At 43.7% G+C, this 288,358-nt stretch overlaps 1 protein-coding gene across 1 annotated transcript; it reads left to right on the top strand.

Annotated features, from left to right (window-relative positions):
• Positions 1 to 48,731: 48,731 nt before the first annotated feature.
• LOC127584311 (leucine-rich repeat transmembrane neuronal protein 4) lies at positions 48,732 to 274,226 on the top strand. Its single transcript, XM_052041002.1, has 3 exons — positions 48,732 to 49,142; positions 49,441 to 50,966; positions 273,740 to 274,226. The coding sequence occupies exons 1-3, from the start codon at positions 49,139 to 49,141 to the stop codon at positions 273,962 to 273,964; spliced, it is 1,755 nt and encodes a 584-aa protein (XP_051896962.1). The 5' UTR covers positions 48,732 to 49,138; the 3' UTR covers positions 273,965 to 274,226.
• The last annotated feature ends 14,132 nt before the right edge of the window (positions 274,227 to 288,358 follow it).

Raw genomic sequence — 288,358 nt, 5'->3', positions numbered from 1 at the left:
TCATTATAGGAAGGATGTGGAAGCTTTAGAGAGGGTACAGAGGAGATTTACCAGGATGCTGCCTGAATTGAGGAGTGTGTCCTATGAGGATAGGTTGAGCTAGAACTGGACACAATACTCCAAGTGTGGTCTGACCAGAGTTCTATAGACCTGTAACATCACCTCGCAGCTCTTGAACTCAATACCCCGACTAATGAAGGCCAACACTCCATATGCCTTCTTAACAACCCTATTGACCTGCGTGGCAACCTTGAGGGATCCATGGACGTGGACCCCAAGATCCCTCTGTTCCTCCACACTGCAAAGAGTCCTGCCATTAACCTTGTATTCTACCTTCGAATTTGATCTCCTGAAGTGTATCACTGACCCGCTGAGTTCTTCCAGTGGATTATTTGTTGCTCCAATTCCCAGCATCTCCAATGTCTTGTGTCTGGCATTAATCTTGTCTGTTAACGATGTACCATTAAACTGGAATTGATGGATCAGTCTCCCTCCTGCACAGTGGAGATGTTGGACTTAATTAGCCTGGATGGCCTATGGAGAAGCATCTTTTGAAGGCAGTTCCTTCTGGTTCTGGGGATGATGGTATGGAGGTCTGTTTTGTCTGACTGGAGATCCTGAGACACTTTGAATCCAACACCAAACATGTTGCAAAAACAAACACATTTCTTGAGTTTGAGGAAGGCGAACCACATGCAATGTTTCTGAGCAGATAAGTAAATAATATTCCCCTCTAATCCCCTCCTTTATCCTTTGTAATTTTGTTTTTCTTCCTATTAATTGCCACATTAAGCTAGTTTGGCTTTGATGAACATCATTACCACTGTTACGTTTTGGATGGTCCAATGAACAAGACACCCAGAGATGAGATTGTTCCTTCAGACAGCAACTTCTTTACTCTCTAGGACATCACTAAATATCCTTGCAGCATAAGTAGATATAAATATGCAAGTGAGCCATGTATATGATGTAATTACACAGCTGTTTGTATGACATAGTAAAAGTTATTGTACATATTCTTTATTTAAGAAGTTAACATGTGTTATGATGTCCTCAATGTCTCCTGAAGTTTACTTGAAGCAGTACTCACCAGCATTACAATAGGGGTACATCCACTATCTCCCAGCCGCAATTGGTGACAAGGATATTGCAGAGAAAGAAAAATGATACCGCACACTAGGGCCAGAAAAAAACAAGGCGTAACTTGGAAAAATAATGCCAGCATCTCTTAACTATGAATTCATCAAAGAATGCAGCTACTGAGCTTTTTAAACTTTACAGAAAGGGAAAAGAAAAGGAAAACAGCAAATGCTGGAAATATTCAGCAGGTCAGGCAGCATCTATGGAAAGAGAAACAAAATTAGCATATCAGGTTGAAGACCCTTTGTTAGAATTTCGATCTGAAGTGTTAACTCTGTTTCTCTTTCCACATGTGCTGCCTGACCTGCTGAGCATTTCCAACATTTTCTATTTTATTTCAGATTTCCAACATCTTCAGCTTTTTTTATTTTCACTTTCTTGGGAAGAGAAAAAGGCTGGGACATCGCAGTAAGTTGGTAAACCCATACCCATGTCAAGCTCTCAGGCAAGTAGCAATTGAAAACTTATCAGCTGTCAGTAGCACTGTAAGAGACAGTAACTAGAGACATAAATGCAGGAGAATTGGACATGGTGTAGAGAAGTTTTAAGTTCAATAGTATCACTGTTTAGGTGAGATGCAGAGTAAAGTGGCAGCTCATGCATAGAATAGGCATGAGTGCAGCCTAGAAGTGTGCAAGTGAGTATGTGGATTCTTTGCAGCATGCATAGAGAGAATGGAAATGCTCGTCATGGCACATGGTATCTTAGAAGTTGATGCTCATCATGAAAATTGGCAAACACATAATATTGCCAAAAGAACGTAAGAAGGCTAATCTATTAATCAAGATTGGCTCCGAGATATATTCCATATCTATTAATCTAGTCGCCCCACAGAAAGCCCAAAGGTGTTTTATTCTCTGAAGCTGTGCAGAAGTTGGCAGCTTACTTCAATTCATAGTCTTTTGAAAAACAAGTTTGGCGTGAGGAGTCAAATGGCGGGAGAAACAGCCAGCGACTAATTATTGGAGTAAACAATCTATCAGGATATTGGTGAATTCTTAACTGTGTGCCACAGGATAGATTGTGCATGGCTTAAGTAAAAGGAAGATCCAGTCCAAATTTTTAAGCACACAGAATCTGACATTTGACCTGGCTCGCAAAATTACAAATTTGGAGGAAATTTCAGCAGAGCAGCCAAGTTTCCAACTAGATTGTGGTGCAGTCCGACTCCATTGTAACTCTGGGGGGAAAGAAATGGTCAACATTTTCAGTTGAAACCCTCCATGCAGGATTTCGACCTGAAACATCTGCAATTCCTTTCTCCTGCTGATGCTGCTTGATATGTTCAGCTCTTCCAGCAGATAGTTTGTCACTCCAAATCCCAGCATCTGTAGTCTCTTGTGTCTCCCAGTGTAACTCCATTACTTCTTGTAACTTTAAAGCTGAAATATAAGTTGTTGATGTGCTATAACAATTGGCACAACTTCTTGCAAATTCAGCACCATTATTGTAAACTGCAAATCAGACTCTACTTTTCAATAATGCCAAAAATAACTTTGTCACTCCAAAGAAATGGGTTTCCCTCTCACGGAATCTAAATAACCATTTCTGAGCCCGAGATATTGCATCAAAATTGTCTAAAGCCCAAAACAGTTCTTTGGATCTGAATGAAACCAAAACTCCATGAAGCAGCAGTCTGCTTGACTACCCAGTGTATCCATATCAGCTCCTCTAGATCAAACTACAACCAACTTCAGAGAAGATTATTTCATGGTCATTCTACATAAATTTTCTCAGAATAAAAAATCAACTAACACCTCAGCTTAAATAAAACATACAATTATTCTATGCTGGATAACATCAACAATCTTAAATAACTGCAAAAAGATAAATTCAAAGTGCAATCCAACCATCCTGCCGATCGACTCATTCAACTTTGACTGCAAACCTCTTGATTTTAGCCCTGGTTTTGTATGAGGTCCTTCTTTCTCAGGTGGACATCAAAGGTGGCACAGAATAATACTCTCAGACAAATTTATTCCCCAGTTAATGTCAATACCTTCATTGGAACTGGTGCAAGCTTGTGCAAATTGGCTGCCATGTTCCTGATTACTGTACTTTGAAAGTGCTCTATTGAATGTAAAGAGCTTTGGCTTCTTAAGATGCACAAAGAAGTTTCTTGAATATTCTCCTGGAAGATCTGTCTTCAATGTATAGGCTATGCTAGAGGATCCAACCGATGGAAATACTTTCTCCCTATCCACTTCATCAGTTCTCCTTTAATACCTTGAATTAAATCACCCCTTAATTAAATTACCTCGTGTACAGCAACACTATAAGGGTCAGCACTTTCACAAGCATTGGACTGAAATGTAACTAAAGCATAGGGAACAGCCCTTTGGGAAATCCATGCTGTTCTCCTTTCATGCCTAAAGCTATCGCACAAAACCAAAAACATCTTGCTAATTTGATTACATCCATAGCTGTGCTTCACATCTATCCATCATCTCTCATTGTGCCTAATATATATGAGGTGACTAAATTAAATGGCACTGCCTCTACAGCACAATCGGACTACACTCTTAAATAACGTTGGGTTTTTATCATTAGTCAAACTTGGCTCAAAGGACTGCTGACTGGGTATTGGGATGAAAATAGATTTAGAGTTTACACCAGCAACTTTAAGGCATGAGTGCTTCCCAAAATGATAATTGGTGGTCCAAATAGAACAGTTGATGTGAGCCAATAATCCTCTTTATTTTATAACCACTCCATGCAAGCTAGTCTCGCCTTTCTGACTGCTCTGCTGGTGTTATAGTGATGTTCCTGCAATAGAATTCTAAGGCAGGGATGAATTATCTGGTGAAATAAGAATTCAAATCCCACAACTACTATTTGAGCTTTAAAGAAAATTTGGAAATAAAATCTGGCATCATTTGCACAGTTGAATTATCATAGAAATCCATCTGATGTCCTTCAGGGAAAGAAGTCTGCCAAGCTTACCCAGTTTGGGCCTGTTTGGGCTCCAGTCCCACAACAACATGTTTGAGTCCTTCCTGGTAGCAAACTCTAATGTTGTGACCTGGGGGATCCAACAGAGAGAGATAGAGATCCCATCATAATCAAATTTATTCATGACTGTGCACGCCATCCTCTCTCACAATACATCAGGGGCACATCCCTCCCCACCATCGGTGGTATCTACTTGAGGCCGTGCCTCAAGAAGGCAACAGCTATCATCAAAGATCCCCACCATCTGGGCCATGCCATCTTCTCACGGCTACCATCGGGCAGGAGGTACAGAAGCCTGAAGTCCCACACCACCAGGTTCAAGAACAGCTACTTCCCTTCAACCATTCAGTTCTTGAACGAACCATCAAAAGATAACATTTCTTTATTAGTCACATGTACATCAAAACACACAGTGAAATGCATCTTCTGCGTAGTCTTTTGGGGGCAGCCCGCAAGTGTTGCCACGCTTCCAGCGCCAACATAGCATGCCCACAACATCCAAACCCATATGTCTTTGGAATGTGGGAGGAAACTGGAGCACCCGGAAAAAACCCTCGCAGACACAGGGAGAATGTACAAATGCCTTACAGACAGCAGCGGGAATTGAACCCTGGTCTCTGGCACTGTAATAGCATTAGGCTAACCACTACACTACTGTGCCTGCCCCTAATTGCTACAGTTTAGCAACACTATGACCACTTTGATCACTTTGCACTGCAATGGACTTTGTGCTTTTTTTGTCGTAATTGTGTTCTTTCTTGTAAAAATTGTGTATAATCTATGTTAACTTTATGTTTTTTTCTTGTGAATGCTGCATATCTGATGCTATGTGCCTGTGATGCTGCTGCAAGCAAGTTTTTCATTGCACTTCTGCATACATGTACTTGTGCATGTGACAATAAACTCAGCTTTGACTCTTGCATATTACAAACTCTTGCACTCCCTACAAGCTGTATTAGTTATCGGAGATCAGGAACAGGATTCCATCTTGAGTTTTACTTTCCTTGATTAGGTGCAATGAGCCCCAGCTTTCCACCAAACTTGGCATTGATATTCCCAATTGCATTGTATCAGTTACTGATTTTTCAGTTTGCACATCACAACCTTATGAATCTACATTGTTCCTCTATGCATTGAATTTGAGTCATTATCTGCTTCCATTATTTCGGGCAGAATTTGATCAGAACGTTTTTGCCTCTCAGGTCCCTTTTAAATCTCACTTTAAACATTTTCCCTCTAGCTTTGGACTCCCCTACCCTGGGGAAAAGAATATGTACTTTATCTAAGACCCTCATGATTTTATAAACCTCCTTAAGGTCACCCATCAGCCTCCTCGGCTCGAGGGAAAAAAGTCCTAGCCTATCCAGCATCTCCTTATAACCCCAGCCCTCCAGCCCCAGTAATATCGTAAATCTTTTTTCACCCTCTCCAGTTTAATGACATCCTTCCTATACTAGGGTGACCAGACACGTACGTAGTACTCCAAATGTGGCCTCAGGTAGGCACCTTAGTTAGCATGGACTAGTTGGGTTGAAGGGCCTGCTTCTGTGCTGTACAACTCTACGACTCTAAATTCCACTGGTGAGGACAGTGGCATGGCTGATCGTTATGTAGTTTCTACAGGCGAAGTGCAGTGATTTTGGTTTGTCTTTGACTCCCTGAATTGTTCAGTGCCCTGATGCCAGACACCATCTAGATCCACACCGGAAGAACAGGCACAAGGACAAGGCTCACAGGGAAGTGGCTAACTAATTTCACATCTCCGTATTCACTACGTGTTTTTCACAGAGACAATGAAGAAGCAATGTGTCCTGTGGATAAATGGGAGCCAGTGGATGGATTATACTTTGATTGCCATGAGCTAAGGTCACAGAGTCATTCAGCACAGAAACAGTCGCTTTAGCTCAGCAAGTCCTTGCTGACTATCAAGCACCCATTTACAACAATCCTACACAAATCCCTTCTTTTTTATTCTTCCCACATTCCCATCAATTCACCCATCCCTGGAGAACCACACTAAATGACCTAGGAACAGCTTTTTCCCCTCCGCCATCAGATTTCTGAATGGTCCATGAACCCATGAACACTACCTCATTATTCCTCTTTTGCACTATTTATTTATCTTTGTAACTTCATAGTAATTCCTATGCCTTGCACTGTACTGCTGCCGCAAAACAACAAATTTCACATCATGTGTCAGTGATAATAAACTTCATTCTGATCCCCAGATCCTACCACTCACCGACACACTAGAGTAGACAGTAGAAGATAAAGATCAGATAAAGATAAAGATATTTCTTTATTATTCATATGTACATCGAAACACACAGTGAAATGCATCATTTTACGTTACTGAGAATGTGCTGGGGGCAGCCTGCAAGTGTCGCCACTCTTCCGGCACCAACATAGCATGCCCACAGCTCCTAACCTGTACGGCTTTAGAATGTGGGAGGAAACCGGAGCACCCGGAGGAAACCGACACAGACACGGGGAGAACGTACAAAATCCTTACAGACAGCGGCCGGAATTGAACCCGGGTCGCTGGCGCTGTAATAGCGTTACGCAAACCGCTACACTACCATGCTGTCTGAAAACACTTTACAAGGATGTTGCCGGGACTAGAGGGCCTGAGTTACAGGGAGAGGTTGGCCAACCAAAGTCTTTATTCCTTGGAACGTAGGAGAGTGAGGGGCAACCTCACAGAAGTGTTTAAAATTATGAGAGGCATCGATAAGGCGGATGTTAACAGTCTTTTTCCCGGGGTAGGGGAGTCTAAAACTAGGGGGCATAGGTTTAGGATGAGAGGGGAAAGATCTAAACAGGACCTGAGGGGCAACTCTTTCACACAGAGGGTGGTGAGTATATGGAATGATCTGCCAGAGGAAGTGGTTGAGACAGGTACAATAGTGTCATTTAAGAGGCACTTGGATAGGTACATGGAGGGGCAGAGCTGGGAGAGATACTGTATGGGCCGAATGCAGGAAATTGGGACCAGCTGCCTGCTCACCATGGTCAACATGGACTAGATGGGCCAAACGGCCTATATCCTCACTGTATTGCTCTATGATTCTATGACGCTATGACTAAGGGAAGCTTACAGTCAACCGGTTAACCTACCAACCCATGTGGGAGGAAACTAGAGCATCATAGGAAACCCATGTGACCAAAGGGAGAACCTGCAAACTCCACTCAGAGAGCAGCCAAGGTGAAGGGAAGTCAAGAACTGGTGACTTTGGTCTGAAAATGAGACACAGACTTTTCAGGAATAGAAACGAATCTGCATGTAGAGAGTGGATAAAATGTGGATCACCCTTTCCAAAAATGGTGAAGATTGCTAAGATGATTGTTAACTTTAAACTTGAGTTTGACAGGTTTCTGTTAATCAAAAGTATTAAAGAATACAAGAGGAAAGTAGATAATATGGAGTAACATCACAGTTCAGCTATTATCTTCTTAAATGATAGACTAATTCCACACAGACATCACCAGAGGTCAGGATTGAACCTGGGTTACTGAGCCGTAAGGCAGCAGCTGTACTAACTGTGCCACGTATTCTGGTATTTTTGGGAAATAATTCCGTTCCCCCATTAAACTTCCTTGAGCATGACTCTTTGCTATTCCCTCAGTCCTTTATCATCCGGCACTATCACCACATTTGTTATTTAACCTCTCATACATTCCTCCTCTCCCTGTGTCCTTCCCTTTTGTTCTCTCCTCCTCTCCCTGTTTCCCTTATCTCTAGCTATTCCCAGTTTTGATGAAAAAGTCATCAGCCTGAAATGTTAATCTCATTTCTTGCCCACAGAAGTTGCCTGATCTGATGAGCATCTCAGTCATTTTCTGCCTTTATTTCAGTAAAACTCCAATAATCTGGAAGAGTCAGGACTTTGGTGGTGCCAGACCTGCAGATTTTTTTGGACAATTGGATGTATCTCCTATTAATATACCAACACACATAGATATTATCCAGTAATATGACAGTTCTTTCTGTGAACCAGGTGAGTGTAAAGGTAACATGCGAACGGTGCCCCCATGAATTTAAAGGGAGTATGAGTTCTGGGGCCCCAGTGAGTTTAAAAGGAGTGCAGGAACCAGAACCAGGTGAACCAGATGCCAAGCGATCAGGGTTTCCAAAAAAAAAACAGGATAGCATATTATCAGAGTTTTATTATTGTCTGAATGTCCGTCAGTTCCTTCCCGAGAAAAACTAGCGGAGAAAGGTAATGATTACAAAGATACATCATGCATTAGCGTCAAGAGTGAGAGCTACCAGTTAAGGGCCAAAGTGATAAACATTAAATAGCATCAATGAATTAAGTTTGAAAGTGAGATCCACCTGTTGGAGTCAATTTACCCCATTGGGACATTAAGCTGATTCTTATGCTGAGGGAGACCAGTGGTGGGTGGCATTGACATGTTAATCTGTTATAATACAGGCACGTTCATTTTACAAGGTTTTGCAATGTGTTATTTAAGACAAAATGCCTTGGCTAATGTGAACTGCTCTCACCTCTCAATTGTTCCCCTTCTTCTAGGAAGCAATTTAATACAATTACAGATTTCTTTATCTGGGAATCCAGCCTCTGCATTTGAATTAAATTGTTTCTCTAAATGGTACCATTTGTGTAAGGGAATAATTTAATGGATGATGAATCAAGATGAACTAATGTATACTGAGCAAACCAAAACACAGATGCAAAGTGCTGAAATTACTGTTCTGAGATTCCAACTCAACAAGGAAGCACAATGAAGATTATGCAAGAGGGACCTTGTAAAATGGAAATCTTTATTTTGAGACTCTTTATTGTTTAGGAATTAAAAATGCTGAAGGACGTGATCTAATCTGAAAATCTTGAATCATTGTTTATATTCAAGAATTGATAAACAACAGAATAGAAGGGGCCCTGTTTGAGTTAATCCAATGAAATGTTAAATAGCCTTACGCAATACTGTACCACAGTTGTAGGTCAACATTCAAGGGGAATTTCAACTCCACACAGACGGCATCAGAGGTCAAAATCGAACCTGGGTCACTAGAGCTGTGAAGCAGCAGCACTCTCAGCTGAACAACTATGCTACTTTTCTGAAAGGCAGCATTGAAATTTTTAAACAAGGCACAGGAGGCCGGAGGAACTCAGCAAGTCAGGCAGCAGCTATGGAAGGAAATGGACAGTTAACGGTTTGGGTCAAGATCCTTCAACTGGACTGAAAGATAGAGGAAAGAAAGCCAGTATAAAGAGGTGGAGGGAAGGACTGGGGCAGGAGCTGACAGGCGATAGGTGGATCCGGGTGAGGAGGGGTGACAGACAGATGGGGGACGGGAGAGTGGGAATGGTGCCAGAAGCCAGGACGTAATCGGTGGAAGTGCTAAAGAGCTGAAGATGACGGGATCTGAGAAAAGAAGGTGGACCATGGAATCGTGGAGGAGGTGGGGAGGGTAGATGGAAACAGTGGGGGTGGTGGGGGGGGGGGGGGGGGGAACTACAGATGGAATAGGAGAAGGAGGGGAAGGAAACCGGGTGATGGGAGCCTGGGTGAGTGTTGGAAGAATAGGGTAGATCAGGAGAAGAGAGGAAAGTGATGGGGGGGGGGGGGGGGGGCAGTTTACCTGGAGTTGGAGAATTCGACGTCCATGCTGTTGGGTTGTAGACTACCCAGGCGGAATATGAGATGCTGTTCCTCTAGTGTCAAGTTTGAAAGCTTTAAGGCAGAAGGATGCCAATATTAAGACTTCATGAGTGGGAAGTACCTGTATGACAATTGGGAAGGAGCGGAGTGAATGTGGATAGTAGGTGGACCAGGAAGAGGGACCATTGAAGGAAGAGTCCCAATGTAACTAGGAGGGTGCAGAATAAGAAGGTATTTTTTTAACTGATGCAGGAGAAGAGCAGAGCCACTGGTTTGTACAAGGGCTCCTGAAGTCCAACAATGGCCCAGGTTCCGCTGTCACCAATGTACAACCGTCATTCACCTTCTTTCCTCTGGTGATTCCTGGACCACTTTAGCACACGCCCGCCCCAAGCGAACACACCATCCATGATGTTTGCAGTAAAAAAGGGCAGGCACGGTAGTGTAGCAGTTAGCGTAGCACTATTACAGCGCCAGTGACCCGGGTTCGATTTCCGCTGCTGTCTGTAAGAAGTTTGTACGTTCTCCCTGTGTCTGCGTGGGTTTCCTCCGGGTGCTCCGGTTTCCTCCCACATTCCAAAGACGTACGGGTTAAGAAGTTGTGGTCATGCTATATTGGGGCCAGAAGAATGGCAACACTTGCGGGCTGCCCCCAGAACACTCTACGCAAAAGATGTATTTCACTGTGTGTTTCGATGTAGATGTGACTAATAAAGATACCTTAAAAACTTTACTGACCCGTGCAGAAAGCATCAGATTGCAATATTTAGTTCAAAGCCAAATCATGAGAGGAAGGTCAAAAAGAGGAAGGAAAGGAAAATGCAATTAAATAAGAGTGACAAGATGGAAAATAATAGTAAAATAAAATTTCTTTTAAAAAGTCTTCAACAATATTTAGAAGCTGAAGGAATGATACTCCACATGCAAAAACCTTTCAGTGCCAGAGAGGTTGGTTTATATTAAAAATTTGCATTACACAAGCTTCACCTCTTCTGACATATTGAGTGGGTCTGCATTGTGTTGATGAATCAACATGCTTCCCTTCCTTGCTTTTCAATATCGATTCTCTTCCTGAGACTCTGCACAGCTTCTGAAGGGGACAGTTAACTCAAACAGCATCTTCTTCCTTTGACTGTCCCTGTGCATTGGCAGAATCCATTATCCAATTTACTTTATTTACAGCAAACACTGATAGCCTCACAATTATTCCAACTCCAAAACCTTGGGCCAATCTTCCTGCCAGATAACGCAGCTGAGGAAGTCAACCATTTCTTGGCTATTATTCAATTTAATCTATCTCAAATACCAGAGGGAAAACACAAATCGGTATTGCTCAAGGAACACGAGTTTGCAACAACATTTTCTAAGGTGGTTTGCCCTAGGGGGCAAAGAATTCCTCATGTGAATGGGGAGGGTGAGTTCACCAGTGACAGTGGGACTGCATTGCTGGTATGAATCAAAGCAGGGAAACTCTAGTAGAGAAAAGAGCTATTGGTTCATTCAATATTAATGTTAGTTCTCTCTTGGTACATGGTGTGTGTGTGTGTATATGTGTGTGTCAGGGTGTGTGCGTGGGGCGCATGTGTGAGTGTGTGTGTGTCAGGATGTGTGTATATGTGTGTGTCAGGGTGTGAGTGTGTGTGTGTGTATGTGTGTGTGTCAGGATGTGTGTCAAGATGCATGTGTGGTTCGTGTGAGTATGTGTGTACATATTTGTGTGTCAGGATATATGTCTGGGTGTGTGGGTGTGGTGCATGTGTGTGTGAGTGTGTCTGTGTGAGCGTGCGTCAGAATGTGTGTCAGGGTGTGTGTGTGGGGTGCATATTTGTGTGTGTGCGTGTATGTATGTGTGTCAGAATGTGTGTCAGGGTGTGTGTGTGGGGTGCATATTTGTGTGTGTGTGTGTGTATGTGTGTGTATGTGTGTGTCAGGATGTGTGTCAGGGTGTGTGTGTGTGTGTGTACGTGTGCGTGCGCGCGTGCGCAGGCATGCTTGTGTGCTGGAGTCTGTGAACAGGCTTTCCTCACTGAGCCCCCGTCAGTGATACAAGTCACATTAAAGTGACATGGATCAATACTGTGAGAGTCATGGCCACGTGCATCGCTCCCGATTCTTGATGTCACTGGAGCGGAACTTAATGAAATCACCGCTGGAGAAAACCAAACAAAACAGACGAATAATGGATGAATGAACATTCAGTGTTCAGATATCTTCCTTTGGAGGCTGAGGATTGTAGAGGAGCTCAAATGAATATAAACCTCACTTCACACTGCAAAACCTGTTGGTTTTAATAAAAGCCACCTCTGCAGGTGCAACCCAATTTTTTTGTTCCCACTTCCTTCAAAATTGCATTTCTTGTCAACAGGGAATCACATTAGAATCCTTGGCACATAAATGCTGTCATACAGCTTAATACGTTGGTGTGCAACATATTGAAATCTCACCAACCAGAAGCAAGCTTCTGGAAGGTACCCTCAGGCCTCAGGCCTTGCGTGCACGGGAAGCTCGATTGTGCGTGCTCGATAACAACACACTCTGATCTTGCTTGTTTGCAAGGCCCAGGAAAGGCACTGGCCTCCAACAATGAAGCACCCCACAGCCGGAGCTTTGAGGCCCATTTCACTATTGAGGACACCTTCAAGAGGCAGTGCCTCAAGAAGGTGGTATCCATCACCAAGGACCCTCACTGTCTGGGACATGCCCTCTTCACGTTACTATCAACAGGGAGGAGGTACAGGAGCCTGATAACCCACACTGAACGATTCAAGAACAGCTTCTTCCCCTCTGCCATCAGATTTCTGAATGGTCCCTGAACACATGAACACTACCTCATTAATCCTTCCTTCTGCACTACCTATTTATGTTCGCAATTTATAGTAATTTTATGTCTTTGCACTGTACTGCTGCTGCAAAACAACAAAGTTCACGTCATGTACATCAGTGATAATAAAGCTAAATCTTGAACTGAACCTGAACATTACTAAATGATCTGACCAACCCTCAGTCACTGCTACCAGTTCCAAAACCTTCTCCTGCTGGGTTTTCCCTGAAGCTAGAGTTTGCTCTTCTTGGTGCTTTGGAATGATGGTGTGAATTGCATTAGGGTGGTTTCCACCTTCATCCTCGTGTTTAAACTCTACCTGTGCATTTCCTGATGGCTCCCTCCTGCAGAAACCGAAGCTGCAGCACCATTGCTGCTGTGAGTGGGAGCCTCAAAGGTCCTCAGTCCAATGCAGCCACAGTGCAGAGGCTGAAGAGGAAACTTAGTAGAGTAATGGGATTGCTCTGAGAGCTAGCATAGTCTCGATGGGCCGAAAGGGGATTAGTGTAGGATTAGTGTAAATGTGGTTAGCAAAGATTAGTGGGCTGAAGGGCCAGTTTCCACGCTGAATCCCTCTATGACTTTCCTTCAGATGATGGAGCAGTAAATTTGAAAGGCAGTGGATACACACCCAGAGTACAGTACAGCCCCCCTCACCCCTGCTGCATTACCACGGGATCACTCACCGATATTTTGATTTCTCCCTTTTATTATTTCCAAGAGCAAGCACTTCATCATTTGTGATCATCTGTCCTGTTGCCTTCAGAAGGCCAAAGACATTTCACCCGAGCTGCAAACCGTATTGAATGGGACCGCCGAGAACATCCAACGTCACGGACTGCGCTCTGGAAGCTTTGGTTAGGTAGCAAAGGAGGCAGGAGGAACATGGTGGGGTGACTCAACCATGATGGAGAGATTTGTCAGATTGGCACAACAAGAGCACTTCATCTTTCGAAGGAGATCACAAGGAAACGTGGAAATAATTGAGTACGACAAGGTAGGGAGAGATATTTGACAGAAGAAGTGGGAGACAGGATCGGAGAGTAATGAGTCTGGCCCGGGGAAGGAAATGAGAATCAAATACGATCGTCAGGGGCCAAAGGGAGCTACAGCTGTTCAAATAGCTGTTAAAAATAAAACAAGAGGAATGAGCACTGAAAAGCAAATCCTGGCCGGCATTTATTCCCCAATCTCTACATTGAAGAGGGTTATCAGATCATTGATGTGTTTAGGACATCAGAGAACAGGTGAGGCCATTCAGCCCACTGAGCCTGCCTGTCATTGAGTAGAATCATGGGTGACTATCTCAACACCATGTTCCCACCCAATTCCATTCATATCCGCAATAGACAAAAACAGTGACCTCCGCATACTCAACAAACAAGCAGCACACAGCCCTCCTGTGGTAAATAATTCCAAAAGTGACAACACTCTATGTTTTTCCTCATTTCAGTTCTACTAGATCGATCTCTGACCCTAGTTCTAAGGCTCCATATCTGGAAGCATATCCTCACGTATCTACCTTCCTAATCCCTCTATAAATAAGCGATAAATCACTGGTGGATCTAGCAAAAGAAAATAAATCCAGAGGCATGGGAGAGAAAGGGGAGCATCTATTCATTAGCAATCACAACATAGAAGATGGAAGATAATGCTTGGTAGAAAAATATTAAGATGAATACAAGTCAGGAAAAAAGATGAGATGAGAATGGAAGGTAACCAAGAAAAAATGTTTTAGATGCATAAAGAAACAACAGTATACTTAATAATACAGGGGCATATATTCTTGTGGTAAAGGAACTTACTTGCTAATATTAGATCACAATGGATCAATAAAAAGCCAAGGGTAAAATTAAAACTAAAGAAAAAGGCACACACTAAGTAGTTGGACAATAAAGGTGGGGTGCTGGTATAATATGAAGATATTAAGAAATGTCAGAAATATTAGGAAGGAAAGGAGGAATTATTAAAATTAATAAAGAATAATGAACAGAATAAGAAATAATAAAGAAATTCAAAAAACCGCAGATGCTGAAAATCCAAGATGATGACAGAAATGATGGAAATACTCAAAAGGTCAGGCAGAATCTCTGGTAAGAGAAATAGTTAACGGTTCAGGTCTGGGAACAGTTAACGTTTCCGTTCTGACAGAAGGTCTCTGGACTGAGACATTAACAGGTTTACTTTCCACAGATGCTGCCTGACCTGCTGAGTGTTTCCAGTGTTTTCAATTTTTGTTTCAGAAGTAATGAAGTGTTCTATAGACACATCAGAAACAAAAGAGAAATTGAGAGAGGATTGGGCCCCAGTGGGTGCATGTGATAAACTCACAATTATGGTAAAAAGGAGGTATGAATAATAGCTTAGTCAGGACAAACCTCTCGTGTACAGGTGGATTGAATCCACATGCATTCAAAGAAATTAATGAAGACATGTCTGAGGTCCTAGAACAAGATTAGTAATGGGCAAGTCAATAAAATCATGTAAGGTGAATGCCTGATGGCAGCATATATAATGAAGAAGGAGTTAAGATACACTTCTAAAGGCCAAAGGGATACGGGGAGAAGACAAGACAAGACAAGATTTATTAGTCACATGTACATTGAAACACACAGTGAAATGCATCTTTTGCATAGAGTGTACTGGGGGCAGCCCACAAGTGTCGCCACCCTTCTGGCACCAACGTAGCATGCCCTCAACTTCCTAATCCATATGACTTTGGTACCAGGAATGAAATTTGTATGATTGAATAGCAGAGCAGGCTCGTAGGGCTGAATGGCCTAACCCCCCCCAGTTCTCTCCTCCCACGCTCACTCACCGACCCACCTAGGTTTCTTCTCCCTTTGTTCATCTTTCCCATCCTTTCCCCGTCCCCCACCTGGTTCCACCCGTCACTTACCAGCCTTTCCCCCACCCTCCCTCTCATACTACTTTACACTGGCAATCTTCCCTCTCAGTCCCTATGCAGGGTCTCGAGCTGAAATGTCAGCATACACCTCTTGCCTCCATAGATGCTGCTTGACCTGCTGAGTTCTTCCAGTGCTCCTTACTTAGACCAATACTTCGAAGTACTATGAGCAGTTTGGGGCACTCTATTACAACAAATGGCATGATGCAAGTTTGCAGAGGCACAAGGTACAAATGCAAGAATATTTACAAGAACTGTAAGGAAGGAAAGAGGAGAAAACTGAAGAACTCTGAACAGTAGCTCAGAAGGAGTCTTTTGTTCACTAGGGTGGATACAATTGCATCTTTTTGTGAGGCAAGAGCCGTTAGTGAAAAGGAATTCAGGAAGCACTACTTTACTCAACAGGGTTACAACAGTCTTTCAAACATAAAGCACAGATGCATTTAAGGGAAAGTACCTGAGGGAGCACAGAATAGAGGATATGTTGATGGGGTTAGATGAAGTAAATCAAGTGGGTGGAGACACATGTGGAGTATAAACACCACAGATCCTATTTCTGCGTTGAACACTTACTTCTTTGTAAATAAAACACAGGGAGTTCTTAAACCGAGGCAAATGAGTATCCCTGCAGAGGTAGAAAAACACACAAACAAAACTCCAAGCTCACTGATGTTATCCCACTGATTAAATAGTAGCACAGTCTTTGCTTAGAAATATCAGAAGCACGTAGAGCAGCCTTTCCTGGCAATTCGTGTTCTTTGCAGAGTGGATAATATAGTTTAAAATGCACCAGAATTTATAAAATAAAAATTACACCATTCAAGATTGATGTGCAGTGAACACCTCTTCAAATACACAGCCTCCTCAATTTCCACTGCTCAATTCTATTTTTGGGAGACCAGGGATATTGGTGAAACATCATTATCCTGTAACACACTTGCTCTGTGAATGTATCAAACTAATTCAAGTCATTGTTAAACCATAGAACTGGCAGCAGCCCAGGAGAACAATTTTTCTATTGTTTCTATTCGAGAACCAACCATGGCTAAACCTAATCCTGCCATTTCCAGTGGTATCTTTAGCCTCACTCAAGGCCTGAGCAATGTTAGGGAGTGAACAGTTAGGATGACATTGCTCTGGGTTATGTTTCATCATTACTTAACTATTTTTAAATAAATGAGTCAATTCCAATAACCAAAATGTGAGGAAGATTACCACATGAGTAACAAATCCTTGTGGATTAATTGATGATCTTTTACTTGGTGTTACCGGAGAAAAGTCTGCTCACTGGTGCGCCACCTGTTACACTCTTATTATTCCCTTAGTTGTGAAACTCATATTAAAGCTGCTTTTGAACATAAAATAGAGATGGCTCTTCGTGTCCATGTGCTAAGAGTAACCAAGCCTGTATTATCACAGTTATCTCAGGCTCCTGGTCTACACCAGGCCTTGCCCCATCCTAATGACTTCCTTCAACCAGAGAGGCTTAGAGTCATAGGGCACTACAGCACAGAAACAGGCCCTTCAGCCCATCTAATCCATACTGGCCTGGTTTCCTGCCTGGTCCCACCTACCTGCACCCGGACCATAGCCCTCCATACCTCTCTCACTCATGCACCTATCCAAACTTCTCTTAAAAGTTACAATTGAACCACATCTACCACTTCGGCTGCCAGCTCGTTCAACACTCGCACCACCCTCTGACTGAAGTAGTTCCCCCTCAGATTCCCCTTCAATATTTCACCTTTCATCCTAAACCTATGACCTCTAGAGAAAAATCCTGCATGCATTCACCCAATATATACCCCTCATAATTTTGTATACATCTATAAGATCTCTCCTCATTCTCCTGTGCTCCAGGGAATAAAGTCCTAACCTATTCAACCTATCCCTGTAACTCAGGTCCTCAAGTCCCGGCAACATCCTTGTGAATTTTCTCTGCACTCTTCCAAGCTTATTTCAAGCTCTTTCAAACTTTCAAGCACCCTACAAGCTTCCAATATATTCACAAACTTCCACCTCTAATATCTCGATTATTCTTGACTTTAGTCACTCTGACGGTTGTGCCTTCAGTTACTGAGCTCTGGAATTCCCTTCCTCAAACTTCATATCTCCATCCTCCCATAAGACATTGATTAAAACCTGCCTCTTTGACCATCCCATTGGTCACCTATCTGAATACAGAAACTCAATGGATAATGACAGGCTTCCATTCCTCAGAACTGTTAGTAATCCAAACAGGTCATAAATTGGAAATGCAGCCTCTCATCAATATATTTAAGTAAAAACATTGGGCGACGTATATTTAAACCAGGGCATTTAACTCAACCATTCAGATTTCTCTGCAAGCTGCAATGATATCACCGTGAACCAAGTTCCCACCCAGCAGAAGGTGTCTACAGCCCCGCAGCAGCTGGAAAATCCATTCCACCGGTCTCCTAAATGGTCGATCGTATGTACGGGCTGTACATAAGTCGGGTATTCGTAACCCAGGGAGGACTTGTACTTCCTTAAATGTTTTGCTGTCAAACTTATCCTGTAAATGGGGATGATATAGGCAGGGAGTTCAGAGGAGTGATCTCATGGTAATGTGAAACATAATGAGCAAGTTTCACACCTTGTGCATGTTAAATACTCTCAGTCCACTCTGTGAGTGACATTGTCTGAAGTAGACTGGCATTCCCTTGCTCTGAGGACCTGGGATTTTTCACTTCAAGGCACGGACCACTCTAAACATTCATTCCCTCCACCACCAGGGCACAGTGGTTTTTCACTGTACCTCGGTACAAGTGACAATAATAAACCAATACCAATACCAGTGGCTACAGTGTGCACTACTTACAAAATGCACCGCTGTTACTTGCAAAGGCTACTCCAACAGCACTTCCCAAACCCACCACCTCTACCAACAAGAAGGACAACAGCGACAAGTGTTCAAGTTCAAGTGTATTGTTGTCACAGGCACATATTCACAGGGTATAAGTGCCATGAAAATTAGCTTTTTGCAGCAGCAGCACAGTACGTTACAAGGCAAGGACAGGCATAAATTGACATAAACTTAAATTAACAGAAATTATACATATATATGTGCAAAATAATGAATGGCAACAACACTAATGCAAGAACACCACCACTACAGGTTCCACTCTAAGTTGCACACCATCCTGACTTGGAAATATACACCAATACTTCTTCATCACTGGGTCTACACCCTGGAACTGCCTCACCTCATTGTGCAGGACCTTCACTGGACAAACTGCAGTGGTTCAAGAAGGCAGCTCACCACCACCTCCCAAAAAGCAGTCAGGGATGGGCAATAAATGCTTGTCCTTGCCAGCAATGCCCAGATCCCAATAAATGAACAAGAATAATCCCAGCTGACTAGCAGTACAAACCAACTAGGGAATGGTGTGCACATACAAACAGACAATATTTTTCTCCATAAATTCTAAGTAACCTTATCGGATTTCTTCAATACCTTTACTTAACTGGCAGTGGAAGATCAAATGATCCACACAAATATTAAATATAACTGAAAAGATATTGTTTGCAATTAAACGCTGCTGGAGGAATCTTCCTACAGGGCCAGAGCATTTCAGCAATCTAATCCTGAAAGAGAGACTTCAAATTTTTAAACTGCCCCATCACATCCCTCAGAAGACCTCTGACAGAGTTTAAGGTGATAATAGCAGTTGTTAGTTAAACAAACACCGCGGTCAATGATCACATACCAGGATCCCGTCAGCATAAAGGTCTCCATTATCACAGCAAGCACTTTACAGACATTGGAGACATAAGAGGTTGCAGATGCTGGAATCTAGAGCAACAAATAATCTGCTGGAGGAACTCAGCAGGTCAGGCAGCATCTGTGGGGGAAAAGAAATTGTCGACGTTTCGGGTTGAAGCCCTGCATCAGGACCCTTTACGGACACTGAAGTACTTCTGAAAAACTTGCTGTTAAAATACCGAAGGCTTTTAAGGTGAGAGGGGAGAAAAGTTAATGGGAAACTGAGGGGCAAGTTTTTCACCCAGAGGATGGTTAGTATATGAAATGAGCTGCCAGAGGAAGTGGTTGAGACAGGTACATTAAAAACATTTAAAAGGTACTTGGACAGGTACATGGATAGGAAATATTTGGAGGGATGTGGGCCAAATGCGGGCAAATGGGACAATCTTAGATAAGAATTTTGGTCAGCATGGACCAGTTGGGCTGAAGGGCCTGTTTCCATGCTGTATGACTCTATGACTCAGTTTGGGCAGAGCAAGATCCCACAAAGAGTAACATGATCAAGACCAGGTAACCTTTATGTTACGTTGATTGGGGTATAGATATTGGTCAGGACACTGAGGAGAAATCCCATGCTTCTTCTCACAATGACACCACGGGATCTTGTAACATCAGTCGAGGGCGTGGACAGGCTCCAAGTTCAAACCTTCTTCTGAGAGCACCTGCCTCTGAAAGTGCAGCACTCACACTGTGACCCTCCTGGCACCTATCCCTGCAACCGCACTAAGTGCTACACCTGTCTCTACACCTTCTCCCCTCATCACCATTCAGGGCCCTAGACAGTCCTTCCAGGTGAGGCAGCACTTCACCCGTGAATCCGAGGGTGTCATTTATTAAATCCGGTGCTCCCGGTGCAGCCTCCTCTACACTTTCGCTCCATCTGCTGCAAAAGCAAGGATCTCCCAGTAGCCATCCATTTCAATTCCACATCCCACTCCCATACTGACGTGTCTATCCATGGCCTCCTCTACTGCCACGTTGAGGCCAAATGCAGCTTGGAGGAACAACACCTCATATTCTCCCTCGGTAGTCTCTAACCTGACGGCCTCAACATCGATTTCTCTAACTTCCAGTAACCCCTCCCCTCTTCCCCCTTGATTCCTTCTCCCATCTTCCCCCCCCCCCCCACTTTGTCTTCCCTCATTCCGGTGGCCCCCTCCCCCTTTCTCTTTCCCTTTCCCCCACCCTGGTGACCTCCCTTCCCCCGCTCTCATGACCTGCCCATCTATTCCCCACTCTCTTCCCTTTATTCCATGGTCCACTGTCCTGTCCTACCAGATTCCTCCTTCTTCGGCCCTTTGTCTCTTCTACTTATCACCTGTCAGCTTCTTACATCTCCCTCTCCCCAACACACCTACCTTCCCCCTCTCACCTGGACTCATCTATCACCTGCTCCTCCCCCCCCCCGAACTTCTTATTCCAGCTTCTACCTTCTTCCTTTCCAGTCCTGATGAAGGGTCTCAGCCCAAAACGTTGACTGTTTATTTCTCTCCATAGATGCTGCCCGACCTGCTGAGTTCCTCCAGCTCTTTTTGTGTGTGTTGCTCCAGATTGCAGCATCTGCAGAATCTCTTTGTCTCCATTGGAGTGTCAGCTTAGAACCTCATGCTCAGGTCTCCAAAGCCAGATGAGGCAAGAGTGCTGCCAAAATGGAGCCAATGGCATTTGATCACAGGGTCACAGCCAGGAGTTCTACAGTGGTTTTCAGCACCCCTGAGATAGAATTGTATTGGAGTACCAGCTTAGAACTTTGTGCTTGAATCTCCAAAGTAGGATCTGAATGCACAACCTGCTTATTCAGAGACAGAAGTAAATGAAATGAAAAGCACATCAATTTGTTTTATAATATTGTTAGTTGAGGAAGGAATATTGCCCTGGATTCTGGGCCAATTTTCTGCTCCTCTTCCGAAGGAAACTTTAATGTCCACATAATGAGTTGTTTGACTGTACAGATGGGACGGACAGGACGCAGGGAGGACTGTTCCACAACGATGGATCGAAGTCTCAGGATACAGGGGAGACACAGTAGTGTAGCGGTTAGCATAACGCTATTACAGCGCCAGCGACCCGGGTTCCATTCCGGCCACTGTCTGTAAGGAGTTTGTATGTTCTCCCCGCGATTGTGTGGGTTTCCTCCGGGTGCTCCAGTTTCCTCCCATATTCCAAAGATGGACGGGTTAGGAAGTTGTGGGCATGCTATGTTGGCGCCAGAAGCATGGCGACTCTTGCGGGCTGCCCCCAGAACACCCTATGCAAAAAATGCATTTCACTGTGTGTTTCAATGTACATGTGACTAATAAAGAAATAGCTTATCTCTTACCTCTTATCTTATCCCTTATCTCTAAGACGTTGAGAACTGAGAAGTCGAGAAATTTTTTCACTCAGAGGATGGTGAACCTGTGGAATTTTCTACCACGGAATGTTGTGGAGGCCAAGTTGCTTAATATTGTAAAGTAGAAGGTAGATTTCTCGACACCATCCTCAGCTACTGCTGAGATAGGGAGCAGCCTGTGATCCCATTCAATGAAGGAGTAGGATCAAAGGGCTAAATAGCCCACTCTTTCTCCTACTTGCTCTGCAATACTTGTCAAGATGGTAATTTAACACTTCATCCAAAGGACAGTATAACAATCCCCCAGTTATACACAAAGATAAATGAGCATAGAATCTGGTCAGCCACTCTAACGTATTGTGGGAGTCGCTGCAATGTCATCATCCAGATGAGACATTGGACTGGGGCCACATCTGCTCTCTCAAGTGGATGCAATGATCCCAGGGCATTACCTCAAAGAAGAGCAAGGGAGTTACCGCGGCACTCTTGCCATTACGTACCACTCGTATATCTTAGAAAACCAATTGCTATCACATAACTACTTGTGGGAGCTTGCTGTGCGCAAAATGGTATCCCCAGTTCTTATAGAGTGACCAGAGTTTGAAAGTGCTTCATTGGTTGCATATTATAGATGTATGGGCCATACTTTTATAATATAAGGGGGATAGTAAGGATCTTTTTCCCATGGTGGGGGTGTCTCAGACAAGAGGTTATATATTTAAGATGAGGGAACTGAGGGGGTAATGTTTTCACACAGAACTTAGTTGGAGCCTGGAATGCACTGCTTGAGGTGGTGGCAGAGGCAGAGACTCGCATAACATCCAGACAAGCACTTAAATTGCCAATGCATAATGCGGGTAAATGGGGTTGGTACAGATGGGTGCAATGATCAGTGAAGATATGATGGGCTGAAGGGCCTGCTTCTGTGCTGTATGACTCTGACTCTAGCTATTGCCAGTAATGCCAATAAATGTGCCGCATAAAGGTAAATATTTTGACTAGAGTATAAGCTTTAATTCTGTCGGGGATTTAACATTAGCCCCAGGACACAGGGAGAACTCCTCTGAGTTTTCTTCAAAAAGTACAGTGGGATCTTTTCAATCCACCTAAGAAAGCAGGAGGGTTCCTAGTTCAACACCTCATCTGAGCAGCCCTGTCCCTGAAAGAGGCATCACTCACTCAGTAATTCATAGGGGTGCCTTTGTGCTTAGGTCTCCAAAACAGGACCTGAAGCGAAAGTGCTGGGAAAATGAACACATTCCTCAGGTCCCATGTCCATGCCCAGTGATCACAGGGTGTCAGCCAGGAGTTCTACAGCATTCCCAAGACAGGAGCAACACAGAAAAAGCTGGAGGAACTCAGCAGGTCAGGCAGCATCAGTTGATGTTTCAGGTCAAGACCCTTCATCCGGACCAGAGTCCAGATGAAGGGTCTCGACCCGAAAGGTTGGTTGTCCATTTCCCCCATAGATGCTGTCTAACCTGTTGACTTCCTCCAGCTTTTTCCGTGTTGCTCCAAGTTCCAACATCTGCAGTCTCCTGTGTCTTTAACAGGGACAGGGATTGAAATAGCAGCCGGAGATCATGCTCCTGCTCACTGGTCGACCTCCCCCACCGTGACCTCCAATCTCACTTGGTCACTACCTCCCACCCGACTCATTTCCTCTTCCTGGCTCTGTCCCTAAACCCTGTGTCACTGCAAAGTCCACGTTTTGTGTAAGGACCAGCTCTGAGTCAGCGCTGACTCCCCCGCAGTTTAATGATCTGTGTGTTGGCACACACAGGCAGTCACTTGACTAAATTACTGGAGTGAAGTACACAGCCATTTTTCAGCAATAACCAGGTTCTTCAGGAGAAACAACTGAGACACAGAGATGCCCAGTGATATAACATTTCCCATGCTCTTTATTTATAATTCCACCCACATGTATATGAGTGTAACACTAAGATGCAGAAATTAAACTCTTTGTAATTAGCTTTTTTTAAAGAACTGCATGCATTACATGATTACAAACTTGTAATTATATCAAATAATATTCTGTGACATTAAATTGTTGGTATTGCTGATGAAATCTGCAGGCATTCCGAAAAATATAAAATGTACATTAAAATCAGAAATCAAGTGTTTTTCTTATATGTGATGTGAATACTATCTTATTTGAAATTAGCCCGTCATTTTCTGCATGGGACAATGAACTACAAAGGAATTGAATCAATACTCAAGGAAGAACCAAGATAAAGGCCCTGCACTTTGTAAGTATTGTGTGAAATTCTGGGGTTGCCCCATTACAGGAAGGATGTGGAGAGTTTGGAGAGGGTGCAGAAGAGGTTTACCAGGATGCTGCCTGGATTAGAGGGAATGAGCTATAAGGAGAGGTTGGACAAACCTGGGTTGTTTCCTCTGGAGCATCAGAGGCCGAGGATGAAGTTTATGAAATTATGAGAGGCACAGATAGGGTAGATAGTCAAAATCTTTTTCCCAAGGTGGAAATGTCAAATACTAGAGGATGTGCACTTAAGGTGAGAGGGGGAGTTTAACGGAGATGTGCACGGCAAGTTTTTTACACAGAGAGTGGTGGGTGTCTGGAACGGGCTGCTGGGCGGAGTGGTGGAAGCAGATAAGATAGTGGTGTTTAAGAGGCTGTTAATATGCAGGGAATGGAAGGATGTGGATCATGTACGGGCAGAAGAGAGTTAGTTTAATTTGACATCATGTTCGGCACAGACATCTTGGGCCAAAGGGCCTGTTCCTGTGCTGTACTGTTCTATGTTCTATGTTCCTGAATTGGCCTGAGGTCCACTGACAGCAGAACTGTCTTTCCATTGAAGTTAAACCAAGAATCCATATGCTTTCTAGGGTCTGCAAGACTGGCAGGTGAGGGCTGGGGGAGTTAGCCCCAGTGCACTGGCCAATATTTTTGGCTACACAAGCTATATTATTAGCTACATTTGTGGCCATTATTCGCAATATATAAAAAATATATTGAGCCAATTCTCAGCCTATGCCAACATCAATGATAAAGTTCACCATTGCTTTCGATGCGCCATCCAGGCTATCTGAAGAAAAGTGTTTGCAGGTCAAGATGTCAAAACCCAGCATAAAATCCATGACCTACAGGGCAGTCATGATCCCTGATCTTTGTGCAGTTCTAAGACGTGGATTACCTACAGCAAGCACCTTGAAGTACTTGAGAAGTACCACCAATGTTGTCTCTGTAGAATCCTCTCAATCCATTGGTGGGGTGAGTGAACCAACATCAGTGTCCCCTTCCAGGTCAACATCTCCAGAAGTGAGACTTTCACTGCGCTTGATCTGCTTCTAAAAGCCTGCTTGAAAAGCTATGCCATCTCCATCTACTCAAAATGGAGAATGGTATTGAGTAGGTTGAGTCTGCTCATTGGGAGTACACAGAAGTCCAACTTAAACAGCAGAAGGAGCACACTACCCCACAAATCACCCACCCACCCACCCCATCTCCTACCCTGCCTGTGGCAGAATATGCAGGTCACATGTTGACCTATAAGTCCCTCAGACTCCCCAGAACTGGTCTACACATTAAATTCATTCAAGTTGAAGTGCTGGAGAAGATCCATCCAGCAAATAAAGCTGTTTACCTGCTCATTATCACATTACTGGTTGTGGGAGCTTGCTGTGCACATATTGATGAATGTGTTACAACAGTGACTACACTTTGAAAGTTCTTCATCGGCTATAAAGTATTGAAGGGAACACATAAGGCAGAATAAAATCAAGTCTTTTCTCCCTTGAGACATGAGCCATTATTTTGTAATCCATTTGGTGGCTATGCATGGAAACTCCACCCCTATAGCCCCAGTATTTGAAATCCACACCACACTATCCAGCAGTTCAGGAGGTTTGGAATGTCACCGAACACTCTTCTACGGATGTCGTGTTTAAGGTATCCTGACTGATTGCATCATGATCTGGTATGACAATTCGAATGTGCAGAAAGGTAAGAAGCTGCAGAGAGTAGTGGACTCAGCCCAATACATCAGGGGCACATCCCTCCCCACCATCAAAAGTATCCACATGAGGCGCTGCCTCAAGAAGGCAACACCCATCATCAAAGATCCCCACCATCCGGGCCATGCCATCTTCTCGCAGCTACCATCGGGCAGGAGGTACAGAAGCCTGAAGTCCCACACCATCAGGTTCAAAACAACTACTTCCCTTCAATCATTTGGTTCTTGAGCCAACCTGCACAATCCTAATCATTACCTCAGTATGGCAACACTATGACCATTTTGACCACTTTGCACTACAATAGACTTTTCTTTTCTTTTAATTGTGTTCTTGTACATTTTTGTATAATTTATGTTTTTCTTGAGAACGTTGTGTCTCTAGTGCTATGTGCTTGTGATACTGTTGCAAGTAAGTTTTTAATTGCACCTGTGCATAGATGTATTTGTGCACATGACAATAAACTCGACTTGCCTGTTACCCTTGGACACGTTTGGCAGTCAATACCACTTTGGCCAAGCTCACACCAAAAGAAGTCCCATTTCAGAATAGCAACAGCAACTGTAATGCCAATCACTTACCAATCAGTTTCCTGTCAGTGCATTCATTTTAATTACTGACCAGTAGTCTGAATACATTTTTAAAAACCTAACTTCATCCTGTAATTTGAACATACATAATCCCTATCACAGCCTAAAATCTTTGAGCAGGAGTTATTTTTAATCGGAGTGAATTCTCTGGAATGCAAATCCCGATTGTCAATAATTAATAATTGGAAGATCGTACAGATTGCAAGGCAGATGGAGTGAATGAAGGTTAGGAGGTTTTCTGCATGATCTTTTCCTGGCAAATGAATCAGCACAGCACAGACTGCTGCAGAATCATTACAGCTATTTTTTTTCTAAGTGGAGCTCAGTCCTTCTCTGTTTCTCTGCTCAACAGCCCTTTAATTTTAATCAGTAATGCATTTTATAGGCCTAGCATCTTGTGTTTACTTTGCGGGCCAAGACTGAGGCTCATCAAAGTTACAGTTCCACAGTGCCCACTAATTTGAAGTACCGATGAATGATGCCTGACATACAATTGCGGAGGCAAGAGAGACAAGTAAGGTCTAACAGTTCAGATCTCTGTAATAATGTTTATCTGCGGTAACAATACAATTGGGGATGCTTTTTAATTATTTACTCTGGCACATAAGAAGGCCATTTGGCCCAATGGCTCCATGCCAGCTCCCAGCAAAACAATCCCATCTCTACCACCTCCCCTCTTATTCCCCTGTGGCCCTGCAACCTACTCTCACTCTCATATGCCCGTCAACTCCTTCTTGATTCTTTTACCATTTAGCAAAGCCAATTAACCCACCAGCAAGTCTTTGGGATGTGGGAAGAAACCGGAGCACCCAGAGGAAGCCCACACGGTCACAGGGAGGATGGGCAAACTCCACACAGAGAGCACCAGAGGTTAGGATCGAGCCCATGTCCCTGAAACCGGCTCTGCTGCCTGCATCACCATTCCAGCTTAATTTCACATCTTCTTAGAACAGACCATTCAGCCCATCATCTATACTGTCTCTCAGAATCCCATCTGTCCCATTCCCCAACTCCTTTCCCTGTAAGTTACTCTCTTTAACACATTCCTCAACTCTCCCCAACTCTCCTGCCACCTACCTACACTATGCGTGACTTACAGTGGCCAATTCACCAAGCAGTACATTTTTGGATGTAGCAGGAAACTGGAGCACCCGGAGGAAACCCAAATGATCACGAGAGAACAATACTGAAAATCTGTGGCAACATAGAACAATAATCCATTCAGCCACTGAATCTGCACAGGCTCCCATACTTCCTACGATGCAGAAGGAGACCATTTGGCCCATTGTGTCTATGCGAGCCCACAGGGCAATCCTATTCTCCCACTAATTTTTCCTGAAACCTGAACTCCCCTCATTCCCATGGACTCCCCCACAAATTCTACCACCCACCCACACATTAGGGACATCTTACACTATCCCAGTCAACCACTAATGCGTGCCTTTGGGAAGGTGGGAGGAAACAAGAGCACCCCGGGGGGAAACCCACAGGAAGAAGGTACAAACTTCACACACAAACAGCACCAGTGGTCGCGGTTGAAACTGCGTCTCTGGAGCTGTGAGGCTGCAGATCCACTGGCTGCACTATGTGGAAGGGTAGTCCAGTTCGACACACACACACACACTGGCTATATGCCCATTTCCCTGCAAGGTTAACACTGACCTCCCTGGGCACTTGTATCACCTGCCGGTTCTTGCTCCACCCCTTTCCTCCACCTTTTTATACTGGCTATCTTCCTTCTTTCCTTCCAGTCCAGATAAAAGGTCTCGACCCAAAACGTCAACTGTCCACTTCCCTCCATAGATGCTGCCTGACCCATTGAGTTCCTGCAGCACTTTGTGTGTTGCTCCAGATTCCAGCATCTGACAAGATAAGATAAGATTTCTTTATTAGTCACATGTACATCAAAGCACACAGTGAAATGCATCTTTTGTGTAGAGTGTTCTGGGGGCAGCCCGCAAGTGTCGCCACGCTTCCGGCGCCAACATAGCATGCCCACAACTTCCTAACCCGTACATCTTTGGAACGTGGGAGAAAAGTGGAGCACCTGGAGGAAACCCCCGCAGACACGGGGAGAATGTACAAACTCCTTACAGACAGCGGCCGGAATTGAACCTGGGTCGCTGGCACTGTAGAAGCGTTACGCTAACTGCTACACTACCGTGCCTGCCCTAAATAATAATGATCTTTCCGCAGTCTCTTGTGTCTACGTGTTAACACTGAGTCTGTTTCCATGGCCCTTGCACTTTATTTGTCTGCCTGCTCTGCACTTTCTCTCTAACTGTAACACTATATTCTGCATTCTACTTTCCTTTTTACTACTTGATGTACTTATGTATGGAATGACCCATCTGGATTGCACACAAACATATGTTTTTCACTGTATCTTGGTACATATGACAATAATAAACTAATTCATTCATTTAATTCGTTCCAAAACTGAAACACTCAGTTCAAAGCAGAGCCCCAGCTTTTACTGGAGAGTCATACTCACAACCTGAAGTTACTACTCACCCGAACTTAATTCAGCCAGATTCAGAAGATGACCCTTCTTTGAGTTAAGTGCCAATTAATATAGAGAGGCATGAGTGGGGTCAGTCCTGATATTAGATGTCCCCCAAAACCTTTGACAGATTGAAAAAAAACACCATCCAATAATTAACATGAGACAAAGCACAAATAATTAAGAGACAGGAACTTACCTCCTTCCCTTGTTTTCTGCTACAATCCCCACCAAAGTCAATGAGCTTGTAGCCCTGCTCCAGCTCTTACCTGAGAGAGGATCCGGAAACAAATTCCCCAGCCTGGGAATCCCAGCGAGTTCTTGCTCCCAAAGGTAGAGTGGAGCTGACAAAAGACAAGTTGGGTTCAGGGTCCTAGTCCTCACTGAGATGTACACTGAGCAGTGTCCCAGCGATATCCAATATTCCTCAGTTCATCACTGGTCCCTTCTGCCAATCATCAACTCGCCAGGGGTTTAAAATACCTTCCCATTATTTGCATGTAACTGTAATTCCTTGTCACTGAATTAGCATCGTGTCATAGAGGTCTACAGCACAGAAAGAGACCCAGTTGTACAGCCCACCACGTCCTTGACAATCTTTCTGCTCATCTACACTCATCCCATTTGCTCGCATGAGAAGGATTCTTTCACGCCTTGCCTGTTTAAGTATCTGTCTAAGTGCCTCTTAAACTTAACAATTGTATCTGATTCCACCACCACCTCTGGCAGCATGTTCCAGATACCAAACACCCTCTGTGTACAACAAAACTTATCCCTCGGATCCCCTTTAAAACTTCTTCCTCTAACCCGAAGCATGTGCCCTTCCTCTTGTATCTCTGCTATGAGAAACAGAATCTGACTATCTATCCTATCTATGCCTCTCATGATCTTATATTACTTCTATCAGGTCACCCCTCAGCCTCCTTTGCTCAGGGAAAACAAGCCCAGCCTATCCAATCTCTCCCCACAACTGAAGTCCTCCAATCCAGGCAACATCCTGGTGAATATCCTCTGCACAATCACATCTTATAGATTGAGCCCTAAATGACCAGAACTCTCAAAGTGGAAGTCAAGTTTATTGTCATGTGCACAAGTCCATGTACGCACAGGTGCAATGAAAAACTTACTTGCAGCAGCATCACAGGCACACAGCATCAGATATGCAGCATTCACAAGAAAAACATAAATTAAAGACTATTTTTCCAAGAACACAATTAGAACAAAAATAAGCAAAGTCCATTGTAGTACAAAGTGGTCATAGTATTGTTATACTGTAGTGATTAGGGTTGTGCAGGTTGGTTCAAAAGCTGAATGGTTGAAGGGAAGTAGCTGTTCCTGAACCTGGTGGTGTGGGACTTCAGGCTTCTGTACCTCCTGCCTGATAGTAGCTGTGAGAAGATGGCATGGCCCAGACGGTGGGGATCTTTGATGAAAGATGTTGCCTTCTTGAGCCAGCGCCTCATGTAGATACTACTGATAGTGTGGAGGGATGTTCCCCTGATGTATTGTCCTGAGTCCACAACTCTCTGCAGAGAATTGTGGGTCCAACACCCACTCCACATTTTGAACATATAAGGCGCTGAATTACACTGGACCTAATCTGCGCCTTGTGGTTGCCCCCTGTACTAATTCCGTGGCATCTTCAACCTCCTGTGGCCCTGCATCTCCTGATGTCTACTGGCATTGCTGCCTTGGTCATTCTATGATTTGGAGTGGGCCACGAGAGTGATGAGGTGTCAGGCAGCAGAACCTGAGACCCCAGCACACTCCACCTCGATTGCCTCTGACAATTCATGCTGTCAAAGATCCATTCCCCAATTGCAACGTCTCCAATGTTTAGACGTTTGTAAACAACAGAAAAAATTCATAAAATAAAACTTGACAATTTTATTAAAAACACATTAAACTACTATCAATTAATTAAAAGCATAAATATACATTGATATAAAGAACAATAAATGATTTAACTTCAGTTACAAAAGATTAGTTGATCTTTTCAAATGTTCTGACCATGACTAGCTGAGGGATCAGAGAAGTGTGTCCACTACCTCAGCTCAGCGACTTACAGAAGACCTCTGACTTAGTGGAGAGTCTATGGACAGAGCAAGATATCAGTGCTTTCCGGACTCCTGCATTGTAGTGCACACTTGCATAAGTCTGGAACTCATTACCATGCGCACTGCAACTGGTTGGGAGTTCTCTACATAAAGATGGGCCAGCGTTAGTGCTTTTCAGTCTAATCGGAGAGGTGCAGTTGTGCCAGAAATGCTGTTTTATGGATGTGGTGTTAAACTGAGACTCAGTCTATGCTTTTGAGTGCACATATACAGTCATAGCGTCATACAGCACGGAAACAGGCCCTTCGGCCCAACTGGTCCATACCGACCAAGATGCCCCATCCAAGCTAGTCCCATTTGCCAGCATTTGGCCCATAACGTTCTAAACATTTCCAATCCATGTACCTGTCCAACTGCCTTTTAAAGGTTATTATTGTACCCGCTTCAACCACTTCCTCTTTCAGCTCATTCCACATAGATATCTTTCTATAAACCTTTGTATAAAAAAAGGTTGCCCTTCAGGTTGCTATTAAATCTTTCCCCTCTCACCTTAAACCTATGCCCTCTAGTTCTTCATTTCCCTCATCCTGGGAAAAAGACTGAGTACGTTCACCCTAGCTATGCCCCTCATGATTTTATACACCTCTACAAGATCACCTCTCAGTCTTCTATGCTCTAGCCTGTCCAACCTCTCCCTATAACTCAGTACCTGAAGTCCTGGCAACATCCTTGCAAATCTTTTCTGCACTCTTTCCGGTTTAATAACATCTTTCCTATAGCAAGGTGAACAAAACTGAACACAATACTCCAAGTGCAGCCTCACCAGTTTCCTGTACAACCATACCATGACCTCTCAACTTTTATACTCAATATCCTGACTGGTGAAGGCCAGTGTGCCAAAAGCCTTCTTCACCACCCTGTCTACATGTGACTCCACCTTCAGTGAACCATGGTCCCTCTGTTCCACAACACTCCCCGGGGCCCTGCCATTCAATACCTGGATTTGACTTTCCAAAATGCAACACTTCGCACTGTAGCATAGCGGTTAGCGTAATGCTATTACAGTGCCAGCGACACAGGTTCAATTCCAGCCACTGTCTGTAAGGAGTTTGTACGTTCTCCCCGTGCCTGTGTGGGTTTCCTCTGGGTGCTCCAGTTTCCTCTCATATTCCAAAGACGTACAGGTTAGGAGCTGTGGGCATGCTGTGTTGGTGCCGGAAGAGTGGCGACACTTGCAGACTGCCTCCAGCACATTCTTAGCAACTCGAAAAGACGTACTTCACTGTGTGTTTCAATGTCCATGTGACTAATAAATAAATATCTTATCTCATCCGAATTAAATTCCATTTGCCACTCCTTGGCCCACTTACTCAGTTGATCAAGAATCCCCTGTAATTTTTGAATACTGTCTTCATTGTTCACTATACCACCTATCTTAGTGTCATCAGCAAACTTACTCACCATGCCTTGTACATTCTCATTCAAATCGCTGATTGTTCTCACCAGTGTCCTGTCAATGCTTGCCCTTCAACCAACATTATTGACTTCTTGTGAGAGCTTTCTGATTCTAAATTGGCTGCAGTTTTTCCTAATTTCCAATCTCTTTAGACTTCAGAAGCACTTCACTAATGGTAAAATGCAAGCCTTTTTGCTTTTGTTCTGTTTGGACGGGTTTACACCACTGTTACCAATTTATTTCCTTCATTCATGTGGCCATTGCTGGCAAGCTCAGATAGACTTTCTCCTAGTCAAAGGTGCAGTTTGGGAATTGGCGCCCGTGCAGGCCATCAGTCCTTGCTTCATTTCTATTCCAGCTCCTCGCTTGACACTTTCTCCGTTACATTGATGACTATATTGGTGTGGCTCCCTGAACTCGTACTGGGCTCAAATGTTTCATAGTATTTGCCACCAATTTCCACCTCGCTCTTACTTTCATATGGCCCTATCTGACTCCTCCTTTCCATTTTGACATCTCCATCTCATGTCAGCAATAAATATCAGTTATAAGCCCATTGGCTCCCATATCTGCATCGACATGTCTTCCCATCTGAATTCCTGTAAGGACTCCATTTCAGGCTCCTAGTTTCTTCACCTCCATCATACTTGTTCCGATGATGAGACTCCCACACCAGTACCTTTGAGATGTTTTCCTTTTTAACTGCGGCTTCCACGCTACCATGGGGTTCTCAGTTGTCTCCCACATTTCTTCTCTCACATCTCTGCATTAGGAAAACATGTCCTTGTCTTCCATGCCGCCATACCAGAATTTCAATGGATCATCCTCTGAAATTTCCACCACCTTCAGAGGGATCCCACTGCAGATGAATCTTCCATCTCCACCAACCAGTCCCCTTCTTATGGCACCTGCCCACACAACTGCAAGGGATGTAACACTTTCCCCTTTATTCTTCCCTTCCCATTATTCAAGAACCCAAACCTTCCTTCCAGGTGAAGCAGCATTTACCTTGCACTTCTTCCAATTTAATGGCCTGCTCAAAATTTGGTCTCCTTTGCATTGGAGAAACCAAACACAGATTGGGTGACCGCTCTGCAGAACTTCTCAGCTCAGAACTCAAAAGCAATCTTGAACTTCCAGTCACCTGTCGCACTAATTCTCCATTCCATTCCTACTCGGACTTTTTGTGTCTACGGTTTCCAATTCTGTCAAACCTAAGATCATGGAAAAGCAATGTGTCTTCTATACGGGTACCTTGCAGCCCTTGAACCTTCCCTCTCTCCTGTCCATCCATCCAGCTCTCTGCAATTTGAAACATGCTTGGTTTCTCACTCTTCTCATCCTCAACCCAAAGCGTCAACAATGTTTCTCTTCCCACGGAAGCTGCCTGACCTGTTGAGTGTTCCCGGCGTTTATTGTCCCTGGCTGATTGTCCTCTTGATTGCAGTTTCAGAGGGCATTCTGAATCACACAGGAGTCAGATAAAGACAGCAGACCTCCTTCCCAAAGGACAAAGGGTGTTTTATTTCTGGAGTTAAGCAATCACAAAGAAGGCACGCCGGTAGCTCTACTTTGTCAGGAGTTTGATGAGATTTGGTATGTCACCAAAGACTCTTGTAAATTTGTCAGTGGAGAACATGTACGGTGGAGAGCATTCTGACTGGTTGTATCACTGCCTGGTACAGAGTCTCCAATACGCAGGATCGAAAGAAGCTGCAGAGGGTTGTAGACTCAGCCAGCTCCATTATGGGCACAACCCTCCCACCATCAAGGACATCTTCAAGAGGCAGTGCCTCAAGAAGGCAGCATCCATCATTAGGGCTCCTCACCATCCAGGACATGCCCTTTTCTCATTACTACCATCGGGGAGGTACAGGAGCCTGAAGCCCCACACTCAGCAATTTAGGAACAGCTTCTTCCCCTCCGCCATCAGATTTCTGAATAGTCCATGAACCCATGAACACTACCTCATTGTTCCCTTTTTTGCATTATTTATTTATTTTGTAATTTATACTAATTTTATGTCTTTGCTCTGTACTGCTGCCACAAAACAACATATTTCATGTCATCTAAGACAATGATAATAAACCTGATTCTTATTCTAATTCTAGTATTTTGTGATCGCCATTGCTAACTCTCATGCTTTTTTAAATTCAACATTGATTCCGTTATGTAGTTTTAAGTCTCTGGATACTGTGGTGGGATTCAAACACTTGTTATGGATGGCTCAATAGTGGACTGCCATACCTGCAATCTTTGATACATAAAACGTCCTGCATGAGGCAAATCTGAAAGGTGGTTAAGAGCGGAAATTTCAACCTTTGTGATATGGTTATCTCTTAAAATGGGTGGAAACCCAACCGTTGAGAAAACGAAAATGGTTGGCAAGAAGTAGTTTGCCTTTTATCAGAGCTGCAGTAAGCTTTATTCCAGAACTAGTTAAATTGAAGTTGAATATTGATAACAATGTGTTAGTTTTTTTTGAAACTTATTTGACCAGCTGGTATAACTATGTAGGGCAGCTCAATAGTTCCAGTTACTAATGAACTCATATAGTGCATAGAGTCCTTTGTTCCCAGGGTTTGTAACTGACCAGAGACTCATTGCAAATTATAGGTTAGATCTCAGCTCACTGTTATTTGCCCCAACATAAGAAAATAGGAGCAGGAGTAGGTTAGACGCCACCTCAAGCCTGCTCCACCATTCAACTTGATAATGATTAATCTTTCCCAGGTTCACCTCTTCTGTTCCAGTTTCCCATAACTCTCAGCTTCCTGATCTTTCAACTAATGATCTACTTTCTCTTAAAGTACCACCAATGATCTAGCTTCCACCCTCTCCCCACCTGACCCCTGGGGTGGAGCGTTCCTTGGAGCAACTTGGTGTTTCTTTGTGAAACACCAAGTTGTTTTCAACTCATTCCTGGACTCCTGAAAGAACCCGCGGATTCAAAAATAACCAGATCGGACAGTACATTGAGGTAGCACAAGAGAAATGTAATAATAGAATGCAGAATAAAGCATTACAGTTACAGAAAAAGTGCAGTGCAAGCAGACAATAAGGTGCAAGGCCATGACGAGGTAGATTGTAAGGTCAAGAGTCCATCCTTATCGTACAAGTTATTAGTGTTGGATTAGTTTAAAATGGATGCCTGATGGTTGGCATAGATTTGGTGGGCCAAATGGCTGTTTCCATGATGACTAATATAGATCTAATTTCTTTAGGAATCCTCTCATCCTGGGAACTAGCTGAATGAATCTCCTTTGGACTATTTCCAATGCTCATATATTTTTCTTATATAAGGGGGCAGGATTGCATCTTACCCAATGTATCTAAGAGCATTTTAAGGATTAAAATAGAGAGGGCGGATGGAGGAAGACAGTGACTAGGATGGAGGAGTTGACAGGAGGCACAGTTGAACAACAGATAGAGAAAGCTTGTAAAAGAAGTGGAAGAGGTGGAAGTCCACTCTTGTTCTTTGGTATATCCAAACCAATGGGTGAGATCAAGAAACCTGGTTCAACGAGAGTCGATCCTTATAATCCAAGCATTTCCTTGTTGTTCTCACTCTCAGCTGGACTACTGCTGGAGTGTGGATGAAGCTTTAAATGTAGTTACAGATCCTCCTCTGGGGTCTCTTTTGCTCTGAAGTTAATGAAGGAATCTGGATGACCTTGTGCATAAATATTTACAGTCATGTAAAGTTGATTTCTGTGCTGCTTTGTGTCCCACCACTATAATTTTACTTCTATAATTTCCTAACTGTATATAAAATCTAAGTCATCGGTTTAACATGCAGAAAGAAGAAAGATACCTTCATATTCCATATTTCCTTATGACACAGAATGAGGCTATTTGGCCAATCAAGTCTATGCTAACCCATTATTTCCCTGTAACCAACTTTATTTTTGGTGACGGGCAATGTAGATAAGCAACTGACCACATTCAGGATTAATTGTTCTCCAATGATGGAGTGCAAGATAAAAAAAGAAGCCTCAGGAAATTAGTCTGCTTATTTTTAATGATTAAGCTGATTGTATCAGAAAGTCTATTTGATAAAGAAAAATACCAATAAAATTCTCTTGCTCCACCCTTCCCCCCCCCACCTTTTTATACTGACTCTCTCCCCTCTTTCTTTCTTTCCTGATGAAGGGTCTCAACCCAAAACATTGATTGTCCATTTCCCTCCATGGACGCTGCCTGACCCGCTGAGTTCCTCCAGTGCTTTGTGTGTAGCAATAAATTTCTCCAAAGTGCATAGACTACCTTCACGTGGAACTTAGAACAGTACAGGCCCTTCAGCCCACAATGTCTGTGTTGAATATGATGCTAAATCAAACTAAATCCCTTCTGCCTGCACATGGTCCACATCCCTCCATCCCCTGCATACTCATGTGCCTGTCTAAAAGCCTCTTAAACACCACTATAATGTCTGTTTCTACCATCGCCCACGGCAGCCCGTTGCAGGCACTGACCACTCTCTGTGTAAAAAGAACTTGCCCCACACATCTCCTTTAAAGTTTCCCCCTCTCATCTTTCTGGTGTTGTGTCCAAGGAGGTGATTCACTTCTCATCATTGCTGTTGTGATAATCTTAGTAGTAAATCATTTGGAATCCTTCAAGGTGATATAGGCATTCAATATGTGGATGGGTCCACCCTGTGTTCACTTTGGTCCTCCTTCATGGCTCCAGTTACCACACACGTCGCCCAACCTTCACTGCATCATCTTTACCACGTTCCACATCTCCCCTCCTCTGTTGGTGCTTCTCTCTCCTGGTCTTGGCCAAGATTCTGTAGATGTGTTTGCATACTTCATACTGGCACTGTGCTACAAAGCCAACAGATGGTATATCACAAGTGCCTCAGGGCATACCAATTTGGGTGTCGCATCAACACTACACATAGGGACAAGTTCAACAAAATGTTTTGCAAATCGTATAATAAAATATTGACTATTTGATTAATGTAGTATTTGCCATGAGCCCTGTCTTCAAAGTTGGTTATTGAAGGGAGTAGGAGAGATGGATAGCAAAAAAGCAAACTGCTGGAGGAACTCAGTGGGTTGAGCAGCACCTATGGGGGAAAGGAACTGTCAATGTTTCAGCTTGATACCCTGCATCAGGAATCAGAATCAGAATTATTATCACTGACATATGACATAAAATTTGTTGTTTTGCGGCAGCAGTACAGTGCAAAGACGTAAGAATCTATAAATTACAAAAATAAATAAATAGTACAAAAAAAGGAATAACGAGATAGGTCTCATGGCTTCACGGATCTTTCAGAAATCTGATGGCGAAGGGGAAGGAGCTGTTCCTAAATCATTGAGCTTGGGTCTTCAGGCTCCTGTACCTCCTCACTGGTGGTTGTAACGAGAAGAGGGCATGTCCCCGATGGTGAGGGTTCTTACTGATGGATGCTACCCCCTTGAGGCACTGCCTCTTGAAGATGTCCTCGATGGCGGGGAGGGCTGTGCCCGTGATGGAGCTCGCTGAGTCTGCAACCCTGCATGCTCTTACAATTCTGTGCATTGGAGGCTCCATACCAGGCAGTGATGCAACCAGTCAGAATGCTCTCCACCGTACATCTATAGAAATTTGTAAGTCTTAGGTGACATACCAAATCTGAAACTCCTAACAAAGTAGAGCTGTTGGCACACCTTTTTCAAGATTGCATCAATGTGTTGGGCCCAGGATAAATCCTCTGAGATGTTGAGATACAGAAGGAGCCTGGGAGCTGTTGGAGCAGCGGGTCCCCTTCAGGTCTGGTGAGAGTCTTTTAAAAGCTTGTGTGTTTCACGGGCTTTTCTTTTACAGAAGGAGCCCGGGAGCCGTTGGAGCAGCGGGTCCCCTTCAGGTCCAGTGAGAGTATTTTAAAAGCTTAGTAAGTGGAGGGCAACTGAAGGGTTAAACAGAGTGTTGAGTCATTGATTAGAGAGAGCAGTACTTGAGGTAATTGGCAGGGACAAATATAAGGAGGGGTATCTGAAGAGGAGCAGCCAGTGTGTGTGTGGCTCAGGGTTAGGAATGGAGCTCTGAGGCTTTGGTGAACAGAAAGTGAGGATGAGCTTGCCCCCAGAGAGGTAAGGTTGGTAAGTTCCTTTAATTTAAATAACTTAGGAATAGGTAGTGATGGCAGCAGTTAGGGCAGTCGTGTGCTCCGTATGCAGTATGTGGGAAGTCAGGGACAGCACACTTGTCCCTGATGACCACACCTGTAAAAGGTGCATCCAGTGGCAGCTCCTGACTAACTGAGTTAGGGAACTGGAGCTGGATGAACTCTGGATCATTCGTGAGGCAGAGGTAGAAATAGACAGGAGTTTCAGGGAGATAGTCACCCCCTAAAAGTCAGGAAACAGGTAACTGGGTGACTGTCAGGAAAGGGAAGGGGTATAGACAGACAGGTCAGAGCACCTCTGTGGCTGTTCCCATCAACAATAAGTATACTGTTTTGGATACTGCTGGTGGGGACAACCTACCAGGGATGAGTGGCAGTGTTCCCGTCTCTGGCACTGAGATGGGACCCTCAGCTCAGAAAGGAAGGAGGGAAAAGAGGAGAGCAGTAGTGATAGAGGATTTGATAGTTAGGGGGACAGATAGGAGGTTCTGTGGGAAAGATCGAGAATCCCGGATGGTCTGTTGCCTCCCTGGTGCCAGGGTCTGCGATATCTCGGATCGAGTTCTCAATATTCTCAGGAGGGAGGGTGAGCAGCCAAATGTCATGGTCCACGTAGGGACCAATGACCTGGATAGGAAAAGGGAGGAGGTCCTGCAAAGACAGTTTAGAGAATTAAGTGCAAAGTTGTAGGACGGGACCTCCAAGGTTGCAGTCTCAGGATTGCTACCTGTGCTATGAGCTAGTGAGGCTAGAAATAGGAGGATTATGCAGCTAAACACGTGGCTAAGGAAATGGTGCAGGAGGGAGGGCTTCATGTTTCTAGACAATTGGGCTTTCCACCAGGGAAGGTGGGACCTGTTCTGAAGGGATGGTTTGCACCTGAACTGGAGGGGGACAAACATTCCTGTGGGTAGGCTTGCTAGTGCTGCTTTGGGGGGTTTAAACTAGATTTTCAGGGGGAGGGGAACCAAAGTGTTAGAGCAGATAGTGAAGTGAGGTGGAGAAGGAAAAAGGTCATGTGAGGTCTGCAAGTATAAACAGAAATCAAAGGTTTGTATGTGATAGAAATGTTCTCAGGTGCATCTATTTCAATGCAAGGAGTATTGCAGGTAAGGCAGATGAGCTTGGGCCATGGATTGACATGTGGGATTATGACATTATTGCTATTAGTGAGACTTGGATGCAGGAGGGGCAGGACTGACAGCTTAATGTTCCGGGGTTCCGATGTTTCAGACATGATAGTGGGGAGGGATGAAAGGGGGAGGAGTGGCATTACTAATCAGGGAAAGTATCACAGCTGTGCGGAGACAGGACAGCCCGGAGGGCTCATCTACAGACTCCATATGGGTGGAGCTGAGGAACAGGAAGGGTGTGGCCACACTGATAGGGTTGTATTATAGACCACCCGATAGTCAGAGAGAATTGGAGGAACGAATCTGTAGTGAAATAGCAGACAGATGTAAGAAACAGAAATTTGTGATAGTAGGGGATTTTAACTTTCCACCTATTGACTGGGACTCCCACACTGTGGGCTGGATGGCTTGGAATTTGTCAAATGTGTTCAGGAAAGTTTTCTAAATCAATATAGAGGTACCAACGAGAGAGAATGCAATACTTGATCTCCTATTAGGGAACCAGACAGGTCAGGTGACAGAAGTATGTATAGGGGAACACTTTGGGTCCAGTGACCATAATGTCATTAGTTTCAAGTTACTTATGGATAAGGACAGGTCTGGTCCTCGAGTTGAGGTTCTAAATTGGAGAAAGGCCAATTTTGTGGAAATGAGAAAGCATCTAGGAAGAGTGGATTGGGATGAGTTGTTTTCTGGCAAGGATGTGCTCAGTAAGTGGAAGGCCCTCAAAGGTGAAATTTTGAGAGTACAGAGTTTGCATGTTCTTGCCAGGATTAAAGGCAAAGTTAAAAAGCATAGGGAACCTTGGTTTTCAAGGGATATTGGAGATCTGCTTAAAGAGGTGTATAGCAGGTATAGGCAACTAGGAACAAATGAGGTACTTGAAGAGCATAGAAAAAGTAAGACAATACCAAAAAAGGAAATCAGGAAGGCAAAAAGAAGACATGAGGTTGCTTTGGCAGATAATGTGAAGGTAAATCCAAAGGGTTTCTACAAGTATATGAAGAATAAAAGGATAGTAAGGGACAAAATTGGTCCCCTAGAAGATCAGAGGTCGTCTGTGGAGCCTCAGGAGATGGGGGAGATCTTAAACAATTTTTTTGCATCAGTATTTACCCAGGAAATGGGCATAGTGGATATGAAAGGAAGGGAAACAAGCAATAGTATCATGGAACATATAGAGATTAAAGAGGAGGAGGTGCTTGCTGCCTTACAGCAAATATAGGTAGATAAATCCCCTGGGCCAGATAAGATATTTTCTCGGACATTGAGGGAGACTAGTGTAGAAATTGCAGGGGCCCTGGCAGATATATTTAAAATGTCCTTAGCCAAGGGTGTGGTGCCGGAGGACTGGAGGGAAGCTCATGTTGTTCTGTTTAAAAAAGATCTAAAAGTAAGCCTGGTAATTACAGGCTGGTGAGCCTGACATCAGTAGTGGATAAATTATTGGAAGGTGTTCTGAGAGATCCAAATACAAGTATTTGGATAACCAAGGGCTGATTAAGAATAGTCAGCATAGCTTTGTGTGTGGTAGATCGTGTTTAACAAATCTTGTAGAGTTTTTTGAGGAGGTTACCAAGAAAGTAGATGAAGGCAAGGCTGTGGATGTTGTCTACATGGACTTTAGTAAAGCCTTTGACAAGGTCCCACATGGGAGGTTAGTTCAGAAGGTTCAGTCACTAGGTATCCATGGAGAGATTGTAAACTGGATTCGAAATTGGCTGTGTGGGAGAAGACAGAGTGGTAGTGGATGATTGTTTCTCAGACTGGAGGCCTGTGACTAGTGGTGTGCCTCAGGGATCTGTGCTGGGGCCATTGTTTATCATCTAGATCATTGATATAGACAACAATGTAGTAAATTGGATCAGCAAGTTTGCTGATGACACTAAGATTGGAGGCATTGTGGACAGCAAGGAAGGCTTTCAAAGCTTGCAGATGGATCTGAACCAAATGGAAGAATGGGCCAGAAAATGGCAGATGGAATTTAATGCAGACAAGTGTGAGGTGTTGCATTTTGGAAGGACAAATCAAGGTAGGACATACACAGTAAATGGTAGGGTGCGGAGGAACAAGGGGATCTGGGAGTTCAGACACATAATTCCCTGAAAGTAGCGTCGCAGGTAGACAGGGTTGTAAAGAAGGCTTTTGGCATCCTGGCATTCATAAATCAAAGTATTGAGTACAGGAGTTGGGATGTTACAGTGAGGTTGTATAAGACATTGGTGAGGCCAAATTTGGAGTATTGTGTGCAGTTAAGGTCACCTAACTATAGGAAGGATATCAGTAAGATTGAAAGAGTGCAGAGGAGATTTACTAGAATGTTGCTGGGTCTTCAGGAGTTGAGTTACAGGGAAAGATTGACCAGGTTAGGACTTTATTCTTTGGAGCATAGAAGAATGAGGGGAGATTTGATAGAGGTTTACAAAATTGAGGGGTATAGATAGAGTTAATGCGAATAGGCTCTTTCCACTTAGATTAGGAGAGATAAGTATGAGAGGACATGGCTTTAGGGTGAAAGGGGAAAGGTTTAGGGGGCATATTAGGGGGAACTTCTTCACTCAGTGGTGGGAGTGTAGAATGGGCTGCCATCTGATGTAGTAAGTGTGGGCTCACTCTTGAGTTTTAAGAATAAATTGGATAGATACATGGACGGGAGTGGTCTGGAGGGTTATGGACTGGGTGCAGGTAAATGGGACTAGCGGGATAACGTTTCGGCACAGACTAGAAGGGCTGAATGGCCTGTTTTTCTGTGCTGTAGTGTTCTATGGTTCTAAGAACTTGAAGCTGCTCACCCTTTCCACTGTTCACCCCTCAATGAGGACCGGTGTGTGTTCTCCTGACTTTCCCTTCCTGAACTCCACAATCAGATTCTTTGTCTTGCTGATGTTCAGTGTGAGGTTGTTGTTGCGACACCACTCAACCAGCCGATCTATCTCACTCTTGTAAGCCTACTCAGCGCCATCTGAGATTCTGCCAACAACAGTGGTGTCATCAGCAAATTCATTGGAGATGTTTGAGCTGTGTTTAGCCACAGTCATGTGTAGAGAGCGTAGAGCAGTGGGCTAAGTGGATGAGAGTGGAGAGGGAAGATAGCAGGCATGAGGAGGTGATTGGTGGGGGGGGGTGAGACAGTGGGCAGTAGGTGATAGGTGAATGGAGGAGAGGTGAGGGTTGATGGACAGAAGGACCCAGGTAGGGGAGAGATGGAGTTGGGAGACAGAGACAGAGGCAGGTAAGTGATAGGTGTAAGCAGACAAGGAAAATAAAAGGCAGATGGAACTAGGTGGGGGGGGGGAGAGGGGAGGGTGAAGGTGGAGTCAGCTGCTGGAGGGCGATAAGCAGAGACACAAAGACTACCAGTGCTGGAGACTGATAAGTAAGGAAGGTGATACTGGGAACCATTAAGAGGTGAAAGGCAGATGCAGGAGGAGATCCAGTGGGTAAGATGTGTGGGTAGTGGGTGGATGGAAGAGGGAGTGGGACAAAAATGGGTGATGGGGAGCTGGGGTGGAGTATGGGAAGGGGAACAAAAATTAGGAAAGGTGGATTTGAAGGAGCAAGAGAGGGTAACACCAGAGATCAGAGGTAATAGATAGATGAAGACCAAAGGGGGTAGATGGACTAGGTGCAGAATAAGGGCTGTGAGGGCTGAATAAAACATCAGTTCAGCGTCAGCTGGTGGGTGTATTACAAAAAGGGTGCGATAACACTTAAGGGTTTGTAGAAGAAACTTAGGCTATTGCCTGGACTGGAGAACTGTGGTTATGAGGTGAGACTGATTAGACCAGAGTATTTCCTTTGGAATAAAGGAGTGAGAAGGTTTAATCAAGGTGTAGAAAATTGAGAGGCCTGGGCAGGGTGAATAGTAGGAACCATTGCCTACAGCAGAGTGCTCAATAACTGGGGCATGAAACATACCAGTAACATATCTTAACTCTTTCAAAAGCAAACTGAAGGACGATGATGTTAAATCCAAGGTTACGTTGTTAGTTATAGAGTCAGAGCATGGAAAAAGGCCCTTCAGCCCAACTCATTCATGCTGACTGTGTTGCCCAGTGAGCTGGTCCCATCTGCCTGCATTTGGCCCACTGCCCTCCAAACCTCTCCTATCCATATACTTATCTAGATGGCCTTTGAATGTTGCTAATGCACCACTTCTGGCAGCTCATTCCAAATACGCACCACCCTTTGCATGAAGAAGCTGCCCCTCATGTCGCTTTTAAATTTCTCACCTCTGATCTTAAACCTATGCCCTCTTGTCTTTAGAACCCCAGAACCCCCTCTCTGGGGAAAATTAAACTATAAACCTTTGTTCCAGTAACTTGTTATAGCAGGTTGAATCCTTGATTGGTAAGCCTCAGTTTTTCACCATCTCAACAGACCACCCGCACCCTCTCCACCTGCCCAACACCCCCTTTCCATTGCCGATTATGAACAAGCATCTCAATGTGGCTTCCAACCCAGACGTAAGAGGAGCAAGAGCAGGCCTCCATTTCACTGACCTGGGACATCCCAAAGCACAAAGTTCCCAACCTATGCTCACTAGAGTGTAGTAAACACAACAGCTAATTCTCTACACCGCGCATTGCCCGAAGAGCAAAGGAATAATGACCAATAATCTACTTTATTTTATTATTGGTATTGGTTTATTATTGTCACTTGTGCCAAGGTACAGTAAAAAAACTTGTCTTGCATACCGATCGTACAGGTCAATTCATTACACAGTGCAGTTACATTGGGTTAGTACAGAGTGCATTAATGTAGTACAGGTAAAAACAATAACAGTACAGAGTAAAGTGTCATTTGCTTTTTATCACATTACTTTTCAGGCAAATGCTGTGTTGGGTGCTGTATTTCACCAGGTTGCTTAAAGTTATAAGAGGTGCAGACAGGGTAAACAGGAAGGATCTATTTCCATTGCAGTGAGGTCAATAACATGCAGATTGAAAGTAATTGGATTTGCCACTTGAAACTCCTTCCAATGGCACATTATATTGTTCTGTTCATCTGAGGTCATCTCTCTCCACAGCTGCTGCCTGACCTGCTCAGTATTTCTAGCCTTCTCCAGTTTTTGTTTCAGGGTTCCAGCATAACAAAGAATAGGGTGGCACGGTAGTGTAGCAGTTAGTGTAACACTATTACAGCTCCAGCGATCGGGGTTCAATTCCCACCGCTATCTGCAAGGAGTTTGTACGTTCTCCCCGTGAGTGCATGGGTTTCCTCCGAGTGCTCTGATTTTCTCCTACATTCCAAAGACGTATGGGTTAGTGGGTTAACATGCATGTAATTGGGCAGCGTGGGCTCGCTGGGCTAGAAGGGCCTGTTACTGTGCTGTATAAATAAAGTTTAAAAAAAAACAAGTAAAATCCAGGCCCTCCAGGAAATCTAGAATAAAAGAGCAATTGCTGGAAATATTCAGCAGTCAGATAGCATTTATGGAGAGGGAAGGCAGAATTTATGGAAGCTCCTCCCATATATGTTGTCTGATCTATAATGTATTGTGGCATTTTCTATTTCATTTCCTATGAATTACAACACGGCCATTGTTCAAAATACTTCCATGTGATCTTTAGTTCCACTGCAGGGAGCTGGTGAAGCCTTGGCTGGATGTTCCATCAGAAAAGGGGTGCCTTTGACAGTGCAGCACTCTCTCGGTGCCACTGTTTTTGTTGGTGCCTCCAAACAAACCTTCGTCCTTGTCTTCACCTCTGCTCTATCAACCTGGAAGGAAGAAAGACCAGACAATCTACTTGAGGAATTCAGCGGGTCAAGCAGCATCATTGAGGGGAAAGGAAATGTCAACATTTTGGGTCAAAATCCTGCATTAACAATTCCTTCCCCCCCCCCCTCCCCCCACAGATGCTGCTCGACCTGCTGAGGCCCCCCAGCAGATTACTACTTGCTCTAGATTCCAGCATCTGTAGTCTTAAGGTAATTTTAAGGTGATTGGAGGAAGGTATAAGGGGGATGTCAGAGGTAAGTTTTTTTTTTGAGTGGTGGATGTGTGGAATGCACTGCCAGCAGAGGTTGTGGGGGCAGGGACATTTAAGAGACTCTTAGATAGGCACATGAATGATAGAAAAATAGAGGGCTATGTGGGAGGGAAGGGTTGGATGAGCAGGATAAAATGTCGGCACAACATCGTGGGCTGAAGGGCCTGTACTGTGCTGTGATGTTCTATGTTCTTGTGTCTCCAGAAAGAACAGAGTCCTTGGTCTTCACTGAACAGAATGCAAAACAACTATTTTTCAGGTAGTGTAGCAGTTAGCGTAACATTTTACAGCGCCAGATTCCAGGTTTCAATTCCAGCCGCTGTCTGTAAGCAGTTTGTACGTTTTCCCCATGTCTGCGTGGGTTTCCTCCGGGTGCTCTGGTTTCCTCCCACATTCCAAAGACACATGGGTTAGGAAGCTGTGGGTATGCTATGTTGGCACCAGAAGCGTGGCGACACTTGCGGGCTGCCCCCAGAACACTCTACGTAAAAGATGCATTTCCCTGTGTGTTTTAATGTATATGTGACTAATAAAGATATCTATCTTATCTTAAATGCGGGGCTTAGATGGTTGTATTTCAAGGTGAATTGGCTGTGATGCTGAGGGAGATGGCTGTTGGGAGTGTTGTTTTGGAGGTAGTCCGCTCCTTCCCAACCCTTACAGCCAACTCCCTCAATGTCATGGAATATACCCACCTGAAGGTCCATGATGTTGGAGCCTGCCTGATGAGCAGTGGCTTAGCATCCATTTCAATCCAAGGATACATTTAAAGCGGGGCTATTTGCAGAATAAGATGCCACTGGCAGGGTCAGCAGTTTTGTCCATCCCTAAATGCCCTTGAGAAAGTGATAGTGAGCCGCTTTCTTGAAACTCTGCACCATTCTGCTGAAGGTGCTCCCACAATGTTGTTGGGGAGTGAGTGACGCACCCTATTCCTGGACACATCTGGCTGTGTGGGTAGTGGTACAGACAGCTCCAAAACCAGTTCGTGAAGGGGAGAGAGGGGGTTTTAGGTTATTCTTCCTTTTCTTATTAACTATCACTACTGAAAATTTCCAATTGAAATTCAGACAGTGGGTGAAAATGGGTCAAAACACTCCATTCTATTGGTGACATACAGTTATCCACAAACTATTTAATAGTCAGAGATACATATTTATCAGTATGCAAACTGGATCAAGATGGTAAATGGAATGAACAAATTCTGAGATCAAGAGCCAGTGATAACGAAGGAACTACAATGTACCTCCAAGTCAGGATGTGTGAATCTTGGTGGGGAACCTGGAGGGGTAGTGTTCTCATGCACCTGCTGCCCTCATGCTTCTGGGAATCCCTAGCCCATGACTGATCAAAGTGGAAAAGGGGCACTCTGGATGGGATAGTGACCTTGCGTCCATGAACTGGGGGCACACAGAAGCCCCGTGTAGGGGGTGGAAGAAGCAGAGCCCTTCTCAAACCACCCAACTCACCAAGTATTTCTGGACCCATGTATTGAAGTTCAAGTTCATTATCATGGGCACACACACCCGGGGTATAAATACTATGAAAATTAGCTATTTGCAACAGCAGCACAGTACATTACAAACATAAATTACATCAACTTAAATTAACATAAATTACACATAACTTACTCAACAAAATAAACAAAACTAAACATAATGACATTAGTGCAAGTTGAGGGAAATATACTCCAAGGTTTAATCAGATTTTTTCAGGTGGGTTCAAGAGCTAACAGCAGTGGGGAAGAAGCTGTTGATGAACCTTGAGGTGTGGATCTTCAGGCTCCTGTACCTCCTGCCTGATGGCAGCATCGAGAAGAAGGCATAGCCCGGATGGTGGGGGTCCTGAATGATGGATGTCACTTACCATCTGCCTCAGAATGGAAGCAAGTCATCCTAGATACTGAGGGACTGCCTCAGATTGATTGAGATTGAAGAGGTGGTAGAGAAGGGTGCTTTGGAGGTTCTACTGAAGATGTCTTGGTGACCTCAACTGGTGTCAAATAAAGCATTGATATGTGACACAGTAGTGAAACTCAACCCATCCTCCTGATCTTGAAAACTCTACAAGAGCTTAACCAAAACGAAATATCAGTTATTTGCAGAGTGAGTGTCATTACAGTTTGTGACTCACCCATTCTTTGGACACATCTAACTGTGTGGGTAATGATACAAGCAGCTCCAACATCAATTTGCAAAGAGGAGGGAGGGGTTTTATTCTATAAGAATGAGGATAAAAAATAATCACCACTATCTCCCGTTGAAACAGTGGCTGAAAACAGGTTAAAATATCCCATTCCATGGGAGGTGAAATGCAGTTACCCACAAACTATAGAAGAGTTACAGATACATACTTACCAGCATGCAAAATAAATGAAGACAGCAAACGATTTTTAACTGCGGTTAACAAATTCCAAGATCAAGTGATTTTGATAGAATACTTATAAATTGTGTAGGTTAAATAAAAGCATCGCATTTTAAGTTTTAGTAACTGGACTGTGATGGTGCTGCAAATAAAATTGTGTGAATTGTTCTCGGAGGGTGCGGTCAAGGGGTGGTTGTGGCCAGGCCGGGTGTGCTTGGAGCTGTCCGCCTTACACGGTGACAAGTCTTCGAAGACACAAAAGAGAAATTGAAACCAGCGAAACAAACAGGAATGATGGTTGTTTGCAGATCTCGGGCTTCGGAGCACACAGCAGCGTCTCAGTGCTTCCTCGGAACGTCAACCCCCTTTCACTCACCCAGCCACAGTCTCATCCGCCTCCTGTCTCCCAAGTTGCCGTTGCACTTGGCAATACCCAAGCGGATGGCCAGCAGCCACAGGCTCCTCTTCTCTCCCCCCCCCCCCCTTCTCCAAAGAGAGACAGAGACAGAGAGAGTGCTGCAATTTAAACACGCGCCATTCAGATTCCCAGAGAAATTGCATTAAGTGGAATTATGTTGATTAATGTTTTAAAGAAGTAAATCTGGCGTGTCATAATGCAGCAAGAGCGCTTAACTCCAAAGGACCCTTGGCATCCGAGGGGAGGGGGGTTGGAGGACGAGAGAGGGGCACTGTCAAGAATTGTTACTTCTCCTCTTTGCAAAAGGAGGTTTAAGAGAGAGAGGGAGGAGAGGGATGTTAGGGGGGTCTGGTACAGAGCGCATATCTGTGTGAAACTCAAGAGGAAAGGGGGAGTTTTGGAAGGCGGAGGGGGGGGGAGGCTGGTGGTGGAGGGGAGGAGGAGGAGGAGGAGGAGGGAGGGGGGGTTCTTATTAGATCGCGTCAGAAGCAGCGGACCTACAGAGTGGCGCGCTGAGATGGGAAAGGCGCGTGTGCGTTGGTGTTGAAGTTCCAATCTTGTCTCTGAAGAGGGGAAGGGTGGTGGGAGCGTTGCTGAGGCTGGGCTGCAGGTTCGGATGAAACGGCAGGAGCCCTCTCTCGGAACCGGGCAGCAGAGCGGCAGGGAGGCGGCGCGGCGCTGGGCCAACCCGGCGATGGGCGCCGGAGGCAGGGGTGTGCAGGGACCATCACCCGGGCAAACTTCACCTCGCCCCCCCCAGCCTTCCCGTGCCGTTCCATGGCTAGCTTGACGGGCTGCCCAGAGCACGGCGCTCCGCTTCCCTGGGGGAACTCATTGCTATTCATGGATATCAGCGACCCTGAGTCTCTGCCAGTTACACTGACAATCTACCATGCAGCCCGTGGAATAGGAGGGGGAGAGGAATAAGCAGCAAGAATTAGGACCGGCGGCAACAGCATGGGTGAGTGAGGCGAGCTGTTTTAACCCCTTTCCCAACCAGGAGTCGCGTTTTCCATTATTATTATTTATTCAGCCGGATTTGACATCTGCACCGTTCAACAAAATAAATCGTGCATTGCATTGGCGCGGTTCCCCTCAATTTGTTGGGCTGTGCAAAATAATAACGGGTGTTCATTAACTAACCCTGCGCTCTGGGACATCTTGAATGCAACACATACTGCGCCGGTAGATTGTATTTGCCCTCTCTAATCGGCGCTCGTCTCTCTCTCTCTCTCTCTCTCTCGCTCATATCCTTGCAGGTTTCATGAAATATCTCATTGCTCCGAGATCTGTGTTGGTCCTGGTTCCCGCGGTGTTACTGGCGGTGCTGTCCGGTGCTGAGAGAGTGTGCCCGGGGACATGTCGCTGCGATGGCAAGATAGTCTACTGCGAGTCGCAGGCGTTGCAAGAAATCCCCCGGAACATTTCCTCGGGGTCGCTCGGTCTCTCCCTCCGGTACAACAGCATCAAGTCCCTGAGACCCAACCAATTCTCCGGGCTGAACCAACTCACCTGGCTCTATCTGGATCACAACTATGTCCACGCGGTGGACGAGAACGCATTCCAAGGCATCCGCCGGCTGAAGGAGTTAATTCTCAGCTCCAACAAGATCACTCGGCTGCACAATGGCACCTTCCACCCCGTGCCCAATCTACGCAACTTGGATCTCTCCTACAATAAGATGCACGTCTTGCAGTCGCTGCAGTTCAAGGGTTTGAGGAAACTCCAAAGTCTGCACCTGAGATCGAACTCGTTGAAAGCTATACCGGTCCGAGCTTTCCAGGACTGCCGTAACTTGGAGTTCTTGGACCTGGGCTACAACCGGCTCCGTAGTTTGGCTCGGAATGCCTTCGCCGGGCTGATGAAGCTGACCGAGTTACACCTGGAACACAACCAGTTCTCCAAGGTCAATCTTGCGCACTTCCCACGTCTCTCCAGCCTGCGGACTCTCTATCTCCAATGGAACAGGATCAGGGTGTTTAGCCAAGGGATGTCTTGGACCTGGAGCTCCCTGCAAAAGTTGGATCTGTCAGGAAACGAGATCCAAGCCATCGTGCCCGGTGTGTTCCAATGTGTGCCCAACCTCCACAGTCTCCACCTCAACTCCAACAAGCTCACCACCATCAGCCAGGAGATCCTCAGCTCCTGGACCTCCCTGACCACCATCAGTCTCTCCTCCAACATCTGGGAGTGCAACCGGAACATCTGCTCACTGGTTAACTGGCTCAAGAACTTCCAAGGCTACAGAGAGAGCGCCATGATTTGTGCAGGACCCAAGTCTCTCCAGGGCTACAACGTCATGGAAGCCGTTGACCATTACAAAATTTGTGCCGAGGTTACCCCAGTTGTCACCCAGAGACCACAAGGCTCAAAGACAACACACAAGACACTTGCTCCCAAGCCAACCGCCGTGGTCAGTAAGCCTCAGCTCCCTGTCACTGTCCATCCTTCCAACGAGTCCATCCCTGACTCAGAGCATGACTTTGAACACATCTCCTTCCACAAAATAATAGCGGGGAGCGTGGCGCTCTTCCTGTCAGTAACCATGATCCTGTTGGTGATCTACGTCTCCTGGAAGAGGTACCCAGCCAGTATGAAGCAGCTGCAACAGCGGTCCCTGATGAAGAGGCGCCGGAAAAAAAAGAGGGAGTGCGAGAGGCAGATTAACTCCCCCTTGCAAGAGTACTATGTGGACTACAAGCCGACCAACTCTGAAACGGTGGACGTATTGGTCAATGGCACAGCGGCTGGCACCTACACCAGACCCGGCTCAAGGGAATGTGAGGTAGGAAGCATTTTCCTCAGGGAGCCATCTCAAGCATTGGTTGGGGTGAGTTTGTACTATCCCCACTGTTGTGAACATCTGGCCTTGCTGCTACTGAATGCACAATTCGGGTTCGAGTGCGTGAATCAGCCATTCACTGTGCCAACTTTCAGCCAGTTTCTGCCAGCAAGTGTCAGGCCCAAGCATTGGTGTGTTGTGTTGGCAGTGTAGCACAGGTGGGATATCAAATGAGTAACACAGTCTGCACACTGCTATCAACCAGTTTCTGTAAGCTGGTGGTTGTGTGTGATATGTTGCAAGGTTGTGGTTAATAAACAAAAAAGGCTGTTTAGAATTCAATTCAGTTTTCATATAAAGGTCCCCCATGCCTGCCATCTTCTCTGGAAGTGGTCAGGCAGGTCTGTGCCAATGTTGTTCCATGTGTGACACCAGCGCTTTTTGTTCTCTACTCATGCCTGCTGTATATCCAGTGGTATGGTGGCATAATGACACTGTACTAACAATTGAAAGGCCAATAATCCAAAGGCAAGAATTCAAATTCCAATTGTTAATTAAATACATCAGTAATTGAAAGCCAGTGATAGCCATGAAAGTATTGGATTGTCATTAAGACCCATCTGGCTTACTAAAATTGCCTTAAGGGGCAGAAATTTGCCATCGTTACCAGGTCTGGACTATATGTGACTCCAGACCCAACATGGTTGACTCCAAGCTTCCCACCAGAATAGGACATAAGGCCATTCATGGGCATCCAATGAATTTGCTCGAGATGACACAGAAGGAGGCAATTTGGCCCCTCAAACTCATGCAGGCTTCCAACGCCTTGACCTTGCACAGGGCGGCCTGCTCCCTGTGAATGAGTTGTAAAGGAAACCTCGTCCCTAATTGACAACTGCCTTTACCACTGCAGTTGAGGTGGGAACAAACGTGGTGTGTGTGCATCCAGTGATTTCATACCATTGCCCTGAAAATCCTGCCTGTTAATGAAAACGTATTAACTCATCTGCCAAAGCACCTGTCAATCAATCCGAGTGTGACAGCACTCTGGGTGGTGATGTTCAACCATCTATTGAACACTGCAGGAGTGGCATTTGTACATCAAGCAGCTGAAGGTGGTTGCTTGATTATTTTCATGCAGACTGTTTATATGCCAGAATCAGATTTTACTTTCTGTTAACACCAAAAGGGCAGTAACTTGACCAGATGCATTTGAACAATTCCAATCAGATAAACATGAGTCTTGTCAGCATGTTTTGTAGTCCAGTTGCAATGGGAGTCATTCTCACAAACATGCCATTTTGCAGGGTCCTTATGGAGTTGGTACTGTAGTAACATAATGGGAAGGTGACCTTACTGTGACGGAATCATGCTTGGGACACCTGTATATCAACTTCCTTTGGTTCAACACCTCTGTTACAAATGAGACCTTAGGAGGCCAAGCAGTCTCTGTAGAAAGAGAAACACAAAGGATGTTTCAGGTTGAAGACCTTTTGTCAGACTTGAAATATTAACCCTGTTTCTCTCTCCACAGATGCTGCCTGACCTCTGGGTGTTTCCAGCACTTTGTGCTTTTATTTCAGATTTCCATCATCTGCAGGTTTTTAAAATATTTTTTTCCCCACAAAATAACAGTTCCCCCGGTACAATACACAAAAAGTGCTGGAGGAACTCAGCGGGTCAGGCAGCATCCATGGAGGGAAATAAACAGTCGACGTTTCAGGCCGAGACCCTTCATCAGGACTGGAAAGGAAGAGGGCAGAAGCCGGAATTAGAAGGTGGAGGGAAGGGGAGGAGCAGACGCAGGCAGGGGCTAGGTGAGTCCAGGTGAGGAGGGGAAGGTAGGTTGGTGGGGGGGGGGGGGGTGGAGATGTAATAAGCTGAGAGGTGATAGGTAGAAGAGGCAAATGGCTGAAGAAGAAGGAATCCGGTAGGAGAAGGCAGTGGACCACGGAATAAAGAATGGGGGAGGAGAGGAGAGGAGATGGGCAGGTCATCAAGGTGGGGGAAGGGAGCCACAGGAATAAGGGAAGACAAGGGATTGGGGGGGGGGAAGAAAAAGAAGGGGAGGGGTTACTGGAAGTTAGAGAAATCGATGTTGAGGCCATCAGGTTGGAGACTCCCAAGGCGGAATATGAGGTATTGTTCCTCCACCCTGCATCTGGCCTCAACGTGGCAGTAGAGGAGGCCATGGATAGACATGTCAGTATGGGAGTGGGGTGTGGAATTGAAGTGGGTGGCCCCTGGGAGGTCCTGGCTATTGCTGCGGACGGAGCGGAGGTGCTTGATGAAGCTGTCACCCAATCTGCGTCGGATCTCACCGATGTACGGGAGGCCGCAGCAGGAGCACCAGATGCAAAAAAATGACACCCTTGGACTCACAGGTGAAGCACTGAATGGTGGTGAGGGAGGAGGTGTAGGGACAGGTGTAGCAGTTGGTGCAGTTGCAGGCATAAGTGCACGGGGGTTATCGGTGGGGAGGGACGAGCGGACAGGGGAGTCGCGGAGAGGGCAGTCCCTTTGGAAAGCGGAGAGAGGGGGGTGAGGGGAAGATGTGCCTGGTGGTGGGATCCCGTTGGAGGTGGTGGAAGTTGCGGAGAATGTAGTGTTGGATCTGGAGGCTCGTGGGGTGGTAGGTGAGGACAAGGGGAACCCTGTCCCTGTTACATTGACAGGGGGAGGGGATGAGGGAAGACATGTGGGAAGTGGAGGAGATATGGGTACGGGCAACATTGATGAAGGAAACCCTGGTTACTGAAAAAGGAGGACATCTCTGATGCTTCATCATGGGAACAGATGTGGCGGAGGTAGAGGGACTGGGAGAAGGGGATGGCATCCTTACAAGTGACAGGGTGGGAAGAGGTGTAGTCAAGGTAATGGTGGGACTCAGTCGGTTTGTTTCCCTGGTATCTTTGTTCCAACACCCAGTTGAAAGCAAAGTAAGTTGGTCCTGGTCTAGGCTACGTGAATTCAAAAATAGCCTGGCACAAAAGCAAAATGCTGCAGGTGACAGAAACCTGAAATAAAATCAGGAAATGCTAGAGCTGCTCAGTGGGTCAGGCAGCATCACTGGAGAGAGAGTTTACTACTTGGGTTAATCTTCCTGGACTAGGAAGGGAAAGACTGGAGCACAGTTCTTGTTCTTGATCAGGGATGTTGTATGGAGAATGACACTGGATGATAATGAAATGCATCTGAACTCTGAAGCCTCCCCAGTGTTTAATGCTGGTGGAACATTGATTTGCATACAAACCCCCTCCGCCAACAGTAAAGGAGATGTATGAACAATTAATGTGCCTTCGGTGCTGTTAGCTTCCTGATGCCTTTGTGGGAGTGCATCCTCGATAGGACTGCAGCCATCTCGCAGAATCTGAGCAAGCCACTAATGATGTCCAATAAAAGAGGCCTTGCTAGTGTCTTGGACAGCTGCAGAAGCACATTTCATATTTTTAGTTGAGGAGAAAATGACATCCAAACCATCTGAAGGGCTGCCAGATCTTTGAACAGTGCCAAGCGATTTTTTTTTGTACACCCCAAGCAGTGACGTGGAACTTGGGTTAATGTCTTGACGGAAACCCAACAGCTCCTGCAATGCTGTAATGGAAGAAGGCAGACTTGCATTTATGTGGTGCCTTGCATGTCTCCATCCAGACGTCCTGAAGCAATTTATCACAGGGCCTTTGAAGTGCAGTCACTGTTGTAATGCACAAAATGCAGAAGTCAAATTGGTGACACAGAGAGCAACATGATAATGAGCAGATAATCTGATTGCCAATATTATCTGAGGGCTGAGAATTCAGGGCATCAAGGGGAAAAATCACTGTCACCAGCTGGAGCATCCAGGCCCTCATCTGACAAGACTTTGCTTCCAGCAGTGCAGCACCCCCTCAGCACTGCCCTGGAGAGTCGGCCGAGACTTTTACACTAGAGTAGGAGTCAAACCCACAGCCGTGTGAGTCAGAATTGAGAGTGCTTCCTACTGAGGCACAGCTGATGCATGCACTAGTATCAATTTAAGTTTCATAGTTATCTGCTGGATTTGGATGTCACTCCATAACTTCTGCACTTGGAATATTATTTGGGCAAGACATTTCAAGAATACAGAAAAGATGCACTGATCCATGGAAATGTTATTCTTGTTGAAGCATTCATGACAAAGGAGAAAGAACGTTCAAAATCTAAGTGGTTTTATACCTCAATATATTGGTATGGTTGAGTTTATTATACAGAAGATGGTAGATTTTCAATTTTAGTTCTAATTGCTTGTAGGAGTGATAGGCTTGTTCAGCTAATCTAAAAAGTGTGGAGTTGAATATGTAGTGTGAGTAATTTGTTTATGGGCCAGCCTAGGTCACATTCCAGATTATTTTCTTCAAAAGGGCCATGGTCGATATCTGACAAAAAGCAAGTGAATTAACTATGAATTCGTGAGCCCAGCTACTTCTTCATGTTGCTGAGAATTCTCCTGTAAGCAGTTGAAAAAGAAGTTAATCGAAGATTAAAATATAGTCTAACTTTAATTCTACCCACAAGGCAAGACTTCCTATCCTTGGCTTGCAGTGTAAGCAGTTCAATTTTGACACCAAAATATAGGCTTTTGAACTCCCCAATTTATTGTATTCAAGTAAATATAGCCACATACAAGAGGGGATAAAAACTTATCTTTGGTTGCCAGCACTAAACACTAATTTGGTCACCATTGTATTCTCTTCCTGCACATTTATTTACATTGCATCAGCTCATGCTGACAGTTCTCGGTGAAACTATTGTCTCGATGCACCGAGTACATCAGTGTGTCCAGGACTTTTATGCCAGTGCAGAGCCTTGGGACACTCTGGAGATCAGATGATGGTGCTTCTGATCTGTCACTTTGCCCCTGGCCTCCCCGTTTGGTCCAAGGTTGGTTCAGTAACTTAACAAGCCAGCAAGTACACCACATAGCTGCCATTCAGCTATACACCAGCCATAGCTGGTGACTGGGCTTGACCCCACTCATCTGAATGCAGCTTTTTTAAAGGTAAGTGAAGATGTTTTTCCATGCAGTATTAATTCATATTAATGTTTTAATTAATTTGTATGTTAAATGTATTTTTAAATGAATTTATTATGTTTTTGATTTTTTTCATTAGCATTTATTTTTTAATATTATTTAATTTTTTCAATTGTTTCTAAATATCTCTGATTATCAGAGACATTTAGGAATAACGGAGAAGGTGCATGAGGTGTCAGAAGGCCATCAGGTGGCCCATGTTTAGGGCTGCGGTTTCTGCCACCTGACAACTTGTCACCCTCTGCCAGACCGCTGAGGCAGTGAGAACAGCAGGATGTCGGGGAATAGAAAACGCGGCTGTGGGCATCTCATGAAAGGCAAGCGAGAAGGGGAGCCATGTCCAGCACAGTCTATGTCCATTGGAAGTCCATTGGAATCCATGTACAAAGGTAGGTTCAAATGGCAACTGATATTCCAGTACAGCAGCCAAAAGCAGTCTGATTCCCTTATGTCTCCAGGCAGTGGATCTTCTGGGAAAAGAACACTACATTATTCTCTTTCTCAGCTGGAGATGTAATCTCTTAGGAGCCCCCAACTTTCCCGACAACTGTTAGGGAAAAATTAGAATCAAACGCTCATGAACGCCATCGCTCTTAGCTCATTATGGCAGAAGTGTTAGCTTGAACAAGATCCCAGGAAGGAAAGATTTCCTTCAAAAATGCAGGTGCCAGCTCACCCTTCATCCTGCCCATTTCTTATCTCAAGACTGTTCTGCCTGGCTCATATTGGAATGGGGCCATCAAAGTAAGTAAATATGCAAAATTCCTATAGTTTCAGCCAACAATTAAATGGGGTCAGCTGAGCTAAATCCTTGGAAAGAGTAACTTTAAGGCATTTCATATTAACTACAGTATAAATCTACACACCACCTATTAATAAAAGGGAGCTAAAAACTGTAAAAATTATTTATTTATTTATTCAATTACAGGATATGAGCATTGCTGCAAAGTACAGCATTTATTGCCAATCCCTGTTTTGTCCCTAAATATACCTTTATTAATAACTTGCTTTTAGTCGTAGAGTTACACAGCACAGAGACAGGCCCTTTGGCCCACAAGTCCTCAACAACCATCAAACACTCATCTACATTCATCTTATACCAATCTTATTTTCAATCTCCCCACATTCCCATCAACTCTTACCACGTTCTACCTCCCACCTACACACTAGAGGCAATTGACAGTGGCCAATTAACTTACCAACCCGCGCATCTTTAGGATGCGGGAGGAAACTGGAGCACCCGGAGGAAACTCGCGTGGTCACAGGGAGAAAGTGCAAATTCCACACAGACAGCACCGGAGTTCAGGATTGAACCTGAGTCACTGGAGCAGTGAGGCAGTAGCTCTACAAGTTGTGATATTGTGTTGCCCCTACTATTCATAATATATACAGTAAGTATAATTGAGAGATATCTTTATCTGCATTCATTGCAGCAACAATTCAATACGTTCCCTTACAATGCATTAACATCACTAATGTTTCCTCCTTAAACATTGCATCAGTGAAGCATTTAAGAGACTATCACACAGGGCTTAACCACTCAGTGTCCAGGAGCATCAGGACCATAGACTTAGTTGCCCATCCCTGACTGCCGTTGAGTTGAGGAGCTTGTCAGGCAGCATCACAGAGTAGTTAAAAGAGAGTTGAATTGCTGTGGGTCTGGAATCACACATCGGCCAAACTCGGTAAGAACAGCCAATTTCCTTTCCTGCATGACCTCAGCAAGCAAGGTGGGCTTTCACAACAGACTGCCTGTTTCATGACCATCTTTTCAGATACTAGCTTTTACTTAATCTGAGGATTTTAAATAAAATAAATGTAAACTTCTCATTTGCCGTGCTGAGCAGTTGCCTTCAGCTCAATAATGCAGTTCACTTGAAGCAAAGTCAGAAATCTATCCATCACACTTCCATGCAGCACAGTGGCTAGCCCCGGTCTTCATCTTTTAAATTTATAATATGAAAATTCTTTCTGTGGATAATAATTCCTTGATTTACAAATTTTCATTGTAATGCCATTGATTCTTTGGGCATACATCTGTTTGATTAATGAAGGTGTTTTTCACTGTATTGAATTGCACCCCCACTCTTTGCATTGAGGGAATATACTGTTGAAATGCACATATTGCATTTCCTCCTACCTTTCATATTTACTGTGAAGAGAAAACTTCCAGGGAAATATCCCTTTTATAAATTGTGGGGAATGCGCACATGTGTGTGTGTGTGTGTGTGTGTGTGTGTGTGTGTGTTTTATGTGTGTTGTGTGTGGACTTGTGAACATGCTTGTGTGTATAACAATGTGCGTGTGTATGTGTCTCTGTGTGTGCACACAGATGTGTGTATGAGTACGTGCATATATGTGGTTGTCTAAAGATTTATTTCCATGCCACAGATAGTGCCCAGAAAAAAAAATTCAAAATTACTTAATTAACTTGTGGTTATTGTGGCCTCATTAAGAAGGTGAATACTTAAGATTATGTGTAAAACAAGTATATTTCAGCATTATGTCTGCAACTATGAAGCTGTGTTAAAGATGATGAAAGATAATCATTTTCTAGTTTTATTTTTTAACCTGGTTTCTCCCTGAGGGCAGGAAGCTGGGATTTACAAGCAGCTGTCAATCAGCAGTTATTCACATTTTGTCCTTCATATGTTCCCAGTTAAATTGCTCTCCCTCAAGAGGGCCGTGAGCAATGTCTTTAAAGGGACAAGCTAAGTTAAATGCAGCTTTACTGCAGTAGTTAAGATTAGCAATGCTGTGCACTTAGTGAGCAGTGCCACGGGGGATCGCACAGTTGACTGAAACCTATGGATGTTTAAATCACTTGTCATCAGGAAATTTGCATCATTGGGAGAGACTTTCCAACAAATGGGAGAGACTTTCCAACAAAGCATCCATTGCTTTGGATACCTATTGTGTAAGGGTTGAATAATTTAGTCTCAATCCAAGCCTTAGATGTGATTACAACTGCATATTCTGTTGAATTTGTGCTGCTGTTTGCAATGCACAGTTTATGAAGTCTACACAGTTGTATAGATCCAAAATTCTCACAAGTTGGATCATTTTAGCCATTGCTGCAACACAAGAGTTTCATTGGCTTCAATGCCTAGCATATGAGGAGAATATCAGACAATGTGCCTGTTTGTGTTAGTAAATTAACATGTATCAGTACAAATCAGTTGTGATCCCTTCAGAGCAGAGCAGCCTACCAACACCAATGTTCTCAGCAAGGGTACACTTGAGTGAAATTATAGAAAGTCAAGGGAACAGCAGAACAAGAAGGCTGAAAAAGTGTGAAATGAAATGCAGGGGGAAGATCAAAAATGATTCAAAGTTGAAATGTCAGCAGCAAGGCATTGCAACAAAGATCATGTTTATTCAAAACTAAAAACAGGAAATGCTGGAAACACTCAGCAGGTCAGGGAGAAACAGAATTAATGTTTCATGTCAATGTCAGAATTGGAAAAGAGAGAAAACCAGTGAGTTTTGAGTTGTAGATTGGGTGGAGGGTGGGATGGATAGGATGAGGGGTATATATCTGATAGGGTGAGGCCATAATTGCCATGGCAACGCACTGTTAATGAAACAATCTGGTTGATAGGTTAATGGAGATAGAGAGAAAACAAAGAGATGTAAATGCTGTGAAATGCTGGTCAATGTCATGTTTATTCAACAATTTATCAACAACTGTAGATGGCAACAGTATTTCCATTAATATGCCATTCAAATATTGGGCTCCTTGGATAATTTGAGATCATCTCACTGCTACAATATGCTGTTCCACGATAAGCTGTCCTAAAACCTCCAGAAGCTGGGAGCGGTTTTACATTTTAAACCATTATTTGTACATATTATTCCCTGTGTTTGAACAATAAACTCTTGTGACTGAACAAAATCCATGCGCCTGCATAAAATGGTCTTTAACAAGCTAAGCGGTATACTGAGCAGAATATTTTGTCAGTGCAAATGGGCTTGCTGATGTTAGTATGCTGAAGTTCCACTCTCCCAAGCTGCACATGAGATTGCTTCCCGATTATTCAATCAGAAGAAAGCAACATGCAAATAGAGTGAAGGTACTTCTTGAAAATGGCCTACAGGATTTTTGTCACAGAGCAGCAAAGAATTTATAAAGAAGTGGGAAAAAATCAGTTCAATGTCTATTAGCCAAAGGATGATGGTGGCACACATCACAATCATGATGCCACCTTCAAACAGCTAACCGAAGAATTTTTTTATGGATAAGGAAGGAATTCCTACCAGGCATAAGAGTGTAAGACATCACGATGTACTTAGATCAGCTTTTGTCATTTCCCTTCAAATTTATGCCTTTCTATCTCCGGCAATGACTTCACTATCAGTGCCTACAGATTATTCCAGCATCCTCTACATATTAAACTGAAAGACCCTTAACTTGAAACCAGATTTTATTCTTTTGAGGGATTATTTGCCCAACTGTTAGGGGCAATGGAAGGGAAACAGGGATGAGAAAGCGAAAATATTGAGGGGAACTTTGTCATCGACGAATCCGGTGAAGTTTTCTGAGTTTTCTGAGATTAAACAAAAGCACAGGATTCCTGAAACTCAGTTTCTCTTTTCTTGGATGCTTCCTGATCTGCTGACTGCTTCCAGCCTTTTCTGTTTTGGTTTCAGATTGTTTGGATTTCCACAAGATTAACAAGGATGGTTTGGAAACTCAATGCTGCAAGTTTGCAAATCAAATTTTTTAGCTTCTATTTTCCTCAAGAGGAAGGTTGTTACAATTTTGGAATCTGGTCATTCTGAATTCCAGGTTCTCTTTGACACGTCTGGCAGTGCAGCTTGAAGCTTTCCAATCGTCCTGTCGATGTGGCTTGTGGTCAGCATCAGTAACTTCCTTTCTGCTGCGTGCACCAGTTTCCTTCATGTCTCTCATCTCTTCATCGATTCATAGAGCCATACAGCACAGAAAGAGGCCCTTCAGCCCAATTCGTTTATGCCGAACAAGATGCCCATCCACACTAATTCCACTTATAGAAATAGAACAGTACAGCACAGGAACAGGCCCTTCTACCCACAATGTCTGTCCTGAGCACAATGCCAAATTAAACTAATTCCTTCTGCTCGCACATGATCCATATCTCTCCGTTCCTTTCATATTCACATGTCTATCTAAAAGCCTCTTGAAAGCCACTATCACATCTGCTTTCACTACCATCCCTGGCAGCGTGTTCCAGGAACCTACCATTCTTTGTGTAAAAAAACTTGCCCCGCATATCCCCTTTAAACTTTCCCCCTCTCACCTTAAAGTTATGCCCTCTAGTATTCGACATTCCTACCCTGGGAAAAAGGTTCTGGCTGTTTCTAGACGAAGAAGGATTCTTTGCATTGAGAAGCCCAGGCCTAGCACCAAGTGTTGCAGAGTAACACTTAAAAGACAGTTACACAGGTACATGGATAGGAAATGTTTAGCGGGTTATGGGCCAGACACGGGCAAATGGGACTAGCCTAGATTAGCATGGGACTAGCATTAGATGGGCATCTTGGTCAGCATGGATGAGTTGGGCCGAAGGGCCTGTTTCCATGCTGTATTACTCTATGACTCCATGAGAGTACAATGCCACAGTTGTAGAGGTCTCTGTTTAAGTGAGCTTCAGGTTAAGAGACAGTTGATGAGATGACGTTGAGAGGCTGTTTTCCCCAAGTGTTTGTGACTAGAAGATATAATCTCAGAGTAAAACATCAGCCATTTAGTTCTGAGATGAGAAGAAGTGAGGGTGGCAATGTGACACAGCTTCACAGTGCCCGTGACCCTGGTTCAATCCTGACCTTTGGCGCTGCTTGTGTGGTGTTTGCTTGTTCTCCGTGGGTTTTCCGCTGGGTGCTCTGGTTTCTTCTCACGTCCCAAGGGTGTGCATCTTGGTAGATTAATTGGCCACTGTAAATTCCCCCTACTGTGTAGAATTGAATGTGCAGAATCTGTGGAGAGTTGAATGTGGGGAGAATAAAATGGGATAAATGTAATTGGATGGTTGACACAAACTGTGGGCCGAAGGGCCTTTTTCCATGCCTTGTGACTCTATGACTCAAAATTTAGTCACCCAAAGGCTTGTGAAGCATTGCACAGAAGCTGTTGAGTTGTTAAGCATATTCTAGACTGGTGACTGATTTTTCGATTCCAAGAGAATCAGGAAATATGGAGATCCAGTGAGACACCAGACAGGGTGGAGGATGCACTATGATGTTGAATAGTCAAGGAAACTGTTCCTGCTTCCATTTCTTGGATTCTTGAGGCACAAAATAAATCAAGGATTATTTAGGTAGCCCAAAGTTGGGTCTTTAAAGGTGGCGGGTTGGTGCAATCAGAGATGTTAGTAAGTCTGGGGAAGCCATGCCTTAAACTTTAACACTTGAAACTCTGTTGAGCAAGCTCTATTTTTGTGCCAGTCAGAATTCTTGCAAGTGGCAGTGGATATTCTCATCTGATTTAGATTGAACCTTAGTCCCAGAGGTGGAAAGACAATCAACCAGCAAATCCATTTTGGATTTGTGTTTAAGAGCTTCATTATGGATTACACTTACTGAAGGGACCACTGACCATTCAACAAAGGGAGGCAATCAATAAGAAGCTGTTATCAATAAAGTTGATTAGAAAATGCATTGGGCCTTGAGCCTATTTAACTTTAAATTGGACAGGTTGTGTTAACAATCATGGTGAGGCTGCTCTTGGAGTATTTGTATATGGTCTTAAGCATAAAGGATAAGTTGCAGAGTGTTTGCAGTTGATTCCAGATCTTTAGGTGCAGGAAGGTGCAAGGTTGGATGGCAATGGACTCAGGTTAGTAAAAGTTGAATTAGAGCTGAATAATTCAGATGCAAGTTGATAACTGAAGTTGGAGTGGATTGTAAAATAGAAGGGCAGTTGGAAATGAAGTGGTAGTTCAGCATGGTCTTGGATTGTTCCCTAATGTCAAAAGGAAAAATGCTGGAAAACCTCAGTGGGTTGGGTCACATCTGTGGGAAGAGGAAGGGAGAGAACGTTTTTGGTCAATAACTCTTTGTCAGAACTGGGAAGGAGACAAAGGAAGCTTGTTGAACTGCAGGGAGGGTGGGGGTGTGGATAAGGTAAAACTTGGGTGATGATAAAGGTTGTCTGGTCTGAGTGAATGGGAGCAATCTGAGTGTGAGAATATGGCTATAAGAATGTAGGAGTTGCAAAAGTGCAGAATGGGAAGATATGCCTGGCAGGTTTGGCTGGATATGTCCTCCACTTCCAAGGAAAAATAAACAAGCTAAAACAATATCACAGATGGATGATTGATACAGACAGATAAAGTTGGCTGAAATTGTAGAATCCAGTATTGAGACCAAAAGCCTGCAATATTCCTCCAACTTGTGTTGGACATCTTTATAATTGTACAGGAGGCCACAGGCTAGTGAGATGAAGAATTAAAGTTCCAGGCAACTAGAAGCTCAATGCTGCTCCTGTGGACTACGAGAAGCTCAGTGCTGCTCCTGTGGACTGAGTGCAGGTGGTACTCAAAGATTTGCAGCCTTTTCTGTTTTTGTTTTACTTTAGATTTCCAGCATCTGCAGATTTTTTGATTCCCAAATACTTGATGGGCATTCTTCTCCCTTTCTGCAGATACCCCAAATATTCAATGAGTTTATTGAGAAGCCTTTATTCCAGGTTTGTACTGAGTTGGTAGGTTTCAGATTGGTGTTGGGTTGAATTTCCTGCTCTGAATGCAACCTATTAGTTTCTTTTTCTATGCATATTGGAACTGCTCATGGGTAGTCATTAGCAAGGTTCTCCTTGCATGGATATAATCTCCTGAACATCATCAGCCTGGATCAACCATGGGGTGCTGAAGTGATTGAAACCCATTGAATTCTGCCCCAGTCCTCCTCCTGCTGGTGAGAGGGGAAACCAGACATTGTTCGTTCATCTTAACCATTCAAATGCTTGCATGAGTCTCACAGAGAAAGATGTCTTTACTGATTTCACTTCAAGGCCTCAGCATTTTATAACCAGTGAAGCATAATTACTGATTGTTTATCAGGTAACCAATCAGTAATTAGCTGCCAATTTTCACACAACAAGCTGCCACAAAAATAACATTAATAGCCAGATAATCTATTCCTTCAGGTTGACTGTGTAAAGGATACTAGGTGCTTTTTTGAGATGGCACATCATGAGACTTAATAGAAAAGGCTGGGCATAGCTTTAGTAATTTATTGAAAGATGGAGCTGGTAAGAATATAGTTCTTTGGCATCGTATAGATCCACCTTCCTCTGAATGCTTGAGTTATTGACAGTTGGGACCAGTGACCCATTACAAGCCAGGTGTAGAGAAGTAAGAAACAAAGCTGAGTTACCACCTTCCAGAGTACGCCAAAACCTCTGACAGGAGGGGAAAAGGCAGAGGAAACTTGGGGAAGCTGAATAGTGTGGGGGAAAAAATAGAACTGTATTTACTCAGCAAGTTCTCTTCAGCTGTGAGAAGGAAGATTGAACAGGTCTCATTTGGTATGCTTGTGGGACAGACATTTTTCACTTCCCATTAGTATTTCCCTATAAATGTAATCAACTAAATCTATTTTAGTCAGGCAATCCATCTACCCTCATTTAATGGAAGTAAAAAGACATCTTACATTCGGAAGGTTCCATGGACAATCTTGTATTCTGACAAAACTTAATTTTATATGTCACTTATCCAATAGGATTTTTTTCCATTTTTGTACATTAAATGGATGGTTAGAATATACAACTTGTTGTTGGGTGTCTTTACCCATTATAGACAATGGGTCTTTGTCGCACCTGATGGATAGATTCTTATTTTCTATGTAGGATGTTATTCTGCTCAATATCTGAAGAGGCTTGCATTCCCTATTTATAATGCCACTGTTACTCTATAAAATACAGAATGGCTGTTCTTGTTATGGTATGAAGGGGTACTATTCCCTATTATATTCACATAGGTTGCTGTTGGGGTAGTTAGTCCTTGTATGCATAAGGCCTATTATTTCAAGGTAACATGTACTGAGGCTGCTATAAGCATAGAGCTTCAGTTCCCTGCAAGGTACATAAGGGCTGTTTATTCATGATGATACATATGGAACCTGCTATTCCTTATAATTTGCACAGGGACTGCTGTTCTCTATAAAATATACAGCTGTTATTCTTCATGATATATAAAACTTGTAATCACCTAGAAAGCCATTATTCTCTATAATACACGTTGACTGCTATTCCATAATATTCACAGGGGCTATTCACTACTCACAGAGAATGGTATTCTCCATACAGTGCACAAGGACTTTTATTCACTAAAATGGATACAGAGGCTGCTATTCTCTAGAATATACAGAGGCTGTTATCCTCTATGATATACTTATAACCTGTTATTCTTTATAAAGCTTCTATTTTCCATAATGCACATGGGCTTCCATTCCATAATATTCACAGGAGCTGTTATTCTCTATAATGTACACAGGGGCTGCTGTTCCTTTATAATCAACACAAGAATGAGCTGTGAAATGAAACTGCTTATCTCTGGTATTGAATCACACTGTATATCAGCAACAGTTGAGCTCCATGTGATTGGATCAGGAGCTGGCTATGCATTGCTGTCTACACTAACATCTGGCACACTTTAAAGGGAAAATGACAAACCTGGAGTACTTGCACATAATAACATCCAGTCATTTCAATGCCACTGAATACTAAGGGCTCAGTGTCTACATAAAAAGGGGGAATTTGGTTGATGGTGTTGTCGGCAAGCAGATCGCACTCCAAGTATGATGTCCCAATGCTGGGTTTTGACCTGAAGTGTTCACAATTCCTTCCACAGATGCTGCTTGACCCATTGAGTTCCTCCAGCAAATTGCTTGTCATTCTAAGTATGTTATTAACTCTTGTTGCCAATGAGCCTGTTAAATTGTTGGTACTTTATCATATTCTATAGATAGTGGTTGAAGTTTGAGGCCTGTTGTTGCCTGGAAAGCTGTTACTGGCTGCCGTACACTGGACTGTTATTCCATAATATTCACAGGGTCTATTATGTTCCACAGTATATACAGACTGTTATTCTCTATGCAATGCATAAGGACTTGTATTCACTAAACAGATACAGAGGCTGCTGTTCTTTGGAATATACAAATGTTGAGACACAATTCTAGTTGTTGCTTTTCAGCCTTTGGCTGCAGCAGGGAGCAGTGTATCACTTGAGTCGATCTTCATTTCAGAAGTTAAATCAATGCACAAGGGTAAAAGGAAAAGCTCTAATTTGGAGAATGGATTGTTTAGGGAAAAACCTGTTTCTCTGACATCTAGCTCACTTGTTAGTCTGGAATTTGAGCCTGGGTCCAGAGCACAAGAGGTACCCAGCCAGAGGTGGGTGGGATGTGTCAGTGAGGTCTGGAGCTTGGGTGGCTTTGTAATCAGCATGGGGGTCTGGAGTGCTTGTGTATTGCCTGTTCCCTTTAAGCTCACTAGGTTCACTAGAAAATTCATTATACTATATGTAAATTGTGGAACAAATGAAATAAACATGTTTGGATATTAATGGGAGTAAAATCCACTACTCTGCTAGTTCCTCCACCATCAGATTTCTGAACGATCTATGAACTCTACCTTGTTATTCCTCTTGCACTATTTATTTTGTAACTTACAGTAACTTTTGTCTTTGTCTTGCACTGTACTGCTGCTGGAAAACAACAAATTTCATGATGTATGTCAGTGATGATAAACCTGATTCTGAGTCCACCACCACAAGCTCCAGAGGTACTGGACTCTTGGAGTTTTACTATAGGATGCACTGATGGGGTGGAGGGAGAAGGGGTAGGATGTTGCTAGTATGGAGTGGAAACATCAGTATGGATCAGAGGGGTTGAATGGCCAGTTTCTGTGCTGCTTTCTGTATTGATTATCCTCTTTAGGGGGAAGGCCTAACAGACTGAAGAGAACAAACTGCAGCAATGATATCTAAATGATGACATCTCACCTTGGATTATCAAGTGATTTTCTTGTCTAATAATCAATGACCAGGACATAAGCACACTTCATGCTCAGTATAGCAACACTATGGCCACTTTGAACTACAATGAACCTTTTTAATTCTTGCATAATTCTGTACATTTATTTTCATTATGGATGTTGTGTATCTGATGCTATGTCCATGTGCTGCTGCTGCAAATAAGTTTTCCATTGTACCTGTGAATACATGTACTTGTGCATATGACAATAAACTCTACATTGACTTTGCTTCATGTTCTACCTATCACACACCATCAGCTTGCCATCTCTACCCCCACCTCTATTCCAGCAACTCTATTTCTTGGATTGAAAAGAACGAAATCTCATCCAGGTCAGGGGGAAAGAAAATCTCCAGATAATTTCCCTCTAACTTCCCAAAGAAATCAAGCAAGCCCTTTGGAGCTCAGTCATGAGCTCTATTAAAAGTGAGTGTGCCTCTGCCAAGTCCACTTTTAAAAAGGGTGGTGACAACTTGTCTTGCCCATTTTCCTCCAGAAGGTGATAACAGTCTGAAAAGAAATATTCCTGGCATTTAATCTAACATACTTCTGAAGGACTTTATATCTGTGATCTCTTGTCCTGACAGCCCAATCCATTTGGATAACTTGAAGAAAGCCAACTTCCAAACCACATACAACCTCTAAATTTCTTCATTGAAAACTTGTTCCCTGGAACCTATCATCACAATGGAAAATTAAAGAATTCAGAGCCCTGACATCTTTAACACTGGCTTTTATGATATTTTTTTTGGGACCAAGGGATGTGGGGTTAGTGCAGGAAAGGAGTGCTAAGGTTAAAAAAAAAACTATGATCTTGTCAAATGTCAGGAAAAGGCATGAGGGGCTAAATGGCCTTCTGCTTCTATTTCTCTGTCAAATTTTGATGCATCCTATTATATACTGTAGCTCAAGTCCAGTGTTCTTTGTAATCCTGGTAAAGCAGACTAAAGCTTTAGTTCTCTGTTAGTCAGCCCTTATTGTTTATGCTCTGTAGATCAAAAGAAATCCCCAAGTGCCTTTTGCAACCCTTTAATGTGTACCTCAGCACCAAAAGGAGCATGCTTGGAAGTTCTCTACTATAAATGCATGACAATGTGCTTGCTGCATATTAAATGACACTTCATATACATGGGCCATTCAGCCAGCTAGATCTAAGTCAGCCCGCTACCTGTCAATTTGTTCAGAATGACTGACCCCCACAGATATTTTTGCATCTCCTGTGAATTTCAATGCGTCTGAAGCCTTTCTCTAGATCATTAATGAAAATGATGAACAGTAACAGATTGAGCTCAAAATGTAAATAGTTCTTAAAACATAAGCAACAGCAGCAGCTTCTGTGAATTTCATCACAGATGACTGATATTTAAGTCGGTCAGGTGCTGGTATCAGAGTAAAATGGTTTGTGAGGATGGCATACAACAGGCTGGTACACCAGGGCATGTCAACAAGGGAAGAGGATGTGCTGGAACTTTTGGAAAAGCATTAGGATAGATAAGGCACCGGGCTGGATGGGTTATATCCAAGGTTATTATGGGAAGCGAGAGAAGAGATTGCTGCACCTTTGGGGATGATCTTTGTGTCCTCACTGGCCACAGGAGTAATGCCAGATGGTTGGAGGGTGGCAAATGTTCCTTCTTTCAAGAAAGGGAGTAGAGGTAACCCAAGAAATTACAGGCCAGTGAGTCTTTCTTTAGTGGTGGGCAAATTACTGGAGAAGGTTCTTGGAGACAGGATTTATGAGCATTTAGAGAAGTACAGGCTGATTAGGGACAGTCAACATGGCTTTGAGGGACAGGTCATGCCTCATGAGCCTGATTGAATTCTTTGAGGACATGATAAAGCACATTGGTAGAGCAGTGGATGTGCTGTACATGGATTTTTAGTAAGGCATCTGATAAGTTTCTGCATGGAAAGTTCATTCAGAAAGTCAAGAGGCATGGGATCCAGGGAAACTTGGCTGTGTGGATTCAGATTTGGCTCGCCCATTGAAAATGGGGTGGTTGTAGATGGAGCATATTTTGCCTGGAGGTCACTGAATAGTGGTGTTCTGCAGGGATCTGTTCTGGGACCCCTGTTACTTGTGACTTTTATAAATGACTTGGATGAGGATGTGGAAGGGTGGATGAGGATGTGGAAGGGTGGGTTAGTAAGTTTGCTGATGATTCTAAGATTTGTGGTGTTGTGGATAGTGTAGAAAGTTGCTGTAGGTTACAAGACACTAATAGAATGCAGAGCTGGGCTGAGAAGTGGCAGATGGAGTTCAACCCAGAAAAGTGAAGTGATACACTTTGGGAGATCAAATTTGAAAGCAGAATACAAGGTTAATGGCAGGACTCGGCAGCGTGGAGGAACAGAGGGATCTTGGGGTCCACATTCCATAGATCCCTCAAAGTTGCCGCGCAAGTTGATAGGATTGTTAAGAAGGTGTATGGTGTGTTGGCCTTCATTAGTCGGGGGATTGAGTTCAAGAGCCGCAAGGTAATGTTGCAGCTCTATGAAACTCTGGTTAGACCACACTTGGAATATTGTGTTCAGTTCTGGTCACCTCATTACAGGAAGAATGTGGAAGCTTTAGAGGGTGCAGAGGAGATTTACTAGGATGCTGCCTGGATTGGAGAGCTTGTCTTATGAGGATAGGTTGAACAAACTAGGGCCTTTTCTTTCCCTTGGAGAGAAAGAGGAAGAGGTGATGTGGTAGAGGTGTACAAGATGATAAGAGGCAAGTGGACAGTGAGACTTTTTCCCAGGGTGAAAATGGTTAACATGAGGGTGCATAATTTTAAGGTGATTGGAGGAAGGTATAGGGTGGATGTCAGAGGCAAGGTTTTTAAATAGTGGTGGGTTCATGGAACGCACTGCCGGCAGAGGTGGTGGAGGCAGATACGTTAGGGACATTTAAGAAACTCTTAGCTAAACACATGAATGATAGAAAAATAGAGAGGTATGCAGGAGGGAAGGGTTAGATTGATCTGGGAGCAGAATAAAATATTGGCACAATATTGTGGGCTGAAGGGCCTGTACTGTGCTGTAGTGTTCTAAGTGTCTGCAAAGTAAATAGCTAGAAGGACTTAAACAGAGGAACCCAGAGCCATGGGGAACTGCACAGGAGGAGTAGAAATCAGCATAGATCAGCCATGGTCGTATTGAATGATGGCGTAGGTTTGAGTGGCCTCCTCCTGGTCCTATCATCTTGTGTCCCTGTGCAACATGAGCTGAGGTCAGGTTAAGTGGGAAACTTATTTAGAAAATCAACCACTGTAATAAAGCAGAAAATGCTGAAAACACTTGGGTCAGGTAGCATCTGTAGAAAGAGATACAGTTAACATTTCGGATCTCTCCCCACAGATGCTGCCTGACCTGAGTGTTTCTAGCACTTCTACATTTTAGCATTTCAGATATTTGATTCTGTTTTCAGAGAAGCTGGAGGATGAAGAAAAGGGTACAGTCTCCCAAGAATTGGACCTGAATCGAGCTTTGACTGGGTTTGAGCTAAAATCACTACTATAGGATGTCCACAATGTGTACTGTTTATTAACACCTTTTTAAAAAAAAAAACAAGGTTATAGACAAACAGCCCAGAACATGTAGCAATAGTTCACTGATCAGACATTGTGTTAATTGAGGAAAATCAGATGCTGGAAATCTGAGATAAAACAGAAAATATTGGAATTGCTCCACAGGTGAGACAGCATCTGTGGAAAGAGAAACCAGGTTAATGTTTCAGGTCTTTTGATTTAATTCTTGAGAGACTGTACCCCTCTTTTCACCTCCTATCTTTCATTCATTAAAAAAGAACCAAATGAAAACCAACAGATGCTGAAAGCCTGGAAATACTCCACAGGTTGGGCAGTATCTGTGGAAAGACATTTGAAGCTTAACTCTATTTCTCTTTCCACAAATGCTGCCTAACCTGCTGAGTGTTAGCAGCATTTTCTGTTTTTTTTTGGTGGTTGAGCTTCTAAATAAACTACTTTCTCTCCACTGCTCTTGGCTTAGGATCCTGCCATTTTTTCTAGCTATAGTACTTGCATTCACTAGCAATAGTGACCCTTTAACACTGCTGATACCAGCTTCTGGTAATATCTAACATCAGTCATTTGCAATGAAGTTAGCAGAAGCTGCAGTTGTTTGAGTTATAGGCAAAGTGTAGGAAGGATTCCATTGGGGTTATACCCCCAACAGATATTAATTTCCAAGCATGCTGATAAAAAGTTATGAACAAAAGGTGCCCATTGAATTTAACCTTAATCAGGTGATTAGTGACTTGTGAAGATGCCTACCATGTAAATTTTTAACCTTGGGGTTTCAGACAAAGTAGATTCCTCGCATCCACCCCAGATCTTTTTATCTGTTACATGGACCTCTGCTTGTAACTGGAGCCCAATCGCAATCATTTCTATTGGTTAGAATCTCTGCTTGCTTAATTTTAACCAGCCTCTTTGTCATGTAAGAATCGTATCATAATCCCATGGGATATAGTTTTTCCCAATAGAAATATTCAATTGTCATAGTTGAAAAATAGTTGGTATCCGGGTAATGGTGACCATAAACTTTGGCTGGGGTTGTAGACTGTTTCAGTAGGATCATCCCTATCCACCATTCTTGTGCTCTCCTCAAGTTAGCTCACAGGGCTAAAGCTATCCTGGTATCCCAGCCACTCTCCCAATGCCAAAACCACAGGGTCTGATTTTTATCCATGCTTTGATAAAAGAATCAATGGAGCCACTATTCACTCTACAGAAGAAAGCAGAAAACTACTGAACATATGAGATGGCTGATTACTTGCGATCTGCTTAGTCTCCACAGCAATGTCATTCTTCATTTCACCCCCTAACACCAAAGCCACCTGCCTTTACTTTGGTGAAGTGGTTTTAGCCCTGCACTAATATTGGGATGAAGAAAAAGAACGCAATCCCTCAACAGTGTTTCATATTTTGACACAATCTGCATTAACAAGTTTCTTTGAGATCTAATGCAGTGCTCAACTTTCCTCTTTTTCTCACATAAACTCAGAATTGCGTACCATTTACTGATGGGTGGCTCAGTGGTACAGTGAGTAGAACTGCTTCCTCACAGCTCCAGCAACCCTAGTTCAATCCTGACCTTGGGTGCTATCTGCATGGACTTTGCACATTTTTCCTCTGACCCTTTGGATTTCCTCCCACATCCCAAAGACATAAGGGTTGGTAGGATAATTGGCTGCTGTAAATTGCCCCTAGTGTGTTGCTGAGTTTTAGAATCTGGGGGAGTTGATGGGAATGTGGGGGAGAATTAGGGTTAATGTAAGTGTGTGCTTAATGGTTGGCACAGATATAATGGTCCAAAGGGCTGGTTCTCATGTTCTGTGAGACTGTGAATGCCATCATACTGCTTGCTTTAATTATGTTCAGCTGCTCCATTTTCTTCACAAATCAGCTCTTGTCAGCATGGAGACTTCCTTTGGATCTCTGCTTCTTTGAGCATCTTTATAAAGGCACTTGCGTTTCATTTAATGTCTTTTAGCCTTGGAGATAGAATTTTCTCTGTTCTTTAGCAGTGATTTAAACATCTAATTTTGTTCAAAATCACCGTTCCCTCATGCACCTCTCTCAAAAATATCTACTCCCTCAGGAATAGGTGCTGATGTTACACCAGAAATTTTCAATTGCCCTGTAGGTTGAAATCTGATATCAAAATCCAAGGTCAGGAACCTTGCTGCAAGTGTTAAAGCTGTAATGGGTGTTACTGGTCTCTGAAATAGCCCAGCAAACCACGACTAAGGGAGCAGTTAGCATGGGTAATAAATGCTGGCCTTGCCAAATAATACCCACATACTATACACAAATGTTACCTTGGATATGATTTGGGTTTTAAAAAGTTAGATTTGCCTTTGTATGACACATCTTGCATCCCTTTCAAGATGTACTCTTCTAAAGTAGGAAAAATTAGATTAAATACTGAATGTAATAAACTGATTCCCTTGGCAATTCTGTAAGTACAAATGCTAACAATACCAACAATAACTTGGCCTTGCCTCTAATTCCCCTTGGCTGGCCACGTTGAGTGGGCATTGAAAGGCAAGAGGTAATATCCAGCATGACAGACTACAGCAACACAGGAAGCTGGAGGAACTCTGGGTCAGAGAGCATCGAGGGAGGGAAATGGACAGTTGGCGTTTTGGGTTGAGACCCTTCAACCGGTCTGACAGGCTGTTTCCATGCATAGTGGTTAAGTTGCTTTGCTTGTATCCTGAAATCTGGGTTATTAATTTAGAAACATTTTTAACATCTAGCATCTCAACCAGTGATTTTAAATTCAGGTAGCTTAATGGGTCTGATTTTATTAAAGTAATATCTATAATGATGACCATTAAACCATGGGATTATTGTAACAACCCATTTGGTTTACTAATGTCCTTCAGGGAAGAAAATTTATTCTTTACCCAGTGTGAACTTTGACTCATGGTTCTCTGAAATGGCCAAGAGTCCAGATCAGAATTGGAGATGGAAACTAAATTCTGACTTCACTGGTGATACCCACATCCCATCAGTGAGTAAATTCTTCGCTTGTTCATACAGGTCTCACTCATTCCCTGGGTGAAAGAACATACTGGGATTGATTCCATTTGATTTCCTGAGATTAGCTTAGATTGCATGATAATGGCACCATGATTTGGTAGCACAGTGGTTAAATTACTGGACTAGAATCACAAAACATGGGTTATTGGTCTTGAGACATTAGTTCAATTGTCACTAATGTAATTGGGGAATAGAAATTTAAGTAATTAAATGGCCATACAGCACAAATGGGTCACTCAGGCCACTGTGTGCAGACCACGAGGCACCCATTTCCACTTATCCTACACTAATCCCACTTTATTTACCGCACATTCCCATCAACTCCCAGATTCTACAACTCTCCTACACATATGGGACAAATTAGAGGCCAATTGACCTACCAACCTGCATGTCTTTGGGATGTGGGAGGAAACCAGAGCATCCAGGTGAATCCCACAGGGAGAATGTGCAGAGTCCACACAGACAGCACCAGAGGTTGGGATTGAACCTGGGTCACTACAGCTGTGAAGTGGCTTTACCACCTGCCCCACTGTGCCACCCAAGTCTGCAGTTTCACGGAGGAAGTTGTCATCTGTAATGGTGACTATGAAGCTTTGGTACTTTGACTAGGGTGAAGGGTGCAAACTGTTTCAGTTACACTCTTGTGATCCAATAACCCTCCTCTCAATGCTAAGGTTTCTTGACACCAATCTGTTGTTACCCAATCTACCTTCACTGACTACCAATATCAGGTTTCAATGACACTTTCAATTCAATTTCTGTTATGCAAGCAGAAACTGAAACTTTCAGTATCCTAAGGCTGTGTCTTCCTGTAAATTTTCATTTCACTTCAAATATTCCAAGTGCAAATATGTGGCAAGGAAATTCATGCATTTTTATGGAGTTCATTCACCCTGTATAAAATCCTGCATTGCTATGTTTGAAATTCCACCGCTGTCAGACCTCAACTTTCCCAGTCCATGTGGGACTGCACACAATATGAAAGATTTTTCCCAATTAGTTTAAGTAGTTCTCACATGCATGTTGTATGCTTGTGAATTAGATTTTCAACCCATAATGCAGTAACACTGGGGATGGTATCATTGTGGCTAAATTAGCATCCTAATTTGGAGCAGCTTAGACTCCTGATCCAGAAATGTGTGATTGATCCACATCATGGCAGTTGTGCAGTTTAAATTTAAATAATATTACTATCACTAAAGTGACCAAGAGGCTACCTGATTATTGTACAATGACTGGTTCACTAAAGAAAATCTGCTATCTTTGTGTTCTCTGGCCATTAGTTACTCCTGACCTACAGGACTGTGGCTGACTACCAAGTCCCCTGAAGTATCCTTTGCTCTTGGATTAAGGGGCATTTAGGCATGGGTAATAAGTTCTGGCCTTGCCTGTCACATCCCATATCATTGGATGCCCACATCTTATACACAGATTTAACTGTGTGCTTTTGCAAAAATGATTTCTGCCCAGAAAATGCTCCTCATTTATCTGCAGTCTGACCCTGGTAAATCGTCATTCCATCTTTTCCAGTCTCCAGAATATGATGATAAAAGGTTATGTTTTATTGACACATTTCAACAAACACTTTTTTCTCTCTCTGTGCAAGGTCTATAAAAATCCGGCAGCCAAATTCTTTTTAATATCCTCCTCTTCAAGTTGGTTTAATACATTCAAGGATCTTTACTTTTTAGCACCCTAGTGATTCCCAATTCCTTTCAATTGTGTGGACCAGAATGCCAGTAAATTTATTTGGGTTTATTGGAAGACTCTTAAACATCAAATGAAGATATGAGAGTAGTACCAGCTGGAACTATACCATTTCATCATGCAATAAATGTGAGTATAGAGTACTTCCAGATCAGTGCATGGCCAAGACGGGTGATATCGTAGGGTTGTGAGTAGCTTAGAAATTTTGTAACTTGAATCACCAAGAACCCACCACCATGACAGGAAATGCTTCAGGACCAACTACTAATAAACACAAGACAATGCATTTCCTGTTGCACTGTCAGCTCCTCTCAACACTACCTCTGTCCTCTGGAAAAGCAAGGCTTATGGCAACTCTGTCAACATTAAGTTCCAAATTATCACCATCCCTTCATTGTTGCTGGATCTAAATTCTGCCCTACAGCACAGTGAATGGACTTCCACCACTAGGACTGTAGTGGGTTAAAGTAGTGGCTGACCAACATTTTTGTGAAGGGCATTTGGGGAAGGGAAATAAATGTTGGTCTTGTTAGCACCACCCATGTTCCAAAGAACAAAACAATGGAGGGAAGTTCATTGCCAGCTGTTAATGTATGTTGGAAACGGGAGAGGGGAAGCTTGGGAGAATGGAGGACAACCGATGCATTTTCTTCATCAATGATATCAAGCACCAGTGATGAGATAGACACTTTGAAATGCAGTTTAATTGGAAGTGAATGGTCACAGCAGTGTTTATTGCTTCTCATTCAACTCACTGGGGCAATAAGGTACGTCCCCCCCTGCTTTCTCAATTCCATCAAAATTTTTCAGGGCTTCACACAAATCCATCTCTTAACCCATGCTTCTATCCTGCTCTCAATGCCTTTGTTCCCTATCTCATTGCTTCTGTTTCCAATGCATGTCTGCAACTCTGCAAAGTGCTTACAATGACTTGTTCCACATCTGCAGAGATGCAGAAAGGTAAGGCCTTCTAGAATCTGACATTGAGTTGACATCAATCTCGTCTCTCTGCTGGAGGAAGCAGTGAAAGGAAAACTGCTGTCTGCTCAGGAGTCTGGCATGAGGCAGCTCCAAGGGCATAGAGGTTAAGTGGATGGGAAAGAAGGTGGTCAGATGGAGTTGAGCATAGGTAACAGGTTTCCCACATCAGTGGGAAGCATAGAATGAGAGAATATTTATTGCATGGGTTGCTTGTGAAATGTGGGTGCATGAAGCTCAGTAAGTTAACGTAGGTATAGTGAGCAGTTACAAGGACAAACACTCTTGCCCTTTACTGCAAAGGGGTTGGTGTGTGAGAGTAAGGAGATCTTGTTGTAAATCTTTAGGGATCTGCTGAGGACTCACTTTGAGCTCTGTGTACTGCTTTGGTCCCTGTGGCCATGGAAGAAATGCCAACTGCATTCATAAACCATACCACTATGCCTCACAGCAATATCTCAATGTTTCCCTCTAAGTTGTTTATCACAACTGTAGAGCAGACATGCTGTGCACAGAACAATTTAACAGCGGCAGTAAAGTGAATAATAAATTCCTTTAATATTTTGTCTTTGAGGTGTTGAGGGTTATAGGTCAAACTCTGGCCAGGGTACTGGGGAGGCCTCCTCCTGCTGCTCTTTCAGTTGAGGTTCATTAATGCCTAATTGCATAAAGGCTAGGAGGGCCAGACAGTCTTGACTGCAAAACTGCTCTTCAGACAGAGTAGCCCTCCCTCCTATAGGCTAACTGCATGGTAATTAGCTTCTGAAAATTACCACTAGTTTTCATGGATGTTAGGAGAATAAAGGGTGGGGGGGGGGCAGGGGGTCGTTAATGGTGATAGGCGAGAAAATAGGTTATAGGGAAGTAAAGGTGGCTGGCATAGAGTTGGTATAGACCCAGTGGGCTGAATGGCCTTCTACCCTGTTATACAGAAATAATTGAAAAAGGGAGAATGTATGAGTAATTCATCACTCAATTCTTTTATTGATGGCAAAAAGAAAAGATCTGATTTCATGTGAAAACAGTGAATTAAAGGTATATTCTATCCATGGAGAAGGCTTGACTCAGGGACCTACTTGTACAGAAAGCTGATACACCACAGTTAGATTTCAAAGCTGTCAGCTGGTGACACTTAACAAATCTCACTTGGCTTTCTTATAAAACACAACTGGGCCAACATACTGCACTCTCCCACCATTGGGAGGAGATAAGGTTGCCCCCATTATTCTACAATGAGCGCTGCAATTCTTTCTAAGTAGTTCTTAAAAAGCTTTTATCATGCATTCAGGCAGGCGCATCAATAACATAAAATAAGACAGTGCTCTTGTTTTTCTCTTCAATTGGGATAGCAGCCAGAACTTAAGTAATTGTAAAAAGGTTTTAATTGATTTGAATGCTACACATGTGGAGAATCAGCACAGACTATTGTGATTAAAATCTCAGAATGGGTCACTCACCTTTGCAACACTTTGAAAACCAGCCAAAGCAATATCATACCGAAATGTAACTGATTGAAGGTCACAGTGGTGTCACCATTGCTACCAAAGTATTGAAGCACTAGGGTCTTCAGACTTTGTCAGCCAGTGAGCAGAGGTGGGAGGGTTCAGAGGCCACTTTAAATAGAGCACCAGAGGAATTACTATGGTGTCCAATTAACCAGCACACCAGGGCAAGTGGACTTTAGTCTATTTAAAAACCCACCAGACCAAACAGTCCACAGAGTCTATTTTAAACTGCAGCACAACAGAATCTATCTAAATTGTAGGGAAGTCTGGAAAGTCTATTTCAACTACACTCCTGCAAACAGTTCAGTGCCTATTTGAACACACTACTTAGAAGCTCAGAACTGCAGCAAATGCAATTCATTACTAAATCTGCAACAATATCTCCTGGGTAATTTCTCCTTGAAATGCGATGAGTAAAAGTTAGTTAAGTAGTCCATTTAACCTCTTGAGCCTGATCTGTCACTTAATTAGATCCTTGCTGATCAGCATCTTAATGGCCAACCTGCCTTGTTTCTGTATGCTGCACATTTTGTGTGTGCGCACAATCACTTTTCCTATAAAGGAAACAACATTGGAGCTGCTGGCTGAAAGTGTTAGTCCAACAAAATGGTCTGAAGACCACATTAAGCAGAGGTCCACTGATGGAGCTCCCAGGATCTGTCCAGCAGAGGTATTGGCTTGTCAATAAGGACAATCCAAGGGAGATTCAGACTCTTGGATATTTCCAGGGACAGATACAGAGAAGACACACAGGCCATCCTCTGCATTGTAGATGGTAGCCCTGCCAAAGGGAACTGTTGAAGTCCACAGTCACTGGCAATTTTGAAATGACAGAAGTTGGAATGGCTTTAGGCTGCTAAAGTCAGTTATACAGCATGGAAATGGGCCTTTCAGCTCAACTTGTCCATGCTGACCAAGTTGCTTTCCTGAGCTAGTCCCACTTGCCTGCATTTGGGTCATATCCCTCTAGCTTTTCCTATCCTTGTACCTGCTGCCGTGAGCTTCACTGACAGCAAGGTCTTTAGTTGTGGGACAATGGGAGAGTTATCCAATTGTCACTGTTCTGGCAGTAATGTAGATTCTGTTCCAATAATCCAGCTCTATGCCCAGTTATCAGAAGCCCCTCAATTGTTGGGATCCCATGGGCAAGGAAGAGGGAAAAAAATGAGTGGTACTAGCCTATTCCTGCTTGCAAATGAAGGTTAGCCCCCTGCATGAGTTTGGAGAACAGTGATTTACTCCAGCAAGGGAAGAGTTAAAATCAGAATTGTCCCCACCAGAGTTCTACAGCTCCGTCCTCTGAAGGTGTACACAATATCGATGTGCTTTTTCTCTGCTCCAAAACCTTTCCACCCCCACAAGGTGCATCTAGGATGGTGATGAGACCCTCTCCCACTTGTTTGGATGAGTTTGGCTCCAACAACACTTGGAGCTTGATACCATCCAGGAAAAAGCAGCTGGCTAAATATTCTCCCCATCTACCATCCTCCACCACCGTGGCACAGTGGTTAGAGTTTGCCATCAAAAAAAAAATGCATGGGTGAGCAACTGCATTGCAGCTCCAACAACAAACATCGCAGGCATGGTAGTGTAGTGGTTAGTGTAATGCTCTACAGTGCCAGCGACATGGGGTTTCCTCCCACATTCCAAAGACGTACGAGTTAGGAAGTTGTGGGCATGCTGTGTTGGCACCAGAAGCATGGCAACACTTGCAGGCTGCCCCCAGAAAAGATGCATTTCATGTGTGTTTTGATGTACATGTGACTAATAAAGATATCTGAATTCAGAGTAGGCCACTTGGCCTTCAAGCTGTTCCACCATTTAATACGATCATGGCTGATTTGATTTTAACCTCAACATGCCTGTCTACCCATGATAACCTTTCCCCCGCTTTCCCCCTAAACTATGACCTTTTACCACCACAGGCGGAAGATACAGAGGAACATCACTACCTGCAGGATCCCCTCCGAGTCGGGCACCATCCTGACTTGCCTTGTCTTCTACTTAGAATGTCACAGAAGGAAGTCATTTGGTTCATCAGATCCATGCTGAGGCCCAGGGGAGTGATCCCATTTCCCTGTCCTCCTTTCCTTGTATCCCTGCCCATCAATTTTCCTTTGATTCATTTGCCATTACTCTACACTAAGGCATAATTTACAGAAGCTAATTAACCTAGAAGCACATATGTGGGAGGAAACTGGAGCACTCAGAGGAAACCCACATAGTCACAGGGAGAACTTGCAAAATCCACACCGGCAGTACTAAAGATCAATGTTGTGCTGAACTAATTAAGCTAATGACACCTAACCCCTTCTGCCTGCACATGGTCCATATCCCTCCATTCTCTGAACATTCATGTGCCCATCCAAGAGCCTCTTAAACACCTCTATCATATCTGCCTCCACCAGCACCCCTGGCAGTGCATTCCCAGCACCCACCACTCTGTGCAACGGAAAAGGAACTTACCACACACATTTTCTTTGAACTTTCTCCCTCTCACCTTGAGTGCATGCTCTCTAATATAAGACACTTTAACCTTGCTGTCTACTCTATCTGTGCCTCTCATCTTTTTGTAAACTTCAGGTCTCCCCTCAGCCTCTGCCACTCTAGAGGAAACAATCCAAGTCTATCCAACCTCTGCTTATAGAACATTCCTTCTAATCCAGGCAGCATCCTCTTCTGCACTCTCTCCAAAGCCTCCACATCCTTCCTATAACAGGGTGACCAGAACTGAATGCAATACTCCAGATAAGATTAAGATATCTTTATTAGTCACATGTACATCAAAACACAGTGACATGCCTCTTTTGCATAGAATGCTTTTGGGGCCAGCCTGCAAGTGTTGCCACACTTCCGGTGCCAACATAGCATGCCCACAACTTCCTAATCTCTACAGCTTTAGAGTGCAGGAGGAAACTGGAGCACCCAGAGGAAACCCACACAGACACGGGGAGAACATATAAACTCCTTACAGACAGCGGCGGGAATTGAACCTGGGTTGCTGGTGCTGTAATAGTGTTATGCTAACTGCTATACTACTGTGCTGCCCACTAACTAGAGTTTTATAAAGCTGCAACATAACTTCCTGACTCTTGAACTCTATGGCAAGGCAAGCATGCCATATGCCACCTTTACCACCCTATTGACTTGTGCAGCCACTTTCAGGGAGCAATGGGGGGGGTTGGCGGGTGGGGGAGGTCACACTCTGCAGCCACGGCCATTGTGGCAGGAAGATCGACAGGCTTAGGTTTCCTCGGCGCCTTTTACATTCCTACAGGGTGTCTCAAAGGGGCTTGCAGCAACTGACTTTTTGTTTTGTAATGAATTATGTTTGTATGAAACAGCCATTTGTGCACAGCAAGCACCCATAAACAATAAGAGTAATAATGACCAGAAAGCACATGTTAGGGCACTGTTAGATATTACCCAGCAAACCAGATCTGGTTTCCTTTGAAGTAGTGTTATGAGATTTTTGTGCTTACCTTGATTTAACATTTGATGGAAACGGCAGTACTGCCAACAGTGCGACTCTCCCCATCATCGAGGACGTCAACAAGAGGTGATGACTGGGGAAGGTGACATCCATCATTAAGGGCCCCTACCATTCTGGGCCATGCCCTCTTCTCGATACTGCCATCAGGCAGGAGGTACAGGAGCCTGAAGACCCACACCTCAAGGTTCAACAACAGCTTCCTTCTCACTGCCGTCAGGTTCTTGAACTGACCTGAAAATCCTGAATTCTACCTCTGACTATATTTCCCTCAACTTGCACTAATGTTATGTTTGTTTTTGTTTGTGTTATGCAAGTTGTGTATAATTTGTTAATTTAAGTTTATGTAATTTGTGTTTGTCATGTTTGTAAGGTACTATACTGCTGTAAAAAAAAAAAATAAAAATAATAATTTTCATGGCATTTGTATCCTGGGTATGTACGCCTTTGACATTGAATGTGAACTTGAACTTCCTCAGTACTGCACTGGAGGGTCAGCATGAATTTCATGTTCAAGCATCTGCATGGGGTCTTGAACCCACGACCTTGTGCTTCAGAAGAACTGAGCTACAGCTGATACTTCCAACTTCCTTTCACATTCTCAGAAGTCATCCAGTGGCCCTTGACGCTGATCTGTTTATTGACTCGTCCTCCCTCCTATCCGGATTCACTCATGATTGGTTGGGCCAAATCCCACTTCAGCCCACAGGCCTGATTGGCTGCCTGCTCCCTTGCCCCTCCCAGATCCATTTTGAGGATGCTCTCACGATCCAGGATCACTGATGGAAGGATCCTTATCACCAAAAGGAGATTGCCCATTCGCAAGCAAGAGATCCCATATCATATCATAGATGATCAGTCTGTGCTTTTCTTCTACTTGCAAAGATGAGGTGATGGTTAACAAGAACGTGAAGATAGACATTTTTCTTGGGTCAGGAAATATTACAAGCAATTTTGTTACTGGAGATGCCTTGGTTACATTTTCACCTGTGTGGAGAGGGGAAATGGGGATAAATGAAGCAGGTTCCCAGTAATGTAAGATGAGAGCATAGAACAGTGCCGGCTTGGTGACTTTTGTGGGGGATGGGAGAGTGACATTTCACTGCGAAGACTGCAACCATTATAACCCATCACCATCTGTGCCTTGACTCGATCACCCCATCCATCCTCATGAGTTGGCAGTGGATGAAGGAGGGGTGGGGGGGGGGAAGAACTGGCATTTAAGCCATTGAAATATCATTCATCTTTCAATGAAGACACTCAGCGGGGTGACACACTGTCCCACTGGTAGAGAACCGAATCAGAGACTGCAGGAATTTTAATGATCCAAAGGTTAACCACCAATGTTTTAGGGTCTCCCTCACACTAGCAGTTAAATGATTTTTATCCACTGTTTTTGCATTGTTATTGAGGAGGAGGATGTGTGGTGGAGGAAAGTTGGTGCACTGTGAGGGAGTGTTGAGATTGGGAATATGCTATGAGTTTTTTATGCAGATTAGATGGTGTTACTGTTACATAACAGAGCTGAGTCATTTTTGGACTCTGCAGTGCTGCTGTTACATTTGTTTATTTTTAAATGTTAGTCTTTTTTAAAGGTTGCTATTTTCCTCTTCTCTCTAGCTCTAACTCTGGCTGGAGTGCAGTTCTAGGAGCCCCTCTTGCTGCACCCAGATTTCTAGGGGGTCACAATCACTGGCAGGGCCAACACTGAAGGCCCATTCAAAGTCGAGTTTGTCATGCACACAAGTACATGTGTGCACAGGTGCAATGAAAAGCTTACTTGCAGCAGCATTATGAGCATGTAGCATTAGAGACACAACATTCACAAGAACATAAATCAAACATAAATTATAGAAAAAAAGAACAATTGGAACAAAAAACAAAATCTATCGTAGTGCAAAGTGGTCAAAATGTTGCTATACTGAGGCAGTGATTTGGGCTGTGCCGGTTGGTTCAAGAACTGAATGGTTGAAGGGAAGTAGCTGTTCGTGAACCTGGTGGTGTGGCACTTCAGGCTTCTGTACCTCCTGCCCCAATGGTAGCAGTGAGAAGGTGGCATGGCCCGGATGGTGGGGATCTTTGGATGTTGCCTTGAGGCAGTGCCTCTTGTAGATACTACTGATGGTGGGAAGGGATGTTCCCGTGATGTATTGGGCTGAATCCACTACTGTCTGCAGCTGCTTGTCTTCCTGTGCATTTGAATTGCTGTACCAGACCATGATACAACCATTCTTGGTTCATATTAAGGTGTAGTAGTGAGCCATCTTAAACTCCTGCAGTTTGTGTGGAGAAAGTGCCTCAACAGTGCTGTTGGCTTGGGACATTTAGACCCAGCGATGATGAAGGGAAGGTAGTTTGGATATTTTTCCAAGACAGGGCAGTAGTTGAATTGGAGTGAAACTTAATGCTAATAGTGTGCCCTTGGGTGACAAACAAGATGCCCGAGGAGCTTAATGAGTCAGACAGCATCTGTGGAGGAAACGAACAATGGATGTTTTGAGTCAAGACCCTTCATCTACATTGAAAGATAGAGGGGAGATGGCCAATATAAAGAGGTGAAGGGAAGAGGTGGAGCGAGAGCCGGTAGGTGATAGGTGCATCCAGGTGATGGGGGGGTGATAGACTGGGAAGGGGAGAATGGAAATAACAAGAGGCTGGGAGGTGGTTGGTGGAAGCGATAAAGATCCTGCCTATCACAAAGCCTCTCTTCGCTGAGCACCTGCACTCTGTCCGCCATGGCTGTCTGGATCTCTCAGATACAATGCATTTTAATTCTCCTCCCCATTCCCACACCGACCTGTCTGAACTGGGCCTCCCCCACTGCCAGGGTGACACCAAATGCAAATTAGAGGAACAGACCCTCTTATTCTGTTTGGGTCGTCTACAACTTCACAGCATGAACACTGAATTCTCCAACTTCTGGTAAACTGAACCCCCCACCCCCCCCCCCCCGCCGTCCCTTTTTTTTTCTCTCCCTCTCTCCTTATCTACCCAGTTCCTCCCCCAGCCCCATCATTCTGTTTCTTTCCTCTCCTCCAACCAGACCATCTGCCATCACCCGCACACTCCTCCCACTGTTTCCATCTGCCCTGCTCGCCTCCATTGCTTGATTCCAGGCTCCACCTTCCTCTCCGATCAGATTCAATCATCTTCAGCCCTTTGTCGCTTCCACCTATCACCTCCCAGCTTCTTGTGCTACTTCCACTCTCCTCTTTCCCGTGTGCCTATCACCACACCCTCCCTCCCCCCCCCCCCCCCCCCGCCTGGATCCACCTATCACCTGCCAGCTCTTGCTCCACCCCTTCCCTCCACCTCTTTATATTGGCCATCACCTTTCAATATAGATGAAGAGTCTTGACTCAAAACATCCACTGTCCATTTCCTCCACAGATGCTGTCTGACCTGCTGAGTTCCTCCAGCTTTGAGTGTGTGTGTGTTGCTCCAGATTCCAGCATTTGCAGTCTCTTGTGTCTCCCTTAACCCTGCAGTCATTGCTTTTCTTGGTTGTCGAGGCAGTAGGTTAGTAGGTTTGGTCACAGGAGCCTCAGTAGGTTTCTACAGATTTATAGCAAGCAGCTAAATCTAAGATTTAGAACAAAGTTAGTTTCAGTAACACTAACCATGGAGCTGACTGAATTGTTAAAACTGGTTCACTAATCTTTAGGGAAGAAAATCTGCCTTTACCCATGCTGGCTACATGTGACTCCAGACCCAACTTACAGATGGACAATGTACATGAACAGGTTAAAGTACAGTGCTTCCTGTAGGATGTGTTCTGTGGGATTTGCGGTCCCTCAGCTAGGATATGGATGCCAATTGTCCTATGCATGTTGCAAAAGTTTGGGTTTTCCCTCTGTCCTTGGGATGCCAATGGAAACAGGGCTTCAGCCAAAGCCTTGGGTAAGGTCAGCATGGGCTGGAGTCTGAATTGGGACAGGTTGGCTCAGAGGCTTGGAATGCAGGTTCTTCATTTACCATCAACAGATGGATCTCACTCTGGCATTTCCAGCAACCAGTAAGACAACAGCCCAGCTATTTCTTTTGAGAGACCCCCTGCCTCACCACAGTCATCTCAAACCCTGGCACAATCGATCCCTGGCAACAAGCTAGGCTGTGTGGCCAGTTGTAGTCCAGGCCTTCGGTATGAGATCAGTCATCACGTTTCCTTGCTGTTTAGTGGCTGAGTCATCTGGTTTTGAACCAGGCACTCAAAGTCAAAAGCATCCATCTGCAACGTCAAAGAAAAATAACAGACTTGAAACGAATCAAGGATTCAGCAACATAAGCAGGGATACATCAAAGGGACATGAGGCAGCCTTCATAGATAAGTAACTTCCCTTCTCTGTAAATTACAGGCTGAACTCATCATGTTGACTGGGCTTCTTCCATCTTGCTACAGAGGTGACTTTCCATAGGTGCAGAGGTCTTCAAAAGTGCCGGAGAAAATCTATTGCACAATTAGCTGGAGTACTGCGTCCAGTTCAAGTTGTCACGCTACCAAGAGGGCATAATGGCGCTGGAGAGGGTGCAGAGGAGATTCACCATGACGCTGCATGGGATGGAACATTTCAGTTATGAGAAGAGACTGAATGGGCTGGGATTGTTTTCTTTGTGTGGACGAAACTGAGGGGGAACCTAAAGCAAAATTATGAGAAGCATGGATAGTGAGAAACATTTCTCTCCCCCCCCCCCCCCCCCCCCCCCCCATATGGAGATGTCTAAAATCAGAAGTCATGGGTTTAACTGAGGAGTGAGTGGGTTAACGGGGATCTGAGGGGAAAAGAAATATTTTGCCTAGAGAATGGTTGGAGGTGGAAATGCACTGCCCAAGAAAGTGACAGAGGCAGGTACACTCACAACATTTCAAAAAGTATCTGGACAGACAAGGCATGGAGGAATATGGACCAAGTGCTGGTAAATGAGGTTGGTGTAGAAAGGTACTTCATGGTCAACATAGATATGGTGGGCCGAAGGGCCTGTTTGACTCTGACTCACACTGAAGCTCAACCATACAAAAAACAAAATGTGGTAGAATTATGTTGGGGTGTGGGTGAGAAGGCATGGGTGATTTAAACCTGATTCTTTTGGTATCCCAATGGTTGTGCTATCCAGATGGTTTGTTTTAATGATCTGGACACATGAGTTCAAATCCTACCTAGCCACCTGGGGGAAGTTAAAATGCAGTTGATTAATTAAAGTCAGATTAACAATTCAATTTGTTAATTAGTGGTGATGTTAATTAATATTCAAATACAGTTTAAATATTTCAAAAGTGCTCCTGCCCCCTATTGTGGAAAGTGTTTCAATGAATCATTGACTAACCTGGTCCAGGGACAGGAGTTTAAATCACAGCAACACCATTGGGGGAGCGCAGTGGTGCAGCTGGTATACCTGCTGCCTCACTGCTCCAGTGACCTGGGTTCAATCCTGACCTCAGGTGCTGTCAGTGTGGAGTTCCATATTCTCCCTGTGACTGTGTGGGCTACCGCCAGGTGCTCCGGTTTCCTCCCACATCCCAAACACATGCAGATTGATCGGTTAATTGTCCACTGTAAATTGTCCCTAGTGTGTGGGTGAGTGGTAGAACCTGGGCAGAGCTGATGAGAATGTGGAGACAATAAAAATTGCAATTAATGCAGGATTATAAATGGATGGTTGGGGTAGATTCTGTGGGCCTAAAGGCCATTTTCTGTGCTGTATCTCTCTGACTCTATTACACCGCTCATCATGGAGTGGTAGGCAGGATGTCTTTCTGTCCAGGAGCCAGTGGTTGCTCTTTGGAGACCAATCCAGTCAGTCCCATTCCCCAGCAATATTTTTACGTTCAAATCTTTATCCAGCTCCATTTTGAAGACCTCAATAGAAATCACATGCTCAGCCAGTGAACCATAATCACTTATTGTGTGTGTGTGTGGGGGGGGGGGGGGGGGGAAGATTCCTCCTCACTCATCATCCCTGATCCTTTTATCAATCACCTCAAATCTGTTTTCTGCTCCTTTACTGCACCACTAAAGGAGAGCAGTTTTTCCTGTTTACACTGTCTAGACGAGAGTCAGAGAGAGAGAGACAGACAGCATGGACATAGGCCTTTCAGCTCCTGAGTCGATGCTGCTTACCAAACACCCATTTACACAAATCCCATTTTATTCTCCCCAGACTTCCATCAACATCCCCCAGATTCCCCCACTCACTGAGGATAATTTACAACAGCCAAATAAACCAGAAACCTGCATGTCTTTGGGATGTGGGGGGAAACCAGAACACTCGGGAAACCCACGGGGAGAACACACAAACTCCACACAGATAGCACTGGAGGTCAGGATCGAACATAAGTCACTGCAGCTGTAAGCACTGGCTGTACCAACTGCGCCACTGTGCTGCCCCCTGTAGAACTATCCTTTATATCCTTCCTGCCAGAAATTTATTTTATTAATTTTCATCTGCTGCTTATCTGCCTATTCCACTAGCCAGTGGTCTCTTGAGCTCTGTAACTATCTTCCTTGCTATTTGCCACATTTTCAAGGGCTGGGTCAGATGGAAATTGGAAGTTTATTTTGCATACCCATGTTTAAGATGGTAATGTGAATTAAGAGGTGGTGGTCTCGGTACTGGGGCACACCAGTATCAAAGAGCAACCATTTACTGGAATTTATTGCATCCGGTGCTCCCGGTGTGGCCTCCTCTACGTCAGTGAGACCCGACACAGATTGGGGGATCGCTTCATCAAGCACCTTCGTTCCGTCCGCTGTAACAGTCGGGATCTCCTGGAGGCCAGCTATTTTAATTCTGCTTCCCATTCCCACACCGACATGTCTGTCCACGGCCTCCTCTACTATCAAGTTGAGGCTAGATGCAGATTAGAGGAACAACACCTCGTATTCTGTCGTGGTAGTCTCCAACCTGACATAATCAACATTGATTTCTCTAACCTCCAGTAACCACCCCTCTGTCTACCACCCCCCCCCCCACTTTGTTTTCCCTTATCCCTCTGGCCCCTTCACCCCTTCTTTCCCCTCTCCTGCCCTCATGACCTCCCACTTCCCCCACACGCTCCTCCCTCTGGTTCCTCGTCTCCTTCCCTTTATCCCATGGTCCACTGTCCTCTCCTATCAGATTCCATCATCTTCAGCTTTTTATCTCTTCCACCTCCCAGCCTCTCGCATCATTCCCACTTCCCTCCCCTCCCCCACCTACCTACCTTCCCCGTCTCACCTGGATTCACCTATCGCCTGCCAGCTCGTGCTCCTTCCCCTCCCACCCCTTTTTATTCTGGCTTCTGCCCTCTTTCTTTCCAGTCCTGATGAAGGGTCTCGGCCCGAAACGTCGACTGTTCATTTCCCTCCATAGATGCTGCCTGATCTGCTGAGTTCCTCCAGCATTTTGTGTGTGTTGCTCCAGATTTACAGCAGTTTTTTATTGTCTTTCCATTTACTACAACTCTCTGCTTTCTGTCAGAGCAATTTCCCATCTCTGCTGCTCCTGGCACTTACGTTCTGCAGGTTTCAGTTTTGCTTACCAGCTTTTTGTGAGAAATTTGAAGTAAGACTAGAAGGATTAGAGGGAAGGTGAGGAACTTGTTTTTTTTTGACCTGGTGAGTGGTTGGGGTCCTGGAATTCTCTGCTAGAACGAGTGGTAAAAGCAGATTTAAATGGTGGCTGGGTGTGCACTTGAAGAGCTGTAACCAGCAGGGCTATAGACCAGTACTGGAAAGTTGGATTAGGTTGGTAGTTTATGGACTGGTGCAGACATTTTATTAATAAAAGAATGCTTGTAGTGAGGAACAACATCCTTCCTCTCGCTTCTGCAGAGGCAGAATGGTTCTGTGTCGTTCGATGCTGAAATCTTTGTGGCTATATGCCAGGCAATATGGGCATAGAAAGAATACAGCACAGAAGCAGGCCCTTCAGCCCATCAAGTCCATTCTAGTCATCCATCAAGCACTTTTATTTTTCCTTTCGCAAAGAAAATTTATTTGGTGAATACAGCGTCACATTATTACAATACTTCAGTATTCCACTATTCATACAACTTGCAGTCAACATCTTCAAATTACAACACAGTCAGCCTTATCCAGAATGCGCTTGAGCCCCTGTGGCGCCCACTGGTTTCAGAAGGCCCTCAGTGTACCCATGGATATCGCATGCTCCTCCAAGGACACAGCCACTGACATAACCCCGGAAGTGGGCAGGCAGTCGGTTCAGGCAGAACCTTTGACTGCCTGCTGCCTGGACCCGTGAATGGCGACCTTGGCCATGCCCAGGAGCAAACTGACCAGGAGATCCTCCGACTGACCCACCCCACTCCGTATCGGGTGACCAAAGATCAGGAGTGTGGGGCTGAGGTGCAGCACTTTTTTACACTAATCCTCTGAAACTCTTACTCACCTACGCACTAGGAGCAATGTAGTGTGGCGAATTAACCTATCCATCTGCATGCCTTTGCGATGTGGGAGGAAAGAAGAGGACCTGGGGGAAACCCATACTGTAGAAGGAACATGCAAACTCCACACAGTCAGCAACCTGAGTCTCTGGAGTTGAGACAGCAGCTCTATTACCTGCATCACAGTGCCGCCCGTAGTTTTAGTGGGATGCATTCCCAATGTTACATAAGCCACATGCGTAGAAGACTTCTGAGCTTCAGGCTTTCTGCTGTATTAGGCTCACAGTCTGATATAAGCTTCCTGTTTTTTGCCCTGTGTTCTCCTCTACACCCCATTGAATGATATCCCCTTGATGACGCCCAGTGGGCCTTCAGATTGAGCAATGTTGTCTTTTTTCTTTGAGCCATGTTCCTTTCTGAATCTCCTTGATGGCTCAGAGACCAATTTATGTTGATCATGTTGGGGTGGTATGGTAGTGTAGCGGTTAACATGACACTATTACAGCGCCAGCGACCGGGATTCAATTCCCGCCACTGTCTGTGAGGAGATTGTATGTTCTCACTGTGACTGTGTGGGTTTCCTCCGGGTGCTCTGGTTTCCTTCCACATTCCAAAGATGTACAGGTTAGTAGATTAACATGGGTGTAATTGGGCAGCACGGGCTCATTGGGCCGGGACGGCCTGTTACCATGCTGTATAAATTTTTTAATGTTCAGGTAGCTGCTTCCAACGCACTTTTGTTAAACGTAGCGGTTAGCGTAACACTATTACAGCACCAGCAACCTGGGTTCAATTCCGGCCACTGTCTGTAAGGAGTTTGTACATTCTCCCCGTATCTATGTGGGTTTCCTCCCACATGTACGGGTTAGGAAGTTGTGGGCATGTTATGTTGGCGCCGGAAACGTGGTGACAGTTGTGGGCTGCCCCCAGAACACTCTACGTAAAGGTGCATTTCACTGTTTCGATGTACATGTGACTGATAAAGATCTTAATTCTAATCTAAATCACCTCTCAGTCCACTAAAATTAGCCATTATCCCGACTTAGAACCTTCATTCCCATTTTATCTTTGTCCTTTTCTACAATGGCGCTAACTTTAACAGTTACTATCACCACTGTTTAAAAAAAAATTCTGTCCCAGTGATACTCCATTCACCTGTCCAACTTCAGTCCCTGAAACTAAATTCAGAATTGCCCTTGTTGGACTTAAAATTATATCCTGGAAATAATGTTTGAAATTCTTGCATTCTCTATATATTAATAGCATCTGAGTTAATATCAATGCACCCAATATAACTATCATTGTTAAAAATTTGCATACAAATTTGCTCTTCTATCTCCCTCAGACTATTTAGCCATCTATAGGTCACTCCTAACTGTGTTATTCATGCTCTGTCTCTATTTAGTTTGACCCATTTAGCTTCATTTGATGATTCCCATTAGATATAAGCTTCTATTAAAGCTATGCTTTTTCTTCAACCAATATTCCACCCCCATCTCTCTTTTTATCTCCCCTGCTTATCTTAGCTGAAAGCCCTGTAATCAGGAACATTAAGCTCCCCGTCCAGTCCCACTTCAAACCACTTTTCCATAATAGCTATAATATCATCCTTCCATATGACAATCAGTGCCTCCAGCCTATCTACCTTATTCAGTACACTCTTTGCATTTAGATATACACCATTTAGCACAACCAGGTTTCTTCTTTGTCTATTTTCTAAGTTTCCTTTCCTCTGTCTTCCAAACTCTGTCACTACTTTTCTGCTTTTCTCCCTCATGAATCTTTGCAGTACTCTTCACCTTTCTGCCAAGCTGGTTTTAAACTCTCCCCAACCCCACTAGCAAACCCACCCACAAGGCATTGGTCCCAGTACGATTGTGACGAAGCAAACCTAGCCCTTACGGGTCACACCTTCCCCAGAACCAGTCCCTCAGGGCAACATCGTGGCACAGCCAGTAGAGTCATTGCCTCACAACACCAGTGACCCAGGTTCAATCCCGACCTCCAGTGCTGTCTGTGTGGATTTTGCACATTCTACCTGTAACTGCAGGGGTTTCCCCTGTTGCTCAGGTTTTCTCCCATATCCCAGAGAGGTGTGGGTTGGTAGGTTAATTGGCCCCAGTTAATTGCCCCTAGTGTGTAGGTGAGTTCCCCTAATCTTGTAACTAACTTCGGGTCCTCTACTAACTATTGCTCACTTGAGCTTCCATTTCCTCCTATGTACAGCCAAGCCAGCCATTGTCTTGGCTTCGACTGCATTCTCCCATGGAATTCTTACTCCCATTAGTATTCAGAACCAAATTTTGGTTAGAGAGTGAGCTGCTCTCAGGAGATCCATGGGACTTTAGGGGATTTCTGGCAAACATTATGTTCTGCTTCACAGTTACAGCACATTGTTTGTTTTTTAATGCTCTCTCGCATTCCTACCCTTCATTTATTAACTGGACGAAAAGCATTGTGTCACAATCTTGGTCTCCACTCTCTCACAGGTATTGCTGCTAATTCTCTTCACCCACTCCCCTCTCTGCAACTTAAAACACTTGTTTTCTCACTTTTCCGATTCTGATGAAGACATGAGAGAGCGCAGATGCTGGAATCTGGAGCAAAAAGCTGCTGGAGGAAGTAGGAAGGCTAACAGAATGTTATAGACACTCAATCTTGTTCCTGGAGTAGAATGTCAAGTACTCGAGGACGTGCATTTAAGGTGAGAGGGGGAACGTTCAAAGGAGATGTGCGTGGCAAAGTTTCTCTACAGAGTGCTAGAGGCCTGGAACAGGCTGTCGTGGGGAGTGTTGGAAGCAGATATAATAGTGGCGTTTGAAAGACTGTTAGATAGACACGTGAATATGCAGAGATTGGAGGGATATGGATCACGTGCAGGCAGAAGAGACTCAGTTTAATTTGGCACAGACATTGCATCGAAGGGCCTGTTCCGTTCCTGTCCTACTCCTGGGCAGGCATGGTAGTGTAGCGGTTAGCATAACGCTATTACGGCGCCAGCGACCCGGATTCAATTCCAGCCGCTGTCTGTAAGGAGTTGCACATTCTCCCCATGTCTGTGTGGGTTTCCTCCCAAAGACATATGAGTTAGGAGCTGTGGGCCTGCTATGTTGGTGCCGGAAGCATGGCGACACGGGCTGCCCACAGAACACTCTACACAAAAGATGCATTTCAATGTACATGTGACTAATAAAGAAATCTCATCTCATCTTACTGTTCTATGTTATCCTTCATTGCTAGAGGAACTGAATACAAAAGTATGGAGGTTATGCTTGAGTTATATTGGGCATTGCTGAGACCACATCCAGAGTATTGTGTACAGTACTGGTTTCATTTAATGAAGGGTGTAAATGCATTGGAAGCTGTACGGAGAACGGTAGACCTGGAATAGGTGGATTGTTTTATGAGGAAAGGTCAGACAATCTACATTTGCCTCTGCTGGAGATTTGAAGAATGTGAGGAGACTTGATTGAAACACAAAAATCGGAAGGGGTTTGACAGGGTGGATGAAGAGAGGATGTTTCCTCTTGTGGGGGGTGGGGTGTGGGTTGAGGACTGGGGATGACTATTTACAAAAAGATGAGGCCATCTTTTTTCTTTCAGATTACCGTGAGCCTTTGGAACCCTATATTGGAAGCAGGGTCTTTGTATATTTTTTTAAGGTAGAGGTAGGTAGATTCTTTATAAGCAAGAGGGTGAAAGGTTCTTGAAGACACAAGCAACTGCAGATGCAGGAATCTGGAGCAACGAATGAGCTGTTAGAGGAACTCAGTGGATCAGGCAGCATCTGTGGAGGGAAATAGACAGTCAACGTTTTGGGTCAAGACCCTTCATCTGGACTGAAAGAATAGAGAGGAGATGGCCAGTATAAAGAGGTGAGTGGAAGGGGTGGGGCAAGCGATAGGTGGATCCAGGTGAGGATGTGGTCAAAAAACCATGGAACCTACAGAGGAGCAGTGAGAGAGGGTCTCTCAGAATTCCCGTTGAAGAGAGGAGGAAAACTTCTTCAAAGTCGGCACACCTTGGAGAGACTTCACAGTGGAGTTATAAAATGGGAAGACGAGACTCAGATGCTGGAATCTGGAACAAGAAACAAACTGCTTGAGGAACTCAGTGGGTCAGGCAGCATCTGTGGAGGGAAATGGACAGTTGACATTTTGGGTCAAGACCCTTCATCTGCTCATTAGCCTGGAAATTTGTTTCTTTTTTTAGCCTGCAGGGTATTTCCATCACTTTCTATTTCAGACTTCTGACCTACCTACATGCTCATTTTCCTCTATCTAGCAGACACCCATTCATTCTCTGTCTGAACTGACCATCTCCCGAATCATGCTGTCCACAAAACACTCAATCTCACGGATGGACCACAGTGATGTCAGCTCTTGCTCAAGCTCTGAAACCCAGAACCTGATCTCTCTCTGGCTGACAACACTCCCTGCACCACTGGAGATACTCAGTGGGTCAGGCAACATCTGTGGAGGGAAATGGACAGTCGACTTTTGGGGTCAAGACCTTTCCTCTGGACTGGGAGGATGAAGACCAGATTGTCAGGGACATAGGAAAAGTCCTGGAATTCCTATGTGACACAGGATTTACAATCCACAAATTAGAGGTACCCTACCCTGCCTCTTTCTGCTTGGATTAGTTCACTAAAAAGAAACCAGAAGAACATAGTGTATTTAATTCTTTAAATATAAAGTCACACAATTCCATTTACCTCTCCAAAGACCATACTCTATAGTCAAGCACCTGTGGGACTTTGGTGGTGATAGACTGGCAAATTTTACAGACTACTGGATGTTAGTCTGAGTAATGCCCAAACATTTTTATTTCACATTTTTTACATGTTATACAGCAGTATGATAAATCTTAATGAACCTGATGAAGGAGCAGGACATTTACAAGCACTCTGGACCCTGGTTACATAAGATATAGAATTAGGCCATTCAGCCCATCGAGTCTGCTCTGCTATCCAATCATGTGGTCTTATGATTTCTTTCTCTCAGCCTCTTTCTCCCCATAACCCTTGATCCCCTTGCCAATCAAGAATCTATCAATCTGTGCCTTAAATACACCCAATGTGCCATAGCAGATTCCACAGATATAGGTTCCAAGGTACCATGATCTGCATCAGCTGATTTCAGTTCTAACTGGTTACCTCATAAATCGGATGCCTGTCCAGCATCTGATTTGTTGCAGAATCCTGATGGTCTGGCTTGCTCATTAGTCTGGAGTGTGGCTGTAGGCTGGGTGTATGGCTGGAGGTAGGGTTAGGGACCACGGGTCAGGTGTGTGGGTAGGTTTGTAGCTGGAACCCTTTAGAACTGAGATGAGGAATTTCTTTAGCCAGAGGCTAGTGAATCTGTGGAATTTGTTACCACAGAGGGCTGTGGAGGCCAAGTCATTGGGTGTATTTAAGGCAGAGATTGATAGGTTCTTGATTGGCAAGGAGGGTCAAGGGTTATGGGGAGAAAGAGGTTGAGAGAAAGAAATCATAAGACCATATGATTGAATAGCGGAGCAGACTCAATGGACTGGCCAAAATCTATATCTAATGGTCTTATAGAACCAGGGTCCAGAGTGCTTGTAAATGTCCTGCTCATTCATCAGGTTCATTAAGATTTATTATACTGCTGTATAACATGTAAAAAAAAAATGTGAAATAAAAATATGTTTGGGTATTACTCAGACTAACATCCAGTAGTCTGTAAAATTTGCCAGTCTCACTACCAAAGTCCCATAGGTGCCCGACTGAGTTTTACTGTACCCGCTTACCACTGCAGACTACAAGCTTGACGAAATCTAACAGCAGAGCAAATGAATTTTAAAGATGAAATTATCTCCTTATTCGCAGAAGTCCATGCTCCATAATAACTGCACTCAGTGGGCACAGGTTATGAATGGTGCTCTCAAACTCCCTTTGCTCCTTTATCTCATTGAGCACTGATTTCATGTTAAAAACAGAGCAATGCCTTTTGCTACCTATGGTCCCTTCACAGTAGCAAGCATTCATCTTTAAAAAAAAATATCTCTGTGGTTCTTTATACGAAGGTCCCAGACTTAGTTGGATGGGGGTGCGAGGGCGAGGAGGTTGCAATATCTCTTGAATCGAAGTTTCCATGCACACCATCAATTGTACTTGTCTTGATAAATAACCTAGAAAAACATACACATGTTAATATTCATCAGTCCATCATTTTTATGGTATGTTTCAGGAGGTGAGTGGGTGGATAAATGCGAGAGAGCTTTCTCTTCTATTCTTAAGGTGATTATGGATGGCCTTTAGCAGCCTTCATGGAGATAACCTGATAATTAACTCAGTGAAGAGGAGGTAGGTCCAAGCAGAGGGAATAAAACCCTTTGCATTCATTCAGTGCATTATTATCCTGCCTGTCAAAGATGCCTTAAAAACACTTCACTTTCACTGAATCATTTTGAAATCCAATTACTGTTATATAAGTAAAACGCAACAGCCAGGTGCCACACAGGAAGATTCCACAAACTGCATGGTGCTGAGAGGCCGGATAATCTATGATCTTCTCAGGGAAGGTTGCGAAGTAGGACAGCAGATCTTCTCTTCTACACCTGCATTTCTATAGCACCTTTCGCACCCTCATGATTTTCTCTGGAAGTGCAGTCACTGTTGTAACGCAGGAAATGTCACACAGCAAGCTCCCACAAAGTGATAATTAGCAGACAACCTGCTTCAGTAGTTTTGAAGGCGGGAAGAGTATTGGCCAGGATACTGGGGGAAGGCCATGCTGTTCTTCAAAATGGTTCCATTGGCTCTTTTACAATTGAGAGAGCAGATGGAAACTTGCTCTAATGTATCATGTTGAAGGTGGTGGAGAGAGTCGTAGAGTCATGCAGTGCAGAAACAGCCCCTTCAGCCCAACTCGTCCGTGCAAACCAAAATGCCCATCTAAGCTAGTCCCATTAGCCTGTGTTTGGCCCATATCCCTCCAAAACTTTCCTATTCAGGTACCTGTCCAAATGTCTTTTAAATGTTGTTATTGTACCTGCCTCAACCACTTCCTCTGGCAGCTCATTCTATAGTTATACCACCCCCTGCGTGAAGAAGTTGCCCCTCAGGTCCCTTTTAAATCTTTGCCCACTCACCTTAAACCTATGCCCTCTTGTTTTTGATTCACTTTCCCTGTGGAAAAATACTGTGTGCATTCACCTTATCTATTGCCTCTCATGATTTTATACATGTGCTCCAAGTCCAAGCCTACCCAACCTCTACAGGGCACTAGTGAGGCCTCATTTGGAATACTGCCTGCAGTTTTGGGCCCCATATCTTAGGAAGGATGTGCTGATGTTGGAGAGGGTTCAGAGGAGATTTACGAGGTTGATTCCTGGAATGAAAGGGCTTACATATGATGAGTGTTTGTCGGCTCTTGGACTGTACTCACTGGAGTACAGAAGAATGAGACGGGACCTCATAGAAACATTTAGAATGTTGAAAGGACTGGACAGAGTAGATATGGCCAAGCTGTTTCCCTTGGTGGGTGAGTCCAGGACCAGAGGGCACAACCTTGGAATTAGAGGGTACAGGTTTAAAACAGAGTTGAGGAGAAATTTATTTAGCCAGAGGGTAGTGAATTTATGGAATTCTTTGCCATTTACAGCAGTGGAGGCCTGATCATTGGAGGCATTTAAGGGGGAGATAGATAGTTATCTAATTAGTCAAGGTATCAAGGGATATGGGGATAAGGCAGGAAATTGGGGCTAGAAAGGGATAGTTTCTTTTTCTTATGGACATTCTCCCATTTCTCCTTTTCCTTTTTCCCTTTCTTTTCTTTGGAGCCGCTCGATGGGCCGAATGACCTACTTCTGCTCCCTTGTGTTGTAACCTTGTGATCTCTCCCCATAACTCAGGCCCAGGGAGAGTCGGACAGACTGTGTTTCAGATCGATGTTCTCATTTCTGTTTCTCTCTCCCTTGATGCTGCCTGACCTGCTGAGCGTCCTCAGCAACCTTTGTTTTCGAATTGGCATTGAATTTTGCACTCAAGTCTTTGAAGTGGGACTTGAACTTGGATCTGTGAGGCAAGAGTGCCCGCAACACTGTCACAGCTGAAACTCCTTCATGGTTCCAGATGCTCCTGAGCAGGCAGTTTACCATGGCTCAACGCGGCACTCCCTCGCTGCTGTACAGTACACTGTTGAAAATGTCTTAACTGCAGTTGCCAGATTTTTGATAGCCCATGGGTATAACAGAGTATAGAAGCCAGCTGAAATTAAGTTACACGTTAGCTGTGACATAACCGAATGGCAGAGGTAATCGAGGGGTTGAATGAATTACTCCTGTTCCTCTGTTTGTGACAAAGCTACATCTTATGTCTTGTTATTGGGCTTAGAACCATAACCTAATTTAAGAACTGTGAGGTAACTGTGAAGGAGCACAACAACAATGTTGATACTGTGCTTGCAAGACATTCCCAAAGCCCTTCTCAGGAGAGTTGTCAAATCAAACCCGACACCAGAGCACAGAAAATATCCAGGCCAGTAACCAAGAACTTGGTCCAACAGATAGGATCAAGGAGTGTCATAAAGCAGGAAAGTGAGGTGGAGAGATGGTAGGCTTTAAGGAGGGAATCAGACAGCTTAAGAGTGCTGCCAGTGATGGATTGATTGAATCTGGAGATGATTCAGGGGGCACAGAATTGAGAGAGCACAGTATTTTCAGCAGCTTATAGATCTGGAAGAGATTCCAGAGATAGGGAAGGGGCCAAGGCTATGGAGAGATTTGAAAACAAGAAGAAGAAGAATCTTAAACTCTGGGTTTAGAGAGCATGAGGTGATGGGCAAATCAGGAGATGGATGATCTCATATTTAAAATACATTTGGACAGGTACATGATTAGGAAAGATTTAGAGGGATATGGGCCAAATGCAGGCAAATGGGACTAGCTTAGATGGGTATCTTGGTCGCCATAGAAGAATTGGGCCGAAGGGCCTGTTTTCTGTGCTGTATGATTCTCTGACTCTATTTCTATGACCTCTCTCAGACCAATCCTGTTGTTCACGTTCCCCAATTATTTCCCTATAACCTATTCTCTCTTACTTGCCCATCTGCTGCCACCTACCCACACACACGGGGTAATTTACAGTGACCAGTTAACCTTCCAACCCACACGTCCTTGGGACGTATCAGGAAACCAGAGCACACAGGAAACTCACACGGTCACGGAGAAATCCAAACAAACGGGGCCGTAGGCCAGGATCGAACGTGCATCACTGGAGCTGTGTAGCAGCTGCACCACCTGCTGCTTCACTGTGGAGGGTCGGATAAGGGAGGCTGGCAGATGGGTGCTGGAGTTGTTAAAGTTAACAGACTAAGGGCTTTCACAGTGATCTGAGTTCGATCCTGACCTTGGGCCCTGTCTGTGTGGTTTTCTCTCTGTGAACTGCAGTCGTGCTAAGAGTAAGGGTAGTGGATTAAAAATAACTAATTGTGTATTCCCCCAATCTGATCCTTCATATTGTATTCCTTTTTATCTTCTGACAGTAAAAAAAAATCTAAAGAGAATAACTGAGCATCAGCTTATGAAATATGCTACTTTATCTGCATGTACTCTGTTATATTTAGCTTCACAAATGGAAGTAGAACCTGCCTTAAAATTGGACCCATTTGCACACTGCCATTTTAGTGCCCATTGCACTAGCAATCATTTGTTTGTCAATTGGTGACCATCAGGGGACAGACCTGGGCTCCTTCAGTTTGGTTGACATTTTCTCTGCAGCAGAGACACATCTTAAAGACATCACTCTGCAGCTCGGCAGACATTTATATTCTTACAGACAGAAATTGGCCAGTGAAGGTGCAACCTATGACCCTCGTTTATAACTCTCAGTAAAGCAAGGAGAAAATCTGAAGCTTTGGTAATGTAACCTGGAGTCCTCACTGTTCCTAAAACGTATCGTCCTCTACATCTGCCAACCTCAGTGTTTATTCACCAGCATAGTCCTACCAGTATCCCATAAGTTAGAGCAGCCCTTCTATAGATTATGATCATCACTAACAGGATGAAGTCATGCCTTACAATGGCTTGGAGCCACTTGTATGGTGATGATCATGGGGCTGGAGGTTTGGTGGCCATCTACGCTGAAGATGCATGTCCCTCCTTCCCCACCTACCCCCTTGCACCACCCCAGTGATTTACCTCCCCTCCCCTGTAGCCTCTTCTCCAGCTACTTCATGACTGCAGTCTGCAGTAGAGAGAGGACCCCACTTGCTTTATAGTGGCAACAATGTAGCAGTTATGATGTCTGCAACAAGTTGCCACTGGGAACCATGTAGGTAAAGGTCTTGTATGTGGATCAGGGTGAAAACTACTAATGATTTTTCTTGAGTTTTTGAGTACCAGCACTTTACACCCCATAGTCTATCAAGAAAAGGGTGAACACCAATTTCTAGTCAAGCATTCATACAACTCCTTCAAAAATATGGTCATCTACCTTTTGACAGATCACTAAAAATTTTACCAAAATAAATCCAGATGCTGGAAGTCTACAGTAAAAGCCTAATTTATAATGAATGCTGCTTGAAGTAAGGCTTTAGGACAAATAAGTCTTGAATAGATTGTTTGCCCAAGAAATGTCTATCCAAAAATCCTTTCTTCCTTGATACCTTAGAAACCCTTAATTTAACTGCGATCTATAATAGGTCTGTCTGATACATCAGTAACTCCCTCAGTTGTCATTTGGTAAGTTACACCCTTTTGCTCTGTCAAATGGAAATTGTACAAAAGCTATAGTGAGTGTGTAAACATTTAGTTTGCCCTGGCTCCATTCTTAAGCGGCTTTTAAGAATTTCCAACTGCAAGCACAAATATTCAGTTGGGTCAAGAGAAATGAGAGAGAGAGAGAGGGACTGAGACCGTGATAGGGAGTTCACAACCCGCAAGGTGAGGAGAGATGGGAGAGACAGAGAGAATGAGAGACCAATAGGAGAAAGAATAGAAGATTGAGAACTGGAGAGAGAGAAATCATAAGAGATGGAAGAGCAAAACAGGGAGAGGAGAACTCCCGTGATCTTTTTTGTTGAATGATGCCTGAGGGTTTAATCCCTCTTGAACACAGATTAACCCTTGACAGAACCAAACATGTCATGCACACTTCTGCACCAGCAATAATTATTTTTAGGGAACCTAATCTGAAAAAGGGCATTGGAAGGGAAGGAGTAGATTACATTGAGTGTTCATTTGCTTTTGCAAGGTAGGCCAGGCAACAGCAGAAAAGGTGCATGTTGTACATTGAAGTTTGACAGCCAATCCACTCGGTAAATGGATACTTCAATCTTGCCATGATATGCAGTTCAGGTGACTTTGGCTGAATTGCGCAAGAAACAATATTGCGATTGAACAGGGCATGGTGAACTGGAAGCTTCACCACGGATTCCACTCCTTCCCCAGCTACATTGGATAATTTGCGTTAGATAGTTACAACAGCGTTGCTGCATTTATTGCAGGGTATTAACAGCTTAACAATTCAATTGCAAATTATAAAAGATGTTGGAAATGCTCCCAGCAACATACCCCACAGGTGCTAGAAACCTGAAATAAACTAGTTAGTACTGGAAACACACAGCAGGTCAGGCAGCATCCGTGCAAGAGAAATGGTTTCAGGCCTGTGGCCTGCACCAGAAAAAAAAGGATGGAGGAAAGAAGGAGGGGGCAGAGAGAATAAAGGGCAAGGTTGTTAGTAGAGCAGAAGGAAAGATTAAAAGAAAAAAGGGATGCTGGTGCAAGGGGAAAGGGTGACCAATGCAAAAAGTAGAGGAAGAAGAGTTCGGTGTGGATGTGGTTTGAATTGTTTTCCAAATGGATTAAATGCTGGAAATATGAAATAAACGAGTAGAAGTTAAAAAGCATTTATTTGTGGAAATGTTGATTACCTATTTCCGTAACGTTGAGTGCAGGAGGCTGTAATTTCTGATCGTGCTATTCAATTACAAAGGTAAGGTGCTTTGATACAAATTCTGTCCCTGTGTTTACCAGCTTTCTATATCTGTATTACCTTTCAAAACAAAAATCTGGAAGCGGTTCCCAACCTCCTCCCAATGCCTCAGGGAAGCAGGGAATTACATTGTGTAGAGATGGAATATATTTTTAGATAACTCTCCTGGGTGAGAAGCACAGTGGAAGTATTAGTGTGGAAAATGGTTTCATCTGCAATTCCAGGAATAAAATGAAAGACAATTTTAATTATTATTATTTGTGTTCATTAAGGGAATGCCAAAGATAAAACAGTGGGAAGTGGAATTTCATAAAAACTTGTTGAGCATTCAAATACGAAAATTCAGATTATGTAATTACACTAATATTTGTAATGCATAAATATGCAAATTTTCAGACTGTAATTTTGTAACATTCAGGCTGTTTAATTATGTTAATGTTCAGATTGTGTATCTGGGATAATATTCATATTACATAATTAAATTATCATTTGGACTCTATAATTCACTCCCCTCCTCTATCAGTGAGCACCCCTTCCATGATACTCATTGCTTCTGTCATTCCATTAATCCGCTGCCAGAATTCTCATCCATGTCTTTCCTGCTTCCAGATTTGCCTGCCCCAGTTCCCTGTGGATTCCTGTTCTCCATCAGCTTCTGCTCAACCAAACTTCAATGTTCCCCATCCTATTCTTCCCGCTGACTTGCATTGGCCCTTGTCTTCCATTGCCTTCAATCTGACCCCCTCCTGATCCCTGAACCCTGCTCTCTGAGAACTCTGTGCCTCACCACCTCTGGGCTCGTGCATGTACCGTTTTATTTGCCCCATCTTTAAGATCTTGTTTTAACCATATCTCTGCAGTTACCCCCATGGTCAGTTTGCAGTGGTCCAGCAGTTAGATCTTCTGCCTCACAGCTCCAGTGACCCGGGTTCAATCCTGATGTCTGTGTGGAGTTTGCACGTTCTCCCTGTGACTGTGTGATTTTTTCCTCTGGATGTTTCTGTTTCCTCCTACATCCCAAAGCTGTGGTGGTACGGTAATTAGTCACTGTAAATTGCCCCTAGTGTGGGTAAGTTGTAAAGAATCAAAGTGGAGTTGATGGGCATGTGGGTGAGAATAGGATAGAGGGATATAAGTAGGGGAGTGGGATTGATTGTCATAGTTATACAGCAAGGAAACAGGCCCTTCGGCCCAACTCAGCCATGCCAACCGAGATTCCTATCCACACTAATCCCATTTTCCTGCATTTGGCCCGTATCCCTCTATTCTTTTCCTATCCATGTACCTGTCCAAGTGCTTTTTAAGCTCTGTGATTGTACCTGCCTCTACCACCTCCTCGGGACGTGTGTTCCATACACCCATCCTGCCCCTCAGATCTCCTTTAGATATTCCTCTCTCACTTTAAACATATGTCCTCCAGTTTTAGACTCTACTAGCCTTGGAAAAAGACTGTGGCTATCTCCCCTATCTATGCCCCTCATAATTTTATAAACCTATATAAGGTCTCCCTCGGCCTCCTGCGCTCCAGTGAGAACAAACCCAGTCTATCCAATCTCTCGATCCTAGGTGATAAATCTCTTCTGCACTCTTTCTAGTGCTATCACATCTCTTCTATAGTGTGGTAACCAGAACTGCACACGATATTCCAAGTGTGGCCTGACCAATGTCTTGTACAGCTCCAACATGATGTCCCAACTCTTATCGTCAGTATACCTGTCCATGAAGGCAAGCAAGCTAAATGTCTTCTTCACTACCCTATCCACCTGTGTCACCATTTTCAGGGAGCTATGAACTTGCAGCCCAAGGTCCCTCTGTAAGGGCCCTGCTGTTTACTGTAAATATGTCCAGCCGATATTAGACGATCCAAAATGCATTACCTGATGGTATTGCTGGTAGCCAGTATGGATCTGATAGGCCAAGTGGCCATGTTTTGTTCCCCTTAAAATTCTCCACTACTTTGATCAAGATTTTAGTCATTTTCCCACACAGAACTCCTCCTTAACCTATCTCTTGGTCATGTCCTATGCAAGGGATGTGGGAATCAATAGTGTGACCAGCATCTATTTCCCATCCCTCATTGTCCTTGAAGCAAATGACTGACTAAAAAATTAACCACCTCGCTGGGCCTGAAGTCACACATAGGCCAGACTAGGTAAGGACACAGGAGTTTCTTCCTTGAACCAGATGGACTTTACCACAATCCAGTAGTTTCATGGCACCCATTATTGGCATTAGCTTCTTCATAGGTGACTTTATCAGTACAGAAACAGGCCCTTCAGCCCACTGAGTCCATGCCAACCATCAAGTACTCATCAACACTAATACCATTTTACACCATTTAGCCTGTGGCATTTTATGTCCTGATGATTCAAATGCTCATCTAGATACTTTCATTCAGATAGCTTTAATTACTTCAATCTACATTCCACAGACACAGCAGTGGAATTCATTCTCAGTTCTCCATCAGTTGTTCTGCCTCTAGAAACAAGTCCGGTACTTGTCCTAGCCAATATTTATCCCGTAACCAATGCAGATTATCCAGACATTATCACCTTGCTGGTTGTGGGAACTTGCTGTGCACAAACTGGCCACTGTGTTTCCCATTACTGCACTTCAAATGTACACCACTGGCTAGAAAGCTCTTCGGAACAGATCAAGAGAGGTGCTATAAGAATGCAAGTTCTTTTTCTGAAGGTCCGTGTCAATCACTGGACACTCCTGGACTTCCTCAGGGCGGTTTTCTATATAGAAGGCACTAGGTGCATGCAAGTTGTTGCTGTTTAATTGCACTCAAACTCAGATTGTACAGATTGGCTAATATTTCGAATTGTGTCATTTCAAGGGCGAAGTGTTTGCAGCTCTTTAAGCGACAAGTACTTGAAGCCACTTGTGATTTGTTGGATGCAGTTTCCCTTCAATTTCTGGCAGCGGAAGGCTTCTAATTTCTTTCTCATTGAAGTTGGATGCGACAAAACTAACAGAACACCCGAACCATCTGGCAAAATATAAATCATGCCAGCTTTAACAGTCTCCCTAGCAAAAAACTAATTGATATTCTAAAATGTGCAGGTCTATGTAAACACAAGATTGAGAAGCCCACCGCGCAAGAAGGTCAGTGCCAATGTCACAGTTTCTTGGTCTGCGTTAGAGATGAGGGGCGGTTTATTTTGCCTGGTATGAGACTTGCTGTAGTGATTTATGAAGCTGAAGCAGTCAGTCCATAACGGTGCTGCGGTATTGCATGGAGTCCATTATCCTGTTGTTCTGTGCCCTGGCAATATTTTTAGATACTTCATCCGCTGTCAGTATTGAATTTATGGCGTGTAATTTAATTGTGTTATTGAAGTGTGGGTTTAAAGATTTCTTCAATTCTGATTTATTATCTTTCCTCTTTTTGCATTTCTCCCCAGTCTGCAGAAAATGTTCCAGATGTTTAGCTTAATTCTTAATTTTTCACTTTGTGGAAGTGTGGATGTTTACAGAGTGTGTCTATCTGGTTCCTTTGGTGGATTCAATCCCGTTGCCCCATTCTCTCCCACTGTTTTGTGCCATACTCCGTTTCATGCATTAATCCAAAGCAAGAGGTGATTCATTGGAAAATAAGCTTTATTATCTTGACTTTGATGTTTAAGGAAGATGTGAAGCATAACAATTCCAGTAAGAGCTCCTAATCCCCAACTAATGGCTTTTTCTATTTCCCAAGGTGATTTTCCCAATAGGCCAGTGAAGTGTAACTGATAAACATATTCGATGGTGAAAAATGGCATTAACTTGCCCAAACTCATTAATATTGTAAAAGTGTGATTTTTGTCCTCAGTCGCACATGTTAAAAGTGTAATGTTGTTGCCCGCTTTCAGAATTTAGCTCCATAGCAATCAGAAGAACTTAATTCTGGAACAACAAATGCTACGGTACTAAATATTCAGTGCACGTGACCAAAGTCAAGTTTTTCACAGTAGCCACTGAATGCAAACAATCCAAATCCTTAACCATGGATCACCTACCAAATGTCTCACCATTCCTCAGTCCTTCTCCAGCTGTTCATTGAAGGCTTGAGAAGCCTCATTTTACAACTCAACCATCCAGCCTCCGCTCACCCAACCTCAGTTCTATCGGGGAGGGACTTCCAGTCTAGGCAAGGTTTCAACTTTGTTTCTGGAGGGAAATCAGAATGTGTTTCAGAGCCCTTCTTATTTCACAGTTAATTTTCCGGGATACAAAATGAAAGTTAAGAGATGCAAGAAGATCCATTCACTTGTCTTTATCATTAATCTCTCTACCTTAAGTGCTAAAAACAGACTAACTCCAATAATCTGGCAATCAGTTGTTTTAAGTCCTGATGATCTAGCATCTGGCTCACTCATTGGTCCAGAATGTGATCTGGATGCCTAGAGTGTGAGTGGAGTGTATGGACAGATTTGGTGGTCCTGAGTATGGGTCAAGGCTGGGGTCCGTACTGTGGGCTGGGGATGTGGCTGGAGGTGGGTTGGGGTCCAGACCACCAGGATTGGTTTGCGGCTGGAACTGCCATTCAGAGTGCTCGAATATTTCAAGTCAAGTTGCAAGTACGGTGATGTACAGGCACAGTGGAAAACCTTCTTGTAGCAGCATCACAGGCACATAGATACAGACAACACACAGAAAGTAAATTATACGGAAATCGTACACGACAGTGAAGAGTAAAAAGGACAAGTCCACGGTAGTGCAAGAGGTGGTCTGTAGTGTTTCATTGCTGAGGTAGCATTAGGGGTGTGCAGGATATTTCAAGTTCCGTGTCTTACACCTCTGTAAAATGTGTTTTAAAAAAAAGTGTGTTCAGGTATTAATGGGAGTCACACCCAATAGTCCGGAAGATCTGTTGGTCTGGCACCACCAAGGAACCAAAGAATGCTGGATTATCTGAGTTTTTGTCATTATCACATTGTTGTTGCGGGAGCTTGCTGTGCGCAGTTTGCTTGCTGCAGCTCCTCCATTACACTTCAACAGGTGCTTCATTGACAGTACAGCACTTTGAGACATCCTGAAAGACGCACGTAAAGCGCTAAATATTTGCAAGTCTTTATTTCTTTACGTAATGACTCTTACTGGTATAAAAGTATTCAAGCTTGTGCTGTTGAATTTTGCTGCATGCAAACATAATTGAAACGTTAGGATTCAATCATTTTACAAGCTGCTCAGGATGATTGTTACATATTCAGTCAACTCTTTAATAAGATCTTTCAGGTTATGGAGGTTTTAATATGCAACAATTTTCAAAGAGATAACGTCAGCATTTAAGCAACCTCTGGTCAGGCATGACAGATGTTAAATGCAGAGTATAGATGTTTTCTACATTGCTTTGTCAAGCACTCCCAAGTCAGCTTCAAGTGTTAGATGCTAAGTGAAGCTCTCTCTACATGATGGCATTACATGCTGTCAGAGCAAGCCAGCCAAAGACCAGAGTAGATGCTTCCCTTCTATCAGGAGCATACCCACCTCATGTTCAATCCCAGCGTCTAAAACCTGAGCACATCCTTGGGTGACACTTAAGTGCAGAATTGGAGTCACAGATTCATAAAGCACAAAAACAGGCCCTTCGGCCGACTGTGTCAATGCTGATGATCAAGTTCCAGTCAATATCAATTCCAGTGTCACATTTGGGAAGCAGGTTGGGAACTGAGGGAGTCCTGCACTGTCAAAAGTACCACCTTTTGTATTAGACTCAGTCCAAATTCCCATCTGCCATTCAGCTGGGAGGGCATTACTCAAATTTCCCTCCCGTTTCATGGCCAATATTTAGCCTTCATTGATTTGGTTGCATTATTAGGGTCAGTGTAAGTGTATTGTAGTGGTTGGGTAGCCTGAGTTTCATTGATCCAGAGACATGTTTGAATCCCACCATGGCATTTGGGCAGTTTAAATTCAAGAAATTTAATACCTCTGGAATTTAAGAAAAGATATTATTGGTAATGGTAAACTACTGAATTATCATAAAATTTCATCTGGTTCACTAATGTCCTACAGAGAAAGAAATCTGCCGTCCTTACCTGGTCTGCCCTATATGTGATTCCAGACTCAAAAAAATGCAGTTGACTCATAACTTCCTCTCAGTAATTGGTTTATTATTGTCATGTGTACCAAGATCTGCAAGAAAAAAATTGTCTTGCATGCCATCCATACAGATCATTTCAAAACATAAGTACATTGAGGTAGTACAAAGGGTTAAGCAATAACAATGCAGAATAGTTACAGTTACAGAGAAAGTGCAATGCAGGTTCAGGGGCAGTTAGGAATGGACAATAAATTGTGAGTTTTCATGCACTGCAGTGGCACAGTGAGTAGAGCCACTGGCTCACAGTTCCAGAGATCCAGGTTCAATCCTGACCTCTGATGTTGTCTGTGTGGAATTGGTATGTTCTCCCTGTAGCTAAGTGGGTTTCCTCCAGGTGCTCCGGTTTCCTCCCACAGCCCAAAGACATGTAAATTGCCCCTGGTTTGTAGGTGAGTGGTAGAGTCATGGGGCTGACGATGGGAATGTGGGGAAAATAGGTTACAGGAAAGAAACAGTGGGGAAATGGGATTGTTCTGTGAGCTAGCACAGACCTGATGGGCCAACATGGCCTCCTTTTATAAGATAAGATATCTTTATTAGTCACACGTACATCAAAACACAGTGAAATACACCTTTTTGCGTAGAGTGTTCTGGGGGCAGCCCGCAAGTGTCGCCACGCTTCCGGCACCAGCATAGCATGCGCCCAACTTCCTAACCTGTACGTCTTTGGAATGTGGGAGGAAACTGGAGCACCCGGAGGAAACCCATGCAGACACGGGGAGAACGTACAAACTCCTTACGGCAGCCGGATTTGAACCCGGGTCGCTGGCGGTGTAAAGCGTTACCCTAACCACTACACTACCGTGCCTGCCGTATCATAAAGAAATATGGTAATGGTCTAGACAATAAAGTCCATATCCAATCAACAAATAAAACAAAATGATTTAACCAGTGTTTATTTGAACTTGTGTGGATATCAGCCACTCTGATTTTTGCATTGTAACAACAACTCCCTGAGGTAGTGAAAGGCACTTTACAAATGCAGTTTCTCTAGCCTGCAGTAATTACTATTGCAAGCACTTCCAAAATCTGCTGTCTAAAACCTGCTTTCTAAATGTGACATTGGTCCAACTCAAAAATACTCAACAGCTGCATGTACACATTTTTTAAAAGCATCTGTACCATTTCAAAAGCTCATTAGATGTTCGAGAAATGTCAAAGGAGCATTATTGCAGTCCAATTTTGATTGGCTGTTCATTCTGCTAACAAGGCTTCATTCCCAGGAAGCCAAATGAAGTCCGTAATTTAAAGAGTTTGGGAACTCATTGTTTAACAGGGATAAATATTACCCATTGTATTCCCAGTTTCAAAAGCCCATCCTTGGTGCTACAGTCTCAATCCCCACTGTACAACTGCTTAGTTAGAAATAACCGATTTAGCACAGCTGGATCAGAAGCTTTGTGTAAATTCTTTCTCAGAAGCAGCTGGAATGAGACCCCTCGTCCCTCTTTGGATTACAACAGCAGACGTCCCTCATAGCAACCTCCTAATGACTTCAGTGGCAGACCTCACCATTGGACATTGGAACATCCAGCACACGTTTCGTGGAGTTATAGAGTCATGGAGTTGTACAGCAGAGAAACAGGCCCTTCAGCCCACCACGCCCATACCAAACTTCTTGCCTATCTACACTAATCCATTTGCCTGCATTAGGATCGTATCCTTCTGTGCCTTGCCTATTCCAGTTTCTGTCTACCATGGGAAAATTCTGCCTATCTATCCTAGACCCAGGGGCCACAGCTTCTGAGTAAGGGATGTTGGAGATGAGGAGGAATTCCTCCCTCTTCCCCAGGGAGCTGAGGAGGCTCTATCATTGAATATACACAAGGATGAGATATTACAATGATAAGGTTTTTGGGCTGGTAGAGGAGGCAAAGATTGTAGGGAGCCAGCAGGGAAGTGGACTGAGATTGAGACCAGATCAGCCGTGACCTTACTGAATCACAGAGCAGACTCAAGTGCCAGAATGGCCTACGCCTGCTCCTTTTTCTTAGCAGAGCAACTAGGCTTGAGGACAATTGGCAACACATGCTGGCCTTACCAATGCTTCCCATCTCATGATTGAATAACTCCCTCCCCCTTGCTGTCCACTTCCAATTGTTGGACGGAGATAGATTTTCATAAGCTTGTTTGCCACAACTGCATGTGGAAACTTTTATCCATTTCATCTTTGAGCTTCATTTATTAACGAATGACAACTTACTTTTGTTAGAACATCCTCAGATGTTTCACAAAGCTTTGTCAGACAGAAGTATGCTTATTCGCTCTCGTGGTGTAGATGCTGCTGGCAGTTGTCCATCCTGAGTTGTCACTGAATTGAGGACGGAATTAAAAGTCAACCACATTGGTGGGTTCAGACTTATAGAGGCCAGACCAAGGAAAGACTCCATTACTGAACCAGATGAGTTTTTACATCACACCAGTAGTTTCAGCTGGACATTACTGAGACTAGAATTTTGTTTACAAGCTTCATATCAATTTACTTATTTGAATTTAAATTCCCCAGCTAGCATGGTAGGATTTGACATGTCCTTGGATCAGTGGTCTGGAACCCTAGCTATTTGTCCAATTACTTAACCATTATGACACTGTATCATCTGTGAAGTGTTGCATGGAACTCTTTGAGTTATAGAGCAAAACAGCATGGATACAGGCCGTCAGGCCCAACTAGTCCAGAGTTGGAAGGTTGTGGGTTCAAGACCCACTCTGGAGAGTCATACAACTTAGAAACAGTCCGCATTGATTATCAAGCACTCATTTTCACTACCCCTGCAGTAATTCCATTTTCTTCTGCCCATATTCCCATCAACTCCCCCCCCCCTCCAAATTCTACCACTCACCTGCGCACTAGGGGAAATTTGCTGTGGCTAATTCACCTACCAACCTATGGGATATGGGAGGAAACCAGAGAACTGAAGAGAATCCCATACAATCACCAGGAGAACATGCACAGGCAGCACCAGAAGTCAGGATTGAACCCAGGTTGCTGGAGCTATCAGGCAGCAGCTCTACCAGCTGTGCCACTGTGCACAGACAAAGATCGAGGTCATCACTCTGGTGAGGGAGATGGGGTGAGATGTTGACCTGTCTTCCAGTGGCAAAGTAAGTTATCCTACGGCAATACTTTAGAGAAGAGCTGGAGTGTTCTGGCCAATGGTTATCCTTTAGTCATATGACCGAACTCGATTTTCAGTTCATTGCCACAGTGTTGTTTATGGGAGATTGCTGTGCCTAAACTGGCTATGTGCATGCTATTTCACAACCATGAACACAGTTGATTAGTTGTAAAATACTTTGGGATGATGTGAAAGGTGTAACTGAAACAGTCCATGCTTGACAACCTCCTCTGTACCCCCTCCAGTGCAATCTCAACCTTCCTGTAACAGGGTCACCCTAAGTCTTCACAGTATTCTGCCTGTGGCTTAAGCAATATTTTATAAAGTTCTTCATAACCACCCTGCTCTCATATCCTAATGAAGACAAGTGTCTTCTGTGCCTTTTTCACTTCTTTATCTACCTGTGCTGCCACCTTCATGGATCCTTGGACTTGTACATCAAGGTCCTTTTGTTTCTCAACACTCCCTAGAACCCTACCAGTCTTGGTGTATGTCCTAACCTTATTATTCCTCCCAAAATGCATCACCTCACACTTGCTTCTTGCTTCAGCTCTTTATTGTTCTCTTGGTTATATTCCACCTGTAAAGTCAAAGTCGGGTTTATTGTCATATGCACAAGCACATGTAAAAGTGCAGCAGTATCACAGGCACATAGAACATAGAACATTACAGCACAGTACAGGCCCTTTGGCCCACAATGTTGTGTCGACATTTTATCCTGTCCTACGATCTATCTAAACCACATAGCCCCCATTTCTCTATCGTTTATGTGATAGAGAATCATATAGCATCAGATACACAACATTCACTAGAAAAATTAATCATAAATTATACACAATTGGAACAAAAAAAGACAAGGTCCATTGTAGTGCAAAGTGATCATAGTTTTGCTATACTGGGGTCGTGATTAGGCTTGTGCCGGTTGGTTCAAGAATCAAATGGTTGAAGGGAAGTAGCTGTTCTTGAATCCTGTGGTGTGGGACTTCAGACTTCTGTATCTCCTGCTTGATGGTAGCTGCGAGGAGATGGCATGGCCCAGATGGCGAGGATGTTTGATGATGGATGTTGCCTTCTTGGTTAGAATACCCCAGAACGTTTTATTGTGTGAAGGACACTATGCAAGAGAAGGCTGTAACATAACATTTGTGCTCTTGCATTACTGGATACTGTTATCAGCAGTTTTAAGCTGCACAAGTGCCTGACAATGATCATCTGCAATAAAGGGCGAGTCACCTATTATTGATATTCAATGGCGTTACTGTTGCTGAGTCCCAACTGGAGGGTCAACATTGACTAGAAACTTCACTGGTCCAGTCACATAAATACTGTGGGTTCAAAAGCAGGTCAGAGGCTACCTATGACATGGTGTGTAACTCACCTCCTGACATCCTAAAGACTATCCACCATTTACATGGCACAAGCCAGGAATGTGATGGGATATTCTCCACTTGTATGGAAGAATGTCGTGCCAATAACACTTGAGAAATTTTCACCATTCAGGTCAAAGCAGGTTGTTTGCTCATCCACCACGTTAAACATCCATTCCTTCTCCATGAGTGCACCATGATCACAGTGTGTGCCATCAACAAAATTCAATGCGTTTAATCACTAAAGCCACACTTCAGATGCCACGGCCAAGAAAGCTCACCAGCACCTTTACTTCCTCAGGAGGCTAAAAAAACTTTGGTATGTCCCCCTTTGACACTCACCAACTTTTATCAATGCACCTTAGAAAGCATCCTATCTGGATGCATCACGGCTTGATACGGCAACTGCTCTGCCCGTGACCGCAAGAAACTGCAGAACATTGTGGACACAGCCTAGTGCGTCATGGAAACCAGCCTCCCCTCCTTGGACTCTGTCTTTACTTCTCATTGTTTTGGTGAAGCAGCCAGCATAATCAAAGACCCCACCCACCCAGGTCATTCTCTCTTCTCTCTGTAGAAGATACAGGATCGTGAGGGCACATACCACCAGGCTTAAGGACAGCTTCTATCCCACTGTGATAAGACTATTAAACTGTTCCCTTACATGATGAGATGGACTCTGACCTCACGATCTACCTTGTTGTGACCTTGCACCTTATTGCACTGCACTTCTTCTGTAGCTGTGACACATTACTCTGTACTGTTATTGTTTTTACCTGTACTACCTCAATGCACTCTGTACTAACTCAGTGTAACTGCACTGTGTAATGAATTGACCTGAACGATCGGTATGCGAGACAAGTTTTTCACTGTACCCCAGTACAAGTGACAATAATAAACCAGTACCAACACCAATACCTCCCAAATCACCAGTCAGTGTTGCCAAGACAGGTAGCAGGTGAATGGGAACACCAGCACTGCAGATTCCCTCCAAGTCGTACACCACACAGACTTGGAAATGTATTGTCCTCCCTTCATTGTCACTGGGTCTAAATCCTGGATCTCCTCCTTGACGGCACTGCGAGGGCACTTTCACCAGAAGGACTGCAGTGGTGCAAGAAGGCAGTTCACCATCACAGTCTTGAAGCCAATTAAGGAAAATTTTGTTCTTGCCAGTGATGCCCACATACCATAAAGCGAATTAAAGAAAGGATTGGCTAACTCGCTCCTATTTCTTACATTCAGGGAGCCTTGACAACAATTGAACATCAAATCACTAATTTATCTTTCATTTCTAATCCATTTATGGTTTCAGCAAAACTGGCCTTTGATTGCGATGTTTTCATTTGCGGTTTGCACAGAATTGAACAACAGAGGACTCACCTTTCTAATCTTTTGATTAACTCTAGTCGAAAATACAACTTTCCTGTTCGCCAAGGTGCAATTGACTGTGCTTAGCACTGTGTGTGCTGCAGTGCTTCATTGTGTAGTGGAGGTATAACAGGCTGCTGTTCACTTATGTGGAGATAATTAACAATTCAACAGTCTGCTAAAAATAGACTTGCTTACTAGTGGGTCCACAAAACCCTCTAGGCTGAATTGGTTCAGACTTCAAGCAGTGTTTTGCAAACATCCCACGCTATTGAAGACTCCTACTCAATAATAGCCCTGTTGCCAAATAAGGGAACTCTGCAAATCTTCAGTTTAGTAAGGTCCCTGGGTTTCCTCCAGCACCTTTCTCCCAAAGATGTGCTGACTGGCTGCGCGTTGCCCTTAATGTGGAGGTGAGTGGTGGAATCAGAAGGGAGTTGATGAGAAAGTGGGGAGAGTAAAAAATGGGATTAGTGTAGGATTAATGTCAATGGGTGGTTGATGGTTGGCGAGGATCCAGGAGATTGAGGGGCCTATTTTGTCCTCTGTCTCTATGACTCTAAGTGTATTGCTATTCATCGTGAGATTCGTTGGATTACCGTATACCCATTCTCCCTCCATTTCTGCCAGATGTCTCAAACTTGGTTTTCTGGAGATACATTTGGTTGAGTTTTAGACTGCTAGTTTCAACAATAGATAAAATGCAAGGTGATAAGGAACCCATGACGAATGGATGGTGCTTGTTCAAAGCTGACTCCTCCAACCAACAGAGGTTACAGATCCACATGGCTGTACATTGAAAATAAGGTTAGTAAGCCCCCAACACATTACTTACCAACAACCAAGGAGATTTTGCTTCCTACTCAGAGTCACTCTCCTCACAATGGGTGATTCTTGTGATCCAAGTTTGGTTAAATTTCTTCAAAAACCCTTTTTAAATTTTCAAATAGAAATCCTTCATTGTACAAGTATTTAGCTGTTTATGGAAAAATAAGGTGATATTAAAAGGGAGCGAGGAAGTAATATATTCTCCCCACATTCCCTACAACTCCTCCCAGATTCTACCAATTATCTATACATCAGGGACAATTTACAGTGGCCAGTTAACCTACCAGCCCTCATGTCTTTGGGATGTGAGAGGAAACCAGAGCATCTGGGGGAAACCCCCGCAGTTACAGAGAGGACATGCAGGCTCCACACAGACAGCACCTGAGGTCAGGATCAAACCTGGGTCACAGGAGCTGTGAGGCAGCAGCTCTACCAGCTGTAGCATTGTGCTGCCCAGTCTTTTGAAGAAGAAGAGGTTGGTTAAACCTGTGTCCTGGCCAACATTTATTTCTGAAGCCAACATCATTAAAAAGAGATTATCCAGTCATGATCACACTGCTGTGCACAAATTACCTACTGCAGTTACCACATCACTACTTACACTTTCTGAGTGTTTCCAGCATTTCTGTCTATAAACTTACACTTTCTTCAGAAGGAAGCCATTCAACCCCTTGGGTGCATTTTAGCTCCAAAGAGAGTAATTCTATTTGCCCTATTCCCCCTCCCCTTATTTCCCTGTAGCCCTGCAACTTACTCTCTCTCACACTTGCCCATCAACTCCCCTTTGGTTCTTTACTCCATTAATCTGCATACTGAGGGATAATTTACAATGGACAATTAACCTACCAGTGAGTCACTGCACTTCACACATCACTTCAATAGCTATGACGCACTTTGGGATATCTTGAGTTTCGGAAGGATCTTTGGAAGCCTTTTTTACAGACAGAAAATGCTGGAAACACTCAGCAAGTCAGGCAACATCTGTGGAAGTAGAAACAAAGTTAAGGTTTCAGGTTGAAGACCCTCCCTTTCGGAATTTTTGTTTTGTATTGCCAGCATCTGCAGTTTTTGATATTCATTCAAAGCCTTTATTTGTTATAAGACAGGGTTCTACCTGGGTCCCCTCCATAGCAAACCTCTTGGTAATTTGCAAGTACCTCCTGCGGTTGGTGGGATTCAGTCACACGCTGACCTACCGACTGTTACTGGCCGAGATGGCGTCTCCGATTCATTGTATAAATATATAATGAAGAGTACAATGATTCACGCTTCACATTCTGTAATAGTTTGGACTCATCCAACACAAAGGCCATTTGCTCCCCTGTAGAGCTACAATGGGAGATACTTAAGCAGTGTGGTTAATGGTGAGAATTATGTTTTTGGAGCCCAGGGTCTTCAGTCCAACCATTCTATAAAGACTGCTCTCAATATTCTGTGCAGGCCACTGCTTCCATTGTTGGTGATGTTCGGTCTTGTGGAATATCTTGCAGGGCATCCTAGGAGACAGAACCCTGTGGTTAGCTCCTCCTGCTATGGTTGGTTGCCTAGAGGCCCAGTGGTTTCACGGGAAAGTTGTTTCTGTTGAATCCACCTTTGCATTTGTGGTTGGATCCTCAATAGTTATAATTCAAAACTGGAGTTAATTCTTCACTGGGATAATCCTTCACTGGGTGTAATTTTTCATGGGGATGTTATTCTGCACTGGGGATAATTCCTCATTCCGGGTACTTCCTCATTTCGGATATTTCCTCTGGAGTAATTCCTTGCTGGGGACAATTCCTCAAAGGGTAACTCCTCACTGCTGCTAACTCTCCACTGGGAGCAGTTCATCTCTGGGAATAAGTTTTCACTGGGAATAATTCCTCCCTGGGGGTAATTCTTCACTCTGGGTAATTAATCACTGGGGCTGATCTGTCACTGGGGATAATTCTTCTCTGGGGCAATTCCTCTCAAGGTAATTCTTCACTGGGTTATTTCCCCTCTGGGGTTAGCTTTTCACTAAGGATAATTCCTCTGGAATAATTCCCAATTGCGGTTAATTCCTCACCATGGGCAGTTCCTCAGAGGGGTTAACTTGTCACTGGGGGCAATGGAACTTGGAATTTGAATGATTTGTGTGTTAGCCTTGGCTTTGGAACTTAATATGCACCCTTTTTTACTGAGTGCACTGTCTAAGGTTATCCTCTCCCCATAGTTGGTGGTCTTCTATCCCCATTGGATGGTTTGCACCTTAGTGGTCTGGAAGCCCATTCTGGTCTGTCTGCCTCTGCCACCTTAGTGCCAGATAGGGTACAAGGTTTGCTGGCCCCTGTTTGCTCTACATCTTCTGCTCAGCTGCCAGGTTTTGCACATCTTTTGCTGCCTTCCTGAACATTTAGTCACCAGGAGCGTGAACCATTGGCTGCTGTCTCCCTGTTATCAGTGCTCACCATCGTTGTATCTCACTTATGGTTGTCCTTGTAGTGAAGATATGTAAGTCCAGCTATGACTGGTTTAGCATGCAGAATGTCCTTGGGAATATGGCTACCATCCATCAAGTAACGGTGGACAATTCACCTTAGTAATGAATGCAGGATAATGGTCTTGGATCTTTACGTTGGTGACCTTGTCCTGGCACAAAATCCCCTTGGCATATAGGGGTGAGATAGATCAGCTGGTTGAGTGGTGTCGCAACAACAACCTCGTGCTCAGCGTCAGCAAGACCAAAGAATTGATTGTGGACTTCAGGAAGGGGAAGGCAGGAGAAAACACACCAGACCTTATTGAGGGGTCAGCAGTGGAAGGGGTGAGCAACTTCAAGTTTCTGGGCATCAGAATCTCAGAGGATCTATCTTGGGCCCAACACATTGATGCATGCCAGCGGCTCTACTTCATTAGGAGTTTGAGGAGATTTGGTATGTCACCAAAGACCCTTACAAATTTTTGTAGATATACAGTGGAGAGCAGTCTGACTGGTTGCATCACTGCCTGGTATGGAGTCTCCAATGTGCAGGATCAAAAGAGGCTGCAGAGGGTTGTAGACTCAGCCAGGTCCATCACAGGCACAACCCTCCCCACCATCGAGGACATCTTCAAGAGGCGGTCTCTCAAGAAAGCAGCATCAATCATTAAGTACCCTCACCATCCAGAACATGCCTCTTCATGTTACTACCATCAGGAAAGAGGTACAGGAGCCTAAAGACCCACACTCAATGATTTAGGAACAGCTTCTTCCCCTCCGCCATCAGATTTCTGAATGGTCCATGAACACTATCTTGTTATTCCTCTTTCATATTTTTTATTTATTTTTGTGACTTACAGTGATTTTTATGTCTTGCACTGTACTGCTTCCGCAAAACAACAAATTTTACAAGATATGTCAGTGATAATAAACCTGTTTCTGGTTCTGATTTTGATTCTGGTTACATTTGAGGTAGCTTCAGTGGAAAGTGTTAAGTCTTTTCTTCTACCTTACATATGTTACTTAGACTTCACTACTGGAGAGGAACATACATTTGGATAAGCACATAGATAGGAGGGCTTTAGAGGGATATCAGCCAAACATGGGCAAATGGGACTAGCTTGGTGGGCACCATGGTAAGCATGGACGAGTTGGGCTGAAGGGCTTGTTTCCATGTTCTATGACTCCATACTAAGGACTCACAGATCACTAGACATGAAGTGTGTTGTTCTCCATGAGGTTGCCATTGGTCCACACAAGAAAACAGGAGCAGGCGTAGGCCACTTAGCCCCTCAAACCTGTCCCGCTATTCAAAATGATCGTGGCTGATCTATACTGGCCTCAACTCCTCTTCTGTGCCAGTTCCCTATTGGCCTCAGTTTCTTGTCTTTCAAATATTTATCTATCTCCTTCCTAATATATCTAATGAACTGGCCTCCTCCACCCCCTGGGGCAGAGAATTCCAGAGGTTCACAGAACTCTGAGAGAATAAATTTATAGGCACCTTTGCTTTAAATGACCAGCCCCATATCTTGTAACCATGTCACCTTGTTTCTGACTCTCCCACGAGTGAAACACGCACTTTCTTGCTCAGCTTGGAATGTGTTTGTTGACTTCAGCCTCATTTCACAAATTGTACTCCAAGTACATCAGATATTTCTGATATTTGAACCTTCTGGCTCTCCAAAGAACATCTGGGTGTCTTTCAACATGCCAGATGGAAAGCTCTGATTTGGGCCTTCTCAGCATTAGGTTTGTTTGGGTAAAAATATGACTTCTCATTCAGGATCTTCTCCAGGCTCTCACTAATCTTCTGCTGTCTAGTGATGCATGAGTGAACTTCTGATGTCCGTGATTAAGATTGATGTAAATCAAGTGTAGTGGTCATGCCACACCAAGCCTGGATATTAAAAGCAAGAAGGGATGATTGAGCGATGTCATGAATGGCTATGCTTTTGAACTCCACAGAGAGAATGAGTCAGAGTGAAAAATGGCACAATCACCTGGAATTTGTGGTTGTGATGATGACAAAACTATCAGTTTTCCTGTCATTACACTGTGAGGCCGACAGTAACTCCTGAAGTACCACAGTGGCATAGCTTGAAAAGCTGCTGCCTCTCAGCTCCAGTGACCTGTGTTCAGTCCTGACTTCAGATGCTGTCTGTGTTGAGTTTGCACATTCTACCTGTGACCGTGTCTGTTTTCCTCCAGGTGCTCCAGTTTCCTCCTGCATCACAGGGACTTGTGGGTTGGTAGATTAACTGGCCACTGTAAATTGCCCCCGGTGTGTAGGCAAGTGGTGGAATCTAGGGGGAGAGGGTACATGGGAATGTTAGGAGAATAAAATCGGTTAGGGTAGGATTACTGTAAATGGGTGTTTAATAGTAAAAGCTGTCTCAGGGCCTGTTTTCATCCTGTATCTCTCTCTACACAAAGTACAATTAAACATGGAAATTCAGATGTTGCTCTCCAGGAAGTCTTTCCAACGATTTAATTTTTTTTTGTGATATATTCTTGCTGTAGAAACATTGAAAATGTTGCACTTTGTTGACTGAGATGCTACTGAGTTTTCAACAGTGTTCCAAGCCTTGATTACTGCTGATCACCTCTATGACCCTAAAAATCCAATTTTATATGTGTGGAACAGAATTCCCTCAGAACAAATAATAAAAAATGGAAATAACAAGATATTTTACAGTTTATTAATGGTAATTCAGCTTCTGTCTCAATCTTAAGAAGTTAGTGTATTTATCTTCCCAATTTGGTGTTTGTGAGAGTTCTTCATTGTGATTGGCTGTTCAGCCAACATAATGACATCACTGCTATTGGTGACAGAGATCCAGCTGAATTGATGCTTGGTCAATTATTAGTGACTATTGCAATAATAACCCCTCATTTTGGATTCTTCCTCAAGTAAGAACATTCTTTCAACATTTGCCTGGTACAGGATATATTGGTATTGGTTTATTATTGTCACTTGTACTGAGGTACAGTGAAAAACTTGTCTTGCATACCGATCGTACAGGTCAATTCATTACACAGTGCAGTTACATTGAGTTAGTACAGAGTGCATTGATGTAGTACAGGTAAAAACAATAACAGTACAGAGTAAAGTGTCACAGCTACAGAGAAAGTGCAGTGCAATAAGGTGCAAGGTCACAACAAGGTAGATCGTGAGGTCATAGTCCATCTTATCGTATAAGGGAACCATTCAATAGTCTTATCAGAGTGGGGTAGAAGCTGTCCTTAAGCCTGGTGGTACATGCCCTCAGGCTCCTGTATCTTCTACCTGATGGAAGAGGAGAGAAGAGAGAATGACCTGGGTGGGTGGGGTCTTTGATTATGGGGCATAGAATTGTACCATCCTGCTTAGAACTGTTTCTAGCTAAACAGAGTGACCTAGTTTCTGGAAGCCCATCAGAGGTAAGTGCACTGTACCATACAGTCCAAGCTGATTCCTGGGATAAGTGGGTTGTCCGATGAGATGAGCTTGAGGACAATATTCTCTGGAATTCAGAAGAATAAGAGATGATCTACGTAAAATGTACAACATATTTAAGGGCATTAAAAGGGCGGATACTAAGAGTTTTTTTTACTCCCAGCTGGGTATTTAAATTAGGGTTCACAATTCAGGATAAAGTGTTGGTCATTTCTTTGCTTAGAATGTTATGAATCTTTGAAAATTCTCTACACTGGTGCTCACTTGGTAAATATATTCAAGACTAGATCAATAATGCAGATCGATTTTTGGACACCAAGGGAAAGAGAAATTGAGATATTGAGGTTGAATGGCCATGAATCCCAATGAATAGCCAAGGAGGTGTAAGGGGGTGAATGGCTCACATTTCTAGAATTAGTAGATTTCATTCCAGGTCTGAAGTGAATTAGTTCATCCAAGTCAAGGAGAAATAGTTAAGCTCAATGCAAACCATTTCATCTTAAACTATAAACCCCCATAGAAAGGGAGCAATTTAGGACACATAGTAGAGGTCTCTGCTTCATGTTGGGTTGGCTGATAGACTGTTCCCACTGGCACAACAGATGGGGTGGTGCAATAAAGTTAGTGCCATTAATGGGATGGATCATGGCACATCCAGCCTGCTGCCCATGGGTTGTATGCACAGCTACGTGTAACTTCTGAGGCACTACATGCCTGATTTTACTGGAAGACCTCTCTGCCTCTGCTGTCCTGTGAAGTGGAGCAAACCCTTAGTGGCAGATGAGCCTGAGGTAGAAAGTCATGAGGCCCTGCCTTCTGGTCATTCCACAGCTCACTGCTGTCAAAGACCTTTGAGCTGTTTTAGCCATGTTGATTAAAGATAATTAAAAACACTTCAAGCGGATTAAAGTATTTCTAAAAGGTGTTTTGTGGGCACACATGGTAGTGTAGCGGTTAGCGTAATGCTATTACAGCGCCAGCGACCCGGGTTCAATTCCAGCTGCTGTCTGTAAGGAGTTTGTACATTCTCCCCGTGTCTGCTTGGGCTTCCTCTGGGTGCTCTGGTTTCCTCCTACATTCCAAAAACATACAGGTTAGGAAGCTGTGGGCATGCTATGTTGGCGCCGGAAGTGTGGCGACACTTGCGGGCTGCCCCCAGAACACTCTACGCAAAAGATGCATTTCACTGTGTGTTTCGACGTACATGTGACTAATAAAGATATCTTAGCTTAAAAAAATAATAAATTTACTTAAAAGTGCCTTTAACTGTTAGATCCTAACCTTAATGCAGATATTGTAAAATAAAGAAAACTACTTGCTTTCGCTTACCGTTTTAGCAAGATGAATCATGCTGCACACACCTAGTCAAGGCTGCTGTGAAGTATATAGTGTCATTCAGCACGGAAACAAGCCCTGTGCTCCAACTGGTCCATGCTGACCAAGATTCCCATCTAAGCTCATCGTATCTGCCCCTCTGGTCCCTAGAGCTTGTGCTTTGTCCTGGGATTCAGTGACAATCCCAGTGATGCATTGGCTTCTGACACCAGCCCATGTTTCAGTGGAGCCAAGTCCAGAAGATGCTGACAGAAACGCAGCAGTTTTCTATAGAACCACCGGTTTAAGGACAGTACCTTTCATTTATAGGATGCCAGCAGCATAAGGCCAAAATGTATTGCCCCTACCTGATCACTGTTGAGAAAGTGGTGGGAGCTGCCTTGAGTCATTAGAGTTTCTGTGGTTACGGCCTCACGGTGCTGTTGGGAAGAGAGTTCCGGGATTTAGACCTGGCTATAATGAAGGACCGGTGATACAATTCTAAATCAAGATGGGTTGACTCAGAGGGTGGTATGGTAGTGCAACTCGTAGAGATGCTGATCCAGGTTCATTCCTGTCCCCTGGTGCTGATACTGTGGAGGCTGCACATTCCTCCCGTGACTGCATGGGTTTCCCCCGAGTGCCCCAGTTTCGTCCCACATCCCAACGGCATGCAGTTGATAGGTTAATTGGCCACTGTAAACTGTCCCTGGAGTGTAGGTGAGTGGTAGAATCTGGGGAGAGGTGAGGGGAATGCCGGGAAAATTGGTGGGAGAATGGGATTGCTCTTTGATCTAGCATAGACATGATGGGCCAAAAGACCTTCCACTATGTGTATATGTTGGAAACTGGAGAAAATAATTTGGGAATATGAAATTTGCAGGGCATGATCTTCCCCTATGCCTGCTATCCTTCCTCTTCTAGGTGGTAGAGGTCTTGAGTTTAGGATCTGGACTATTATAATCAGGTTCTTGAGTAATATCTTTTAGTGAAGGCAATCTGGTGCCATTACCAGGACTGGTTTATGTGTGACTCCAATTCCAAAGTTCGTTACTAATTGTTCTCCAGTGTGGCCCAGCAAGCCAAGTTCAAGGGGAAGAATGGGCAAAAATGGTGGGCATGAAACCACGCCACTTCCCATGAATGGCTTAATAGCTCTCACTATCCTTGTGCAGAGCACCATGTCTAATCAGCTCTTCACAGGCCAGTGTGGAATTCCAGAAGACACAAGAGACTGCAGACGCTGGAAATTTGGAGCAACACACAAAATGCTGGAGGAATTCAGCGGGTCAGGCAGCATCCATGGAGGGAAATGGACAGTCGGTGTTTTAGATCAAGACCCTTCATCTGAACTCAAAGGATCTTGACCCAAAATGTTGACTGTCCATTTCCCTCTGTAGATGCTGCCTGATGTACTGAGTTCCTCCAGTGCATTTTATGTTGCATGGAATTCCTGAAAGCTGTTTAAGGCTAACTTCTGGCAACCCCTGTAGTGTGATAGCTCATCAGCACGAGAACACCAGGAGTGTACGTACTCTGGGAAGGCTCTGGGAGAAGCTCAATGTGTGTAGTTCTTGACCCAAGTGGGTGCCGTGTCTCCAGGAAGGAAATGCAGAAAACAAACAGCAAGGTGGATATACAGGAGACGAACAAACAGATCCGAGCTTGCGTTCAGATTTTCCATCCATGATAAGAAGTCAATTTATTTATTTTATGTGGTTGACCCGACTTTCTAATTACTCTGGAAACCTGGCATTTCATTTACTTCATGAGAGAGATAAGCCTCTCACTGGCAGTCTTTGCTATAATAGAAGGCACAACCTCAAAACTAGTGAAGCAAAAATGTTGAATTAGATTTTGAGGTTCTGAAAATAGTTTCACACATCTCCAGGTTTGTTCTTTTAGTTTATGATAACACTCAAACCGATCAATTAAATTCTTGCCTGCAGCTCACACTGAGGCACATGTTGTTCAATATTTAAGCCATTGGAAACTTCGAATTCAGTTCAAGCCTATAACTCACTCCCAGGTATCTGTTAATCTGTATATAAGTAATCCAAATCCATTGATTAGATTCCAGCCTATAACTCACACCCAGGTATTCATCATTCTGTACTTATGCCATCTAAGCATCACAATTAGATCCCAGCTGGCATAACACACACCTGGGTATCTATTATTCTTTATATAAGCAAAATTCACATCCCTTTATTAGATCCCATTCTGCAAGTCACATTTGTTGTTCTGTATATCAACCATTTCAGACTCTCTCTCTGCACAATTCACTCCCAGGTATCCATCCTATATATAAACAATCCAAATCCCTTGATTAAACTGCAGCATGCAATTTACTCCCAGGTATCTATCATTCTCTGTGTAATCCATCTGAGCCTCACAACATGCTTGAGTATATATTATCATAGAGATAACTCATGCATTCCCCAAGTCTGAATTCTAATCTGTACCTCACTCATGGCTATCTGTTGTTCAACACAGACATGTAGCATGGCTCCAAGAAGATTCCAGCCTGTATGTTAGACTCAGGTGTTCAGTTTCTATATATAAACCATATAAACCCTCAATTAGATTACACCTGTGACTCACCCTCAGGAACCAGTATTCTAAATATAAACCCTTGTGAACTCAGCAATTAGGTACCAGGCTGTGTAATCGAGGGACTCAGGCTGTTCAGTAAGGCAATGAAAATAACTGAGCAGAGGAAGAGGACACCTTGTTTCAGTGCAAAGTGCACATCGGGACAGGTTGAGCATATATTTGCTCAGTTCACTTGGTGTACTTGGACAATCTCAAATTATGGTTAATGAAATACCATTAAAGTCCAGACAAGCAGTGCTGCATTGAGAAATCTGGTGCCCATGGGTGCCCAGGAAGATCCCACAAGCAGCAATTAGATGAGTGCTCAGATGGCCTTTTGTGGTCATATTGGTTGTGGCTGAAGTGGTTGCCAGGAACTCTGACCACAGAAACCATTGACTGGGCTCCCACTATTTGTCTTCCTCTGTGTGCAGGGGCAGCCCTGCCTAGACTATGCCTTAAACCCATCAGAAATAAGAGCAGGCCATTTGACCCATTGAGCCTGCTACTGCCATTATAAGATTGATTTGATCTTGGCCATAACTCCCCTTCTATTCCTCTTTACCCACTAACCCTACAGACCAAAGATCTGCACTCAGTCTTCTCAGCTTCCTAGAGCAGAGAATTCCAAAAGATTCACATCCTCCTGAGAGAAGAAATTCCTTCTCAACATATTAAATGGGTGAGTCCTTGAGGTGAAACGGTGCTCACTTTTTCTAGATCCCTGCATGAGAGGAGACGTCCTCTCAGCATCCATCCTGTCAATCCCTCTCAGAATCTTCTGCAGTTCGATAAGATTACCTCTTGTTCCTTTGTGGAGACACAACAGACTCCAGATGCTGGAATTTGGAGCAAAAAACAAGATGCTGGAGGAGAAACAAAGGACTGCAGATGCTGGAATCTAGATGAAAAACTTCATCAAGATGCTAGAAGAATTTAGTGGGTCAGATGAAGGGTTTTGACCCGAAACATTAACTGTCCATTTCCCTGCCCGATCCACTGAGTTCCTCCAGCATCTTGTTTTTGGTATTGTTATTGGTTTATTATTGTAACTTGTACCGAGGTACAGTGAAAAACTTGTCTTGCAAACCAATCGTACAAGTCAACTCATTACACAGTGCAGTTACATTGGGTTAGTACACAGTCCATTGATGCAGTACAGGTAAAAACAATAACAGTACAGGGTAAAGTGTCACAGCTACAGAGAAAGTGCAGTGCAATAAGGTGCAAGGTCACAACAAGGTAGATCGTGAGGTCAGAGTCCATCTCATCATATAAGGGAACCGTTCAATAGTCTTATCACAGTGGATAGTCCAGTGAATATAGGTCCAACCTACCCAATCTTACGTCAGCTCCTTTACCCCAGGAATCAACCCACTGAACCTTCTCTGCACTGCCCTCCAATGCAGGTAACTCCTTCTAAAAATATCTAGACCATAACTTTGCAGTACTCCTGGCGTGGCCTCTCCAATGCCTAGCACAGTTGTAACAAGACTTCCATGCTGTTGTAATCCCAAATGGAAGGTAAATGGGAAGGTTTCCCCTCCCTGAATTGTGTGAATTAGAGAGCATGAAGGAAGATTTGCTGCTTATAATTATGAATACTTTATAAATCACATAGACGAAATTAGTAGTCATCCCCCAGTCTACAACCTACTCCTCCCCACCACCCCCCCACCCACCACACAAACCATGCCCACACCCCCTCATGCCTCTGGCATTGACTTTTTCATGACCTTGCACAGTGATATCTTAAAATAGATTCCAGACTGGAGAGAAGAAACACGGGGATAATTTGCGGCTTATTTGCAAGTCACAGATGGCTTTGCAACATCACAAATCTTTTGAAAACAGTCCCGTTAGCATCTAATTAAGCATCGGATTTAGTAAATTAAGGTAATGTACATCGGAACTTTGTGATTACTTGATTCCTCTTAAACTGTTAGGTTTCAGGAGGTCATTTAACGCGCCACCTTTGTCTCCTTTTCCTCAAATACATCTCCTTTCATTATCGTAATGACACTAATTAAAGTTAATTTGAGCTGTTTACTGGTGTATGTTCCTACTGCATTCATACAGATCCCAAGAGCGCTCTCTACATTTTAAACATGTGAGAACATTTGCATTAGCTGACCCCAAGGCCACCAGCTTCGCCACACCAACAAAAATGATGACCACTTCCAAATGTGCTGTGCCCTCAACATCTCAAGGGCACATTGTTCCCAGGGTTATCTATTGTGATCACCTTCGATATGGATTGGATCGAAGCATATATCAGGAGAGGTTTGACGAACTTGCATTGTTTTCTGAGGCGCAACCTGATAAAATTATGAAAGGCATAGATAGGGTAGATGGTCAGAGTCTGTTTCCCAGGAAGGAAATGTCAAATGCTAGAGGTATAGGTTTAAGGTGAGGGGGGGGGGAAAGTTTAAAGGAGTTTTGCCTGGCAATTTTTTTTACACCTAGAGTGGTAGATGCCTGGAACATGCTGCCAGGGGAGGTGGTAGAAGATACAGTCGCAATGTTCAAGAGGTTTTTAGACAGGCACATGAACAGGCAGGGAATGGAGGGATAGGAGCAATATGCAGGCAGATGGGATTAATTTAAATTGGCATCATGGCTGGCACAGACATCATGTGCCAAAGGTCCTGTTCTTCTACAGTATTGTTGTATGTTCTTTGAAACTAAGCAAACTTCCATGACTTGGAAAAACCTAGGTAGGAACTTCCCCTCAGTTGCACGTGTTAAACACATAAAAGAGGAGTGTTGTGCTTTGGAACTTCAGCTCAATTGACTTCAAAGGATTTCGGACGTGAAACCACTGTATAAAGCAAGCGATCAAGGATGAACTTCTGACTCTTCCATATGGAACGGCAACCCTTCCCTTCCTGCATTCTCTTATGCTGAATCCCACTGGGAGCAGGAAGCTCGATGGTCTGAAGACAGTTGAGGAGGAAAGTCTCATCTCTGGTCCAAACCTTGTGTGAGAGCATCCGTCACCAATGCTCTTACAGCTCTGCACATTTTTCAGTTTGATTGAAGTCGATGCTTTTTATACTTTAAGTGTTTTTTAATGTTCTTCACAATATGAGCCTTAAATATTATATTAAGTGACAATATAATTATTATATTTGCATAATTATAACTGTTTGTTGGTATAATTGGGACAGAAGGGAAAGCATGAACTGTTAAACAAAAATTTCACAAATATAATGTCTTCTGTGCTTACCGAATATTTGGGAACAGAGCAAAATAGATTTGAGGGTTGCTCATCCAAAGGTATTTGGTGAAGTGCTTTGGAATCCTGCTCCCTGACACAAGGTCAATATGACCCTGTTATGTATGTCAGTTTTTGTATGGGTCAGGTGTACATACTGATAAAGCATTCAGGTTTGTGTTGGGAGTGTTCTGGCTTGGCTCATACTTTATCCAGATCAGGGCATTTGGCTCAGTACTTGCTATGTGTCCATGATCAATATTTGGTGTTTCAATGGTACGTTTGAGATTGTTAGATTGACGGTAATGCTTGGGTCAGGTATGGGAAATATTAAGAGTGTTCTGGCTAAGGTTGACCATGGCAGGGGGAGATTTTAATGTCATGGTCAAGTGGACCTTCGTAATGTCTGCAAAACAAGAAGCACACCGTCCACCTCACGGACCTTCCTACCTGATACAGACGGTCCCTGGATCTGTAGTCCAACAAACCTCAGATCATTTTTGTAAGTTGCTGGCGACTGTCAAATCTGGGCGTCTGACGTTACAGGAGGTGATGCCAGGCAAAGTGGTGGCAGCTGCGAGAAGTTGAATAGATGAATGGAGTGACACGCATTGCATTGGCACAGCATGTCATCACATAGGGAAACACAACTGTGCTGTTCAGTGAATCCCGCAAATGAAGATCCCAATTATTATGGTCTTCCACAAATTCATTAGGAGGACCCAGAACACTACTAACATGTGGGGAAGTAATTCCTAGGCTAGGACCTCAGATCAGCATTGCACCTCTTAAAGGGTCTGACGGTAACAGATTGGAATATCATCCTGGAATTTTCTGTTTGTGTGGGACTTGAACCAGTAACTTTCTCTCTCAAAAGCAACAGGTCCCAGTGCATGGATCGAGGAGTTTGCCACGAGATCTTCCATTTATTTAAGGAAACAGGGTGCTGGTTATGACAAGATGACGTGTCATGCATTTTGTCAGGCGGATGCTTTTGGAGTTAGCTTTCCCTACTCCTTCCTTACTAATCACACCGTTCCAGGGTTTACTCCCTCCTTAACGCCCATGAGTATTTGTTTATCTCCCCCCGAGATGTGGGCCCGGGTATTTTCCAAAGTTGGAGTCAATGTTTAATATACAGGACTTCACTATGAAGAACACCCCCTCAGAACGGTTCACGATAAAGGTGAATATCAACCAGGAAATCACAATGGAAAATTATCAACTCCCAGCACAAACGGGGATGTGTACCTGCCTGATGCAGAACCAGAAGATTAGTCTCTGCAAGCCCGTTGGCAATCCCTGAGACAAAGTCAGTACCTCTCATCTTTGTAGTATGTTTAACAAAAGCTCTGTTATTGTTTTAATGCAGGACGTACCAATACAAATCATCTCTGACAAGTGCTACAGCTGGTCTGAACCAGTAAATTATATCAACATGAAAAACCATTGAAGTTAAGATATCATCACAAAAGACTCCATAATAGAATGATTTATCATTTTGGGAGTCTGGCAGGACTTCTGACTAATATCACACAAAGGTGTCAATAGGTGAAAATTAACATCGGAGTGCAGAGAATGCATTCATATCCATCTGTACCATCCTCCCGAGTATTTCTTTCCTTTCTCCCTGGTTTTTCAAATTTGGTTGTCTTCCCGTTGTCCCAGTGACCATTCCTTCACACATGGCTCAGTATGAGCAAACTTGTCCCATGTAAATGAATCTGAGCCAACCATCGAGTCATAGAACCATTCAGCAAATTCCTCTGCTCACTGAGTTTGTATCAACAATCAAGCACCCATTTATACTAATCTTACACTATTCCCATTTTATTCCCACCACATTCCCACCAACTTCCCCCAGATTCTACCATGCCAGGTGTAATTTACAGTGGCCAATTAACCTACCAACCGACATGGTTTTGGAATGTTTAAGGAAACCAGAACACTCAGAGGAAACCCACACATTCACAGGGAGAACGTGCAAACTCCATGCAGACAGCACCAGAGATCAGGATCAAACCTGGGTTACTGGAGCTGAGAGGCAGCTCTGCACCATCACTCTATCTTTGTTCAAGATAAGAGTGGAGATATATATATAGTGAGGTATGGATGGTGCTGGTAAGGTCAGCATTTATTGCAAGTGAGTGTCTTGCTGGCATGCTTCAGGATGCAGTTGAGAGTTGACCATTTTGTTATCGGCCTGGAGTCACATATAGACCAAACAGTTTTTTCTTTCTTGAAGGACGCCATTGAAAGTAATGTACTCTTGCATCAATTCAATAATTTTACGGTCACCATTACTGAGACCAGCCTTTTAAAAAGAACGCCTGGTTATTTAATTAGCTCAATTTAAGCTCCCCAGCTGTCATAGTAGGATTTGAACTCATGTTAAAGGATCATTAGACCAGTAATATAATCACTATGCCGCCATTCCCAGTATTGGGGTAATGATGCAGTGTAATGTGAGTTCAAATCCCATCATGGTAATTTGGGAATTTTAATTCAGTTAAAAATATCTTGAGATAAAAAGGCTGTTAAAGCAAAAGTAACCATTATATTGAGAAGCAAAAAAAATTACAGATGCTAGAAATCTGAAATGAAAGCTGAAAAGGCTGGAAACAGGTCGTCTGTGGAGAGAGAAACAGATAAAATTTCAGGTTGACGACCCTTCATCAGAACTCCATGTTGGTTAATGGTGAAGCTGCAAATGTAGGTGTTTCAGTTTCAGGCACCCTTCAGTGCATCTCACTTATATTCTGCTATCTTCTCTGCATCATGACAGGTACTAATGACTGTTGGTCTAACCACCACCTAATCTCCACAGTTATCTCCATCAGCCAGCCCCATCATTGTTGGCTCCTTGCTTTTATATTATAGAAGCAATGATTCATACAGGATGGAAACAGGCCCTTCAGCCTGTCAAGTCTGTGCCAACCATCGACCACCGATTTGCCACTAATCCTACTTTAATCCCATTTTACTTTCCCCACATGCCATCAGCTTTCCCCAAATTCTGCCACCCACCACACACCAGGGGCTCATTACCCTACCAATCTGCACACCTTTGAGATGTGTGAGGAAGCTGGAGCACCCGGAGGAAACCTACCCAGCTCATCCCTCATCCACCCCAGCCCTCCCCTTCACCGTTTCTTTACCCTCCTCCACTCACTCCCATTTCCGCCCATCACCCACACTCCCACTGGGTCCCCTCCCCCTACTGTTCCCATCTCCCTATCTCACCTCCCTTATGTGGTTCCATGCTCCATCTTCCTATCAGACTCCATCATCTGCAGCCCTATGTTGCTTCCACCTATCACCTCCCAGCCTCTGTCACTACTTCCACGCTTCCCTCCTCTATCTGCTTATTGCCCTTCCTCACCTGGATCCTTAGAACATAGAACAGCACAGGAACAGGCCCTTTGGCCCACAATGTTGTGCCAAACTAATTAAAGGATCCGCCTGTTGTTTGCCAGCTCTTGTTCCACCCTTTCCCCTCACCTCTTTATACTGGCTATCTCCACCCGATCTTTCAACCCACATGCAGGATCTCAACCCAAAACGTCGACTATTTCCCTCTACAGATGCTGCCTGACCTGCTGAGTTCTTGCAGCAGTTTGGTATTTGCTCCAGATTCCAACATCTGCAGCCTCTTGAGTCTCCAGGCAGAATCCATGTGGTTTTGTGAAAGAGAAATCACATTTGACAAATTTGGTAGAGTTCTTTGAGGATGTAACAAACAGGATGGGTAAAGGACAACCAATAGATGTGGCGTATTTGAAATGTCTTCTCTTAGAGGGTAGTGAATGTCTGGAATTCTTTGCCCCCGAGAGTGGTAGAGGTCAGATCATTAGTCATATTTATGGTGGAGATAGATAAATACTTGAAAGGTGGAAGAACTGAGAGCTATGGAGAACTGGCACAGAAGAGGACTTGAGGCCAGCATAGGTCAGCCATGATGATATTGAATGCTAGGGCAGGCTTGAGGGGAAGAGTGGCCTACTCCTGCTATTTTCTTGGGTTCTTGTGACTGCACCTGGAGGGGAGTTTTGGCCTTCATATTTAAGGGGGGATATTCTTGCAGTGAAGGCTGCACAGAGAAGGTTCAGTAGGTTGATTCCTGGGGGGGAGGAGTTGATGTATAAAGGAAGGTTGAACCTCCGCACATGGGAGGACAGGAGAATGAGAGGCGTTCTCATCAAAACGTATAGGATTCTGAGCGAGGTTGACAGGGTGGATGCTGAGAGGATGTTTCCCTAAATGTGGGGGGGGATTGGGGGGTTGGTATTTAGGACCAGGGATATTGGTCCAGAATAATGGGTCAGCTGTTTAAGAGATGAGGAAGAAATGTCTTCTCTCAGAGTGTCATGAGTCTCTCAAATTCTCAGTCCCAGACAACTGTGGAGGCTGATTCATTGAATATATGGTGACTGAAGAGTGACAGACATTTAAATGACATGGGACTCAAGGAGTATGGGGAGAGTACAAGAAGGTGCTGAGGCCAAGATTGGACTTATCGAATAGCAAAACAGGTCAAGGGACCAGTTGTCTTGCTCCTGCTCCTCTTATGTTTTTAAGTTCTGGAGGTACTGATCAGATGGGACAATCACAAGTGCTTCCATACAACAACTTTAGCACACCTTCTTTCAAGCGTAAGAAGAATAGTCCAGCCGCCAGATCCAGTTTGAAAAATTCTACAGGCAAATCTGATAATCACCAAAAACAAAATTCATTTTCAGTGAAAGGGAGACACCAACTGAAATTCAAGATAAGGCCAAGAAGAACGATGACATTAAATGCAGTTGGTGAAGAGCCTCATCACCAACATACACTGGAACATGAGGTTGATTATTTTGCTGTACTTTGTACGGCAATTAAATCCATCCTGGATTTTTCCTCTTCTCCAGTTTTCATTGCATTAGTGCTCGTCAGGGAAAGGGATGTGAGTAGGCTGGGCTGGACTGTGCTGGCATTCCGTAGGGAAGCACGAGCTAGCTGCCGTGTGTGGACTACCACACTCTAGACTTGCATGCCTGCTCCCTGCAGCTTGGATCTACGGCCTGCAGTTGTGGGTTCATCTTATCTCCTCGCCCATCTCTCATCTGACCATCGAGTCCAGGGACATTCTGTAACATCTCGATCCAAAGGGCAGGATACCCTTCGTTTTGGTTCCTTGGCATTGCATAGAACATAGAACAGTACAGCACTGGACAGGCCATTCAGCCCCCATGTTGTGCCGATCATGATGCCAATTTATACTAAATGTCCTCCTCCTGTGTATCGTTCATATCCCTCCATTCCCTTCATATTCATCTGTCTATCTAAAGCCTCTTAAACGCCACCAAACTGCCTGCTTCTGCTGCTACCCCTGATAACCCATTCCAGGTACCCACCACTCTCCACATAAAAAAACCTGCCCCTCACGTCGCCTTTAAACGTCCCCCCTCTAACCCTAAAAGCATGTCCTCTGGTGTTTGACATTTCTACCCTGGGGAAAAGATTCTGACTGTCTACCCTATCTGTGCCCCTCATAATTTAAAACCCTCTAACAGATCTCTCGTCAGCCTCCAGCACTCTTGGGAGAACAACCCCAGATTGACATACTGTAGGTAGCGCATCTAGCCTCAATGTGCTTGGCAATCTTCATTAAAAAATCCAAGTGAAGATCAGTTTTTTCTTCACTTAAGTGATATTAATATTATTAATTAATGCTCTAGTTAAATGTTTTAAGCGAATTTATAATTTTTAAATCAATTTTAATTTTGTGATTCTTAAATATTCAGAAGATATTTAGAAATCGTGTGAAGGCCTTTGAGAGCTGTAAGTAGACCATTGGGTTGCTTGTGGGCAGTACCTTAGGTTCCACCTCTTGGAATGACTGAGGCAGTGAAGCCAGCAGTGTGTTGGGAACCACAGGTTCACAGAAGGACAGTGCAGCCACGGGCTGGTGTAGGGGATACCATCGGTTGCAGGCTGGGTCCACCTGTCCTCCCACCTCTTGACAAACAGAAGCAAGTTCCAGCCTGTTTGTGACTGAAACACTTTTAGCCTAGAGGTAGGAAGTGACAAGGCCGTGGAGTGACTTGTTTGAGCACAGTGTGGTAGTGTAGCGGTTAGCTTAACACTATTACTGCGCCAGGGACCCAGGTTCAATTGCGGCCGCTGTCTGTAAGAAGTTTGTACGTTCTCCCTGTGTCTGTGTGGGTTTCCTCCGGGTGCTCCAGTTTCCTCCCACATTCCAAAGACGTATGGGTTAGGAAGTTGTGGGCGTGCTGTGTTGATGCCAGAAGCATGGCAACACTTGCGGGCTGCTCCCGGAACAATCTACGAGAAAGATGCATTTCACTGTGTGTTTCGATGTACATGTGACTAATAAAGATGTCTTTTCTTATCTTAAAATAAGATAAGATATCATATCTTAAAACTGAGATGTTGCTTAATAAGGGTAGGTCAGCAAGGATGGGGGTAATGGGGGAATGATCCCCAATCGTGATTAAGGAAACAGACAGCAGGAGTTTGTAAAACTGTGTTTCATAGGGTAGAATAAGGGAGGTGGACAAGGAGCTTTTTTCATGATAGAGGCAGGGGTGGAACAAGCAATGTTTAGAATATGGAAGTGGGTGGTCCTATTGTCAAAGACCCATAGAGTCATAGTCAATAGACCCTTTGACCCACCAAGCCTGACTAATGAGTCCCCGGTTACACTCATTTTACACTAATCCCATTTTATTCTCCCCATATTCCCATCATTATCCCTTGGAGCAAGGGATACTGAGAGGTGACCTTATAGAGATGTATAAAATCACGAAGGGCATAGATAGGGTGAATGCACGCAGTCTTTCTTCCAGAGAAAGGGAATCAAAAACTAGAGAGCATGGGTTTCAGGTGAGAAGGGAGAGATTTAAAAGGGACCTGAGGGGCAGCTTCTTCATGGAGAGGGTGGTGGGTATATGGAACGAGCTGCCAGAGGAAGTGGTTGAGGTAGGTACAATAACAGCATTTAAAAGACATTTGGGCAGGTACATGGATAGGAAAGGTTTCAAGGGATATGGGCCAAACAGGGGCAATCTTAGGTGGGCATCTTGGTCGTCATGGACGAGTTGGGCTGAAGGGTCTGTTTCAGTGCTGTATGACCGTATGACTCTAATTCACCCCGAGATTCTACCACTCGCCTACACTAGGGGTTAGCTTACAGTGGCTAATTAACCAACCAACCTGCACATCTTTGGCACGTAGGAGAAAACTGGACCACCCAGAGGAAAGACATGCGGTTACAGAGAGAACATTCAAGCTTCACACGGACAGCACCGGAGGTCAGGTTTGAACCTGGATCATTGGAATAGCTCTACCAGTTATGTCATGGGTGTGTGTTCCAAACTCACCCTGGATTCAGATATAACACCTTAGATTCAAGCAATCTAACATTCCCATAGTTTAAAATGTCACTGGGCTCCCCTTCCTTCACAAGTGACATTTCATGCCTTTCACTGAGGGCACTCCAATCACAAAAGCTGTGATATTCTGTTCCTGCTGCTTCTGCTGTCGGGTAACTTGTCACAGTGAAGTCCACTGAATTGTCGGGAGTCATCAGAATAAGTTCAGAGTGGCTCAGCTGAGGACATGTGTGAAAGCAAGCTGGAAATCCAAAAAGCAACCAGAAAATGCCTGAAGCTTCCAACAGCTGCTGTGGAGGGAGGAACAGTGTTAAAGGTTTCAGGTCAGTGTCAGAATCTGATGAGTCATTATCAACCTGCTGTGGTTTTCTCTCTCTGTACATTTCCAAGATTGTCCTGCGTCAGGTAGGGCACTTGCTGAATTTTGCCAAGGACATTTGGCAAATGAAGAACTCACCCTATGCTTCTTAAATATCAAGTGATGCTCCTACTGAAAGTATTGTTAGAATGAAAGTTGTCACTACACTTTTACTCTTTGATACTTGCTGATTAGAGGAATATGTTCCAAGAGCATTTAATGCAACTTATCATGCCTATTTGTTGGCTCGCTCTCAAAGTTTATCTCCTCTGAGGCTCCTTGGATGTTTTGCTATGTTAAGCATGTTATGTAAAAGCACTCTCAGACTCAATTATCATCAGCCCAGTTAACATTTCTGGGCTATTTGTGTACCATGGCTACTTTCCCTCTCCTTATGTTATAGCAGAAGTGGTCCAGGGAAGATAAACTAGAACTGCTCCTTCAAGGCAGAAGGATACAGGACACTGGGGTTAGAGGGTTGGCAGGAGATGCTGTGAAGTAGAGGAAGCAAATGTTAAGGCAGTCTTCACATAACCTTTGAAAGTTTAAGGTCAGTTTAAGAGAGCACCAAAAAAGGACTTCATTTATATCTAATCTTAGATTTGGAGGAGTGCAGATTTTTAAAATTGAGATGTTGTTCAACCAAAGTCCAGTGCAGACAACAAGTGCGGAGGCAATGGAGGAATGGTCCTCAGTCACGAGTCAGGAGTCTTGACAGCAAAGTTTTGTAAAATTGCTGGGCTTTGGAAGGTAGAAAGAAGAAGGCAAAGAGTACAAAAGCAAAGAGGTCATTGAACCTCTGTAACTGTGTCCAAATGTGGAATGTCCAGATGAAGGGTCTCAGCCTGAAACATCGACTGTCCATTTCCCTCCTTAGATGATGCCTGACCTGCTGAGTTCCTCCAGATTTTTGTGGATTTGAATGGTGTCCTCTATGCCATTAGGAATTCTGTGCTTCTATCATTCTGCAAAGAGTGATCAACTTGGGATGTAACCTTGGTGAAGGGCAGCAAAGGTAAAACTCCTAGGATCCTTAAGAATGATTTGGGGGCTGGGTTAGAGGCCTGCAGACAATTTCTTAATTGCTAAGTCTTGTGTTTGTGTCCACAATCCCTTCTCTGACTAACGTGCAAACTAGGGGTGAACATAAGGAGCAGGAGAAGGCCATTTGACCCCTCAATCCTGCTCCCCCTTGCAATAAGATCATGACCTATCCTGGTTCTCAAATTGCCCAATCATATCCTCTGGATTCTCTTTTGTGCTTTAACTCCGATGATGTCAATTTTGAAGACACTCAATTACTGAGTGTCTACAGTCATCTAGAGTTCCAAAGATCTGCAACCTGTGTGTAAAGAAGGTCCCCCTAATCTCAGCCCAAACGGCCAACCCTCTCATCCAGAGACTACACTGCACTGTTCCAGATTCTGCATCCTAAGGAAACATCCTCAGGATTGTCACTCCCCCCACCAAATCTTCCATGCTGCACTGAGATCTCCTCTCATTCCTTTAAGCTTCAGCAAGTGTAGGTCAAATAGTCATGGTTTCATGGACACAGAATGGAGATGGGGGTTATCAAGCCAGAGGTGGGTCCCAGGGAATATTAAGACATTATTGCTTGTGATTTATATAAATGATTTGGATGAAAATGTAGGTGGGTGGATTAGCAATTTGCAGATGACACCAAGATTGGTGAAGTTGTAGACAGTGTAAATGACTATCAAAGAATATAGCTGGATATAGATCAGTTACAGATATGGGCAGAGAAGTGGCAGATGGAGTTTAATCAAGGTAAGTGTGAGGTCTTGCACTTTGGGAGGTCAAATAATAGGAAAAAGTACAAAGTCCAATGGTAGACCCAGTAATAGCATTGAAGTACAGAGGGATCTTGGGGTCCAAGTCCATAGTTCACTGAAAGTGGCTAGGCAAGTGGATAAGGTGGTAGAGAAGGCATATGACATCATTGGTAGGGGTGTTGACTATAAGAGTAAGGAAGTCATGCTGCAGCTATATAAAACTTTAGTCATACTGCACTTGGTGTATTGTGTACATTTCTGGTCACTCCATTATAGGAAGGATGTGGAGACTGTGGAGAGGGTGCAGAAGAGGTTCACCGGGATGCTGCCTGGATTAGAGGGTATGACCGATAAGGAAAGGTTGGACAAACTTGAGTCGTTCTCCCTAGAGTGTCAGAGGCTGAGGGGAGACCTGATAGAGGTTTTTCAAACTATGAGAGGCATAGATAGGATAGACAGTCAGAATCTTTTCTCCAGGGTAGAAATGTCAAACACCAGAGGACATGCTTTTAGGGTTAGAGGGGGGACGTTTAAAGACGACGTGAGGGGCAAGTTATTTTATGCAGAGAGTGGTAGGTGCCTGGAGTGGGTTACCAGGGGTAATAGTGGAAGCAGGCAGTTTAGTGGAGTTCAAGAGGCTTTTAGATAGACAGGTAAATATGAAGGGAATGGAGGGATCTGGATGTGCACAAGAGGAGGACATCAAATCGGCACAACATTGTGGGCCGAATGGCCTGTCCAGTGCTGTACTGTTCCATGTTCTTTGTTCTTACTAATGTCTTCTGAATTTCCCCCTTTAGTTTACAAAGAATTGCAAAGTATTTAAAAGCCTGGAGAAAGACTATTTGATCCAAATATCCATGCCAGTGTTTATGCCCCACACAAGCCTCCTCCTGCCTCTCTTCACCTGAACTTCATTAACGTATCATCGGGCGTTGAGTATAGAAGTTGGAATGTTACCTTGCAGTTGTACAAGATGTTGGTGAGGCCGCATTTGGAGTATTGTGTTCGGTTTTGGTCACCCTGCTATAGGAAAGATGCCATTAAGCTGGAAAGAGTGCAGAGGAGATTTACGAGGATATTGCCAGGACTTGTGGACTAAGTTATAGAAGCTGAGACTTTATTCATTGAAGCGTAGCAAAATGAGGGATGATCTTATAGAGGTGTATAAAATCATAAGAGACATAGACAGGATGAATGCATGCAGTCTTTTTTCCCAGAGAAAGGGAATCAAAAACTGGAAGGCATAGGTTTAAGGTGAGAGGGGAGAAATTTAATAGGAACCCGAGGGGCCACTTTTTCACTCAGAGTGCGGTGCGTATATGGAAGTAGTTGAGGCAGGTACATTAACAACATTTAAAAGGCACTTGGACAGGAAAGGTTTAGAGGGATATGGGCCAAATTTGGGCAAATGGGACGAGCTTAAATGGTAATCTTGGTCGGCATGGACCAGTTGGACTGAAGGGCCTGTTTCTATGCTGTATGACTCTATCATGAAGTTTATGACTTTGTTAGATATTCTATCATGTGTTTACCCAACTTCTCCTTGGTTACTCTCTGGAGTTTGGAAGAACGATCTAAAAAAAACAAGACTTTGAGTGAGATTATCAGGGTGGACATTAAGAAGCTGTGTTCTTGGAATGAAACATCTGGAACTGGGGAGTGCCATCTCTGAGTATGGACTCCACCAGTTGGACTGAGATGAGGAGAAATTTCTTCACTCAGCATTGAGAATTCTCTCTCACAGAGAGTGATGGAAGTTCAGTCATTCAAGGCTGAGATCTGTAGACTTCTTGATATTCAGACGAGATGGGATTGGACGGGAGGGTGAATGAGGCTGAGGGCCAGACTTTGTGAATGGCAGAACAAACTTGAGAGGCTGTACTCCTGGCATTTCACATGCTCTTGTATAACTATTCTTCGGGTAACAAGTTTTGAAACCTCGCCACTCCCTGAGTAAAGAGATTTCTCCTGAGTTCATTTTTTGCATTTGCCTGTAGCCTTTTTCTCACCTAGCTCCAAAGGGAATTCTCAGGAACTACTAAACTCAAGCAGATTTATAACTAGGCATACAGAGGGCTAGAGTAGACTTGTCTAACTTTTGTATGGGAAACCAGTTTTACGTTTTAGTGGAAGTGGTACAGGAAAGATTAACTAGAACTGTTCCTTCGAGTCCAGTTTTAACCTCCCAACAGCTGGCTAACCAATTCCACCACACAGTGACATCCAAGTTAGACCTGGCTCCAGTCGCCAACCTTGTATTAATGGAGTCATTAACAGGCTGTAAACTCCAGGAGGTTTGACATCCTGTAGCTGATTAAGCTCAGTGCAGAAGCTGCAAAAACATTCGAAATGTTGCCTTAGCAACTCGTTTATATAGATACCATTTGTTTCAATTTAATTCAGCTAATTAAAAGTGCAGCAAGAGTCATCCTTGCTGACAAAGGATAAGGTCACTTGAAGCATATGCTGGATGTGGCTTCTCACAATCCAGCTTCCAACAAAACATAGAATCAGAGCAATGTTATGTCAGCGAAGGAGACCATTTGGCCCATTGAGTCTGTGCTGGCTCTCCACAGAGCAAACCCATCAGTCCCCTTCTTTTGTTCTTTCCCCACAGCACTGCAAATTATCCTCTCTTGGGTGTCAATCCAATTCTCTTTGGAAGACCCGGATTGTTTGTATTTCCACCACCACCAAAGCTACTTCATAACCACTGAGAGTAAAAAAGATTTTGTATTAATTGGCCAAAATTTTAATTCTGAGGTAACAGTTGGTTCTTGAAGCATCCACTAATGGCAACATCTTCCTTCTATCCACGTCGTCCAAACCGGACTTGATGTTGACTATGTCCATCAGTTCACCTCTCAACATTCCTTGCTCCAAGGAGAACTATCCCGGCTTCTCCACTCCATCCTGGTAGCTGAAATCTCTTATCCCTGGAGTCATTTCTTCTACACCCTATCTAGGATCTTTGCACCTTTCCTGAAGTGTAGTGACCAGGGTTTGGATGCAACACTCCAGATGACGTCTAACCTGTGTTTTGTACATATTCAACATAACCTCCTTGCTTCTGTGCTCTACTTATGAATCCTGTGTGCTTTGCTGTCCTCTCTTAATGTGTCCTCAATGCACATGTAGACCCAGATCCCTCTACTTTTGCACATGCTTTAGATCTGTGCCATGTACTCCACATTGTCTCGCTGAGTGATGAGACACTACCTCAGGAGAACCTGAACCTGTTGTCCTCATTCCAAAGGCACTCAAACCGAAACACTAAGCCCCATAGCACAGAAGGTTCTGACGCGTTACCAGACCTCAGCTGGCAGAGTGCTTGTCAGCACCACGGTCCCCGGTGCCCTGGAGGAGTAAAGGAAACCATCTGCTGTTTCAAACCTGACCCTGCAGAGTGCACCTGGAGGTCAGATGATGAGACCATCAGATTTAAGTTGCAAGCCCTCATATAAGTTACGTAAATGGATTTAAAACTCTGGCAGGAAAGGCAAATGAGAACTGATGGGCGATGGAAACAGCAACTTTTCATGCATCCACTGATAATTCCTATTAAATTATCATCAGGTTGTATCCCATTAGTTCACTAATAGAGACCATCTGATTATTTCTTTATCAGCCCCTGGCAGAAAGTTGATGGATAGTGGTGTATCACTTGGCAGGCCGTCGAATAGCACAGTGGTGCAGTTAGTAGCGCTGTTGCCTCAGAGCCCCTGTGACCCAGGTTCAATCATGTTGGTGTGGAGTTTGCACGTTCTCCCGGTGACCGCGTGGGTTTCCTCTGGGTGCTCCGGTTTCCTCCCATATCTCAAAAACGTGGCAGTAGGTTAATTGACCGCTGTAAATTGTGTAGGTGAGTGATAGAATCTGGGGGAGTTGATGGGAATGTGGGGAGAATAAGTTACAGGGAAAATCAGTGGGGGAATGAGATTGTTCTGTGGGCTAGCACAGACTCACAGGACCAAATGGCCTCCTTCTATGTTGTTAGTGAATATGGGAAAATTGGGTGTTGTCCAGCGATACAGGTTATCTCACTATTCTATTTTTGGCTTGGGTTTGAGTTTAATTTCCAGCTCTTCATGTGAAAGCTTGCATGATAATTAGTAGAATAAATTTGGAATTAAAATGTTGGTATCAGTAACAGTAACCATCTAACCACCAGATTATCAAAGAAACCCATCAGTTCACTAACATATTTAGGGAAGGATATCCCCCTCCTGGCCTCTATGTGACTCCAGACCTACCTCATATTATCCACCCTGAAATAGCCTAGAACCCCACTCAATTCTTCCACGACAGAGGAGACCATTCAGCCCATTGGGTCCATGTCAGCTCCCGATAAAGCAATTCCATTAGCCTCATTCCCCTCCCCTTATTTCTCTGTACACCTGTGGATTACTGTTTCTCACAGAGAAACAAAGGACTGCAGATGCTGGAATCTAGATGACAAACACTATGATGCTGGAGGAACTCAGCAGAGGAGTTTCTCACACATGCCCGTCAACTCCCCTTTCATTCTTTTCATCATTAGCTTACAGTAAGGGGTAATTTCCAGTGGCCTGTTAACCTACTTGCACATCTTTGGGATGTGGGAGGAAACCAGAGTGCCTGGATTGTCAGTTCTTGAACCAACCTGCACAACCTTAATCAGTACATCAGTATAGCAATGCCATGACCACTTTGCACTACAATGGACTTTTTTTTTGTTTTAATTGTGTTCTTTCTTGTATAATTTATGTTGTTAATTTAGTTTTTTCTTGTGAATGTTGTATATCTGATGCTATGTGCCTGTGATGCTGCTGCATATAAGTTTTTCATTGCACCTATGCATACATGTACTTGTGCATATGACAATAAACTCGACTTTGAATTTGAAATACACATAATCACAGGCAGAACATACAAACTCCACACAGACAGAACTGGAGGTCAGGATTGAACTGGAGAGTGAGAGGGAGCAGCACTAACTGCTACACCACTGTACCATCTCATTCAAGAGATGGTATGGTGGTGCATGACAACTTTTCCCTCAATGTCAACAAAACAAAAGAGCTGGTCATTGACTTCAGGAAAGGGGGTGGTGTACATGCACCTGTCTACATCAATGGTGCTGTGGTCGAGAGGGTTGAGAGCTTCAAGTTCCTGGGAGTGAACATCACCAATAGCCTGTCCTGGTCAAATCACGTTGACGCCATGGCCAAGAAAGGTCATCAGCGCCTCTTCTTCCTCAGGAGGCTAAAGAAATTTGGCATGTCCCCTTTGACACTCATCAATTTTTATTGACGCACCAGAGAAAGCATCCTATCTGGATACATCACGGCTTGGTACGGCAACTGCTCTGCCCAGGACCATAAGAAACTGCAGAGAGTTGTGGACGCAGCCCAGCGCATCACGGAAGCCAGCCTCCCGTGATGAAGCAGCCAGCATGATCAAAAACCCCACCCACCTGGGTCATTCTCTCTTCTCTCTTCTCCCATCAGGCAGAAAATACAGGATCCTGAGGGCACATAGCACCAGGGTCAAGGACAGCTTCTATCCCATGGTGATAAGACCATTGAACAGTTCCCTTATACAACGAGATGGACTTGTTTGACCTTGCATCTTATTGTCTACCTGCAATGCTGTAGCTGTGACACTTTACTCTGTATTCTGTTATTGTTTTTACCCTGTACTACCTCAATGCACTGTGTAATGAATTGATCTGTACGAACGGTATGCAAGACAAGGTTTTCACTGTACCTCAGTACAAGTGACAATAATAAACCAATACCAAAGGATAATTAGGAGTGGGCAATAAATGCATAAAAAAAAGCCTGGAAAGGTTCCTACAGCTGTGTTAGATGGTGCGACAAATAAAGTAGGATTGTGATCCACACACTTTGTGATTAACCAAGTCAGTGTAGGGCGATCATCCAGTTTAGTTCCAATGATCCTGATGACTCTGCTCAGTGAAGAGCCAAAGAGCAAAGCGTCAGGATAAGGGAGTAACCACAGGATTAAGATGAGGAGAATGATCTCCTCTTAGAAGGACGAGGCTTCTCGAATTCTCTACCTTGCAAGGCCCTGACATGGAGTATATTCAGTAGAACGCTTTTGAAATCAAAATTTTTATATGTTGTTTGGGAAAGTGGACTTGAGGTGAAGGATCAACCAGCATCTACTGAAGGGCAGATTCAAGCAGTGCAATGGCCTGTTCCTGGTCCTATGTTCCTTATTCACTGCTATTACCTGTGAAACTCCCATAATCCAACTATTCGGAAATCCTGATGATTCAGCATTGAACACACCGGGTGCTAATTCCCAAGATCCTTTTCCACTTGTGAGGGCCCCAGAAAATTTATAACGCTATGTAACATCTGAAAAAAAGGTAAATTTAAAATGTGTTGGGTATGAATTGAAATAACACCCAATAGTCCTGAATGCTGGTGGGTCCAGCACCACCAAAGCCTTGACTGTTAATTTATTTGTTTCTTATTGGTGTTTTGGTTTATTTTTGTCACATTTGCCAAGATACAGTGAAAAGCTTTTGTTTTGCACACCATCCAGACAGATCAATCCATATATAATTACATCAAGGTAGTTGAAAAGAAAACAGAATGCAGAATATAGTGTTGCAGTTACAGAGAAAGTGCAGTGCAGGTAGACACATGAAGTGCAAGGGCCATGACAAGGTAGAGTGGGAGATCAAGCATTCATCTTTAGCATTATAGACAGTTAAAAGAAAAGTTTTATGAGAGGTCTGTTCAAGAGTCTGAAAACAGCAGGATAGAAACTGTCCTTGAGCCTGGTGGTATGCGCTCTCAAGCTTTTGTATCTTCTGCCTGATGGGAGAGGCGAGAAGTAATAATGACCAGGGTAGGAGGGGTCCTTGATTATGTTGGCTGCTTTCCCGAGGCAGTGGAAAGTGCAGACTGAGTCAATGGAGGAGAAGCTGGAGTATGCTGGATTATTGGAGTTTTATGTATTTTTAATGGAGGATGATAAATGTTCTCATTTCTTCATTTCGATTGCAGCCCATTCTCCTCTGCCGGTACCTGTTGCTCTGTATTGAAAATGTAAGAACCTTTCAATCAATTTGTAACTCGCACTCGTTACAAAACGAACAAACAATTTGTATCCCTTGATTAGATTGCCAAGTACAGCTCATTTCTGCTGCCAGTTATTCTGTGTAAAAACATCCAAACACTTCAGTTAAATTCCACCTTGTAACCCATTTCTGAATGTCTGTTATTATGCAAACTATCTGAACCTCTTAATTACATTCCAGTCTGTACCTCTCTCCTAAAAATCTGTTATTCTGCATATAAACTATGTAGACCCCCTGATTACATCTCCGCCTATACCAGGGATCTGTCATTCTGCATATAATTTATCTTGGACAGTCCAAGTTATCAGGAGGGCGGTTATTTCTGTGTGCTACAATTGGTACTTATGCATTTTCATTAGCAAACAGAGAATGGAATAATTTCCTACATTACAACAATGACTGCACTTCTAAAAACACTATTGGCTGTTAAGTGCTTTGGTTTATCCTAAGGTCATGAAGAGAACTGCTTTTCTTTTAACTGTCTATAATGTGTTGAACATTTCGCAACCTAGTTTTCTGCAGAATGGACCTGCCATTTAGGCTTCTCTGTAAAGAGGTGCTGCCGATATCTGAGAGCGTGACAGGATTTTTGGAACAGCTGCACTTTTTTGAATGACTGACTCCGAAATCTCTCGCGTGGGCAGAGTCCCACTGCAGACAGAGAAATGAAAGGCTTGCTTTTCATTTCATCTCAGGGCGACCTTCAGCCAATGAAGATGACTAACGTCAGATTATGGGGCACAATAAAATTAAGAAAAAGGCCTCCATTTATAAAGCACCCTTCACATCCTCTGGACATCCCAAAGTGCATTGCAGACAATGGAATCCTTTTGAACTGCAGTCACTGGAGATTTGATTTCTTGATTTATTAATTTATGATCAGATTTACAGAGAGTGAACTAATCATAAAGCACCCAGGATGAATATTTTACATTTGGCACACAACACTGGACCGACCTAGTGCAGATTAGTCCTTTTGAGCTACGAATAATTTTTGTGTGGAACATATGCCTTTGTTAGCTGCCGACAATGTGTTTTTGCTCTCCCAGTTTAACCTGGGAAAAACAGCAGCCAATGTGTGCAGCAAGCTCCCACATTTAGTGAGGTGGCCAACAACTACAGTGAGGCTCTGATAATCTGCAATCCAATTATTCAGAAATCTCAACGGTTCAATATTTGACTCACCGGATGATGTTTCCATCACACCCTTTAAACTCACTGGGACCGTCTTTCCTGTGCCCCCTTTGAACTCAATGGGGACCCTGTTGCTCTCTGAACACACTGGGGCCCCATTTCTCACACACCTTTTAAACCTACCAGGTTCAGTGGAAAATTTATTGTACTACTGCGTAACAGCTAAGAAAAATGTAAGTGAGAAAGTGTGTTGGTGTACCAACAGGATTAACATCCAAAAGTCTGGAAAACCTGCCAGTCCAGCATTACCAAGGTCTCGACCACACAGATTATCGGAGCTTCTGTTGTGGGGATGTTGACTGAGGGATTAATATTTCCCAGGACAGTGAGGATAACCCCCTTGCACTTTCTCAGCGTAGTCCATGGAATCTTTAATGTGCCTTTGAAAGAGAGAAAGGCCTCCGTTTGACATCTCATCATAAAGTCAGCACTTGCAACAGTGCAGTATTCCCTCAGTACTACCCTGGAGTGTTAGCCCAGATTTCAGTGAAGTCTTCAGAGTGGGAATCAAAACCACAACCTCGTAACTCAGAGGTGAGCAGGCCCAGCCACTGAGCCCTGGCAGTTGGTGCATCTGTGTGGCTTTTATCTAAAAGAATTGTTGGCTTCTTCCTCGTTGATCTCTGGCCAATATCACTGCTGTCCTGTGCCAAATGGGTGATTAAAAGGTAAATCAAGTCGAGTCGAGATTATAGTCATCTGCTTAAGTACGGTGAGGTACAGGTACAATGAAAATGCTGAACATAAATTATACAGACAATAAAGTAGAAGACTGTGCAAAGCAAGATCTTGGTGCAAAAAAAAAGAACCAGAGACAAGTCCATGGTAGTGCAAGAGATGATCTGTAGTGTTCCGTTGCTGAGGTAGGGTTAGGGTTGTGCAGGTCGGGTCAAGAACCTGATTGTTGTAGGAAAGTAGCTGTTCCTGAACCTGGTGGTGTGGGACTTCAGGCTTCTGTACCTTCTACCCGACGCTAACAGCGAGAAGAGGGCCTGACCCCGATGTTGGGATCCTTGATGATAGATGCTGCCTTCTTGAGGAAACATCTCATGTAGCTTGTTGGAAATGGCTAAATGGCAAGAATTCCCTCTGGAAACCCATGCTGGAAATGGTGGCAAAGAATTTGCTACAAATGCCTTGTGACTAGGGTCTATTTAAGTTATGTCTACGTTCACTCTGAGAGATTCAAACTTTCTGTTAGACGGGAGTCCTTTCCCAGCATTTCCCTCTCTTTCAGAGTTCTATCTGCAATTTTTGATGCCTGTGTGGGACAGATTTAGTTCAAGTCCAATCAATCTCTCCCATCATCTACCCCTCACCCAGCCTCGTGGAAGGAAATCAAGTGATCATTGCCACATGGCCATCTGATGGACCTTGATCTATGGAAATTGGCTGCTCTGTTTCCAAGTTCATTTATAATTAAACTGAGGAAATAAAAACCATTGCTGGCAGTCAACGAATGTGTAAGTTCCAAAAAAATATTCATAGCTCAAAAGGGCTATGTTATTCAGCGCTGTGTGCCAGTGGCAAAATATTTACTTTGGGTGTTTTGTGTTAAATAGCTGTGATTAGCTCTCTTTAAGTCCTCCCGCTATCTGTGAGTCCAATCGTACATTGGAAAATAAAGAAATCAAACCTACGCTCAATGCAATCAAAAAGAATTTCATTCTCCACAGTGCACTTTGGGATGTCCAGAGGTCGTGCAAAACTGTTTATAAGAGGAGGCTAGTTCCTCTTTTGGCTCAGAGCTTGACATCAGTAAATATCACCCACAAAGGCATTTAATGCTGTGAAGTATTTACTGATGCCATTTGCTTGCCTGTCCAATCTTCATCCATTTCATACCTTGGTGAGCCAATAGCAAGTAGAATGGTCAACAACATTTTGGCTTTGACTGCCTAAAGGTGAGGTGTGGGAGCATTCAGAGATGTAACAATTCAATGATTCTAATTGACCCAGTAATGTGGAAGCTGAGTGGAGTCTTTAACTAAGTGGGTTTCCTCCCACATCTGAAAGTTGTGCAGGTTAGTAGGTTAATTGACCATTGTAAATTACTCCTAGTGTAGGTGTTATAGAACCATAGAGTCATACAACACAGAAACAGGACCTTTGGCCTGTTATGTCCATGCTGATCTTTTAATTTATCCACACTAATCCAATTTGCCTGCAGTAGGCAAATATCCTATTTAAGTGTCTGTTTAACTGCCTCTTGAATGTACTAATTGTATCTCAGTTCCACCACCTCCTCTGGAAGTGAGTTCCAGATAGCAACCACTCTCTGTGTAAAAAAAAATTACCCCTCAGATCCCCTTTAAAACTCCTTCCTCTCACTCTAAACTTCTGCTCACTTGTTTTTGATGCCCCTATCATGGGAAAAAGATATTGACTCTCTACGTCTCTAATAATCTTATATACCTCTATCAGCTCACCACTCGGCTACCTTTGCTCCAGGGAAAACAAGCCCAGCCGATTCCAATCTCTCCCCATGACTAAAGTCCTCCAATCCAGGCAGCATCCTGGTGAACCTTCCATGTGGGTGACTAGAGGATCAGACAGCAGAGGTTGATGGACATGTGAGAGAGAATGGGTTAGAGGGAAATGAGTGAGGGAATGGGATTGATGGGATTGCTCTGAGATCCAGTATAGACATGATGGACTGAATAACCTGTATTGCAAAGATGTTTTTTAAAATTAAAACCGTGTGTGATTCTTAACTGCTTTCTCATTTAGGAATGGAGCATAGATACCATCCAGGGCAGCAATGTTCATATTCCATAAATAATTGAAGTAAAATGGTGGACAAATTGATTGGAAAACCTTTTATGTCCTGCTGAGGTCATGAAAATGTCCATAGAAATGCAAGCCTTCTTTTCCAGTGTTATAGGGCAGGCCAGGTTATACCACACCTCTGGATTTAAATGTGGAGGATGCTCAAAGTCCAACTGACAGTGCTCTGGTTCACAAGAGCCAGCAGACAGTGGAGGGGAGGGAGATGACCAAGTTGTGTCCCTATGGATACAATATGGCATATTGAGTGTGGTGGCAGGGTAACTGGGAGCAGCAAATATTTGAACACAGCAATATGAGAAGATGGACTCTAGGTAAAAATATTGGCAGCTGTGGGATGTATCACCAGTGACACAAGTAATAGGTTGGAGTTAGGAAGGACTGAAGGCTTCAGGCAAGACTCTGAGATGGCAGCTGCAGATCTTAAACAAGTGCAAGCCAGCGGCATTCGAATGCTGGTGGAAACTCAAGAGACCAGCTCTTGTTTCCTCAACATTTGGCCAGAGGGGGTTTCAGTTTGCACATGTCTTTACTTGGAGCCATCAGCCACAGACTTGAGAACTGCGTCTTCAGCAGGCTTCCCTGAAGGATTGGTGCAGTAATCATCTTGCCACAGGCACCTCTTTTCATTCAGATTCATTTGTCCAATTCCCACACTTGGTGGCAGAAGTTGAGAAGAAATGTAAATGCGTATTATTTTTACAAATAAACTAGAAGGCGATAGTTGTGAAATGACTCACACATTACTCCAAAAGATGACTGCAATTATATCGTACATGTCGGCTTTACATAAAGCAGGGCTTCTCGCAACAGTCTGCTTTTAGTTGTCCGCTTCGTATCACACTAATATAAGTGTAACATCTTCCAGCTGTCATGTACATAAGGGGTGTCAGCCAATTGACTGGCTAATAATATAGTTTCTCCTCTCTCAACAATGAATGTAATAGGTACTTGTATTGTCTGAGATAGAGAAATTCAATTTTTGTATTCCAGAAAACTAGTTTATGTTTCTTTTCAAAGTCATCAAGAGTTAACAGCAGAAATAATTTAAAGTTATGTTTTCTGTGTGTATGCCTACATGTTAACCAACCATCTGAGCTTCTAAGTGAAGTGGATGAATAAATGGCTCATTTTTACATGTGCCTCAGAAAAAACTCTTCCATTCTTTGTAAACAAAAGATTGCCTTGAACTGTTGTAGCTTTTCAAAATATGGATGTGTGTGAAATGGAAGAACAGACTGGAACCGTGTATGTGGGCGTCTGTAAGATAAGACATTGGTTGCTTTAACATTTTAATGTAACTTACGGATATGTGTTCACCTGTTGGTTATACAGGAGTTCCCCAGGTTACATACAGATTCTGTTCCCGAGAATTGTCCATAAACTGAATTTTCCATAAATTGGAAACAAGCAATTTCCCCCAAAATCTTTAGCCTCAACAGCCCTCAGGGACTGATTTGCAATGAGTTGATTGGGGAATGTGAGTGGAAGTTATAGGAGTTGTTACCAGCAAGTGAACTGTGACAAATATTTGTCAGACTGCAGCCCAGATGGAGCGATGGGGGAGTTAGCAAGGAAACTATCGGTTGTTTAATAAAAGAAAGTGTGTGCAAACGATGGGTGGTTCGGGTTTGTAACCTTTGACCTTACCTGAAGCAAAGTTTGGAGAAGGCATTGGCTTTTTCTATGGGTGACCTCTGCATTGTTTCCTGGTGAAGAGATTTGAGTACTGTACCTGAGAGCAGAGTTTGGGACCATTTGCGTAAAGTGATTTTCATGAGTCTGGTCTTCTGTAGTCCGGGGACCCCCTGTACTTTGCCTATAACATAGGCGTGATTATCCATAGATGAAAATAAAAATAAAACGCAGATGCTGGAAAACTGAAATGAAAACAAAAGAAGCTGGAAACACTCAGCAGGACAGGCAGCATCTGTGCAGTGAGAAATATGGTCACCACTTCAGGTCAAAAATACCGAATTCTACAACTCTACAATTTGCTTTCTGTACCGGAACTGGGTATTTCTGCTGTAAATCATCCATCTGTGATACTGGTTCGGTTTTTCTCTCTCCGTCGGGACATCTTGACCTTCTGGGCATGTCCTACAGCCCTGCATTTTGCACATTTTCACATTCCTTTGCCAGTATTCTCACTCCCTAACTGCCCTCATTAACCCATTGACTGGAAGACATCTATAACTTATCCCCACAGCAACCCTGGCCGCTCCCTGTCAGCAATATTCTCTCTGTCCTATCCATCCTGCCTCTCCCTGCTCTTCATCTTGAAACAAAACTTTCTCTCTTTTCCGTTTCTAACAAAGTGTCTTTGACCTGAAACATTAATTATGTTTCTCTCTCCACGGATGCTGCCTGACCTGCTGAGTGTTTCCAGCATTTTCTGTTTTTAACTATGTTTATCTGTAAGATATGCACTACTAAATTAACCACACTATGTATGCCACCAAATGACAGTTACATTTGTTAATACATATGATATCACGGAGTGAAAATTAAATGTAGATAGCTGTGGAATGTGCTCAATTGAGTGAAAGTATTGTATTGTTATCCAGTAACAATAGAATACAACAAAACAAGATCCAGAAACAGCAATGAATATTTCTTCTTCTTCTTGGGATTGAGGACAATTGCTTCTATTTTTGTGGATTGTAAGGTGGGATGTGATGTGGGAACCACAGACTCTTCCACAGATGGGGCAGGAGATGGTCGCCGGTGTGGGCGGGTGGGACATTTGTGATGCTGTGCATTCCTTCAGCCGTTTACACAGAGCTCTTGTGTGCTCCAGATACATAGATTCAAGGCTTCCAACACCACCCGCATGCTCCTCCTCCACTATGAGAGGTCGTGGGCCAGAGATTCCCAGGAGTCAGTGAGGGATGCTACATTTCTTCAAGGAGGTTTTAGCCATATCCTTGAATCTCTTCCTCTGTCTGCCTCCCTTCTAATCTCTTTCCAAGGCAGACCTTCAAATAATATGCCTTCTCCGAGAGACTGGTGTTGGACGTGTGAATAACACGCAGCAACACACAAAACACTGAAGGAACTCAGTGGGTCAGGCAGCATCTATGGAGGGAAATGCACAGTTGATGTTCTGGGTCGAGACCCAAAACGTCGACTGTCTGTTTCCCTCCATAGATGCTGCCTGACCCATTGAGTTCCTCCAGCATTTTGTGCATTGCTCCAGATTCCAGAACCTGCAGTCTCTTCTGTCCCCATATGAATAACATGGGCTGCCCAATAGACGTGACCAAGTCCAACAAAGGGCCTCAATGCTGGGGATGTTGGCCTGAGCCATGAAGGGAAAGGATATATTTTTACCACATATGCTAGGCTTCCTTGACTGAGAAGTAAAGATAGATGAGTAACTGGGGTATATATTTATCAGCTGGATTCTCTGTTTCCCTATTTAATATGCTTCATTGAGTCCAGAGATATATATTCACTTATCGAACATGCTTCAATGAGTGATGAGGAATATCAACCATGTGACATAAATTGATGGCTATGCTTAGAAATACAATGTCCAAAATGGAACCAAGGTATATATTTATACACAGTCAGATATGACCTGATTTTGCTGTGAACAGCATTCAGCTTGTATTTCCCTAGAGTTTCCTGTCGAGTTTTCATTTTGCGGCACATTTAAATGGGGAAAGGCCTGTAACAGGGCATTTGGGACCAAGAACTAAGTGTCCTCTTCACCAATCTGACTGAAAAGTTGTCAACACAGTGGATCATGGATTCAGCATCAAATCAGGAGCAGAATACAAAATGATAGAGAAAGACAAATGGAATTGAGAAGAAAAAAAAAGTTATAGGAAGAAATATACATAGCTTGATATAATTTTAAATCTACAACAGCAAGTAAAAGCTCATTGCGTGTAAAAAAAAATCATTTCCAATGCCAGAGAGAGCATTAAGCAGATGTTAAGACTTTCCACACCATTAACATTGTTCCAAAGCTGGAGTGGACAGTTCTAACATCTTGCGTTGCATTTACTCTGCATTCACATCAGTTCAGGAACCATACACTGTGCATTACCTTTGAGCAAGGGATAAGAGAGTGAAATGTCCAGTTGCAGAAAGGTGAAGGAGAAACTAGGCGTCTTGGAGAGCAGGTTTAGTGAGGGACTCAGAAAGAGGATGTATGTACAGCCACATCTGAAGTACCATGCATCATTCTCCACTTCACGCATTAGATGCTAGTGCAGCGAATCAACAGCAAATGTTCTAACAGGATTGAATAAAATATTTATTCTCTCCATTTTCACGCAATCATGCACCCAGTGGTGTGCTATTAAACTGTGTATATTAATGTAGAAACTTGTTTACTAAAAAAAACATTTCCTTCAGTCAACTTTTAGGATTAAAGGTATTTCTAAAATTGGAACTGGAACTTAATAATTGAATCTCAAGAAGGATTAAGAATAGAAAAAAGTAGACAAATCCCTGGGAAACAGAGGGTTGAGGGGTTATTTGATTAATGGGTTTAGGGTTTTGAATGTAGGTGAGAAGAAACTATGGCCAAGAAGTTCTATTGTACATTAAGTATATACGTTCACCGTGAAACACAATTTCTATGAATAAACGATCAGAAAAAAGATGGGAACTTACTTTGAAAATTCAGAGGTTTTTCATTCAAGTCCCTCTGTGTGTCTGATGGACAGAAGTAGCTGGATAAGTGCATGGATGTGATGCTGTGCTACGCAATGCCAGTCCTATAATTTTGTTCCAAGCCTGCGTAGGCCATGGACGGTGGGTTACTCACACACACCTGCTTGCTCATTCATTAAATGGGATCTGCTTGAATAAAGCCCAAAGCATGAATCATTGCTGCTGTGGATTCTCCTATGGTTGAATCTTAAGGTGGCCCCTCCCCACCAACCCCAGCCTGCTGTGACTACAAGCCCAAATGTTGTTCTCCCCAACCCCATTGTGATGCTGACTCTGAGCCTAATTGCAGTCGATTGTAATGTAACCCCCTCTGTCTTTCCAACCCCAGTGCCCAGACCTGGTTCTTGAGGCCCTGATCTCCCCTCAACTCCAACCAAAATCTCCCCACATCCCCCCCATCTCCCGAACCCCATCCTGAATGTCACTCCCATCAATGACACCATGACCCTTGCTTCATCCTGCAACCCTCCCAGGCCTCTCTTCTCCACTGTCATCTCTCCTTCCCACCCAGACAAGATCCATTCTTAGTATCATTGGAAAAAAGATCCTTTAATCCAGATGAAGAGCCTTGACCTGAAATGTCGACTGGCCATTTCCCTCTATAAAAGCAGCCTGACCCACTGAGTTTCTCAAGTGCTTTTTGTGTTGTTCCTTCAGTGCATTGGGTGATTTTAGAGCATGCTTGATCTCGTATTCGGTGGGATTTTGCATCGGGGAGCCTTCAGTATAAACAGTTAACACCTGCAACTCATCGTCTATTTGCTCTCTTTCTAAATTGCAAAGAATTTCTAAGCCACTGTCTCTGTCGGCAGACCAACCCAGGACACAGGGTCGAGCTAAGCCACTCACAAGAGAATGCAGCCAATACTAATTTGTGAACAGTTCTGGTTACCCCATTATAGGAAGGATGTGGAAGCTTTGGAAAGGGCGCAGAAGAGGTTTATCAGAATGCTGCCTGGATTTGTGGGTATGAGCTATAAGGAGAGGTTGGACAAACTTGAGTTTTTTTCTCTGGAGCATCAGAGGCTGATAGAAGTTTATAAAATTATGAGAGGCATAGATAGGGTAGACAGTCAGAATCTTCTCTTCCCAGGGTAGAAATGTCAAATACTAGAGGGCATATCTTTAAGGTGAGAGGGGGAAAGTTTAGGGGGAAATGGGCAGGCACTGTAGTGTAGCGGTTAGCGTAATGCTATTACAGCACCAGAGACCCGGGTTCAATTCCGGCCACTGTCTGTAAGGAGCTTGTACGTTCTCCCTGTGACTGAGTGGGTTTCCTCCGGGTGCTCCAGTTTCCTCCCACATTCCAAAGATGTACGGGTTAGGAAGTTGTGGAAATGCTATATTGGCGCCAGAAGCGTGGCGATACTTGCAGGCTGCCCCAGAACATTCCACGCAAAAGATGCATTTCACTGTGTGTTTCGATGTACATGTGACTAATAAAGATATCTTATCTTAAAGGAGATGTGCGGGGTAGGTTTTTCTTATACAGAGAGTGGTAGGTGTCTGGAACAGGCTTCTGGGGTTGGTGGTGGAAACAGATACGATATTAGTATTTAAGAGTATAGTAGATAGACACATGAATATAGTGGAGGGATATAGATCATGTACAGGCAGAAGAGATTTAGTTTAATTCAACTCTATGTTCGGCACAGACACCATGGGTCAAAGGGTCTGTTCCTGTGCTGTAATGTTCTGTGTCTATGCTCTCCTTCATGCACAGGGTGGTAATAGAGCAGAAAATGTAAGCTCAACGTAAAATTTGTTGATAGAATTTAGGCGTGAAAATTGTAGCTGTGAAGGAAAGATTGAACAGGCTGCAACTGTTTTCTTTGCAACAGAGAAGGCTGAGTTGATAGGAAAATAAGTTGGGAAGAGGACATAAGGAGTCTCCAGAGGGATGTGGATAGGCTAAGTGAGTGGGCAAAGGTCTAGCAAACAGAGTATATTGTGGGGAAAGGGGGAAATTGGCCACTATGGCAGGAAAAATAAAAAAGCATTATTTAAACAGTGAGAGATTGCAAAGCTCTGAGGAGACGGATCTGGGTGCCCTGGTGCATGACTCACAAAAGGCTCATATACCGCCACAGCAAGTAATTAGGAAAGCTAACAGAATGTTATTGCTTATTGCCGGGGGATTTGGATACAAATGTAGGGAGGTTATGCTTCAGTTATATAGGATATTGGTGAGACCACATCTGGAGTATTGTGTACAGTGCTAGGATCCTTGTTTAAGGAAGGATGTTGATGTGTTGGAAGCAGTTCAGAGATGGTTAACTAGATCAATGCTTGGAGAAGGTTTGATAGACTAGGTTTGTATCCACTGGAGTGTAGAAGAGTGAGATGGAGCTTGGCTGAAATGGGTATGAAATGTAGTTTTGACAGCGCAGATGTGGAGAGGATATTTCCACTTGTGGGGAAATCTGGAACTAGGAATCCCTGATTAAAAATAAGGGGTCACCCATTTAAGACAGAGATGAAGCACAATTTTATTTTGTATCAGAAGGCTGCAAGTCTCTGGAACTCTTCCTCAAAAGATGGTAGAAGCAGAATCTTTGAATTTTTTTAAGGAAGGAGTAGGTGGATTCTTATAAGACAAGATATCTTTTATTAGTCACATGTACATCGAAACACACAGTGAAGTACATCTTTTGCGCAGAGTGTTCTGGGGGCAGCCCGCAAGTGTCGCCACGCTTCCGGCGCCAACATTGCATGCCCACAACTTCCTAACCCGTACGTCTTTGGAATGTGGGAGGAAACCGGAGCACCCGGAGGAAAACCACACAGACACAGGGAGAACGTACAAACTCCTTACAGACAGCAGCCGGAATTGAACCCGGGTCACTAGCGCTGTGAAGCGTTAAGCTAACCGCTACACTACTGTGCCTGCAAAAGCATAAAGAGTTACCTGGGGTAGACTTGAATGTGGAGCTGAGCTCACAATCAGATGTCATGAAATAGTGGAGCAGATTTGAAGGGCTGGTTGCACTACCCCTGTTCCTTATCCATATATTCATATGTGTATATGAGGTGTGTACAATTATGAGCAATGTAGATGAAGGAAAGGTGTATTTCCCTTAGCAGTGGAGTCAAAAGCCATGGGTTATAGATTTAAAGTAATTGGTAGAAGTGTTAGAGCAGAAATGAGAAAGTAGAGGCAGGAACTCACCATGTGTAGAGAGTGTTAAAGAGCCAAGACCTGCAGAGGTACAGACCCCAAGAGCTGAAAGATGGGATGAGGCTGAGTTGTTCTTTTGCATTCAGCCAAGACTCAAAGGGCGGAATGGCCTCCTAGTTGTAAATGTCCTACAATTCCATTTTCTACCCAAGAGGCTCTGAAGCCAAGATGGGAGTTGTCCTGGTGACCAACAATGATCTCGCTGAACGGTGGAATAAGTATGAGGGCTGAATGGCCTCATCCTCTACCCACGCTTCAGTAAGGCCTCTCTGCAAGTTGCTCCTTACAAACCCCACTGTATCCTTAACAGCTAAAGCTGGTCATTGCAGTTAGGAATCTAGCTTTCTGAAATGAAGGCACAATTTATGATCCATAAAGAGCTGTTTTTCTGAAATTATTTTATCTGGATTGCGTAAGAGCTCCAAAGAGCCCTCTTACTGTTGGATAAGTGCAACAGGGAATAATAAAATATTATGAATGCAGAGAATCAACATAGCGTGTGGCAATAAAGCTCAAGTGTTCTAATGCTATTGAATAAAATATTTATCCTCTCCATTTTTATCACACACAAGCACCTCTATGGCATGTTATTAAGCCACGTGCATTAATCAAGAAACTTGTTGACAAAAAAATCATTTTCATCAGTCAATTTTTAGTATTAAAAGTATTTCCACATTTGGAACCTAAACTTTGTAATTGAATCCCAAGCAAATAAAGCACATATTAATAATGATTAAATTAAGTCTCTGGCTGTACTTAAGTACAAAGGCACATATGCATACATCCATGGCAGGGGTCCTACCTACTGCGGCAGTGATTTCAGTTATCTGCTACGCTGCATCAGCTGCAATTATGACCAATGTTAGCTGCGCCATTGGTGAGTCTGATTCCATAAATGACTGAAAGCCAAAGGCGCCCAGACAGCACGAGTAAACAGTGGAGGCACAGGAGACTGCGGATGCTGGAATCTGGAGCAACAAACAGTCGTGATGCAGGGTTTCGATCCGAAACATAACAATTCCTTCCCTCCCACAGATGCTGCTTGCCGCTGAGTTCCTCCAGCAGATTGTTTGTAGTGCCAGTAAACATCTTACATTTAGCTTGATGCCCAAGAAAAGCAGGTACTGGTGAGCGTTATATCGGACTGGAGTAGGGCAGCACAGCAGGCAAAGCTGATGCTTCACAACTCTAGCAAACCGGGTTCAATCCTGACCTTGGGAGCTGGTCTGTGCTGAGTTGGCACATTCTCTCTGTGACCGCATGGGTTTCTGCTGGGTGCTCTGGTTTCCTCCCACATTCTAAAGACAAGCAGGTTGGTGGGTTAATTGCCCACTGTAAATTGCCCCTAGTGTGAGTCAGTGGTAGAATCTTGGGGGACTTGATGGGAATGTGGGGAGAACAAAATGGGTTGGGGTAGGGTTAGTGTAAATGGGTGCTTGATGTTAGTGTGGACTAAATCGGCTGAAGGACCTTTGTATCTCTTGATGACTATGATTCTATCAATGAAAGTTTTTCAACTTCAAGTAGGTACTGGTGAAGCAAAACAGGCAGTAAAATGGGCAATAGATGGTGGTTAAAGGGGAAAATCAGACCAACTTTTCCAATATGACTTTCTTCACTTCCATCCCCACAGCTTCCAGGTGATGACTGATTTACGGATTTGCTTCCGATTTCAGCAATTGTTTTATTCCTTATTCAGTGAAGAATATTGTTGCACCACAAAAAATAGCTTTTGTACAAAATATATTAAATCTATGACTTGTATTCACATTGTACCTTGTCAAATCTCAGAAAAGATTAAAAATGTTTTGCCTGCAAGTTATTTCTTCCAAGCACTTCCCAAACTCCTGACCTCTTGGGCAAAGGGAGCAGGTACGTGGGAACATCTAACTCTGAAGCAACCCTCCCAGTCACACAACAACCGGACTTGGAAAAATATGTTGGCCATTTTTTTCATTGTCAATGGATCTCAATCCCCGGACTGTCTCTCAATGAGACTTTGGGAGTATCATCGGTACGTTGACTGCAGTAGGTGGTTCAACATCATCTTATTAAGGGAAATTAAGGACGAACAATAGATTCTCACCTTGACGATGATGCCCAAGTCCCATAAATCCCATAAATGTGTTTGAAGTGGGTCCTCTGTTGTCAGATCTCCATTCAGGCTTTCATAGAACAAATTCATCCATTAATCTCTTTTGATGATGGGGTAGAGTGTTGGGGGTGGGGGTGGGGTGGTGGATGTATTGCTTGAAGGAAGAATGTTGGCCCAATCAGAAGACAGTTTAATAGGTCCTGCAAATTTTAGCCCTTCCATTAAAGGGAAGTATTAGAGCATTGATTTGGATTATATGTTCAAGTCCTAGAGACGGGTTTGAACCCACAACCTCTGAGCCAATGGGGGAGTATTTTATATATAGGTTAGTTACTAATAATCCCAATAGGGAATTTAGCAAAGCATCCTTCCTCAAAGATTACGGCTGATTTGTAGGTTAATTGGTTACTATAAATTGCCCTAGTAGTAGGGGGAGGGGGAAGTTGTTGGAGGTAAATAGGTTACAAGGAAAAAAATGGGGGAATAGGATTGATAGGACTGCTGTGAGACCTGGCATAGTCTTAGTGGTCTAAATGGCCTCCTCCTGTATGATGAGTCGTAGAGTTTTACAGAACAGGCCCTGCAGCCCAACATGTCCATGCTGACTTTTTTGCCCATCTCCGCTAATCCCATTTGCCTGCATTCGGACTGTATTCTTCTATTCCTTGCCTATTTAAGTGTCCATCTAAATGCCTCTTAAACATAGTAATATGATTTCACCACCTCCTCTGGTAATGAGTTCCACATATTGACCACTCTTTGTGTAAGAAACTTTGCACTCATATCCCCTTTAAAACTCCTGCCTCTCACCTTAAACCTATGCCCTCATGTTCTTGATATCACTACCATGAGAAAAAGATTCTGGCTATCTATATTATCTACACTTCCTATGATTTTATTTACTGCTATCAGGTCACCCCTCAGCCTCCTTCGCTCCAGGAAAAACAAACCCATCTATCCAATTTCTTCCCATAACCAAGCTCCTCCAATCCAGGCAACATCCTGGTGAATTTTCTCTGCATTCTCTCCAGCACAGCCACATCCTTCCTTTAGTGTGGCGACCAGAACTGCACACAGTACTCCAGTTACAGTCTAACCAGTGTTTTGTAAAGTTGCAACATAATGTCCAAAGATTTATATTCTCTGCCCCAACCTATGAAGGCCAGCATACCCAACGCCTTCTTCAGCACTCTATCTACCTGTGTTGCCACTTTCAGGGAACTATGGATTTGAACCCCAAGGTCCCTTTGTGCATGAACATTGCTTTGCACCCTACCATTTACCGTCGGTGCCCCACACTCAGTTGACTTCACAAAATACATCACCTCACCCTTGTTGGGATTAAATTCCATCTGTCAACTCTCCACCCAATTGTCCATCTGATCTATATCTTGCTGTAGTCTTAGGCAACCTTCCTCACTATCCACAACACCACCAATTTTCACGTCAACTGCAACCTTACTAATCATACCCCCTACATTCACATCCAAGTTGTTAATACATATGACAGACAACAGAGGTTCCAGCAACGATCCCTGTGGTACACCACAGGTCACGGACTTCCAATTAGAAAGACATCCTTCCGTCACTACCCTCTGCCTATATTTCACCAAGCCAATTCTGAATCTAATTAACCAATGAACCTTCTGAACCAGCCTCCAATTCAGGACTTTGTCAAATGTCATAAGGATGTCTACCGCCCTCCCTTCATCGATCTTCTTAGTTACGTCCTCAAGAAATTCAATCAAAGAAATGAGGCAGGATTTCCCCCACACAAAGCCATGTGACTGTCCCTGATCGGACCATCTTTCCAAATGTACATGAATCCTATTCTTTAGGGTTTTCTCCAATAATTTCCCTACCACTAATGTAAGGAAATATGACCACATTCAAAACCTATTGCCCTGGGTTTCCCCTGGGTGCTCTGATTTCCTCCCACATCCCAAAATCATGTGGGTTGGCTGGAAAATTGGCCACTGTAACTTGCCGCTGGTATGTAGGTGGGTGGGAGTTGATGGCAGTGTAGGGAGAATAGTTCACAGGGGAAATTAGTGAGGGAATGCTGTAAGAGCTATCTTAGTTTCAGTGGGCCAAATGGCATCCTCCTATGTCATAGGGAAATATGACCATGTGCAAAATGCCCCTTAAAGTTGGTGGTGAGCCATCTACTTGAACAGCTGTAGTCCTGTAAAAGTGCTCCTACAGTGTTAGAACATAGAACAGTACAGCACAGGAACAGGCTCTTCAGCCCACAATGTTGAGCTGAACTAATTAAATCAGTAATCAAATGCCCAAATAAAATTATCCCTTCTGCCGACACAATGTCCATGTCCTCCCATTTCCCGCACATTCATGTGCCTATCTGAGAGCCTCTTGAATGCCCCTATTGTATCTGCCTCCACCACCATCCCAGGCACCCACCATTCTCTGTGTAAAAAACTTATCCCACACATCTCCTTTGAACTTACCCCCTTTCACCTTAACTGCATGCCCTGTGGTGTTAGACATTTCAACCCTGGGAAAAAGATATCAGCTCTCTATTCCACCCGTGCCTCTCGTAATCTTATAAACCTCTATCAGATCTCCCCTCAGCCTCTGCCACTCCAGACAAAACAACCCAAGTTTGTCCAACCTCTCCTTACAGCACATGCCCTCTAATCCAGGCAGCATCCCAGTAAACCTCTTCTGCACCCTCTCCAAAGCCTCCACATCCTTCCTATAATGGGGGCGACCAGAACTGAATGCAATACTGCAGATGCAGCCTAACCCGAGTTTTATAAAGCTGCAGCATAACTTCCTGACTCTTGAACTCAGTGCCTCGGCTAATAAAGTGTTGTTGAGTAGGGAGTTCCTAGATTTAAACCAGTGATAAGGAAGAGCCTTCTGCAAGTCAGAATGCTGAGTAATTAGAGGGGAACTTGGAGGTAGAGGTTGGTGTTCCTGTCCACCTACTGCCCTTGTCCTTCTGGGTGATAGAGATAGAAGTTTTGGAAGGTGCTGGAGTGTGAAAACCAGCTGGAACTGTGAGAACTAGAAAACCTATTTCTCTGCTATGAAGGCCATGTAATTCCATGTAAATATAGTGTCCTCTGGATTCTGCATCCAACTCAATGGCAGGGCAATTTGTCTCAGACACTGAGTATTATTTTCTACTTGCATATCTGCATTGGTGCTTGATGAAAAATGGCCCCGATGCTCGAAGTACTTTGTCATATGGTTCAGTGTTCTCTCTGTCACACCTGGAGGTAATTTTTTTGTTATTTCCAAAACTGCTTTATATCTTTCTCCATTTACTAGATTATAGAAACATTTTCTATTCAATAGTGGATGGAAATTAAATGTTGATTGAAACCTCCCACTGAGTTTTGTGGAATTTTGTGAGACTTAGATGGGGTTGGGCCTGTGTTAACTGCACACATTCAGCAGTATAACGGCATGGAGAGAGCTGGATGTGGAGCTATGTATCATCGCTTCTCTCTGTTTGAATTATTGGTTCTAAATTCCATTGTCAGTAGGGGCATTACATTTGGCATCACTGACTGCTGAACTCAGTGATCCCTGAACTCAGAAGGTCAGGCAGGCATTATGAGTGTCTGTCAGGTCACAGGAGGATAGGATTTGGTTTTAGAAGAAAACTAAGAAGTGGGACGAGGAGCAGGAACCATTCAGGAAGATCATAACTTGTCCTCATATCCCTAATTTTCTAGATGTGCTTGAGGCGGTACAGTGGTGCAGCTGAGAGAGCTGCTGCCTCATCGCACCAGAGACCCGGGTTCAATCCTGACCTCTGGTGCTGTCTGTGTGGAATTTGCACGTTTTCCCTGTGACTATGTGGGTTACCTCCGGGTGCTCTGGTTTCCTTCCACATGCCAGAGATGTGCGGGTTGGTGGGTTAATTGGCCGCTGTAAATTGCCCCTAGTGTAGAGGTGAGTGGTAGAATGGGGTGAGAGGATTGATGGGAATGTGGGGAGAGTAAAATGGGATTAGTGTATATAGTTAGTTCATACTTGATGGGCAATTTACAGTGACCAATCAACCTACTAACTTACACGTATCTTTGGGATGTAGGAGGAAACCAGGAGTACCTGGAGGAAATCCAAGCAGTCACAGGGAGAATGTGCAAACTCCACACAGTCAAGATTGAACCCAGGTCTCTGGTACCATGAGGCAGCGGTTCTGCTACCTGTGTCAGTGTGCCTTTTTATGAAGACACTGTCTTGCAGTATTAAGGTATAGAGATGAGGATGGCAGTGGTGCAGAGGTTAAAAGATCTTACCAGCAATCCAAAGACATGAGATCAAATCCCATTATTGCACTTGTACAATTTAAATTCAGTTAATAATTTGGAAAAGCAACAACTAGCTTCAGTAAAAGGAACCACTGGATTGTTTTAAAAACCCACCTGGTTCACTAATGTGCTTCGGGGAGGGATGCTGACATTTTTTTCCCTGTTCAATCTGTATACAATTCAAGACCAATGTGATTGACCCTTTCAATGACAGAGCAAACCACTCAGTTGTCACCACCACCTTCTCAATAAATGCTGGCTTTGGCTAGTCAAACCCAGATACCCAAAATTTTTTTTTTTAATTACGACATTGCTACTGTTTTCCCTCTGCAAGCTCAGAGGAGATTGAGTCGTGCAGGGTCATTAGAAACTCAGATATTGAGAAAACAGACAAAGGCGATCACCAGGCTGTTGATAGGATCATTTGGGCTGATTGGCTGTCTCATGTGCTGTGCATTCTATTTAATGCTCAGCTCGATTCTCAATGTGCACTGCAATTTAGACTACTGATTACCCAACTACCATTACGTGCCTCAGTCTGGTGCTCACTGCCTTTAAATTGGAACATCAGTAAGGTTGGATGGCACGAGGGTGCAACTAGTAGACTCACTGCCTCAAAGCACCAGAGACCCGGGTTCAATCCTGACCTTGGGTGCTGTCTGTATGGAGTCGGCACATTCTCCCTGTGACCGCATGGGTTTCCTCCGGGTGCTTCCCTCCAACATTGTGAAGATGTGCGGGTTGGCAGGTTAGTTCGCCATCATAAACTGCAGTGAAGTGACGATGATAGTAGGTAGGTGAGTGGTAGAATCTGGTGGGAGCTGATGAAAGTTGGGGGAATAAACAGCATGGTCTCAGTGGGCTAAAGGGCCTGTTTCTGTGCTGTATCTCTCCGTGACTCTGATGTTCAAACTGCAGAAAAGGAGGGCAGGGCTGAAAGTTAAACAGAGAAATTAAAAGGATTAGTGGTAAATCTGTTTGTGCTAAGAATGCACAAAGTGACCTCGACTATTTCTGAACATAGCTAAGGCAGTCCTCAGAATATCATATTTACAAAGCAGCTCCTCATCACTCAATGTCTATTAAGCACAAATAAAGGAACAAATAATGTCAATAAGAACAAACTCCATCCCTGGATCAATATTTACATCTTTGCATTGTGTTGTATAATGATAAATTAGAGGTGTCTTCACCCCACAATACATAATTTTGCTGTTCAGTAACAATTCGTAGAATTAAGTGCAATAGTCATTCCAATTCATTATGGAGATATACAGTAGAGAACCAGGTGTTTTGGCATAACATGTCCATGCTGACCTTCAATTAGCCATGGTTGTTCCATTTGGTCTGAGCAGTTGCTTGAGATGTTTGACTACTCCACTGCCTCCTCCTTTGAAGATGTGATTTGGAAACGGCACAATGGTGCAGTTAGTCGAGCTCCTGTTTCACACCTCCAGAGACCCGTGTTTGATCCCCATGTTTGATCCTGTCCACCAGTGCTCTCTTTGTGTTTCCAGATTTTCCCTGTGACCACATAGGTTTCTCCCCAGTACACACATTTCTTCCTATGTCCCAAAGACATGCAGGTTGGTAGGTTAATTAGCTGCTGCAAATTGCCCCCATTGTGCAGGTGAGTGGTAATATCTGGGGGGTGTTGGTGGGAATGTGGGGAAAATAAAATTGGATTAATGAAACTGGGTGGCTGATGGTGGGGGCGAACTCAGTGGACTGAAGGGCCTGTTTCCATGCATTATGTCTCCATGTCTCCATGTTCTTGCAACAACAAATCCCCATTAGTCAGGAGATCAATCATGATCTGTTAGCTTGAAATAAAGACTTGCATATCTAAAGCATCTTTCCCAACTTTGGGATTTGTTTTTGAAAGGGAGCCAACTTGTGCAGAGTACAGTACTAAAGAGGGATGAACAAATCATCTATTTTAGTGATCGTGGTTGAGAGGAAAATATTGACCAAGGCTCAGGGGTTGACTCAAAAATAATGCCATGCGATTCTTCACATTCACCTGAGAGGGTCCCAGGTTTGACCCCTCACCTAGAAGTGCCACCTCACACAATGCAGACTCCCTCAGTAGAGGGAGTTGTGTTGTGAATGAATACAGCCATCTTCCGTGATAAACTGAGTGTGTGTTCCTCTTACACCAGAAAGGGTTAAATGTATGCACACCAGAAAAGAAACACACACGCACTTCATAGAAAATAAATTACAATCATGTAGAACAGATAGTTCTCAGTAAGAGGTCCCCAGGTGACTTCCAGCAGAAGGTATTAGAGACAATAACATAAACTTATTAAATTACAAAGCAGTAATCCAATTGAGGGGCTTGCAGGCTAAGCATAAACTGTCCTAACTTTTTATTTCAGACTTGATCTTTTCCAATTCGCTCAATTGGATGTGTAAGTAACTAACTAGCTTCAAGAAGCTGGTGAAGAATTGGTCGAAATCCTTGAATGAGGGGGAGAGGATAAGTGAAAGATTAATTGGTTCATGGCTTTGCACCAGTTGAGAAAGGATCTCCAGTTAAGGTATTAATCTAAGTTCTCTTCTTCCGATACTCACCAGCTCTGGACTTGGAGTAGATTATTTAGACACTGGCTTGTCCACACGTGGTTGTGGTTTGATGGGTGGCACTGTAGCCTTTGAGTCAGAAGATTATCTATACAAACCCTGCTCTGGAAATCTGTTTCTTATTTAGATATTTATTAGTCACATATACATTGAGACACACAGTGAAATGCGTCTTTTTACGTTACTGAGAATGTGCTGGGGGGCAGCCGCAAGTGTCGCCACTCTTCCAGCACCAACATAGCATGTCCACAGCTCCTAACCTGTATGTCTGAGGAATGTAGGAGGAAACTGGAGCACCCGGAGGAAACCCATGCAGACACATGGGGAGAACGTACAAAACTCCTTACAAACAGTGGTGGGAATTGAAGCTGGGTCATTGGTGTTGTAATAGCGTTACGCTAACCACTACACTACGATGCCACCACATTTGCCGATGGAACTGTCACATCACATTCCCCTCAACACGCCCCAGATTCTACCACTCTTTTACACACCAGGGGCAATTTCCAGTTGCCAGTTCACCTACCAAACCAAATGTCTCTGGGTTGGGAGAGGAAAGGTGAGTACTGGAGGGAAACCCATGCAGTCACAGGGAGAATGTGCAAACTCCACACAGATTATACCTGATCACCCATTTCAGTGGGCACTTCAGTGTCAACCACATTGGTGTGTACTGTAGGTGTAGAATCACATATAGGCCCAGGGATCCTTCTGTAATGGACTCCCATGTATCAGATAGTTTACGGAACAGCTTCATGGCCATCATTACTGGTGCTAACATTAATTATTCTTCCGGATCTCAGGACATGATCACAAAAATACTGTCAGACCCGAGGCAGTAATGTGGGGCTGTACCACTCTCAGAGGTGCCATCTTTCAGATGAAATGTTAAACCAGGTTGGTGTGAAAAATCCCGTCACTGTTTCACAGGGGGAGTTACCCCTAAATGACCTGGCCAATATTTACCACTAAAGAGGGATTGTGGGGTGGTTTCTGTTTGTGGGAGCTGCTTGTGCACAAATTAGCTGCCACAGTTCCAACATACAACAATGATGACATTTTGAGAGCACGCTATTGGTTACAGTATTCTAATGTCCTAAAGAGTTGGGATCATCAGGTGTCACTCTGGAATTCCATTAGGGTACAGCACGTTGGATTCGACTGGGAATCATGGAATTCTGTGATGGAAGGGGCAGCACAGTGGTACAGCTAGTAGAACGGCTGCCTCACAGCTCCAGAGACAGTTTCAATGCTAACCTTGGTACTGTCTGTGTGGAGATTGCACGTCCTCCCTGTGACTGTGTGGCTTTCAGCTGGGATGCTCTGGTTTCCTCCCACAACCCAAACACATGCAGCTTGGTAAGTGTGTTCAGCTACTACAAATTGCTCGTGGTAGGTAGGTGGGTGGTAGAATCTGGGGGGAGTTGGCAGGAGTGTGGGGAGAATGAAAGAAATGGGATTAAATTAAGATTAGTGCAATGGCACAGACTCGGTGGGCTGAACGGCCTGCTTCTGTGCTGTATCTTCCTGTGATTTTATGAAAGATGAAAAGAAGCATAAAACTGATGTAATTCAATAACAGTTCTACATTGGCACCTTTGAATAGGAGCAGTATCTTTTTCCACTGTGAACCTCAGCCTTATCACTAAAACATTGGATTGCCACTGCATCATAATTCTTGTTGTGTTATCCAGCCTCTTAGGCTAATAAAGATCATTGTGGATTTAGAAATCATTGCCTGTGACATTGATATTCAGTCATTACCCTGCTGTTTGAGATCGGATGCAGTGTTTTAACAAGACAGAATAGTTTTCTCTTGCTCCATTATCCCCTGCAGTGATAAATGAGACTTTGTTATGTTGGTGTCACGAGTAAAATATTCTGCTCATCATTGATACCTTCCATTGCCGTTCAGCTCAGAGGCTACTTGGGCTAATACTTGGCAATGTAATGGCATGAAATTAATAGAATTTCTTTTACTTTGACAATCAATGCCGATACCTTGCAGGCAGTGCCGTGTGCAATCAAGTATTCAAATATTGGGTTCTGCAGTAAAGCTTGAAACAGGAGCATGTCAGGCATTGCAAGAAGATTCATCTGTATTATCGTCCCTTCTCCCAAGCTCATTATCTAGGGACTCCATTGTTTTTTTTTCAAAAATGCTTCAAGTGCTTTGTTAATATTTTCAAATGTTTGCACTTATTTCGTTAAATCTTTCCATGCTTGCAATCCATTGCGCTACTCATTGGGGCACTGTTTGACTCCTCTACTGATGTTGTTATTTCACCCGTTGAGATAAGACAGAAGGTCAACGAGTTACCATGTAGAACCCCACAAAGGCCGGAATGCTCAGAGAAGGAAAGCTTGTGAATATTAGTACTAGTGATTAGGTTTTATTTTAAATGTATTCATTCATTTATTGTGGGCACCACTGGCCAGACCAGCTTTTAATGCCCCCCTCAAATGCATTTGGGAAGGTGGTGGTGAGCTGCCAGTTCAAAGTGCTGCAGTCCTTCTGGTGAAGGTGCTCTCAAAGAGCTATTGGGGAGACAGTTCCTGCATTTCGAGTCTGTATCAATTTCCTATTTGGGTTGATGTGTTCCTGAAGGTTTAGGCACTCCTGTGTGTCTGATACCCTTGTCAACAGAGTGCTAATGCTTTATGTCAGTAAAACCGGTTTGAACTTGCATCCTCGGTTGCAAGTTTGCATCATAGGACTGGAAGTTTGCATCATACAAGTGCCAAGCCATGTCCATCTCCAACAAGTGAAAGACTAGATGTTGAAAGTCAATGACATTCTCATCACCAATTCCTGATTAACATCCTGGGCGTCACCACCGACCAGAAACACTCAAGTTGCAGCCACATAAGCAGGTTTGAGAGATACTATTAACATTGCTGCATCTTGTAGTCAAAGTCGAGCTTATTGTCATCTGCACAGGTGCATTGAAAAACTTACTTGCAGCAGCATCACGGGGCACCTAGCATCATGTAGATTGTATAGCTTCCAGCAAAGTTTCATCAGTGTAGAAGGGGTAGTTGGGGTGGCAATTAAATGCGCTTCTTTGTCGTAGGTGGTGCCTAGCTTTGAGTGTCGTTAAAGCTGCACTCATCCAGGCAAGTGGAGAGAATTCCATCACACTCCTGGTCGTGCATTGTGGATGGCGGAAAGACTTTACTTGGCCTTTACTTTGTCAGATACTCTCTGTAGGACACGCAATCTCTGACCTGCTTTTGTAGTCACAGCCTTATGTGGCTGCAACTTGAGTGTTTCTAGTTAGTGGTGACGCCCAGGATGTTAATGGGGAATTGGTGAGGAGAATGTCATTGACTTTCAATACCAAGTCTTTCACTTGTTGGAGATGGACATGGCTTGGCACTTGTATGATGCAAACTTCCAGTCCTACGATGCAAACTTGCAACCGAAGATGCAAGTTCAAACCGGTTTTACTGACATAAAGCATTCGCACTCTGTCGACTATAGCAGAAGGGAAAACTGAAGGGGAGTGAAGTTTGAGTGAGGGATGGAAGATTGACAGGGGGAGGACTTAAAGAGGATTGGGATTAATGAGGGAGGGAAATTGAGGGAGGACCATGAGAAAGGAAAGATTGAGAAAGGGAAGATTCAGGGAGGAGGGAGGATTGAGTGAGGGAAGGTTGAGGGAGGAAGGATTTAGGGAGTGAGTGTTGAAGGAAGGAGGGAGAGAAGATTGAATAAGGGAAGTTTGAAGAAGTGAGGAAAGGGAGAGGGAAGAATGAGAGGAGGAAGATGGAGGGAGTGAAGATGAAGAGAAGATTGATGATGGGAGGACTGAGGGAGGGCTGGAGATCTACCACTTTGAGGTGCGAGGAAATACCATGGACGATAATGTAATGTATTGGTATTGGTATCGGTTTATTATTGTCACTTGTACCAAGGTACAGTGAAAAACTTGTCTTGCATACCGATCATACAGATCAATTCATTACACAATACATTGAGATAGTACAGGATAAAAACAATAACAGAATACAGAGTAAAGTGTCACAGCTACAGGGAAGGGCATTGCAGGCAGACAATAAAGTGCAAGGTGAGAACAAAGTAGATTATGAGGTCAAGTGTCCATCCCATTCGTATAAGGGAACCGTTCAATAGTCTTATCACCGTGGGATAGAAGCCGTCCTTGAGCCTGGTGGTACGTGCCCGCAGGCTCCTGTATCTTCTGCCTGATGGGAGAGGGGAGAAGTGAGAATGACCCGGGTGGGTGGGGTCTCTGATTGTACTGGCTGTGCTGATTTTGTTGATGAGGATGATTTGGTTTGTAGTTTATGGGAACTAGCAATTGCTAACATTCTTTTGAGAACAATGAAAACATGAATGAAGTCTTGTTTCAGTTCATTAATCCTGGTGACATCTCAGTCCTTCTTCAAATTCCACCCTCTCACTTCTCCCTCTCTCAGTCTTCCCTCCCTCATTCCTCCTTCCTTCAATCCTCATCCCTGTATCCTTCCTCCTTCAGTGTCCCACCACTGGACGCAATGATAACAGAGCAGACAGTCTGACAGCATCTTCCCTCTAACCTGTGCACACCCTCTGGGTTTGGCTGAGCACATGCGTAGATTCAGGGAGGGGCAGAGCCTCAAACAGCACTCACTTGCCAGTCCACTCGATTGGCCAGGGTCTTTTAACAAACAGACATGTACATGACCGTGCTGAGGACCAGTCCAGCACACCACCCCCCCCCCCCCCCCACCACCCCTCTGGTCGGCCTCCAACCCTCCACATACTTCAACTCGACATTAGCTCCGCTGCCTGTGTCGTAGCTCCACCAAGAAGCATCCTGTTCCCACCAACCTGCATCAACTATTAGTCATGTTACAACCCCACCTTGCCCACTCCCCTCTCCTTCTCTGTGAATACCTCTGCAATCCTCCACTTTGGGCCTCTTTTTTTCCAAAAATATACTTTATTCATAGTATACATTGAAAATACTATCAGAACATGTCAATATCTCCATTAATTGCACCAGCAATTCAATATATTCCTTTACAATGTCTAAGTCAAAGTCAAGTTTATTGTCACATCCATAAGAACATGCCTTCTTTTCGCAGCTACCATTGGGCAGGAGGTACAGAAGCCTGAAGTCCCACACCACCAGGTTCAAGAACAGTTACTTCCCTTCAACCATTTGGTTCTTGAACCAGTCAGCACAATCCTAATCACTACCTCAATGTAACAACATTATGACCACTTTGTACTAAAATGGATGTTGTTTTGTTTTGTGCTTGTTGTGTTCTTTCTTGTAAAAATTGTGTATAGTTTATGTTCAATTGTTTTTCTTGTGAGCGCTGCTTAGATAATGCTTTGTGCCTGTGATGCTGTTGCAAGTAAGTTTTTCATTGCACATATACTTGTGCATCTGACAATGAAGTCTGACATTGACTTTGAGTTTGTATATGCAGGTGCAGAAAAACTTACTTGCAGCAGCATCACTAGTAGTACAGTGCAAGACATAAAGAAATAAAAATTACTACAAGTTTCAAAAATAAATAAATAGTGCAAAAGAGGAATAACGGGGTAGTGTTCATGGGTTCATGGACCATTCAGAAATCTGATGGCGAAGGGGAAGAAGCTGTTCCTGAAACGTTGAATGTGGTTCTTCAGGCTCCTGTACCTCCTCCCCGATGGTAGTAACATGAAGAGGGCATGTCCTGGATGTTGAGGGTCATTACACATTGATAGCTGCAAGGAGAAGATGGCATGGCCTGGATGGTGGTGATCTTTGATGATAGCTATTGCCTTCTTGAGGTAGCACCTCATGGATGTCCTTCTGATGGTGGAGAGGGATGTGCCTATGGTGCATTGGGCTGAGTCCACTACTCTCTGCAGCTTCTTACGTCCCTGTGCATTCAAATTGTCATGCCAGGCCATGATGCAACCAGTCAGGACACCTCAACAGTGCATCTGTAGAAGTTTGTTAGAGTGTTCAGTGACATGCTGAACCTCCTTAATGTTCTTAGAAAGTAAAGATGCTGGCGTGCCTTCTTTGTGATTGCAATGTGTCGACCCCACAAATGTTTCCTCCTTAAACGTTGTAAATGTAAAGTGTTTGAGAGGCTATTACAGCTTCCTAATGTCCAGTGGTTGTAAGACCGTAGGCAGGGGTCTCTTGTGCATATCTAAAATCCTTATACCTTTAACTGCCTGGGCTCCAGGTTTCTCCTTGCAACTCCATCTCTCTCTTTTCCATTAAGATTGTCATTAACCTCTTTGACCAAGCTTTTACTCACCTGCCCCAACATTTCCTCACATTCCTCATTATCCAATTTACTCTGATCAGATTGGCCCCTGTGTAGGCTAACGTATTATGCTGTGTTAAAGTGTTACATTAATGCAAATTGCCATTGTTGGAAACACACAAGTGTTTTTGTATTGGAAGCTCATTCAAGAAAGGTATTTACCCAGAGTATCCAAGCAGATAATTTTTAACAATTGCTGCTGACAATACTTAGCCTCTGTTATTAAAATCATGAACCAACCAGGAGTGTGAGATAACAGCATTTTAAGCTGCAGCATTTCTGCATGTGGGAAGATATCATTACTTGTAAACCACTGAATGCTTTCTTAATTAGTAGTCCACAATGAAATTATTGAGGTGGAAAACGAATGGTGTGGTACAAAGCCTAGTTGATGCTATGAGAATGATGTTAATTGGGGGCCGGGTCCCTCTCCCTGTTGTGGCTCATTCGGTTGTACCCTGAGCTCTAGGCTGTGGTTATTGGCGTCCCTAGCCAGTGCCAGGACTGAGGAATCATCTTTCAGATAAGACATTAAATTGAGACCTCATCTACCTTTCCGGGGATCTCAAAGTATTATTCAAAGAAGAGCAAGGGTATTTGACCTGGGGGCTTCTGTTTATCTCTTGATCAACAACCAATATCAAAGTAACTGGCTGTTACCTCAATGCATTTTGGTGGGATCTTGCTGTGCTCAAATGGGCCACCACATTTCTTACACTGCAATATGTTGTCAATTGTAGTGAACATAAGGACAACCAGGACCGTCAAAGTTCAAGTGGCAGGGTTTATCTGTTTACTTCATTCCCAAATATTATCCATGTTTTACTGGGATTTGGTTGGGTGGGATCAGCCAGCCCTTTGGTTGGAACACAGAACAGTACAGCTCAGGAACAGGCCCTTCGGCCCAACATGTCTGTGCTGACCGTGATGCCAATCTGAACTAATCCCATCTACCTGCATGTGACCCACATCCCTCCATTCTCTGCCTATTCATGAGTCTGTCTAAATGCATCTTAAACAGTCCTATAGTATCTGCTTCTACCACCTCCCCAGGCAGCGTGTTCCAAGTACCTACCACTCTCTGTGTAAGAAAAACTTCCCTCATAAAGTTGTGGACACAGCCCAGCGCATCACGGACACCAGCCTCTCCTCCTTGGACTCTGTCTTTTCCTCTTGTTGTCTTGGTGAAGCAGCCAGCATAATCAAAGACCCCACCCACCCAGGTCATTCTCTCTTCTCTCCTCTTCTATCGGGTAGAAGATACAGGAGCCTGAGGGCACGTACCACCAGACTTAAGGACAGCTTCTACCCCACTGTGATAAGACTATTGAATGGTTCCCTTATACAATGAGATGGACTATGACCTCACGATCTACCTTGTTGTGACCTTGCACCTTATTGCATTGCACTTTCTCTGTAGCTGTGACACTTTACTCTGTACTGTTATTGTTTTTACCTGTACTACATCAATGCACTCTGTACTAACCCAATGTAACTGTACTGTGTAATGAATTGACCTGTACGATCGGTATGCAAGACAGGTTTTTCACAGTACCTCAGTACAAGTGACAATAATAAACCAATACCAATACCAAATCTCCTTTAAACTTTCCCCCTCCCAGTCTAAAGCTATGCTCTCCAGTATTTGACATTTCCACCCTGGGAAATAGACTTTGACTATCCACCATATTCATGCCTTTCATAACCTTATACTCTTCTATCAGGTCGTCCCTCAGCCTCTGACACTCCAGAGAAAACAATCTAAATTTGCCTAAACTCTCCTTATAGTTAATACTCTACAACCAAAGTAACAACCTGATGAACCTCTTCTGCACCCTCTCCAAAGCCTCCACGTCCTTGAGACCAGAGACCAGAACTTCACACAGTACTCCAAATGTGACCTAACCAAAGCTTTAGACAGCTGCAACAAGACGTCCCTAGTATTATACTCAACACCTCGACTGATGAAGGCAAGCATGTCGTACACCTTCGTTACCAACCTGTCCACTTGTATCACCAAGTGTAAGCATCCCCATCTTCTGTCCTCCATAACCTTGAGCTTCAGTAAGAATTGTGCTGCCCCGTGTTATAATTCATCTCACGCAAAGGGTGGTGCGTATTTGGAATGAGCTGCCAGAAATACTGGTTGAGGCGGGCACATTAGCAACATTTAAAAGCCACCTAGATAAGTGCATGGATTGGAGAGGTTTAGAGGGCAGTGGGCCAAACACAGGCAGATGGGACTAGCTCGCTGGGCAACACAGTCAGCATGGACGAGTTAGGCCGAAGGGCCTGTTTCCATGCTGTATGACTCCCTGCTCCTGATTCAGCAGCACCTCCATTCTAAGATCCCATCCGTGTTTCCAATTCGTACCTCTGTGATCTGAGTCCTTCCACTCTTCCACTTGTGACCTCTTGCACACCACAATTTATGTTTACTCCTCCATTGGCTTAAATCAGAATCAGAATCAGGTTTATTATCACTGACATATGTCGTGAAATTTGTTTTTTTTTTGCGGCAGCAGAACAGTGCAAGACATAAAAGTACTATAAATTACAGAAATAAATAAATAGTGCAAAAGAGGAATAACAAGGTAGTGTTCATAGGTTCATGGACCATTCAGAAATCTGGTGGTGGAGGGGAAGAAGCTATTCCTGAAATGTTGAGTGTGGGTCTTCAGGCTCCTGTACCTCCTCCTCAATGGTCGTAACGTGAAGAGGGCGTGTCCCAGGTGATGAGGGTCCTTGGTGATGGATGCCACCTTCTTGAGGCACCACCTCTTGAAGACGTCCTCGATGGCGGTGAGGGTTGTGCCCGTGATGGAGCTGGCTGAGTCTACTACCCCCTGCAGCCTCTTTTGTTTGGCTTTAATTTTCATCTTGTCTGGAAGTCTCTCATATGAGCCATAAGACCAGAATTAGGCCATTCGGCCCATCGAGACTGCCCTGCCATTCAATCATGGCTGATGTTTTTTAACCCCATTCTCCCACCTTCACTCTGTAATCCTTAACCCCTTTTACTTATATATATTTTATATACATTTATAAAAAGTATATATATTTACTGATATTTTTCCCACATTTCATTACAAATAGGAGACCATTCAGCCCATCAAGTCAATGCCAGCTCTCAGATCATTCCCATTCCCCCATTCATTTCCCTGTCACCCATTCTCTCTCACTTGCCCATCAATTCCCCATGATTCCCCTATCACCTGCCTACACCAGGGGTAATTTACCACAGCTTAATTAACCTACCAATCCGCACACTTTTGGCATCGGAGAGGAAACTTCAGCAACTGGGGGAAAGCAGTTCCAGTGAAAACTTGCAAACTCCACAAAGACAGCACCAAAGGTCAGGATCGAATCTGAGTCATTGGAGCTGTGGGGAATCAGATGTACTAGGTCCACCTCTGTGCCATCCTTCTGAACCCTTGAGAACAACACCAAGTCTCCAGTCTAACCTTTAGCTAAAAATCCCCTCATCAATAAAACCATTGTGGAATACCCCCTCATCGACCAAAAGGCGGACTGAAGACATGGTGTCCTACGCTTGAGGGCAGTTGAGGCCAGGTAACACCAGTAAAGACGGTTGGGCACTCCTGAGCCATGTGGCCAAATACCAGAAGCACGGTCTACACACACACTTTATGATTAACCGCTCCCTTGTCAGACGCCTGTTAACCATGCAGAAACTCTATCAGCAGAGCCCCTATTATTTGTGAGCAGGAGCACCTATCATTTTGATTCATTTTTCCATTACAGTTAATGAACTCCTGAGCCCAGCAATCCATTTCATCTTGACGCACGGACTCGGAGCGAGGGCTGATGCTGATTCGAAGATTAATGAAATGACTTGGCGGTCAGGGGTGTTGGAGTGGGGAAGGACGAAGACAGGTAGCAGAGGAAATCATCTGGCATCGGCTGTGGCTTTTCAACCAGAACAGGCTACTGTAATGCATTACCCAAATTAGCCAACCCCATCAGCAACCCCACCCCTTTTAAAAGCAGGAAAGGATTTCATAATATTCCCGACTGATCTCCTTCAGTGTGTGAAGATTAATTGGGAATCTTTAATCTGGAAGCCTTTCTCTTTCTTTATTATGTCCCCTTTGACACCAATTTTTATCGATGCACCATAGAAAGCATCCTGTCTGGATGCATCACGGCTTGGTGCGGCAATTGCCCTGCCCAGGACCGCAAGAAACTGCAGAGAGTTGTGGACACAGCCCAGCACATCACGGAAACTAGCCTCCCCTACTTGGACTCTGTCTTTACCTCTCACTGCCTTGGTGAAGCAGCCAGCATAATCAAAGACCCCACCCACCCAGGTCATTCTCTCTTCTCTCCTCTTCCATCAGGTAGAAGATACAGGAGCCTGAGGGCACGTACCACCACACTGAAGGACAGCTTCTATCCCACTGTGATAAGATTATTGAACAGTTCCCCTATACGATAAGAATGGACTCTGACCTCACGATCTACCTTGTTGTGACCTTTCACCTTATTATCTTCCTGCAATGCACTTTCTCTGTAGCTGTGACATTTTACTCTGTGCTGTTATTGTTTTTACCTGTACTACCTCAATGCACCGTGTAATGAATTGACCTGTATGATTGGTATGCACGACAAGTTTTTCACTGTACCTCAGTACAAGTGACAATAATAAGCCAATACCAATACCAATGATTATGGATATCCTTGGTAAGATTAGCACTTTACTGACCAACTCTGTGAGCCCTTGAATTGAGCTGTGAAGGCCAATTTAAAATCAGACCTCATTGCCTGGGTTTGAAGTCATACTGGGTAAGGGTTCTCTGTCTGAGCTAGTTAGATTTTGCTCCAACAATCCATCAGTTCAATCATTACCACGACTAAAATTTTCATTCCAAATTATTTGAATTTAAATTCCCCAGCTGTGGCATTCCAACTCATGACACTGAATGATCACCCAGGTACAAGTTCGATGTATCCCTGAGTTACAGCCATTCCGTTACAGAAGTTCACCCTTACGGAATTCACAAATCATCACCAAATATTTTTAGATACAGAATAAAAATTCAGTCTTTGGAGTTTATATGATAAAAAATAACTAAAGAAACACAAAATGCCAAAGAAGTAACAAATTTTGTCAAGGGTTCTCATTATGGAAAATCGTGATACGGACGGTTTTCTCGGAACGTGGAGGTGTGCTGTATTTCTAATCAAGTAATTTATCCATTAGGTTGCCATTACCATAGAGACACAAGTTCTATCCTGACCTCTGTGCTGTGTTTGTGGAGTTTGTCCATTCTCCCTGTGACCATAGAGAGACAAGAGATTGCAGATGTAGGAATCTGGAGCAAAAACGAAGTTGCTGGAGGAATTCAGTGGGTCGAGCGACATCTGTGGAGGGAAAAAAATTATCATCAGCTCTGCATCAGGACTGAGGGTGGAGATGGAAGATACCTAGTATATCGAGGAAAGGGGGAGAGGTGAGACGGGGCTGGTAGGTGATAGGTGGATGGAGGAGGGGTGAGGAACAATGGGCAGATAGAGCCAGGTGGGGAGGCTGGAGGAGTTAAGTTGGATGGAGTTGTGTCTCTCAACTGCACCCTTCCCTCCCCCCCACCTGGCTCCATCTGCCCATCACCCTTCACCCCTCCTTGGTCACCTATCACCTACCAGCCCCTGTCTCACCTCTCCCCCTCTCTATACCAGCTACCTCCCCTCTCCACTCTCAGTCCTGAGGCAGCATCTCGACCCGAAACATCAATAATTCCTTTCCCCCACAGACGCTGCCCAACCCACTGGGTTCCTCCAGCAGCTTGACTTTTGCTCCCTGTGGCCACACTGGTTTCTTCTGGGTCCTCTGGTTCCCTCCCACATAGAACCATAGAACACTACAGCACAGAAAACAGGCCATTCGTCCCTTCTAGTTTATGCCGAAACTTTATTCCGCTAGTCCCATTGACCTGCACTCGGTCCATAACCCTCCAGACCTCTCCCCTCCATATATCTATCCAATTCATTCTTAAAACTGAGTGAGCCCGCATTTACCACGTCAGATGGCAGCTCGTTCCACACTCCCACCACTCTCTGAGTGAAGAAGATCCCCCTAATGTTGCCCCTAAACCTTTCCCCTTTCACCCTAAAGCCATGTCCTCTCATACTTATCTCTCCTAACCTAGGTGGACAGAGCCTACTCACACTTACTCTGTCTATACCCCTCATAATTTTGTAAACCTCTACCAAATCTCCCTTCATTCTTCTATGCTCCAAGGAATAAAGTCCTAACCTGTCCAATCTTTCCCTGTCACTCAACTTCTGAAGACCTGGCAACATTCTAGTAAATGTCCTCTGCACACTTTCAATCTTACTGATATCCTTCCTATAGTTAGGTGACCAGAACTGCACACAATACTCCAAATTTGGCCTCACTAATGTCTTATACAACCTCACCATAACATCCCAACTCCTGTACTCAATACTTTGATTTATGAATGCCAGGATGCCAAAAGTCTTCTTTACAACCCTGTCTACTTGTGAAGCCACTTTCAGGGAATTATGTATCTGAACTCCCAGATCCCTTTGTTCCTCCACACTCCTCAGTGCCCTACCATTTACTGTGTATGTCCTACCTTGATTTGTCCTTCCAAAATACAACACTTCACACTTGTCTGCATTAAATTCCATCCCAAATGTGGGTAAGTTAATTGGCCACTGTAATTTGTTCCCTAGTGTGTAGGTGTGTGAAAGACTCAGGGAGAGAGAATAAAACAGGATTAGTGTAAATGGGTTCTTGATGGTCAGCACAGGTTCAGTGGGCAGAAGGGCCTGTTTCCGTGCTGAATGACTCTATGACTTTTATACAGGTGAAGCTGGGCCAGAGAACTGACCTGAGGAGATCTAGGGGGATGTAGCTGCGTTCCCAGATTTGGGAAAAGTCTAGCAGTATTCCTCTCTTTCTTTCATCCCTTCCTCTCTCCCAATCCCAATCCCCAGTGGTTTGAAAGCCCCCTTGCTTCCATTTATTTTGATGCTTGGTATTTACAGAAGTGGATTCTGAGAGCAACACTCTATCTTTCTGAGATAAATTGCTTGCAAAGGTATAATTTCAATGTGTGCGAGGCAAGGTGTCATTAATCACGTCTCGACACTTCCCACCTGAATGCATTTCTTTCCAAAAATGCATTCCTTCCATAAAGAACATTGGAGCATGGGGGAGAGAAAAAAGCCTTAGCATTTTATGGACAGTAAGTTAACTAATTCTTCCATATTCCAAGTTCTGATATCCTGTGAATTGAATAAAGAGTTGAGACCAATGTTGAACAAGTCATAGAACACCAAAGCAAAGGATGAGGCCATTTGGTCATTCATACTTGAGCCAGTTGTTTGATGTAGTTTCCGTTGGGTTCCACATTCCTGCCCTTTCCTCTAAGCCCTATAATCTTTCTCCCTTAGGTGTATGCTCAATTCCCTTTCTAAAGTTGCTATTAAACCTGTGTCTTCTGTCTTTTCAAACATTGTATTACAGATCATAATATTATAGCAGTGACTGCAGTTCCAAAGTGAGGTATTTTGGGAAATTGCCAAAGGGATGTGCAAGGTACCATAGAGTCATGTAGCACAGACACAGGCCCTTCATCCCACCACGTCTATGCTGACCTTTCTTGCCGATCTATATTAATCCCATTTGTCTGCATTAAGACTGTATCCTGGTACAAGTCTTTCCACTCCAAACCCCATCTGGTTTTGTGCGCAGTTTCGGCCTCCTTATCTGAGAAGGATCTTCTTTCCATTTCCTGGTACGTTTACTAGACTAGTTCCTGGGATGGCAAACACTGGCACATGAGGGGAGGTTGGATCGATTAGGCTTATATTCATTGGAGTTTAGAAGAATGAGAGGGGATCTTAAAATAATCTTATAAAATTCCAAATGGACAAGACACACTGGATATCAGGACGATGTTCCTGGTGGTCAGAGAGTCCAGACCTAGGGGTCATGAGTAAGGTCAGAAAGAAACCAAGCTGTCCTGGACCTCTGCCACTTTAATTCCCCATCCCACTTCCACCGTAACATTTCTGTCGCAATGTAGTCCAATTCAAGCTTGAGGAACACATCTCAGCTTCTGTCTGGGGACAGTGTAGCCTTCCAGACTCAGTATAGAATTCTCCAACTAAAGGTAGCTCACTCTGTCTTTCTGTCTGTATCAGAACTGGCCGTTACTACCTGTCATTATTTTGGCTCAGTTGCCAAATCCTATTGGTATAGTCTGCCCTGCTGGGCATGTCCCTTATTCTCCCTGTTTACAACACGTTGCACAAAGAAGCTTCATGTGATTGTAACTGCCCCCCTTTAACAGATTTAGTCTCACCCTATCAAAGATATTCCCTTTGTTCTACTGAGGTACAATAACAACATTTAAAAGACTCTTGGGCAGGCACATGGATAGGAAAGGTTTAGAGGGATATGAGTTAAATGCGGGCAAGTGGGACTAGCTCAGATGAGCATCTTAGTTGGGCTGAAGGGCCTGTTTCCGTGCTGTATGACTCCATGACTCTATTCTTGTCTAACCTCCTCTCCCGCTACAGACTATCTTACTTTTTCTCTCTTTCTCAAGTCTGATGAAGTATCCCAGATCTGAACCATCAACTGTTTCTCTTTCCACAGATGCTACCTGACCTGCTGAGTGTTTCCAGTATTTTGTTTTTATTTTGGATTTCCATCATCTGCAGGTTTTGATTTCCTCTTCCGGAGCTCTCCTGAGCCTTTGGTATAATGATATCTACTGACCAGCATCTTTGCACTGAGATCTCAGGAAAAAAATATCCTTGCATTCTTGCAGTAAACATGCAGAATTGTAGGTTGTACATAACTTCCTGAATTCTACTCCAACTGAATCATTGCAACCAATTTTATAAGTGGAGTAGAACGTACTGACACTACAACACTGTACAGTTACTGCAAGGGACCAAAGATAGACTTCTGACCCATCTTAACTAATATTGATCACTCCCCTTAAACTGTCGCTTGGTATCGGACACATCCCCATCCTGATACTTGGCTTTATTGATGTCAGGAGCAAGAGTATGGCAGCCTCACAACACATCTGTTTATCACCAGCAATCAAGGATAAATTTTAAACATAAGTATTTACAATTGAGTAACTTGGGGAATGGTTAAGATTCACAAGCCAAGAGTGATAGGAAATGGTGAGATGCCAAGACGTGGAGGTGTGTGCTTGGGAATGATCAAAATTAGAGGCAATTTATCTATTTACAATCAGGCTTTCTTGACCTGATGTAGTATGGTAGGGAAGACAGCAAGACCTTGGTATTGGTATTGGTATTGGTATTGGTATTGGTTTATTATTGTCACTTGTACTGAAAAACCTATCTTGCATATCATTCGTACAGATCAATTCATTACACAATGCATTGAGGTAGTACAGAGTGCATTGAGGTAGTACCAGGTAAAAACAATAACAGAATACAGAGTAAAGTGTCAGTAAAGCTACAGGGAAGTGCATTGCAGGTAGACAATAAGGTGCAAGGTCAAACAAGGTAGATTGTGAGGTCAAGAGTCCATCTCATCGTATAAAGGAACCGTTCAATAGTCTTATCACAGTGGGATAGAAGCTGTCCTTGAGTCTGGTGGTATGTGCCCTCAGGCTCCTGTATCTTCTGCCTGATGGGAGAGGAGAGAAGAGAGAATGATCCAGGTGGGTGGGGTCTTTAATTATGCTGGCTGCTTCACCAAGGCAGCGAGAGGTATAGACAGAGTCCATGGAAGGGAGGCTGGTTTCCGTGATGCACTGGGCTGTGTCCACAACTCCCTGCAGTTTCTTGCAGTCCTGGACAGAGCAGTTGCCATACCAAGCCGTGATGCATCCAGATAGGATGTTTTCTATGGTGCATCAATAAAAATTGGTGAGTGTCAAAGGGGACATGCCAAATTTCTTTAGCCTCCTGAGGAAGTAGAGGTGCTTGTGAGTTTTCGTGGTCATGGCGTCTATGTGGTGACCTTTGTAATTGGTTTAGAACAGTGATACTATACATCGTACTTAATTTATCAAAAGGTTGTGGCAGCTAACATTGTTAAATCCACTAATATGGTAATGGTTAATATGTCAAGAATGTGCTGAACAGTTTGATTACAGCTGGTTGCTATAGTGATCTGCAATATGAAAGGAAGTACTTATCGCACAACAGGAAGTTGTTTGATCATGGCATAAAAGGAGATTTTTCTGTTGATGAAGAGAGCTTCTCATTTGGACTAGAGTAGTAAGTGATGTCAAAGACCAGAACAGCAAAGATATGCTCACATGTGCTGTTACCAGGGGTTTGCAAGAGCAGAAGGGATGTGAGAGCACTGTTCAGTTCTCCCTTGAGAACTGCTTGTTTCCTGGATTGATTGTGCAGACTTTGCCTTCAAACTGTAGTTGTGGCTGAGTGCTACCAAGAGCCACAGAAGACTCTTACATTTGCTGTTGCTCGGGACAGCAGAAGGGATGTGAGAACTGCGTTTACTTGAATAGTGTGAACTGTTTATTCTTGTTACTATTTGTGCAATAAAACAATTTTGTTGACAATATTGATTGGTATAGAACCATATTGTAATAAACCAGTATTTTGCAACACCTGACTGATATAGAACAAGTGACCCCTTTATCCTTTCATCACTTCATGGACACCCATCTTTATTCAAAACATAGATTTGTGCATATACTTTTAACCAGAGCTACTGTCCTTGTAAGGCCTTTTAGTTTGATACAAGTGCTTGGCATCTTCACTCCTAGAACTGTTCCAAGAGACCATTGAGAAAATAATCGCAAAGACAGTAAGAGGGCCAATAGAGGGTGTTAACATTTCAGGCCATCTGTCCAAAATGACCTGATGAAGTTGATAATCAGAGCAGTTCCAGTACAGTCTGGTTTTATTTCACAGTTCCTGTAGTAACTTGCCTTTGTAGATATGAATACTTCTAGTCTTCAGGCACCCACTCAGAACCTGAGTTTATTTGATGGCCACCTTGGTGTTGTTATGCATGTCTATGAAATTATTGCAAGCAGCCTTTTACTGATATGAAATGGGAAGATTCAATGAGCTGATAACTAGAGCTCTTTGCCTGGGAAAGGAGATGTCTTGGAGGGGACACTCAGACATTAAAATAAAAGAACCAAACCTGTGAAAATCAATCTGAAGTAATACTTTCAGATACACCCTGACTAGAATCTACAGATTGTAATTACTAGAGAAGTGGTCATCATCTGCAGTGGTAAGTTGTTCATCAAGACCAGAGGGAAGAATTGATTTATAGGACGATTGATGGAGAAAGTTGGCATTCCAACAGCATGTGGTCAAATAGCTTAAAGGCTTTCCTCAGCCTTTCCTTTCCGAGTTGGAGTGTACAAAAAGCAAAGACTATGTTATTATTTGACAGTCCAATGAACAATGCTTCTTTTCCTTAAATCTGGCTTACAAGTGCTATACACCTCATTAATTGGGAAATGAGCATTACATTTTTTTGAAGATTTATGTGGATAATTTGTTATTTATTGCACAGAAGTATGTTGGCAGGAATCGCTATTTATATTGTATAGAAGCGATGATCAACTGACAGGATTTGGCAATAAGTTATTTCACATGTTAAGTAAAATGTTCAGAAGATTTTCCTGATGTTAATTGATTAGATGGTATCCCCATCATCAAGGACATCTTCAAGAGACGGTGCCTCAAGGAAGCAGCTTCCATCATTAAGGACCCTCACCATCCGGGACATGCCCTCTTCTCATTACTACCATCGGGGAGGAGGTACAGGAGCCTGAAGGTCCACACTCAATATTTCAGGAACGGTTTCTTCCCTTCCATCATCAGATTACTGAACGGTCCATGAACCCATGAACACTACCTCGTTATTCCTCTTTGGCACTATTTTATTTATTTTTTGGTAACTTACAGTAATTTTTATGTCTTGCACTGTACTGCTGCCGCAGAACAACAAATTTCACAACATATGTCAGTGATAATAAACCTGATTCTGATTCTGGTCCATTCCTTGATTGAGGTTTATTCCCACTGTCAAGGGTGGGGCTCAACAGTACAGTGGTTAAGTGACCAAAGAGGTGGACCAGAGAAGTGTGTTCAAACCCCACAGTGGCAACTGAGGAATTTATGTTCAAAAATTATTAAATAAAATCTGAAATTAAGAAGCTCAGAACTCTAGGTGGGCTTTCCATTCCTGGAATAAGCAAAAGGTAATCAGATTGTTGTAACACCTCTGACCTTCATCATTCAGGGAAGGAAGTCTGCCGTCTTCCTTTCTATGTGACACCAACCCAATGTGGTTCTTTTGAACTAAGGAGACAACTATAAATAGACAATGAATGCAGACGTTACCTGGGACATCGGGGCAAGTACATAAAGAACAGTAGTAACTACATAGATTTCCTTGCTTCATTAGTCATATGTAGCAACGCTGTCAGAGTTGAGGGAGGAGGTGTGGATTGGATTCTATCAGAATCGAGGCTGGTGCTCCAGTGTAGGAGATCCATCACCAGAGGTGCTGATTTTTAATGAGGCTTCTCATCAGGACTATTTCAGATTCCTGTTGACTCTTTGGACCTCCTTCCTGACTTCACAAGCACAACTCACCCACTCCTTACTTCTTGTTGGACTTTGCTAGATGCAATTGCTTATATACTGCCAATTACTGCAGCCCAACTGCCATGAGGGCACTTTGCAACTTTTCAGAGAAGTGCTTGTTTCAATCGTTCATAGAATGTGTAATTGTAATTGGCTTATTATTGTCACATATATCGAGATACAGTGAAAAGCTTTTGTCATGTGCCATCTGGACAGATCATTCCATGCATAAGTACATTGAGGTAGTAAACAGGAAAACAGGATGCAGAATATAGTGTTACAGTTACAGAGGAAGTGCAGTGCAGGTAGACAAATAAAGTGACAATGAGGTAGAATGAGAGATCAAGAGTTCGTCTTTTATCATGTAAGAAGTCCTTTTAAGAGTCTTATACCAGTGGAAGAGAAGCTGCCCTTGAGCCCGGTGGTATGCGTTCTCAAGCTTTTCATCTTGTGCCTGATGGAAAGGGGGAGAAGAGAGAACATCCAGGGTGGGAGGGGTCCTTGGTTGTGTTTGATAGCTTTCCCAGGGCAGCGGGAAGTGCGGATCAGAGTCAATGGAGCGGAGGCTGGTTTTAGTGATGGACTGATAGATGTGGGCATCACTGAAAGCACAGGATTTATTGCCACATGAACTAGGTGACTTACTGCCCAACTCAGAGGGAGTCCAGCGCATTGTTCAAGGCCTGGGCCAGATCAGATAAGGATAGTCGGTTTCCTTCTCATCAGTGAGCCCAATTTATTTCTACTGTTAATCTGGAATTTACCATTACAACACCACCTTCTTAATTCCAGAGTTTATTTACTGAAATGAACATAACTGGCCTTGACGCCAGAGTGGGATTTGAACCAATGTCTCAGGATCAGAAGTCCAGTTCTCTGGATTGCTGGTCTGGTGACTTAGCCACTGTGGATTTGCAAGAGACTGCAGATGCTTGAATCTGGAGCATCAAACAAAATGCTGGAGGAACTCAGCAGGTAAGGCAGCATCTGTGTAAGGAAATGGACAGTCAATGTTTTGGGTCGAGACCCTTCATCTGGACTGGTGATGGTGGTCCGGATGAAAGGTCTCAAGCCAAAACGGTGACTGTCCATTTCCTTCCACAGATGCTGCCTGACCCGCTGAGTTCCTCCAGCACTTTGTTTGCCGACTTAGCCACTATGCCTCTCTTCCATAAAGTGCTGTGAATAGCTCTGATGCATTACTTTTCTCTTTTAAATTACGGAATTCTGGTAATGTTTATGAACTCGACTTCACACCTATTTCAATGGGAAACTGCAAACTTTGTGGAGTTCCATACTCTCCCTGTGACCTGGTGGGTTTCCTCTGGTTGCTCTGGTTTCCTCCCACATCCCAAAGCCATGCAGGTTGGTGGGTTAATTGACCGCTGTAAATTGTCCCTAGTGTGTAGGTGAGTGGTAGAATCTGGGGAAGTTGATGGGAATGTGATGAGAATAGGTCACAGGGAAGATTAGTGAGGGAACACGAGGAGTGTTTGTCGGCTCTTGGACTGTATTCATTGGAGTACAGAAGAATGAGAGGGCACCTCATAGAAACATTTTGACTATTGAAAGGACTGGACAGAGTAGGTGTGGCTAAGTTGTTTCCCTTGGTGGGTGAGTCCAAGACAAGAGGGCACAGTCTTAGAATTAGAGGGTACCCATTTAGAACAGAGATAAGGAACAATTTCTTTAGCCAGAGGGTCGTAGATTTATGGTATTTGTTGCCACGTACAGCTGTGGAGGCCTGATCATTGTGGGTGTTTAAGGAGGAGATTGATAGGTATCTAATTAGTCAGGGTATCAAGGGATATGGGGAAAAGTCCGGAAATTGGGGGCGAGATGGGAGAATAGTTTAGCTCATGGTGAGGTAGCGGAGCAGACTCGAAGGGCCAAATGGTTACTTCTGCTCCTTTGCCTTGTGATCTTGTGATTTTGTGAATGCTCTGAGAGCTGGCATAGATCTGATGGGCTGAATGGCCCATCAGAAGGAAATATGGATTTTTTTATCTGGGTGTATTTTATCTGTTGAGCACTTGCTTATTCCTTCCCTCAGCATATCTTGAGGTAATTGAAGAGATGAGGATCTCCCCCAGCTGTGGAGGCTGAGAGGCTCCCAGTCTCACTGTCACTGACTCAACAAATAAAGTCTATTTTGTCACACTGCGCTTAATTACAGCATCTACATTATGAGTTGAATAAAAGAGCCCAATTCAGCGCGATTCCACCAATTAAAAGAGCCAGTATGTTTTCCTACACAGACTAGACTGCATTGTTAGTATTGTTAATGTAAGGAAAAGGCTGAAATGGGAAGAAAAATTATCCAATTAAGGAAACATTGCAGGTTGAATGGAAAATTAACCCATGTTTCAGCAAGTGTTCCCTTGAATGAACCATTGCTTAATTAACAACATGCGGACAAATTATCAGGCTACCCGGACAGTTTCTTTATTTCGATGTAAGAGATATTTCAGGCTCATTGCATAACGTCACACCCTCGTAAATCTCCTTTTAACTCTTCGCTGTGGTTCTGCTATAGGCAATAGGGAAATAAAAGAGAGAATTTGCATTTCTGTACTACCTTTCACACTCAGGATGTCCCAGTGCACTTGACAGTAAGTCTGATCCTCGACTGTTTTCTTTAACATGGATAACATGGCAACTTGCAAGTTCCCACAAACAGTAATGAGATAATGATCATTCACTTTAGTGATGATGGTTGAGAAATAAATACTATCCAGGGCAGTGCTCTTATTTAAGAGATATACTAGCAACCGAGAGATTCAGAAGAGATTCACTAGATTAATTCCTGGAATAATAGACCTGTCCCATCGTGAACGGTTATAGAAGTTGGACCTGTATTTTTCTTTGGATTTCAGGAAAATGAGAGGTGATCTTATTGAAACATAGAAGATCCTAAGGGAACATGACAGGGTAGATATTGAGATGTTTCCTCTGGGGGTGGAGTCTTGAACGATGGGACATAGTTACAAGATAAGGGATCAGTCATTTAAAACTGAGGTGCATCGGACTTTCTTCTTGGACTCGGAATTGGTTTATTATTGTCACTCGTACCGAGGCTCTGTGAAAAACTTGTCTTGCATACCGTTCATACAGATCAATTCATTACACAGTGCATTGAGATAGTACAGGGTAAAACAATACAGAATGCAGAGTAAAGTGTCACAGCTACAGAGAAAATGCAGTGCAGGCAGACAATAAGGTGTAAGGTCATAATGTTCAGAGGATGGTATGTCTCTGGTATTTTTCACTCCAGCAGTTGTGCAGACTGGATCACTAGGGGTATTTAAAGAGAAGGTAGAGAAATGTTGAATAATCAGGGAATTGAGGGCTGTAGGTAACTGACACACAGGAGGAATTGAAGCCTGGAGCAGATCAGCCATGATCATATTGAATGGTGGGAAAGGATTGAGGGGCTGAGTGGCCTACTCCTGCTCCTATTTTCTTGTGTTCTTGTGTCACCATTGGGATTTTTTACGTCCACCGGTGAGAGCGACAGGTAAATCGTGTTAAAGGCTTCATTAACCTTCCAAAGGGTTACATGCTCTTGGCTGCTGGAATATGGTGGCTAGATGGTAAAACCTCTACATGGTATTGAATCAACCATATTCGTACTTATTGATGGAGCAGGTTCAGGGGATCATTTGACCTGCTTCTACTCCTTGTTTTTTATGGTCTTGTTTTTCTACTGCTATTCACTATTTTATACAGGATGGCACCTGGAATTGTGGACTGAATATGCTGTGTGAAGTCTCATCAAACAAAAAGCTTGTCCTTGGATCAGCTTGGTCTGTTAGGTCTGCCCTTTGCTTCACATCTAAAGGTTTTTGAAAATTCCAGCCCTGCATCTAATGCTGTGTTTGCACTGTTTCATAGAACATAGAACATTACAGCAGAGTACAGGCCCATCGGCCCACAATGTTATGCCAACCTTTTAACCTACTCTAAGATCAATCTAATCATTCCCTCCCATATACCCCTCCATTTTCTATCATCCATGTGCCTATCTAAGTGTCTTTTAAATGTCCCTAATATATCTGCCTCTACCAGCAGTCTTGGCAGTGAGTTCCACACACCCACCACTCTCTGTGTAAAAAACTTACCTCTGACATCCCCCAAGCACTTTAAAATTATGCCCCTTCGTGTTTGCCATTTCCACCCAGGGAAAAAGTCTCTGACTGTCCACTCGATCTATGCCTCTTATCATCTTGTACACCTCTATCAGGTCACCTCTCATCCTCCTTTGCTCCAAAGAGAAAAGCCCTAGCTCGCTCAACCTATAAGTCATGCTCTCCAATCCAGGTAGCATCCTGGTAAATCTCCTCTGCAACCTTTTTAAAGCTTCCACATCCTTCCTATATTGAGGCAACCAGAACTGAACACAATATTCTAAGTGTGGTCTAACCAGAGTTCTATAGAGCTGCAAATTATCTCACGGCTCTTGAACTCAGTCCCCTGAATAATGAAGGCCACACGCCATACGCCTTCTTAACCACCCTATCAACTTGCGCGGCAACTTTGAAGGATCTATGGACTTGGACCCCAAGATCCCTTTGTTCCTCCACACTGCCAAGAATCATGTCATTAACCCTGTATTCTGTCTTCAAATTTGACCTTCCAAAGCGAATCACTTCAAATTTTTCCCCACTTTTCTTTTGATCCCACTTTCCAAATGTTGCTTGGCATTTCATCCTGGTTTGTGAATGGGAGAAAAGCCTCTTGCACCCAGAGATTAAACTCCCGAATCCCTGTGAAAAGAATTCCAAGAAACTCTCCAATCATTATAAGAACCTTCAGTGGATGGTGAAGCATTCTGAAGGACATTGACTGTTGCAGTGTGAACATTTGTGGCACCTGTTTGTGTTGCAACAATCCGATTTTTTAGAAGTTTACCTCAATCTAATTGAGGAATCTGAAATAAAAACCTGTATGGCACTTTATAAAATGTCCTGCAGCAGAGAACAGGCCCTTCGGCCCACCTTGTCCATGTTGACCATCAAGTACCTATTCCAGCATTTGGCCCATTGCTTCTATACCTAGGTGTTTCAAGTACTCATTGAAATATTTCTTAAATGTTGTGAGTGTCTCTGCCTCCACCACCCCCTCAGCTAGTGTGTTCCAGATTCCAACCACACTCTAGTAGAAAAGTTTCTTTCTCAAGTCCGATCTGAATTTCCTGCTCTTACCTTAAACCTATGCCCCTCTTGTTATAGACGCCTCTGATAAAGGGAAATGTTTCTCACTAGCCAATCTATGTCCCTCATAATCGTGTATACCTCAATCAAGACCCCATTCAGACTTGTCCGCCCCATGAGGAACAATCCCAGACTATCTAGTCTCTCTTAGCTGACACATTCCACCAGTCAACATCCTGATGAATCTCCTCTGCAACCTTTCCAATGCAAGTACCTCTTTTCCATAATGTGGTGACACACCAGCTGCAGCCAAATTAATATTTTATAAATTTGCACCATAACCTCCCTTTTCTTTGAATCAGAATCAGGTTTATTATCACTGACATATGTCGCAAAATTTGTTGTTTTGCGGCAGCAGTACAGTGCAAGACATAAAAATTACTGTAAGTTACAACAATAAATAAATAGTGCAAAAGAGGAACAACGAGGTAGTGTTCATGGGTTCGTGGACCATTCAGGAATCTGATGGCAGAGGGGAAGAAGCTGTTCCTAAAACGTTGAGTGTGGGTCTTCAGGCTCCTGTACCTCCTCCCGGATGGTAGTAACGAGAAGAGGGCGTGTCCTGGCTGGTGAGAGTCCTTAATGATGGATGCTGCCTTCTTGAGGCACCGCCTCTTGAAGATGTCCTTGATGGTGGGGAGGGTTGTGTCCTGAGTCTACAACCCTCTGCATCCTCTTTCGATCCTGCACATTGGAGCCTCCATACCAGGATATTCAATGCTCTGGCCAATGGAAACAACCTTCCCATATGCCTTCTTCACCACCTTATCTACCTGTGTTGTTGCCTTCAGGGATCTTTGGACGTGTACATCAAGGTCCCTCTGTTCCACAGTACTTCTGAGGGCCCTACTATTCATTGTATAAATCCTAGTTTTGCTAATCCTTCCAAAGTGTATCATTTCAAACGTTTCAGGATTAAACTCCACTTGCCATTGCTTGTTGCAAAATCAAACTCCACTGTCAGTCTCCAATTCCTATTACCAAGCCAAATTAGAACATAGAACAGTACAACACAGGAATAGGCCCTTAAGATAATTAAGCTAATGACACCTAATCCCTTCTCACACAAAATGTTGGAGGAACTCAGCAGGTCCTTCGTGTGCATAGGTGAAGGCATAGGTTTTTGTGTGTGTTACTCCAGATTCCAGCATCTGCAACATCTCTTGTGTTACCTAATCCCTTCTGCCTGCACGTGGTCCATTTCCCTCCATTCTCTGAATATTCATGTGCCTACCTAAGAGCCTCTTACATGCCTCTATTGTATCTGCCTCCACCGCCACATTCCAGACACCCACCACTCTCTGTGTAAAAAAACTTGCCCCGCACATCTCCTTTGAACTTTCCCCTTCTGACCTTAAATGCATGCCCTCTAGTATTAGACATTTCAACCCCGGGAAAAGGAGACCAGTTGTCTATCTATTGCTTCTCATAATTTTATAAACATCTTCAGGTCTCCCCTCAGCCTCTGCTGCTCCAGAGAAAACAACTTTAGTTTGTCCAACCTCTCCTCATATCACATGCCCTCTAACTCGGGCAGCATCCTGGTAAATTTTGGATCTAGTTTGCCAAATCACTCTAGTTCCCATGAGCTGTAACCTTTTGGACCAGTTTCCCAAGTGGGACCCTCTCCAAGGTCTTGCTGAAGTTCAAGTAGACCTCATCAGCTCACCCTTTGCATCAACACTCTCAGTTACCTCTTTGAATAATTCAATCCAATTAGTCCGACAGGATCTCTCTTTAACAAGCCATGCTGAATATACTTGATTTAATTCCTACTGCTCCAAATGAAGATTAATCCTGTCCCTCAGAATTTTTATCCAATAATTTCAAGACCACTGATATTATACTCACCAGCCTGTAACTACTTGGTTTATCCCTGTTGCTATATTCATTGTCCTCCAGTCACTTTGTGCCTCACCTCAGCTAGTGAAGATTTATAAATTCAGAGCTCCTCCTTGCCTCCTTTAACAGCCTAGGACCCTTCAAAGTCAAGGTCAAAGTTGAGGTTATTGTCATATGCCCAAGTACATGTATGCACAGGTGAAATGAAAAGCTTACTGCAGCAGCATCACAGGCACATAGCATCATATTTTAAATTAAATTTAAATTAAATTTAAATTAAATTAAATTTTTAAAATTTTATTTACAGCGTGGTAACAGCCCCTTCTGGCCCAACGAGTCCGCGCCGCCTATTTTAAACCCATATTAACCTACCCGTATGTCTTTGGAATGTGGGAGGAAACCGGAGCACCCGGAGGAAACCCACACAGACACGGGAGAACGTACAAACTCCTTACAGACAGCGACGGGAATCGAACCCCGATCGCTGGCGCTGTAATAGCGTCGCGCTAACTGCTACGCTACCGCGTCACCACCTAATAAAGATAGTATAATAATAATAAAGTAGCATTCACAAGAAAAACATAAATTAAATATAAATTAAACACAATTTTTACAAGAAAGAACACAATTCAAACAAAGAACATCCATTTTAGTGCAAAGTGATCAAAGTGGCCCAACATGATCCTGCATTTCACCTCCCTCCCTGAATTCTCCATCTACAATATCCTTCTGCTTCGTGAATACAGATGAGAAGTATTCATTGAAGGCCTCATCTATGTCACTATGTAACAGATTGCCACTTTGGTTCCAATTGGGCCCTTCTCTTTTCCTGGTTACCTCCTTGCCCTTAAAATGCTTATAAAATGCTTTGGGATTTTCTTTAATCTTGTCCACCAGTGTTATTCTATGCCCTCTCTTCACATTGTCATTTTAAGCACCCACTTTGCTTCCTGTACTCCAGTAGAAACTTTCCTGTTTTCATTTCTTTACACCTACCTTTAGCTATCTTTTATTTTCTTTATCCAACTCCCCAATATCCCTTGACATCCAGAGTTCCTCAGAGTTGTTGTCCTTACCTTTCACCATGAAGGGACAACATTGGTCCTGAAGTCTCCCTGTTTTATTCTGGTGTGACTCCCACTGATCACATGTAGACGGCTGCTGTTGGATGCTCCCAATTTACTTTTGCCAGGTCCTCCTTATCATATTGAAATCTGCACTCCCTAAATTCCTATACAGCCAGGGGAATATTTTTACAGCATAGTCACTGTTGAAAGGTAGGAAATACAGTGAGCAATTTGTGCACAGCAAGCTCCCACAAACAGCAAAATGCCAAAGACTTTTTTTTAATATTGTTGAATGAGGAATAAATATTGATCAAGATCTAAGGACCTTCAATTCTTAGTGGAGCTACTACCTCACAGCTCCAGTGACCCGGGTTCGATTCTGGCCACGGGCACCGTCTTTGTGGTGTCTGCACGTTCTCCCTTTTACCCCATGGGTTTCCTCCTGGGATTCCAGTTCCCAAGCACATTCTAAAACGTGTGGGGTGATAAGCTAATCGGCCACTGTAAGTTACCCCTGGTGTGTGGGTAAGTGGTAGAATCTGTGGGGGAGGTGATGAGAATGAAGGAAGAATAAAATGGGATTAGTGTAGGATTCGTGTAAATTGGTGTTTGATGGCCGGCATGGACTCAGTGGGCCGAAGGTCCTGTTTCCGTGCTGTATGTCTTTATGACTCAACAATTAACCCTTCTGATCTTAATCAACAGAGCATCACAGCATCCTTCACATCCACATACAGTAAAAGAGCAGACTGGACCTTGTCCAATATACAACACCTCCAGCAGTCCAGCGATCCCACAGAACCTAGAGCATGAGCCCATATGTCTGTGGTCTCGCTTCTGGAGTGGGAATTGAACCCATGACTTTCTAAGCACAAACAGGGATGGTCTTGCTCAGTGCAAGTTCATTGGATCATGACCATCACAAGAACCGCCGATCGACTGGCTCCCAACACAACCAGCAACTACGTTATTGGTACCCCGTCAGAGCACCAGCTCAGAAGCCTGGCATGGGGCTTAATGCCAGCAATGCTATTGGCAGGGTCAAGACCCTTGCATTAACGAAAACACCAAAATCCACTTGCTGCTGCCAATTACTTGCGCCAAGCATTCACATCCCAGAAAAAACTGATGCCTGTGCTGCATTACAACAGTAATTCAATTCTAGCGTTCAGCTAATGAACCTGAAACACTAACAGCTCCCATTTACTGAGCCTTGAATGGAATTAACGTTTCATCCATCAATGAAACCAATGAGACTACCCACTGTTCGAGTTCCCTCTGCCAAGGCACTTCTTCCAATTAATTGAAGCTCACATGAAGAATTAAGAACAATGTTACAGAGATAGGAAGCACCACTTGCACTGCTTGAAGCAACTTTTAATAGCACCTCGGGTGGCCGATTCTGCAGAAGAATGATGTGGTGGAGCAGTGCAGGAAGTTTCAGACTGCACCAGGGAAAATTGGAATGAATTTAGTTTTCTGATACATGCCCATTCCAACCTTTCTGTCTTTGTACTCCTGAACTGAACTCAATGTTGGCTCAAGGTACAGTACCTCATCTTATAGCCAGGCCTATTACATCCTTCAGGACTAAACATAAAATGAATCAATTTGGGATATCTCATATTTCCAGCATTCAATTTCTTTTTTCTTCTGCTAGTATTTTCAGATTTCATTTGTCTCCCCTTGTGAGGCAGAGGCGATTAGAGCTGCTGCCTCACAGTGCCAGTGACCCACCTTCATTTCTGACCTCCAATACTGTCTGGAGGCAGGTACTGTGTGGAGTCTGTATGTTCTCCCTGTGACCACATGGGTTTCCTCTGGGTGCTCCGGTTTCGCCCCACATCCCAAAGACAAGAGGGTTGGTAAATATAAATGTAAATCCTATTCCGTCATCAATTCGCCGTGTAACGTACTCTCCCCCACGCTGCCCCCCACCACACACATTCTGCCACTATAAATTGCCCCTCATGTGTTGGTGAGTGGCAGAGTCTGGGGGGACAGTAGGTCACAGGGAGAATTGATGAGGAAATTGGATTGTTTTAGGAGCCACCATAGAATTGATGGACCCAAAATGGCCTTCTTCTTTGTCATATGGTAATCCCTATCTAACCTTGAACTGAGTGGCTTGCTGTGTTATTTCAGTTTGGAGTCAACCATAACGGTTTGGATCTGTGGCCAGACCCAGTAAGGATAGACTTCCTTCCCTAGAGGATATTAAAGAACCATTTGGGTTTCACAGCAATCCATTCATTTCAAGGTCACCCTCATGAATACCAGATTTTCTCTGAATTACAGATTTATTCAATTAACTGAATTTACATTCCCCAACCACTGTGCTGGGATTCGAACATGTCTGTGGATCATTAGTCAAGCCTTTTGGGCTTCCTAATCCAATAACAGAACCACTATCCTACCCTATCTCATGCACAAAGTCACTAAGAGAATTAATTTTATATCAAATGCTTCAAAATAATTCTCAGTGATATGATGAAGCATTATATTATTGAATTCTTTTCCTTGTTTGCAATGTTACCTAATTTTTAGTAATGTTTTAGTCTTAATGGTAACTCAATGTTGTTCTGAAATAAAATTACTTGAGGATATCTCTAGGGAAGATCTACATTCTGTAGCTCTTGTCATAGATTCTTTTAACCCAGTGATATACACAATAAAGCCCATTCTCTGTATGCTTAATGACTACTCTGGCATTGAATATCTTTTAGTATTATTAATTTCATGTCTGGTGGGGATTTTAAAACTCTGTGGGTAAATGAAATGCAGGAAGATAAATGTCATTGGCAGATCTTATATTTGCTTATTCCCTATGGGAATAACGATGTCCTTGGTATCTGAGACAATGGCATCAGCAAAGCATTGGCAACAGCTAACCTGGTGAGGAACAGTTGACGGAGCAGGTATTCCTAAAGGTACTGGGAGATTTGTTTCTGGGAATGCCAGTTTAAGTACGTCCAAGATTTTGAATAAGCCAGCAGCAACTTACTGGTCCAAATGGTCATCGTCCATGCTGTAATGTTTTATAGCTCAAGTGAAGTAATATGGATAAGTAAGGCCAAGTCAAGTTGTGTTTATTGTCATGTGCACAAGTTCAGTGAGGTACAGTACAATGAAAAACTTGCTTGCAGCAGCATCACAGGCACATAGCTATAGACAACACACAGGATATAAATTATTCATAAAATTATTCTATACAGTGAATAAAGACTGTGCAAAAGCAAGACCTTAGTTCAAAACAAAGACACAATCAAAGACCAGTCCACAGTAGTGCAAGAGGTGGTCTATAGTGTTCTGTTAGGGTAGTGCAGGGCGGTTCAAGAACCTGATGGTTGTAGGAAAGTAGCTGTTCCTGAACCTGGTGGTGTGAGATTTCAGGTTTCTGTACCTCCTGCCTGATGGTAGCAGTGAAAAGAAGGCATGACCCATGATAGTGGGGATCCTTGATGATAGATGCCGCCTTCTTGAGGCAGCAGCTCATGTAGATGTTTTCGATGGTGGGGATAGCTGTGTCTGTGATGGTTTGGGCTGTTCCCACTACTCTCTGTAGCCTCTTGCATTCCTGTGCTTTGGAATTGCCGTACCAGGCTGTGATGCAATCAGTCAGGATACTTTCAACAGTGCATCTATAGAAGTTAGTTAGAGTATTTGGTGACATGCCAAATCTCCTTAAGCTTCTAGGAAAGTAGAGGCACTGGCATGCCTTCTTTGTGATTGCCTCAATGTGCTGGGCACAGGACAGGTCATCCGAGATATTCTAGCCCAGGAATTTGAAGCTGCCTACTCTCTTCACCTCTGACCCACCAGTCTGTAGTTATCGTTTGTAGTTTGTACACTACTTTGTGGGAAATCAAGGGAGGAATTTCCAAGATTGTCCTGGAATCAGCCATCTTTTTTCTCCTTCTTTGCCTTTTCTGGGAGTTAGTGTGCAGTCTGATTGAACAGGCTGGAAGTGAATTGCCCTGATACTGTCCCTTCCTTTAATTCCCATGTATAAAAATGCTTTCATTGCCACCTTAAAGGAAACAGCCACGACCACCTGTTAGAGTGCCTTTCATGGGTTTCAAATGATATTTGACATTGAACCATGCAATGAGATTTAATGAACAGCAAAATATTGGTGAAAGAGATGTCTTTCATGGATGTCTGGTGAAAGGGATGAGAGTGGGGCAGAAGGGCTTAGAGAGAGAACTCCAGGGCTCAACGCCTTGGCAGCTAATGGCGTGGCAACAATCATGGAACAATTAAATTGCCTTCAAAATGAAGTTGCTATGTGCACGAGAGCAGTGGAAGGCCAGCACTGATGATTCTGGGATTTAGCTTTCTAACATTATATTGTCCTTAAGTCACAAAGGTGAGTGAAAAATTTCACTGTAACAATAAAACATTTTACACTTCGCCAGCCTCTTATCTCATGTTAGTGCCCAATAAAATCAGGCCCATGAAAGACTCATAGAGCTGAAAATGCTTTTATCGGAGAGAATCAAGGGAGGTTCTCCCGGGTCTTCAGTGCTGAAGGGTAAGGATGCAAGAAAGCTGAGTTGACTTGTATGGGGAATACACAAACAAATTTTTTTCTCTGAGAGGTTAATTAGGCAAGTTTGAGTTCTTGACAATGTTGGCTTTTGTAGGGGTGAGTAATATTGATTAACAGGCATTTTCTTTCCTCAGGCTTCTTTGGATAAAGACTTTCTCCTGATTACTTGAAAGTCAGACCTTACACAGTGCAAACTTTGTTGACGATTTGTAATTAACCATCAGCCATCTATATATTAATGGGTAACTTTACTGATTGCTAGTTAATGCATCCAAGGTATAAAATAAAAGGGATATTCATTCTAAGGGATAGTTTTATCATTCTTCAAGTGTAAGGTTTTCTAAGTCAACAATTAGCATGAGTTTCTTGCTGGTTTGGAGTTGCATCCTAATTTTTCCACACCCAACACCTGTGCACCTCTACATTTCCAGTACAATGATGTTTCTGCTATAATATTGAGTGAGCTAAGACAGGTTATGTAGCTTGCTTGGACCTATGGTTCCCACTGCTCTCCTCCAATGGGGATTTCCTCATCTGATACCCAATAACATCTCAGCTTTAACATTCTCATCCTTGATTCTGTATCCCTCCACGGTCTTTCCTCTTCCTACCTCTGTAACCTCCAAATCTATAACCAACCAGGAGATCTGGGGTCCCGCAGTGTGGTGTTTTTGCACAACGTAACTGCTGTGATGATCCACGGTTCAAGTGAGATGGATAAGCAAGGTTTCCAAGGTAGTTTATTTCCTAATTTTTCCTGAAATCAGACTCTTTTTAACCCTTTTGCCTTTTCTGGGAAATGTCATTTGTAGCTGCCAAGGCCCTAAACTGATAATTCTTCCCTAAACCTCTCTCAGTCTCTCTCTCTGTCTCTCTCCTTCTGTCTCTCCCTCACTCTTTCTCTCGGGCAGGCATGGTAGTGTAGCGGTTAGCGTAACGCTATTACAGCGCCAGCAACCCAGGTTCAATTCCGACCACTGTCTGTTTGTATGTTCTCCCCATGTCTGCATGGGTTTCCTCTGGGTGCTCCAGTTTCCTCCCACATTCCAAAGATGTACGGGTTAGGAAGTTGTGGTCATGCTATGTTGGCACCAGAAGCGTAGCGACAGTTGCAGGCTGCCCCCAGAACAGTAAGCAAAAGATGTATTTCACTGTGTGTTTCAATGTACATGTGACTAATAAAAATATCTTATCCTATCTTATCTTTCTCTCTCCTCTCTCACACTCTCTCTCTTTCTTTCTCTCTGTCTCTCTTTCTCTGTCTGTCTGTCTCTCTCCAAACTGAACCTTAAACTACCTCTCGACCAATCTAGGGCCATCTATCCTGGTATCTCCTTTTATGACGATGTATTTTGTTTCCATGTAAAATGTTCCAAGGCAATTCATATGTTCCAAGGCAATCCTATGAATTGCCTTGGAACATGTTACAGCATTATAACAGCAGCTCTGTTAACTATGCATAATGCAATTACCACGGCTGTAAACGATCTCGGTGGACTGTGTTCCTCTTACATCCAGCACTTCTGAAGCAAGCTTCCTAAGGCAGGATTTGGTGGACTATACTCGGACTGGGAACTCTGGTTGGTTTTCCCTTCCTCCTACTGTGACTACCAGTGACATCCAGTAATTCAGCAGAGCTTTGAATTTTATAACCTGCCCCTGGCCCGAATATTGAAGCACTTAATTACTTTGACCCCATGAATCATCAAACAAGTTCCAAAGACTGATCGTTAAGGGCGAAACACCTAGTCGGAAGGCTGATATTTGGGCCAGGAGTGTTTGCCTCAGTTCCCCAGTCAGTCATGGTTGCAGTTGCTTCTGGAGTATGGTGTACAGGTCTGTCTCCCTGCCTAATGTTAACTGAGCATGTAAAACCAGGTTGATTCCTAAAATGGCAGGCTTGTGTCACAAGGAGAGACTAAGCAGTATGTGTCTAGACACTTTAGTGTTTAGAAAAGTGAGAGGTGATCTCTCAGATTCCCTTTCAACAAAGGAGGAAGCCATTCAGCCCATCGGGTCTATGCCAGCTCTCAGAGGGATTCCATTCCCAACCCATTTTCCCTGTAAGCTCTTCTCTTGCACTTGCCCATTAACACCCCTCTCCTACCCCCATCCCACTGATTGTCCCAACTACCCACCAACACAAGGGGCAATTTACAGTGGCCAATTAACCTACCAACCTTTGGGATGCAGAAGGAAACCGGAGCACCCAAAGGGAACCCACGCAGGGAGAACGTGTAAACTTCACCAGGGGTCAGAATCAAACGTGGGTCGCCGGAGCTGTGAGACAGTTGCCCTGTTTGTAGCATCACTTGCAAAATTCTTATGGGGCTTGACAGATAGATGTAGAGTTGATGTTTCACCTGGCCAGGATATCTAGAACCAAGGATCACAATCTTAGAATAAGAGGTCAACTATTCAGTACAGAAATGGGATGAAATTTCTTCACCCAACAATGGTGAATCTTTGGAATTCGCTATCCAAAAGGGCTCTGCCACTGAGCATGTTCAAGACACAGTTTAAAGGTTGAAAGTGAGAGGGGAAAGATTTAAAGGGGACCTGAGAGGCAACTTCTTCACGCAGAGGGTGGTGCGTATACGGAACGAGCTGCCGGAGGAAGTGGTAGAGGCAGGTACAATTACGACGTTTGGACAGGTATATGTATAGGAAGGATTTAGAGGGATGTGGGCCAAACGCAGGCAAATAGGACTAGCTGAGTTAGGCAACCTGTTTTCCATGCTGTATAACTCTATGACAGAGATATATACATTTTTAGATATTGAGGGAGTCAAGGGATAAGGAACGTTAAAAGTTTAGGCATAATCTTATTGAATGGTGGAACAGACTTGAGGGGCTGATTGGCGTACCCCTGCTCCTATTTCCTGTGTTACAATCTTTATATTCTCTTGCCTCTCAGAAGGAGTCAGGTAGATCAGGAGCTCTCTGGCTTGAAACCAATTCTTTGGGATTTTAATACGTTTTTTTCCAAAAAAGAAAAACCAAGGAATGAGGAGTGGTTCACGAGGTTCAAAGACGTTTGTCAGGCAAGGTTTGTTGGCTGACAAATAGCCTTCATTTCAGCAGGGAGCCTTGGCATAGAGCACATAATTTTGATGAATGAGCTTTGTACTGCAAGGAATGGAGGAGTTACTGACTATTATAAGCAAACAATTGCAACAATCTGCTGGGACTTTTTTTTAACCATGATCACGAAAACACACATGTTGAATAAGCAGAAGGCAACTTCTGCACAGTCCAAAGTGGGTAGATGCACTGATGCACAATGGTATTTATTCTTTCAGAGCACAGTAGAGTGGGAAGGTTACACTCAATGAAGTTCAAGACATCAGCCAGGGATGATAATGGTGATTAATTCCAATTTTAAATGGTTTGTATGATGAAGCCAAGGGAACATTTCTTGATTAACAGTAAATGCTAAATAAACCGAAGAATGTTAACTCGACATTTAATTACACTGCATTCATTTTCCATTCTCTAAAGGGTGATGAAATAACTCATATTTTACAGCTTCTGTTTGCAGTAAACTTGGCTGCTCTAGGCAAATTCAAAGTGACATGGTTGTGCCACAAACCACAAGAGGGAACCAACCACAGCACTAACTACTTACCCAACTGCTTTGAAATCTAAAGAGTGTCATGTAGACAGTATCAGAGGTCAGATTCCAACTGGGGTTGCGGGAGCTGTGAGGCAGCTGCCCCATCTGTAGAACCGCTGTGCGATTGAAACTTACAAAATTCTTATGGAGCTTAAAGGGCAGCTGCAAAGTTAATGTTGCCCCCGGATGCAGTGTCCAGAACAAGAGTCACAATCTCAATCTACGGCGTCAGGACAGAGATAGGAAGAAATTTCTTCACCCAGACAACTTGTACATCACCACAACACCACTTTCAGCAACATAAATCAATATTTTTTTCAGAGTTTCAGTGAGGAATGTTGTCTACAACAGCAACACTCGATATTTTCCACAGTATCTTAAGCATCACAGTGGCGCATTTAGTCGACCTGCTGCCTTACTGGTCCACAGACCAGAATTCAATCCTGACCTCTGGTGCTGTCTATGTGGAGTTTACACGTCCTCCCTGTGACTGCACGTATTTCAAAGTAAAACTCAAGCTTATTGTCATATGAGCAAGTACATGTATGCACAGGTGCAATGAAAAACTTACTTGCAGCAACATCATGGGCATATAGCATCAGAGACACAACATTCACAAGAAAAAACATAAATTAAACATATATTATACAACATTATACGGGAAAGTACATAATTGGAACAAAAAAACAAAGTCCATTATGGAGTTTTGCTATACTGAGGTAGTGATTAGGCTTGTGCAGGTTGGTTCAAGAACTGAATGGTTGTAGGAAAGGAGCTGTTCTTGAACCTGGTAGTGTGGGACTTCAAGCTTCTGAAACTCCTGCCCGATGGTAGCAGTGAGAAGATGGCATGGCCTGGATGGTGGGGTTCTTTGATGATAGATGTTGCCCACTTGAGGCAGCGCATCATGTGGATACTTCCGGTGTGTTTTCTTCGAGTGCTCTGGTTTCCTCCCACTTTCCAAAGACATGTGGTTTGGTAAGTTAATTGTCCACTGTAAATTGCTCCTAGTGTGCTGTTGAGAGATAAAATCTGGGGGAGTTGATGGGAATGTGGAGAGAACACATTATGGGAAAATTAGGGAAGTGGGATTGCACCAGGAGCCAGCAGAGACTTGATAGCCCGAAATGCCCTATTTCTATGTTCTATGGAAATGGGATACATGGTTTATCCCATGGTACTTAAAGAACCGGTTTACTGTTTGATGCCTGCTCTAATCTGGAACTCTTGTAGTTCAATAGTAAAACAATAGTGCAATGCAGCTGACACATATTAAAGATCAAAAATCTCGGACACAGGACGTTTCCTCCCTCATCTCTCTATACTTGCTGTCCCCTCCTTACACTCTCAGTCCTGATGCAGGGTCTCGACCAGAAACGTCATCCATCCTTTTGCCTCCACAGATGCTGCCTGATCCTCCGAATTCCTCCCGCAGTTTGTTTTTTGCTGCAGAACTTTTCCACTGCGTTGGCTGATGCAAGATCCCTCTGAGGGAAGTGTCCCAGAATCAATTATTTCAGATACTAAGCCTGATATTGTCCAAATCTAGTTAAGCCTCCACTTAAATGCCAGGCAATGGGCAATGAAGCCATCCATTTCAAATGGTTGATTGCACCAAATTTTTATCATTACTATCATTACACCAGCTCATAGCTGGCACAGAACCCCACCAGTTTTAGGGTTGGACTTAGCATTAAATCGAGGATAGGATGTAGGTTTAACTCAAGGATGGGCTGTGCCCTGAAGTCTTAATTTTGAACAATTACTCTGGATGTCCAGTGGTGTGAAATCCAGTGTGAAAAAAGTATCCAAAGAGATTTTGATCAACGATTTGGTTTTCACTCCTTCATTCTCATCTGCCGTAATTATTGGACGACAGAGATATGAGGATAGGATGTTGTTCATATTTATTGAGCAAAAATTGGGAATCAGAAATGCAATGAATTGGTCAATGAACCATGCTGAAAATTCTCAGCATGAGTCTGAACATCACAGAGGGACTGAAGTATTCACTTAGGCAGCCACTTAGGACCCTTGACTTCCTGATCAACAGACCGCAACACCCCCGCTATGGTTATTCTCAACACTAGTGCTCCACAAAGCTGCATCCTTAGCTCCCTACTCTACTCCCTATATACTCATGACAGTGTGGCCAGATTCTGCTCTAACTGCATGTACAATTTGCAGATATTACCACCGTAGTGGGCCATATCTCGAATAATGATGAGTCAAAGTACAGGAAGGAGATAGAGAGCTTAGTAGCATGGTGTCACAACAACAACCTTTCTTTCAATGTCAACAAAACAAAAGAACTGGTCATTGACTTCAGGAAGAGGGGGTAGTGCCCATGCTCCTGTCTATTTCAGGTGCTGAGGTCGAGGGGGTTGAGACCTTCAAGTTCCTTGGAGCGAACATCACCAATAGCCTGTCCTGGTCCAACCACGTAGATGCCACAGCCAAGAAAGCTCACCAGCGCCTCTACTTCCTCGGGAGGCTAAAGAAATTTGGCATGTCCCCGTCCACCCTCACCAATTTTTATCGATGCACCATAGAAAGCATCCTATCGGACGCATCGCGGCTTGGTACGGCAACTGCTCTGCCTGTGACCGCAAGAAACTGCAGAGGGTTGTGGTCACAGTTCAGCACATCACAGAAACCAGCCTCCCCTCCATGGACCCTGTCTATACTTCTCGCTGCCTCAGTAAAGCAGACAGCATAATCCAGGACCCCACTCACCCTGGATATTCTCTCTTCTCCCCTCTCCCATCGGGCAGAAGATTCAAAAGCCTGAAAGCACGTACCACCAGGCTCAAGGACAGTTTCTACCCCACTGTTGTAAGACTATTGAATGGTTCCCTAGTACAATAAGATGGATTCTTGACCTCACAATCTACCTCGTTACGACCTTGCACCTTATAAGATAAGATATCTTTATTAGTCACATGTACATCGAAACTCACAGTGAAATGCATCTTTTGCGTGGAGTGTTCTGGGGGCAGCCCACAAATGTTGCCACACTTCCGGTGCCAACATAGCATGCCCACAACTTCCTAACCTGTATGTCTTTGGAATGTAGGAAGAAACCAGAGCACCCGGAGGAAACCCACGCAGACACAGGGAGAATGTACAAACACCTTACAGACAGCAGCAGGAATTGAACCTGGGTCTCTGGCGCTGTAATAGCGTTACACTAACTGCTGCACTACCGTGCCTGCCTGCACTTGTCTACCTGCACTGCACTTTCTCTGTAGCTGTTAAAGTTTATTCTGTATTCTGTTATTAATTTTACCCTGTACTACCTCGATGCACTGTGTAATGAATTGATCTGTACAAATGGTATGCAAAACAAGTTTTTCACTGTACCTCGGTACATGTGACAGTAATAAACCAATTCCAGTTCCAATTCCAGGATGTCATCAACTGGCCTGCAAACCCCAACATATTGCCTTAACACTCTATCTCTGCACTGTACTTTTTCTGTAACTGCAACACTGTATTCTGTTCTCTTTTTACTATGTTAATATAATTCTGTATGGTATAATCTGTCTGGATGGCACTCAAGACAAAAGCTTTTCACTGTATCTCAGTACACGTAACAATAATAAACCAATGTGTTGACCCTGTTACTGCTGTAGGGTATCAACCGACATGTCGAACAAAAGACTCCAAACCAAGGTTTAGTACAACTTAATCTTTATTGCCACTCAAGTTACTTAAACATGCATGCATACCACTGACTTTTACTGTTCCAATTTATCAGTTCTTACAAGATTTACGGCTTGGACTTAAGTACAACCTATGTGAGATGAAACTGGCCATGTTCACTCCAGCAGATAGTCTTCTCTGAGTCCTGAACTCAGAGCTCTCCTTCTTGTGATGATTGTTCCCAGGTTGTCGCTATCAATGTCTCAGGTAGCCCTTTTGTACGATTTTTCTTCCAATCTCCTTAAGGCTTTCTTTGTTCTTACCTTGGTCCAGGAGCTCACGATTCTGAAGTCAACCATTCAAGCTGTCATTCATTCAAGGACTGAACAAGACACATCTGTTTCTTTTCCTCTCGTCCATCATTATCTTAGACCTGGGCCCCATCAATGTTGATCATCCATCACAATTAACATCCAGGATGGAGTGAACAGGAGTACGTACTGTCTTATCAGCCAGAGAGTTCTTTAGCTGTAAGGGGTACCTGTGCTTCACAGTTCGTCAGAATCATTTTATCCACAGAATGAAAGTTCCCAAATCATCCTTGTTTACTTATTCTGCTCTCCGGATGGTTCACAGTGGAATAATCTACAACGGCATTGTTCACAGGGCTGTGTCAGTACAACTCTACTTCCTCACATGGAAACTGACCAAGTGTTGATCTCTTGACCTTCCTACATTCTGCTCTTTGTTCTGTAGTTCCCAACATCTCTTCCTCTCAGAGAGTCCTCCCAAAGCCTGATGAGATACTTTACATCTGGCTACAAATGCCAATGCAAATTCCAGCCTGCAATTTCTTTGCCTTCATTATACAAGGCAAGGAGAATGCACTTGGTTACAATAGTACTAGAACCAGCTGGTGTGGGGTCGTCGTTATTCCTATCCCTCACACTATCGCCCACGTGTATCAGAAGGATAACTCATTGCTGTGAAGATCTGTCCTTTTTCTTTTGTGGTCCCAGCTGAAAGGGTAAGGTAAGGTCAGGTATTTTTATTAGTCACATGTACATTGAAACACACAGTGAAATGCATCTTTTGCGTAGAGTGTTCTGGGGGCAGCCCGCAAGTGTTGCCACACTTCCAGCGCCAACGTAGCATGCCCACAACTTCCTAACCTGTACGCCTTTGGAATGTGGGAGGAAACCAGAGCACCTGGAGGACACCCATGCAGACACAGGGAGAACGTACAAACTCCTTACAGATAGCGGTGGGAATTGAAGTCGGGTTGCTGGCGCTGTAATAGCATTATGCTAACTGCTACACTACCGTGCCTGAGAACTGGACATCAGGACCTCAGCATGACCTCATATGGCAGCAATCAAGTAGCCATATGTGGCAAGTCAGATCCTTTTCTGTGCCCCAGGTACACTGGAGGTCTTCATTCTGCATCTAATTAAGCCCCATTTGCCCTGCATGCTACTCACTCTATGCTCAAAATGGAAATTATTCTCCCAGAAAATAGAAGTGAATTACTATGGTTTATACTTACACAAACCAGAGTCTACTGTAAAAGAGCAGAATATAACAGACATGACTTTACCACCTTCTCCAGTAACCTTTATAAGTTTTCCTTGATATATTTATGGCACATTAAGGTACAGTAACCTTTAGTGCCTTCTGTAAATGTACAAAGGCAGTCTTCTGCCTTGTTTTCTCTTCTATATTGGAATTTGTTAGATTAAACCACCTCTGAGCAGTAAATGAGTTACAAATTGTCTCCTGTCGAGACAAAATAGTTTGATTGTTTACGCTGATGCAAGTGTCACTCAGCACTAAATTTGGCGCAAGGTCTAACAAATGGCCGTGGAGATTAAGCCCACCTGGGTGATAGAAATAATTAATATTGATCATCGCACTATCAAGTACCTGCTGTCTGGTTTTAGCAGACAAGCCATTATCTCTAATAGCCAGCCCAACAGTCGGGCAAGATTCTCGGCTACTGTGAGTGAAAGCTATGATAATTAAGTCAGAAAACCAGGCTTTAAACTCCCACTTTGATTGACAGATTTGATTAATTCTGAAGCTTCCTTTTTGCTTTTTCTTGTCCTCATCTCAATCAAAGACAGAGAGAGAGATAAAACTGGGATTATAGACTATCTCTTTTGTTCCCTTAATATTTCTTATGGGCTAAAATAAAATTGTACACATTTTTAAACTGTCTTACCATCACGGAAACATTTCTTCATGGATGGACATCACAGTGGCACGTAATTTTATGGACCAAATTAACCTGATTGTGCATCTGGCCACCAAACTCAAGGACAGCTTCTACCTGCTGTTGTAAGACTCTCGAATGGACCTCTTATATGATAAAAGGTGAACTCTTGATCTTTCAGTCTACCTCGTCATGGCCCTTGCACTTTATTTGTCTGCCTGCACTGATCTTTCTCTGTAACTGTAACACAATATTCTGCATTCTGTTTTTTACTTTTGTACTACCTCAAGAAACTAACTCAAAGTACATTGAGGTAGTACAATGTACATTATGTTAAGTTCTGGTCAACTCATTAGTGAAAGGATGTGGAAGCTTTAGAGAAGGTACAGAGGAGATTTACCAGGATGTTGCCTGGATTGGAGAGTATGTCTTGTGAGGATAGGTTGAGTGAGCTGGGGCTTTTCTCTTAGGAGAGAAGGAAGATGAGAGGTGACTTGATAGAGGTGCACAAGATGTTAAGAGGCATAGATCGAGTGGACAGTCAGAGACTTTTTCCCAGGGCAACAATGGGTAACACAAGGGGGCATAATTTTAAGGTGATTAGAGGAAGATATAAAGGGGGGTGTCAGGGTAAGTATTTTACACAGAGAGTGGTGGGTGTGTGGAATGCACTTCCAGCAGAGGTTGTGGGGGCAGATACATTTGGGACATTTAAGAGACTCTTATACACGTGAATGATAGAGAAATAAGGGGCTTTGTGGGAGGAAAGGGTTAGATAGATCTTGGGGAAGGAAAATATGTCGGCACAACATTGTGGGCCGAAGGGCCTGTACTGTGCTGTAATGTTCTATGTTCTATGTACTTATGTAATCAAATGATCTGTCTGGATGGCATGCAAACAAAGCTTTTCACTGTATCTCAGTGCATGTGACGAAAATAACCCAATTACCAATTAACCATGTCACAGGGTCATAGAAACTTAGAGCACAGAGGAGAACATTCTGCCCATTCTCTGTGGGCTGGAGCCCCTGCCTGCGACGACTGACCAATGCTCATCCAGCTGCAATAAAAGTCTGATAATCCGGTATCTGATTGTTCAGAAATTCCGATAGCTTGGCATCTGGCTCTCTCATTAGTGCACTAAGCCCTTGCTATCCATGGATCTAACATACACATGAAGTTGGAGTGTGGGCTGGGTGTGTGGCCAGAGCTTGGGTTGGGGGTCAACAACATCAGAGAGTTGGGGAGTAGATCAGACATGTAGGTAGGTGTGCAGTCAAAGCAGAGGCTCAGGATGTGTGCCTGAAATATTCAAGCTGAAACTTACAAGCTGAAACTGGCCTGGTTCTGTTTCCCACTCCCTTTAACCTCTCTGAGTTCACTGGAAAATGTATTATACCACTGAGTAACTTGTAGGAAAATATTGAAATGAAAGTGTGTTGGGGTTAAACAAGTCACATCCAATAGTCTGGAAAATCTGCTAGTCTAACATCTTCAAAGTTTCAAGGGTGCTGGATTAGATAAAATAAGATATTTATTTATTAGTCACATGTACATCGAAACACACAGTGAAATGCGTCTTTTTGCGTTACTGAGAATGTGCTGGGGGCAGCCCTCAAGTGTCGTCACTCTACCAGCACCAACATAGCATGTCTACAGCTCCTAACTTGTACGTCTTTGGAATATGGGAGGAAACTGGAGTACCCGTAGGAAACCCACGCAGACACGGGAAGAACATACAAACTCCTTACAGACAGCAGCCGGAATTGAACCCTGGTCGCTGGCGCTGTAATAGCATCAGGCTAACCGCTACATTAGAGTTTTACTGTACATTTTAAATGTGATGAGGATTTCATGCAGTAAGTTTCAGACATCCACCACTCCTTAAGTGAAACATTTATCATTTAAAATGTACAATTTTTTAGACTATTGGATGTTACTTGTTTAACCCCCGAGTTGTTGAGTAATTGCCCCTTCCTGTTTGCCCCGTATGGGCCACCCGAGTTAAATTTCCACTCAGTCTCCCTTTTTCTCTCCTCCTTGACACCCTTCTCCTAACTAAGCTCCTCCATTCTTGAAATAAATTTATTTTGCACCCTCTCTAGTGCCATCACATCCCCCCCCCACCCCCATAATGTGTTGACCAGATCTGAACAGAGCTGTGGCAAAGATTATTTTCAAGTTTGCTTCACATTATACCTTAGGGTCCTCGCTATTTTAATTGAAGAAATAAACAGAACCATATTGAAACAGAATTCGTAAGTTAATTTTGATGTCCCTTGTTAATGAGCACACTTTTTATTGTTGCAGCACTTGTTATTATCAGCATTAATCCAATTAACTCAGGAACAACTACTTTCTGTAGCAAATGGTTTGAATGTGGAACTCACTATGACCGGGGAGCTGAATAGCAGAGATGGATTTAAGGGGAAGGTCAATAATCACAGAAGGGAGAAAAGAATCAACGGATGTGGTGTTGAGGTGAGATAAAGGGGGTTGAGGGGAGGCTTCAGTGCCAGGATGGGCCAGTTGGGCCAGATAGCCCGATTCTGTGAAAATCAAAATGAGGCAGATGTTGGAAGTCTGAAATAAAAACTAAAAATGCTGGAAACCTTGTCAGCATTTTGGGTTGACACGTTGGGTCAAAAACCATCAATCAAAACCTTTTTCTGTGCTGTAAATATTAAAGGTACATTGTAGAAATTATACACAATTGGTTTCCTATGCTAAAGGCATTATATCCCAGAAGGAGGTAGATATATTCCTTAGAGCTAAAAGAGTTCAAATGATATTGTGAGAAGGCAGGAACAGGGTACTGAAGCAAGTGATCGTGTTGATTGGTGGAGATGGCCCAAAGGGCCGAATGGCCTATTTCTGCTCCTTCTTATTATTATTCTGTGTAAATGTATGTTGATGTGATATGATATCTTTATCAGTCACATATACATTGAAACACACAGTGAAATGCATCTTTTGCGTAGAGTATTCTGGGGGCAGTCCAAAAGTGTCGCCATGCTTCCGGCGCCAACATAGCATGCCCACAACTTCCTAACCCGTATGTCTTTGGAATGTGGGAGGAAACCAGAGCACCTGGAGGAAACCCACGCAGACACGGGGAGAACGTACAAACTCCTTACAGACAGCGGCCAGAATTGAACCCGGGTCACTGGCGCTGTAACAGCGTTATGCTAACCGCTATTTTATTCCGGTTAACGTTACTGTTACAGGTTAATGTTTAATTAACAATTTGCCATTTTTAGCCTCAAAAATATCTTCTGTCAATCAGGGGTAAGGAGAGGAGGGGTAGTAAGATAATATGGAAGGAGCCTCTACAAAAATGGCTTAGCTGCGTCATAAATAAAGTCACATTTTGATAGAAATCAAGACTTCTCAGACAGTTCATGTTGAGCATGTGTGGGAAACACTGAGAAGTGGTCAGAATGGCAATATCTTTACAGGGGAACTTCCGTCCCTGATGAGACTGCCTGTGAAAGCACTAACACTCATGGTAGCTCTTAAAGTATTTCAGCTAAGAAATGTTTTTTCCTAGTTAAGGGCCAACATTATATTGTTCCGTGCTAGAAAAGGAGTCGAAGTTATGATGCATCTCTGTAGAACTCTGGTTAGACCACATTTAGAGTATTGCATGCAAATCTGGTCACCTCACTACAGGAAGGATGTCAAGGCTTCAGAGAGCATGCAGAGGAGGTTTACTAAGATTGTACTCTCCTGCCTATCAGGGGAGGCTGGACAAACTTGGGCTCTTTTCTCTGGAGCGGCAGAGGCTGAGGGGTGATCTATTGGAAATGTATAAAATTATGAGGGGCATAGATAAGGTGGACAGGCAAATGGGATTAACTTAGGTGGGCACCTTCGTTGACATGGACGAGTTGGGCCAAAAGGCCTGTTTCTATCCTGTATTACTCTATGACTGTATAACGGCCTCTGAATTACTAGTCCAGGACTGTAACCACTACACTACTATAACTCTGTGGATACACTAAGACAGAACCCAGGCTGATACTTCAGTGTGCTGCACTACTAGAAGGCCTCACCTTTCAGCTGAGGTGATGCAGTTGGTATATCTTCATCACCTAAATTGGTAAATTAGTTTAATATTGTCACATGCACCATGGTACAGTGAAAAACTTTGTTTTAAATGCCATCCATACAGATCATTTCAGCACATCAGTACGTCAAGGTAGTAGAAGGGAAAGTCAATAACAGAATGCAGAATAAAGTGTTACAGTTACAGAGAAAGTGCAGTGCAGGCAGACAATAAGGTGCAAGGGCCATGATGAGGTAGATTGTGAGTTTAAGAGTTCATCTTATCATGTAAGAGGTCAGTTCAATAGTCTTACAACAGTGGGATAGAAGCTGTCCTTGAGCCTGGCGGTACGTGCTTTCAGGCTTTTGTATTTTCTGCCCAATGGGAGGGGGGAGAAGAGAGAATATCTGGGGTGAGTGGGGTCCTTGATTATGTTGGCTGCTTTCCTGAGGCAGCAAAAAGCGTAGATAGAGTCCATGGGGGGGAGGCTGGTTTTCGTGATGTGCTGAGCTGTGTCCACAACTTTCTGCAGCTTCTGTGGTCTCTGGCAGAGCAACTGCCATACCAAGCCATGATGCACCTGGATAGGATGCTTTCTGTGGTGCATTTATAGACATTGGTGAGGGTCATTGGGGACATGCGGAATTTCTTCAGCCTCCTGAGGAAGTAGTGGTGCTGGTACACTTTTTTGGCCATGACATCTACATGGTTAGACCAGGACAGGCTATTGGTGATGTTTACTCCTTGGAATTGGAAGCTTCCAACCCTCTCGACCTCAGCACCATTAATGTAAACAAGAGCATACGTCCGCCCCTCTTCCTGAAGTCAATGACCAACTCTTTTGTTTTGACGACATTGAGGGAAAGGTTGTTGTCATGACATCATGGCACTAGGCTCTCTATCTCCTTCCTGTACTCCAACTCAACGTTATTTGAGATTTGGCCAACTACGGTGGTGTCATCTGTAAATGGAGTCAGAGCAGAATCTGACCCCACAGTCATGAGTGTATAGGGAGTAGAGTAGGGCGCTGAGGCTGCAGCCTAGTGGGGCACCAGTGTGGAGGATAATCATGGCAGAGGTGTTGCTGCCTATCCTCACTGATTATGGTCTGCTTGTCAGGAAGTCAAGGATCCAGTTGCAAAGTGGGGTGTCGCACTTGTTGCTTCTCTTATATTCAGGCGAAGTCTGTATTTAAAAAGAAAACAAGAAGCACTTAATTTGCGAGGAAACTGCAGAAATCCAAGCTTTATGAGACTCTACCACTGCTCAGAGAACACAGATCTCCATCAGTGACCTCCATATAATATCTTATAGATGACAACAGAACAAATAAACATCCAACAAGTTGGGATCATTAACACTGTATTGCTCTTCATCCAATGTGTTAATGTGCCGTGTTATGGTACAATGTTAATATGAGCAGTTTCAACATCCTAATTGTTGATTTTGTATTTATTAACAGCTCTTAGGAATATAACACACCCACAGATAATCATAAAATGCTTCAGCAGTTAAGTCCTAAATGCGAGAAATAATTTCTATATCTGTCCAGATCTCTGGTGGTGAATTCTCTACTTCAGCGAGCTGCGGAGAGTATATCACTGGGGGTATTTAAAGAGGAGGTAGGTAAGTGTTTGGAAGATGAGGGAATTGAGGGCTATGGGGAACTGGCACAGAAGGGCAGATGAAGCCTGGGGCTGATCAGCCATGATTATACTGAATGATGGGGCAGAATTGAGGGGCTGAGTGGCCTACTCCTGCTCCTATTTTCTTCTGAGCTTATTTTTTCATACAGGGTGGCACCTTAGTTGATTTAACGGTTTCAGGTTAAGGACAGAAAAATTATTCAGTGTTTCCATTCCCAGTGACATTTGCTGGGAAATCTCTCAGATTGTGCAGAATTGAAAATGAATGTGATAGTTCTCATTGTCAAAGACCATTAAACCATAAAGGAGAGGAGCAGAATTAGGCCATTCGGCCCATCAAGTCTGCTCTGCCATTCAATTGTGGCAGATATTTTTTCTTTTCTTAACCCCATTCTCCTGCCTTCTGCCCGTAACCCTTAACCCCCATAGCAATGGAGAACCTATAAATCTCTGCCTTAAGTACACTTGGCCTCCACAACCCTCCATGGCAGCAGATTCCACAGATTCACCACCCTCTGGCTGAAGAAATTCCTCCTCATCTTAGTTCTAAAGGGACGTCCCTTTATTCTGAGGCTGTGCCCTCGTATCTAAACGCTCCTACTAATGGAAACATCCTCTCTTTATCCACTCTAAGAACTCACTAATACACATTGCCTGGATTCAGAAGTAAGAGGTGGTCACTTGGATCATGGAACACAATAAGCAGACTGTGCCCATATCCTTGGATGTGGGCATACTTTGGGAATGAGGAGAGGGTTTAAGGGGTTGGGAGCAGTGGGTGAGAGGGTGTAGAGTTTCAAAATGTCTATTAACTCAGGTTTGAGGGTATCAAGATATGAAATGACAGTAAATACTGGAAACACTCACTAGGTCAGGCAGCATCTATGGAAAGAGAAACACAGTTAACGTTCCCATTCCACAGACAGTTCCTGTCCTGCTGAGTTTTCCCAGCAGTTTCTGTTTTTATTTCAGATTTGCAGCTTCCACAGTTCTATTTGATTTTCTCTCTGCTGTGAAGGTTATCTGAGAGAAAAACCATTATAGATGTTGGCAGGAAGTCCTGATATCAGCACCAACTGGGATATCGGTCTTGAAGCCACAAGGTTGACTTATGCATCCACATGCATTTCCATCATGTCCTTTGCTTCCAGAAAGGAAAATCTACTGCAGGTGTGTGGGAAGGGAGAGGAAGGAGCTCGCGAGGAAACCTGACTTCCAGGTGGCCTGGATGTTAAGGAGCAAAGAGAAGGTGCAGAAATGTTGAACTTGAAATCTTAAAAGGAGATTTTTTTTCTCAGTGATGTTTATAGAGGTTCACAATTTGTTGTGCTATAAGTCCACATGGTGATCGGTTTAACCCAATGCAGGTCTGATTGTCCTTTATAGAATTTATAAACTGTGATCATGCCTAACCCCATGGGTTGGGAGGTGCTACGAGAGCAACTTAAGTGAGTAACTGCAATACATTTTGTAGACAGTGTTCACTGGTAGGGTGGTTGATGGGGCACTAATCAAGTGGGCTACTTTGTCCCAGATGGTGCTGATCATCTTGAGAGTTGTTAGCACTGAACTCATCCAAGTAAGTGCAGAGTCTCTCTCTCACATGCACACACACACACACACGCACACACATGCAGACACACGCATGGTTAGCAACACACACAATGGCATGGAGACTTGCACACACACACGCAAAGAGATGCGCACACGCACGCACACATATGTGAAGACCTGCAGACACACACATGCAGACTCAAACACACATGTAGGCTCATAAACACATACCTACACAGGCAAATATAGCTGCTCTCCTGACAATACAAGGTAAACTCTGTAATCAATGTGTGCGCTGAGTACAGGTCGCGTTAAGTTCCTGCATTTAGCCCCCCAGGCATCTCTAATATGCCAAACTCTCTCTGCAACAGAGCCAGATGCATCTGGGCAGCCTAAGTATCAGAGCTCCTGCAAGAAGCTCCCTGCAGGTCTAAGAGTGTGTGGGATGCCAGATTTACACAGTTGAAAGCAGGTATCTCCCCAGATTATTGCTGCCGTCATCCTTAATGACTCAGATTATTTATCATCTCCTACCAGATTAATAATTATTCTCAGTCAAACGCCGGATGCCACATTTGTCATGTGCAGAGTATCAAACAGGCATTTATTTTTATGCGGCTTTTGCTTGGGCAGGAAGGCAAAGGAAGGCAAAATGCAACCACTGGAAACCTGCAGGAGAAGCAGAATATGCTGGCAGTGCCTGTCACACCCGCAGCATTTACCGATCTCTTTGGAGTGGCTTGTGTACCTGGTCAACAGCCATTCCTCTTCGGAGTAGTGATTGCAGTTTTGCACAGGCTGCCAGGAAACTGTCCGCACTTGGGTGGATTTAGTCATGATGGCTGAGCATTCTGCACAGCTATGGGTGGCATGAAGTTCAATTCACAGCATGTGCAATTAAAGTGTCCAAAATCACCAGCGACAATTTGCAGAAGGTAATTTATTTTTAAAGACGTAGTGTCATAGAGCATGGAGACGTGCCCTTTATTCCACCAAGTCCATGCTGACAATCCAGAATCCATCCACACTAATCCCATCCACATTCCCATCAACTCTTCCCAGATTCTACCACTCACCTACACTATGGACAATTAACCTACCAACCTGCATATCTTCGGTATGTGGGAGTAAACTGGAGCACCCAGGGGAAACCTGCACAGCCGTGGAGTCTTCGAGGGATACAGCACAGAAACAGACTTTTCAGCCCACCGAGTCTGCGCTGATCAACAACCACCCATTTACACTAATCCTACCATAACTCCATTTTAGAAGGAAGGAGAACATGCAAACTCCACACAGAGAACATCCGTGGGTGAGGATTGTATCCAGGTCACTGGCACTGTGAGGCAGCAGCTCTACCAGCTGTGCCATTGTACCATATATGTAACCCAAACTCCTTGACCCCTACACATCAGTGTCAGCCCTGTCTCAATTGGTGGACATCATGGCCCAGAATCAAAATGTTCATGCCCCATTTCAAGCCAGAGATTTGAACATCTAGGCTGGCGGAGATCCGAACATCTAGGCTGGCAGAGATCCATACTGAGGTACTGCAACACTCTTTGAGGGGCCATATTATAGATGAAATATTAGACTGATGACCCTTTTTCTCCCTCAGGTGGATACAAAAGATCCCAGGGCACAATTTCAAAGAAAATTAGGGAATTCTCATCACAGAAAGGGGAATTTTGTGATGAGGACTTTGCGATTCTGCAACAGGGTATAGATAAATGGAGTGATTGATTGGGTGAAAACCTGGCAAACGGAATTTAATGTGGGAAAATGTGAGGTCATGCACTTCAGTAATAGGAATCGAAAGGCAGATGATCATCTAAACTTAATGAGAGAGGTTCAGAGGGATCTAGGTGCTCTTGTGCATGAATCACATGAAGTTACCAGGCAGGTCCAACAAGAAGGAGACACAAGAGACTGCAGATGCTGTAATCTGGAGCAACAAACAATCTGCTGGAGGAACTCAGCGGGTCGAGCAGCATCCGTCAGGGGGAAAGGAATTGTCAACATTTTGATGCAGGACTGATGCAGGATTTCAACCTGAAATGTCGACATTTTCTTTCCGCCCACAGATGTTGCTTGACCCTCTGAGTTCCTCCAGCAGATTGTTTGTTGGTCCATCAAGAAGTTAAGAAGGCAAATGGAAGGCTGGCCTTTATTGAGAAGGAGTTAGCGTTTAAAAATAGCGAGGCTTTGTTGTAATTGTACATGGTGCTGACAAGGCCACACCTGGAATATTGCGCATAGTTTTAGATCCCTTACCTAAGAGAAGGATATAGTAATGTTGGAGGCAGTTCATAGGAGTTTCACCGGGCTAATTCCTGGGATAAGAGGGTTATCTTATCAAGAGAAGCTAGGCAGTTTGATCTGTATTCCTTGGAGTTTAGAAGAATGAGGGGTGATCTTATTCAAACAGGGGGCTTGTAGATGTTGAGATGTTTTCTCAAACAGGGTAGATGTTGAGATGTTTTCACCTGTGGGACAGTCTCCAACAAGCGGACGTACTTACAAAATAAGGGGCTGATAATTTTAAAAAGTGTGTAGAAATTTCGTAAAAATCTCTGGAATTCTCATTAATGCCAAGAGCAGGTCAGAGGCTGGGTATCCTGAAGTGAGTGACTCATTCTCTGATATCCCAAAGCCATCCCGCCATCTGCAAGGCACAAATCAGGGACATGATGGAACACTGTGCACCCGTCTGGATGAGTGCAGCTCCGAGAGCACACGAGAAGCTCAGTACTCTCCAGCCTGCTTGATTAGCAGCCTGTCTACCACCCTAAACCTTTATTCCCTCTGCCACTGGAGCAGCACACCTGCAATGTGTATCATCTACAAAATACAGGCCACTAAATCATCATGTCCTAAACCCTCGGATTCTACAATCAAGAAGGACAACGGTAACAGGGATATGGGAGCACCACCGCCTGCAGCCTCCTGTCCAAGTTGCACACCATTCTTTTTCCCAGGGCGGCAATGGCTAACACGAGGGGACCTAATTTTAAGGTGATTGGAGGAAGGTATAAGGGGGATGTCAGGGGTAAGTTTTTTACACAGAGCGCGGTGGGTGTATGGAACACACTGCCTGCAGAGCTTGTAGGGGCAGATACATTAGGGGCATTTAAGAGACTCTTAGATACATGAATGATAGAAAAATGGGGGGCGATGTGGGAGGGAAGGGTTAGATAGATCTTAGAGCAGGATAAAATGTCGGCACAACATTGTGGGCTGAAGGGCCTGTACTGTGCTGTAGTGTTCTATGTTCTATGTTCATTCTGAATTAGAAATATATCTCTGGCCCTTCAGCATCGCTGGTCTTAAATCCTGGAACTCACCTCCCCAACAACGACATGGGAACACCTTCACCAGCAGGACTACGACAGTTCAGGAAGGCTGCCATTAACCATTCTGCAAACAGGGTCTATCTTGAGTCTGAGTGCTGTTCTCTGAGGATTATCACTGCAGAAGAGGAGGTTCAGAGGCTGCTTGAAGCAGAGTTGAGGGTGAGGAGGCAAGGTAGCTAAGTGGAATGTTGATGGTATTGACTGTAACAAGCCATTGCTCAGAATGAGGAGGGTGGGGTGTAGGTTTATATCTCCACAGTGAGGACAAAGTTCACCGGAAATAACGCAGTAAGCTCTAAAACTACAGCATTTTTTACATCCAGGTAATTGTTGTGCCCAAAATGGAAACTGCCACATGGAGAATTATTCAGCCAAGTGCATCTGTGACAGCCCTCTGCCAGACCAGTTCAAAACCAATTCTTTGTTTGAAGGGTTCAACAGCACTGCATTGGTTGCAAGGTCGTGTAACTTAGTGGAATTATCGTGTGCTTGGTGGGAATTACACGTGACATTCCAAGTAATACAATGCAAGGATCCCAGGTAAGACAGTGCAGAGCATCCCAGGTAATAATGTGCAGAGCAGCTCAGGTAAGACAGTGCAGAACACCTCATTAATACAGTGCAGAGCACCCCCAGGTAATACAGTGCAGAGGATTCCACGTAATAGAGTGCAGAGGATCCCAGTTGATACAGGCTCCCCAGCAAATTGTGGAGATGAGGAGCTTGATACCCCTCAGACCCTAGGTGGCATTCTGAAAGAAATGGCGTGATGGCAAACAGTAATCAGCCTGTATGTACCTGCAAATGGTGTGCTGGATGATAAAAATGGAACATGACTGATAATCAAAAGTTTTTCCGTTAATTCTTTCTTTATGGACAACAGTCTGAACATGAAATCCATCCAGCAATTAAAGCTTTCTACACATCATCTTCATCATTAATGTCTCACAATCATCAGAAGAGCCAAAATGATTGAAAGCAACAGAATAACAAGCAGAAAGTAATGTTTTCTGCCTGATTAGGTGTCCGACTTAGACAGAAGCTGTAGGTTTTTCATGTTGATGCTACATTTACAAAGCAGTGGCTGTCACTGAGAGCTGCCCAGGATTCGACAGCAGTGGCAGTGTAACAGAGGCAAGCATACGTAGGCCTTTGCAGTGACTCCAACACAAGGATATGTTGTTGAATCCAAAAAGATTCTACAAAGTGCTTTTCATTTCTTGTTTCTATCACATGATCACGTGTTGCCAGGATTTGTTGTCAGACCTGAGGGCCTGAGTTATAAGGAGAGGTTTGGCAGGCTAGAACTTTATTCCTTCGAGCATAGGAGACTGAGGGGTGGCCTACAGAGGTGTATAAAACCATGACACACTTGGATAGGCTGAATGCACACAGTTTTTTTTCCCAGGGAAAGGGAGTCAAAAACTAGGGGGCATAGGTTTAAGGTGAGACGGGAAAGATTTAAAAGGGACCTGAGGGACAACTTCTTCACGCAGAGGGTAATGAGTATATGGAAGGAGCTGCTAGAGGAAGTGGTTTAGGCAGGTGCAGTAACAACATTTAAAATACATTTGGACAGGTACGTGGACAGGAAAGGTTTAGAGGGATATAGACCAAACACAGGCAAATGGGACTAGCTTAGATGGACATCTTGGTTGGTTATGGATGAATTGGGCCAAAGTGCTGCATTCCTCTATGACTCTCTCTGTTGCAAGAGATGGCAGCCACAGACCTCCTGACTTCCAGTGCAAAGTGTTTCCATTTTTGCAGAGAAGCTGCACCTATTTCCACAAGAGTAGTTAGACAGGAAAGATCGCAGTAGCTGCAGGGAGTTCTCTTCCCTGAGCTATCACCGGAATGACTGTTCAGTCATTTACTTATAAAATCAAAAACCACAGATGCTGGAAATCTGAAATAAAAACAGAAAATGCTGGGAACACTCAGCAGGTCAGGCAGCATCTGTAGAGAGAGAAGCAGCGTTAACGCTTCAGTTGGTTTTAAGTTGCATAGAGTTTAGAGGAGATAAGGATGGGACAGAGGGAATATCAGTTTGTTTTTAGAGTCGTGGTGTCATACAGCACAGAAACAGGCCCTTCAGCCCACCAAGTTGGTGCTAACCATCAAGCACCCATTTACACTGATCCCATTTTGTTCTCCCCATGTTGTTTGTATAATCTTGCTATGGTCAAAATGACAGAAGTATTCACGTTGGTACACAGGCTTCACAGCACAGAAACAAGCCATTCAGTCCGACAAGTCCATCCCAATGTTTATGTTCCCCTTCCAACCTTATTTCATTATACCCTATGTTGTTCCAACCTTAATGAGAGTTCAGCAGTTTTCTGGTAACATAATCAGATGATTTCAGTGTCATGATCTGGAAGTGATTTTGAATCCATTATCCCAGGAAGGTTCATCCAGGCAATAGTTCCACCATAACTTTAAATGGATTCTCTCCAAGCAATCTCGGTGTTGGTAAGTGAAGTACTGGGTGTCTGAATCGAACTGAGAAGGCTTTGGAAATATTCAGCAAGTTGCTCGGCCCCTATGGAGAGAATCAGAGTTAGCATTTCAGACTAATGACGTTTCTTCTCAAGCAAGAACAGAGGTGGGGGAAGGTGGGAAGATGAAGAAAATGTAGAGGGAAGGTTTGTGATGGGGTGAAGGAGAAGAGATTAAAGGGAAGGGTGATGGTTCAAGGAAATAGGGCGATGTACTGAGGCAAAAGAAGAACAAAAAGATGAGCCTAGAGGAGGTTTAACGATTGGACTGCCTTCAAATGGCACGATAGAAGTGCAAGTCATTCTTTCCCTTCTGTTACTGTCTAGTTCTTGAATACCAATCGAGCTGTGAATAGTTATGAGGGAACTTCACCCCAGCAGGTGTGGTAAAAGAGTCAACACTGTTTTAGAGAAGGTGCAGGTATTTGGTGGAGGTGAAGGTGATTACTAGAGGGCATTGAGATTGACACCACTAAAAATTCAAACCTTTAATGCTGTAAATCAGGTCCTTTCCAATCGACACTTACATAGTGAGGGCAAAAGGATGATTAGCTACACAGCAAAGTACGTAAGATGTCAGTCATCCATCAAAAGAAACCTCTGACAAACCTGCCTCATGACTGAACTAACTGCTACCATTAGACAGATTGGACATCGATGCATGGATTTTGCAGGAAGCAGATGAGAATTTTATTAAGCATCACATTAGCATTTTCAGAATAATGCAGGAATGGTAGATCTTGCTCCGATTGCTCGGTTGCTGAGATTGACTGGAAGGTCGGAGATGTGAAACAGTGGGAGGCACCAGGAAGGAATAATAAATTAGCTTCGGTAGTTGAAAAGAACATTAACTAATTCCAGGTGACTTCATTACAATGGTAACCACTGTGAGCAAGTACCTGAATATCCAGCTTCAGTGGACTCTGATTGATGGGTTCAACTGTGTTCATAAGGGCCTTGTGGTGGAGTGCCGTAACTGGGTGATTGGTTTCGTAAAGAGTTTCACATGACATAATTGGGGAAAATGTCAATTGCATCACCCCTCCTTGACTCCCACACTCACTATACTCACACGGTTACAACACCAGCTTTCTGTGCATCTTTCAATGCTGTTTTAGCAATTTTACACCTCCTAGGCTGCTGGTGGCTAATGATAATTTTTGGGAGTGTAGACAGGGGCAGTTGGCATCTGCAGCTCCCAAGTGCCTCCTGTGGGACCCAGTGATTTTCATATAGAATTGGAATTATTGGAATTAGTTTATTATTGACACATGTATCGAGGTACAGTGAAAAACTTGCCATCCGTACAGGTCATTTCATTACATCAATGCATTGAGGTAGCACAAAGGAAAGCAATAATGCAGAATAAAGTGCTACAGTTACAGAGAAGGTACAATGCAGGCAGACAATAAGGGGCAAGGCCATAATGAGGTAGATCGTGAGGTCAGGAATCCATCTCATTGTACTAGGGGACGTTCAATAGTCTTAGAGCAGCGGGATAGAAAGGGAGGACGGGTATCCGCAGGCACCCTGGTTGAGTTCCGCGCTTGGTGGGCCCCTCAGGGGACCGAGTGTGTCGTGGATCAAGAAAATGTGATTCTTCTCTGAAGTGTTGCGTGTGCGTTTAGCAGGTGTTCTCTGCTGTGTTGTGTGTGCGTTCAGCGAGTGTTAGTTAGCATTATTGCTGTAGTTATGTAGATGCTTAGTTTGTTTTCTTCTCTTCTCTGTATTTGTTGTAGTACTTTGACACTGGTTGTCCTTTTGTAGTGCTTTTAGCTAATAAACGTTATTAAAATTTAAAAAAACAGCGGGATAGAACCTGTCATTGAGCCTGGTGGTACATGCTTTCAGGTTTTTGTATCTTCTGCCCGATGGGAGTGGGGAGAAGAGAGAATGTCCGGGGTGGGTGGGGTTTTTGTTTCTGTTGGGAGAACACATAGCAACACATAGCAACACTACCTCACATAGCAACACTATGACCACCTTGCACTATAATGGACTTTTTTTTTGTTCTAATTGTGTTCTTTCTTGTATAATTTATGTTTTTCTTGTGAATGTTGTGTCTCTGATGCTACGTGCCTATGATATTGCTGCAAGTTCTTCATTGCACCTGTGCACAGATGTGCATGTGCATATGACAATAAACTTGACTTTGATGGTGGGCACAGACTCCATGGGCTGAAAGACCTATTTCTATACTGTATATCTTTATAACTCTATGACGAGCAGCCGGCTGTCAGTAGGTCATCAAGTTGGTTCAGGGGTAAGGCCGCAAGACCTGCTGCCTGAAGCCTAGTCTCCAACCGCAGCCCTCTCTGCCCAGCATGACATGAACACCTCTACGGAGTTGCAAAGACTAGGTGTGGCCAGAGAGCCAACACAAGGGATGAGTGCAGTTTGTGGGCCAGAGCAACCTGTGGGATTTGCTCCTGGGTAGCATAGTGTCTGGAAAATTGCTGTGAAGTTTAACTGCCAATCTAATCAATATCCCACTAATCCATACATCCTATAAATGGTAACTGCTTATAAAAGGCTGATGTCAATAATGGGGCAGATGTAACTTCTTGGCAAATTTTGGGCTCTATTTAATAGCTAGTTAATAACATTTTTATTGTTTTATACACAGTATTACACGGAATGATACAACAAAGGAGGCCATTATACAGATGCTGGCTAATTAGTGGAGCTATCTAACAAGTCCCCATTTCCTATTTGCTTTCCCCCATGGTCTTTTCAATCACAAATGTGAGACAGAGACAGTGATGAACTCACAGGCAGAAGAATTTTACTTATCCACTTAGCCAATCACATCTCACTGAGGAGGCCCCTCGGGTGAAAAATCGAGGTAACTGAACAGAAGGCAGGGAAGCTCTCATCAGGACGACATGCCGGTCAGAGAGAGAATGTTACAGGGAGAGTTTTCGAAGGAAGAGTGCCAGAGAAGGGCAGGTGGGAAAATCCGTGGATTCAGATGGTGGACTTATTGGGCTCGGTGAACAGTACCATGGCAACAGAAGGCCGAGGCTTAAGAAAGGGATTTAGGCAAGTGGTTGAGCAAATATATCGAGATACAGCACAGAAACACACCCTTCGGCCCATCGAGTCTGCACTAACCACCAACCACCCATTTACGCTAATCCTACATTAATTCCATTTTTTTATTTTCCCCACATTCTCATCAACTCCTGCCAAGTTCTATCACTCACTTAGATACTCTGGGCAATTTACGGTGGTCATTTAACCTACCAACCCGCATGTCTTTGGAATGTGGTTGGAATCTGGAGCATCTGGAAGAAACACCCAAGTTCATTGGAGAATGTGCAAACTCCGCACAGACAGCGCCTGAGGTCAGGATTGAACCTGGGTCTCTGGTGCTGTGAGGCAGCGGCTCTGCCGGCTGTGCCACTGTGCCACCCAAATAGTGAAAGGAAAATTGTGGAGGGTTTAAAAAGTGTCTGGAAATGGTTTTGGCATCCAGAAAGATGACTTAAATGGGCAGTGCACAACAGGTCAAGAAGGGTTTTAACATGGGCCATAGCGGCAACTTTCCGTGCCCACAGAGCCCAAGACTGGCAGTGCAGTAGAAGAGGCCACCTACAAAGCCAGTGTAGAGGTCAGAGCCCCAAAGAGAGTGGGGGGAAGCTCGGGGCTTGGGTCAGTGAGGGAGGGTTGGGGGGTGAATCAGGACTGCAAGGGTCAGGCCAGGACACATGAGGTGGAGATTCTGATTGGCTGCTGGGGTTTAAGTCAGAGATTGGTGGACCACAGAGAGGGATACTTGGAATTGGTTTATTATTGTCACATGTACCAAAATACGGTGAAAAACTTTACATGCCATCCATACAGACCATTTCAAACCATAAGGGCATTGAGGTAGTACAAGGGAAAATCAATAATGTGTGGTGACATTGCGGGCTGTCCCCAGAGCATTCCATGCAAAGATGCATTTCACTGTGTGTTTTGATGTACATGTGACTAATAAAGAAATCTTATCTTTTTAAGATTTTTAAGATTTCTTTATTAGTCACATGTACATCAAAACACACAGTGAAATACATCTTTTTGCGTAGAGTGTTCTGGGGGCAGCCCACAAGTGTCGCCACACTTCCGGCGCCAACATAGTATGCCCACAACTTCCTAACCCGTACGTCTTTGGAATGTGGGAGGAAACCGGAGCACCCGGAGGAAACCCATGCAGACACAGGGAGAATGTACAAGCTCCTTACAAACAGCAGCTGGAATTGAACCCAGGTCGCTGGCGCTGTAATAGTGTTACGCTAACCGCTACACTGCCGTGTCTTATCTATATGGTGTTACAGTTACAGAGTGCAGTGTAGATAGACAAATAAGGTGCAAGGGCCATGACGAGATAAATTGTGAGGTCAAGAGTTCATCTGCATCATACAAGAGATATGTTCAAGATTCTTATAACTGTGGGATAGAAGCTGTCCTGGAACTTGGTGGTGTGTGTTTTCAAGCTTTTATATCTTCTGCCCAATGGAAGGGGGGAGAAGAGAGAATGATTGGTGTGCGAGGGTCTTTGAGTCTGTAGGCTGCTTTCCCGAAGTAGCGAGAAGTGTAGACAGAGTCCATGGAGGGGAGGCTGGTTGCTTTCTTAACAGGTCCTACCTGAAGCAGATCCCATGTCTGGTTTCCATGATGATGACCTGCTGAGGCATTTGCCCTCTGAACTTCACCAAAGTAGGCCTCCTATTTGCAGTGGTCAGATGCTGCTGCACACACAGAATTTGCAAAAGTGGTGGTAAGGAGTGGACTGTACACCGCTGGACAGCATTGGACACTACACCTTGTGTCCAGGTTCCTCCTTAGGTCAACAATTCCTCTCCTTCCCCCACAGATGCTGCTCGACCCACTGAGTTCCTCCATTAAATTGTTTGTTGCTCCTCCTCACTTTGTTCCATCAGACACACAGAGGTCCCAGGAGGAAAACTGGAGATTTCCCAATCTGCTCAAGGAGGACGGCACAGCAACGCAGTGAGTAGAGCTGCTGCCTCATAGCTCCCATGACCCAGGTTCGATCCTAACCTCAGCTACTGTCTGTAAGGAGCTTGCACGTTCTCCCTGTGACCACATGTATGGGTTCCCCCAGGTGCTCTGGTTTCCTCCCACATCCCAAAGAAGCGCAAGTTGGTAGGTTAATTGGCTGCTGAGAATTACCCCAAGTGCGCAGGTGAGTGACAGAATCCGGGGAGAGAAGATGGGAATGTGGGGAGAATAAAATGAGATTAGTGTAGGATTAGTGTATATCGGTACTTGATGGTCAGTGTGAATTCAGTGGACCAAGGGACCTTATTTGTGCTGTATGAGCTTGGTCAGCAATCGGTTTTCGATTAAGTTCTATCATGTATGTCATGTCATGTTCCCAGATCTCTGGGTGTAAATCACAGCTAAGGACTGAAACCTGTGGCTTACGTCATGTTTATTTTCAGACTGTAGCCACGAGCTGACAAGCAATACATGTGATTGCTAAGCCGATATAGCAAGTGAGTGCAGTTCAATAGCTACAAATAGAACACTTGCATCTATAATCATTCTTGGAGTAATATAACATCCCTTCCTCTTTAGAAAAATGTTCTGGTCATTGTCTTAAAACATTTAACCTGAATGATCTACATTAAAACAAACTCGAACATCTTAAAGCATCCACCTGCCTACCTTCCCCCTCTCACCTGGACTCACCTATCACCCAAACTCACCTATCCCCTGCCTGTGTCTGCTCCACCTTCTTTTTCTGGCTTCTGCCCTCTTCCTTTCCAGTCCTGATGAAGGGTCTCGATCTAACACGTCAACTGTTTATTTCCCTCCACGGATGCTGCCTGACTGGCTGAGTTCCACCAGCACTTTTTGTCTATTGCTCCAGATTCCAGCATCTGCAGAATTTTTTGTGTCTCCATTAAAGCATCATTCACCATTTTGTTCAGGCAGTTGGATGATGCGTCCTCGGTTTGTGGGCTTGTAGGTAGTCCTTCTTCTCTGTAACGTTGTGTTGGTGGTGTGGTACCTGTTACTTCTGTTGTAGCAGTTACACTTAAGGTTGCTGCTTGTACACTCTGTTTTATCTGTTATGTTCATTGTCCGAACTCTCGCCTTCTGCCTCTGGTGAATGGGAAGGGCAGCTTTGCTGGCTGTGCACAAATAAGTTAGTTCTTAGCAGTATTCCATGGACCAGGTGGTATCTCAGTCACCACCATCTCCTCTATCGGTTGAGTATCTCTGTACTTCCAGCATACATACCACATCAACTGTAAACAACATTCTCTCTGTATCTTTGCAGATGTTGAAACCCAGTCCTGATGCAGGACTTCGACCCGAAACATCAACAATTCCTTTCCTCCCACAGATGCTGCTCGACCCACTGAGTTCCTCCAGTGGTTTGTTTGTTGACATACACTTTCTCTTGGCATGTCCCCCTGGGTCATTCCAAGATGTGGAATTTCATCTCTTCCATATACTATTAATATGACATCGTTTTGTTTCAAGACATTTTCCTTCCAATACCCATGTGTTCTTAGGTTTTCACAGAAGATCTTTTGCTGTAATCTACCTACAGATCCACCTGTACTTGTAGCTGGTGTTGCTGGGAGCTCCCCTTCCCCTAAGTTCCCTGCACACTTGAGAACGCTGACCCCCAGAGGAACTGGTCCATTCACCCCTCGGTCATTTTGTTAAATTTGTGTTCATTGGCTGCATTACCAAGTCTTGTAAAAACATTCAACAGGTTTCGGTCGCAGGCTTCAGAACCAACATTGTGTGAATCTAGTGCTTGGATTCTGTCTCATGAATTTTTCAAAGATCTTCTTGGGGCTTTCTGACTCACATCTCTTAGATGTTAAAAACATCCAACCATTTCTCACCCCTCAAAAAGAACATATTCAACTTTTTCTCCACCACTCACGCCTTTCAGAAAAGCATTGGATGCCAGTTTATGTTTTTTGCTCAAATTTTCCAAACACCTCCACAACCCACCACCCCCCACCCCGCCCGCCCCCCCCCCCCAACTCCAAGTTCATCATCGGCTGAAACTGTGCCATTACAACAATCATCTTTCACACACTTGATACACTCAATCACTCCAAGCTGGTTTCAGTTGTATTTTAGGGTCAGATTCAACATTCGTATCACTCACATGGTACAAAAGTTTACTCACCAGACTGCTGGCATCGTGCTGGCTCTGGTTGTTCACCAAGCTACTTTTCTTAATTAGATAAAGTTTAATATCTGTGACTGACATTGTGTTTATTTCCAGGTGCCTACTGATGCAATGAGTGTGATTCATGCACGGAATGTATTGCCCTAATGAGTAAAATGGTACAATAAACACAAATAGCACTTTCTTGCACCTGTAACAAAGCAGATCCAATCATTCTTGCAATAATATCTTCTCATAGCACTTACTAACATTACACTGAGTGATAGAACCTCTGGGCCAAGTCAGGTGGTAAACTAAGGAGTTAAGAACAGATGAAGAATGCAGATTGAAGAAGAGATATTTTCCCCTTCCAATCTTACACAAGCACCACAAGGCAGGAGCATCAATAGAAGATTATCCCATTCCTCGAGGGAAGCAGTTTGGAATGTGCTGAGCATTATGCATGAATGGCATCGAGACTTTATAGTGCATTGCTGGTTATTCTGAAGACCAGCTGGAATGGTTGGAGATTGTTTACGGTAACTTGCCAATCCCATTTCGCACACATTTGGCAGAGCAAATGGTGAACACTAGAACCAGTGAAAGTTACTGTGGAATTACGACTGAGAATGCAAGAGATACAGCCCTTCCCCAGGTTATGTTCGCCTGACTTATGAACACCACGACATACAAACGAGCTCCCATAGCATTATTGAATTCAAATGTCCCACAAAAGTACATAAATTCATTCCTATAAACAGCAGAACTAGCTTCCTCTCTCCCTCCACTTTTAGTAATTGTTCTTTCTTATCAGTCCTATGCGCTTTTGATACCATTCATTACAAGACTGTGGAGGTAAAGGTACCATATCGAGTGATTTTTGTGTATTTTCCGACTTATGGGCAAAATCGACTTGTGGATAAGATTTCTTTATTAGTCAAATGTACATCGAAACACACAGTGAAATGCATCTTTATGCGTAGTGTTCTGGGGGCAGCCCACAAGTGTCGCCACGCTTCCAGCGCCAACATAGCATGCCCACAACTTCCTAACCTGTAGGTCTTTGGAACGTGGGAGGAAACCGGAGCACCCGGAGGAAACCCATGCAGACACGGGGAGAACGTACAAACTCCATACAGACAGTGGCTGGATTTGAACCCAGGTCGCTGGCGCTGTTGTAGCTTTATGCTAAACAGTTTGTTACCTGGAGACGGCCTGTATTCCACAGGTCAGGTGCCACCTGGCACTCCTTCCTACCTACTGCCCCACATATGGTGTTCACAATGTGATGGAGGAAACAAATGCAGATTGGTTGACCACTTCACGGACCAAGGGACTGCAGGGACGATCCTAGGCTTCTGGTTCCCTGTCAATTTAATCCCCCATCCCTCTTCCTCTCCAACCTACTGACTGTGACCTCCTGCATTGTTAGAATGAGCCCTAACATAACAATAAGGAGACACAAGAGACTGCAGATGCTGGAATCTGGAGCAACAAACCATCTGCTGGAGGAACTCAGCCGGTCGAGCAGCATCTGTCGGGTGAAAGGAATTGTCGACATTTCAAGTCGAAACCCTGCATCAGGAGTGGGGCAGGTGAAGGACAGTGTCTCATCTTCTGCCTGGGCACATTCCAGCCTTCCGTCCTCCATTCAAATGCAACAATTTCTAGTAACTCATTTTCTCTCTGTCAGAGCTGACTGTCAGGCATCCATCTGTGATATTGACTCAGTTTTCTCTCTCACCAGCACTGTGTGACCTGCCGGGCATTTCCTTCAGCTCTGCGTTTCACTCATTAACTTCCCTCATTAATCTACCTTCCTCAGCAGTTTATTGCCATGACAACCCCAACCTCACCCTTTGTCTATCCATCCCTGCCCCGTCATCTCTGCAATTTAAAATTAACTTAGTTTGTCTCTTTTCTGCTTGTGACAGTCAAGTTTATTGTCATATGCGCAAGTACATGTGTGCACAGGTGCAATGAAAACCTTACTTGCAGCAGCATCACAGGCACAGAGCATAATGTGAGCAACATTCACAAGAAAAACATAAATTACACATAAATTATGCACAATTTTTACAAGAAAGAACACAATTAGAACAAAAAAAAGCAAAGTCCATTGTAGTGCAAAGTTGTCAAAGTGGTCATCATGTTGCTATACTGAAGTAGTGATTAGGGTTGTGCAGGTTGGTTCAAGAACTGAATGATTGAAGGGAAGTCGCTGTTCCTGAACCTGGTGGTGTGGGACTTCAGGCTTCTGTACCTCATGCCCAATGGTAGCAATGAGAAGATGGCATGGCCTGGATTGTGGGGATCTTTGATGATGGATGTTGCCTCCTTCAGGCAGCGCCTCGTGTAGATACTCCGATGGTGGGAGGGAAGTGCCCATGATGTATTGGGCAGAGTCCACTACTCTCTGCAGCTTCTTATGTTCCTGCACATTCAAGTTGCCGTACCAGACCAAGATGCAACCAGTCAGGATACTTTCAACAATACATTAGAGTGTTCGGTGACATGCTGAACCTCCTTAACCTTCTAAGAAAATAAAGACGCTGGTAAAGGAAGGGTGTTTGACCTAACTCTGTTTTTCTTTCCACAGGTGCTGCCTGACCCACTGATTGTTTCCAGCATTTTCTGTTTCTTTTATTACTAAGGGAGAATACTGGCTATATTCAGCAGGCCAGACAGTATCTACGGTGAAAGAAACAGAGTTAATGTTTCAGATTGATGATCTTTAGTCAGAACTGGTCAGTTCTGGTGCAAAGTAGCAAGGCTAATTATATTAAAGAATCATAGCACCTGTCCAGTCTCTCCTGATAACGCAAGCCCTCCACGCCAGGTAACATCTTTGTGAATCTTTTCTCCACCCTCTCTAACTTAATCACATCCTTTCTATAGTGCAGTGACCAGAACTGCACACAATACTCCAAGTGCAGCCTAACATCATTTTGTAGCTGTAACATGACGTCCCAACTCTTATACTCAATACCTCGGCCAATGAAAGCAAGCATGCCATATACCTTCCTCACCACCTGTTTACCTGTGTTCCCGTTTTCAGGGAACTATGTACTTTGTACAGTAGACTTGTTGGGCTGAAGGGCCTGTCTCCATGATGAATTCAGCTTTAAGTCCTGAGGGCTGTAATGTTCCGAGTTAGAAGATGAGGTGCTGGTCCTCGACTTAACATTGGGCTTTGTTGGAGTGACTGAAGGATGGGTGGTCACAGTGAGAGTGGGTCGGAGAAATAAAGTAGCAGAAGTTCCACAGAACATCATGCTGCCATGACTGCTCATGGGTATCTTTCACCTGAGTTACCCGTTTTCTCACAGCGGAATCAAAAGGGGAAGGAAACAAGTTAAAGTCAAGAGAGTGACTTAAAATGTCGGCACAATCTCCCATGCAGTATCACAGTTAACCTTTCCACTTTCTGGAGATAAAGCAACATTTAAAGGGCATCACTGCCACTGACCAGAGTTGAATAAAAGCAACATTACCCTATTATTTAAGCACCAGGTTTCAGTTTTAGATTAAAAGTATTTTTTCCCTTCGTTGTTACTACACCCTGCAGAAAACTGATGTTGACGTGATTGCAGATTATGCCCCCATGCAGAATCCGTGGCAACAGCTGAGAATCAGATCAGCTTTATTCCTAAAAGACAATAGAGACTGCAGATGTTCGAATCTGGAACAAAACACAAGAACGCTGGAAGAACTCAGTGGGTCAAGCAGTGGAGGCAAAAGATATAAGTCAATGTTTCAGATTGAGACCCTGCATGAGAGGGAAGAGAAAAATTGATTTTGGTATCATTTTACTCTTCCCAGTATCTCTGGTTAGGAAGTACCTGACTGCCACCATTGATACACCCGTATGCGTTCTCATGTGTCTGTTTAGCTCCTGCATGGTACAGACCTCAATTTTACAAAAATATTAAACTCATGTTTAATGAGTAAGATTGTTAGTAAAGAGGGAACCCATGAACACTACTTCGTTATTCTTTTGTTTTGCACTATTTATTTTTTAATTTATAGTAATTTTATGTCTTTGCACTCTACTGCTGCCACAAAACAACAAATTTCACAGCATATAAGTCAGTGATAATAAACCTGATTCTGATTCTGATTCAATGCAATCATGAGGAACAATATTCCCTCTTCCCTTTCAGTCCTGATGCAGGGGCTTGACCTGAAAGGTCAACATATACTTCTTGCCTCCGCAGATGCTGGTTGACCCACTGACTTCTTCCAGTGTTCTGTTTTTCTGTTCCAGCTTTATTTCTAGTTGACTCTGGCTGGGTGTTTGATGTGGTGAAGTACAACCCCCCCAGGGGTTTGGAAAGGAGGCTGCTCCATGGTTTCCTGGCCAAGGTTGCTTCAGGAACCTTGACCAGCCAAATCGGAGATTGTCTGGTCATTTAACACACACAGGAGCACAAAGATATAGAAGCTGGTGGAGGCCACTCAGCCCCTCAAGCCTGCCCTGCCACTCAATGGCAAATCTGCCTCAGGTCTGATCCTTTCCTGCACCAATTCCCCATAGCTCTCAGTACCCCTATCTTTCAAAAATTAATCTTCTTCCTCTATAATACCTTTAAATATCTAAACATCATCACTCCTAAGGTCATAAGACATGGAAATAGGAGTACATCTCATAGTCCTTGAACCTGCTTCGCCATTCACTCCTGTCCTTCATTTCTTTTTTGTCTATTCCCAAATTGCCTGATCCATCTTGTGTCCAAGAATCCAGCAATTCAACTTGGATAAGAGGGTGTAAGAGCAGATCCAAATAACGTGACCTGGCAAATTACACCAAGGGATCAGTCAAATGAAATGCACTTACAGACATGTCAGGGATTATTCAGAATACACAGAGTAATGCAGAGAGTTGTGGACACAGCCCAGCACGTCACGGAAACCAACTTCCACTCCATGGACTCCGTCTATACCTCTCGCTGCCTTGGTGAAGCAGCCAGCATAATCAAAGACCCCACCCACCCGGGTCATTCTCTCTCCTCCCCTCTCTCATCAGGCAGAAGATACAGGAAGCTGAGGGCACATACCATCAGGATCAAGGACAGCTTCTGTGATAAAACTATTGAACGGTTCCCTTGTATGATGAGATGGACTCTTGACCTCACAATCTACCTTGTTATGACCTTGCACCTTATTGTCTACCTGCACTGCACTTCCTCTGTAGCTGTGACACTTTACTCCGTATTCTGTTATTGTTTTTACCCTGTACCACTTCATTGAATTGACCTGCATGATCGGTATGCAAGACAAGTTTTTCACTTGACTTCGGTACAAGTGACAATAACAAACCAATACCAATACCTACATTGCGACAAGAAGGAAGAATTCAAAGGGGAGGAATTTTTTGGTTAACCATCTGTGGTTAACTAAAACAGTTAAAGGTAGCATCAGACTGAAGGAAACAGCATAGAATTATTCAAAAGAAGTTGGCAATTAGAAGATTAGACACAATATAACAAGCAACAACTAAGAGAGGAAAAATTAGAGGACAAGGTATACTGTAGATAACTAAAAGTGTGAAAGCAGATGGTAAAAGTCTCCATAGATATTTAAGAAAGAAAAGAGGTAACAAGGTGAGTGTTGGGCCTATTGAAAGTAAGTCTCAGGAATTAATGATGGAAAATAAAGAGATGACAGATGATTTAAACAGGTGTTGTACATTAGTTTTCTTTGTGGAGAATGTAAGTAATGACCTGGAAATAGCTGTAATTGGACAATGGAAGGAAGGAGGCACTCACAAAAATTATATTTACATGGGAAATGATACTGAACAAATTATTAGAGCTGTAGGCTGACATGTCTCTGGGTTCTGATGGATTTCATCCCAGGATCTTAAAAGAAGTGACTGGTGAGATAGCTGATGTAAAAAAAAAACAAACTGCTGGAAGAACTTAGTGGGTCAGGCAGCATCTGTGGAAGGAAATGAGCAGACGACGTTTTGCATCAAGACCCTTCATCTGGACTGATGCCGCCTGACTGCTGAGTTCCTCCAGCAGTTTAGTTTTTCCTCCAAACTGCAACATATGCAGTGTCTTGTGTCATAGCTGATGGCTTTGTTTTCAATTTTCCCACATTTTCTAGATTTTGGGAAGGTTGCATTAGATCAGAAAATACAGAATACAACTCCTTTATTCAAAAAGGGAGGGGAACAGAACATAGTAAACTACAGACCAGTTAGCTTAACATCCATCACCGGGAAAGTATAAGAAGCTAATATTAAAGACATTATAGCACAGCACTTGAAAAAATTCAGGGTAATTAGGGAACCTCAACCTGGTTTTATGAATGTGAAATTGTATTTGACCAATTTATTGATGTTCTTTAAAGAAGTAAAATGCAGTGCAGGTAAAGGAGAGCGATTGGATACGCTATACATCAATTTCCAGAGGCATGTGATAAAGAACTGTTACTGCAGAATATTAAATTTCATCAGTATGAGGTAATGTATTGGCATGGAGAGAAGATTGGATAACTAACAGGAAACAGAGATTAGGGATAAATCAGTCTTCTAGTTGACAAAATGGAACAAGTCATATGTCACAGGGATTGGTGCTGGGACCTCAACTTTTTACTTGTTATATTAATAACTTGGATGGAGGAACTGAAGGTAAGGTCGCTAAATTTTCTGAAGCAAAGATAAGTAGAAAGTAAGTTGAGAAGAGGAGGTTAGAGAGGGATATTGACAGGTTAAGTGAGTGTGCAAACATCTGGCAAATGGAGTATAATGTGGTAAATGGATTTTAAGAAGACACTGGATAAACTGGAATGCAGAAGGCTGAGGAGCAACCTTACACAGATAACCCCCGCGTTATAGCTGTTCAGTTCCATTTTGGCAGGAAAAATAAAAAGGAAGCACGTGATCTAAATGGAACTTGATTGAAACTAATAAGATCCTGAGGAGTCTTGACTGCGAACGTGGAGGTACATTTCCTCCTATCTAGAACCAGGGGTCACTGTTTAAAAATAAGGGGTCATCCATTTAAGACAAATGATGTGATATATATTTATTTTCTCTCAGAAGATCCTGACTATCTAGAAGCAGAGTCTTTGAATATTTTTAATGCAAAGATAGCCATTATCAGAAATAGGTTTCATTCATTGCCTTTCTTCTCTCCCCTGCCTATTCTCTGCAATTCTCTGCCCATAAACCATATGAATTAGCAAGATTACTCAGACTACGTGGCACTAAAGCAGGCTGTTCTCTGAAACCTCCCTGTGCCAATAGTTGTGCTCCAGGCAACTCTTCCCCCCATCTGTCCCTGAAAATGCCCTTCCTACCAATTCCTTAAAGTGCTTATTACTCAAATGCCTCTGAGCTAGAGTTCTCACCCTCTCTGGGTGAAGGTTTTTTTTCTTTATTCCTTGTTTGATTGCTTGGTGACTTCTTTACATTGGCGACCTCCGTATTAGCTCTTGCCCACATAACATTCCCACGAAGCACATTTGTTTTATTAAAAGTGCCATGTAAGTCCAAGTTAATATTGTTGCTCTCGGATGTGGGGAGAGAAAGAGTCTTGAAGTATCTGACCCAGAGTATCGCAGCACAGTCCCTCACAATGCTTCCTCCACCAATACCCATCGGGATTTAAAGACCCCAATTACACCACCTCTCAGCCTTCAGTTTTCAGGAGGGAAAAGAGTTGAGCTGTTCATCTTTTCCTGACAAGAATCTCAATGCAAATAAACTCAGCCTATCCAATCTCTCCTTATAACTGCAACCCTCCATTCCACACGACATCCTGGTGAATCTCTTCTGCACTCTCTCTACTGTTACCACATACTTCCTGTAGTTTCTCTCTCTACAGATGCTGCCTCACCCACTGAGTGTTTACACCATTCTCTGTTTTTATTTCAGACTTCCAGTAACTGCATTTTTGATTTTCAAAGCAATTCTCATCCTTGTTTTCAAACCTCTCCACCGTCTCATCCTTTGTTTCCAATGCACTTCCAAATTTCTGATGTCCTGAATTTAACCACTCCATCATCAATAGTCAAGCCTTCTGCTGATAAACTCTGAAATTTTCTCCCTAAATCTCCCAACCTGTCCATCTCTCTCCCCTCCTATACACTATTGCTTAAAACCTCTGGAGTCATCGTGACGTACAACACAGTTACAGGCCCTTCAGCCCACTGAGTCCACATCGTCCATCAAGCATCCATTGACACTAATCCAACCCTAACCCATTTTATTCTCACCACATTCCTTTCAACTCCTCCTACTCCAGCCAGATTCTACCACTCACCTACACACTCATGGCAATTTACAGTGGCTAATTAACCTACCAACCCACTTTAGCATGTGGGAGGAAACCAGAGCGCCCGGAGGAAACCCACGCAGTTACAGGGAGAACATGCAAACTCCACACGGACAACACCGGAGGTCAGGATCGAACCCAGGTCGCTGGAGCTGTGATGCACTAGCTTGCGCCACTGTGCCACCCAATAAGTAACTGATTTTGGCCCTTTTTGCTCAGGCATCACTTTTTCTTTGCTAACACTTCCATGAAGCACATTCGTTTTATCAGAAGTTCCATGTAAGTCCATGTTAATATTGTTGTTCTTGGATGCGGGGAGAGAAAGAGTCATGAAGTATCTGACCCAGAGAATCGCAGCACTGTCCCACAGGGACAGCACTTGCTGATTTGCACTTTTGATCCTCTATGTCATGGCTGGTAAAGTGAAGTCTAGGTGTGGAGTCAAAGTTTGCCCCTCCCAACCCACATAGTACTGAGCCATGGAGCAGCAAAGATAAAGAAGTTTGCATTGTCAGTTCTGCCAGTTACACTGTGCATTTTGCAGCAATGTTTATGCGACCTAAGATTACCAATGAACAATACATTGACCTTTAATTTTATCCCTGACAGGCTTTGATTTGGAGCAAAACTCTGATAATCTGCTGTTCGATTGTACAAAAATGCTTATGGTCTGGCATCTAGCTCACTAGGTTTCCCATGCTGCCTTTAAAATCACCGGATTCTGTTTCCTGTGCTCCCTTTAATCTCACCAGGTTGTGGTTCCCATGTTCTTTTTGAACTGTCCAGAATTTGCTTCCTTCACTCCCTTTAAACTCACTGGGTCCCTGGTTCCAGCACTCCCCTTAAATTCGCTGGAAATGTTATTGTACTACTGCGTAACATTAAAAGAAAGTAGGAGGGACATCCAATAGTCCTGAAAATCTAACAGTCCAGCACTAACTAAAGTCCCAAAGGTGCTGGATCACCAGAGTTTTACTACACTCGTCCAGGCTTTGAATAGGTCAGTTGGACAGATTATGAATTTTCTGTATATCAGCATAGGCAGAGAACAAAATTGTAAATAATGCTCCAGTGATTGTGTGTCTCATCAGCTTTCAAAGCTGGAATAATGTAAATCCAGAATCTATCTATCTATCTATCTATCTATCTATCTATCTATCTATCTATCTATCTATCTATCTATCTATCTATCTATCTATCTATCTATCTATCTATCTATCTATCTGTCTATCTATCTGTCTGTCTGTCTGTCTGTCTGTCTGTCTGTCTGTCTGTCTATCTGTCTACCTATCTATCTTTAAGTTGAATTGTGTAACTGAGGGAACAATACATAGTTTATACACAGGGTGGTGCATTGCAGTATATGCACACACAGTGGTACAATGCAATGATGTATACTCAGTTATGCAGTGCCATAATGTATATACACAGCGTTGCAATGCAGTGGTACACACTCAGAGTGCTAAAATACACACTGGTATAATGCAGTGAGGAACACACAATGGTAGAGTGCAGTAGTAAAGACCCACAGAGGAACAAAGTAGTGACATACACACACACACACACACACACACACACACACACACACACACACACACACACACACACACACACACACACACACACAAAGGGATGCAGTGCAGTGGTACAAATACATGAGGCAGTACAATGCTGATATACATGATACAAAGCAGTGATATACCCAGTGGTGCAGTGCACTAATATACATACACACTGATATATGTACAATATCACGATGCGTACATAAGTTATAAGATTGCTTTATTAGTCACATGTACATCGAAACGCACAGTGAAATGCATCTTTTGTATAGAGTGTTCTGTGGGCAGCCCGCAAGTGTCGCCACAGTTCCAGTGCCATCATATCATGCCCACAACTTCCTAACCTGTATGTCTTTGGAATGTGGGAGGAAACTGGAGCATCCTGAGGAAACGCCAACGCCATCAAGGACAAAGCAGTTTGATTGGCATCCTAATCACTACATTAAACATTTATTCCATCTAACACTAGTGCTCGGTAACTGCAGTGTGTACTATGTACAAAATGCACTGCAGTAACTCCTCCAGGCTACTCTGACAGCACCTCCCAACCCAGGATTTTTATCGCAAAGGACAAGGGCAGTGGGTGCGTGGCAATACCACTACCTGCAGTTCTCCTCCAAGCCAGGCACCATCCCGACTTTGAAATACAGTTCTTTATCCTTGCTGGTGTTAAATCCTGCAACTCCCTATCCATCAGCACTGTGGAAGAATCTTCTCCAGATGGACTGCAGTGATTCAGGAAGGAAGGTGACCACCACCTTCTAAATGGCAACTGGGGATAGGCAATGAATGGTGGCCTTATTAGTGATCCTAGCAGAACATAGAACATAGAACACTATAGCACAGTACGGGCGCTTCAGCCCACAATGTTGTGCCGACATTTTATCCTGCTCTAAGATCTATCTAACCCTTCCCTCCCACATAGCCCCCTACTTTTCTATCATTCATGTGCCTATCTAAGAGTCTCTTAAATGTCCCTAATGTATCTGCCCCCACAACCTCTGCTGGCAGTACGTTCCACGCACCCACCACTCCCTGTGTATAAAACTTACCCCTGACGTCCTCCTTATATCTTCCTCCAATCACCTTAAAATTATGTCCCCTCATGTTAGCCATTGTTGCCCTGGTAAAAAGTCTCTGACTGTCCACTCGATCTGTGCCTCTTATCATCTTGTACACCTCTATCAAGTCACCTCTCATCCTCCTTCTCTCCAAAGAGAAAAGCCCTAGCTCGCTCAACCTATCCTCACAAGACAAGTAGCTTGATCAATGGCAGGGCATGCTCAGAGGTTTAAGGTGGTTGGCAAAAGAGGCAAAGGTGAGCTGTGATCTGGAATGTACTGGGCTTAAAAAGGAAGAACACAAAATTTGTCAAAGCTGAGAATTGGGGCTGACTGATTGCTCTTACAAGAAACCAACATGGGTCTGTTGGGCTCAGAGGCATCCTTGTGTGGTGTAACTGTATGAACGCACTACCGAAATTCAGACTGGGGAATGGTAGAATGACACAAAAGTGGCTCCAATGATATAGTGTAAGAACATCTTGCAAAGTACTGCTGAAGTATGCCCAGCCTAGGATTGTTGCGATGTGTCGTACAATCATAGTGTTGTTAGGGCACTGAAGGAGGCCACTGAGACCATCAATCCCATTCTAGCTCATTGTAGACCAATCCCATCAGTGCCATCCACCCCATCACTCTTTCACCTTAACCCTTGAAATTATTATCTCTTTTGAAGAGATTGACTGTGTTTCCACCACTCTCAGAGGCATTGAATTCCAGATTGCAACTCCCCTCTTCCCAGTGGAGTTTTTATTTACATCCCCAATGTTTGATTTACCCAGAATTTTAAATCTATGCCCCTTTATCCTTGAACTACCTTCTAATGGGAACAACAATGCAGGCAATCTGAAGTAAATGCTCTAATAATATGACCCCATTGTCCTGTATGAAATGAACTTTGTTAATTTGTATTCAGTTCTTGGTCCAGGAGCCAACTGAGAATAAATTGGTGGTGTCACTCACACCAGTCCTGAAAATGAAAAGCCTTCACCTTGATGAGCACAACTTCATTAAAAGAAACTCTTTCAACATGACAATCGAAAGCTGTCGGTCTCTGCCCATCTCTGCAAACAGATGAAGTACTTTCACAAGCTCTGCAGGGACTTGACCCAAAAACAGCTCATGTTGGCGATGAAGTGGCTGGTGCAGTGAGGCATCACCAGCAAAGTTGGTGGGACTTTTCGTCTTCTGTGGTTCCATCACTCCTTCGGCAGTTGTACAGCAAAGCCGGTGGGGGGAAGAGACTCTGAGCAATTTCCCTCATTGGTTTCCTTTTCCTTAAAGAAAGAGTTTCACATTGAGATTCTCTGTGTGATAAAATAAATTCACCACTCTCATCGGACCTGGCATCTTTGACTCCAGATTTGGAAACAGAGTCCTTGAAATCCTGTCGAGTATTGTAATGTTTATGCACAAGTGCCACCAATAACTAGCAGCAGGAGTACTTAACCTGGACACAGAGAGAGACCGAAATGAATGCATTAACTTGCAAGCCAGGGAAAAAGGGGAGACTCACAGCTTGTTTACACTGGCAGCAATAAAGAGAGCTCAGCACAAGCTGTAGGGCTCCAAGGTGCACAAACATTGCAATACTCGACAGAATTTCAAGGACTGGATGAGGACTGGAACGGCTCTGCAAGTCAGTAGCCTGACCCCAGACTGTCCTGGTTTACTTCACCCTAGCTCACAATGTCACTTCACCTTTTAGTGTCACTTACACATTACCATCATCCCCAGAGCATCTGGCTATTCAACTATGAGGGGCCTCAAAACTGAGTAAAATAGCATGCTGATAATCTGCTATCCAACTGTGTTTGGCGCATGGCTCACTAGGTGCTGATATTTCAGTTGTCCTCATACTGCTCTTTGAGGATGAGAGTTCCAAAGGATCACCTTTGTCTAAAATGGACAATGCTTACTTTTAAATAGTGGCCCTCCTTTCTAGATTGCCCCACAAAAGGGGACATCGTCTCCACATCCATCCTGTTAAGATCCCTCTGGATCCCATATATATTTCAGTTAAATCCTCATTTAGCCTTCTAAAACTCCGCTGGAGAGAAGCCTATCCTGTCCAACCTTTCTTCATGAGACAACCCACACAGTTCCTGATAAGGTCATGGGCATGTACAGGACGTGATGAAAAAAGGAACCAATCAGAAGTCCTCTCCTAATCATCATCCTAGTGACTCGTGTGAAAGGCACAAGTTGAGGACAGATGTACTGTAAAGCTCTGTTAATCCGGCACGGTTGCGGCTTTAGAGGTGTCGGAGTAGCAGATTTCCTGGACTATTAGATGTTAATCCTATTAATACCCCAGCACACTTTTAATTAGAATTAGCCTGGACACACGAACAATTAGGAGCAGGACTAAGCCACTCAGCTGTTTGAGCATATTCTGCCATTAACTAAGGTCAGGGCTGATCTGACTGTAACCTCAACTCTGCACTCCTGTCTATCCAGAGTAACGTTTCACTCCCTTACTTAGCAAGAATCCATATAATTCTGCTTTAAAAATACTCAAAGACTCTGCTTCCATCGCTCTTTGCGGGTGAGAGTTCCAAAGGCTTACAACACTTTCAGAGAAAAGAAATCCTCATCTTAAAAGGGCAACCATTTACTTTTAATCAATGACCCCACTTTCTAGATTGCCCCCAGAAGAGAAAACATTCTCTCGACAACCACCCCATTAAGACGCCTCTGAATCTCATTTGTATTTCAGTTAAGTCCTCATTTTGCCTTCTAAGCTCCACTGGTTAGAAGCCTATCCTGTCCAACCTTTCCTCATGAAATAACCCAACCATTTCCTCAGAAGGTCATGACTTGATAACAAAAGGAACCAGTCAGGTTTCCTCCCCTGATCACCATCCAGTGACTCGTGTGAAAGGTACAAGGTACAGATATACAGTAAAGCTCCATTAATCCAGCACACTGGGGGCTTTAGAGGTCTTGGACTAGCAGATTTCCTGGACTATTGGATGTTATTTCTATTAATACTTCAACTTTTACTTCACTTATTCTTAGATGCTACACGATAAAATAATAAATTTTGAAGTGAGCCTAATAACTTTAAAGGGAGCATGAGAAAAGGAGCCAGTTGAGTTTCGAGGAATGCGAGAACTGGGGCCCCAATATCTACATGGGAGTGCAAGAACCCTGGTGAGTTTAAAAGTCAAAGTCGCGTTTATTGTCATACACACAAGTACGTGTACACACACATGCAATGAAAAACTTGCTTGCAGCAGCATCACAGGCACATAGCATCGGATAAGCAGCATTCACAAGAAAAATTATAAATTATACACAATTTTTACAAGAAAGAACATAATTAGAACAAAATGAAACAAGTGGTCATAGTGTTGCTGTACTGAGGTAGTGATTAGGGTTGTGCAGGTTGGTTCAAGAACCAAATAGTTGAAGGGAAGTAGCTGTTCTTGAACCTGGTGGTGTGGGACTTCAGGCTTCTATACCTCCCGCCTGATGGTAGCTGCAAGAAGATGGCATGGCCCAGATGGTGGGGATCTTTGATGATAGATATTGCCTTCTTGAGGCAGCACCTCATGTAGATACTAACGATGGTGGGGAGGGAAGTGCTTATGATGTATTGGGCTGAGTCCACGACTCTCTGCAGCTTCTTATGTTCCTGCACGTTCGAGTTGTCTTAACCAGGGCCTGGTGTGTGAAAGGGAGCATAGCAACCAGGACCCCAGTCTGCGAAAACGATCGCAGGAATCAGCATTAGTGAGTCATATGCCAAATATAATCGATAATTGGTTTATTATTGTCACGTGTACTGAGATACAGTGATAAGCCTTGTTTTGCTTGCCATCTATACAGATCATTTCAAGGCACCAAGGTAGTACAAAAAGAAAAGCAATAACAGAATGCAGAATATAGTGTTACAGTTGCAGAGAAAGTGCAGTGAAGGCAAACAAAAAGGTGCAAAGGCCATGACAAGGTAGATTGTGAGATCAAGAGTTCACCTTTAGATCCATTCAAGAGTCTTGTAACAGTGGGATAGAAGCTGTCCTTGAGCTTGGCGGTGCATATTTTCAAGCTTTTGTATCTTCTGCCTGATGGAAGGGGGGAGAAGAGAGAATAACCGGGGTGGGAGGGGTCTTTAATTATATTGGCTGCTCTCCCGAGGCAGCGAGTCAAATAGTCAGATAGCAGATTATTAGAGTTTTACTGTAACCCCTCATGGTTGAATAGCAGATGCTCTGGAGAGGATGCTAATGTGTAAGTGACACAAAAAGGTGGAGCGATATTGTTTCTGAGATAATATTAATTAACGCGGGGTCACTAGTGCTCTGCCTTTCCTGTGTAGCTTTAGATATGAGCACATAGTCATTATTTGCAAGGGCCTCGTATTTATTACGCATCCATCCTTGTCAATCGGCAACAGCTCGGAAAATTACTCCAGTTATTTAAGGGATGCCAATTAACTAAAGGAAAACACAAACACAGTGCAGGCAAACCACAGTGTAACAAGTACTGTTAAATAACCTACGCTGTGTTCATAGATTGCCTGGGATGAGAGAGGAGGTTCCATCAAAGATAAATTGGTTGATGATTAAATCCAACAGTAGCAACACCAGGGTTCCGGTTGCCTTGGAAACAAGCCGCTGTTACACGCACTCAATCAAAATAATTTAGTCAGTGGGTGTGCAAGTGAATGCAAAGTATAACCTTTTAAACTCGTAAGTGTAAAGGTCAGCATTAGTTTTGGTTTTCTTCTCTTCCCATTACTTTGTTCTCTTTTCAGGAGATTCCCACATTTTGCAGAATGTTCTGGAACTTTTCAACCCATCATTGTAGAGTTGTACAGCAGAGAACCAGGCCTTCCACATCCATGCTAACCATTGCACTTATCTGTGCTGTATGTGAGTTGGCTGTGGCACGGTTTCAGGGTAAGGTGTTAGCTGTTGAGGAGATATTTCTTTGCTCTGAAGGGCGTGGCCTTGGACTTCTCTATCTCAAGGAGATGAGTCATTGAATACATTCAAGGCTGAGATCCATGGCTTTTGCACATTGAGGGGACCAGAGCTTATGGATAAGGTGAGAGGTAGGATGCTTAGAAGGGATCTGAGTGGGAATTTTCTCACACAGGGAGTGGTTCAAGTCTGGAATGTCCTGCCTGAGAAAGATACCCTCACAACGTTTAAGAAGCATTAATACAGGCACTTAAGTCACTGAGGCGTAGTAGGCTTTGGACCAAATGCAGGTAAATGGGAAAAGTATAGATAAGTGCAGTGGTCAGAATGGACAGGATGGGCTGAAGGACCTGTTTCTGTGCCGTACGATTCTATAACACTATGAGGATGAAGCATAAGATCAGCCATAATCTTATTGAGTGGCAGAGCTCGAGGAGCAGAGCTCGAGGGGCTGGCCTCCTGTTGCTGCTTCCTATCTTATCATGTTGTTGTTTAATGGATCTTGCTGTGCGATAAATTGGCTGCCGTGTTTCCTAATCTAAAACAGAGTACAGTTCAAAAGTACCTCAATGGCTGCTAAATGCTCTGGGACATCAATCAATGTGAACAGTGTTTCTTGAATGCAGGTTTAGCTGTTGTCAGCCCACCATCAGGCCTCACCCTAGACCAGACCCTGTAGGCGGAGAGTCGATAGGGTGTTTGGGAGATAGAAAACCTCAGAGCACAGAATGCCTCCTCATCAGAACTTCCTTATAAGCAGCAAAACCTCACCTGGCTGGTGGTGAGCAGGGTCCTCACAGTCAGATCCTTCATGTAGAGCTGGAATTTCAACCTCACGATGCTCTGCCATCAAGATGGCTCTGGTGGGAGATGAAACCTTCATCCACCTCCTACTGCAATGGGTGCTTACCAAGATCAGTAAAGGGATGCAGTGGTTTCTCTTGAAGCTCATCCTGAGCAGCTGCCCAACACAGGACTGTGTGCTCTGTGGACTATTCCTGGAGACTGGAAGATCATCAACAAGATGCACTTTGATCTGCCCAAAACTCATTGGTCTTCCAGTGCAAGGGGTTGTCTTCAAGTGAATGCTGCTGACTGGCACATTCCAATGCATTGGTATTGGTTTATTATTGTCACATGTACCAAGATACAGTGAAAAAATTTGTTTGCGTGCCATCCATACAGATCATGCCATATTTTGGTACATCAAGGTAGTAAAGAGAAAACAGAATGCAGAATATAGTGTTACAGTTACAGAGAAAGTGCAGTGCGCATTGACAACTAAGGTGCAAGGGCCACGACGAGGTAGCTTGACAGATCAAGAGTTCATCTTTTAGTGTACAACTGGTCTGTTCGCCAGTCTGATAACAGCAGGATAGAAGCTGTCCTTGAGCCTAGTGGTTTGTGCTCTCAAGCTTTTGTATCTTCTGGCCAATGGGAGAGGGGAGAAGAGGGAATGACTGGGGTGGGAGGGGCCCTTGATTATGTTGGCTGCTTTACCAATGGCAACAGAGAGGAGGCTGGTTTGTGTGATGGACTGGGCTGCATTCACAACTCTCTGCAATTTCTTGTGGTCTTGGGTGGAGCAGTTGCCACACCAAGCTGTGATGCATCAGATAGAATACTTTCTATGGTGCATCTATAACAATTGGTAAGGGTCATCAGGAAGATGCCAAATTTCCTTAGCCTTCTGAGGAAGTGGAGGCGTTGGTTTCTTGGCTGTCATGTCCACATGGCTGGACCAGGACAAATTGTTAGTGATACTTGCACGTAGGAACTGGAAGCTCTCAACCATATCAGCCTCAGCACCATTGATATAGACAGGGGTGTGTGCTTCGCCCTGCTTGTTGAAGTCAATGACCAGCTCCTTTGCTTTGATGTCATTGAGGGAGAGGTTATTGTCTCTACAGCATGACACTGGACTCTCTATCTACTTCCTGTACTCCATCTTGTTGTTGTTTGAGATCCAGCCCATTACAGTGGTGTCACCTACAGACTTGTAAATGTAATCTGCAGGAATACATGCTAAAGGATGCATTGAAGCTCGGTATAGCCACCACAGAGACTGTGTGAGGAAAGGCTACAGTTTAAAGCCCACCTCCTGTTGTGTAAAAAAGCACTCAGACTATTTGCTCAAGGAATGCACACAAAAAAACTGATGCTGATACAACTTGGATCTTCTGAAAGTGCTTCAAATGGTGACACACTGTGTTATACATTTGCAAGTTAAAAGCATATTTTAGGAAAATATAAAGTGCATAGTACATTACCTCACCAATCAGCCCAAGAGGTTTATGAAAGAAAGAAATAGTACCCCACACTCGGTGTTAAGAGGAGTTCATGGACCCAGACATTAATTAGCATTTATGTTCTTTGTGTCTGTATTGCCTTTGGGATTGCACAGCTCAGTAATTGGTTCCTTCAGGCATGAATACATCCCTTGCTGCTCATGATTGGTTCAAAGTTTAGTGCCGGTTACTTCATCAAGCATGCCATTTGCTGTGGGTTTATCTCCAGACCCTGCCACTCTGCACCACTAATCCCACAGCAATTTGTCCAGGGTTGTGAGCTGACAGAGAGTGTCTGCTAGTGTTCCTTTCTCTCAGCTTGAGTGAACATGAGCAGCATTACATTCATTCCAATTGACCAGTTATACAGGTACAATGTCAGAGTGGTTAACATATCCGTGGGACAGCCACTTAACTGGAAAGATGGGTTCAAATCCCACTGCGATGCTGAGAAATTAAATTTCAGAATAAGAAGCTAGTTATAGGAATGGTTACAATCCAGAGCTGTAAAAAATGAATGTTCTTTCGGACTGGACGTTTGTTGTCCTTGCCTGGTCTGGCTATGCGTGACTCCAGACCACCTTGTTCTTGACTCTTAGCATGCCCCACATCCTGGCATCAACTAAATCATAGATGTTGTCTTTCTGAGGCTCCTCCCCGAGGATCAGCCAGCCTGTGCCCCTCCCTGGTCCTGTCTCTGAAACCGTCACCCAGTCTCGCTACCCGCTCCCACTGTGCCTCCCAACCCAGTCTCAACCCTCTCTCTGACCCTCCACCCACTTCTGCCAGCTCACTGATCCTCCTTCCTCCCTGCCTCAGTCCTTTCTCTGACCTTCCAATTCCTCCAGGCCCCGTACCCCCACTAACCCTCATTTCCCCCAGTGTCAGTCCTCTTCCTGACCTTCCTTCCCTCGACGGTTTCTCCACTGAGTGACAATCTTCTCAAATTTTCATCCTCCCAGCTACCCTGATGAACTATATCCCTTCCCCCCAAGTCTGTGTCTTGAACTCCCTCTGATCCCTCACCCATCTCACCTCTAGATCCTCTCCAACCATCCCCCGCTCCACAAGGTCTGCATATCTCCTTCCCCTCCACCCTTGCTCCCCCTACCACTCGTGATGCTCTCCCCGATCTCTGTGATCCACTCCTCCAAGACCTTACTCTCCACGATACCTGACACTACCAGACTTGACACCTTGGCTCTTGCTCAGGGTGGGATATCTGAGATCAGCAGGCCAAACCATGAGACGACATGGGCTAAATCTATCCCTGCACCACATCCAATAGCACATGGTGATATACTGCTGTGTTTCCTCATCTACAAACATAATTGCCAAGGCATAGAAGGCTGCTGATCTGAAGCATGCTAATGGCACTAGTATAGGTAGATACAACAGCCAACATAGATATGGCAGAACGAAGGGCCTGTTTCTGTGACGTACGACTCTATAACCAATTTTGTTGACTCAACTCATGAACCTCAAATTCAATTTATAGGTGCAGCGACCCACCTAGACAAAGATTTTCTTGGACCGAAATGCTCTCAGTGAGGATATTTTCCTCCCTGTTCTGTTGTTGACAAAAGCCAGAAGGTCAATAGTGAAGTTGGAGGGACAGGGTGAGAAAGCGTTGAAGCAGGAAGGTTCCTGTTGACATTCTCGAGTTTTGTGTGTAAGGCTTGAATGTTTAAATTGTTAACATGCAAGCAATAATCAGGTCAATGCAATCATGTCATGCCCGAGAGTCAATTACTTGCTTGGCTTGATAAACACATTTGGTGTCAGGAGACATTTCACGGTTGATGACTTGGATGTGCCACTGTAATTTCATTTTATTCTCTGTGTGCTACAGTTCATTCCATGGTGGCGTGATTTCTGTTCCCTGAAATATCAGAGCCCAATCAGTGCTGCTAGATCTGTGCCATTTAGCTGGCTCTGTTGGATATAGACAGCTATCAGCAATCACTTAACCTTTCCAGACATGGACAGGTCCCAGTCAAGACTGGCGTTCTGAGAGCACAGCCACAACTTATTCAGAGATTAATGTGTTGCAGTCACAATTGATGCAAAATGCCGGGACCACAATCAAGCCAGGGAAATAAAATTAGACTCTACTGGGCTCATTATAGAGTGAATCAGAATCAGGTTTATTATCACTGACTTAGATGATATGAAATTTGTTGGTTTGCGGCAGTATAGTGCAATTACTATAAGTTACAAACATAAATAGTGCAAGAGAAAAGGAATATCAAGGTCGTGTTCATGGGTTCATGGACCGTTCAGACATCTGATGGCAGAGGGGAAGAAGCTGTTCCTGAATCATTGAGTGTGGATCTTCAGGCTCCTGTACCTCCTCCCCAATGGTAGTAACGAGAAGGAGGCATTGGTATTGATATTGGTATTGGTTTATTATTGTCACTTGTACAATGGTAGTAACGAGAAGGAGGCATTGGTATTGATATTGGTATTGGTTTATTATTGTCACTCGTACAAGTGAAAAGCTTGTCTTACAAACCGATCGTACAGGTCAATTCATTACACAGTGCAGTTACATTGAGTTAGTACAGAGTGCATTGATGTAGCACAGGTAAAAACAATAACAGTACAGAGTAAATTGTCACAGCTACAGAGAAAGTGCAGTGCAATAAGGTGCAAGGTCACAACAAGGTAGATCGTGAAGTCAGAGTCCATCTCATTGTATAAGGGAACCGTTCAACTATTAAGGACACTTCTATCACAGTGGGGTAGAAGCTGTCCTTAAGTCTGGTGGTACATGCCCTCAGGCTTCTGTATTTTCTACCCGATGGAAGAGGAGAGAAGAGAGAATGTCCCGGGTGGGTGGGGTCTTTGATTATGAATGTCCCGGGTGGTGAAGGTCCTTCTTCTCGAGGCACTGCTTCCTGAAGATGGCCATCGATGGCGGGCAGGGTTGTGCCCATGATGGAGCTGAGTCTACAATTCTCTTCAGCCTCCTGTGATCTTATACATTGGAGCCTCCATACCAGGCTGTGACGCAAGCAGTCAGAATGCTTTCCACCATACATCTATAGAAATTTGTAGAAGTCTTTGGTGAAATATTCTTTCATCATACTTACTGTGGAATAGCTTGTAATGGGCAGGAAATGACTTTAAAGTAAGTTGAGAGATATTGGTGTCACTGGCACAGCCAACATTTATTGCCAGTCCCTAACTGCCCCTGGTCTCAGGAGATAGTTAAGAGTCAGCCACATAAGGTGGGGTCTGGAGTGATATTCAGGCCAGACCATGGTAAGGAAGGCAGATTTCTTTCCCTGAAGGACATTTCTCAACCATTTATTTTGCAACACTGGAGAAGTTTTATGCTCATCATTATAGTGATAGCTTTCTATTCCAAATACAGCTTGTTACTTCAGATTCAGGTTAGTTTATTGTCGTTTACACCAGGGGGCATTGAAATTGCCCCCTGAAGCTCACAGAGTAAACAGTATACATGGTAATGATAAATACAATAAGTACAGTGCAGAAGAACAAAATGGTGCAAAGATTGCAGTGGAATCTGAAGCTGTGCAAAAAGCAATGCTGAAGTGACAATAACATAAGAGGTAGAATTAAGAGGCAGAACTACCAGGAAGGTGATGTGAAAGAGGTGATTGGTTCAGGAGTCTGACAGCAGTGGGGAAGAAGCCATCCTTGAGACTGGTTTATCTGGGCTTTCAAGTTCCTGCAACTTCTCCCAGAAGGTAGAAGAGAGGAAAGAGAATGGCCAGGGTGGCAGGCATCCTTGACTTGATACTTGAAAGGATGGTGGGTTTGCTACAAATAAAGACTGAGTAGATAGGGCCTGCTTTCTCTAGAGGTGAGAATCAGAGGAGATTTAATTGATAAGTTCTTACAGGGCTCATCAGGCTGGATGCAGTGTTTACTCTGCCTGAGGAAAGGTTTAGAGCCAGAGGACTGAGAATAAGAGGTTAGTCACTTAGCATTGAAATGAGGAGAAGTTTCTTAATGCAGAGCATGGTGAATCTTTGGAATTCCGTACCCCAAAGGATTGTCGAGGCTTGGTCATTGAGTTCATTGAAAGCAGCTCCTTCTGTAGATTTCTAGATAATACAGGATCAGGGCAGAGAAAATTATGTTGCGGTAGAAGATCAGCCAGGGCAGAACAAGCTTGAAGTACAGATGACCCATTCCTGTGCCTGTTTTTTTCCTGTTCTGAATTCCCCAGCTGCCATGCTGGGACTCAAGCTTAGTGCCTCCAGGTAAGTAACCCAAGCCTCTGGATGCCAGTCGCGTAACTCAACCACTGTGATCTGAGGTTAGGTCCCTAGCTTGTGCCAATACCCCAATACAAGCCCAAATGGCCACCACATACAAGCCCAGACAATAAAAGGCAGGCGTGACCCATTACCTGGTACACATTAACATGGCCTTTCCAACTGCGTCACAGTAGATGGTAGAACATATAAGATAGAAGCGTGAACAGGCAATTCAACTCCTCAAGGTGTGGCTGATTTTTCACCTCAAACATCACTTTCTTGTCCTATCCCCATACCCTTTGATTCTGTTTTGTACACAGAAAATGCTAAGGGTGGAGGAAGAAGTGGATGCAAGAAGAAAAATAGTTCGAGTTCAAGTTTATTGCCCTGCACACATAACACAGGATATAAATACCATGAGAATTAGCTTTTTACAGCAGCAGCACAGCTCATTACAAATATACAATAGAATTACTAGAGATGCATACTTAAGATATCTTTATTAGTCACATGTACATTGAAACACACAGTGAAATGCATCTTTTGCGTAGAGTGTTCTGGGGCAGCCCGCAAGTGTCGCCACGCTTCCGACAGCAACATAGCACGCCCACAACTTCCTAACCTGTACGTCTTTGGAATGTGGGAGGAAACCAGAGCACCCGGAGGAAACCCACGCAGACACGGGGAGAACAGAGAACTTGATGGTCAGTGTGGATGCAAAGGGGTGAAGGACCTGTTTCTGTGCTGTATGACTCTATGACTCAGTTGAGTCTTGGATGATGAGAGGGGTGGTGAATTTAATCAAGAAGGAAAAGGAAGCGTATGTAAGATTTAGGAAGGTAAAATCAAACAGAGCCCTTGAGCAGCATGAAGAAGCCAGAAAAGTACTCAAGGGACATAGGAAACCCAGGAGGGGCCATGGAAAGTAGGATGAATGAGAATCCCAAGGCATTCTATACATACTGTATATCAAGAGCAAGAGGATAACTGAGGAGCAGGTAGGACCACTCAAGGATAAAGGAGGGAATATGTGCTTGGAGGTGAAGGATATAGGAGAGGTCCTTAATGAGTACTTTGCATCAGTATTTACCAAGGAGAAGAATCCACAGCCTTCCGTGGCAATGAATTCCCCAGATTCAACACCATCTGGCTGAAGAAATTCCTCTTCATCTCAGTTTTAAAGGGATGTCCCTTTATTCTGAGGCTGTGCGTTCGGATCCCAGACTCTCTTACTAATGGAAACTTCCTCTCCATGTCCACACGTTATATCTGTATGACTCTATGTTTCTGATTCTGGCACGATAGTGCAGCGGTTAGCATAATGCTATTACAGCACTAGCGACCCGGGTTCAATTCCGGCCGCTGTCTGTAAGGAGTTTGTACGTTCTCCCTGTATTTGCGTGGGTTCCCTCCGGGTGCTCTGGTTTCCTCCACATTCCAAAGACGTACGGGTTAGGAAGTTGTGGGCATGCTATGTTGGCGCCGGAAGCGTGGCGACACTTATGGGCTGCCCCCAAAACACTCTATGCAAAAGATGCATTTCACTATGTGTTTCAATGTACATGTGACTAATTATGATATCTTACCTTATTTTATCAAAGGCGACCTCGCATTTTTTCATATTATTCTCCGTTTGTCATATTTTTGCCCACTCACTATGTCCCAATCCCAGGGAAGTCTCCCTGCATTCTCTTCACTGTTCACACTCCCACTTAAATTCCATGTCAGGAAAAGTTACGGTGCTCTCTGCGTTTGATCCTCAGTAACCCAGGGACAACTGTATCCTCACCTAACATCAACCAACTCATCACTGATCACAGGGTGACACAGCAAGGAAGCAGTCCCTTTGGCCCACCCTGTCCACGCCAACCATCAGACACCCAGTTACACCGATCCTGCGCTGACCCCTTTCATTTTCTTCACATTTCCATCTCCACACCCGCCTCACCCCGCCTCCACACCCGCCTCACCCCGCTCCCCCCCCGGCCATATTCTATCACACACCTATACCAGGGGCAATTTACCAAGACCAGTAAACCTACCATCCCGCCCGTCTTTGAGATGTGGGTGGAGCCCAGAACACCTAGGGGAAACATGCAAACTCCACACAGACAACACCCGAGGTCAGGATCGAACTCAGGTCACTGGAGCCGTGAGGCAGCAGCTCTACTACCTGCACTGCTGTGTCACCTGGAAAGGCAATAGGAAATAGAAGCAGAAGGAGCCATCTGGCTCCTTATTCTACTGATCTTTTACCTCAGCAACATTTTCCAGCATTAACCCTTTATCCCTTAATTAGATGGCGCCACGTAGAGCCGCTGCCTCACAGCTCCAGCGACTCGGGTTCGATCCTGACCTCGGGTGCTGTCTGTGTGGAGTTTGCACGTTCTCCCTGTGACGGTGTGGGTTTCTCTCAGGTGCTCCGGTTTCCTCCAAGATTCTCAAGACTTACAGATTGTAGGTTAATTGGCCAGTAAGTTGCCCCTAGCGTGGGTAAGTGTTTGGAGAATTGGCTAGTTGATTGGCGTATGGGAGGGAATAGGTGACAGGGAAAATAAGTGGATGTGTGGGACTGATGAGATTGCTCCGAGTGCTGGCATAAGCTCAATGGGCAGAACGGCCTTCTTCCATGTCTTGAGAAACATAAAAATATGAAATTCCCTTCATATTCAAAAATCCAGCTCTCAAGCTCAAGGTCCATGAAGCTCAAATTGCCATCAATGTTCCAGATTAGATGATAAAATAACATAATTGCCACCAGGGCACACAGTGAAGATATCACAGCTGTTTATTTCTCTGATAAAAATGGCCTCAACACCTCTTTAGTTCATTCATGAAACACCAGCTCGATTGTCACCTGATGTAGTTGATCCCTGGAGTTTATTAATAGCTAACAGCTGGCTGGCACACCTCGCAAGGAATTTATTCGATGTAGCTCTTCTGCTAACTGTACAGGGTGAGAATGAGTTACTGCCCTCGAGTCACTGCCTGGTGTTTCTTCCATTATTACATCTTCTGTCTGGCTGTCTGCAAGTGAGTGCAGGATGGAACTGAAGGTTGGACAAAGTTAAAGATCTCTCACGTAGATTGGACAATGATATTCTCCCATCTAAGGGGTTTAATAATGTGCCAAGCTATCCCACTAAGGAAGAAAGGTAAAGATGTAAGACAGGAGATTGTGATCAGTTGCGTCAGTGAGGTGGGCTTGTGGAGGGTCTTAAAGAGAGTGGGCTCACACAGTGTTCTGACGAGCTCAATACTGAAGATGCAGTCATCAGAGATGGGACTAAGACAGAGGTCAGAATCAGAATCAGATTTGTTATCACTGGCTTAGGTGACGTGAAATTTGTTGTTTTGTGGCAGTAGTACAGTGCAAAGATTTAAAATTACTATAACTTACAAAAATAAATGAATAGTGCTAAATAAAAAGAATAACGAGGTAGTGTTCATAAGTTCATGGATCATTCAGAAATCTGATGGCGAAGGGGAAGAAGCTGTTTCTGAATCATTGAGTGTGGGTCTTCAGGCTCCTGTACCTCCTCCCTGATGGTAGTAATGAGAAGAGGGCATGTCCCGGATGGTGAGGGTCCTTAGTGATGGATACCACCTTCTTGAGGCACCGCCTCTCAAAGATGTCCTCGATGGTGGGGAGCATTGTGCCCATGATGGAGCTGGCTGAGTCTACAACCCTCTGCAGCCTCTTGTGATCCTGCGCATTGGGGCCTCCATACCAGGCTGTGATACAACCAGTCAGAATGCTCTCCACCGTATGTCTATGGAAATTTGTAAGAGGCTTTGGTGACGTATCGAATTTTCTCAAACTCCTAACGAAGTAGAGCTGCTGGGAAGTCATGCGGGAGAGGAGGTAGAACAATAAACAGACATTTCTGTAACGTAACCTCAAGCCAACCCAAAGCCATTCACAGCCAATGAAATGCTTTGAAATGAAGTCATTGTGCAATGACAGAAACATAACCATACACATTCAGCAAGAAACGAGCTGCTGGTGATCTCAGCAGGTCAGGCAGCATCTGTGGAGTGAAATAGACCATCAATGTTTTGAGTTGAGACCCTTAATTTGGACTGACAGAGTGGAGGGGGGGGATAACCAGTATAAAGAGATAAAGGGCAAGGGTAGGGCAAAAGCTGGCAAATGATAGGTTGATCCAGGTGAGGAAGGGTTGATTGGCAGATGGAGTCAGGTGGGAGGCGGAAGGGTGGAGATAGTGACAGAGGCTGGGAGGTGATAGGTGGAGGTGATAAAGGGTTACAGATTGAAGAACCTGATAAGGAAGGAAGGTGGAGAGGAACTAAATAAGGGAGGTGGGATAGGGAAATGAGAACAGTGGGAGGAGGGGACCCAGTGGGAGGGGTTTGTGGGTGATGGGCAGATGAAGTAGTTGGGGGAGGGGATAGAAACTGGGTGATAAGGGGCCACTAATTGGGGGTGGTGGTGGGGAGAAGGGTGTGTACGAGTGGACCTGGGTAGCTCGGAAGGAGGGAGAAAGGGATAGAGGGCAAGCAGGTTACCTGAAACTGGAGAACTCAATGTCCATGCCATTGGAATGTAGACTCTCCAGGTGGAATGCAAAGTGCTGTTCTTCTAGCTTGCATTTGGCCTCATCCTGGCAGTGGAGAAGACCAAGGACAGAAAGGTTGGTGTGGGAATGGGAAGGGGAATTAAAATAATTTGCAAACGGGAGCTTCAGATGACCATTTGCTCCAGATTCCAGCATCTGCAGTCTCTTGTGTCTCCATGGAACTGCACACAATAATGTGACTAGTTCCCAGCTATGGGAATTTCCTTCCTTATTTGTGACAGAGTGTGTACTTAGCTGGAAATGCCAACATGTATGGTCTATCTCTCATTGTCCCAGAACTGAAAAGGCAGTTAAATATCAACCACACTGGGTGTGAATTGGAAAATCCCTGCAGATGCTAGAACTGCAGGCACTGGGTATGGCTAGAATCAGGTACAGGTCAAACTGGGCAGGGACAGCAGGTCTGCTTTCCTGAGTGACATCAGTGAAATAGATTGGTTTTCATGAAGGTCCAATGGCTTCATGGCAACGGGCTAATTTTTTCTCTGAAGGACTCCAGATTTATTTAATTATTTGCATTTATATTTCCAGTGGGAATGGTGCCATTTGAATTAGTGACTCCAAGTCATTTGCCTGCCAGCCTAGTTACTTAACTACTAAACTTACCCTTGGATGAAGCAACCATGAAATAAAAAACAGAAAGATGCTGGAAATACTCAGTGGGTCAGACAGCATCTATGGAGAGAGAAACATTTCATATCCTTGAAAACCTGAAACACTAACTCTGTTTCTCTCTTCACAGATGCTGCCTGGCCTGCTGAGTGATTCTGGCAATGTCGGTTTTTATTTCAAAGTATTTGCAGTTGATTTCTATTTTTAGTTTTTGTGGTAGCCTATTGATTAAGGTTTTATACTAGCACCATAAAGCCCACTTGTGATCCTTCAACAAGAGTTGAAATCCCACCATGCCAACCTGTACATTTCAAACTAAGTTTAAGTAAGTAAATAAGTTCTGAAATAAACAGCCGGTTTCAGTAATGGTGACCATGAACCAGATGCCCCTTAAGAAAAAATAAACTAATTAACTCATGTTGTTCAGGAATGGAAGTCTGCCATTCAAGCACAACCTGGTCTCTACGTGACTCCAGTCCAACCAGTGTGATTTCACATCATGAGCTTGAGTTTTACCCTATGATATGAAAATGTCCTCTCCTTGTAGGATTGTGTTATCGCAGCTCAAGGACAACACACTAGATTATGCAACACAACCTGACTGCCGTAATCCCAGATACATAATGTAATCCTGGTCATTGTTAAAAGGTGGATAGAATACAAAGGTAGGGAAGCCTCAGCTACAACTGGTCAGGGTGAGGCCACACTTGGAGTACTACACACAGTATTGGCCTCCGTATTTAAGCAGAGATATACTCGCGATGGAAGCATTTCAGAGAAGGTTCACCTGGTTGATTTCTCCGATAAGAGGGTCGTCCTGTGAGGAACAGTTAAGCAGGAAGGAATTCCGAAGCATGAAAAGTGATCTTATTACATGTGCACAAACGTACCATTCAGGAGAAGGAGAAGACCACTCAGCCCCAGGCCTGCTCTGCCGCTCAATAAGATCACAGCTGATCGGCCTGTCACCACAACTCCACGTTCCTGCCTATCGTCGGTAACCTTTCACCCTCCCCAGCCCCCAATCACTAAGTTCCTGTCCCCTCCCTCACCTACCCCAGCTGCCCATCACCCACACACTCCTCCCACCGTTCCCATCCATCTGCCCTCCCCACCTCCCTTATTTGGTTCCATTCACCTTTCTTTCTTATCAGATTCCGTCATCCGCTGCACTCTGTCACCTCCACTTATCACCTCTGCTGCTTTCGCCACACTTCCATCCCCCCACCTGACTCCCATCTGCCGACCAACCCCTCCTCACCTGGATCTATCGCCTGCCAGCTTTTGTCTCTCCCCCCCCCCCCCTTTATGTTGGTTATCTTCTCTCTGCTCTTTCAGTCCAGATGAAGGGTCTCGACCCAAAACCCACTTCCCCCCACTGTTGCCTGACCTGAGCTCCTCCAGCAGCACGCTTTTTGTTCCAGGTTCCAGCCTCTGCCGTCACTAGTGTCTTGGGTAACCTTTCATCTCCTTGCTTATTAGGAATCTACCTTCCTCTGCCTTAAAAATACTCAAAGTCTCTGCTTCCAACACACTTAGTGAAAGAGAATTCCAATGGCTCATGATCCTCTGAAAGAAAAAAAGATGTCCTCATCTCTGTCTTAAATGGGTGACCTATTATTTGTAAATAGTGACCGCCCCCCAGTTCTAGACTCTCCCACAAGAGGAAACATCCTGTCCTCATCCACCCTGTCAAATCCCTTCAGATTTTTAAGTGTTTCCGTCAAGTTCCCTCTCATTCTTCAGACCTCCTGCAGATACAAACCTAGATTGTCCAACCTTCCGACATAAAACTCTAGACGTGGTCTCACCAATGCCCAGCATAACTGAAGCATAACGTCCCTACCTTTGTATTCAGCTCCTCTGGCAATAAAGGATAACCTTTCTAATGACCTATTGTATCATGATTTTGCAAATCATGCATGAGGATATCCAGATCTCTCTCATCTCAGAGCTCTGCAAGCCCTCAATCTGGACAATATGCTTCTTTTGTTATTATTTTTCTGCAAAAATGGACAAATTCACATTTTCTCATGTTATACTCTATTTGTTGGATCTTTGCCCATCTAACTATGTCTCTTTTTAGTCTACTTCTGCTCTCTTCGCATTTTCCTACATATCTTTGTGTCTGTGCAAATTTAACAACCATACCTTTTGTACCTTCTTTCAATATAAAAAGCTGACACTCCGCCACCAGTCCCGATAACACCCAACTCATTACGCCTTACCAACCAGTCACCTGACTGGATGATCGTGAGGGGGATTCGGCAGGTTGGCTTCTGAGAACTACGAGGAATCTAGAACTGTGGAGCACAATTTCAGAATAAGGGTCACCCATTTAAGATGGAGGTTAAGAGGAATTTCTTCTCTCAGGGGATCATCAATCTTTGGATTCCTCTATCTGACAGAATTGTGGAGGCTGAGTCAGGCTCAAAGTCAAAGTCGAGTTTATTGTCATGTGCTCAAGTACATGTGTGCACACATGCAATGGAAAACTTACTTGCAGCAGCATCACAGGCCCATAGCATCAGATATGCAACATTCACAAGAAAGACATAAAGTAAACATAAAGCAAACACAGTTTTTACAAGAAAGAACACAATTTGAACAAAAAAACAAAGTCTATTGTAGTGCAAAGTGGTCATCGTGTTGCTATACTGAGGTAGTGATTAGGGTTGTGCAGGCTGGTTCAAGAAACGAATAGTTGAAGGGAAGTAGCTGTTCTTGAACCTGCTGGTGTGGGACTTCAGGCTTCTATATCTCCTACCCAATGGTAGCTGCGAGAAGATAGCATGGCCTGGATGGTGGGGATCTTTGATGATGGATGCTGCCTTCTTGAGGCACCACCTCATGGTGGGGAGGGATGTATTGGGCTGACTCAACTACGCTCTGCGGCTTCTTACATTCCTGTGCATTCGAATTGCCGTACCAGACCATGATGCAACCAGTCAGGATACTTTCAACAGTACATGTGTAGAAGTTTGTTGGAGTGTTCGTTGACATGTCGAACTTCCTTCACCTTCTAATAATGTAAAGATGCTGGTGTGCCTTCCTACTGATTGTATCTATGTGCTGGGCCCAGGACAAGTCATCTGATATATTAACACCCAGGAATTTAGTGCCGCTGACCCACTCCACTGGCAATTCACCAATGTAGAGTGGCGCATATTCGCCCTTCTTCCCCACCATCGGTGGTATCCGCCTCAAGAAGGTAGCATCTATCACCAAAGATCCCCACCATCCAGGCCATGCCATCTTCTCCGGCAGGAGCTACAGAAGCCTGAAGTCCCACACCACCAGGTTCAACCCTCAGCTCTTCAGTTTGACTGAAGAGCAAGAGATTATTGTCGCAGCACCACTCAACCAGGTGTCCAACTTTGCTCTTGTACACTGACTCATCACCACCTGTGACTCATCCAACAACAGTGGTGTCATCGGCAAATTTGTGCACATTATATACATATGTATATTGTACATCAGGCTATATGGAAGTCAAGAAAGTAGGCAGGAGGATGGTGCTGAGTGCAAGATCAGATGGATTGTGATCTCGATGACTGACAATGTGACTCTGGGGGTGGTGTTTGGCCTTCTGTTGCTTATGGCAAACCCTCAGAGTAATTTCTATCCTTGTTGAGCCAAGTCTCCCATTGTTAGCATTGACATCTCTCATCTACATGCACACAAAGCAAATGGCAAAGAGCCTCAATTGAAACAGACAGTGTGGAACTCATTTCCATCTATGACACTGCTCTGAGACCAAAGGGAAGGTTATGACAAGGAATTATTGTGATAGTTACTGGGGTACATTTATCAGAAGGTTTCATTTCTACTCTGCATAGCTTTGTAAGAAACCAGAGCTCCAAATGGAGGTAGATGATGCCATTTACCACCACTGGAAAGGGGGAATTAAAACCCAGCACACTTTGTACTTTGGTTGGTACTGGGAAGGCTTTTGTCATTGGGTAGCCCTGCAGCATTGCTGGGGCTTGATAGTGAAAATCAAAATAAAGTCAGGTGCTGGGAATCTGAAACAAAACAGAAAATGCCAGAAATGCTGAGCAGGTTAGGCTGCATCTGTGGAGAGAAGTAGAGGTAATGTCTGAGTTACTTCATAACTGGGATAGAAAGAAAAACAAATTAGTTTTCAGAGCAGAGAAGGTGGGGAAAGGATAGATGGAACAAAGCAAGTATCTCTGATAGGGTGAGACCAAATGGATTGATGGGGCAGTTACTCTAGCTGCTCTCATCGACCCATTTGGTCTCACCCTATCAGAGATATTACCTTCTACCCATCCTTTCACCTTTCCTGCTGGAAACTAACTTGTTTATCTCTCTTTCCCAGTTCTGATCAAGAGTCCCAGACCTGAAACATTGACTGTTTCTCTTTCAACAGATGCTACCCGACCTGCTGAATTGTTCCAGCATCTTCTGTTTTAATTTGGTGCTTGGTAGTGTAGTGTGTAGATGGGGTGATGAGGGTCTGTTAACCAGAGTCATTTATCCAGAGTCTTCCAGAATCCAGAGACTAGAAGGGCAAGTTGGATTTGGGCAGATATAAACTCCTTGTTCATCCCCTGCACACCACATGATAGGAATGTGAAGGTTAGCTTCCTGTTGGGATGTCCTGAGAAGTCAGGGAACTCGGGAAAGGGGTACTATTCCTAGCAACCTTTTAAGGGATCTTTGTATAGGTTATATTTGATATTTTACTCATGCATTCTGGAAGTCTCAAAACTGAACAAAATAAGTACTGCTAATTCTAAAACATTACTAATCACTCACAACAAAACCAAGGTGAGAATAAAACAACCACAAAGTTTAAGGTTTGTTTTTATTTGAAGGAAGACTATAATGAAGATGAACGAAATGTCTGTGACCCTATCAAACTCCCAATGCTAATTTGTTAATATTTAAACTGCTTACATTTAACTTCAACAGGCAAACACAAAATACAAAATGATACCCAAAAGCTGATGTAGCTGTCATTACACACAAGAGACTGGAGGAATTTGAACTGTCAGGTTCACTACAGGGTTAACTTTTCTCACTCAAATATACTTTCAGACATGGCAAAAGTATGACAGAGAAACTAAAATTAAAGATATCTTTTGTTCATCAGTCTCTCCACTAAAGATTCAAAATATATTTTGGCTGAATTGCATTTTTGACATTAGCCCAAATTATTTTGGAAAATAATTGAGTTAAACCTGAAGAAAAATATCCCAGCTGTTTGGCTGATGAATTAGTGCATTTATCCTTTTCGGATCATGCAATCTGAACCAACCCAATTCCATAAGACCATAGGATATAGGAGCAGAATTAGGCCATTCAGCCCATTGAGTCCACTCTGCCATTCAATCGTGGCTCATTTCTTTCTTAACCCCCTTTTCCCAGTAACCCTTAACCCCCTTACCAATCAAGAACCTATCAATTTCTTCCTTCAATTCACCCAATGACTTAGCCTCCACACCCCTCTGTGGCAACAAATTCCATAGATTCACTTCCCTCTGGCTGAAGAAATTCCTCCTCATCTCAGTTCCAAAGGGACATCCCTTTATTCTGAGGCCGCATCCTAGAATCCCACTGATGGAAAATTCCTCTCCACGTCCACTCTATCCAGGCCTTTCAGTACCTGGTAGGTTCCAATGAGATCCTCCCTCATCCTTCTGAACTCACTTGAGTACAGGCCCAGAGACATCAAACACTCCTCATATGTTAAGCCTTTCATTCCAGGGAACATTCTTGTGAACCTCCTCTGGACTCTCTCCAGGGCCATCATATCCTTCCTTATATAAGGGGCCCAAAATTGCTCCCAATATTCCAAATACAGTCTGACCAATGCCTTATAAAGTCTCAGCAGTATATCCTTATAATCGATTGGATTTTACTCCCGTTTGTATCCCAACATCCTTTTATTTCACTTTCTTTTATATCACGGAGTAACTTATAAATTTTTCAGTGACCCCCCAGCGAGTTTAAAGGGAACAGGAAATAGAACCTGTTGAGTTTCAAGCTGTAAATTTCAGATTGACACTGGGGGTCTGCCCACAAATCTACCCACGTTCCTGACTCCTGGTGCTCCCAGTCCCAGTTGAATTCTCCACTTGCATTCTGGACCGTCACTTTGTACTCTGAACCTAACGCCAAACCATCGGGATTTTCAAACAGTCAGGTACCAGATTATCGGAGTCTTACTGTCTTGCCATATTTTCAGAGGGCAGAGAAGGAGATCATTCTGTCCTTTAAGTCTATGTTAGCTTACAGAGCAATCACGATCCCCATCCCCCACTAGTTTTCCCTGTAACCTATTCTCCCTCTACTCCCATCAACTACCGCCACATTCTACCATTCATCTACACGCTGGGGCCAACCTGCCAACCCTTTGTGGGGATGTGGGAACCACAAGCCATCATAGAGAGAACATGCAAACCCCACACAGACAGCACAAGAGGTCAGGATTGAACCCAAGTCACTGGAGCTGTGAGGCAGTGGCCCGAGCACTCCACCACTGTGCTGCCTTCAGAAAGAGTGAGTTTCTGCTGGGTTTGTAGGTTTGAGCATACACATTTGCAGCAATTCTTTGAACTCTTTCCATAATTCTACTTAATTGGAATTGTTTCAGCATTCAATATATTCCCAAGTGGGCTTTCTCTTTATAATTCTTAAGCCAATTATTAAAATACACTGATGAAGAACTTGACCATTGTGCGATGCTGTGATACTCAGTTTACTTACGGTTAATTGAAACCAAGCATCTCCATTGCATTCAGTTGTCCCTTGAGACCACAAGGGATTTGTTAATTTCTTGCAACAATGGTCATGAAATCCCATGGAATTCATTGAAGCTCCTGCAATGAAGCTAAATGGATGAGAATAGGATTTCCCTTTCTGTTTCTGCATCTCCAGCGTGACTACAACAGGACACCTGCACATCAACTGTGGCTCAGATGACCTGCTGTGCCATCTGGTGGAGTCACAGAGTTACACAACACAGAAAAAGGCCCTTCAGCCTAGCATGTCCATGCTGACCAAGCTGCCTACCTAAGCTAGTCCCATTTGCCTGTGTTTGGCCCATATCCCTCTAAACCTTTCCTATGCATGTATCTGTCCAAATGTCTTTTAAATGCTGTAATTGTACCCACCTCTAGCACTTTGGCAGTTCATTCCACCCTCTGTGTGAAAAACTTACCCTTCAGGTCCCCTTTAAATCTTTCCCCTCTCACCATAAACCTATGCCCTGGGAAATAGACAGTGACCAGTTACCTTACCTATGCCCTCATGATTTTATAAATATCTATAAGGTCATCTCTCAGCCTCTTTCGCCCCAGAGAAAATAGTCCCAACCTATCCATTCTCTCCTTATAACTCAAGCCCTCCAGTCCGATCAAGCGAGTTGGATCTCGGAACAAGAAAGTCCTTGGATCATGTCCCACTCGAATGCAAAAGTCTACCACGCAATACTGATTGAGGGCTGTATTGTCCCAGATGCTGGCCTTTGGACGCAATGATATACAATGCAATAAAAGTTGACTTGGAGACACGAAAGTAAACCAGTTGTCCAATCTGGTTTTTGCCCTGCATCTGTTTTCTCATTGGTTACTTAGAGGCAATCAAATGAAACCCTGCTTTTAAGTGGGCGTAAAATATGTATTGAAGGAAAGCATGGGTTTCCTCTCCTGGTTCCCTGGCCAATGTTTATCCTTCAATCAACACCACCAAAACAGATAAGCTGGAGTATACTTAAAAACATAACATAACAGGAGATACCTGACCCTTTGAACCTGCTCTGCCCCTCATCAAGATCATGGCTGATCTTTTAACTCAGTGCCATTTCACTGCACTATGACCTTATCTCTTGAACCCCTTAACGTGCAGAAATCCTACTGAACTCTGTTTTGAATGAACTCAGCAACTGAGCCTCCACAGTCCTCCAGAGCAGAAAATTCCAAAGGTTCACCACTTCAGAGGTATTTCATGGGCTGGAAGGGGCTTTGGGGTGAGCTGAAAGGGATGTGAAAGTTGCTGCAGGAATTGTTATACCAATGGCAGCGGCTAAGATTGGGAACTCAACTATTGCAGAGAAACTCATGTGACAGGAGAGCTGTGTTTGTTGTCATAAGCACAAGTCCATGTATGCACAGGTGCAATGAAAAACTTACTTGCAGCAGCATCACAGGCACACAGCATCAGATAAGCAGCATTCACAAGAAAAACATAACTTAAATATAAATTGCACACAACAAGTATTGTGTTGTCTGTTTACTAGGACTGTTTTCAATAGCGCTGTTTACAATACAGGGAAATCAGATTTCCAATTATAGAAGAAAGCAAAAACTGAAAGAACCAACACTTAGATAGCACCTGCCACAGATAATGGTGCACTCCCAAGTATAATGCGGGAAACATTACAACTCATTTAGCAGGATGGGTACTCTTCAAATCTAAATGACCTCCAGACCTCTTCACTGAACACCACATACCCACTCTGATCCCTTCACCCTCCCTCCAATCAAACACACGTACTACCCTCCCCTGATCAACTAATTACCCCTTCAGACCAGCTCAGGGCAAAACCCATCCCAATCATCTTGCTGAACTTCCCCCCTCCCTCCCCCATTCATTTTGCTAGCACCACATGCTCATCTTCACCATATCCTATTCCCATCCCTCCACCAAATTTTCCCATCAATCGGCTGCCATCTGCCTCTCTGTGACCCACCCCACCCCTCCAACCATAACTCCACCAATCCTCAATCTGTTTTCTAACTCCCTCCGGGACATCCACAGTCTGCAAGATCAGGAGCTCACAGAAGAAATGCCAAAGCGTTGTGCAGAGTTTTGGGATGGCACAGAGGTACTGATGGTGGAGCCACTTCCTCACAGCTCCAGAGACTCCGATTCAATTCTGATCTCCAGTGCTGTATGCGTTCTTTGTATGACTGTGTAGGTTTCCCCCAGATGCTCCAGTTTCCTCCCACTTTCGAAGGTATTGGTATTGGTATTGGGTTATTATTGTCACTTGTACTGAGGTATAGTGAAAAGCTTGTCTTGCATACCATTCGTACAGGTCAATTCATTACGCAGTGCACTTACATTGGGTTAGTACAGAGTGCATTGATGTAGTACAGGTAAAAACAATAACAGTACAGAGTAAAGTGTCACAGCTACAGAGAAGGTGCAGTGCAATAAGGTGCAAGGTCGCAACAAGGTAGATCGTGAGGTCAGAGTCTACCTCATCGTATAAGGGAACCGTTCAATAGTCTTATCACAGTGGGGTAGAAGCTGTCCTTGAGTCTGATGGTACGTGCCCTCAGGCTCCTGTATCTTTTACCTGATGGAAGAGGAGAGAAGAGAGAATGACCCGGGTGGGTGGGGTCTTTGATTATGCTGGCTGCTTCACCAAGACAGCAAGAGGTAAAGACAGAGTCCAAGGAGCGGAAGCTGGTGTCCGTGATGTGCTGGGCTGTGTCCACAGCTCTCTGCAGTTTCTTGCGGTCCTGGGCAGAGCAGTTGCCGTACCAAGCCGTGATACATCCAGAGAGGTTAACTGGCCACTATCAATTACATAGGTGAGTGGTAGAACCCAGAGGAAGTTGATGGGAATGTGGGGAGAATAAAATGGATTACTGTAGGATTAGTGTAAATGGGTGCTTGGCAGTTGGTTTGTACTCAGTGGACCAAAAGTCCAATCTCCCTGCTGTATAACCCTAATGGAGGGATATGGACCATGTGCAGGCAGAAGGAATTAGTTTAATTAGGCATCATTAGCATAATTAGTTAAGAGTCTATTAAGGGCCTGGTCCTGTGCTATGTTCTATGACTCTGTCACTCAAATATAGCAAAGCTGGCTCAGGTTCCAGTGTATTTATTCATGTTGAAGGGTTTCTCAGCTCAAGTATTCTCAACAATGAATCTTAGGAAAGACTCCGATGGTCCCAGTTTGAGATGAGGAGTTGAAGGAGAACTGAAGGGCCAACATTGTCACAAAATGCACTCTACAACATCCAGACAAATGTCAAAATTGGTAAAAGGCCAGTTAAGTCAGTTAGCAGCTATTTATCAGGATATGCACAAATTATGCATAGGTGTAGATTGGACAGGATCCACTAAACCTGAAAAAGCAGCGCAACATTCACAATTCTCTGGTGAAATCAGATGTAGCAATAAGCTGCTGTACAGCAACAAACTCTCACAGAATGTGAGCTGTCATGGCTGTGGGCATGAATTAGTGTTTTGGTCACGCTCTAGTTCTGTTGGTCTGTTGGTGGGCTAATAACCTGTAGATCTGGAGATATGACGTCCAATCACCACTGAGGTATTTAATTCAGGTTGTTAAATAAATCCAGAATTAAAAGGTGAGTCTCAGAAATAATCACAATGAAAATATCTCAGACTCGGCTGTAAGACCCTTTCATTCACTGGAGCCCTTTAGGGAAAAGAGTCTGCTGCCTTTCCCTAGTTTGGCCAATGGAGACTCCAGACCAAGGCAATGTGCTTGGCTGTTAACTGTCCTCTGAAATGACCCAGTAAGCCATTCAGATCAAGTGCACTCAGGAATGGTTATTAAATGGTAAGGTTGTGAATGATGCTATATCCTGTAACAAGTAACAAATAAAAGGTCTACTGTATTTGATTGACAGTAAGGTCAGAGGAAGGCTGGGAAGGATGGTAACTAAAGGAATCTTACCAGTCCTTGTGTCTGTAACAACTCTATGAAAGACATCTTTTCAAATTGCATTTAGTAGAAGCAGAAGACCAGTAACAAATCATGTAGTATTATTGGTTAATGTTCCCTACCAGTACTGTACCCCAGGAATACACACTAATAGACCTGTCCCTACCAGTACTGTACCCCAGTGTTATACAGTGACACACTTGTCCCCACCAGTACTGTACCCCAGTGATATACAGTGACAGACCTGTCCCCACCAGTACTGTACACCAGTGATATACAGTGACAGACCTGTCCCCACCAGTACTGTATCCCAGTGTTATACAGTGACAGACCTGACCCCACCAGTGCTGTACCCCAGTGATATACAGTGACAGACCTGTCCCCACCAGTACTTTACCCCAGTGATATACAGATATACCTGACCCAACCAGTGCTGTACCCCAGTGATATACAGTGACAGACCTGTCCCCAACAGTACTGTACCCCAGTGATATACAGTGACAAACCTGTCCCCACCAGTACTGTACCCCAGTGATATACAGCGACAGACCTGTCCCCACCATTACAGTACACCAGTGTTATACAGTGACAAACCCATCCCCATCAGAGCTGTAGCCAAGAGATATATAGTGACAGACCTCTACCCACCAGCACAATACGCCAGAGTTATACACCGACAGACCCAACTCACCAGTACTGTACTCCAGTGTTATACACTGACAGACCTGTACACATCAGTATTGTACCCCAGTGTTATATAGTGACAGATCTATCCCCACCTGTACGGTAGCCAGTAATATACAATGTTATACTTCTTGAACCATGGCAGTCCTTCCAGTGAAGGTGCTCTCACAATGCTGTTGAGAGTGAGCTCCAGGATTTAGACCTAGTGATGATGAAGAACCAGTGACAGACTTCAAGTCAGGATGGTGTGTGACTGGAGAGGAATCTGCAGGGGTGGGTGACATTCCCCTGCCCCTAACAGCCCTTGTCCTTCTTGATGGTAGAGTTTGCAAATTTGGAAGGTGTCACTGGTGTGGCTTGGGTGGGTAGCGGCAAATTTCTAGCCTGACCAATCTCTTTTGTCTCCCTGTAGGCTAATTGCCTGAAGTCGTTAATTCTAAACTGCCTGACCACTCAACTCCATCTCAACTTTGGATGGTGCTCCTGAGTCCGTGGTTGCATCAAATGAATTGACTGTTACAGTATCTCCTTTTTCCCAAATATTATTTAATCTTGAATTCTTTTACAACACTAAACCTTAATTTTTGCAAAAAGTACTGCACAAGATCAGCTGGAGGCAAATTATCTTAGGAAAAGACATGGGAGCTTTAGAAGATACCCAGCTGAGAAACAAAATCATAGATCAGAGAACATGGCTATAACGAGATATTGAAAATCTTATAAATTCTGCAGCAACGAATGTTCAAAATAATGAAAGTCTGAGGGAATAAATCGTGTCAGATTATTCCCACTGCTAGGTTAATCAGTGAAACTGAGACAATTATATCTAAGTTAGTCGAAAAGAACAAAGATAAATATTCCACATAGAGGGTTACTGGAGGAATATTTGAAAGGGCTGGAACTGCATAGTACATTTCTTGGACACTGCTTGAGCACTGCATGCATTTCTGGTCCCTGCCTTACAGAAAAGACATGATTACACTGGAGAGGGTGCAGAGGGAGTTTACAAGGAAGTTGCCATGAGTGCAAGTCTATACAAGTGAGGAAGAATTGAATGAACTAAGGTGGGACCCACGGGACATTGTTGTGGCTGCTGGTTCCTGCTGTGTTTGGTAAGCATTGAATATGTAGCGGTTAGTGTAACACTATTAAAGCGCCAGCAACCCAGGTTCAATTCCGGCCACTGTCTATAAGGAGTTTGTATGTTCTCCCCATGTCTGCATGGGTTTCCTCCGGGTGCTCCGGTTTCCTCCCACATTCCAAAGACGTACGGGTTAGGAAGTTGTGGGCGTGCTATGTTGGCGCCAGAAGCGTGGTGACACCTGCGGGCTGCCCCCAGACCGTTCTGCGCAAAACACTGTGTGTTTCATTGTAGATGTGACCAATAAAGAAATCTTATCTTAGAGAAGAGGACACTGAAGAGTGACTTAACTGAGGGGTATAAATTTATGAGGGGTTCAGATTGATAGGAAGAACTTATGTCTCAAGAACCATGCGCCATAGAATAATTGATGGAAGGATTAAAGAGCATGAGGGATACCTTGAGGTAAAATCCTTTGATCCAGAAGATGGTGAGTGTCTGAAACTCATTGCCTGAAAGGATGGCAGAGGCAAAAGCCTTTTCCGTGTTTAGACAGTACCTGCTTATGTACTTCAAGAGCTATGAACTACAGGGCTACAGGCCCCATGCTGGAAGGTGGGATTAGGCTAACAAACTCTTTATTGACCAGCATAGATGTACTGGACTGAATGGCCTCCTTCTGTGTTGTACATTTCCATGATGGTTCTGTGACTACTACTGCAGTCCAATCAATCAAGTAACCTAAGAGTGAGTTGTGCAGCTGTGAAGCAAAGTATTAAAGGACACGGAGAGGCCAGCAAATAGCAAGTGACCTTTTGGTGAAACTGTCTTTGTTATTGTAGGATGGAGTAATATGCTTTTGGGGTTAAGTGAGGCCCATGTTCCCTGTACAAGTAGGGTCAAATGGCCTGTGTTGTTAATATTAAGGATGTCTTGTAGATTCCTCCTATAGGAAAAGCATGGGGAATACCTGAGAAGCCAGAGACTGTGGAATGGAGGGACATTATACTGGTTACATATTATACTCCTGACCTGCTATTTGATTTCATTGATGGCAAGAAATATTGCAAGCAACCAAACAGAAATTTCCCTCTTTGCAAATCTGCTTGCAGCAAAAATCTTACTCAAACAACCGCTTCCATTCACTATGGTGAAACAGTCCAAGGTACTTCAATAAGAGTTGATGCCAAATGGTTGGCGACATTGAATCAGATTGGGAGGTATTTAGGGCAGTGGACCAAAACCTTGGTCAAAAAAGTCGGGTTTAAATAGGTGGAGAGAAGTAGAGAGACGGAGAGGTTTAGGGAGGGAATTCGAGAGATTCTGGCCAACGTCACTGAAGGCATGCTCGTCAATGGAGGAGCAACTACAGTCAGAGACAAGGTTGTAGTTGTAGAAACAGGTAGAACTCAGAGGACTGTATGCCAGTCTTGGTTCAGGGTAGCTTCAAGACTGCAATAATTTATGCTCTCTGGATTTGTAATGTTAAAGTATCCATAAATTTAACATCAATGGGACAGTTGACAATTTGCTGTACTTAAAATGGAGCTTTTCATGGCAAGAATTAGAACACTGCAGTGATTTATAGCCTGCAAACCTACCTGTCCTTCAACGTGGAAGGTTAGTTAATTAGTTAATTAATTAATTCGAAATAGAAGGACCAGCTTATAACATTTACCACAGTTTTATGTTCCTGACAATCTTACACTTTAAATGGAATCTTACACAGAGAAAGCACTAGTGTCTAAGGAATGTTGAACAGTGATATGTCAGCAGTTCATTACGTGTGTTATTAAATTTCTGTAATTGCAACACATAAGGGAAATAAAACACAGTTTTATTATTCATCGAGTTTGGTTAACGAGAAATAAAAGCAGAAAATATTGGGAATACTCAGCAGGTTAGAGTTAATGTTTCTGGTCAATGACATTTCATCTGTTTGATGCTGCCTGATCCACATCACTTTCTGCATCTGTCTCAGATTTCCAACATGTGCAGTTTCTTGGAGACACAAGAGACTGCAGATGCTGGAATCTGGAGCAGCAAACTAACTGCTGGAGGAACTCTGCAGGGTTTCAACCTGAAATGTGGACAATTACTTTCCTTCCACAGTTGCTGCTCAACCACTGAGTTCCTCCAGCAGATTGTATGTGCAATTTTTTTTGTTTATAAGTTAAAGAGAAAGTGTTAGTGAAATATTGGGTTTATTTCTAAGAATGTGGAATTTAAAAGTAGTAAGCCTGCGTGAGCAATTAACTTCAAGTACGATCATAAGGCTAGAATTGGAGAATTCTAGAGATATGAGGGGAGAGACCTTGAGGGATCTGAACACAAGGATGATAATTTTAACACTGAGGCATTGTTTAATCAGAAGCCAGTGTGCTTGAACCATCAACCACCCATTTACACTAATCCCACACCAGTCTCATGTTTTATCCACATTTCCATCAACACCTCCCACCCAGTTGCTCACTAGGGACAATTAACCTCCAAACCCGCAGGAACTTGGGATGTGGAAAGAAACCAGAGCACCTTGAGGAATACCATGTGGTCACAGGGAGAATGTGCAAACTTCACACAGACAGCTCTGGAAGTTAGGATTGAACACGGGTCTCTGGAGCTGTGAGGCAGCAGCTCGAGTAGCTACCGATGTGCGTTAGGATACACACGGCAGAGCTCTGTATGGCCTGGAGATGATTGAGGGTGATAATGGACTGCTAACCAGGAGGGTGTCAAGGACTCCAGCTTTGATAGAACAGCAGTTAATTGTAGAGTTCATCTCAGCATTAACACAGAACTGAGCAAACATAGGACGAACCAAAAACCATACTTAGGAATTTGAGCACTGTGTTCTGACTCATTAACCCTCAACCAACATTGCTGAAACTGTTTGTAGGGTCATTATCGCATTGCTGTTTGTGGGGGCTTGCTGTGTATAGATTAGCTGCTGTGAATCCTACATTAGAGTAGTAGTTGCTTATCAAAAGTATAACATTTAAGAATCTGAGGTTGTGAAAGATGATCTAGGAATGAGGAGCAATTACATCTAAACAAGAGAGAATCTAGCCATCCCCGACTATTAACATCCCAGAGGTCATAACTGACCAGAACCAGCCATATAAATATCATGGTTACAAATGTGTTCTCGCCACCGTCAAATAGTTATCTTCCCAGTCTAGAGATCCAGAGCTGATCTTGGGTTCAAGACCAACTCCCATTCAGAGAATTGAATTTAAGCACAGTAGCGTAGTGGTTAGCGCAATGCTATTACAGCGCCAGCGATCGGGGTTCGATTCCCGTTGCTGTCTGTAAGGAATTTGTACGTTCTCCCGTGTCTGCGTGGGTTTCCTCCGGGTGCTCTGGTTTCCTCCCACATTCCAAAGACGTACGGGTAGGTTAATTTGGGTTTAAAATGGGCTGCGCGGACTCATTGGGCTGGAAGGGCCTGTTACCACGCTGTAAATAAAATTTAAAATTAAAAAAAAGTTAGTTAGATAAATCTGAAGAAATGAAACCGTGAGATGACAGTTAAAACCCATCTGGTTCACTGCTGCTTCAGGGAAGGAAACCCTCACCTGGTCTGGAAATTTTGTGATTCAGGACCCACAGAAACAATGTTCTGTTTTATTTGATCCCTGGCCCAGCAAATCACTCAGTTACAGGACAGTTAGGGATGTGGGCCTCACTTTACCAGTCAGCCCATATCTTGAGAATAAATAACCACTCCCCTGATGTTCCAAATCCTTTCCACCAAAAGGCACAAGTCGGGAGCTTAATGGTCAAGAAGTCAACACGATCCAGGCTAAAGCAGCCCACTTGATTGGCACCCCATCCACCATTTTAAAAATTCACTCCCCCTACCACTGGTGCACGATGGCTGCTGAGTGTCTCATCCACAAAATGCAATGCACTTACATGTTCAGGCTACTCCAATCTCCTGAGCACCTTGAAGAATAAGGGCAGCAGGTGTATGGTAACACCGCCAACTGAGAAATAAATGCTGACCTTGCCAGTGAGCCTTCAAAGAGGTAGATAAATGCTTATCTTTTAAGAGTGTCATGGATTTAACTGCTAGTAACTCGCAGCTGGTCAGGCAGTACCTATGGAGAGAGAGAAGTTTCAAATCGATGTCCTTTCATCAGAAGAGACGATCAGAATCTTTCAGAGGAAAGGCCATCGACCTGAAACGTTTACATTGTTTCTCTCTCTGCAGATACTGCCCGACCTGTTGCTACATGGACCATCGAGAAAATACACTGTCGTTGTACTCCCAGTGTACTCCGACAGCATCTGCCAAACCTACGACCTCTACCTCCAAGGAAAGCAGCATCTGTGGGTTCCCCTCCAAGTCAAACATCATCCCAGCATGGAAGCACGTCACCCGTCCTTCATCGTCACTGGGTCCAATTCCTGGAACTTACATCCAACAGCACTGTGGGAGCACCTTCACCAGTAGGACTGCGGCGGTTCAAAAAGGCGGCTTGTCACGTCCTCCTCAAGAGCAATTAAGAATGACCAATAAATGTTGACCGTGCCAATGATGTCCACATCCCATAAATGAACATAAGAATTATTTCCACCATTAGTTTTGTTTTTGTTCCAGATTTCCAGACCTCATAATACTTTTTTTAATGAGAAATTTAGCTAGTTGATTCCTGTAGGGTTCTGCCTTGCGTATAACAATTTCTCTTCTTTTCCCTTGTGTTAAACTGATAAAGAAACTCAGATTGCAATTAAAACTCAAACGTCAATTAGGGTTTAATTGAAAAATCAGTTGGCATATCTAATTAAAGATGACAGACACTGGATGATTCGCATGAATACTTAGATTAGCAATGAAAAGTTAATAGCTCATAAAACATCATTAATTGCCAGATTACGCTGAAGAAGTATATTGTTATTGAAGTGTAATTCACTGATTCTGAGAGAGATATTTAAAAATGCAATATTCTTTTGAATTCAAGCCTCAAGCACTTTGTGCTGGAGGATGCTGGGTAATGTAATGGCAGACTTTAAGCTGATGTTTATCTGTGTTGCATCTTTTCTATTGGATCTGCAGTGACGCCACAATGAAGTTTTTACTTTGCACATTATTGCTTCACTTCACCATCTCCTACCGTATTAGGTGGGATTGGACTGCAAACACTAATAATAATAAAAAAGACTTGTATAACCTGAGGTCGGGGTGTCTTATACTATCAATGGCACAGAAGGAGGCCATTCAGCCCATTGGGTGATTCCTGCCCCCCCCGAGAGCATCACATTTCCCTTCCCCTTATTTTTCTATACTCCTGTATTTATTTTCTGTCATGCGTGCCCATCAACTCCCCTGAGTCTTTTTGCCATTAACCTTCACCAAGGAGTGACTTGCAGCGGCAAGTTAATCTACCAGCAGTTCTTTGACATGTGGGAGAAATCCCAGTCACAGAGAGATCACACAGAGAGCAGCAGGAGGTCAGGATTGAACCTGGGTCGCTGGAACAGAGAGGCAGCAGCACTAACTGCTGCATCACCCGGCGTGCATGTGAATTTTAGCTGGAATAACCATCACTTGCCTGGATGAGTGCAGCTCCAACTCTCAAGGAGCTCAGTGCCATCCAGGACAGCACCTTCCTGACCCACCTTCCTAGACCAAGAAGGACAAGGACATCAGGCACAATGGAACACCACCACCCGCATGTTCTCCTCCAAGTCGTACACCATGTTGACCTGAAAATATAATGCCAGTCCTTCATTGTCACTGGGTCTCAATCTTAGAACTCCCTCCCAACTCCTTCACCAGAAGGACTGCAGTGGCTCGTGAAGATCGTTCTCCACCACCTTCTCAAGGGCAGTTAGGGATGGGCAGTAATTTGCTGGCTTTGCCAGTGACACTCACATTCCAGAAAAAGAACAAGATAAGATACGATCTTATTAGTCACATGTACATCGAAACACACAGTGAAATGCATCTTTTTGCGTTACTGAGAATGAGCTGGGGGGCAGCCCGCAAGTGTCGCCACTCTTCCGGCGCCAACATAGCACGTCCACAGCTCCTAACCTGTACGTCTTTGGAATGTGGGAGGAAACCGGAGCACCCGGAGGAAACCCACGCAGACACATGGGGAAAACTTACAAACTCCTTACAAACAGCAGCCAGAATTAAACCCGGGTCACTGGCTCTGTAATAGCATTATGCTAACCGCTACACTACCGTGCCTGCCCTCTCCACAAGTTAGAAAGTTTAAAACTTTGTGTCCAGCACCAAATGGAATGAGAATCTTGTTTCTCTCACACTTGGCTAGAACGACTCTGCACAGTTTCATCATGTCCACAGCAGGCTCGAGCGCACAGTGCAGACTCTCACCCCTGACTTCACATCAACCAAAACCAGAGGATGAAAAAAAGAGCCAAAAAAAGAAAACAAAATGCTGGAGGAACTCAGCGGGTCAGGAAGCATCCGTGGAGGGAACTGGACAGTCAAGACCCTTCATCTGGACCTTCCTAGATAAAAGAATGTAGAGGTTGCAAAATGAAGGCAGGAAGATATAATGACAGGTCAGGCTGGGCTTCTTCTGCACTCCCAGAGAAAAAAAGGAAAAATAAAACAAGCCAAGACAATAAGCAAGGTTTTGACCTGAAACGTTGACAGTTCCTTTCCTCCCACAGAAGCTGCTCAACCTGCTGAGTTCCTCCAGCAGCTTGTTTGTTGCACAATATTGCAAAGATCAGTGGATTTTTATTGGCCAAGATAAGGGATACAGGGAACAGGGGGTTATGATTAGGTTGAAGATTAACCATAATTCCATTGAGTGCTAATTTCTGCAAACACAAACAGAATTATTACCATAGACGGTGCTGGGGGCCGATTTGAGAGGTGAAGCACCTTTTGATGTACACTTTAATTACCTTAATGAAAAGGCCATCCAGCTTCCCAGAATGTTCTGCCTCCGTTCTCTCCCAACCAGCACCTGAAGGGTATTGCTATTTATTTGTTTAGTTTTTTGGGGGTCTTCCTGCATGCAAATTAGCCGCCGTGCTTACTGCATTACGATAGTGCAAAGGCTTTTGGTGATAAAGTGCTTTAAGACATTCTGCAGTTGTGAAGGGTGCTATGGAAAGTTACGCCTTTCAAACCTGCCCTACACTTTCCAATCCATTGTCTTCATTATTACCATTATCACCATTGTCTTCCCAGGAAAGCCCATCTCCCAAGCCTCTGGACAAAGTCTTAATTCTAAACCATCCATTTATCATCACCCCTAATGATTTTAAATTGGTGCCCCCTGATCTATCAAACAAGCTCACTATTGGGGAACTCTTTTGTTCAAATTTCATTAAGTCTTACTGCAGATTACAGAGTAACCATTGGGAACCCATCACTGAGTATGTTTGGGATCAAATACTCTCCGGGGAGTGCATTTAAATTGGATAGATCTAGCAAATAGACAGCCTAAGATTTATGGGCTGTATGGCCTCTTTCTACACTGTATAATTCCTTAACCTTCATTGTAGATATGTACAACAGCATCAATTTTTACAAGGCACAAGATCAGCAATAGTAACCATGATGTTCTCTTGACTTCCATTTACAGACACCGCTTCCCATGAACATTACAGCCTTTTACAACTACGATCAGCCGCTGGTTGGGTACTGCAAAGCACATCAGACTCTCCACATACACAAGCGGTACGAGACCCCTCTACAGGAAGAGGCAGAGCCCAGCAACATTGAACCGGGTGTGAATCGGAATGTCATCAGTACAGTCGCCCGCTCCGCTATTCCCAACATACATCTCGAGCCCCCTCATTCACCATAGATGGACATCTCACAAGTGGGAAACTTGTGTGTGACAAGCTCTAGACGGGAAGGAAGTAAAAACAGGATAAAAACAAACATTTGAATGTTCTTTCCTGTGTTTAAAAAAAATTTATAACTGAACAATCTGTGGCCGTTGAAAACTCAATAACTAAACTTCTGAAATTTGCCATCCTTCTGATTTTCTGTGCTTTGGTATTTGACGATGTAAATATAAGACTCTGCTTATCATGTTCTTAAGAAAATAAACTAAAAACTGTAAAGGATGGGTCAACTCTTTTCGAAGTCATATTTTTCCCACACACAGTTCTCCAATCAGGAGAAAGCAGGTGTTAAAAGGAGGCACAAGAAACTACAGATGCCAGAATCTGGAGCAACAACCAAACTGCTGGAGGAACTCAGTGGGTCAGGCAGCATCTGTGGAGGGAAATGGACAGTCGACGTTTCTGGTCAAGACCTTCATCTAGACAGGTCCAGATAAAGGGTCTCGTCCCGAAGCATCGACTGTCCATTTCCCTCCACAGATGCTACCTGACCCGCTGAGTTCCTCCAGCAGTTTGTTAGTTAAAAGGAATCTAGTTTACGCCAGTGACGTACTTGTCCTTTGGCATAGAAATGCCAGTGGTGCTTGGAGTGAACTCACTCTCAGTCAAAATGCTTGGTGAATTTATTGACTGAAATCCTGACAATTGTCAATCTGTGCCAAATACTCAGAGTTTACAGATGAATGACTTTGGTGCACCAGCAGAGGCAGGAGTGAAAATCTCTGATTTTGGGTAGTGTTATTATTTGAAGGGGACTCCCCCCAAATGTTTTCCAGTGGAAGTAATTTTTGCATTATCACACAAAATGAGCACAGGGGCAGCTTTTATGTTGCTCAAGCATGTTCCATCATTTATGCACTTCAGTTCTGCATCCCGGCACAATCCCCATATCCCTTGATCCATTTAATTCACAAAATGATACCAAAACTGGTTATTCAGCCCAACTAGTTCATACTAGACCACTCTGTTTCTGCTTCACTTGCACCTTCTCCTGTTTTCCCTCTCTTCCTTTCTCCTTCATATTCTTATCCAACTTCTCCGTAAGTACATCCACACTGTTTGCCTGAACCACGCCCCATGGGAGTACATTCCACTCCCTGGCTTAAGAAGTTTCTTCTGAATTCCCGACTGGCTTTCTTGTTCACTGTCTCACATAGGTGACCTCTCGTTCTCATCTTTCCCACAGCTGGAAACATTTTTTATGGACCAGATCTATCAAAACCTTTTAAGACATCAATTAGGTAACCCCCCCCCCCTTTTATTTTGTAAGGAAAAAGGACCCAATCTGTTTGTTCATTCCAGATGTGTATACCCTTACTTTATTGGTACCATCCTTGTAGTTCAACTTTGCTCCTTTGGCTCAGTCGCTACATCATTTCTATAATGTGGCAGCCAGAACTGCCTACTAGGTGTGATCTAACATTCATCTTCACTACTTTTCAATCCAGTCCCTCTACGTATAAGCTCTAGTGTTTGGTTTGCCTTCTTATGGCTTTGCTAAACTGTGGCCTAACCTTCAGAGATTGGTGTGTTTGTATTCCAAGATCTCTCCTTTCCTTTACCCCACCAAGACTCTCACCTTCCAAGCGATAAGTGACCTCCGCCCATTTACCCTACCAAAATGTACCGCCTTACATTTATCAGTGTTGAACTCCCTTTGCCCAATCCACAGGTTTATTAATATCCTCCTAAAATTTGTTGCAGAATTCTTTAGTGTTGATACACATACCACAACCACCCTCCCCCACTACCCACCATCTGACAATTTTGTATGTGTAACTAGTATTTTTGTTTTTAGAATCCAAACCAATGTAAATTGTGAATTGTGACAGCAGCTTCTTTTGCTGTCCATAGTTTCCTAACTCGCACTCTCTGCTTTCTGACCCAAATCCAGCTAACATCCATGCTGGTACCATCTGCCTGACTCCACATCCTCTCACTTTATTCATCAGTCTTTTCTCGGTTACCTCATTGAAAGCTTTTTTGAAAATCTAGATACATTACATCCACTGCACTGCCATTGTCCACTCAAAAAATTCAATTAGCTTGATAAAGCAAGATGTTTCTTTTTGAAGTCCATGTTGCCCATTATCATTATAATTCTCCTTTCTCGATATTCTATGTATATTGTTTTTCTACTAAAATTCAGCAGATTGATCTATAATTCTCAACCATGTTCAACCCCTATTCTTAAATGCCTGTTTCTAACAAATTATTAAACATGTTATTAAAATTACTAAACGTGATATAGACTATGTACAGGAAGATGGGATTAGTTCATGGTAACACAGACATGGTGGGCCGAAGGGCCTGTTGCTGTGTGTTCTATGTTTATGTTCTATGTTCAGCAGTGCCTCTGCTATCTCTTGGGTTCTTTTAAAATGCTTGAATGCAATCCATCTGGATCAGAGATTTTATCCAATGACTGATTGACTGATTTAATACATTTCCATTCTTTGTTATAAATGCATTTATTTCTTGACCCATTTCATCTTCTAATATCACGCCCACCAGTTCCGTCCTCATGGTAAATGCAGAAGCAAATGTTGATTTGATTGTTCTGTCCTGATGAAGAGCCTCAGCATGAAATGTCGACTGTTCATTTCCCTCCATAGATGCTGCCTGACCTGCTGAGTTCCTCCAGCATTTTGTGTGTGTTGCTATTGATTTGATATTTCTGCCGTATCTCAATAACCAGGCTACTTACCTGTCCATTTATAGGACCCGTCCACCTGTCCTATTCCTACATCAATTTTATATTTTTATTGCTCTGTCAATAAAATCCTTACAATTTTGTTTTACACTCCCTTGATACTCAACAGGTCAGGCCACATCTATGGGAAGAGAAACAGGGTTCACACTTCAGGTCAAAGAGCCAGGCATGTCTTCCTGCTCTGCATTTTGCAGCTCCCACGTTCATCGATGTTCTCACTCTCTGCTGCCATTGACCAGATAACATTTTACCACATGGTGACCGGTTTTACCCTATCAGAGACACCCCCTCTCTCACCCTCCCTGCAGCTTAAAGAACTGCTTTTCTCTCCTTCCCAGTTCTGATAAAGGCTCTTTGACCTGAAGCGTTAACCCTGTTTCTCTTCCCACAGACGTGGCCTGACCTGTTGAGGATTTCCACTATTTTCAGTTTTATTTTAGATTTCCAGCATCTGCAGTCTTTTTGATTTTCACCTGCTGCATCTGTTCCCTGCCAATTTATAAATACACCTCACTCCCACTTCATTACAGATACTGTTTGCATTCCTGTAGAGCAACATTAACTCATCTTTAATAGGATTTCCTTTCTCTTTATGTGTAACCATCTTATTAGACATACTCCATAATTCTACTTACATCCTATATCCTCCCCTTAATCTTGCCAGTGCCCCCTTTCTCTGTTTATATTTTGGCTATTTCATGTCGAACCCCTCATCTAACACCTTTGCCAACTTCCTATTTATTTTTTACCACCAGGGCACGGGTCCAATCCTGGATCAGCTAGAGTCTATCCTTCCTGTCCCAGAATTGATATCAGCATCCCATGAAAAGGAACCTCTCATTCCCACATCGTCCCTTTAAGCCATGTGTTAGTTTCCTGTTCTGTCTTCTTCTATGTTAATTTACATGTGGTTCAGGCAGCGATCCAGAAATTATTATCCTGAAGATCCTCATCCCTGTTAACCCTACCTCCTTCCAACATCGACCAAGGCAACTAGATTTATTCCGTCCCTTTCCAAGTCCCTATGCAGTTACCTTACTCTGGGGCCCTTAGGGATTCACATTCTTGACTCCAGAGGATCTACCCCGAAGTTATAGAATCCCCCATCACTATTGTCTTTCTATTCTGCGGTTCCTCTTCTCCTGAGCCACAGAACTTTGGCCTGCATTGTAGTTGTCCACGTCGCAGGCTTTCTTGCCCTCAATGGTAGCAAGGACCTTTTGGACAGGACAAGGATCGACAGGACCTCCATCTCAGTATTAGACCCGATCCCTGGCTTCCTAACAGTAACGCCTTTTTCAACCTGTGCTTTCTTCTGGGAAGGTGACTGTCCAGGAATTCCTCCTCCTACCTTTTATGTCAGTGTATTTCCAACCCCAAGCCAAAAAGATTCCTGATGGAGCCATCTTCTGCAGACCGTAAGCTCAAACCAGTTTCCCTGACAGCAAACTCCCACATACTGCAATCCAGACACTCAACCAGCCATACCATGCAGTTTTATTTATTTATTTATTTAGTTAAACTCTATTTTCAATCACTATTTACAAGTTTATATACATAGTTTAATTTGTTAAGCACTAAATTTAACGTATGTTATTTCTTGATCCCACTTTTAAAGAAAAAAACCTCATACACATCAGCCAATTGCCTACCTTTTCTCGAGCAATATGACTCTTGCAGCCTTCTCTCCAAGACTTTTTTTGAACTCACAGCACCTCTCCTGCTTGATTTCATTTTGTAAATACTCACTGTCTAATTAGCTACCTGGGAAGACTCACTACCGGCATGGTCAGTATTTATTACTTATTCCTATCTGCCTCTTAGCTGAGTACCTTATTGGGCCATTTCAGTGAACAGTGCTAGAACCGCATATAAGCCAAATGAGGTAAGGACAATCGATTTTCTTCCTTGAGAATCAGGACATTTTTTTATGACAATCTGGTAGCATCACAATCAGGGTTACTGATACCAATTATGTACCCAGAATTATTTAATTAATTGATGCAAATGAAATTCCATAGTTGACAAGGTAGTATTTGAACTCATGTCTCTGGGCAATTAATCCACACTTCTGGATTACAAGTCCATTTATTTAACCATTTATTTATGCTATCATATCTCAATATTCACCCATGTACCCACACATAAAGCTCTGCAACGGTTCAAGAAAACATCTCACCACGCCCTTCTCAAGGACAATTAAGGATGGACAATTAAATGCTGGTTCATCCTGAAAAGCCTACATTCCTTGAATGATTTTTTTTATTTTATACCCATTTGCAGTGACTTGCCAACAGAGATAAGTGCAATTTCTTCCCTTCCGCCACCTCAGATGCATGTGGGGTAGCTGGTGTCTTTTTTAGTAGATGATGATCCTGAGGCCAGATCTTTAGTTTATGTATGGCAGGGACATACTATCCTGTGGGCTCTTAAGTGTTTGCACATTTGCCTTTTTGTTTAATCATGGTAAAAGTAGGTTGTGCTTTTTGAGAATAGTTCATTTGCCATTCTGGGGTATTATCGAGGGAGTAATAATATTGCCAGATAATTTTTGTTTGATAGTTCACACATCACATTCACTTTCACATGTCCAGAGACCAGATGGAAAATATCTAACAGCAGGCAACAAACACCAAAGTGATGGGTGTGATATTTGACCCATATAATCCTCCTCTTGATGCGTAAGTATTTCAAACATGGCTTTAATTCTTATCAACAACCCTTACTTTTTTTGTTGGATGCCTATAAATCATTGATGTAGGTGTAATTTCAAGAGGAAAGTTCTCCCCAGTGCCCTAGCCAGAATGTAATCCTTAACCCCAAACCTAAAACTACAGCTAATCAAGTCATTGTTTTTCGTGGGGGATGATCATGCACAAATGAGCGGCTAGTTCATTATCCAGCATTATAACAGCGCCTACACTTCAAGGTCTGTGTGGGCGGGATACATACTGTTACTGCTATGACCAGCTTGGTAGAAAAGGATGTGTTGGTATTGCAACATCCTCTCATTTTGTCTGAGAGAGAGGCATGGGATTCAGTTCAGCTAATCATCTCCATCCACTTTCTGAGTGACCAGAAAAAAAAGATATAAACTTGAAAAATTCTTTTGCACTTCAGAGTCTTTCTTTTTGAACTAAACGGGTACTCCCTGGGTCATGAACGTCTGACTTATGGACAATACATATACACGAATGAGCGCTTGTGAGATCGGTGGGATGGATGGGGGTGAATTTGTCGGCTGCTGCAGGACTGCAGGCACCTTCCCTCAACTATTCGTTATTCCTTTTTTTTGCACTACTTATTTATTTTTGTAATTTATAGTAATTTTAATGTCTTTGCACCGTACTGCTGCAGAACAACAAATTTCACCTCATATGTCAGTAATAATAATTCTGATTCTGAATTCTGCAGAATCAGAATTATTATCACTGCCCAGTAATCTTTCACCTGACCCCCTTGCTTCTCAAGAATTTACCTACCTCTGTCTTAAAAATATTCAAAGAATCTACCTCCACTGTCCTATGGGGATGAGTTCCAGAAAAGCATGAACTTCCTACGGAAAAACTTTCACATCTGTACACCATATAGATGCCTCCTTATTTTAATAGTGACCCATTGCACTAAATTCTACCACGTGGAGAATCCTCTCCATACCCACCCTGTCAAGACACCAGAGGACCCTATATTTTTTTTCAGTCAAGCCCTCTGAACTAAACTCCAATGGATACAAACTTACCCTGTCCGATCTTTCCTCATAAGATGACATGCTCACTCCAAGTATCAGTCTAGTGAGCCTTATCTGAACTGCAATCACTGTTCTAAATCCTTCCTTAAATAAGGAGACCATACTCTACATGAAACTGCAGATGTGGTCACACCATTTCCTACATAATTGAAGCATAAACTTTCACTTTTTTATTCACTTCACCTAGCAATAAACAATAACATTCATGTTAACTTTCACAATTACTTGCTCTACCTGATACTAGCCTTTTGAGAGTCATGTACCAGGATATTCAGAACCCTCTGCATCTCAGCACTCTGTAGTCTCTCACCACTGTGATAATATGTGCTATACCTTTCTCCCTGATGTGTTTACCCAACTTTCCAGAGGAGGAAATTGTCCATCACACCTTTTGCACTTGAAGGTAATGCCTTAGTAGTTATGGATCCTCAAGTCTGCCCATAATTCTTTCCAGAAAGGCATCCTCAAGGCTCCACTCGGGATTCCTGTGTCCCCTGTCTCTGGGCGAGACCGTGGGTTGATGGAGAGACAAAGACTGAGATCCATCTGCCCTGCCATCTATTGCCTGGCAAATATATGTGGGAGCGATATTAGACCTGTTAACCAGTACTAGAATCGAATATCTACAGAGTCATAGTTATATAGCAAACAAATGGGCCCAGCTTGTCCATGCTGACCAAGATGTTTATCTGAGCTAGTCCCATTTGCCTGTATTTGGCCTATATCCGTCCAAACCTTTCCTATGATGCACCTGTCCAAATGTGTTTTAAATACTGTAATTGTACCCGCCTCTACAGCTTCCTCTGGCAGCTCGTTCCGACATCCTCTGTGTGAACAAGTTACCCCTCAGGTCTCTTTTAAATCTTTCCCCTCTCACCTTAAACCTATGTCCTCCACTTTTAGACTCTCTTAAGCTGGGAGAAAGACCTTGTCAACGCCCCTCATGATTTTATATACCCCTACAAGGTCACCTCTTAGCCTCCTACACTCCAGGAATTAAACTGCATTAAACTGCAACAGAAAACCCTGAACGATGGTCACTAAGAGGAATCCTACATCCATTGTACCTTTGCTTCCCAAGCAATGCTCACTTTACTGTTTGTCTCAAATCAGTCGTGCTATCTTCTGAAAATAATCAATCGAATTTGTATTTGAATAAATCAGCACTAACTGCTCTCACCAGCTCCTGAGGCAGCCAGTCCCACTGAAATGTTAATTCTGCAATGTGATTTTAACTGCTCACCCACATCAATTCCGACCCCCACTCTTTAAGGTGAAGCAGCTTGCCATGGGCTAAGTCCTCACCATCCATTTTCCACGGCCGTTTCACATTTTGTTCATAGCCCAACTTTTGCATCCAGCTATCATTCTGGAGGAAATTCATCCAGATTCAGCTTGGCAACAACAATGTAGAGCACCTGTTAATTTTAGTGATCGGAACAGTTACATCATTGCTGTTAATTACAATGATCTGAACGCTGCCTACACTTTTGAACCATTGCCATTAATCAAACTGATCCAAAAGTTGCCCGAACTGTTGTGCCAGTGCTGTTAGTTAGAGAACAAAATAGCGACTGCACTGTTTCGGCATCAGATAACCAGTGATTGACGTTGTGGCTGCACTTTTGCTCTACTGCTGTTAATTAGTGATTAAAACAGCGATTGCCCTGTTGCACCATTGCTACTAATTAGTGACTGAAATAGAGACTGCAGAGTTGCACCATTGTTATTAATAGCTGTCAAAATAGTAGCAGCATTGTTGCACCATTGCTTCTAATTAGTGATTGAGAAAGATAACACAGTTGCACAACTGCTATTCATTAGTGATTTAAGTAATGATGGCAGTGGCACACCCATGCATAAATTAGTAATTAAAACAGTGACTGCTCCACCGAACCATTGCTGTGAAGTAGTGCCCAAAATCATGATTGCACTGATGCACCATTACATTAATCAGCGATCAACATAGAGACCTCACTGTTGCAGCTTTCCTCTTAATTAGTTATCAAAATAGTGACTGCACTGTTGCACCGTTTCTGTTAATTAATGATCAAAATAGTAACTGCACTGTAGCAGTATTGCTATTTATTCATGATCAAAATAGTGACTGCACTGTTGTAGCACTGCTGCTAATTAGTGATTTAATTGGTGACTTTTCTGTTGGACATAGTTCCCTGAAAGTGGCATACAAGTAGACAGGATGGTGAAGAAGACGTATGATATGTTTGCTTTCATTGGTCGAGGCATTGGTATTGGTATTGGTTTGTTATTGTCACTTGTACCGAGGTACAGTGAAAAACTAGTCCTGCAGACCGTTCATTCAGATCAATTCATTACACAGTGCAGATACATTGAGTTACTACGGAGTGCATTGATGTAGTACAGGTAAAACACACAATAACAGGGTACAGAGTAAAGTGTCACAGCTACAGGGAAGTGCACTGCAGGTAGACAATAAGGTGCAAGGTCACAACAAGGTAGATTCTGAGGTCAAGAGTCCATCTCAACATACAAGGGAACCGTTCAATAGTCTTATCACACTGGGTTAGAAGCATTGAGTACAAGAGTTGGAACGACATCTTACAGTTGTATCAGATGTTGGTTAGGCTGCACTTGGAGTTTTGTGTACAGTTCTGGTCACCCCACACGACAGGAGAGATGTGATTAATCTAGGGAAGGTGCAGAAAAGATTGCCTGGATTGGAAGGCTTGAGTTATAGGGAGAGATTGGATAGGCTGGGTCAATCTGCCCCGGAACAAAGGAGGCTGAGAGATGACATGATAGAGATATATAAAGCTATAAGAGGCAGAGAGAGGGCAGATAGCCAGTGTCTGCTTCCCATGGCAGGGGTGTCTAAAACTGGAGGGCATAGGTTTAAGATGAGAGAGAGGAGTTTTAATGGGGATCTCAGGGACAAGTTTTTCACTCAAAATGGTATCTGGAATGAGCTGCCAGAGAAGGTGGTGGAGGCAGGAACAGGAATAACATTTAAGAGGCATCTGGACAGGTACTTGAATGAGCAGGGCATAGAGGGATATGAAATTAATGCAGGTAAGTGGGATTAGTATAGATATGCATGATAGTTGGCATAGATATGATGGGCCGAAGGGCCTGTTTCTATGCTGTGCAATTTAATGACTATGACTCTATGACTAAGAAGGACATAGAGAGAATGTTTCCTCTTTTAGCTGATATAGTACTGTGGTCCCTTTTTAAAAATATGGGATCGCCCATTTAATACGGAAATGAGGTGAAACCTTTTCTCTCTAGGGTTGTGAGACTCTGGAACTTTCTCTCTCAAAAGGCAATGGAAAGTAGATGCTTTGAATATTTTTAAGACGGTGGTAGATAGATCCTTGAGAAGGGATGAGGTCCTGAAGAGGGCACATAGGGAGTTAAGAAGGAAGATATAGTAAGGGTAGTAATCTCTGGATTGCTGCCTGTGCCACACACCAGTGAGGGTAAGAATAGGAAGATATAGCAGACGAAAACATGGCTGAAGAGTTGGTGCAGAGAGCAGGGTTTCAGATTTGTGGATCACTGGGATCTCTTCTGGGGAAGGTATGACCTGTGCAAAAGGGACAGGTTACACCTGAACTCGAGAGGGACTGATGTCCTTGTGGGCAGCTGTTGGGGAGTGCTTAAATTGGGTTGGCAGGGGGATGGGAACCAGAGTGTTAGATCAGATGATGGAACAGTTGGTGTAAAGGTAGATTCAATGTGCAGAGAGACTGCGAGGAAGGACAGGCAGTGGATAGGGTCTAAACACAGTCAGTTGGATGGGTTGAAATGTGTTTACTTTAATGCAAGAGGTATTAAGAACAAGGGTGATGAACTTAGAGCATGGATCAGTACATTGAACTACAACATTGTGGCCATTTAGAGACTTGGCTGTCGCAAGGGCAGGATTGGCTGCTTGATGTTCCGGGGTTCAGAGGTTTCAAAAGCAATAAGGAGGGAGGTAAAAAAAAGGAGGGGGGAGTGGCATTGCTAATCAAGGATAGTATCACAGCTGCAGAAAGGGAGGACGTCGGGGAGGGATTGTCTACTGAGTCAATGTGGGTGGAAGTCAGAAACAGAAAGGGAGCAATCACTCCATTGGGAGTATTCTATTGGTCCCCCCAGTAGTCACTAGGACACTGAGGAGCAGATAAGTAGGCAGATTTTGGAAAGGTGGAAAAATAACAGCGTTGTTGTCATGGGAGACTTCAACTTCCCTAATACTGATTGGCACCTCCTGAGTGCAAAAAGTTTAGGTGGGGCAGAATTTGTTAGGTGTATCGGGAAAGATTCCTGACACAGTATGTGGACAGGCCGACCAGAGGAGAGGCCATACTGGTTCCAGTACTAAGCAATGAACCTGGTCAGGTGACAGACCTCTCAGTGGGTGAGGATCTTGGAGATAGCGACCACAACTCCCTGACCTTTAGCGTAGCCACGGACAGGAATAGGAACAGACAATATGGGAAGTTTTTAACTGGGGGAGGGCTAATTACGATGGTATTAGGCAGGATCTTGGAAGCATAAATTGGGAACAGATGTTCTCAGGGAAATGCACAGAAGAAATGTGGAGGCTGTTTAGGGAACCCTTAAATGGGGTTCTGGATAGGTTTGTCCCACTGAGACTGGGTAAAGGAACCATGGTTGACAAAAGACTTGAAACATTTAGTCAAGAGGAAGAAGGAAGCATACTTAAGGTTCAGGAAGCAAAAATCAGGCATGACTCTTGAGAGTTATAAGGTAGCCAGGAAGAAGCTTAAGAAGGGACTTAGGAGAGCTAGAAGGGGACATGAGAAGGTCTTGGCAAGAAGAATTAAGGAAAACCCCAAGGCGTTCTACATGTATATGAAGAACAGGAGAATGACTAGGGTGAGGGTAGGACCACTCAGGGATAAAGGGGGAAACATGTGCCTGGAGGTGGAGGAGATAGGGGAGGTCCTTAACGAATACTTTGCTTCAGTGTTCACAAGGGAGTGGGACTTTGACGAATGTGAAGTCAGCATAGGACAGGCTGATGTGCTGGAGCATGTTGAGGTTAAGAAAGAGGTAGTGTTGGAGCTTCTGAAAAACATTAAGATAGATAAGTCCCAGGGGCCAGACAGGATATATCCCAGCTTACTACAGGAGGTGAGGGACGAGATTGCTGGGGTGTTGATGATGATATTTACGTCTTCCCTGGCCCCAGGAGTAGTACCAGAGGATTGGAGGATGGCAAATGTTGTTCACTTGTTCAAGAAAGGTAATAGGGATAATCCTGGGAATTATAGATCAGTGAGCCACACATTAGAAGTGGGCAAGCTATAGGAGAGGATTCTTAGGGACAGGATGTACGAGCATTTGGAGAAGCGTAGTTTTATTAGGGATAGTCAGTATGGCTTTGTGAGGAGCAGGTCGCATCTCACAAGCCTAATGGAGTTTTTCGAGGACATGACAAAACAAATTGATGAAGGTAGAGTGGTGGGTGTGGTGTATATGAACTTTAGTAAGGTGTTTGACAAGGTTCCCCATAGTAGGCTCATCCAGAAAGTCATGAGGCATGGGATCCATGGAGACTTGGCTGCGTGGATTCGGAATTGGCTTGCCCACAGAAAACAGAGGGTAGTAGTAGACGGAGAGTCTTCTGCCTGGAGGTCGGTGACTAGTGGTGTTCTGCAAGGATCTGTTCTGGGACCCCTGCTCTTCAAGATTTTTATAAATGACTTGGATGAGGAAGTAGAGGGATGGCTTAGTAACTTTGCAGATGACACGAAGGTTGGAGGTGTTGTAGATAGTATAGAAGGTTGACGTAGGTTACAACAGGATATAGACAGGATGCAGAGTTGGGCGGAGAAGTGGCAGATGGATTTCAATCCAGAAAAGTGTGAAGTGATACACTTTGGAGGAACAAACTTGAAGGCAGAATACAAGGTTAATGGCAGGATTCTTAGCAGCGTGGAGGAACAGAGGGATCTTGGGGTCCACGTCCATAGATCCCTCAAAGTTGCTACGTAAGTTGATAGGGTGGTTAAGAAGTCAAATGGTGTGTTGGTCTTCATTAGTCGGGCGATTGAGTTCAAGGGCCACGAGATAATGTTGCAGCTCTATAGAACTCTGGTTTAGACCACACTTAGAGTATTGTGTTCTGTTCTGGTCACCTCATTATAAGAAGGATGTGGAAGCTTTAGAGAGGAGATTTACCAGGATGCTGCCTGGATCAGAGAACATGTCTTATGAGGAAAGGTTGAGTGACCTAAGGCTTTTCTCTTTGGAGCAACACAGGATGAGAGGCAACTTGATAGAGGTGTATAAGATTATGAGGGGCATAGATCAAGTGGACAGCCAGCACCCTTTCCCCAGGGTGGCAATGGCCAATACCAGAGGACATCAGTTTAGGGTCAGAGGAGGAAAGTTTAGGGGAGATGTCAGAGGTAGGTCTTTGACACAGAGAGTGATGGGTGCCTGGAACACACTGCCGGAGATGGCAGTAGAGGCTGATACAATAGGGACATTTAAAACATTCTTAGGCACATGGACATAAGAAAAATGGAGGGTTATGGGCTGTGTAGGAGGGAAGGGTTAGATCGAACAGGGAGTGGGTGTTTATATAGGTCGGCACAACATCGTAGGCAGAAGGACCCGTACTGTTCTATGTTCCATGTTCCAAGTAAGGGGGTGAAAAGTTATCAGAAGTGAGAGTGGAGGGTTGAGTTTACAATCAGATCGGCTGTGATTTTATTAATCAATTGAGTAGGTTTCAGGGATCGAATAACCTAGACCAGCTCCTTACTCATATAGTTGTATATTGATAAGATGGAATAATGCTAATTATCAGAGGCTGCAGTCAAAAAATTATCTGGCCGCACCTTCTCACTGGTCTTCAAGCTCACTTTGTTGGAGATGGCTGATCTATATTTCAGCAAAACTCAATGTTAACCTGGATAAGCCACTTCTCGGAGGTTTCCACTTTTGATATTGCAAGAACTTCCCATCTACTTTAATGCCCCCTGTCTAGACCTACCTGACTGCGAGATCCCGGATATATCCCAAAAAAGGATCACCTTGTTAAAAGCAACAGTTCCCTGTGCCCAACGCCACAAAAGTTCACCTCACATTGGATGATAAACAGGAAGAACAGCCTTGTTCAAAAGCAAAAGACTTGTATTTCTGTAGTACCTGTCATGTCCTTTCAAGACACACTAAGGCACATTACAGTTAATGGAGTGAGGTGATGGAAACGTAGCAGCCAATCGTCACACATCAAGATCCCGAAAAATTTACCCAGGACACTGGAGACAACGCTTCCATGAAATTGGAGCACTGGAACTTTTACACCTACTTGTTTCTCCTAAAAGATGCCACCACTGACAGTGCAGCACTGCCATGCTACAGCACTGGAACAACAGACTAAACCTTCAGGTCGCTCAAGTCTCAAGTCCCTGAAGTGAAACTTGAACCCACAAATTATTAACACTGGCAAGTGTATGACCATCCAACACACAGAAAACACATCAGAAGTACAATTTTAATCCTAATTAAATGGATATTAGAGGAGAGAGGTACAACATATGGAAAGAAAAGAAGAACTTTTATTTGTCTGGCACTTTTCATCACTTCACAATGTCCCAAAGGTTTTCAAAGCTCGCAATATGGATTTGAAGAGCACTCTGGGTTATTATTTATTCTGAGCAAGAATCATGAGCCAGGAGAGTAATCATGTCTAAAACTCTTCTATGATTAGAATGATTGTCACAGAAGATCAAGGGCACTCATACCTGCAATAAACAGCCTTTGCTATGGATCTCCGAACTTTAAAATCTGTTATTAGTTTTCCTACAAGTTCTTCTTTTCTGAACTAATCCATCATCTCCACTAAAAGGCCTGATCCAAGGCGACAATATCAGACTCACAGTG

This window comes from Pristis pectinata, chromosome 29, assembly GCF_009764475.1.
Source record: "Pristis pectinata isolate sPriPec2 chromosome 29, sPriPec2.1.pri, whole genome shotgun sequence".
In the NCBI taxonomy this organism is placed as follows: domain Eukaryota; kingdom Metazoa; phylum Chordata; class Chondrichthyes; order Rhinopristiformes; family Pristidae; genus Pristis; species Pristis pectinata.
The sequence above is the reverse complement of the archived record's forward strand: the minus strand, read 5'-3'. Positions and strand labels throughout refer to the sequence as shown.

What these genes read in the sequence shown, in the direction of transcription:
- LOC127584311 (XM_052041002.1), top strand. An exon ending in CCGGCTCAAGGGAATGTGAG is followed by an intron (nt 50,967 to 273,739) that starts GTAGGAAGCATT and finishes TTCCATTTACAG; the next exon opens with ACACCGCTTCCCATGAACAT.